The 278,899-nt window shown below is 36.4% G+C and overlaps 11 protein-coding genes and 1 long non-coding RNA gene across 28 annotated transcripts; 4 read left to right on the top strand and 8 right to left on the bottom strand.

Moving 5' to 3' along the window:
* The first annotated feature begins 42,343 nt into the window (after positions 1-42,343).
* LOC18428923 (Leucine-rich repeat protein kinase family protein) lies at positions 42,344-47,222 on the top strand. Its single transcript, XM_006838219.4, has 2 exons — positions 42,344-45,761; positions 46,515-47,222. Exons 1-2 carry the CDS (start codon positions 43,367-43,369, stop codon positions 46,838-46,840), a joined length of 2,721 nt encoding a protein of 906 aa, XP_006838282.1. The 5' UTR covers positions 42,344-43,366; the 3' UTR covers positions 46,841-47,222.
* Positions 47,223-47,772: 550 nt separating this feature from the next.
* On the bottom strand, positions 47,773-56,346 carry TOPII (topoisomerase II). 4 transcript variants are annotated; one of them, XM_020664094.2, is made up of 20 exons: positions 55,653-56,346; positions 54,532-54,824; positions 54,344-54,410; positions 53,571-53,841; positions 53,184-53,383; positions 52,859-53,068; positions 52,587-52,700; positions 52,383-52,493; positions 52,019-52,183; positions 51,738-51,923; positions 51,486-51,641; positions 51,164-51,297; positions 50,888-51,056; positions 50,506-50,694; positions 50,233-50,419; positions 49,783-49,832; positions 49,247-49,672; positions 48,899-49,123; positions 48,729-48,816; positions 47,773-48,645 (listed from the first exon to the last, which is right to left on the bottom strand). In XM_020664094.2, exons 1-20 carry the CDS (start codon positions 56,238-56,240, stop codon positions 47,957-47,959), a joined length of 4,518 nt encoding a protein of 1,505 aa, XP_020519753.1. In that variant the 5' UTR covers positions 56,241-56,346; the 3' UTR covers positions 47,773-47,956. The 4 variants fall into 4 exon arrangements, with proteins under 4 accessions (XP_020519753.1, XP_011621441.1, XP_088719331.1 ...); XM_011623139.3 differs by having other exon boundaries at positions 48,902-49,123; XM_088863205.1 differs by lacking the exons at positions 54,344-54,410; positions 54,532-54,824; positions 55,653-56,346 and adding an exon at positions 54,020-54,148.
* A 6,890-nt stretch (positions 56,347-63,236) lies between these two features.
* On the top strand, positions 63,237-65,772 carry LOC18428925 (putative GDP-L-fucose synthase 2). Its single transcript, XM_006838221.4, has 2 exons — positions 63,237-63,367; positions 64,559-65,772. Exons 1-2 carry the CDS (start codon positions 63,361-63,363, stop codon positions 65,512-65,514), a joined length of 963 nt encoding a protein of 320 aa, XP_006838284.1. The 5' UTR covers positions 63,237-63,360; the 3' UTR covers positions 65,515-65,772.
* A 29,240-nt stretch (positions 65,773-95,012) lies between these two features.
* LOC18428928 (protein OBERON 3) lies at positions 95,013-100,480 on the bottom strand. The gene is made up of 2 exons (XM_006838224.4): positions 96,531-100,480; positions 95,013-95,890 (listed from the first exon to the last, which is right to left on the bottom strand). Exons 1-2 carry the CDS (start codon positions 99,916-99,918, stop codon positions 95,307-95,309), a joined length of 3,972 nt encoding a protein of 1,323 aa, XP_006838287.1. The 5' UTR covers positions 99,919-100,480; the 3' UTR covers positions 95,013-95,306.
* A 1,554-nt stretch (positions 100,481-102,034) lies between these two features.
* Positions 102,035-111,151, bottom strand: LOC18428929 (Nse4, component of Smc5/6 DNA repair complex). 4 transcript variants are annotated; one of them, XM_020664026.2, is made up of 8 exons: positions 110,936-111,151; positions 110,663-110,820; positions 110,407-110,487; positions 105,301-105,547; positions 104,873-104,963; positions 104,529-104,748; positions 104,162-104,253; positions 102,035-102,476 (listed from the first exon to the last, which is right to left on the bottom strand). In XM_020664026.2, exons 2-8 carry the CDS (start codon positions 110,805-110,807, stop codon positions 102,195-102,197), a joined length of 1,158 nt encoding a protein of 385 aa, XP_020519685.1. In that variant the 5' UTR covers positions 110,808-110,820; positions 110,936-111,151; the 3' UTR covers positions 102,035-102,194. The 4 variants fall into 4 exon arrangements, with proteins under 4 accessions (XP_020519685.1, XP_006838288.1, XP_088719330.1 ...); XM_006838225.4 differs by having other exon boundaries at positions 110,948-111,151; XM_088863204.1 differs by having other exon boundaries at positions 105,301-106,815; positions 110,953-111,151.
* Positions 111,152-122,931: 11,780 nt separating this feature from the next.
* On the bottom strand, positions 122,932-152,572 carry TWD1 (FKBP-type peptidyl-prolyl cis-trans isomerase family protein). Of its 6 annotated transcripts, none has more exons than XR_016052928.1 (10): positions 152,435-152,572; positions 150,488-150,579; positions 150,288-150,323; positions 131,570-131,752; positions 129,544-129,633; positions 127,778-127,962; positions 126,968-127,080; positions 126,707-126,859; positions 126,089-126,466; positions 122,932-123,114 (listed from the first exon to the last, which is right to left on the bottom strand). XR_016052928.1 is itself a non-coding variant. In XM_088863202.1 (10 exons), exons 2-9 carry the CDS (start codon positions 150,522-150,524, stop codon positions 126,137-126,139), a joined length of 1,137 nt encoding a protein of 378 aa, XP_088719328.1. In that variant the 5' UTR covers positions 150,525-150,579; positions 152,435-152,572; the 3' UTR covers positions 122,932-123,114; positions 126,089-126,136. The 6 variants fall into 6 exon arrangements, 3 of the variants coding, with proteins under 3 accessions (XP_088719328.1, XP_006838290.1, XP_020519723.1); XR_016052926.1 differs by having other exon boundaries at positions 152,509-152,572; XR_016052927.1 differs by lacking the exon at positions 152,435-152,572 and adding an exon at positions 151,027-151,532.
* Positions 152,573-159,890: 7,318 nt separating this feature from the next.
* Positions 159,891-206,957, bottom strand: LOC18428932 (protein SEMI-ROLLED LEAF 2). 2 transcript variants are annotated; one of them, XM_020664073.2, is made up of 20 exons: positions 206,857-206,957; positions 205,163-205,459; positions 204,492-204,566; positions 201,357-201,472; positions 185,286-185,400; positions 185,014-185,142; positions 178,969-179,016; positions 175,842-176,041; positions 175,528-175,724; positions 175,076-175,368; positions 174,656-174,805; positions 174,067-174,534; positions 173,784-173,933; positions 170,091-170,166; positions 167,976-168,103; positions 162,403-162,591; positions 162,116-162,256; positions 161,905-162,033; positions 161,038-161,271; positions 159,891-160,632 (listed from the first exon to the last, which is right to left on the bottom strand). In XM_020664073.2, the coding sequence occupies exons 2-20, from the start codon at positions 205,295-205,297 to the stop codon at positions 160,522-160,524; spliced, it is 3,084 nt and encodes a 1,027-aa protein (XP_020519732.1). In that variant the 5' UTR covers positions 205,298-205,459; positions 206,857-206,957; the 3' UTR covers positions 159,891-160,521. The 2 variants fall into 2 exon arrangements, with proteins under 2 accessions (XP_020519732.1, XP_006838291.1); XM_006838228.4 differs by having other exon boundaries at positions 159,891-160,558.
* Positions 206,958-215,626: 8,669 nt separating this feature from the next.
* On the bottom strand, positions 215,627-222,212 carry LOC18428934 (uncharacterized). The gene is made up of 5 exons (XM_020664041.2): positions 221,143-222,212; positions 220,428-220,733; positions 218,586-218,666; positions 218,123-218,338; positions 215,627-216,184 (listed from the first exon to the last, which is right to left on the bottom strand). Exons 1-5 carry the CDS (start codon positions 221,584-221,586, stop codon positions 215,840-215,842), a joined length of 1,392 nt encoding a protein of 463 aa, XP_020519700.2. The 5' UTR covers positions 221,587-222,212; the 3' UTR covers positions 215,627-215,839.
* Positions 221,772-222,592, top strand: LOC148782714 (uncharacterized). Its single transcript, XR_016052925.1, has 2 exons — positions 221,772-221,861; positions 222,389-222,592. It is a non-coding gene; the product is annotated as an uncharacterized LOC148782714 (long non-coding RNA).
* An 8,963-nt stretch (positions 222,593-231,555) lies between these two features.
* Positions 231,556-237,972, top strand: LOC18428935 (uncharacterized). 3 transcript variants are annotated; one of them, XM_020664044.2, is made up of 6 exons: positions 231,556-232,233; positions 233,540-233,704; positions 234,641-234,730; positions 236,440-236,562; positions 236,693-236,765; positions 237,306-237,972. In XM_020664044.2, the coding sequence occupies exons 1-5, from the start codon at positions 232,060-232,062 to the stop codon at positions 236,732-236,734; spliced, it is 594 nt and encodes a 197-aa protein (XP_020519703.1). In that variant the 5' UTR covers positions 231,556-232,059; the 3' UTR covers positions 236,735-236,765; positions 237,306-237,972. The 3 variants fall into 3 exon arrangements, with proteins under 3 accessions (XP_020519703.1, XP_020519701.1, XP_020519702.1); XM_020664042.2 differs by having other exon boundaries at positions 231,570-232,233; positions 236,693-236,726; XM_020664043.2 differs by lacking the exon at positions 236,693-236,765 and having other exon boundaries at positions 231,570-232,233.
* Positions 237,973-252,503: 14,531 nt separating this feature from the next.
* Positions 252,504-255,314, bottom strand: LOC18428936 (Tetratricopeptide repeat (TPR)-like superfamily protein). Its single transcript, XM_011623142.3, has one exon. The coding sequence runs from the start codon at positions 254,743-254,745 to the stop codon at positions 252,649-252,651; it is 2,097 nt and encodes a 698-aa protein (XP_011621444.3). The 5' UTR covers positions 254,746-255,314; the 3' UTR covers positions 252,504-252,648.
* Positions 255,315-258,217: 2,903 nt separating this feature from the next.
* LOC18428937 (zinc finger AN1 and C2H2 domain-containing stress-associated protein 16) lies at positions 258,218-268,146 on the bottom strand. Of its 3 annotated transcripts, none has more exons than XM_020664090.2 (3): positions 267,513-268,146; positions 259,994-260,798; positions 258,218-258,651 (listed from the first exon to the last, which is right to left on the bottom strand). In XM_020664090.2, exons 1-2 carry the CDS (start codon positions 267,609-267,611, stop codon positions 259,998-260,000), a joined length of 900 nt encoding a protein of 299 aa, XP_020519749.1. In that variant the 5' UTR covers positions 267,612-268,146; the 3' UTR covers positions 258,218-258,651; positions 259,994-259,997. The 3 variants fall into 3 exon arrangements, with proteins under 3 accessions (XP_020519749.1, XP_020519750.1, XP_011621429.1); XM_020664091.2 differs by having other exon boundaries at positions 258,218-258,654; positions 267,513-268,143; XM_011623127.3 differs by lacking the exon at positions 258,218-258,651 and adding an exon at positions 259,486-259,886 and having other exon boundaries at positions 267,513-268,001.
* Positions 268,147-278,899: the final 10,753 nt, after the last annotated feature.

Genomic DNA, 278,899 nt, shown 5'->3' with positions numbered 1-278,899 from the left:
TTTGGAGGGAAAATTAAGTCCGTACCATTTTATTTTATCCCTGTATCAAAAGGCCCAAAAATATGAAGTATTTATGCAGAAGTACTAACCACTGGCATCTTTTTTTTTTTTTTCAACTTTACCCTGATTTGCTTATTAATTTTTATTTTTGTTATTTTATTTATTTATAAGGTCATATAATGTGAAAAAAATGGAATAAGACAATTTATAGTGCGATCCGATGTTTGAAACATCAAATTGCATTATAATTACCCTTAACACAAATACTGCAATGTTTCAAATATTAGATCGTGTATTATTGTTATAAACAAATGTGAACTGTTAAGATAGTTGAAACATTGGACCGCTACTGCAATGTTTCAAATATTAGATCGTTTATTATTGTTATAAACAAATGTGAACAAATACGGTTAAGATAGTTGAAACATTGGACCGCCATACTTAATGCCAGATTCTTTGACTAACTTAGGTGAAAAACTGAAACTTGCATTAATGCATGCATATGCTTGTAGCCACCTCCAACAAAGACGATTGTACACCGTGGAGGCCTTTGCAAATAGTAGATACGACGCATTATCATTGAATGAACAACGTAAAGGAAATGACGGTCCATTAATTTTATTCATTCATGTCACGACTAATGTTATATGCATGCATACATCACATAAACGCTGCCCCATGAAGGAAAGAGCGACTAAAAAACGACTTGAAGAGAGGAGAAAAAAAAAATAAATTGTCCCACCAGTTTGTTGACATTGGATGACCTTATAAATATATATATAAAAAAAAAAATCAAATTTAACAAGCGGACCTGGGGTCAATTTGGAAAAAATAAAAATACACATAAATACGGGATATTGTTTTTAGCCTTTTGTTATAATGGTAAAATAAAAATGGTACGGATGTAATTTTCTCTTATTTGGATATTCTTCTGTTAATTTTAATTTAGGGAAAGCTTTCTATGTTTTTCCTACAAAATAGAAGTTCTATCTTCCCCCTACCATTCAGCCGTCCATTTTTTATCAAGAGAGCCACTGTTTGATCTTAGATCCGACATCTCAAAGTATTTTATTTTTAATTTTTTTTAATATAATTTTTTTGAATATAAAATTTAGTACGTGTCATCTTCTCGTTGGGGCGCACCTATAAAAAATAGTAACAATAATTTTTCGATAAAAAATAATGACCAAAATGCCCCTTGAAACTTTCAGGGGTATTTTGGTCATTTTATTTTATTGAAATTTTTTTTTTATAGTTTTCGTTAGTGCGAGTTTAATAGAGGAATGGACGTACAAAATTTGGAGTCAAAACAGTTTATAGAAAAAAAATTAGAAATAAAACAGTGTATAGACGAGACATTGTGATTGGGGCAATCTTAGCCCTCCATTAAAAAATGGATGGTTGGATAAGGGGGAGGATATAACTTCTATATTGTATGAGGAACATAGAAAACTTTCCTTTTATTTTATAAAGAAATTTTTCTAGATTGTTTTTGTATCACTCTATAACCTCCAAAATCAGATCTAATTTATACGGGAATTTAGCTGGGACTTGAAATGTTGGATCTTTATGCAGAAACTGATTCTAGTTAAAGGGAGGTTTTACCGAATTTTCAGCATTAGGGTGTCAACAAATTTATTTATACCAGAAAATTATCTCAAGTGTCCTATACCCAATTGAAGTTTGTTATATCGATTGGAAGACTTTTTGCAATGAGAGAGATGTCATAGTACCCAGTCTACCAATTGGACATAGTACCCAGTCTACCAATTGGAAGGTAGTTTGTAGTGAGAGAAGTCCCCAATCGATGTTTAATGGTATCATACCGATTGGATGATGATTGTGAGAGAGAAGTTTGTTTGTTCCCAATCGATGTTTACTGGCATTATGTCAATCGGAAGATTATTTATAGTGTGAGAGAGAAGTTTATATCCCATTGATGTGTATAATGCATTGGAAAGTCGTATCGGTATTTTTGAATTTGTGTTTGTGGTTTCTACACTTGTTGGTCAGACATTTTTTAAAATGTGGTTTTCATGAGTGTGCAACTCAAGGATTCAGGAAAAGTATTTTGATCTAGTTGTATCCAAAGAATGTACTAATCAAAACCCATTTGCACCTTGAAATTTTACTAGGACATGGCATTTAACACTTTGAAGAAAACGAACTCCTCTCCTGCCTTCATATCCCCTGATTTTGGTCTCAATCATATGATAATTTATAACCATTATGGTGTATAGTCAACCAGGGTGAGAACCCAAAACAACCAAAAATTTCAAAGTGGTAAATGGATTAATTTTGGAGATATTTATTAATAACTCACTAAAGAATAAGAACCAGGCTTGTGTAGGCCAGATCAGCCTTTTATGATGCACAATTTTTAGGATGGCAGCAGAAGTTTTATTGTTTTGAAAAAATTGGAAGGTCAGATCAATGGTGTCTGCCTGCTAATCATGTATTTGTTGATTTTATGGTTGACTCAGTATGCACAAAATTTGCAGGATTCGAAAGAAGCAAATGCCTCTTGCTTATGTGATCGATGAACATATTTTGTCCTGATCCTTGATGTCAGTGTAGCAAGGGGTTTACTATTTGATGGGTGGACTCAGATGCCATTAGTCATGTCTTCAAAATTGGAATATGTTTAGGACTTATGGAAATGGTGGGGGTACCCCATCTCTGCCAAAGTGATTGGCAAAGGGACGACCTGATTAAATTCACATTCAATGAGGTCTTAGTTTTTTAAATTTGTATTATGCCCCTGAAATCCAGAGATATCTCGTTTAACTTAACTGTTACGCCTCAACATCATGTTTTGTATAATATTTATTATCTCTTGTCGTGGGTCAACTGAATAGATATACCAATAACCCATGTTAAGTGCATTGGGATGCGGTCCATAGGGTCATGTGATATTTTAAAGGAGCTATATACTATGACGTATATAACTTGAGTGATTCTGTTGTAGTCCAAGAGTACAGTGATGAATTCTTCATTACGAATTCTGATGAATCCATGATTACTAGCAGATGAATCTCTACCTATGGTGGGGGTGTATTTTTGAAATTCGAAGAAGTAGATTTTATCTCCAAAAGAGTGGAGTTCATAGAACTCCCCTATCATTAATATAACATTGGCCTTAAACATCTCCCAAAATCTTGAAAAGAAAACAAATGGAAACCCATCCAACCTAGGTACCTAATCACCTGCTGAACCAAACGCTTCTTTTATTTCAGTTTCTAAGACATCCACCTCCAACAAGTCGGCCTTGTCTCTTGAGAGAATCTTCAAAGTCACATAATAAAGATCAACATCCACACACTAACCCAAATAGAAGTTATCTTGAAATGATGTACAATTGCATTCTCCTGACTTGCCACATCCCCTTCTTATTCATTGCAAGCATGCACCCCATCAGTGTTATTCACTTTTCTCCTGCCATTTGTAATGGAATGGAAGAATTTCGTATTCAAATCACCCTCATTATGCCACTTCATATGCGATAATTATCTCCAATGGATCTCCTCAAGTCTCAAATACTCAATTTATTATTAAGGTCCATTCTTTCAATCTTTTGTTCATCAGCAAGCCCCAATTGTTCCTGCTCAACCACATCCAACTGCTGAAGTTTCATCCGTCAACCTTCTAATGTTATAGTGGCAGTTTTTTTTCTGTTGAATAAGCTTATGTTTCATGTTTTAATAATTTTTAAGAAATTATTATAATCATACCACCCTCAAGTTTGCTTTATTAGATGCAACACATCCTTCTCTTCTTGCGACCTTATTTCCATTAGAAAAGGTTTAGGACCCCTAGTGTCATTTTTCTGTTTGCAGTGATCAAAGGATAGTTTTGCCATTGCTTTAGTAGACATCAAAGAAAAAAATTCTTCCTATCCCCAAGACACCAGAAACTTGTCCAGTTTAGTTTCACTGATTGGAATATCTATAAATTCATCCATCAATATAAAATCATTAAAATTATACATGCATGGAGTAAATCTATTAGCGGTCGAGGATTCATCCGACCAATGAACAATGCCAAAAAACCCCTAATGATACAAGAAGCCTATATATCATTCAAAAAGTCTGGACAAACCATTAGAAAAGGATCTTCATCAGAAGACACATTAGATCCATAGGCATTAAATCAACCACAATTTTACTCCAGACACAGGTCCCTCAAAATCATTTGCAACGTCGGTCACCCCTTACAAAATCCAGATTTGTAACAAAAAGCAGGGTTCCAAAGAACCCCCTAGACAAACCAAGAGCATCTAAACCAAAAAATTGAACAGATGCAATCCCCCAGACTGATGTAGTTGGCTGAACCAAAGGGCTAAGCATCTTTATTTCCTGCAATAACAATATATCAGGCTTCTCTTTTCTCATGAGCATAAGAACCTTGTTCTTTTGTTTAATATCACCCAGCCCTCTCGCAATCGACCTTAAAATTTTCATGTACTTGAATAAGGATCACCATATCCGATGGCTTCCCCGGCCAGCAGACCCAGGGACAAAGAACCTCCAAAGCTATGTCTCTGTTTATATTTCGAGCATCACTTCCACAATTTTAATTTGAATATCTAATAATAACAATAATTGATCAATCTGTAAAACAAATCCATAGGCTTAAGCATCCTTTTCCTTTTAGAAATTTGAAGTCATAAAGGCTCTCTTCCAAGTAGATTTTGCAAGACCTTTAGCTACGCGACCTTAGGATTTATAGTTTATGTAGCATTCTTATAGGATTGCAAAAGGGCCTTTATTTATATAAGGAAAATTGTTTCATGCGTCGGGGACTGCATTTCTACATTTGCAGTCCCCGAGATATAAAGCATATAGATGGATACAAATAGGTAGTCCATCTAAAACCAATTAAAACTAACGGACCAAATATTTTCTTAATAGAATTATTATTTTTAATTTTCAAAATTTATTTACGTTTTCATATTCATGATCTCCATGTTAGGGATTACATGTCTAAAAATTAGTTTAAAAAATCCATCTCAAAAGTAAATTTTTAAGAGATGACTCATTTCTACATGGACTCATAGAAACCGTGTCCTTTATATAATTCATTTGGGGTTTAGTTCCAAGTTGCCCTATAAGATAAATGTTGAGTAGTAAAAGAACAAGGAAATTTTTTTGGGGATGTAATCTCCTCAACTTAGTCACCAGCGTCAAAAAAATAAATATATAAATAATATCAGATTGTATACAATGAGACTATTTACCTTTAGTACAGGGAGGTCACCATTACCATTACTTATAACCATCAAATGTGAACTATGGTAGTTTGGGTGTGTCATAAAGTTCAAAAAAAATTCATTCGATCTTTAAGCTTGATTAATGGAATAGATATAGCCACCTAATTTCATATCCATCAAGATTAATTGTAATCATCTTGTACCAAAGATACATGGTCTCATCATACACATTTTCAAATAACATATACCCTATTCATGTGTGTTTGAATAGATTGTCCAATTTTAAGTGATCAAATCTAAATGTTAAGGAACTCAAATTTAAACTTTTCCTGTAAAAATGTCCATCTAGTAATTCTCAAGTGAAATTTTAGATTAAAAAAAAATTCTCCTAAGTCGATATTTTTCTCGAGGGAGTAGATGTAGAATCTACTCTTGTGAAAGATACACACGATTGGACAAAATTAGTATTGTGCTTGGGTGTTATGTAGCATCGACTGGGCAAGTATTTGATAAAGTTGTAAATCTAAAATGAGGTATAAGGGACTGTTATGTCCCAATTTGGGATTTCAAGTATCAAGAAATAATGCTACTTTATGAATATTTTAAGCGATTGTATAAAAAAAGACCATTTATTTGAATTCTACAAAGAGATCATTTATCATTTGTACATGGAGGTCACAATCATACTCACTTTTTAGATATCCAATTGGATAGCTTGGGGTGAGTCACAAAGTTCGAGATTTTTTTTTTTAGAACTTTGTGTCTACAATTACCTATTTTAAAATTTAAGAGACAAGAATGTGACCGCCATATACAAAAAATAAATGGCCTCTTTATAGATAATCTCCTATTTTAAATGATAAACTTGTTATTGAGAATAAATTCGACATTTGAAACTCCTAACATAAAATTTCTACACTCCGGAGGATCTCCATGATTTAGGCAATTGTTGAAGTGAAATACATAAAATGATATATGTCATGATGTTAACATGGTCATAGGAGTCATCATAGTCCCATTTATGGTATGATGGTGATGGAGGGAGAGTGGGCCTACCAATTAGTCCCACTCTGCATGACTCGCCATTCAACTTAGCCACGGATGGTGATGACCTTTATGACCATGCTATTAGAATGAATTTATGGATTACTATATTCTAAAAAAAGGGAAATTTGTCAAAAGAAAAAGTTTATAGAAGTTTGAGACCTTAAATTGTAGGATTAAGGTGCAATTCATAATTTCATTGGAAAAGTTTATTTCGACATTGAAAACCCATCTAATTGATCATTTCAATGTCGAAATGTATAGATATGAAAAAAAAAAAAAAAAAAAAACTTCAAGTCGTAAAAATAGCATATCTTATAACACATTATCTGGGCCATCTATTTTCAAGATTTTCATATGTTTATAGATAATTTGAATCATCTTTGAAGTTTAAAATTTTATAAGTAAAAATTAAAAATAGATTCTCGGGCCATCTTAAAAAATTTTTACACTAATATTGTATGTTATGACAAAGCTTAGAGATGCACCTTACTTTGGTTATTTAATGTTGCATCCCCATACAAACCTCATCCTTTATCAAACTATACCTAAGAGATGAACTATTTAACATTTTACACAATTTTTTAATTTAATTTCAAAATGCCCATCAAAATATACATAATTATGACTTGGAATATTTGCCAAAGGACAAAATGTTAACTAGTTGATGTCTTTTGATAATTTCCTTCTAACAAATAAAGCCTTTGAAATGTGGGAGAAAAATAAGTATTTCATTTCCCTTTGACGAATGTGGAGTGCATTGAACATTGCACTGTAAGCATGGTTTTAAAACTCACACATCCAGATTGCAAATCATCGTTCCGGATCAGAATTGGTAGTGGATTTACATGTTTGTTTATGGAACTATGAACCGCTCGGATTTGGAGAGATTTGCACAGGTCTTCAGGAGAAACGCACAATTAAGTCTGAAGAACTAGATCTAAGAACTAGTTAATTCCCAGTTGAATTTGATTTTTAGGTTTTTTTATATTTTTGAATTTCTTTTTTTTTACCCTAGAAAATAGGCCGACCTAGATCGAAATCTTCGGTCTAGATCAGTTCGCCTAAAGGGCAATCAAGGACCCAATCCCAAGTTTTAAAACATTAACAGTAAGGATTGTATAATTTCATTTTAAAATATCGACAAGAAGTAATAATATGATAAGTTTTGTTAGTGCTGTTTTATGGGAGAAGTATGGTAACAAAATGATTATAAAGATAGTCACCATCTATTTGAGGATCAGATGTGAGGGTAGAGTGGCATGTACAATTAATTAAGAAAAAATTACCAAATGACACCAATGAGATGCAACTCTATATACTATTGAAGAAAGTTTATATAAGGTTGCAATCTTAAAATGTAGAATTAAAGATGCACCTCAAAAATCCATCATAAAAGGTTGTTTGGATGTTGGAAAACTCTCTAATTAATTATCTCGACTTCGAGATATATGTATATGAAAAGGAAAAAAAATTTCGAGTCCGCAAAATAGTGTATCTTGTAACACATTATCTGGACCGTCCATTTTCAAGATTTTCATGTATTTATAGATTTATTTGATTTGAACCATTTTTAGAGTTTAAAATTTTGTAATAAGAGATGAAAATAGAGTCTCAAGCCATCCTAAGAATTTTTTATATCAAAATTACATTGATGATAAAATTTAGAGGTGCGCCTTAATTGGATTGTTTAAGGTCGCAACCTTATCCAACCAACCCCCTTTAACATTGCACAATACATTGGTGTCCCACTTCTAAAAGCCTCTCAAGTTGCATACTAGAAGGGATCAATAATTATAGAAGCGATAATTTCCAAATTTTGTGCCCTCAATTAACACAATAGTAGTTTTTAGGTAAACCACTTATTTGCAATGTGCAATGTACGTGTGAGGGGCAATCTTGTTTAAGATAGTTGTCAATGCTAATCAAACTGGAGAATTAGAACTTAATCATTGGGATGCTTTTAAGCTGTGCTTCAAGTAATAGCTGATATTTTAAGTCCGGGTGTGGTTTGTACAAGGCTGAGGCCCTAAACAATCAAAGTAAGTGGACTTTTAAATAGTGTCGAAAGATGTTGTTTCAACATTGAAAATCTTGTTATGACCTTAAGATTTTTTTCATTTCTAATTATAAAATTTAATACTTAAAAAATAGTGTAGATTGAGCAGTTCTATGAATGCTTAAAAATTTAAAAAAATGACGGTCCAAAAAATGCATTACAAAATGCACTACTTCTAAGATTTGAAATCTATTTTCTTATATCCATACATTTTGAGGCCGAGATGATAGATTTGAGGATTTTTGGGCATTGAAACAACATCTTCTAGTGAATTTTTGAGGTGCGCCTTATTTTTTTAAGTGCGTCCTTATATAAACTTTTGCCTTTTAAGTCCTGACATTTCAATTGATACAAGTTTTATTAGACAGGTATGGGCTGATGATATGACATGAGTAACTCAAGGCCTATGGGCAATCTAAGTATCAGTTATTTGTAGGTCTTTAAAGTAAAAAAAATACATGTTTATACACAAAATCAGTAGGCAAAATAACTGTTTTACCTTAATTTGTAGTCAAGGGATATTTAAAGAACTCAGTAGATAAATTAGATTAAGATCACAAGAGTTTAGTCTTACAGCCTCCCTTTTATGATCTATTGGCAGTGCCAGCTTAGGACTTGCATGAAATCAAATAAAAGTGCTTGAAAATATTTTAACAAATCAAATAAAATTTTTAAAGACATTATAAATAGTGGGAAGCTATGAAAACAAAGAGAAGGAAGAAAGAATCAAGCTACTCGGTGTAAGCCGGCCCATAGACCTGGCACCCGGAATTGGGGCTTGGATCAGATTAGATGGTGAGATATCCTCCTCAACCCTTAGAACTTACATAGACCAGAGAATTTTTTGATTTTGCATTAGAAAGGATTTTAGGCCTAGGGAGACCTAGGGTTCTACTGGGCTTAAAGGTTTTCTTGAGCCTGAAGGCTTGGAAACTGTAGTTTAATGGTTTTGAATGGTTAGAAGATGCTTTGGTTGCAAGGAACAAAATTCAGGAAACTAAGGTTTCTAGGATTTCTAAGGCCTAGAGATGAGAAGGTTGAATGCGTTAGGGGACAAGAAACTAGGGCTTTTTTGGGTCTCAACCTCTCTATATTGGGTCTCGAAATGACCTATGTTTCAAGAAACAGGACGGGCAGCTCAATCTAGACAGTTGTGTGTGTATATCGTAATAGTTTCATAATAATATAAATAAGGGAAAAGTTTATATAAGGTTGCAACTTTAAAATGTAGAATTACAGATGCACCTCAAAAATCTATCGGAAATGTTGTTTTAATGTTGAAAAAGCCTTTTAATCAATCATCTCGGCATCGAGATCTATGAATATGAAAAAAAAAAAAAGTTTTTGAATCCCGGAAATAGTGCATCTTGCAACACATTATCTAGACCGTCCATTTTCAAGATTTTCATATATTTATAGATATTCTTGATTTTAACCATTTTTTTAATTTAAAATTTTCTAATTAGGTATGAAAATAGATTTTAAGACAATACTAAGAATTTTTTACAACAAAATTACATGTTATGATAAAATTTTAAGGTGCGCCTTAATTGGATTTTATAAGGTTGCAACTTTATAGAGAGCACCCATATAATAAAATTTACTTTATCGATAGGCTTTGTTTCTATAAGGTTGCAACCTTAAACAATCCAATTAAGGCGCACCTCCAAATTTTATTATAGTATGTAATTTTGATGTAAAAAATTCTTAGAAATATCTAAAAATCTAATTTTATCTCTAATAGTAAAATTTTAAACTCCAAAAATGGTTTAAATCAAGTAGATCACATATGAAAAACTTGAAAATGGAGGGCCCAGATAATGTGTTTCAAGGTGCACTATGTATGAGACTCAAAATCTTTTTTTTTTTTTTTTTTTCATATTCATACATCTCGATGTTGAGATGATCAATTAGAGGGATTTTCGACATTAAAACACTGTTTTCCGATAGATTTTTGAGGTGCATCTTTATTTCTACATTTTAAGGTTGCAACCTTATATAAACTTTTCCATATATATATATGTGGGATTGTATACAATGAGACCATTTGCCTTTGATACAAAGTCGTCACAATTACTTACAACTATCCGATATGAAATCTGATAGCTTGGATGTATCACAAAGTTCGAAATTTTTTTTTTTGAAGTTTGAGCTTGGTCAATGGAATAAATACAACTATCTAATTTTATATCCAATTATCAAGATTAATTATGATCACCTTGTACCAAAGACAAATGGTCTCATTGTATACTCTCTCTCTATATATATAGTTTCATATTATATAATAAAATTAAATCTTCAAAAGCCATATTAGAGGCAAATGTTTGACTGCAAAAACATATACGCCTTTAATCCTAATAAAAATTCCAAAAAAAATTTAAAAAATGCATCTTAAAAGGTGTTATCTTCTTTTGGCAGAAGGAGCGTAGACTGTTTATTTCATGGATGATTACATTTGGGGTTTAGGGTTCTTTTTCCTTTTCTCCCCCTGCCCCCATCAACCACCAAAAAAAAAAAAAAAATTTGTAAATGGCCTTATCATCATTAGATGAAAAAGTTTCAAATAATAAATTGAACTTAAGTTGCTTTATGATATCAAAGTCCACCAAATGGACAGTTTAGTTTCGGTTATTTAGTTTAATTAATTTTGACCTTTTCTATGTTTTGTATGTTTTTAGCAATTGATTATTGTAATGAAGAGAGGGCATGTGCAAAGTTTGGAATTGTATAAATGCCCTTAATATGGTGTTTTGAAGGAACAATGTTCATTATAAATGCCAATCTCAAATAGTTGCGATAAGGCCCAGATGATCATGACTATGAAATCATCCTAATAGATTAGGCATGAAATAATAATATGTTAAAATATCCTGCGAATTTTTTAGAGACTCATATGCCTTCCATTTGTTCTTTCTAGGCATCAAGATGAAGAGTTTCTTCATGGCAAACAAATGAGTTCATTTAACACGAACTCAGTTTTTTAAGTCATCTTATTGCTATCATCATTTTTATCTCTTGATTTTGTATAGGTATTCCACCCACTTGGTTCTAAGGACTTGCAGTAATTATTATCTTATTCTGTTCTATTTGATATGAGATCTTCTAAAAAACGGCCTAATATTTGATAAGGGAAAGCTTTCTATACTCTCCTTACTTTATATAAGCTATATATTTCTCCTCCTATCCAGCCGTCCAGTTTAGATCAGGTGAGCCATTAAATGTTTGATCTAGATCCAATACCTCATAGTAGTTTATTTTAATTTTGTTTCCACAAATCATACGAATATGAAATAGGGTACGTCCCATTATCTCAATTGAGTGCACCAAAACAAAATATGTTTTTAAAAAAATAAAATGACCAAAATATCCCTAAAACTTTCAGTGATATTTTGGTTATTTTATTTAATTGGGAACATTTGTTTTATATTTTTTGCGGTTGCCCTTAAGAGAAGTGTGGATGCCTAAAACTTGATATGAAAAGTTTTGTAAGAAAAAAGTTAAAAAATAAAACAGTATAGAGGGATGATATTGTGACTTGGGCCATCTGAGACATCCATTCAAATCAACAAGTGGGGGAAGAATATTTCCCATTTGATAATATTTACAATAGCTACTCTCTTTAGTTCTACTTTCTTCGTTTTTTCCTTTTAGGAGCTTGTCACAAGGGGGGTGAAATGCGGCGAAGTCATTACTATAAACGATAATAGCTCTAATGAAATTATATATCTTAAATACCCTTAATATGCATCTTTATTATTGGGTGGGATCCAGATCCAAAATTTGGATTCAGGTCCAATTCGTCGGATCCAAATATTGGATCCATTCCCCAATTTAGATAGGGTAAAAAATTCGGTTTCGAATCCAAACCGAGTAAATTCTCACCGCTTGTGTGGGGGTGCCCACCAGGCGTGGGCATCTGTAGTACAAGAACTGAAAATTTTATAGGATGTTCAAAAGTTGAGAGAACATAAAAGAAAAAGAGAAATTTTGCTACTTGTTAAGAAGGAAAGGTCATATGTTTTGATACTACAAGCTTCCCAGTCCCACCTTCTCTGTACAATTGTTTGGCAAAGATGCAATACGGTTTTGGTGGTTTGTGAAATCTTTGGAATTCAACTTTTGTAAAGGAATCTCTTTTTCACAGGGTGAACATTTTATTTGTGCTATTTTTTAAGGACCTTTTTTCTGGTGTTTGTTGGCTGCTAGTGAATGTATATGGTCCCAACTTTCCTTTCGATGGATAGGGTACTTTCCATGAATTATCAAATTTGTTGTATGAGGTTCAATTACCGTGGTGTCGGGGTGGGGAATCTTACATAGTTCGTTGGCTATTCCTCTATAGTTAATTCATGCATGAGGAATTTAAATGACTTCATTTTGCTAAATGAGTTGATGGATATTCCAATGAGTGCAGCACAATATTCTAGGTCTAATAACAGAAAAAAATAAAATAATATATATATATATATACAACGAGACCATTTATCTTTGATATAAGATGGTCACAATAAATGTTGACAATTGAATGTGAAATTGGGTGGTTGTATTTATTCTATTGATAAAGCTCAAAATTCAAAAGAAATTTTCTCGAATATTGTGACACTTAAGCAATTAGATTTCACATCGGATGATTATAAATAATTGTGACCTCCTTGTATCAAAAGTAGATTGTCTCATATATACAATCTCATAACATAATAGGGATTTAATGATATTGAATATAACGAGACCATTTATCTTAGATACAAGGATGTCACACTTAATTAAACGATCCAATGTGGAGTACGATAGTTTGGGTGTGTTACAACGTTTGAAATTTTTTTTTTTGAAGTTTGTGCATAGTGAAATGAAAAAAATGCAATCATCCAATTTCACATTCAATGGTCAAGATTAATTGTGATCACGTTGTACCAAAGGTAAATGATCTCATCGTATATTTTTTCAAATATAATAATGTATAAACTGGATAGATTTATAGTCTCTAAGCAATGGGAAGAAATTTTCAGCGCCTAGTCAATGGGAAGAATTACTTCCAATGGTTAATTCTAAGGCCCTTCCTAAATTATCATCAGATCACTACACTTGTATTATTGTGAACTGATGAAAAAAAATAAAGGTCCAAAACCACCCGTCAGGAAATGGGGTGGCTTGAAGAGAAAGAAGATATTATTAAACAAGTATGAATTTAAACATGACGTAGTAAGTAATTAAAGATGAATGCGATAAAAATTATTTATTAAGATTAAGCATATATTTAAAATTAAATTGTATCATTTGTGAAAAACCTAAGTCTATGGATATGGTTTTGAGAAAACCTCATAGTCTTGCAAAGTCCGCTAAGTATTTGAGAAAAATTGTTTTAAAACCACTGTGCTAATTTCTAATTATTGTTTGTGAAATTATGCCAAATCAAGAGTTTGAAGGAAAAGCATTGGGTATTGAAAGTATTTTATGTGCATGTGAAATGGTATCAATAAGCTACTCACTGTTTTCAAATACCCACATGCCTTGACTCTTGTTTTCATTGTACCGATCATGTGACCTGGTCTTGAGTTCTCTAAAATCCTTGATTACTTAAGACCATGAACCACAAGGTGTGTCATAGGATGACCATCTTGCTACGTCTCTTTGACGTGTGCTGTGTGGATTAGATAACTTGGTTGTATAGGTGTACTATCAAGAAGACAAGTATGGTTGAACCTTTGTGGTTCAGGAAAGTTTTGCATATTGTGAAACCAAACGGGCATTGAGTTACCATTTGGTATGAGACTTGCTATTCTACCTCATAACACAAGCATGCGAATGTTGTTATAACATTTTTATATGTTATATTTGAGTGGGAGCTATTAACAATCCCACAAATATTTTTAACTACATGGATATTCAGATATACAGATATCCTGTTATGAAAGATCCAGATAAACTCAATATTCCAGTGGGAGCATATGTTTGTCTTTGACAGGCCAATTGGGACAACATATTGTAGTTCACCCATAGAATCTAAATGTGTAGTGCTAATTGTATGGCTACAAAAGGGAGCAACTTGATTGAATAACTACGTTAAGCCCCTGAAGATACAACCCCATACAATGAAGGTACGTGATGATCTTCTGTGACAACATATCCATAATTCATAATGCGATATGAAATATGGAGTACAACCACGTTCAAGATGAGATCCGAACAAAAAAAAAAAAGAGGCGTTGCCTTCATAAATCCTTTGTAGAAGGATTGATTGATGGCAAATGCCATGATTAATGTAATAAGAGATAATAAGCAGAAAATGTTTGAGCGAAATATTGCATTTGGGGGATGAGAATGTGAGGAAGAGAGATTGTAAGGTCTCCAAAGGCCAAGTAGGAGATGTTGGGTTTATGTGGCCTTTAAAGACCTTATGAGAGCTTGTATAAACATGGTATATAGTGAAACATAAACTCAATGGAAGTGTGGTCCTCGTGTGGATCATATTAGTCAAATGTGATTTGCCGATACTTATACTAGGCTCGATGTGCTAAGCCAACCGAGTTGGAAAAATCCAAAGTATCTTGGCATAGACAAAACTCAGAAGGGTTTAGTGGGTTAACCCTTGATGAGGTCGGAGTATGCTCGGATAAGAGCAGATAGCCCTTAGGTGTGATGAATAGCCTTCAGAGATATGGCTAAAACGTCATCGTTATATCATCACACGGCATACACATAGATAGCTGTATTGAGATAGTGATCCACCATTGAGGGTGAAATATGTACATATGCAAGAGATTACCCCTATACATCATAGAAACGTGGTTGCATCATGCTCTAGGGGACTATGGTTTTGTCTCTAGGGAAGAACTTGAATTCCACAGACTTGGATTGTGTCCGCTAGTCTATTGACTGACTTTGGTGGTCCAATCATGAGCCCCTGTAGTGGATTGTGGGTCATGGAAACTGCTTAGGCAGTTTGAAAAAGCTAGGTGGATCGTGGCCCACAGTTGAAAGTGGAATGCTTCAATGCATTGATAAATTCATAGACTTAAGCGGATCTAATTCCCATAAAAAATTAATTAATTTTATGTTACATGATATTTAGAATGTTTATTTGAATTTTTGTGATTATCTTGATATTTTATTTTCATCATTTTCTTATAAAATAAGAGAAAATCAATTTTCAATATTTTAAATAATCAAAGAGAAATAAAAGCTTATTTTTAAAAATCATTTTAATTAATAAATATTTGAGAGGGTCCATGGCGCCCACCAAGTCCACCATTGTGATGTGTGTGGGACCCACATAGGGGCCCCATGGGTGGCACACCCCACCCACTTAGTGGGGGTACTTTCTAATTTTCTGATCTTGTGAATCAAGCCAATCAATTAAATTGAAAATTCATGGAAAGTGTTTTGTAAAGATTTTGATTGAAACAAGAATGCAATGTCTTATGTATCAAGATTGTTTGATTGAAATAACAAGGAATAAATATTTACTAAATGAGAAAGTATGAGTAATATTTTTCTTATTTAAATATTTAATGGGAATAGGTTTAGAAAATGGAGGATAAAGTTCTAACACCTTTTTTTAATCTTGATGGTAGATTTAAAAAATGAAAGACTCAAATCTTTCACTTGAAAGTCTCTTTAAATCAACTGTCAAGATTTAACCCTACGAATTGAGGCAAACCTTAAAGCATTAAAAATCTATAAAAATAGACTCTCCCCCCTTACCAATCTCTACACCAAATCTCTCTTCTCAAGAACCATCCCAAGCTAGGTTGTGCCCCTTAGAATCCACATGAGAAATAGAGAGAAGATAGCTTCACTGTGCCGTCTTGGGAATTCAAAGAGAGTAGCTAGGTTGTGTCGTGCCCCCCTCTTGAAACTTGGGAGGGAGAGATGAAGCCTTAGGTTAGGGCATGCCCCTTTAGAATTCTTGGAGAGAGAGAGATATATATAATTATCTCAATCTCTCATCTCTCTAAATATCAAGCAAATGGGCCTTTGAGTAAGACTAAGGCATTGAGACCTTAGGTTGTTGATTTTAGATCGAGATCCATATTCTTTTGGGGGGGTTTTGACATAAATAAGAGAATCAAGAGACCGATCATAGGTCCCGAGCACTATCAAAAAGAGGATACTCGACATGGTGTGTACTAAGCCTGATTGAGGTAATCTCCGGTAATTTTACTTCTTTAAATTTTATTTTTATGTGAAGCTCTTTTATTCTCATAAATCAATGAATTAAGATTTTGAATGAAAGAATTGTATTCAATAGTGGTAGCAAGTGAGAACCTTGTTTCTTTTCTTTTTTTTAGTTGTTTCATGAGATATTTATTTGTAATTGAACATTGTGAGTGGTTTTGCCAGTGTGAGAATAAGAAAAAATAATTTTTTGTTAATTTATATACACCGTGCTTGATCACATAGTCCTACTTTCAAATATCATGTTGCATAGCATAGTTGAGGGAGGTCTTCTAACTGATTTTAAGGTCATGTATCTCTCACTTATAATATGTAGATGATACTTTAATTTTTAGGATGCAAAGAGAGACACATACATTCTTGTGATTAGTCACCTAGCTTGTTTTATAGTGTCTTCAAATATAGAAGTCAAGCTCATCTACCCATACAAGCGAAGCTCAGTATGGTCAGGCTAGGCTCATGGTTCGATCACCCTTATTCATGGTGACAAAATAGGAAATAAGTGTTGCAAAATGGAAACAAAAATTTGATACATCATGCAGTTCTAAGTCCAAAAGGTATGTGATGAATTTTACACCAACATCCCCCAAATATTAGCTATTTATAAAGTCTTCCTCAATTTTTTTTATTGTTCTTATACCCTTCTTTATATATTTTTATTTTATTTTATCCCAAATTGCTTGTACTTCTAACCATCTAGTCTAAAGTTTAGCCTAGGTAATACAACTTAGAAAATGCTAAATAATACACATAACTTTAGACCTTCAAATTTTGAAGTTTGTTAGGTTAAAATTTGGATCTTGAAGGTTTGAAGTGTTTTTCAGAACAGCTTCAGACCTTCAAGATCCAAGTTATGTGCATTAGCAACAATTTTTCAAGTTGCAATACATAGACTAAACTTCAGATGTTGAAGGTACAAAGTAGAAAATTTTTGAAAAAATAAAAAAAATAAGAAATGAAAGGACATTGACAATAAAAATTAGATTTTTTTTTAAAACAACAAATATTTAAGGGATATCCAGGTAAATTTCTCTTAAAATATTAGCGATAACTTGTTAAAAACTCTATATTGGCTCGGACTTAACTGGTTGGCGTTTGACAATTTACAACGCAACGCCCTAAGCTCAATTCTTGCCAAAAGTAGGGCTCTCTCCCCACATAATCACTAAAAAAAAAAGGGCCCCAGACCATCAGTCATATATGCTCCAAACTTCTATACACTATTGAAATTACTTGAGTGAATGGCACATACGAGTCCCCCATAGTCCACTTTGTTATTTTGTATTGTTTTGCAATTAAACATATTTCAGAAAAAAACATATTGTCATAAGTAAGATGGTGAAAGATATTCTATTATAATCCGCTTGAATGCTTTTTATATCCCCAATTTATATCCCCAATTGTAAAATTCCATTCTCCTAAGCTTATTAGCTAGGTTTATGACATCCGCAATACATCTCATAGTTACATCCAATGATTTAAAAATCTCTGAGTCGAACCAGACTCGCCCGGTTCGACTCGGGAATCGACACAAGTTGTGTCGGTTCCAGCACAAAATTGGGAACCGCCCGGGTTCTAGAGCAGAACCGCCGGTTCCCTCCCGGTTCTCACGGTTCCCTCTCAGTTCTGGCCTTCACACGTGTGTACGCGTCACGTACCACACACACCACTCACACACGTGTGTACGTGTGACACGAGCCGTATATACTCCCACACGAGCCACACACACGATACGTGTGCTGCCACACACACCACTCACACACGTGTGTACGTGTGACACGAGCCATATACACTCCCACACTTGCCACACGCACGATACGTATGCTAGCCGTACACACTCTCACACGTGCCACATTCCCTCCCGATTCTCGCGGTTCCCTCCAGGTTCTTGCCTTCATACGTATGTACACGTCACGTACCACACACACCACTCACACACATGTGTACGTGTGACACGAGCCGTATACACTCCCACACGAGCCCCACGCACGATACGTGTGCTGCCACACACACCACTCACACACGTGTGTATGTGTGACACGAGCCGTATACACTCTCACACGAGCCACACGCACGATACGTGTGCTGCCACACACACCACTCACACACGTGTGTACGTGTGACACGAGCCATATACACTTCCACACGTGCCACACGCACGATACGTATGCTAGCCGTACACACTCTCACACGTGCCACATTCCCTCCCGATTCTCGCGATTCTCACGATACGTGTGCTGCCACACACACCACTCACACATGTGTGTATGTGTGACACGAGCCGTGTACACTCTCACACGAGCCACACGCACGATACGTGTGCTGCCACGCACACCACTCACACACGTGTGTACGTGTGACGCGAGCCATATACACTCCCACACATGCCACACGCAAGATACGTATGCTAGCCGTACACACTCTCACACGTGCCACATTCCCTCCCGATTCTCGCGGTTCCCTCCCGATTCTCGCGATTCTCACGATACGTGTGCTGCCACACACACCACTCATACACGTGTGTACGTGCGACACGAGTTGTATACACTCCCACACGAGCCACACGCACGATACGTGTGCTGCCACACGCACCACTCACACACGTGTGTACGTGTGACACGAGCCATATACACTCCCACACATGCCACACGCACGATACGTATGCTAGCCGTACACACTCTCACACGTGCCAACATTCCCTCCCGATTCTCGGGGTTCCTCCCGGTTCTTGCCTTCACACTTGTGTACGCGTCACGTACCACACACACCACTCACACTCGTGTGTACGTGTGACACGAGCCGTATACACTCCCACACGAGCGACACACACGATACGTGTGCTGCCACGCACACCACTCATACACGTGTGTACGTGTGACACGAGCCGTATACACTCTTACAGGAGCCATACGCACGATACGTGTGCTGCCACACACACCACTCACACACGTGTGTACGTGTGACACGAGCCATATACACTCCCACACGTGCCACGCGCACGATACGTATGCTAGCCGTACACACTCTCACACGTGCCACATTCCGTCCCGATTCTCACGGTTCCCTCTCGGTTCTGCCTTCACACGTGTGTACGCGTCACGTACCACACACACCACTGACACACGTGTGTACGTGTGACATGAGCCGTATACACTCCCACACGAGCCACACGCACGATACGTGTGCTGCCACATACACCACTGACACATGTGTGTACGTGTGACATGAGCTATATACACTCCCACACGTGCCACACGCACGATACATATGCTAGCCATACACACTCTCACACGTGCCATATTCCCTCCCGATTCTCGCGGTTCCCTCCCGATTCTTGCCTTTACACGTGTGTACGCATCATGTACCACACACACCACTCACACACGTGTGTACGTGTGTACATGTGGCACGAGTCGTATACACTCCCACACGAACCACACACATGATACGTGTGCTGCCACACACACCACTCACACACGTGTGTACATGTGACACGAGCGATATACACTCTCACACGTGCCACACGCACGATACGTGTGCTAGCAGTACACACTCTCACATGTGCCACCGCACAAACACGTGTGCACGTTTGCACCGACACATGCGCACATACATGTGCGCACATGCACGTGTGAGGTTGCCCCAATATTTTCATGTGTTTGCTTTAATCTATATTACATAAGTATTTATATACCAAAGTTGAAAACCCATCTTTTGATGTGGGACAATTTCCAAACATCATTAAATGAAAAGGAAATGTAAATATATTCTATTAATCAGCAAATTAAAACTACATATGGTAAGGTGGCGTGGTAGTTATGTCTCTTGTTTCTTAACTTTACCTCCCAAGGTCGAATCCCCCCTTGGGCATTGCATTTACATTTTTGTGTTGTATAGTAGTTTTTGTTGTGTATATTGTATAAATATTTTGTAAATAATATAAAAAGCACAAAAAAATGAAAAAAAAAGTTATTTTTTTGTATAGCAGTTAATTTTTGTTGTATATAGTGGTATAATTATTTTTGTAAATAATATGAAAGGCATAACAAAAATTATTTTTGTGTTGTATAGTAGTTTTTGTTGTGTATATTGTATAAATATTTTTGTAAATAACATAAAGGCATAAAAAAACGAAAAAAAAAGTTAATTTTTTGTATAGCAGTTAATTTTTGTTATATATAGTGGTATAATTATTTTTGTAAATAATATGAAAGGCATAGAAAAATAAAAAATAAAAAGTTTATTCTATTTGAAATATCCATCTTTCTACTAACAATCTCTTTCACTAAATTTATTATACAAACCTAAAAAAATATATTTTTGAAAAATTGAAATGTTATTTCTAAAATTTGTACGTATTTTATTAATTTTTACATTGATAACCAAATCTTTTATTTTAGTTATTAATTTTTACATTATAAATCATGTAATGTACTATTTTTCTTACAGTTGTCAATAATACATTTTAAATTAGATAATATTATAAAATATTTTAAATTTGTTATTATTTATCTAATAAAATAATTATAAAACGTAAACTAATAATTATAATTTAAGTATACAATATTATAATTAGTTAGGTTGTAATAATTTTGGATTATAGTTAGTTAGGTTGTAATAATTTGGGTTTTTTTAGCGGATTAGGGTTTTTCGCCAAAACGAGATTTTAATGGCCATTCTTTCATTGATTTAGTCTATTATTTATTATAGTCCATGTATTATTATATATTTTATCCATGATAATGCTATGATTTTTTTTTTATGTGATGCAAATTTAATACTTAAGTTTATACAGGGAAAGAACATCTCAATATTCACAAATTGATGACAAAACTTAAAGTTAATAATGTAGTACCCGCATTTCTTATTGGATTCCTAAAAAACAACATTTATAATGAATTTTAATAATTTTTTGGGATTTTTTTGAAGCTTTAATCCGACTGTTTCAGCCGATTCCTGATCTGGATCGTCGATTCGCCCATCCGAATTGGTTTTGAGGTGCCCAATCCGGGTCACCGATCCGCTTTTTAAACTCATTGGTTACATCAATAAGAGTTTTTCACAGCCATGAAGCTTTTCATATCTTTTTCTTTAAATAAAATATCATAATTGATTTTTTTGGAGGGTAAGTTAGCCTGAGATTAATCATGGAGACGGTTTTTATGCGGGCAAAAACCCATATAAAACAATTTGCCTTTATTGATTAAATACATGGTTTAAGACTTCTAAGGGAAATTTTTTTAAGACCTCCCAGGGAAATTTATGCTCATGTCCTAAAAAATCTACATTATTAAAATGTTTTAGTTTACATTTATATTTTTTGTGTTCTTTATTTCAATTCAGTATCTCTATCTTTGGAAACATGGTTGATGGTAGCACTACTTGAGCTTTAGCTATCGGTCTAGGTTTCCATTCCCATTGACATATTCGAAAACCGCTACTTATTTTTAAAAACGGATAGGGGCCTGTATTCCCCCACTGATCTACCAAAAAGAAGGAAAAAAAAAATCCAATATCTTTGTCTTTTTGTACAGCTTTCAACATTGCTATGTTTTATTTTTTCTATTTTTTTTAGTTATATTAGCCAAGATTATTCGCTCCCACAAGAGCATATACTAGATTTGCTTGCTCATGTAAAACCCTACATAGGAGTATCTATAGGACCAAAAACTTTTGGGGATGCAACTTCCTCAATCTAGCAACTAACTTCAAACAAATAAATAAAATTTCATGTGCCCTTAAAAAGATAACGTCCTACAACTGAATAGAGATCATCAGATTTTCAAATTATAAGATCTAAATATTTAAAAAATCAAAGTTTAATTTAATTTTTTTAATGTTCCTGATTCTAAAGTGGATTGAAAATTTTCAGATCAAAAAAATTCTCCTAAGCAGATGACTTGTCCAAGCGAGAGCGTGCCACATGCGCATTTCATATTGTATCTGTGGAATGGATGAATCAAACTAGTATATTGCATGACATACTCCTTGTGTGGCTCTTTTTTTTGTCACAAATCTAAGACGATCTACTAGCCACTTTCTATAGTTAGCGTTTTTGGGATTGCTATGCTTCATCCTTCTATACATAATAATAAGGATAAGTATACAAAGAAACCATTTACTTTTAGTATAGTGAGGTTACAATCGCTCTTGTCTATCAGAATTAAATTCGGGTGGTTGCAAATATGCCATTAACTCCTAAAATTAAAAAAGAAAATTCCCGAACATTATGGCACACCCAAACAATCCAATTTAACATATAATGGCTAGGATTATTGGTGACCTACTTATAATAATAGTAAATGTGCTCCCTCATTAAGATCCCCTCTAGAAACCTTGATTTGTATGAGGTGATTGACAAGGGTGACATGCAATTTATTATATCTTTTTAGGAAAATAGTTTGATAGGGCTGTAGCTCTATCAAAATAAAAAAAGCCTCACCTTATAACTCATCAAAACTTACTATCTAAGTGTTAAAAAATATTGAAATCGATCGTCTCAGCTTGAACATTATAGTTGAATTTCAAAATCTAAAAATAATGTATATTGTAATAAATCATCTAGACCATCCATTTCGTTCTAAAAATAAGTATTTATAGATCCGCATGATCTATACCATTTTTTGAGTTTTAAATTTTATTGTCGATGTAAGAAATTAGTTTTAGAGTCATCATGAAGATTTTTGATGCCAAAATTGTTTTCTAGATAAGGATAATAGGTGAGGCTTTATTTTGTCTTCCTAAAGCCTAGGCCCTGTAGAAACTTCATCCATCTTTTTAGGACATCCTCTTGGTGAATGGGAATGTGGACCGCATATAGGCTAAAGCTTTACATGGAAAATGAAAACTACAATAGAGATTAAGGAGGTCGGTGATGAACCTATGGACATTTTAGTAGTCTTAAGCTTAAAAAAAAAAAAAAAAGGGAAAAAAAAAAAAGAAAGAAGAAGATTAGTACCAATTGCTGAGTTGGAATGGAGGACTACAATCGTAAATAATGCATGAGGGTGGCAATAGGAATTCCTATTTTGATGTGGAATTTGCTACTAATGAGAGAGAGAGAGACCTACTGAGCACTCCATAAGCACTACTTTTGTCCCTAGCAATTAAACTACTACATTGATTTAAATCAAGGTTTATAAAATGGATAAGTGGATTAGTGATCCGGCCAATAAAAAATTTAAAAATAAAAAAATAAAAAATTAAAAGCGAGCTGGTTCTTTGACAGAACCACCATTCAGCTATGCTAGAACCGGCCGGTTCATAAAAGGAATCGGGTGGTTCCCGATATTTTAAAGGAACTAGATTGGCCCCTTTGATTCCCGATCCAAATCAGCTCGTTCCAATCTGAATAGCCATTTTTTTTAACCCTACTTTAAATGAGGGAAAGAAGATCACATTCAGCTTTAAAAGATGAAAAAGAGAAAAGAGAAAACCGCCCTTTTGCTCCATTTCTCCATCTTTAAGTTCTCTCATTCAGCGGGATTGAGTAAAAAAAACAAGAAATAAAGAAGAAACATGTCAGGAATAATAGTAGTCACTCAAGAATTCATTAGAAAGAGAGCATGTCCGAAAAGTTAGCAAATAGCCTAGAGCAAACCATGAGTACTTTTTACAAATAAGAAGTTCCGACAAGCCAAATAATACATATGAAATAGGGTCCTTGGGATCTCAACATATCATAAAATGATAAAACTAGTTTTTTTTTTTTTAACATTAAAATGACAAAACTAGTTGACATCAAATTAGACAATCTTCTAAGGAAAATGGTTTGATAGGGCTGCAGCTCTATAAAAAACAAATACAGCCTCACCTCGTAACTCATTGAAATTGCTATTCAAGTATTAGAAAACCTTTACATTAATCATCTTACCTTGAACATTATGGTTGTGAAAAAAAAAAAAAAGAATTTCAAGCTTTAAAAATAGTGTATATTATAAAAAATTATCTAGATCGTCTGTTTCACACTAAAAATAAGTATTCATAGATCCACAAGATCTATACCATTTTTTAAGTTTCAAATTTCATTGTCGATGTTGGAAATTAATTTTGGAGCCATCATTGAGATTTATGTTGCCGAAATTGCTTTCCGAACGAGGATTTGAGAAGAGGGTTTATTATTTTTTCATAAAGCCTGATGTTATAAATCATTTTTGACATACTTATATCCCCGAGACGCATAAGGAGAGAGTCGGTCGTAACCTGATCCCGCTAGTGCCAAAAACTCCACCAGACCACTGGAACACTGTAGAAATAAGCCTGACATTTGGTGACTTTAGAGGAAGTGTCAGACTGGGCTCAAATTGCATGATAGGGTAGTTTGGATGCTCTAAGGACACCTGTAGCGTTTCGTCGTGTTCTGACAAGTTTTGAGTTAATCAAGACGAAACTCGATTTTCAAATCCAATTCATATCATGTTGAAAATAGACCATATAACTACAACCTTATTTTCTGAGTCTCAAAATAATATCAAACTACCGTCATTGGATATAGAATGTCGAAAAACTCTCAGATACCAAATTTAGGCTAATTAGACCCTCCATGACCTTAAGCCCAACTTACCAAAGCAATGGTAGGTTCTACACTATTGCGGTACAACCTTGGTGAACCAATTTCCATTTATGAAAACTGTGTTTTTTCATTTCAGGATGAATTTCAAATGCTCATAACTCGCTTATTTTGAGTCAAATTATGCTCAAATTTGGACACGAGCTAGATCTCATCGATGCGCTCGTTTTGACATTGGTACACACATTATGGCGTGACCCAAAACAAGAAAATTTTTAGAGAGAAGATGGCCTTGAAACTTGAAATTTCATATTTTAAAAAGAGTAATATTTCATTCTTTGAGAGGCTATTTGCTCTAAATCCCAATATCGGATCGTCACAAATATGGGTCTGTTGCGACCGTGCTTCGAAAGGCTTTAGTTTGATATGATTTTTGTGTGAGATCGGAGGATGGATGACACCAAAATTTGAAGTTAAAGAAGATACATTTTTCGATCACCGGAATCCTATTTTCCGGCGACCTCCCCAATTTGGAATGCTCTCAAACGGATACCAAAACGGATGAATTTTGTCACAAAATGATCGTGATAGTATCCTCTCTAGTTTTTTATCAAAATGAAGTCTCGAAATATCATGGATTGTACGTAATCGGTTGTCGAAGGTTCAAAAGTTTATGGACTTGGCCGGATTTTGGGTTCTTCTTTAAAACTCTGTTTCAAGACAATCAATGGGTATCAAAACATGTGTAATAGAGCAAGAAACAATTGTATAACGTTTGATCGCTCGAATTTCTGATGGAAGTACCCGAAAAAGCTCCCGAGGCCTAACAATACCAAAAGGTCCTTCAAGGAAGGATGATTTTGTCATTTTATGAAAAGTGCTTAGGGGTATTTTGGTTATTAATTTAAAAACGGGATTATTGTTTTATTCTATTAAATGTGTATTTTCTAGCAATTCTAGTAGTTTTTTAGCATCCACCCATGTTTAGGAAATGCTCTATATAAGTAAAAGTAAGTCATTTGTAATGAGAGTTTTAAAAATTAATTGAAAAAGCTTGAGAATTCAAAGAGCTTAGACTTCTTCTTTTGCTTTGATCCCAATTCCAAACTCAATGAGAGTGGAGAGAGAAACTACCATTGGTACCCCGCACACCTCTAGAACTCACAACTTCCCATTCCTAGGATTCCCCACTCCCTACCCGTACTTCATACATATTAGCTTTCATACACCCCACCCTACTCCATACACCCTAACTTTCATACACCCTGGCCTACTCCATACACACCAGTTTTCATACACACTAGCCTACTCCATACGCCCTAGCCTTTACATACCTTAGCAATTATACACCATAGTCCTCTTCCATACACCTTAAGCTATCATACACCCTACACTACCCTAACCTACTTTAGGTCCATAAACCTAGACCCTAACCTTAGCCTCTACAAAGCTAAGGCCTCTCTCTTAGGTGCATTCAAAGGAACCCTCGAAGGCAGACCTAGGCTCGAGTCCACTTTAGGTCCACTCTCTTTTCTCTTTCTCTTTTCTCTTCTCTCTCTCTGTCTTTCTTCTTCCTCTATGTCTTCTCTCTATTTCTCTCTCTTCTACTCTTACCAAGGGCAGGTCCGAGCTCTCACTCCCTCTCCCTTTGCTATCCCTCGCTCTCTCTCTTTGCTCTCTCTTATCACGGATCCGCCCAAAGGCAGGCCCGTCACTCTCTCTACTTCTCTCTCACTTTCCGTCTCCCTCTCTTCGCCCTTAATCAGCTCCAAAGGCATGCCCGTCTCCTCTCTTTTTATCCCTCTCTCTCTCTCTATCACCCTCTCACTCCCCCCTTAGTCACGGACTCGCATCAGAGGCAGGTCCGCCCCTCTGTCTATCTCTCTCTCCCTCACTCATTATCACCCTCCTAGTCATGGACTTGTGCTAGAGGCGGGCCCGTCCTCTCTCTTCTTCTCTCTCACTCTCCCTCACCCTTTCTCCCCCTCCTAGTCGCAGACCCACGGCATAGGCGGACCCATCCTCTCACTCTATCCTTCTCTCCCTCTCTCATCCTCTATCTAACTCCTAGACACGGACCCGAGCTATATGTAGGTCCGCCTTCTCTCTCTATCTCTCTAATTCTCTCATCCACTCTTTCTCATCTCTCACTCATCCACTCTCATCTCATTACTTTTCTATTCTGTTTCTTCACTCATCTCTTCTCTCGCATTCGATCACTCGAGCGGTGATCCTCCTGGGACTGCTCCTTTAAAAGGGTTTTAGCTCTTGGACTGCTCTAACTATCAGTTCACATAGTGTTTTGGGTCGTAAGAGATTTATATTCTTTTGTGCTCGATCACTCGGGCTGGGGTTCATCTAAGACAGTTTCTTTAAAAAGAATGTTCACCCTTGGACTGCTCTAACCACCAGGTGTTCAGGCTTTGAGAGATTTTTTTCTTTCATTCTCTTTTATTCTCTTCTCTTTTCTCCCTAGGTCACTTTTGGGAGGCTTTTTGGGTTCGTGACATAGTCACGGGTTAAGTCCCGTGGCTTCACTTCCCGAACCCTCCAGGTACGAAGGCTTCGAGCCTAGTACTTTCCCTTGTCTTCAGTAACACCTCTTAGAAGAGGTTACACCGAGAGGCTGCCCAATTCTTGGGTCATCCCTTTCTTCTTATACTTCTTCTTCTTCTTCTCATTATCTCTAAACTAAATCCTCATCAATTCACTGTCATTTTGCTACTTGTTCTCCTTCTTCTCTATCATTCTAGCCCGTGGATCAAGCGTATGCACGGGTCCCCGAGGGAGCCCGAGCGATGATAAATCCAGCCCGACCACCTGGGCCTTATAGAAACATCATCCTTCTTCTAAAATAACCAAATAAAACTAGTTGGTTCTTTCTATAATTGGCCTTGAACCAAAAACACCCTTCTTAATAAATTATAGGTACCCAATATTTTACTGATAATAACTTTATTTAAGGTAAAAACTTTACTTATAAAAGTAATAGCATGATTTTTGAAGATTGTTTAATTAGAGGAGTATAAAATTGTCGTATAAAATCAATCCTCATAAATAAAATGAATTTTTTGAAACCATATTTCGCTTTTTAAAACATACATACTTTTCAATTTGATTAATAAAAAAAAAGAAGCAAAAGTTGAAAAACACTACCTAACTTTGAGAAATCCCTTTTAAGCCTTCGACAAACTCTTTTTTATCTCCAAATTTTCTACATGGCCTTATCACTAGTAGATGAAGATTTTTAAATATAAAAAATTGATCTTGAGTTCAGGCCTAAATTTCAACAAATGGATAGTTTGGATTCATTGTTGGAGAGACTCATTAAATTTTTTTTTTTTTTTTTTCAAGATTTATTGTTACGATAAAGTGAGTGCATTTACATAATTTAGGATCATAATGCCACAAATATGACTTTTTAAAGAGAAAATAATATTCATCTCCTTGTAAAATAGTTACATAATTTAGGATCACAATGCCATAAATATGATTTTTTAAAGAGATATTTTTGTTCATGTCCCTGTAAAACAGAGTTATTATAAAATTTCCCCCAATTTTCATATTCATACTCTATTTTTATTTTTCTTTTCTCCCAAAATGTCCTCACTCTTCAAAGTCCAAGTGATTTAAGTGATGCAATTCACTTTTTAATAATTTTGTTATGTGGGGTGGCGTAAGGATGTATCTAGACTTCTTTTTCATTTTTTAAATTGGTATCATTAGCACATGAAGCTGACTTCGTGAAAGAAGAAAGAGTTAGTTCTTCCCTTTCGATTGATATACATTTATAATTTTTAACTTTTATTGATTTGAGGATGTTGAGATGAAGATATTGAATGTAATTGAGACGAGGATGTTGAGATGAAGATATTGAATGTAATTGAGACGAGGATGTTGAGATAGATGAACGGCAAGACAAGAAAGGATAAAATTCGAAATAAATACATTCGAAAGAATTTAGTATGGCACCAATAGGCAATAACATAAGAGAATGTATACTTAGGTGGGTTGGTCATATATAGCACATACCTGAGAGAAAGTATACTTAGGAGGTGTGAGTTAGAAGACTCAAAAAGGACAAGGGCCAAAAGGACTTGATTAGCAGTGATAAGAAAAGAAATGGAGACTTATAGTCTCATTAAACATATGAACTTTGATAGAGCATAATGGTAGACCAAGATTCATGTAGTCAGTCAAATTAATTGAAAAAAAAAAAGCTTTAATGATGATAATTTTTTATCTTTTATTGCTTCCCTCTCCAATTAACGTGGTTACCCCCTGTCCATTTTTTTCCTAAAGAGAGCTTGTGGGTGGGTCGGTGCATCCTATACCTTCCAGGTAGCTTGATAGGTTGTCTCCAACCCAGATATTTGATGTAGTGCAAGTTTCATCTTAGGTCGAGCTCTGCAGGCCTAGAACATAATGCAGTATCTTTGGATCCTTGGCCTCTACTTACCCATTACGCATGGATATGCTGTAGTGCTACTTTTATACTCCCGGATAGATTTTGTACCTTGATCCACCACAATGACTTTTGATCAAAGGACCCAATAATTTTTTTGCTGCAACCATACTTTTGTGGTTCAAATTCAAGTTTTTCTCATTATGACTTCAAAACTTCACGAGCCAAAGTCAAGTTTGTTGAAATGATTTCAGATCTTCAAGGTTTAAAGTTATATAGACAAATCTTAACTTCGGACCTTGAAAATCATAAATCAAAGCTTACTCAGCTTTTAAGCCAAGTGACTTTGGATCTTAAAATCCAAAATTTCGATGACTACTTCATAGACGGAGGCAACATCTTCTAATATATTGTACTTAATTAAATTGGAAGTTGTATATGATCTTCAATCATGAATTTAATATGAGAAATCATATTAACATAATATTTTAATTATAGGATTGTATATTATAAAGCCATTTGTTTTTTGTACAACATCACAATCACTTTTTACTATTAGATATGAAATCCAATGGATGAAATTGTATCACAACATTCAAGAGATTTTGTTTTGGATTTGTACCAAAACGTTATCACACCTTCAACCACCCCATCTCAAATTTAACGGTCGATAATAATTGTGACCTTCTTGTATCAAAAAGTAAATGCTCATTGTAGACATTCTCTTTGATTATACATTAGTTCTTTTACTGTTTTGAGCTCACTTTCTCTCTAACGCCATACTTTCCTCATTCTAAGTCAAATTTCTTTTTTTTTTTTTAAAAGGACTCAAATCACGTGCACTAAAAGTAAAATGTTACTTAGATAAAAAGATTGACGTACGTTATGATCGATTCCCCATCTCGATCGGATTGCAATTGGGACATGAGGACAAGCATCCAATTTATACAAGAGTGATCTCTTGTTGATGGACGACATTAATGTGCATGTGATTCCAAACATAAACGATAGAATATCCACCAAAGTCGGATTTGGTCATATTTATGGATGCCATGTGAGCAATGGCAACATCACCATATGAAATTATTAGCCACGGTGAGAGGGAGTAAATAGAGGTGGCAACGGGTTGGGTGGATCCAACCTAAAAATTAAAATATCTATTTATTTAAATATATTTAATATATTGAGACCTGAAAAATATTATTGGACTTAGACTCAAATCCAACAAGCTCTATCGGACCCTTATCCAAATAATGTTTGGGTCCCAAATTTGGACCTGAACCCAACCTGCCAGGTCCAATTTTGGACCCATACGGGTCTACCCCTCAGGTCTGGATCCATTGCCACCCCTCCAAAAGTTTTAGTTCATAATGAGAAATTCACTCCATAGTAAGTGAGAGTTGAAATGCTTTAACATATCACTCAATTCCTGGGATAAGATTCAAAATAGCTCATCATTTTGTACCAGATTTTGAATACACCATAAAAAGGGCGTATCATCACAGGTCATAAATTGTTGGCTGGAGAAATTTTAAATAATTGACCTCTTCGATTCGATTTGATAAATGTCAAAATATTTTAAGTTATGCGGGAGCATTTTCTCTATTTACTTCTTGGTTACAACTTAATATAGGATTATTTTTAGGACCACAAATTTGTGGGTTGCAACGTCTTCAAAGAAACAATCAAAGAAAATGACCATTTATCTTTGGAAAAAAATTATATAGAGCCGAGGCTCTAAACAATCAAATTAGAGCCCACCTCGAAAAATTTACTAGAAGAGGTTGTTTTGATGCTCAAATATCCTGAAATTGATCATCTCGACATCAAGATGCATTAACAAGAGAGAAAAATAGATTTCAAGTTTTGAAAATAGTGCATCTTGTAATGCATTTTTTGACTGTCAATTTTCAAGACTTCATTGATCTACTCGGTCTACACTATTTTTTAAGCTTTAAATTTTATAAATGAAAACTACTTTAAGGCAATCACAAAGATTTCCAATATTGAAACCATATTTCTCTACAATATTTGAAGTTGCACTTTACTTTGATTGCTTAGATCCTCGGCTCTATACAAACTGCAACTTTTATTTTTTGTACATGAAGGCCACAATCATTGTTCGTAAAATCGCCCGATCTAACCGCTAACCGCCCGGTTAGATCGGAACCGGCCAGTGGCTAGTTAAGGTGATCAACCGGTATTTTTAAAACAAAATTAAAAAAAAAATGTATATAAACTCTCAAAAATAAAGAATTTGATTTGTAATAATTTTTTAAATAATATTTACATTATGGTAAAGATGAAAAGTTGTTTTGGTCATTAATACTCACTTTTATATTTTTTTAAGAAAATTTTAAAAATACCTCTTGAAAAATATAAAATGGGTTAAAATCCATTTTTCATTAATTTTTCAACTTCATTTGATTGTATTTTATTTTAATCAGTCTTTATATGCTTTTCATATTTTAGTAGATTTTTTTTGTATTTTTTAAATTGTTTTCAACACTTTTTTGACCGTCCGGGAGTTGCCCGGTTAGAGCGGTTGAATCGACCCGTTTACCAGTTAGGACAGTTAAACTGCTTCCATGCCCATGTCCGATTAACTGTTGTGGTTCGATTTTACGAACACTGGTCAGAAGAATATGTAAAAATGCTGATCCAAATCGAAACTAGGTGATCAGTTCTCAAGAGCCCTAGATTCACTCATTTTCCATCGCTTTTTTGTTTTATGTTGTCATCCTTTTTTAACTTTCTTTGTTAATAAATGTCCCGATCCGGATTAAAATTTCCCATCTCTAATATGGATTAGTCCAACCAGTAAACCAATCCATGTTTATGAACCGTATCTCTGATATGGATTAGTCCAACCAGTAAACCAATCCGTGTTTATGAACCCTATCCTGTACTCTTAGAATGTGTGTGCACAAGTCTAACATGTGCGCATGTGATTATTCAGGTGGCAACGGGTCGGTTCTGAATCTGACCGGATCCAGACCTGAAAAAAAGATATAGGATCCAGACCCGACTGGACCGGATCTGACCCAAAAATTAAAATATCTATTTATTTAACTCTTTTTAAATATATTTCATATATTATGACAAAAATATTACCGGACCTAGACCTGGACCCAACCCATCGAGTCAACTTTTTGAACCCATACCCAGATCGAGTCTATTGCCATCCCTCCATGCATTTGAAAGAGAGAGGAAATGCCAGAGACCATCAAAGCCCCAAATGGAGATGCACAGGATGGTGTATTCAAATGAGGGGGATGACAAAGTGAACCTATTAAAGCCAAAACACATTCTTCATAAAAATGAGAGAGAGAGAGAGAGAGAGAGAGAGAGAGAGAGAGAGAGAGAGAGAGAGAGAAGCCTTTTATACAAAATTTCAAATCACAACAATGGTAACATGGTGTCCATCCCTGTGTGAGATTATAAAAGAGAGAGAAAGAGGCAAATCACAAATTACAGCAATGGTGAGTGAGAGGGGCAGAGAGAGAGAGAGAGGGACAGGGAGAGATGAGGGACCCAGTGTCCCAAAGCTGGGGACAGTCCATGATAGTGGAGGGTGTGAGGCCTTGCAACCATGTCCGCTAAAGGGCCAGTCCTAATCAATTGATGGACACATATCTTTTTTTCCTATGCCAGCACTCCTTTGGACTATCATTAGTGTTGGTGAGACCCACACCATTTCCTCAGCACATGTACCCCTTCTTTATAACTAATATCGACATGAATAGACATATAGAGAGAAAGAGATGCCCGCCCACACACATATATACATATCAGCTTGCATTCACTATTACATAAAGGAAAAAAGTTTATATAGAGCCGAGTCTCTAAACAATCAAATTACAGCTTACCTCATTGTTTTAATGCCTAAATATCCTCAAATTGATCATCTCGACATCAAGATGCATGCACATGAGAAAAAAAATAGATTTTAAGTTTTGTAAATAGTGTATTTTGAAATACATTTTTGGACCGTCAATTTTCAAGATTTTCAAGTTTGCATAGATCTAGCGATCTACACTATTTTTTATGCCTTAAACTTCATAAATAAAGATGAAAATATATCTTAAGGCCATCACAAATATTTCTACTATTGACTCGATACTATTTGAAAATAGTGCTCTACTTTGATTGTTTAGAGCCTAGACTCAATACAAACTGCACCCTCACATAGATGAAAGAGATTTATATTTAGGACAAAGTTCAAGTAAGGCCGGAAGAATCGACATGGTTTATTTTATTTGACCAATGTAGATTTAATATTATTATTAAAAAATATTATTTTTTTACATTATTTTAAAAATCATATTAAATCTATATCATCCAAATAAAATGAAAAATACAAAATTTCGCAACCCTACTTTTACAAGTAAAGTTGCAAGTTGTACAAACTTTGTAACTTTACATCTAGAAGTAAAAGATGTAAAGGTGCACATGTTATTACCGGAAAAAGAGACATACATAATACAATTGAGGTGACATGTGTGTATAAAAATATAGCTAAAAGATTTCATGCTCCTGATGGAGCATACTATCTATTTACTCCCTTGGGTATTACCCTATATCTATATCTTTAAGACCCAAATTTTTGGGGATCTAACCTTCGAAACTTAATAAATAAATAAATAAATATATAAAAAAGGGTTGCAACCCTTACAATATCATTAAAGGAGTCAAAAGATTACCAAATGCACTTGAAGGTAGGCGTTTAAGTTTCTATATCAATTGAGTGCATCCTCAAAAGAAAATGTCGAAAATTTTACAAAATTGCCCCGATTCAATGTTGGGAAGCCACAATAATTAAGGCATAGTTTGATAATTTTACCCCCGCAGAGGTACTTTTGTCATTTGTTTAAGGCCTCTTTAGGGTAAAATTACTAAATTACCCCTAATTGTTTTGCCTTCCCAACACTGAACAGGTGGCCACACCCGATAGGTTCGTAAAGGGAACTGGCCAATTCCCGAAATTTTGTGGGATCTGGGATGGCCTGAGTAGTTCCTCGTTCCGATCAAAATCATCAATTTTTTTAAACCTTGGCTGCAAGCCTATCAAAATAAGTAAACCATCTCTTTGAAATTAACTAAAAATTGTAGTTTTGACTTCATAAGACCTTCAAAATGTTCATTTCAACCTTGATCATTATAATTATGAAAAAAAAAAAGGATTTGAGGCCCTTAAAAACGATTGTATATTATAACACATTATCTAGACCATCCATTTTCAAGTATTCATTGATTTGCAATATCTGCATCATTCTTTGAGTTACAAATTTTATAATCAATGGTAGAAATTGATTTTAGATCCATCATAAAGATTTCATGCGAGGTGAGGCTTTACTCTCTTTTTTTTATAAGACTTAGGCCTTATCGAAACTATATAGCATGTGTATTATGCGCCCTCGGGAGCATAGTTAACTTCTACTCCCTCGATCGGGAGACCTACTTGGGAGGAATTTTTAATCTAAAATTTTGGAAACTACTTACAATTTAATAGATGATTCTCTATAAAAAAAATTTTTTTGAAATTTGAGTTTTCGTACACTTAAATCTCATCATCTAAAACCTGGATGGCCTCTATTCAATTTGGAAAAATTATTTTTGTCAAGTGCGTAGAGGGTACAATTAGAAAGAAAATAAATTATTGAGTTAATCTATGGATTGAAGAGATCATATCTCCAGCATTTGGGGTTCTAAAATTAATTCTAAATAAGATTTTATGCAAGAGCCCGCTAACTCTTCAATGTCTATCTTAGAGATAAACATTTTGTACGGTGCATCGGAACAAATAATATATGGATGGTGCCAAAAACATCCCTAAGAAATAACACATTACAAATTTTAATTTTGATTTCATATTCATGATCTGCTTAGGTTAGATCATGAATCTCTAAAATTTTGGATAAAAAATCTATCTTTGAGATAAATTTTAGAAGGGCCCGGACATGTATATATGAGTAAACTCACTCATAGGAAACCATATATATATATATATATATATATATATATATATATATATATATATATATATATATATATATATATATATATATATATATATTACAAAAAAAAATTGACCAAAATACTCCTAAAAAGTTTCGGAGGTATTTTGGTCAATTCATTTTTCATGAATTATTATTGTTATATTTTTATTACATGCGCCTCACTAAGATGTATACACGCTCCAAATTTCAAGTGATTAGATTTGTAAAAAAAAAATGAAAAATGAACACTACCGGACAATCGTAACCGTATGATGAACTTTGGACAGTAATGAGGGTAAGCAAAATCAATGTTGATTTTCGCCTATAGACGTTGGGAAGACTTTTCCTCTATATATATATATATATATATATATATATATATATATATATATATATATATATATATATATATATATATATATATATATATATATATATTGAGTGCGGTTTGTATAAAACTTAGGTGCTAAGCAATCAAATTAGAGCCTACCTTCAAATAGTGTCGAGAAATGTGGTTTCAATATTGGAAATTTTTATAATAGCCTTAAAATATATTATTATCTTTATTTATAAAGTTTAATGCTTCAAAAATAGTGTAGATCGACAATTCTATGAAAACTTGAAAATATTGAAAATTGACGGTCCAAAAATGCATTACAAAATACACTATTTCCATAGCTTGAAATCCATTTTTTCTCATGTCGAGATGATCATTTTGAGGATATTTGAACATCAAAACAACCTCTTCTAATAAAAGTTTTTAAGTAGGCTCTAATTTGCTCTATATAAACCTTTTCATTTAAGGGAAATTATTTCATGCGGCTGAGACCCAATTTTTACATTTGCGGTCCCCGAGGTATAAAATATACATTTTAATGATGGATATAAATAGATGGTCCATTTAAAAATAATTGAAACTAACGGTTCAAAAGTTTCCTTAAAAGAATTATTGTTTTTAATTTTTAAAATAAATTCATTTTTTCATATTCATGATCTCCATGTTAGATATTACATGTCGTAAAAATTAGGTCCAAAAACTCATTTCGACATGGATTTATAGAAACCGTATATTTGTTTTAATTGACACATTCTAACTTTGTAATTCTCTTAATGAAATAAAGTAATATTCATGTTGAGAGAGACGTTCAAAAAAATTATTGATTTAAAAAGCGGATCAGTGACCTGGATCGGGCACCCCAAAAACCAGTATGGATCAATAAATTGACAGTCTGGATCACCTTTTACTGCGTAAAAAAAAATAGTGAAAGGAAAAAATATACGTAAAAAAAACAGTGAACTGACCTAAAAACTAATCCAGGTCGATAAATCGACGGTCTAGATCACCGTTTTATTGCAGAGAATCGTCGTTTCACTGTGCATAACTATTGGTTCCCTTCTAGACTCGACTATTTTGTTATATATACACAGAACCGAAACTGGGTGATCAATTCTTTGATCAAAACAGACGATTCCGAGCCGATCCTATATTTTTAAATCATTGCAAAAAATAAAATAAAAAAATATTATAAAAAAAAAAAGAGAGAGAGGGTTAAGAGATAGAGACATTGCCAAAAAAAAAAAAAAAAAAAGTAAAAGAGAGATGTGTACACATATACCGACTTAGAAGAGAGAGAAGAAGAGGGGCATGATGCACTAAACTTTTTCGGATTCCTGGGAAAGTAAAGTTACGTGAGAGAAGTCAAGAGTGGTCTCATTGGAGCTTTTGACTTATATCATTTAACTCAATATTATATTTAAAACCCACCTTTTGTATTTAAAACCAAGCTTTTGAGAATCACATCCCATTATGATCACTAAGGTCCCACAATGAACTGCTCCGATGTGGTGTAAAAGAGAATTTATGGTCCGTATTTTCAGTGCTTTCCAACAATTACAGTTAAAGATTTCAAACTCCTTCAATGCCTTCGGGTTTTTTTAGAAAGTGGGGGGTTATATAAAAGACTAAATTACTAGTAGCAATGTTATTCAGACTTCAATTATTTTCTCAATCAAACAGGAGTCGATTAAGATGGTCGGTTCAGGGCATATGTTATATTGATGCCAGTGTTCAAGAAGTCGGAATCGGATCCGGAATTGGCAAGGTTCCAATCTTGGATCCCCTTGTCTACGGGTGGCAATTGGTTCAAGTCGACACGCCTACTTCGTAGGTCGACCTGAACCGGGTATGGGTCTAGATCTATGTTTCGAACCCTGCAAGTGGGGTCTAGGTCCCAATGACTTGAACCCGACTCGGGTTGGGTTTAGGTCTGGCTTGGACGCTATCAGGTATAAAATGTATTATACAAGATAAATTTTCTTTTATTTTTTAAATTTTTAGACCTTGGTCTGATCTGGTCCGCATCCAAATAAGATCCGGGAGTTAGGTCCATATCCATGTCGAACCTAGTCGGGCGGGTTGGTCGGGCCCAGCTTGCCACCCAATCCCTTGTATTCCCATGTCGCACCTAATGCACTTTACATGAAAAATTTAAAAATAATCAAGTAATTTGAGGAATTTTTCACCCATAACCGACCACTTCCTGATCCGATTGGACTACGCCAAATCCAGGTAAGATCCGATGGTCCAGTTTTTAGAAAAGTGATGAAGTGCATATCCATAAGACAACACAATATCCGACACACTCGTAACAATCTTTCTTGGAATATCAATTCCGTCCTCAATTCTTTCTAAAACTGTCCCAAAGCCCTCTTGTCCCATTATGAACTTTATGCTTTTATTTTAACATTTCCAAACTCAAATAACTTTTATTGTTTGCAAGAGCATCAAAAAGGTTTTTTCTCCAATTATAACCATTGAAGCCTTCTTAATGCTAAAAACAACTTTAGATTTCTATTTTTACTGAATTCCTACTTATAAACCCGGAAACCTTGAAAGAATGTATATACATTTAGGGTTAAGGTGTGCACCTATTGTCGTGAGGTCGCCCGTCTGTCGTATTTGATTTTGGATATGGATTTTAGATCCAAAGCTCTATATATCGGTTATCTCGTCCACTACAATCATGAATATATAAAACTAAAAAAGAAAGAAATTTTCAGCTTTACAATCAGTTCATGTAGTACTTCTACTCTAAGAGCATTCATTTCAATTCTTCGAAGATCATTAGATCTACGTTGTTTTTTCCCGACCAAATTCATGGATATGAGGTTGAAATGGATTGTGCAAATGTTTTGAGATACAATCTAGGCCATAAAATCCTTGAAAACCAGGGCACACATCCGAGTCGGCCGCCTTACCAAAAAGGTTTCCTGAATGTTTGGCATTAGGTTACAAATATCATTTGAACCAATCATGCTAAACCAATTTGGCCAAAACTGAAGTTAGACAACTAAAAAAAATTGAAAAATTATAGGGAGATCTACCAGCTAGTAGTATCCCTTGTTTTGAAAATTTGATCAAAATATGCGAAATGCTTAATATCATTGATAATTTGATCAAAATTAGGGAAATGCTTAATATGATATCATAGACACTTCATTAGGAAAATATAAAAAAAAACAAATTGAATATTCAGCCCTTTTTTGATATTTTGGTAATTAATAAGGATCTTTTTATAGAATATTTGCGTTATAAATGAGAGAATTTAGGTCAGTCACGAGTATATATGGGTTTCCTTGGAGAATAATACAACAAAAAGAGACATAGATAGAAGGGAATTTTATTGCTTTTATCATGGTCCAGTGTACTACTTACTGTCATCAGACATGTATGACCCCACCATGTCTCCTTTTACATATTAAATATTTTCTTAAATCCCTTCCAAGGTTAAAATTAAAGGACACCTTGTGTTTAAACCTGAAATAAAACTAAAAGCATAGGTATGCTTCTAGGCTTTAAGGACGACCTAACTCAAAAAAGTGTCATATAGCCAGCCTGAGTCCTCTCTCCACCAAACTTTGTGGGGTCTCCCTCTAGAAAAATGTCACTAATTTTCCCTCCCAATGCACCGCTCTGAAAGATTCAAACAATGGGTTCTCCTCAATGACATAGACTCCGTATTGCTCCGGTCTTAGGGTTGAGAATTTATCCGGTTTGGATCCGAAACTTGAATTTCGGATTCTATTTGGATCTGGGTATAGATTCGACATATTATATAAATAGTAGTTTTTTTATATATTATTTATAGATATAAAATAATTTGTTTAGATCCGATCATCTGGATCCCATTATATTTTTCGGATTCATATCTATATCCAAATCTCACTGACTTTTCATATTTGAATCCTGATCTCGATGGATTTGGACCCGATCCGACCAATTCTCAACCTTATCCAGTCTGATAAGGATTGGGAGGTGGGCGATTATGATTTGAGAAATCTCAACTTTATTGCATTGTTGACTACCCCATATTGAATTCGAACTCGGCGGCCCAACTCAGGTGCACATAGTCAGTGCCTAGCAACTCCGGCCCACCACCTTTTGGTGTGCTCACATGATGTGCGGTCTACAAAGAAAACATGACTACTTGAGGGGTTGCTTTGATTCTTATCTAGAAATATGATCCAGTTAAGGAATTATCGATCTAGTTTGAGAATCTATCAGTTCCTTATCGAAACCAGATATCGGTCTGGCTTCTATGGAGTATGGACTCATATGCTCCTATCAGAGAACCAGCAAAGAGTGTTAAGGAAGCGGACGACGACCTAATTGCCTATTTCCCATATATTATAATTTTTTATTGCATTTCTTCCTTTTTTTTCAATTTATTTTATCCTTATGGACCAATTATCAAACTAGAGATCCGTTAGATTCACACTGATAGGCAATTCGCCGATTTGAACCAGGTTTCCATAAGGCCCATTCACCAGGCTGATTCGGGTTTGGACCTTTTCCGATTTGCAAAAACTGTTTGAGAAAGGGGCTTCTCCTACTTGAAAGCGAGACAACTGATTCTACCATGGACCCGGTTTCTATGCGGTCAAGCATGCATATCTAGGAATGCCGGCCGATTAATAAATGTATTTTTTAGATGGATTTAAGGACATGTAATCTTTAACACAGAGATCATGAATATAAATAAAATAAAGTAAAATTTAAAATCTAGAAATAATAATTCTAGTAAGAAAACATTTGGACTTGTTAGTTTCTATTATTTTTAGATGGAACCACCTACTTGTATCTATCTTTAAGATGGATGCTTTACACTTTTTTGACCGCATATGTAGTTATGTGGTCCAGACCGCATGATACAATTTTCATTCTATCAAACCACCTCTTTGAGCAAGAAGAAAAGAGGGAACGTCTCAACAAAGGGTGAAATGTAGCAACGTTTTTTCAATACATTAAAAGAAAATTATTTCATGCAGGCTGGACCGTATTTCTACATTATACAGTCCAAAGGTATAAAACATCCTTCTTAAAGATGGATGCAAACCGTTCAAATATATTTTTAATATAACTATTATTTTTAGTTTTTTTTTAAAAAAAATCATATTCATAACCTCCATATTAAAGATTATATATTCTCTAAAAATTAAAATCAAATTATATTTTAAAAATATATTTATTGGCAAGCCCGCATCTCTACAATATACGGGCCAGCTACGTGTCCTATACTAAAAAGCACAAACTCTCTCTCCCTCTCGTTCTGTGTCTCTCCATTCTCTTGTTTTTACTAATGGGTATTTGGGTTCCATCTCTATTTTATTCTCTCCCTGGTTTTGTTTCTCTTTTCTAAATTGTAGGGTAATAATGTGGTGGACCCATGACCCTAGTGCTGTGGCTCATAACCTAGCCAATAAACGAGGAGACTGGACCCAATATCTATTTCCATTTATTTTTTTCTTTTTTTATTTGTTTTTTATAACTTTGTGTTTACCAACCCAAAAACCTAGTCATAAATGATATATTTTTCGTTTAGTGATATCGCAACACATAACTTATTTTAAATTGACATCTAATGAGTAGAAATAATTGTAATCTTTTTATAACAATAATAAATAGTCACAAAATATACAATCTCATGGTATAAAAGTATACAAAGATATTATCTACTTTGAATACAAAGAGGTTATAATTATACTCAGCCATCATATTTTAAATCGGGTGGTGGTAAGTGTATCATTAACCTCACTCAAAGTTCATAAAAATGTATCTCAAACTTTATCACATTACCTTAAAAAAAATTCTCAAACTTTATTACATTGCTCCAAGCAGTTTAATTTGATATCTAATAGTTAAAAGTGATTACATCATCCTTGTAACAATGGTAAATAGTCTCATAATATACAACCATTATAAGAAATAATATATAGAAATAGAAAAAAAACAAATAACACAGAAATAAACAATAGTCTAAAAAATTAACAGCAAACACTGGGTTTCCCTTCTATTCCTTCATAATTTGGTCTTGGGTCAAATTAATTTTTTGATATTTTCCCTTACAATATATGGAAAATTGGAAACTTCATTCTTTCTCAGTAGTGGGTCTTCTTCATAAATGGCTGTTATGATTTTTTTAGACATCTGTGTCAATGGTGATTCTTTAAAGTCTCATCAAATAAAATGCATAGCTAAAGTAAAGTTTAGCTTTCTTTTTTATTTTGAACTTAATGATGCTTGATGTTGAGTATACTGCAACTTGAAATTTGATGACATATTTTCTGATTATGGGACTGACCAGTCCTGGCATTTTGAGTGAGTCGGGCTCCTTAGAGAGAGAAAAAGGAGAAAGAGAGAGAGGTAGAGAGAGAAAAGAAGAGAGAGATGCATGTTTATTTGAGAGAGAGTTGCATGTTTGTTAGAGAGAGCTCAGAGCTTAAAGAGAGAGAGAGAGAGAGGTTAAATTGACTGACACTGCCTGCTTTATTGACTGAGGACTGTGTGTAACCCGTGATGAAAATTCAGTCCTGGGTCTTCTATATGGAAAAATATACAAATAAATAGGAGAAAAGTGACACTGTTTGATTGATAAGAGAGAGAGAGGGCATTAACCTGAGAAAAATATTGCGTATCTATATTTTTTGTAGTAGCAGTGGAGAGAATATGGTTTTTGCTCTTGGGTTGTGAGATTGAAACTCTGTGATGAATATTTGGGCTGTGACTGTGATGTCCATCTCATAAAACCTCATCCGGTCCTGTTCCCAAACCCTAATATCGTAGAAAATGCCTTCATATGTACCTGACCTGTGTTGCTGGTTATTATGAGAGAAAAAAACATTGGGTCCGTATAATCTCTCTCTAACATTCGGGTCCGCAATTTATCTCTCATATGGGGTCAGTTTAAACCTCTCTCTCTCTCTCTCTCTCTCTGTCTAAAACACGCACAGGGCGTTCAGTATAAGCTCTCTTTAACATTCTGTTCAGCTGTTTGATACCTTTCCCTTTTTGGCTCAGCATAACTTGCATATGCTTTCTCTCTCTTTTAACCCACACATTGATGTCAGATAATCTTTCTCTCTCTTGTAAAATTGGGTTTTGCACCCTCTCTCTCTCTCAAACCCACACACTGATGTCAGATTCTCTCTTGCAAAATTGGATTTTGCACCAGATAGAAAAAGAGGTTCCTTCCTCCAAATATGTCATTGTGTTGATATAACTAAGAGAAAACTCAGAAAACAGTTTGGGTCCCTGCAAGGAAAACTTGTCTTTCAAGTTCTCAATGAAGAGTTGGGTGTATCAGTGGTCTCAGAGCCTGAAAAGACCCAAGGTTTGTTCTTTTATTGAAGAAATGCTTTATTCACATGGTCATGAAGTTTAGAGAGAGAAAGCATCTGCCAGAGTTGGAGAAATAAATGGCTTGTATCAGACTGGTTATGCTCTTGTAGGAGCACATGAACTCCATTCAAGGAATTTCAGAACCTGTGAAAAAAACCCATATCTTTTCCCCTTCCACTATTGGCATTTTCCTGGTCCTGATCAAGAGCACTTCTCTATCAAGCTCTGGATTTGACAGAAAAAAGAAATAAGAAGAAGAAGCAGTTTTTTCTCGGGTAAATCCCAGCCATGAATGGCTTTTGGGTCGTTCTTTCTCTGTTCCTTCTACTATCAGAAACACCCAATGCCATTACGGGAAGTGTTGATCAAGCAGCCATGGCAGCTCTGCAAATTGAGCTAGGAGTTACTTTTTGGACCCCAAATGTATCGGACTATTGTTCGTGGACTGGTGTCTCTTGTAACTCCGATCAATCAGTGGAAAAGCTGAAGCTCTCAGGCCAACAGCTCACTGGTAATATCTCCTCTATCTCTCTCCTCAAATCTCTGAAATTTTTAGACCTTTCTTCCAATTACCTTAATGGTCAGATCCCTTCGGCTCTTGGGTTTTTATCGGACCTTGAATTCCTTGATTTATCGGGGAACAAATTCACAAACTCCGTACCCCCTGAGCTCGGGAATCTCAGAAGCCTTCGATCCTTAAACCTCTCTAACAACTTATTAAATGGCGGTATCCCTTCTGAGCTTTCTTCACTGAACCAGTTAGAGTCTCTTAACCTGAACCAGAACCGGCTCACGGGTGAAATACCTGAAGACCTCAGAGGTTTAGAAAAGTTACAGGAGCTTCAGCTCTCTGGCAATGGTCTTGAAGGCCAAATACCTAGTTGGGTTGGAAACTTAACAAATTTGAAACTCTTTTTAGCTTATGAGAATAAATTAACAGGTAAAATACCAGAAAATTTCGGTTTATTTTCTGAGCTTCGTATTCTAAATCTCCATTCAAACCATTTAGAAGGGCCAATACCAGCGAGCATTTTATCTTCTGGTAAGTTAGAAGTCCTTATCTTGACCTTGAATCAGCTTAATGGCTCCCTACCTGAAGCAGTCGAGAACTGTAAAGGCCTATCAAACCTTCGAATTGGGAACAACAAGCTGGTGGGGAGCATTCCTTCTGGTATAGGAAATCTCACTAGCCTTACTTATTTTGAAGCTGATAGTAACTATTTCTCAGGAAGCATAAATCCAGAGTTTGCAAAGTGCTCGAATTTGACGCTATTGAACTTGGCCTCAAATGGGTTTACCGGTACATTGCCCCCTGAGCTTGGGAACCTATTGAACCTTCAAGAACTGATAGTTTCAGGAAACAGTTTGATTGGCGATATCCCAAAAGCCATTTTCAAGTGCAAGAACTTGAGCAAGCTTGATCTGAGCAGTAATCGATTCAATGGAACCATTCCCAAAGAGCTTTGTGATATGTCGAGGTTACAGTACCTTTTACTAGATCAGAATTCTCTTAGAGGGGAGATTCCTTCTGAGATTGGTAACTGTGTGAGGCTTCTTGAGCTTCAAATGGGTAGTAACTACTTCACTGGAGAGATCCCACCTGAGATTGGTAGAATCAAGAATTTGCAGATAGCTCTCAACCTGAGCTTTAACCACCTTCATGGACCAATACCTCCAGATTTGGGGAGGCTCGACAAATTGGTGATGCTTGATTTCTCTAACAATCAGCTATCAGGGAGCATCCCTTCCGAGCTTAAAGGAATGGTGAGCTTGATCTATGTGAATTTCTCAAACAACCAGCTTTCTGGTCAGATCCCGAGCTCTAAGCCATTTCAAAAAAGCCCAGTTTCAAGTTTTGCAGGGAATAAAGGTCTATGTGGAGAACCCATGACCTCCTGTTCTGGAACTTTAAGCCATGAATCCAACAACCATAGAGGCTATTACAAGAAGGTTTTAGTGGTCATTGGTTCTGCTTTAACTGTTTTTATCACAGTCACTGTAGTGGTTTTACTGTTTATGCTTAGAGAGAAGCAAGAAATGGTGGCTGCTGCTTCTTTAGCTTCAGAATCTGGAATTTCTACCTCTCCTTTGATCATAGCTGGTAATGTTTTCATCGAGAGCTTGAAACAAGCTGTTGATTTCGAGAGTGCAGTAAAGGCCACTCTCAAGGAATCAAACAAGCTTAGTAGTGGGACTTTTAGCACTGTTTATAAAGTTATTATGCCTTCTGGTCTTGTTCTCTCAGCAAGGAGGTTGAAATCGATGGACAAAACTGTGACCCATCAACAAAGCAAGATGATCAGAGAGCTTGAGAGAATGGCGAAGCTTTGCCATGATAATTTGATGAGGCCTGTCGGATTTGTGATATATGATGATGCTGCTCTTTTGCTTCATCATTACTGGCCCAATGGGACCTTGGCTCAGCTTCTCCACAACAATGTTGAGTCTGGGTTTGAACTAGACTGGCCAAGAAGGCTCTCTATTGCAATTGGAGCTGGAGAAGGACTTGCTTTTCTTCACCATGTTGCTATAATTCATCTTGATATATCATCAGGAAACATTCTTCTTGATGGAAATTTTAACCCACTTATTGGAGAGATTGAGATTTCAAAGCTTTTGGATCCGTCAAGAGGGACGGCAAGTATCAGTGCTGTTGCAGGCTCCTTTGGATATATTCCACCAGGTATGAAGCTCTTCTTTAAAGTGTTATTTCTACAAGTTCTCATTTTTATGGTAACCAACTAGCTGGTGATAACTACTTATCAAATAAAGGAAAAAAGAACAATGGCAGTTGCTGATACTTTTCTCATATGGAACTTTAGAAGACTAAAACAGAGGAAACTGAGAAAAAGACTCAAAGCAATCATTGCATGATAAAATAGATGTAACAGATTGTGAAACCAAAGAAACACGAAACTGAGCATGAAAATAAACTAGCAAACCCAAAGAGACAAGGGGAACATAAACAAATATAAAGAAACAATTATAAAGAGAACAATTAAGAATGGAAAGGGAAATGCAAGTGTAAACAAGAATGGTGAAGAATAGGGAAGAAGTATGTAGAAGATAAAGGAAAATGGAATACAAAGAAAATGTGTGTGTCAAAGAGAGAGAGGAGAAGATTTTATTCCAAACCAGTGATTGATTCTTTCAACTGCAGCCATATGTATTAACTTTTAACTGTATGTATTTATTAATGTATGTATGTATTGTATGTCAATATGCATGTGTGCATAGGTATAGATGCATGTATATTTTTTTGTCTGTGTCTGTATATGTTGATGTACTTATGTGTATATATGTGCATAGTTTGCAGAGTTCATGTCAGTCCCTGATTGATCATTGCTGAATTCATCAATTTTTTCTATCACTTGAAACTAGTTCTCCTTTTATAATTCATGCTTCTTATTTGATTTATTTTCTTTATTTTTTCAAGAGTATGCATACACAATGCAAGTGACAGCACCAGGGAACGTTTACAGCTTTGGGGTCGTGCTACTTGAGATCCTCACAAGCCGATTACCAGTAGACGAGGCCTTTGGAGAGGGAATGGACTTGGTGAAGTGGGTTCATAACGCGTCTTCAAGAGGGGAAACGCCAGAGCAAATACTGGACTCAAGATTGAGTACTGTCTCCTTTTCTTGGAGAAAGCAAATGCTCGGGGTTTTGAAGATAGCTTTGGTTTGCACTGATAGCACCCCGGCCAAGAGGCCCAAAATGAAGAAGGTGGTGGAGATGCTTCATGAAGTGAAACAAAACTGATCATTGATAGAATGGTCAATCTCTCTTTCAATTAAGAGAGAGAAACTATATTTAATTGAAGCAAAACTTATGATCATCAAAATGGTTCATCTGTCTTTCAGGGAAGGAAAGAGGCTAAGTGTACTGAAGCAAAACAGATGGGCTAAAAGGGTTAATGACTTTCAGGGAAGAGGGAACTGTGGATTCTGATCCATTGAGATGAAAGGCCTCCAGCCTTGTAAAGTTTTTTACTGTAAGATAAGGTCAGAAGACCATAAGAAGGTAGAAGTGAGATGCCCAAACGCTGGTTTAGGTGTTTGGTTCTCTGGATGGATTGAAATTTTAGGATATGAGGGCTGTTTATTTTGGTCTCAGAGAAATATGAAATCTTATCTTCTCTTAATAGTTCCTTTGAGCAACTGCCATTGAGTTCCTGCATTAAATATATTCCATCTGATTTGAATTAAATACCATCTAGAATTTGAGGGGTTCCTGCATTATTTTGTACATTTCAATGAGTATTGATTCTGCGATATATCTAGGTTGTTGGTAGGACATTATTAGTGTACTTGCCCATTACTTGATTTAAACTGTTTTACTCTTTGATCATTTTTGTCCTAAATTACCCCCATATTCTTCCTTGAGAGTGGCTGAAAAAAATAAAAAATAAAAAATAAAAAATTATCTACAAAGAGATCATTCCTATCTTTGGGATTGTCTACAAAGAGACCATTTATCTTTTGTACAAAGAATTCACAACCATTCCCACTCTAGAACTACCCTTTCGAACTTTGTGACTTACCCCAAACCATCCAATTTGACATCTAAGGAGTGGGATAGTTGTGACTTTCATGTACAAAAAATAAACTCTCTTCATAGAAAATCCTTAAATTGAATGTAAGGTCTCTTTATAGAAAATCCCTAAATTGAATGTAAGAGATTAAGCCAAAAGATACAAAGAAACCAGGGAATGATCTTCATTCTCGTGGTCATACAAGAGTTGTTACATGCCAAGTTACCCTCTCTCAAGCGGGGTAACGAGTAGAGATTCAAATACTACTGGTAAGAAACCAGCCATGAATATTACGTCATAAAGAGTTTTACAATCAAATTGAGAAAAAGTTAAAAAAGCACTCTTCACTCATCATCATTGAAATCAGAATCATTGGCTGCATCACTCTCTGAATCAGAAAGGATATACTTGGGAGCCGGCTTTGCTCTTTGAGGCCTGTTCCTTGCTGCCATAACAACCTTTTCTTCTCTCTCTAAAGAGAGAGGAGACCCATCTTTCGACTCCTCTGCCTTGCTTTCTCTCTCTATCCTTCCTAGCACTGACCCACTCTTCTTGTTGAAAGGTGAAGCTCTCATCTTTCTCACTTTCTTCTCAGGGGAAACCCCCACGGGCTTTAGCACTTCGGTTATCAGTTTCTGGTTTAGAATTGGCTGTTTTGAGCTCGCAGCACCACGTTTCTTTGCAGCACCAGTAGGAGCCTTGGGTTTATTGGACAAAGGTTTCTTCGCCCGTCCCTTTGGCTTTGGAGGAGCATCCTCAGTTTCAATATCAAACACTGAGAGATCCTCATCTGATATGACAAACTCTTCATCACTAGAACCATCCATCTTCTTTTTCTCCTTTGGTTTTGGAGCTTGCTTCTTCTTGCCTTTAGCTGGTTTTGGATCTTCATCTTCTTGTTCTTCCTCTTTTTCCTCCTCAATTTCTTCCAAGTGTTCGGATTCATCATCAGATATGTCCGCATAGACTTGTTGGGGCTTGCTCACCGCCCTTTTGCTAGGTTCTCTCCTCTCAGGCAAGTCGGTTTCCATATCTGCATCAACGACAAAGGACAGAGACTAAGAAATCCACAAAAAGTACTCTCTCTCTCTCTCTCTCTCCCTGAAAATGCAGAACCTGCATGCTCTGGAGAAGATTCAATGTTATATTTAGCCAGCCGAGCATTCAAATCAAGTAGCAAATCATCTTCCATATCCTCCACATCCTACCAAGAAACCAGGAGTAAGCACCTCAGCAAATACATAAATCTAAAACTTGAACTTTTGGAAATGTACAGAGCAACTAACCACCTTCTTCTTCGTGGGAGCTTTCTTGGGGGCTCTCTTTTTTGGTTTTGCTGCTACCTCAGTAGTAGTGGTGTCTGATGCATCAGTATCAACATGCTCAGCCGGAGCGGGTTTTTTGGTGTTCTTCCTAGGGTTCTTGCCCACTTGTCTGAAAATCTTAGCAGCATCACTGACCATGTTGTTTAATTCATACTCATCATCTTTCGCTTCTTGCACAGCTTCAGCCTGTTTTAGAAAAATTACCCAAATAAGTGTCTGTTTCATATATATATATATATATATATATATGTGGGGAGAAAGAGAGAGAGAGAGAAAACTTGATGAAGGGAAGAAAAACAAGGATCATACATCTAACTGAGCTAAGAATGCGTCAAGATCCTTGATCCATAAGGCCTTGGGAGTTAAACCTCTGAGCTCCTTGACATCATGTTCAAGCTTATCCTTTTCAGCACAAAGTTCCTGTACTTTCTCAATCGTCAAGGTTCCAATGGCCATCGAAAGAAGATAGTCATAATCCGAGGCATTTATTCCTCTATCATCAACCTCTGGGCTTTCTTCACCCTCTTCATCCACTGGGGTTGCTCCAGCCAGGGCTGCTTCAACATTCTTAGATTTCTTTGGAAATGGGGTGAAACCTTTGTCCCGTAACTCAAGGACTAGATCTGCTCGCTTTCTTTTGCTCACAACTATTTCTCCATTCACTACACCAAGAATGAATCTGGCTTTGTTATCCAATTTTAGCAGCTCCAGTTCAAGATTGTCCAGTAGAACTTTCTGCATAAAGATTGACAGTGAAAGCACACAAACATGAATGGCCCCATAATCCAAAACTAAATTGTGCTCTACAACACATTTCTTGTACATGCCAACTAAAGAAAACCCACCTTTCTTTTACCATAATAATCCAATCTTAGATGGAAGAACTCCTCCAGAACTGCAGGACATTGAAGAATTCACGCAATTAGAATAGTTGGGGCCCATAAAACAGAATATCGAGAGAGGAAAATGCCTTCTTAGAGCTGTTATATTTTTTTAATGAGAGAGATAGAGAGAGAGTTACTTTTTAATGCCACCTTTCGCATCCAACAGATGCATATTATTCCTCTTTCACTAAACTAAATAGCTAGTATCTGTATTACAATCTAATGATTGACATAAATTGATGAAATTTGGTCCCTAGACAATCTTGTTTTTTTTAACATGAAGAAATAAAAAAGCCATTGCAATTGCCAGAAAGAACAGGCCTATTAAAGGCACATAAACAGAATATCGAGAGAGGAAAATGCCTTCTTAGAGCTGTTATATTTTTTAATGAGAGAGATAGAGAGAGTTACTCTGCTCAGGAGTGTCATATTTTTTAATGACACCTTTCGCATTGAACAGGTGCATGTTGCTAGTGCTGATGGTGGTTGTAAGCTTGAACATCTTCATCAATCCTTCTTGCTGAGAAATTTTCATGTTTTCCTCAGGGAGAAGAACATCAAAATGTACCCTCGTATCAGTGTTGTGCTCCTTATAGTCCTGTATGAGAAGCCCAGTAAGAATCTCCAGTTTTAATTGCATCTTTATACTTCGAGAACATAATAACTTGGGCTCATAGAACTTACCACGATGAATGGTTCCTTGGTCTTTTCACTTCCTGTCCTCAAAGATTCCAAATATACTTTGTAATCTTCTGTCCATCTTCGAATGGGCAACTCAGTTATCCTCAATGTTGTTTCATTGATCTCCTCTACAATGCCACTCACTGTATAACCGACGCCACCTTCTTTTGTAGCTGATTTCTCAATTGTTCCCTGAAATGTATAGAGAGAATCATGCAGTACGGATAAGAGAATAACCAACTGGCTCAACAAATGCATCGCATGCTTTAGCAGACACAGAGAGGGGGAGGCACGGGGGGGGGGGGGGAGTTTGTAGAGAGAGAGAGAGAGAGAGAAGTAAATACACATATATAGAAACACAAAACTAATAGAGAGAGACAGAGACCTTAAATCCCTTATACCAAGGCTCCATGGGCAGCATCGACTCGCCATTCAGCAGACGCTTCACATTGGCTGCAACATCCCTTGGATTGTAGTTTGGCACATAGGAGCTCCAGCCAGTTCCAATGCCCTCACTTCCATTGATGAGAACCAGTGGTATAATAGGCATGTACCTGTATAAGGAAACCATGGCATACTTTCTGTTATATCTGTTCCTCTTATGGATAAGGACTATTAGATTTATGTGAATTTCTAATTAGTGCCTCAATAGAGAAATTACCAGTTGGGTTCGATACACTGTCCATCTTCATTTTGGTAGTCCAGGAGAACATCATCATCTTTTGGGAACAAGAAACGTGTAATGGGTGATAAACAAGTAAAGATGTACCTAGCACTTGCAGCGTCCTTGCCTCCCTGAGCCAAAAGAAAACAAAAGGAAAATGAGTGAGAGAGAGAGATAGAGAGCACAAAACCACAGAGATAAGGGGTGCATGGGGGTGCGGGGGAAACCACAGACAAAACCACAGAGACTAGAGAGAGAAAGGCACAATAGCACAGAGAAAAGGGGTGCGCAGGAAGGGGGGGAGAGAGAGAGTATGAACCCTGTTTCTGGTGCCAAATTGACCGAGTGGTTGCAAGAGATTTATATTGTTGGTGCCAACAAAATCCTGTGCCATTCCAACAATGGTAGCGGCCAGACTCTGTTCACCGTGGTGGTAGGCAGAGTGCTCTGAGACATAACCGGAGAACTGTACAACCTGGAACAAGCAATAAAATAGGGAATGGCTTAATCACCTTTCAGATAAGAAAACCAAAATCTAAAGCAGCATTTTTCCATGATTATGAAAAGGTACCTTCGCTTGGGAAACAAAGTTCCTCTTGAATGAACAGAAAAGGATTTTCCGTTGACCAGGTTTGAGACCATCCACCATAGAAGGGATTGATCTTTGCAAATCCGCCATTGAAAACAAAATGAGCTCCTTGTTCACAAAATCACTGTACTTGATGAGTTTCTCCTTCTGATCAAGGTAAGTACCAGGCTGCCACAGAGAGAAAGGTGCAATTCTCAAAAATCATAAAGATTCAAAAATTTTGAAAGATATTGATGTAGGGTTTCAATTTTTCCATGGTTTACCTCAAAGTGGCGGAGCCAGTTCTTCCTTGCTTCAATTTTCTTCTTGCTAAATGCCAATTCAATAGCATCTCCATCTTGATCATCCACCCATATAAAGTCCTTCTTGTGTTTGTTTATCTCCTTGAAATATTCTTTTCCCTCTTGGGATGTACTTGTACCCAACCCCTGTTGAGCAAAAGCAGATGAAATATATCAGCAGCATACAGAAAAGCTCTTCTTTATTCAAAATATAGAGGGGGAGAAGTGGAATTTGGAGGAGAAAGTACAGTGGTATCAAAACAAAGAGGTGTTTATCAGAATTTTATGACAACCCTTATAACCGCAGCCAAAAAATTAAGACCAGCGTTAAAAGAGAATTAGAAACCTTATAGTATTTGATGGTCCAACCACGAGCATTTCCTCCAAGGCTTTCCTTCCAGGATTCATACTCTGGCAATGTGTAGAAGGACAACACCTTCCCGTTCTTGTTTCTAGCCTGATTATCACAGAGACCCAAAATGCCACGAGGCATGATGAACTGAGAAATTGTACACAGAAACATATAGATAGACTGAGAATTTGCACTGACCTTAACAATAGGCGTGATGAACTCCACGAGGAATGAGGGGACCTTAAGTAGGGATGGCCAGAAAGAATGGATGAAATTGATGAGCAGGCCTTTGATGTGAGACCCGTCATGATCCTGAACAAAAGTTCCATGTTAATTGGACCTTAACTACAATTGCAACGGAAGATCAATTTGAAAAGACGAGATTGAAAAATGAAAACAACAATTCTCAGACACCATTCCAAAATGAACAAGAGAACCCTAAAAAAAAAAAGATAATTTAAAGCAAGAACCTGATCAGTCATGATCATCAGATGGCCATATCTCAGAGACTTGACACTGTCATACACCTTTCCATGCTGTAACCCAAGTATTTGCTTTATATTCTGAATCTCCTTATTATCCTTTATCTGTGTCTTTGTTGCTTCTCTCACATTCAATAGTTTACCTCTTAAAGGGAACACACCAAAGTGATCTCGACCCACAACAGAGATCCCTGCCATCTGTGAAAACCAACCAACATTAAAGACAACAAAAAATAGATCCTATCATTTTATTTTCCTAATCTCTCCGGAATTACCAGCCAGAGCTCAAGTAGTGGATAAAACTATTACTTACAGCTAGAGCTTTAGCTGAATCTCCTTCTGTTAGAATCAAGGTACATTTTTCCGAGTTCCTCCCTCCTGCTTGATTAGCATCCTCAAGTTTTGGAAGGCCAGTGATTCTCTGACACTTAGTTCCATCAGTTTTCTTCAAATCCTTGCTCTGTTTAAAATCAGCCCAGGAAAGTAGGCTTTCCACAATCCCAGAATTGGCAGCTGAAACCACACAGCATTGGGAAACAAAATAGAACTTCAGAGGAGGAGGGGAGAGAGAGAGAGAGAGAGAGAGGAGATTTGGCAACGATGCTTCATAGAATACTAGAGAATGTTTTTGTCCAGAAAAACTGAATTGCCATACACCAAATTCAGTAAACACTATATAGAGAGATAGAGACCAGCATACCTTTTTTAAGGAACTCTTCAGACAGTTCACATTTTGATCCAAAGCTGCCTTGACGAGTGGTCAAAGTCTCCTTGGTCTGAGAATCGAAAGCAGGATTGTCAATGAGTGCATTGACAAATACCCACAAGTGGTTCCTCACAGTGTGAGCTTTAATGCCTGCATTCTTGTTCTTCTTATTAGCAATGTTCATGATATGATTAGCAATCTGCCCTGTGACATACTCAACATGAGTTCCACCTTTGATGGTAGCAATTCCATTCACGAAACTAACCTGTAAAACACCCAAAATGATAGGAATTAAGGGATTTTCGCCAATCCAAGTGACTCAAGATTCAACTAATGGGACCTCTCCCTCTCCCTCTCCCTCTCCCCCTCTCTCTCTCTCTCTGAGTTCAGTATTTGATATTTGATTACAAATGGATTCATGAGTCATGACTGATTCAGAATACCTGCTGAAACTGCCCTTCACTCAGACTCACACATATCTCCCATCTATTATTAACTCTCTCTCTCTCTCTCTCTCTCTCTCTCTCTCTCTCTCTCTCTCTCTCTCTCAGAGTTCAGTAGTTGATATTTGACTACAAGTGGATTCATGAGTCATGACTGATTCAGAATACCTGCTGAAACTGCCCTTCACTCAGACTCACATATCTCCCATCTATTATTAACTCTCTCTCTCTCTCTCTCTCTCTCTCTCTCTCTCTCTCTCTCTCTCAGTTCAGTATTTGATATTTGACTACAAGGAATCATGAGTCATGACTGATTCAGAATACCTGCTGAAACTGCCCTTCACTCAGACTCACACATATCTCCCATCTATTATTAACTTTCTCCACAATCCTGAAACAAAAACGAGCAATCAAATGAACCCAACGAGAATTAATCAAACACGTGGGTGCGCACACACACACACACACAGAGGACCAAGAAAACAGAAGAAATGGGTGATTGGGAAACAAACCTTGGAAGGGGCTCTGGCCTCGCCTCAGAAGCAGACTTTACATAAAGATCAACATAGTCCACAAAGGATTTCACTGGGAGCCTCTTCCCGTTTAACTCAACCTTAACTGTTTTTCCAAGGCATCCTGCCAAATCCACCACTCTCTTCTTCATCAAAGCGACCACATCTTCTTCAAGATAGGTCATGTTAAATTTTGCAAGATCAGGCTTAAATGTAACTTTGGTCCAGTTCTCTCCTGCCTTGCACTTTGTAATTGCGGGCTCACTTTTACTTCCCATGTTGCTTGTGAAAACCTTTGTAACGAAACAGAATCAACGGCAAAAGAAAGGAGATCATCAAAACCTACAGTTTGAATTTGTGCCTGATACTCTAGTGCATGTACAAGACTAAGGAATGCGTTATAGAGATTAACGATTTTATCAATGTTCTCTTTCAAATTTAAGCAAATCAAAGTAACAAGAGCCGTTTGGGAAAATTCACAAGAGGGAGAGACAGAGAGAGTGTGAATGAGCAATATAGAGAGAGACAGAGTAAACCCAAGTATTCCTGTAATCAAAAAAAATTTGGAACGATCAGAAACAAGAACAAGTTTTCCTATCAATATTTACTGATCAACTTGAAAAGCGAAAACAATGGTAAGTCCAGTGGCATTAAACCTGAGGAAAGGGAAATCATCCTTGAACATAAAACCAGAAATATAGCAGAAAATGAATTAGAGGTGCTGGATTATTTCCAACTAGCATTTCACACAATCCTAGTAAAAATAATACAAAAATACCCCCAATGGATGCATTCATGAAACATTTCCAAAAAACATAAAAACCCCCAATAGAAGCCCTACAGTTAAACCAAACTCACCAATTGCACCATTACAAGAAACTGAAACAACCCAAAAGATTAAACCCCAGTCAAGAACAAGATTGTTACATATTATCCCACAAAAGTAGAGATAGACGTACTAAAATAGAGAGAGATAAAGGTAAAGAGAGAGAAACAATGCCTAAAACCAAAACCATCCATGAATCTTACATTTTATCACCAAAAATCAATACCACATTCATAAACAGGCATTCATGTGTACAACTAGAGAAATAAAAGTAAAGAGAGATTGGGAGACCGACCTGCTTATACTTTTTCTGCCGCTTCCCATCTGCAGTCTCGATCACAAATTGGGTCGAAAAAATGTTTGTTAACTTAGCTCCGTATCCATTTCTCCCGCCCGTGGTCTTCTTCACTTCATCATTGTAGTTACTACTTGTGAGCAAATGCCCAAATATCATCTCAGGAACGTAAACCCCTTCTTCTTGGTGAATCTCAACAGGAACCCCATCTCCATTATTATACACACTGACGGTGTTCTGCTCAACATCAATGTCAACTTTCAATGAATCCATTGATGGGTCTCTCTGCTTATTATCTGCAGCATTGACAAGAATTTCGTCAAAGATTTTGTACAAACCAGGAACATAGGAGATCGATCGATGAACCATTTTGTTTTCTTCATAGACCCAAAGGTTTTGGGTGTGCTTCTCGACCGACCCAATGTATGTATCAGGCCTGAGAAGAATGTGTTCGAGTTGGGTTTTTTTCTGGTAGGTTTCTTCGATGGTTTTTCCAGGTTTGGATCCATTAATGGTGGTTAAGTTTGCTGCGTTGGAGTTGAAGTTGCTACTGGTTTCAAGGGGTTTCTTCTTGTCAATGGCGGCCATGGCTCCAAGAGACACAGAGATTGTGTCTAGAGAGAGAAAGAGGGCTAGAGAAAGAGACTGAGGAAATGAGGAGCGAGAAAGAGGGGTTTGGGGTTTTAAATTGGTGGGGGGAGACGAGGTTTACCGTTCGGGAGTCGATTTGGATTTGGATTTGAATTTGAATTTTGAATGGACGGCTGAGATGAGCCATCGGATTTCTTCACAGAAGTTTGAAAACCTCTTGACCGAGAGGCCAAACGGTCATTATTTGGATTGTGGAATGTGTCCGGTCCGGAAAGCTCGACGGATTTATGTTAATGAAAGAGCGGGGTCATATGTGTAGGGCCGTCCAATACAAGAATGGACGGTGATGGAAGTGAGGTGATCCTTCATAATATAGAACGACCTCAGGAGTAGGTTGTTAAGTTGTCCATCACCACCCATCCAACGATTAGACAGTGAAGGTACCTCCATGTGTGGATAAAAAAATAAACAAATACTAAAGGGGTTAATTTTGGGCAAAAATTATGCCTCCATTCTTCTTTTTTTCCACAAAAATAAATAAAAGAGCACTCAAAGGATCGGGACCTCGGACCGTTTTTGAACTTTCAGGGCCCAAGGCTTACTTTCAAAGCAGTTCGAAGTCCCCATCCTCAAACTGCTATAGAACTAAGCCCCTATTAGCCAAAAAAACTAAAAAATCCTCGAACTAATGGGCAATGTTGAAAAAAATAAAAAAAAAATACGGGTTGACCGACTTTCAGTGTAATTTTCATCTAAAATTGGCCCATTTCATATTTTATTTTCTTTTTTTTTTTCTTTTTTTTGTCTATACGTAAATTACTCTTGTGATTTTGTAGATCAATGCGGCTTTTTTTTTTTTTTTTGGTATCAAATTTAAGATATAGTGTTTGCTAATGTTAATTGTCAATTCCTTATGTATGCGTTCCTCTATCGGGTAGGTCATTTAAACCCAAGCCTAATTCTTCATCATTGAAACTTTAACCATTATGGATTTCACTGTTTTGTGGTAAAACATTAAACAAGTTGGATGTGGACCTGGCAAGTGTTGTTTTTCATCATTGAAACTTTAACCATCAAGAATTTCACTGTTATGTGTGGTTAAACACTAGACCGGTCGGGTGTGGACCCGGCAAGTGTTGTTTGCGGAAGCTCTAAAATTCAATGGATTGATGTTTAGAAAATAAAGTCGGAAGAAATAGAACTAGCAACAAACAACCAACGAGCAAGAAAGAAATAACAGAAAGAGAACACCAGAATTTACGTGATCATAGATGTGATTACATCCATGAGCATGACAAACTGAAATTTTGGGATACAAAAAATATCATAATAGTCATTGATAAACTCAATCAAACAATTTAAACTCTCTGTTGTCAGCTCCACCATTTGTGCTTTGAGCACCTCAATAGCGCTCTTCACATTCTTGCCCAAGCCCTCGATGGTTTCTGCCCACTCTTGTTGAGCCTTCACAAAAGACAATGAGTGAGTTCCTCCACTACCTCGAAGGAGGTTTCTAACTCATCCACTCGCTCCTCTAGCTTAGCCACGAGGTCCTTGAGCTCTCCCGAATTACAGCATATGACATTCTTCCTTCTATTTACTCTTTACAACTATTGCCGACAACACTAAATTGATATATAATAGCAACAAAAAACCAAACTTCCTCTCTAAAAATGATATATCACCCAAAATCTTTATAAAATTGTTTCTCTACAAGAAACAAACCCTTCTTCTCATGCGAGGCACGGGCAAACTGTTCTTCTCATTAGAAACTCACCTCTCTCTCTAGAGGCTCCTACTTTTATATGCAGGAGGCTACAACCTCTCTCTAGAGGAAAGCCTAACTTTCACATAAAGTGAGCAAAATAGTGCGCAAATTTTAACTCTCTACCATAACTTATAATAAAAAAAAGTACAAGCCCATAAAGCGGTACGTGAGATGTTCATCCCGTCTTTTCTCAACTTCATCAGAAATTTTAACTTAATATTATTCTCTTTCATCCTCAAGTATAGTTTAAATTATATGGTACTTATACAAAATATAAACTTCCTACATAATTAGAACTATCCAATTAAATAGAAAACTCAATAACATTAATATCAATCCTAATAATATAGGATTTTCTTAGGGAGGTGATTTTAAATATCATCCAATCCAACAATCTCTCTATTGATAAGAAAAATTACTTGCTCACCATTTCAACATTCGTCGGCTAACTTTATGAAATCTTCCAGTTTTGCCAAATAAATTCATAAACAATTCTCATTAAAAAATTTTGCTTACCATTAAATTTCTCCACCTTGAACTTTGCATTCAAAACTTTTATTGTCATACCGACAACCCAAACGAAGCTATGATACAACTTGTTGCACGTAGAAGCTCTAAAAAGGTGGGTTGATTTTTGGCAAGTAAAGTGTGAGAAAAATAGAATCGGCAACAAGCAAACAATAAACAAGAAAAACAAATAGGAAAAGAAATATTGGAAAGAAAACAACATAATTTACGTGGTTTGTCATAGTTGTGACTATATTTATGGGTATGACAAACTGAAATCCAGTATACCGATTATATTATAGATTTTGGATACAAAAGGTATCATAATAACCATCGACAAAACTTAGTCAGACAACCCTTTAAACCACCCTCTCAACTAATATTACATATCGTTATTCTTTCTCTTTATTTCTGGCAACTGTTATATATAGTACTAAATAGAGATATAATAGCAACAAGAAACCGACTTTATCTCTATAAAATGGGTACCACCCAAAATCTTTATGAAAATTGCTAGGCGACGATCTTTCTCTAGAGGAAAATCCAACTTTCTTATAAGGTGACCCAAATAGGGCATATGAGAAGTTCATCGTGTTTTCTTCCCAACTTTATGGCAAATTGCACTTTATATTTTTTTGGTCCTCATGGTTATCCTAAACCATATGCAACTTACCTAAAGACATGTAAACTCATCAATAGTACGATTTCCTTAAGGAGGTCATTTGTTTACATCTATAGTAAGATTTCCTTAAGAAGGTAATTTAAGATAATAACAAATTCAACAATCACCAACTTGATATAAAAAATCACTTACTCGCCATTCCAAACATTTATCTGATAACTTTATAAAATCGTCTATTTTTGCCAAATAAATTCTTTTGCAATTCTTGCTGAAAATTTTTACTAACCATCAAAATTCTACACCTCGAACTTTGTATTTGAAGCTGTTACCGCCACACTACCAACCCTAAACCAGGCTAAACCTGATGGGTTGATTTTTGGCATTATACACACACACACAATCATTTATGCTTGGTATACAATCTTTGATACATGAAGCTCACAATTACTTACAACCATCCGATATGAAATCTGATAGCATGGATGTGTAACAAAGTTTGAGAAGATTTATTTTGAACTTTGAGCTTGGTCAATGAAATAAATACAGCCACTCAATATCACATCCAATTGTCAAGACTAAATTGTGACCACCTTATACCAAAGATAAATGGTCTCATTATATACTTTATTTGGCTTGGATAAAAAACCATCCCTTAGTTCCAAGTTTGGCTAAATCTTTTTTTAAGATGGTTTTTATGAGGGATGCGGTTTCTATATGGCCAGCCCACATATTATAGAAATGCAAGCTTAGCAATAAATATAGTTTTTATAATATAATATAACCCTAATTTCTATAAAATATATAATCTTTAACATGGAGATCATGAATATGAAAAAAGAAAATGAAAATTAAAAATATATTAAGAAAACATTTGGACCATTCGTTACAATTGCTTTTAAATGGACCACCTATCTGCATCTATCTTTAAGATGGATGCTTTATACCTTTGGACCGCACATTGTAGAAATGCGGTCCAGCTTGTATGAAACAATTTTCCTTTTATGAATCCCCCGACTCATACTATGTTCATGCGGATTCCCTTGAATACCCATTTTTTGTATCAATCTTGGATCCAAAATTGTAGTGATCTATGATCTACACTAAGATGATCATGAATATAAAAACTAAAATATAATAAAATAAAATTCTAAAACATTTTTATTGAAACAATTTTTGGAAAAGTATAGAATGATACTATTTACTTTTGGTACAAGGTGGTCACAATTAATCTTTGACCATTGGATATGAAATTGGGTGGCTGCATTTATTTCATTGACCAAGCTCAAACTTCAAAAGAAATTTTCTCGATCTTTATGACACACCTAAACTATCAAAATTAAGGCGCATCTCCAATTTTTTTTAAAAAAAACCCTAATTTTCAAAACCTCACCTACACCCTTTTTCACTTTTTTTTTTTTTTACCAAAATGACCTTCACAGTAGTCTTTTAACCGTAAAGGGCATTACGGTAATTTAAATACCGTAATTTGTAGAAACGCCCATACGGTAATTTATATACCGTAATTCTTAGGCATTTTATACGGTAATTTAATTACCGTAATGTATTAACATAAAATTACGATGCTCGAAGTACCGTAATGTCATTCACATATTACGGTACTCCCTCTCTCTCTCTGTGTCTCTGTCTCAAATATAAAAAAAAACCCACTTCTCTTGAGCCTATTTCCTTCGAATATTTTCTCTCTCTAGACTTCCATAATCAAACCTCCAGCCTTTTCTCCCTTCCGCATGTGTTTTCTACATTTATCTGTAAAAACCCACATCGTTCCTTCCTCTTTACACATTTTTTTTTTTGCCTTTATCTCCTCTACAAAGGAACCCATTAACACGCAAAAACCCAATTCTCTCTATCTAAACCTTCATAAAAAATCTCAATTATTGGTGCTTGATCAACATTAATAGACCTTGGTTCACGACAAAAAAATAGTGAACCGAGAAAAAAAAGAGAAAAGCCCCACTTTTATTATAGAAAATAAATGTGTTAAAAACTTGTATAAATCATGAAATAAGAAAAAAAAAAAAAAACCCAAATCAATAGCTACAACTAAAGACATCTATTGGAAGTTCCCAACCTTACTAATCCCTTTGCTCGAGTTCTCTCTCGAACTCAGCTTTCCTCTGGTTCATAGAACGTGGGAGGAGAGGGATAGCCTTGATAAGCTTTTTCTCTAGGGATACCCCTGATATTAGCTTTGGTTTAAAGCTTTCAACCAATAGGCATTTGGAATTGACCGTGAAGCTAGTACGGTAATAAGAATACCGTAAAAACTTGACCTTCACAATGGTTTTTTTACCTTAATACATTTTAAGCTTTACTGTAATTAAATTACCGTAACAATAATTCAAACTAATACCGTATTTAAATTATCGTAATACTCTTTGAATTTTTTAGGATGTTTTAATTATCGTAAAGCTTAAAATGTATTACGGTAAAAGGACTACCGTAAAGGTCATTTTAGTAAAAAAAAAAAGCTGAAATTTGTGAGAAATGGTGTAGGCGAGGTTTTAAAAAGTTATCGTTTTTTTTTTTTTTTTCCAATTTTACTAAAATAAAGGTATATTAGTGATAATTTCCCAATTTTAAACTCATAAAATTGTTAAAATCAAGTTGATCTATAAACAGATGAAAAACTTGAAAATAGATCGTCTAGATAATGTGTTGCAAAATGCACTATTTATGGGACTCAAAATCTTATTTTATCCATATTCGTATATCTCGTTGTCAAGATGATCAATTAAATGTAACATGAAAACAACATTTTCCTATGGATTTTTGACGTGCATCTTTAGCTCTACATTTCAAGGTTGCTACCTTATATAAATTTTTTCGTTTGAATAATTGCGAGCACCTCGTATCAAAGATAAATGGTCTCATTGTATACAATCTCACATTTTTTTAAGGGAAAATTATATAAAAAAAACCCAATATACACTATCTATGCAACCTACCCCCATCCAAACCTTTTCTCTCACTTTTTCCCTACAACAACCTTTATTCGCAAAAACCCCCAAGGTAAAAAGTTGTTACTTTTAGACAGAAATGCCCTTCCCATAAAAAAAAAAATCAATTGGCGTTGACTATCGATCCCAAGTAGCATATTGCCGGAGCGAATTGTCTATAACATACTCCTGGAGGGCATATGTATTGAGCGTCGGAGCGCTTTGTAAAGATTGTCGGATCGCCGTACGCATTGCCGGAGCGCTTTCATATACTATCGAAGCATTGAATACACTGCCAGAGTGTTGTGGCTCCAAAGCCTTTATTGCCGGAGTGCCTTTATAGACTGCTGGAGCGAAATGTCTCCAGAAGGTGTACCATCGTAGTGCATCATATATTGCCGGAGCGCTTTCATATACTATCGAAGCATTGAATACACTGCCAGAGTGCTGTGGCTCCAAAGCCTTTATTGCCGGAGTGCCTTTATAGACTGCTGGAGCGAAATGTCTCCAGAAGGTGTACCATCGGAGTGCATCATATATTGCCGGAGCCCCCTATTACACTGCCAGAGCGTCGTGGCTCTAGAGCATATATTGTCGGAGCGTTCTTTGGGACTGTCGGAGTGCGTCGTCTCCATAAACTGTACTACCAGAGTACGTCTTTGTACTGCTGGAGCACATTGGGTAAATTAAAAAATGAGAAATAGGAGATAGAAGGGCGTGTGAAAAACGGGTAGTTTAGTCTTTTTTTTTATTCCTTTTGAGTTGAGGTTTTTTTTACGAAAAAATGTCGTTATGGAGAAAAAGGTGAAAAAAAATTTGGATGGGGGTAAGTTGCATTGATAGTTTATATTGGTTTTTTTTTTTTAATTTTTCTTTTTTTAATCCATTGGTAGGAATCTTTAGTTGTGGATGCTCATTTAAAGATGGACGTTATGTAATTGTGCGGGCTAGTGAGTCCGCTGACTAACAAAACACTTATTTTATTTTTCCTCCCTCCTTTCTCAACTCCACCCTAAAACGAGCCAGTTCGCACCTCAGATCTCATATAGTGAAGCAGTGATTTAATGATCTCATAAGCAGTGATTTGAGGTGCGAATCTGGTTCTTTCCACTCTCTCTAGAGAGTGAGTATTTTGGATGTTAAAGAAAGCAGCTGGGGATAAGGAAGCAAGCCCTAAGCCCTGTTCTTATTGACGCCTGGTTCTTACCAAACTCTCCAGAGAGAAAAGTCATTTGGATTTCCAAGAAAGCAGCTAGGGATATGGAAGGTTGTTGTCTCATCATTTTCAATTGTTCTTTCCTGAATTGTGATTGGGGAATTTTTATTGTGTTTTACATGTTAAAATTTTAATGGGTTTATTCTCAGTTTTATGAGAATTCACTGATGAATGATTGAGGTTAAATTTTATGATAATGAAATTGAATTTATGGGAGAGCATGATGTTACAGTTGAGTACATGGCTAGCAATTATTTTGGCTTTCTTCAATTATAAAGTGTATTAGATTTTTTAATTTTGTATGATGGACACAAGGAGTAATACTCATGGAAAACTGTAATGTATAACCTCAAATGATCACTAGACTGAGGTATCTGACAATGGTGTAGAATCCACTAAGTTAGAGAAATATATATTCAAAAGTTGGTAACTTCATCTGATAATTTTCTCTTTGTAAGGCTGCCTATACCAAATCCTCTGTAACTTGCTCTTTCAACACTAATTGATGTGGTTTTAGAAGGATATGTTAATAATCTCTTTCTATTTCCTTTTTTTTAATATTTCCTTTTTTTTTTGTACTAACGGGGAAATATTGTGTTCCATTTCAATTAATTTGTGTGTCTGAATATAAACCTGATAAAACAAGCTAAAAGAATTTTCAAATGCTGATCAAGGATTTGAGGAATCCATAATTTTGCCCCAACATATAGTGATTGTCAATCTTTGTATCTGGGCATGTTTGAATTGTTCTTTTTCTCACTTACCTGCTTCATTTTCTTCTCCAAAAATTTATTGATATGTTGAATTTAATGGTTTCATTTATCTTATTTCCAGTAGCTTCTCCTTTTGGGTGCTTTGCTCATGATTTTCTTGACTGATACCCAATTTATTGGGTTCTCAAGTTTTTTTGTGTAGATTACATGTTTCTGAAAACGATATTGTTTGTATGCATTTTCCTTTCTTTTTTTGGAGATATTTTTTTTTGAAGAAGCATTTTCCATTCTTAGTTCCCAATCTCATTGAAAGCCCCAACTTTACATTTGATCCACTCCATGGTCCAATCACATGTCTTGCAGTCTTTTGTTTCACATCATGTTGATTGCAATAATTGCATAGTACATATTCAATCTATCTTCTTGCACAATTGTGTTTTCCTTTCCCCTTTTATTTGATTGGCTAATTATATTTTCTCACTGTCTATAGTGGCTGATATGTTCATTTTTTAATTTTGATCTGCCATAGAAACTTCAAATGCTTCTTTTATGGAGGACAAATCTGCCAAAATTTTCGTAGCTGGGCATCGTGGTTTAGTGGGCTCTGCAATTGTAAGGAAACTACAATATCTGGGCTTTAACAACCTTCTCCTTAGAACCCACAAAGAACTTGATCTAACATGCCAATCTGATGTGGAGAAGTTTTTCTCGGATGAGAAACCCAAGTATGTTATTCTATCAGCTGCGAAAGTGGGAGGAATCCATGCCAACAACACTTACCCAGCTGAATTTATAGCTGTTAATTTACAAATTCAAACCAATGTGATTGATTCAGCATACAAAAATGGAGTAAAGAAACTTCTCTTTCTTGGATCATCTTGCATTTATCCGAAGTTTGCACCCCAACCCATCACAGAGGATGCTCTTCTAACTGGACCTCTCGAACCCACAAATGAATGGTATGCTATAGCTAAGATTGCAGGTATAAAGATGTGTCAGGCTTATAGGTTACAGTATAATTGGGACGCTATTTCGGGGATGCCCACTAATTTGTATGGCCCAAATGATAACTTCCACCCCGAGAATTCGCATGTCTTGCCTGCTCTCATGAGAAGGTTCCATGAGGCTAAGGTTTCAGGGGCTAAGGAAGTTAGAGTTTGGGGCACTGGTTCGCCTCTTCGGGAGTTTCTCCATGTGGATGACCTTGCTGATGCGGTGGTATTTCTAATGGCAAATTATAGTGGGCTGGTCCATATGAATGTGGGGAGTGGAAAGGAAGTCACTATTAAAGAACTTGCAGAGCTTGTTAAAGAAGTTGTTGGGTTTTACGGAGAGCTTGTTTGGGACATTATGAAGCCTGATGGGACTCCTCGGAAGCTCATGGATAGCTCAAAATTGGCAAGCTTAGGATGGGTACCCAACATATCTCTCAGAGAAGGGCTCATTGATACTTACAAGTGGTACCTGCAAAATTTGCGGCAATAATTCCCTTTGGGACCTTGCCTTTAGTTTGATTTCCACTGCATTTGTTGTTTATCTCATTATTGGTAATTGATACTTGATTATTTGATTCATGCTTTTGTGTTGCCTAGGGTTGTGGCCAGATCTTATTTTTTGAAGTGAACTCTGTTGAGCTATGAGCATTATGCTTTCCATGATGTTCAAATGATAGTAATTCAGGATACAAAGTCCAAAAAACATGGTTCTTAGAAATGGAAATGGGCATGAAGTTCGTATATTTAATGGGATGGCCATGTCATGCTTGATACTGCTACTTTCAGCGTTCTAAATCTATGAATATTTAATGGGATTGCCATGTCATGCTTGATACTGCTACTTTCAACGTTCTAAATCTATGAATATTTAATGGGATTGCCATGTCATGCTTGATACTGCTCTTTCAGCGTTCTAAATCTATGAATATTTAATGGGATTGCCATAACATTTGACTGTTATGGTTCTATATAAGGCATTCACAGTGTAGTCCAATAGGCCTGGTATATGTGTAATCCTATAGTTAATTGCACTAGTTTATCAGAAACTAGGTGAAAATGTGTTAATCCTTTGTTTCAAATGCTTTTTGAAATGATTTGAAGAGATTTCTTCTTTAGTGATAAGGCTTGTCAAGAGATTGTCATTTGCGTAGTGGAAAATGTGTAGTTTAGATTTTGGCAGAGCAATATAAAATGTTAATAATGTTTTAGTGGCATATAGAGTATGGTTCACTCTTACACACACACACACACACAAACACACACACCAGAAAAAAAACATCCAGAAAAAAAAGCTTGTTGAACTTTACAATTACAATTGGACTTGAAAGATATGTAATGTTACTGATTCATTTTCAGTTTTATCTGTGCTATATTTTTCCCTTTATTTTAAGCTAATTTTGATATAACTGTCTATTACTAATCATTGATGAAAAGATTAACCCACAACAAATGGTTCTGCATGTATAGCACACCCTAATTGACTGTGGATCAAAAAATAAGGCAACTAGGGATCTATATATATATATATATATATTTTTTTTTTTTTAACTACGTACAATGTGGTTATTCATAAGTCAGACAAAAGAAGAAGAAAGAAAACTCTCCACATGGTGGTCTAGGGACCGTATATGGTGGTCTTGCTACTAGAGACCTACTGGCTCTTGAGTTCTTCCAAGTAGCGAAAATCAGATGCGGCCAGTATAGCTGGTATTCTGCCAATTTTGTTTTGGTTGTTCTATGGTTTAACTAAAACCACTTTCTTCCTAGATATAAGGCAGCATTTGTAAATTATATATATTTTTTTTCTTCATGAAAGTAAACTATAATTTTTTTCTTCCTTCATGAAAGTGAACTATAATATCTTAGTTGGCCTTTTTTTTTGCATTGAGGAGTCCTGCCCATGTTGATGGATCCATTGGATACTTCCTTTTTAATATATGAGACTTTATCACAAATTGCTTGCTAAGACTGCTTCCTTTGGAATGTTCAAGGGGACAGCTCAAGGGACGGGAGTAGGATCCATTGCATGTGTATACATTTCTCTCCAAGTTAATTATAGGATCTGCCAAACAGGCAGTTAACGTTTGTTCTAACATTCTGACCAATTTTTATTAAGACTTCAGCTGGGGTCCTTGTCTGTGGTTAACTCAAGGGGATATTGCCACGGTTTTATTTTGACATCGGGGATTTGACCATAGTTACACTGAAGTGATTTGCAATGTAAGATTTATTAATTCAAAGAATATCTGCCATTTAAGAAAGCATGTGGCTAATTTTGACCGTGGTCATGTGTAGATGCTTTGTATCTGAACTTTCAAGTGGTAATGAATGCATTGTCTAATCTGAAAATTCAAATAAATTGATCTGAGGAAAATAATAGTCACCTAATCCACCATATATGGAAGGAAAAGCTTAGTGTTTGTTGAAAAGATGTTCAGCTAAGAGCCGTGAGCTTATGGCCCAAATTTGTATGGATATTCCATTCCACTCCCCAGTAGACAGATCTATTAAAGAATGATATGCCCACCTGGAGGTGATAACTGTTATTCTCTTTATGAAAAAATTGGGGTTGAGAGTTTATTTTCTGATCAACATGATGCGCTACATTCCTTGTTTATCATTATGTAGCATCCTTTTAATCACTGGACGTTTAGGCCTCTATTATAGTGATATTTTTCAAAATGGAGTTAGCTGGTTTTTTCTGTCTTTTACATCCCCTTTGTTAAAAGGGTCCTCCTTGTATATCTTTATCTTTTTGAGAAATTGTATTTCAAGGCAATGGCCATGGCTGCATGTATGTGCTGTTGTTTGTGTAAATGCTAGGAGACATTGGTGTGCAAGGAGTTAACTGATTAGTTCTGGATTGGGATGCACATAGTCTAGCATGTTGTGGTACATTCCTATAGACATAGTGACAATGTGTATATAGTTCTTCCGAAGTAACTGTTATCATCATTTTTTTTTTTGGGTATCGGAGTTCTCATCCCTCTGACCAAATTTGTAGGAGCTATGCTCGTGTGATGCATTGGCCATGTATACTTGAGCCCTGCATTCAATGTCAGCATATACTCGAGCCATCTAAGGTTCTAAGGAAAGATCTTGTATTGCTGTGCGAAACTAGATTACATGGCAAGACAACTGGATGTCAGCCACCAAAAGTGTATTGTTTGGGGTACCAAGAGATCAAAAGCATTTTGACAGTGCCCTTGATCCAGGGGGAACACTGGGCACCAACTCCTTGGGAACATTTTTTTATTCTCTTTTCCTTGAGAGACAAACCTCGCTATTGAAGTTTATAGGTAATGTTTTTCAACCATCTTTTCTAATTGAAAAGAGAATATTCCAAGTCACTGAGAGGGGTCCTTTTTAAGAAATAATAATTGGCATGTAGGACAGAGCTCTTGCTGTTGGCACATGTGCCATTCGTCAGATAGTTTGGGTCTCCTAGGTTATAGATGCTTTTTCGTAAGAGAGAGAAGTATGGTGGTGTTATGCTTGGCTTGACAGGATCCCCCATTCACTAATATCAAATGTATATCATTTGTTAGAAGTGATTGGCATGTAGGCTGGAGCTCCTACTGCTGGCACATATAGATGTTTTGGGTCTCATAGGTTAGAGATGCTTTTTTCAAGATAAACAACTATAGTGCCAGTTCGTGTGGCTTGACAGGATCTGCCAAGTCACTTATGGGTCGTTTGGGACCTATCATATGGCAAACCTGGTTTTAGATATCCTGGTTTTGACACTTGTTGTGTTGTTTGGATCTATTTTGACCAGTCAAAACCAGCTTTTGCTAATCCTCAAAAGCACCCAAAAAGAGCATACACTCATTCTAGAAAAGACTTAGAATGAACATATCGGAGAATTGCAAAAACCTAGCATTGGCCTCGTGATTGAGACCGCCGGTTGATAGAACTCGCCCCTACCATCTTCTCTCTCCACCCCCAATTTCTTCCCCAAGCCATTGCACCCCCTTGCCTGCACCTTTCCGCCACTCTTGCTCACTGCCCAGCGACATGCTCAACCAACAACAGAAATCATTCCGCCATTAACAGATGTCCATTTCCCTCTCCATTGTTGCTGGGTTTTTTGAAGAAAAAAACCTCTATCAAGAAGACTCATTTGTGACTTCTGAAGAGCGACAAGTACAAATCCTTCTTTGATTTTTTTTTTTGTGGCTTGTTTTTGTAATTTTCCATCTACTTGTTGGTCAGGATTTGGACATTTTGTGTTTGATTTTTCTTTCGTGTAAATCTAGGGTTCTTTATTGTAAATCATAGTTTTTTTTTTTTCCCTATTCATGTTTTTCTTTGCAAGTATACCCTCAGTTTATTCAATGTTATTCTGGTTTTGATTACTATTTGCAAATATGGATAGAAGCAACTGAATAAGAAACCTGGGTTTTTCCCTCAGTTCTTCGACAGCTCCAATTTTGGAGCAAACTGTCTCTCATGCCTGCACTTCGTTCTCATATGCTGCTCTAAGTTTTCAATGCAAACTTATGTTAATACATGCATATGCATCTTTTTTTATTTTTGCATGTTAATTACTATTTACAAAGGAATCTATTTTGACTAGTATTTTGGCAGAGCAGTGCTCCTTGTCTTTAAAGATCAATACTTTCATTCAGTTGTTTGCTTAAAGAATCAAATTAAATTGTGAGGATAATAGAGCATGAGTTGAATTTAAATGAAATGTAATATCTTTTGTGCATTTCCTGATTGGTGCCCATTAATTAGTCTCTGTCTCGACCTCTAGATTTACTATTAAAATTGACTGTAATATTGGCAATATATTTAGCTGGCAATATATTTAGCTTAATTCTTCATGTGGAACAAATTTTTTCATGTGGAACAAATTTTTTCGTGTAGAACTACAAAACAAAACAAAACAAAATTAGTAGTTCTTCGACAACTCCAAGTTTTGAGCAAACTCTCTCATGCCTGCACTTTGTTCTCATATGCTGCTCCGAGTTTTCAATGGAGGCCTAGCATGACTAGCTACCGACAAAGGCTTGCGCCACTTTTGTGGAAATACCTTATATTATAGAATAGATGGGTGAACAGCCGGCGAATTGGTTATGTGGAAGTTACAGACCGCCTATCTTGGAACTATGACCGCCTATCTTGGAACTATGGAATTAGGGTTAGACCTTCTATTTGTAAGGAAGGCTAATGAAATGAGCTTCCTTACTATAACTATACTATTTGATTTTGATGAAGGGAAGTCTTTTATTTACTGAGCAGTAGGTGTTAAACTGTCGAAATTTGATCTTTGTCTTGCTGGGCGCCAGCTAAACTTTGCTCTAAGGAAGACCCTAGATGGACTAACGGTCTCGACTAATCGAGCCATTATGTAGGCTACTGACGATTGCAAGTTTGGTAATGGTAAGTAAGCTTTCAAGGCTCAACTACTTCACTAGTTGTGACTATGGAACTACTACCCTAACACGAACGGTCACGACTAATCGAACTATCTGAAACTACCTTAGAAATCCAAAGGCTTGCGATGCAAGGCTAAATCCAATGTCACTAAGGAACTACTGCTGCGGTCTAAAGGTTCACATCAACCTCTACTCTGATCTAGGGCTACTTGGAAAAAAAAGGGCGACCATCACTTGCCGCTGCGACTATAGAACTAAATTAGGTAAGGTAGGGGTGCCTTGCCACTGGATGCATAAGAATATAGCTGCTTTATCAGGTATTCAAGAGACCGTGATGTCCAGTTTCTAGGTGCTGGATTGGGTGAATCGGTTGGACCGAGGATTATTTACCAGTGAACAGGAGGTCCTCGGGATGGCCACTCTTTCTCCAAATCCAGATACCTGGTTCTGAAAGCGGCTATATTGTGTGTATTCGAACTTTGAAAACCCTCATTAGTGCATCTCTTTCTTCCCAATGGGTGGGAGGGTTCCCTTAAATGAAAAAGAGGGTAGTTGGGAGGAAATGCACGGATGAGGACTGTCGGCTGATGCTAACCCGTTGAAAAAAAGGGTGACCATCACTTGCCGTTGCGACTATAGAACTAAATTAGGTAGGCTAGGGGTGCCTTGCCACAGCCGGATGCATAAGAATATCAGGTATTCAAGAGACCACGATGTCTAGTTTCTGGGTGCTGGATTGGGTGAATCGGTTGGACCAAGGATTATTTACCAGTGAACAGGTGGTCCTCGAGAGGGGCACTCTTTCTCCAGATCCAAATACCTGGTTCTGAAAGCGGCTATATTGTGTGTATTCGACCTTTGAAAACCCTCATTAGTGTGCAACTCTTTCTTCCCAATGGGTGGGAGGGTTCCCTTAAATGAAAAAGAGGGTAGTTGGGAGGAAATGCACGGATGAGGACTGTCAGCTGATGCTAACCCGTTGAAATACACGGCGTGCAACTGTTGGAGGTTGGGGTGAGGCCTGTCCATTGAAGTATTGGACTATTAAATGCCACCCATAAAATATTTTGCATTGTCCTCCTGAAATTTCTTTTGCCATAGCATTGCCACTTTTCTAACCTTTACATAAAATTGCTAAGTTGGAATGGTTGCATTTGTATATTCTCTAGTTTCCTAGTCCATGCATCACTTGCTATGCTTCATCAATTTTGATTTTTGGATCACACATGCACTCTATCTTTCGTCAGGATTGTTGTTTTAGAACCATGGGGAATATGAACTTGGCAATATGGAATATGGATGTTTATGTGTCTTTGAACTCTTTTTCTTGGTAGTGGCAAACTATTTGCACTTTTCATGGGTAATAAGTATGTGCATTGAGAATGAATATGTGGGTGTCGTTGTACTAGAGCTTTCTTCTATCTAGGATCTATTCTTAAGGATGTCTACAGACAACATCATGAATAGCATGGAAGATGATCTTAAGAAGAGCAACAAACTCAAAGCAGCCTTACTAGGTGCCTATGCAGCTTGTGTTCTGACAGTGGAGAGTATCACTAGACCTATTCCTATTCGAGTATTGCCTACAAGCAAAGATGAAGACATTGTTAAGACGACATACATCAATTGTCGTAACCAAATACGAATGTCCCAAGGAACATATAGGAGATTGGAGCACATGATAAGAGAGTGATGTCCATTGCAGGACACTATGGGGGTAGTTGTCCAAGAACAGTTGGTCATATTTTTGCATACTATAAGTTACAACTTGACAAATAGGAAAATTGGACACGACTTTGGTATCTCGGGTGCGACTATAAGTCGGCATTTCAACCGATCTCTAAATGCGATATTGGCCTTTCATTGTGACTTTATTAGGCCAGCCACATTGGAGACTGTAGAAACGAAAAGTAATCCACAAAAACAAAAAAAAGAAACAAACACAAAAGAAAGAGACAACCAACCACAACACAAAGATATATGTTGTTCGACAACGTGCTTACGTCCACGGGAGATTAGAGCTTCTTTACTGACAATGGAGAGTAGGGTTACAATTCGCTCTCTTCCTCATGCCTCTATTTTTATCTAATGACAAAGAGATCTGTATTTTTTCCCTTAACCCGTAACCCCAGATGAAGCTCCAATTGCAACAATATATATCAAGTCTTAGATAGATGGTACAAATTACAGAAACTACCCGTGGACCCTCGATGCGCTCAGTCAAGTCGCACAGCTCGACGCCACGTGCCTAGGAGCACACCTCGCTACCCACCAGGCAAACTGCGTGGTTTTGCCTTGCTCGGGCAACCCGCAAGCCATCACGTCGCCGTGGTGCCTAGGCGCACACGACGAAGCTCTCAACCCATACTGCGTGGGGTTGCCTTGCTCGGGCTGACCCGTGGACCCTAGATGCGCTGTTCTAAGGCGCACACCTCGGTGCCCACCTGGCATTCCTCGCGGGTGTTCCCAGCTCAGGCAACCCGTTGGCCTTCATCCCACCGTGGGCCTAAGCATTACCTTCCATGAAATAGGTCCACCTGCTAGTGTGAAGACATACCCTGTAGTAGTCTTTCGCTTGTCCAAATTACCAACATAGTCGGAATCGACATATCCCACAAGTTCTGTAGGGCTTATCTTCCTGCTGAACATAATTTCGAGATCTGATATCCTGCTCAGATATCTGAAAATCCACTTAATAACATTCCAATGCTCCCTTCCAGGATTACTCATGTATCGACTGACAATATCGACAGCATGAGATAAATCCGGTCTGCTATAAACTATAGCATACATGAGGCTTTCGACTGCGCTAACATAGGGCACCAGAGATATCTGCTCTATCTCCTCATTCGTAGTGGGACACTGCCGTTCAGATAACTTGAAGTGACTCGCCAATGGAGTGCTATGACTTGGCCTTTTCCATGTTGAAACGCTCCAACACCTTTTCAACATACCTTTTTTGAGTTACTCAGAGTTTACGTGAACTTCTATCTCTATGAATCTCCATACCAGGGATCTTATTAGTAGCCCCTAGATCCTTCATTTCAATCTCAGAACTTAACATAGACTTGAGAGAAGTTATGTCACATGCATTCTTGGCAGTGATGAACATGTCATCAACATAAATCATCAAGAGAATAAGGGAATTATCATCAAGAACTTTAAAATAAACACAAGAATCATACTCACTTCTTGAATAACCAATCTGCACCATGAAAGAGTCGAAGAGCTTGTACTACTGCCTGGGAGATTGCTTAAGACCATAAAGCGATCTCTTGAGCAAGCAAACTTGATCTTCTTTTTCATGCACCTTGAAGCCTTCAAGTCGCTCCATAAAGATTTGTTCCTCCAAATCATCATGAAGAAACGTTGTCTTCACGGCAAGCTGTTCTAGCTCTAAATCAAACATGGCTACTAAAGCAAGTAATAGCCTTATTGAAGTGTGCTTGACAACTGGAGAGAATATTTCATTGTAGTCCACTCCCTCCTTCTGAGCGTAGCCCTTTACTACGAGCCTAGCCTTGAATCTCTCACATTCCTTTTCTGTTGCTGCCTCTTTCTTCCGAAAGATCCACTTGCACTCAATTACTTTCTTTCTCTTGGAGCTCTTGACAAGCTTCCAAGTCTTGTTCTTTTTCAGAGACTCCATCTTCTTCATCATGGCTGTCATCCATTTATCATTTTGTGCATCACTTAGAGTATCTTCGAAGGAGTCGATTTCCCCAGTACCAACAGTTAGAGCAAAGTCTGCCATGTCCTCAAAGCCGTATCTCACAGGGGTTTTGTGAACACGCTTCTTTCTGCCTTTTGCCAAACTGTAGGGTTCACCATGTGATTGCTAACCACGTATATCTTTGCATTGTGGTTGGTTGTCTCTTTCTTTTGTGTTTGTTTCTTCTTTCTTGTTTTCGTGGATTGCTTTTCGTTTCTATAAATTGGTATCAGAGCCTACAAGGTTATCCTGCGATCTGGGGTTTGCTATCACGATGATAGGAAAAGGCTCAAGCTTCAAGTATGACATTGAGAGGTTCAATGGAAAGTACAATTTCACCCTTTGGCGATGAATGATATTTTGATACAACAAGGTCTGATTAAGGCTTTGCTAGGGAAATCGAAGAAACCAGCAAAGATGGACGATGAAGTGTGGCAAGAGATGGAGGAAAAGGCAGTAAGTGTGATTCGTCTGAATCTCTCAGATGATGCCTTACGTTATGTGGTGGATATCTTGAAACTGCTCTGGAGGTTTGGACAAAACTCGAGAGTATCTACATGACAAAATCTCTGACGAACAAATTGTTCTTGAAGAAGCGGTTGTATTCTCTTCAGATGGAAGAAGGCACAGCTCTGCTTGAACATCTCTGCGAGTTCAACCAGATCATAAGCCAGTTAGCAAGTCTTGAGGTCGAAATCGAGGATGAATACAAGGCCCTACTTCTGTTGGCTTCGCTTCTAGGATCATACGATCACCTAGTTACGACTCTACTGTACGGGAAGGAGACTCTTGAGACGGACGAAGTCACTGCTACTCTTATGTCAAACGAGACAAGGAAGAAGACTAGCAATATTAAATCTTAACGAGAAGGTTTTTTTGGAAAACACAAAGAGAGTCATAAAAGGGGCAGATTAAATCAAAGGAGGTCTGGAAGCAGAAGTCGGTTAAAATCAAAGGGGAAGGGCAAGTTTATCTGCTATTACTGCAAAAAAGAAGGTCATATGAAGAGAGACTGCTCGAAAAGAGGATATAAAGATGATAGAAATAGGAAAAACATCTGATGAAGCTAGCATGACCAATAACTCTGACGGAGATGATGAAGATCTTCTCTCTATATCTTCAAGTAAGAATCAATTTACTGATTCTTGGATTTTAGATTCTGGTTGTTCTTTTCATATGTGTCCAATAGAAACTGGTTTGAAACCTACAAATCATATAGTGGTGGGTCTGTTCTAATGGGGAACGATGCGGTATGCAACACCATTAGAATAGGAACTATCAAAATCAATATGTTTGATGGGATAGTATGAACCTTATCAGATGTGAGGCATGTCCCACAATTAAAAAAAAACTTAATATTCCTAAGGGCTCTTGATTTGAATGGTTGCAAGTATACAACAACAGGTGGAGTCCTCAAAGTTAGTAAGGGGTCTATGGTTGTCATGAAAGGTCAGATGACTGGAAACCTATACAGGTTGATAGGGAATACAGTTACAGGTGAAGCTTCTGTAACCACAGATGTTGAGTCCAACACAGATGAGACAAATCTGTGGCATATGCGTTTAGGGCATATGAGTGAACGAGGTATGATGAAACTTCATAAAAGAAAATTGTTGAAGGGTATCAGAGCCTGTAAACTGGATTTCTGTAAGTACTGTGTTTTCGGTAAACAGTGCAAGATTAGATTCAAAACTGCAATTCATACAAGCAAGGATATACTAGACTATGTACACATTGATGTATGGGGGCCTTCACCAATCAAATCCAAGGGTGGGGCAGAATACTTTATTACCTTCATTGACGATTACTCAAGAAAGGTCTGGGTCTACTTCATGAAACACAAAAGTGAAGCATTCACGAAGTTTAAACAATGGAAAGCAGAGGTAGAAAGGAAGACAGGAAAGAAACTGAAATGCTTGAGATCTGATAATGGAGGGGAGTACAAGTCCAGAGAATTTCAAGAATTCTGTAAAGAAGAGGGGATTGTACGTCACTTTACCACACCGAAAACTCCTCAGCAAAATGGTGTGGCTGAGAGGATGAACATGACTCTTTGGAAAGAGCTCATAATATGAGATTAAATGCAGATTTGAAGAAAAGTTTCTGAGCAGAAGCAGTTAACATGGCCTATTTCATCGTTAATAGGTCACCATCTACAGCGATTGATTGCAAAATTCCAGAGGAGATGTGGACGGGAAAGCCGGTACATTACTCTATGCTGAGGATCTTCGGATGTCCAGCCTATGTCCATATGCAAAGTGGGAAACGTTCCAAATTAGACTCTAAGTCTAAGCAATACATCTTTCTTGGTTTTGAAAAGGGAGTGAAGGGATTCAAGCTTTGGGATCCTACTTCACAAAAGGTTGTACTTAGCAGGGATGTTGTGTTTGATGAATCTCACATGGTGAAGTCAATCAACATGCAACATAACAAAGTGCAAGTAGATGAAAGTGATGGAGAAAGATCGACAGTCCAGGTGGAGCTAAAAGAGTCTGAAACACTAGAGGAGGAAAAATCATCTAGCAGCATACTAGAACTAGAGCTTCTTTACTGACAATGGAGAATAGGGTTACAATTCGTTATCTTCCTCACGCCTCTCAGTTTTTATCTAATTACAAAGAGATATGTGTTTTTCCCTTAACCCTTAACCCCAGATGAACCTCCAATCGCAACAATATATATCGAGTCTTAGATATATATCAAGTCCCATACATATCGAATCTCATGTACGGATTCAAGCCCTACGGGCCCTCCGGAATCATCTTTTTAACTCCACGTTGGCAGATCTATTTCCTCATAATACAAGACATCAATCCTCAACAAAGACACCCCCTGAAATTGCAAATGATCCAAGATTTCAATGATATTTTAAGGTAATGCATGTGAAAACCCACATGTCATGTACTACATAAATCTAATGTGGGAATAACTTATCATGGGTCGTGTACATATAAAGAGAGAGAGTGAGGGTGAGAGAGGATATCATAATTTGACCTATAGAAATATCAAAAAATATGATTGAAACCGTCTAATTTTTTTGTTATATTATTAATAACTTATTCTCAAAAAATCTTTTTTATTGGCCATGTATTACAAGGGAATCATCAACTTATAGAATGAATGGCTAAACTGCATTAACAACAAATAACCAAAACCTGGTTTTCATCTTCATGGTGCCAAACAGAGTATTTTTCATATACTGGGGTTCTTCCAATAGCCAGCCAAACAACATCGTTTATCAAAAAAAATATCAGCTTTTACATATACTAGAATCTGTAAAACCAGATATTCATATACTAGAATTTGCAAAACCAGATATTGAGAGAAACCCATGATTTGCATATCCAAGGACCCAAACGACCCATTAAAGACCAATTGTATTTCATGGTGTCCCATATTGATCAGTAATTTATTGCAATTGTATACATTGTTCTTTCTTGTATGTGATTTGCATCAGTTGGACATGCTAGAATTTCCATGCTTTAAGGCTCAAGGCCTCTATCGAGACAAGTGGTTGGATGCCCATGACCACTAATCAAGCAAACTTGATGTCTGAAATTGATTATATCAAGCAAAGAAAATTTGGATCCATGATAATGATAAAAAGAACGAAAAAAAGAATCAATTCCAGGATATTTTAGTAAGTTGATGGCTCATGAGTAGTTTGTAAATCCCTAGAGTTATTTTGGTGGTTTCTCAAGGGTAATTTCCCAACTCTGCAAGAGACTGTTAGTGTATTTTTGATGATCCTAACTGTCCAAGGGAATTTTACTGGGGTATTGGGCAGATGCATCATAATGGGGTTTAGTTGCTGCAAGAGGGTCTTTAAATAAATGGATTGGAAAACCAATGCATAACTGGAAAATACTGGAGACTAGGGTGCTAGTGTTTCAACATGTCACCCCTTGGGTTTCTAGCACCACGTTTGTTTTCTAACATCATTTTGGAAAACATCTAATCTTATGATATTAGAGTATGCTTGGAGGCTGATGGTTAGTTCTTCATAGAACAACTGTGCTTAACAGCCAAGAGAATTCTACTTCAACTAAGGGGAAGTATTAAGGGGCTGTGGTTGCCTTTTGATATGCCTGTGGGATCCTAATTGAATAATTCCAGATGAACATTACGGAGTTTGGATTTGATTGAGGGTTTACATATAAGATGGGTTGGACGTCAAATAAATAGGGGAAAGTATACCGTATGCTATGTAATGACAGTAATACAACTGTTGTATGGCATACTTCCCATAAATCTGGGGTAAAAGGGTTAGAGTTTAGGGTTTCAACATCTTAAACCTTGGATTTTTTAGCGTAGGCTGTTGCTGCATGGATCTGGTCCATGGAGTCCTTGGGCATTCGAGAGATATATGATTGCATTAGGACATATTAGATTCGGTGTTCTTCCATATGGGTTTTTGTTTTGCTATGAGGAAGCTCTATTGCTCTGGAGTGTCTGCATGTTTCTTCATCAAGTGATTGGAGTCCATGTTATTTCCAACAACTTCCATCCCTTAATGTGTTGGTTGTGAGACTTACGCGTTGTATTGCGTGTGCTTGTTTTTTGGCCACTATATTTGTAGATAATAAGGATCTGTTTCCTAGAAAAGGACCATATATGTAACATAGGTTTTGTTGTAGTGGTTTGTGCCTCATTAGGAGCCGTTAGAATTTCGTTCTCCAAAAGTTCATGACTCTCCATGTTGCTATGCATGTGGTCTGCTGAGTGGCCATTTAAGCATTGTGTTTCTCTTCTATGCATGTGTGTACACGTGTTTCCATTTTGTGACTCAAAAAATGGTATGAGAGCATGTTTCCTGTCCCGATTGAACATTACTATCATCAATTACCAATTATGCATTACGCTCAACTTACAACAGGCAAAAACCAATTTTAGATACATTTCTACTGCTATGCTGCATGTGCTGCCTAAACGTATGGGCAGGTTTTGGTATATATTTTGATACCACAGGTGCTGATAAAGCATTTGGAATGTGAAGCCCAAATTGGTGGTTAAACTCCCATGAAATCAAATTTTCAGTGGCATTTGGGTTGTAGGAGTGCATGGCCTGACTTCCTGTAAACCATTGGATTAAGGCAAAGGAAAATCACAGCTTCTCCATTCTTGCAGTCACCTTCTACACAATGATGGGTGGGACTTGAACTTGGGGAGACACTCACTGATTAGTGGCCCAACAGGCAGACTACCGCACCATAAACAGCAGCCAACTCCTTGTAAAGAGTCTATGGAAGTTCCATACAATCTTCTTTAAGGGGTGTTTGGCAGCATGAACTCTTGGCTGTTGTTCACAGTAGCCAGTTCGTGTTTGTCAACTCTCATTTCTACAGTAAAATTTGAAGTTCCAGTATCCTAAAAAAATGGGTTACGGAAACTTCCATGGTGGGGGTGGAGGGTGAAACTCCCCCATTCCCCACTCCCTTGTTCGTGTTGGGGGTTTCGAACGATTTCCCTTCCCCTCGCCCCCTCCGATCTTCTAAAAACGTAGAGACAGAGTGGGTTTGAGCCTAAGTTGAAATTAAATCCAGTGAGTCGTCTAGAAAAGAGTGGGTTTGAGCCGAAAATCGAAATTAAATCAAGTGGACCTTCTACAAATGTAAAGAGAGAGAAAGTGGGCTGAGGTCTTTTTGGAGGAGAGACATGAGTTGGGGCACCTACATGGATCAGAGTTGTGAACTTGGAGAAAGGTTTTTGTTGGAAGTGTAGGCCTCTAGCCCTGTATTTTTTGGGGGTGTTGTGACGGTAGTGGTCAAAAAGGGAAAATGAAAAAATAAGTATTTATAGCTAAAATTTTAGAGAACATTAAAACCTGATTTGGCCAGTGGCTGGTTTTGAGTAACCCGGCCGGCCGGTTTTTGTTGGAAGTGTAGGCCTCTAGCCCTGTATTTTTTGGGGGTGTTGTGACGGTAGTGGTCAAAAAGGGGAAATGAAAAAATAAGTATTTATAGCTAAAATTTTAGAGAACATTAAAACCTGATTTGGCCAGTGGCTGGTTTTGAGTAACCCGGCCGGCCTGTTTTGCAAACAGTGGTTGGGATTTTATCAATTACTCAAATCCCCATAAGAGATATAGCCCAAGTGGATAAGGTAACAGTAGAATGTCCACCTCTAGCTTCTCTCTTTGTAAATAAATAAATAAATAAATAAATAAATAAATATGTATATATAATTTATTTTTTTTTAAAAAAATATTGTTTAATTATTTTTTAGGTCTTTCTAATTCCACATCATAAATCTCTATTTAAATTTTTATTTTATTTTATTTATTTTTAATGTTTTTTGGGATCATCGATTTAGGACTGATCCAGACCCGATTTAGATCGCCGAACCAACGATCCAATACAAATCTCTCTTCTCCCATTCGGGTTTTGAAATATTGCAAGTACCGAATGCTCAACCACATGTTTGATTCAAGTAACAAACCTGCCTGAAAAATCAATTCCCTAGCTAAGGTGCGTTTTTTTTTGAACCGTAATTCCCACCCAGACACACCCGGCAAAGAGATTAGGAGTAATTGGAATAGGGAGTTCTTCCTGTGATTTTCTTTCATATATCATGCAACGGAAATCTTATTGCATGCACGTCCGGTGCAAACTACTCTCAAGAGAGAAAAATAATATACCTCAAATATTTGCCATGCATCATGTATCTGATGATTGTCATGAAGAATTATACTGCGGACCTTTTAGTGAAATTAACATGGAAATTTGTTGAGGTAAATATGTGGATTAAATGTGAGAGAGAGGTGATGAGGTCTCGATATTGTAGGGTTATCGGGAACTCTATGCTCATGGAATTAGGAATCTCAAATACCGAGATTCCACTCTAGATTGTGGACACAATTGGTTAAATGCGAAACAGACGAATACAATTATAAATTATGTGTAAGAAATAAAACAAAAACCAAAATTACACCACAATAGCACACAATTTACGTGGTTTATCTCCACATCCTTGGCAAGTAGAAATCCATTATCACAATAAAGACTACTATTTTTTGTTACAAGAGATATACATCTATCCTAATATTGGTAAAAAAATCTTCACCGATCTTTTCTAAACCCGCTCTCCTGATGAAGTAATACCGTCGATCAACTTCATATTTCCTATCACTACACAGCTATCGAAAAGGAAATCTTGAAAGCAACCGAGAGACCCTCTCTAGAAGTAAAAGCCTTACCAACCCAAAAGCTCCATAGAAAAATAGCATATCTATTAGGCCACATCGCTCTCTTGGAGACCCATCTCCTTCTTGAAAATCCCTTCTCATTATCTTTAAAATGGGTGACCTCTAAATGATGAGTATTATGTCTTCCTTGACCTTTTTTTATAAAGTTCACCGAACTTCTTTCTTGTTCTTTAAAAAATCCTTTTTTTTTTTTACTATAATATCCTTAATCTTTTGAGAAAAATATAAGTGTGATGAATTTTTTACTATCACCAAATGTAACACATAGATATCATACTTTGCCAGTAACACATATATATCATACTTTGCCAGAATTTACAAAGGGCAAGCCTTTTTTTTTTTGACCAGGTATAAAAGGGTAGACGTTTTGAGAGAGGAAAAGAATTAGGTAAATAAGGGTTCGAAAACAGAATAATTGGTCCAAAATATTAGAAGGAAAAACTAAAATGTGAGTTAGATGAGAGGGGGGAATGAGGACCCGTCATAGATTACCTTGCGGAGCTTGAGAAAACAGAGGGAGGGAGGGGAGATTTGGTTCACATGAAATAAAATTAAATAAAATAAAGAAAAATAAAACCGTTCAAAAAAAGATTTGGTTCATATGAAAAAATTCTCTCATATGATCAAGTATGAGAATATTTTTTAATCAATTAGTTGCCAATTGATATAAAAAGATGCATTAAGATCAATTGGTATGAAAATATTCATGAGATAATTTTTTAAAATAAAAATATTTTCTAGAAAATATTTTCACGCAAACCAAACGTGTCATTAACTCAAATTTATTTGTCCTCTTTTACTGTGGCATATATTAGAGATCATATTTTTTAATACAATTAGTGAACTAATAGTTGATGAATGATGCATACCATATCTTATTCAGGTCAGGGGCGCAATGGTCAACTTTAACCATGTTATTTATTTTTATCTTTTTTGTCATCTAAACTGTACGTTTTGCTAGATCTGCCATAGACGAGTTTGATCTTAAAATCACGTTCATTCAAAAATATCACTCGATGAGAATTTCAATGACCAATTTGAATTGGCTAATTTTACGAAGTCCAATTTTACAAAATCACAAGTTAAATCAAACCCAAGTTCCAGAATCCCCAAAATTTTAGATAGTTTACCAAATAAGGCTTTTTTTGATGTACTTCGTTCTTATTGATAATTTAGTGCTTCTATAAAGTTAATCTTGGTAACGAATTATCTATTGTTTGACAATGTCCCTTACAAATTATATAAAATATATTTATAGATAGTTTTGCATATAAGTTTATGACCTTTTACTTTATTCAAATTTCAAATGGAAGTGCCGAAATTCACTGTTTTTAGCAGGAAATAACTAAAAATAGCTAAAAATGGTTAAAAAAATTAAATAATTAAATAATATATTATATAATACAAAGTATAAATCAAACAACTAACAAAATAGTATTATGTATATTATGTTAATTTCATATAAGCTAATCTACTCCTGATAAGATTAGCTGTCATCCAAACATGCCTACAACAATTTTCATTACCATGTACTCAAAAGTCCCAGCTTCCAAATTCCACTTCCTTCCTTCCATACTCCTAAAGTGCCATTTGCCAAGCACCCCATAAGAGAATGCAATGAGTGAGTGGGTAAAAAAAAAAGCTTGGACATGTATGTAACCTGCACATATGTGCAAGTTGTACAATACACAAGATGGGCCATCCACCTTCCATTCTTGAGATGGACTATGGACATGAATCATGATGGACATTCAGTGGTACAATGGTTCTTTTCAACTGGGTGTCTTGGGAAAAACAGTTTATAAACTGCCTATATATTGTGTAGCATACACACATGTGCATGCAGTATATCAAGCCATGATTCACAGCTTAAAGCTTGTGTGGTTCACGCTCCAAACAATGGACTGGGCATGGTTTGGATTGGAATTTTGGCTGATGACCATGGTTCAACCATGGTCAGGTTGTGTGCCTCACTGTGCTCTGTAATAACAGAAAAAAGAAGGGGAGTCTTACCAAGTCCTTAGTAAATAAGGCCTAAATATCTACTTGATACGATAAGGACATAGCAAAAAACTACACCCCCATTGACCTCCATAAGTTCCTTAGGGTTATTGCACGTGATTGCATAAACTACCTCTTCCCAAACATATCCCTAGTGAATTCCTTCAATCATGCTAGTGAAGGCACTCAGCATAAACTGAACCAATCCCTGAAGATAACCCAAAGCAAGGGCCCTAGAAGTGGGACCTCACCTTTTGGATAAAACCCATAATAAAGGAAGCCATAGAAACAGAGTGGACCCATGATTTGGAAAGCCTAGAAAAGCATCTGGATAAAGATTAGCCCCCACAAGGTGATTGGTGCTCAACCATGCATCCTCTTATCCGCTGAAGGCAAAGCCCAATTAAAAACCCCATCTCCATTACTTGAGCCAGCATTGTGTAGGAGAAGAATGAAGCTAGAGATAAAGGGAGCATCTGTAAAAGGAGGGGAGAGGCACAGAGTAATGGACCAAACAGAACTGAAAACAAGAGTGGGAGCAAAAGAAGATTGCTATCTGAATACTGAATTTAAAATGACCCAATTTGCATCATTGAGGAAGGAAAGTGGCTTTTCAGAGATGTGCATCACAAAAGCTCATCAGGCCTTTTTGATGTGGAGGTCAGAGAAGGGCAGCACGAGACCCAGAGATGAGCATGAAATGCTTGAATTTCATCTCCACAGATTCTAATTGCTTTCTCATTGGCTTCTAGCTAGCCCATGAGCTTCCTGTTCAGAACAGATAAGATAGATGTATGAGACTCGAGAGAATCCGGATCATCACTCCAAATCACCTACTGAATGATTTTGTGTAGATATATGGCCTATATGTAATTGAGGTGGATTGTTTATTTGTTTTAGAAACTGTCACTGAGTCGCCCTTCGTTTTCTTCTAAATGCCTAAGGCTTGAATCTATCAAACCTACCAAAGAAAAATAACATATTAAAGATCAGGAAACAAAAATTTACATCTCCTGCATCACTAGCTATTCTTTCAGTTTATATACATTGAATGAGAATGATGACTGGAATGAGTTTTGCATTTTAGGTAGCATAGTTGGATTTTGAACCTTGGCCATGGTATTTCAATTCTTAACTTCCGAGGGAAAGCAATGAAACTGATCTGTAATATCTTGTTGATTCAGGAAATGAAACAGCATGCATACCATTGACGCTTCATGCACCATGAGTGGAATTCCGACTTGCAATAGGGGGCATGAGTGCAGTCTAAGTTTCAATCTCAGCTAAGCTATCAAGGAAAAAAAAAACTCATCTGGATCATCTTCTTTGTGATCATACTAGTGTAGTTCTTTGGTGAAGTAATTCATGTTTAAAATTTTTATTAAAAGACTAAGGAAGACTCATCAAGTTAATTTTAAGTTTCTTGTAAAGAGTATGTAGTTTGTAGAGGAGGTTTTTTCTTTTCTTTTTTTGTTTGTTTGAGAAAGCACACGAATTTCATTAAGGTAGTGAACCAGTTACAAAGAGAACAACAAGAATAAAGAAAGGAAAAGAGAAAATAAAATCAGACAAAAAGGGAAGAAGGGAAAGAAGCACAACTACAGTAAAGTTGCAAGTTTGGCCATCAGCGTCCGAATTGAAACCCCGTCTAACATAGAAGTTTGTAGAAGAGTCATTTTTATGGGAAAGGTTTCTATACTTCCCCTACAGTATAGAAGAACTATGCTTCCCCTACCATCCAGCCATCCAATTTTGATCAAAAGAGCTACTCACCGTTTGATCTTAGATCCGACGTCTCAAAGTATTTTATTTTTAATTTTTTATATACAAATTGTATGAACATAAAATTTGGTACGTGTCATATTCTCATTGGGGCTCACCCATAAAAAATATTAAAAATAATTTCGATAAAATATAATGAACAAAATACTCCTAGAAACTTTCAAGGGTATTTTGATCATTTTATTTTGTTGGAAATATTGTTTTTTATTTTTTTTGCTAATGCGCATTTAATAGAGGATTGGACGTACAAAATTTGGTGTTAAAATAGTTTATAGGAAAAAGATTAAAAATAAAATAGTGTAGAGATGTGACATTGTGATTGGGGCAATCTTAGCGTTCCATTCAGAATGGACGGTTGGATAAGGGGAAGTATACAAGTTTTATGTTGTAGGTAGGGAAAGCATAGAAAGCTTGCACTATTTTTATTACTCGAGCACTATTTTTATTACTCAAAGTTTCATGGCTATAGTGTTAGGACTTGAGAGTGGTCACAAAATTTGGTTATACTTATTTGCACAACGCAAGGAAATTGTAATAGATAATCAAATTGAAAGGACATTGAAATTTGTAAAGATAATTCATTTTCTTGTAATCCAATCAGCTCAGCGAACCCGGGAAATAGACATAAGCCCCAATAGCTTAGTGAAATCCTTCAAATAGAATAGTTAGATAGTCGAGATAAACTGAACCAATCCTTGAAAATAAGCCCAAATATTGATCCCCAGGGTCCTCATATGAAGGATACACATGCGAAAAAGAGCCACTGAAAGAGAGTAGACAACTCAATCTGGAAAGCCTGAAAGGGCTATGGATAAAGTCAGCTCCAAAAAATTTCATTGGAGAGAGAGAGAGAGAGAGATGAACAATGTTTTTGACATATATTTGGCATAAAATAACTATAGCACCATATAAACTTCGGCATACAAACATCTATCAGTATTACTGACGTATAATTCATAAAAAAGAAAATATTTCATGCCATTGTTTTGGTACTTGTTTCAAACCACAATAACTTCACAATTTACACAATTTGTATCCTTGTCCTTTTGGGCCTCGAGTTTTTATCGAACCTGGTCAATGGAAAATATTGCCTTGCATGCAAGTTTGGGCTTGATTGTTTGTACATGTGCATTCATTAGCCTGAAATACTTAAATCTATAGCTGCCTCTGATGGGACTTACGAGATGATATGAAATTAGGTATTCTGACCTGTGACAATCGGACTACCTCTAACCACCAATGGTGTATCCTATATATAGCAAGGGCAGTGAAAGTGCTCTCAATGATATGGACTTTAGTGACCATGATGAACAAAGGACGGCTACATTAAGGGATCGACATTGTTTATTTTTAACTGGTAAGAAGGGACTATATGCAATTAAAAAAAGGACAGTATATTTAAGAGATTGACATTTTCATATTGACTGATAAGAGGGGACCGTCTACTAGAATTGCAAAAAGTATGTTGCGAGATACTCAGACCAGACATCAACTTTATCTACTCATCAATGGACAGTGGGGCAACTGTTGTTGTTTTGAAGACAGGCTAAGAAAGCTGCACATCTCCATCATCTGTTGAGTACCCCATTCAATACCACATACTACATGTAATATATAATTTATTTTTGGAAAGAAAACAACAAGGAGTGGTAACCCATAGAACAGATGCATGTTTTCATGAAGAACAGGGAATGCAGCATTCAAATTGGAACATCTAGGACTCAAGATCGAACAGTAAAATCAAATGGTTCTAATAGGCTTTAAAGTATAAAAAAGTAAATCATGAAAGTGAAGAAAAAGAATTGACAAATCCACTTGAAAAGAATTGAAATTTTCAGAAAAGAAAAATCGAATATGGTCTAGCATTTCCAATTGGTTTCTCAATACATATGTGCTACGCAATGTTTTCCAAAATATATCACACAAGACAAGATAGACATGCATATTTACATAGCTACTACTAATAAATATACCAACCCTTATATTCAACCTACAATTCACCTGGGGCTAAAAACGATCACTACAGGTTCTCTCTTTCCTGATACAATTGCTTAATTCTGTACTCTTGGTTCTGAAGGGAAGTTCTACATTCTTCAGAAACCCTTATACTCAACCTACAATGCACTTGGGGCTAATAAAGACCACTACAGATTCTCTTTCCTGATACAATAGCTTAATTCTGTACCCTTGGGTCTCAAGGGAAGTTCTACATTCTTCAGAAAGATGATATATAGAGTGACCAGCCAACATCAACAGATGCCACTCATGACTCCCCAAAGTTGTCTAACAAGGGCACCACTTCACATCTCTAAAAAGTGAGTGTGAACACATTCTCCCTCACTTGGGTAAGTAGATGGTAACAGATTTTCATTCGTTCTCACCCTGCTTGCACCAAAACTCCATCTGATCAGTGGGAAACGCCTCAGCTTTTCACTTCCACTCTGAATTAGCCAGCCCGTTCTTATCAGCAGTTTTACAATCGTTGCAACATAAAACACCACAAAATGGGTGTTTTTGTTTTTTTGGAGAGAGAGAGAGAGAGAGAGTATCGTGCATGAGAGTACATTCGCATGGTGAAACTAGAGAGTACCTCCGCATGGTGAAACTACTAAACCATGCCCATTCATCACATGAAGCCTCCTAAAGTAGTAACACTGAATCTGCCCCTGGATTTTGAAGATAGTGAAAAAGTAATACACGAGGTTTAATGTACATTAGACAATCAGAATGTCCTGAGTTCTCCAAACAAAATAAAGGGCTCTAACTTAAAGGATGACTCACAATCTTCCTCATCAATGGAAATTGCTCATTTTGGAGAATTTGTAGGGGGGAAAGCACCAAGAGTCAAAATAGTATGCACAAGTTAGATCCAATGTAAACATGATCGGTAGACCCTGATGAACCCAACCTGGTCCATTGTCGGATTAATTTAGGTAAACCCCAGATCAGGTTTCGTCATACCTATTTTAGAATGAATGGACAAGTGATTCAACAAATGAAAGAAAACAAAAAGTCCGAATCAGCAAAGTGGCCTACAAACCTTACAATACGTAATAAAGAAACTTTTAAGTTTCTAAAAAATTTCATGTAAAGGAGTATAAAACATATAATATCCTAAATTTCTGATTTTTTATTTGAAAACAAGCTTTCCCAAAATTTTCATGTAAAGGAGTATAAAACATAAAAGATCCTAAATTTCTGATTTTTTTATTTGAAAACAAGCTTTCCCAAAACAAAATTGTGTCTACAACATCAGATTTTGAATTAGATGAATCATGAATTGTGCAGAGCATTTACATGGGATAATTTAATTTATGAGCCTATCGATCTTGGGTTTTACATTTAGGTCGTATGAGAGTTTTTTTTTGTCCTTTTCAAATTGCATGTTTTATTTTATGGTAAACCTTTAATTTTTGGTGTATTTTTTTTTACAGCCAAAGATTCTTAAAGGTTCCAAAACAATGTGCATCACATGCGAGGTCAACCCATTGGGTAGTTGACTCAACCCCAGGCCAGTGATTGACAGACAAAGTTCATGTTAGAGTCCAGCTTAACAGTATTCACAACATTAATCAAAGGATTCACAATAAGACTCCTAATAATATGATAATCCCTTTACAAAATTAAATCCTTTTGCATGTAAGTCAGTTTTGGAGCATGAGATTCTCACCAACAACAATGAATTTAGAAGCTTCAAATACAAATAACCACCACAAAAACAATGCATTTGTTATTAGGATGAGCCTAGGTACTTCTTACTTCTCAAGCTCGCCGTAACTAATAATTTGCTAGAATCTGAGTAAATGGCAATGGCAGATACCCACAACCCATTGAAATAAAATGACTCTGCTTAATCCTATGCCAAAAATAACTAGCAGGGATAAGGGAAAAATTAAGAAGTAGAACCCAAGAGGAAATGACATTCAGAGGCTACTGGAAGGATAAAAAAACTGCTAAGAGAAAGATGCTCGCTTTCCAAACAGCATCGACTCCTTACAAAAACATAATTCATTTGATTGATCCCTTGATAAGACAAAAGTTAACTCATATTTTCACTTCAATAATGAATCACAAGAGGACAAACTTTACATAAGGGAGGAAGCAGTTGTGAGTGTACAAACTTTAGTTAGCAAAAGAAGAAAGAAAATATCACGAAAGAAAAGACATCCAAATCTGACTTATTAATGACAACCTGCCTCCCCCAACACTTGCTCCTGCTGGGACAATGTGACTTCTAGGTACACATAAAAACTGCATAAAAGAAGGAAAATTGAAGTTTAACTATTCCTTCATAACGAAATCTTCCCATTCTACTTTCTAAAGTGAACCTTTTGTTCACTCATGATGCTATTATCCACCTTTTACTTCACAATGCATCTAATTTTCTATGAAATCCAATTTTTTGTTTTTCTCATCATGGCCATCTTACTTTATGTTTTATCTCATATCTCACTTTTACTATTCATAGGTCCATCCCATAATATCATTTTGAAAATACAAGAAGTCTTGAGGAAATAGATATACAAGGAGACTTCGTGAAAGATGTCTTTTTATTTTAAAAAAAAATAAGCTGATCATGATATACGTATAATATGTTCACAAAAGTATCCCACAAGAGAGGGGATGAGGCAGCCCACAGATCGGGTGCTCTACAAGATTGCATATAATCCAGAAGGCGATGGAGAAACCAAAAGAATATCTCTGCAGATAAAAAAGTGGGGCCAGGAGACGTACAGTAAAGGAAAAACATAAACCTGTGAAAAGGTAAGATAATGGGTGAAAGAAAAAGAAGAGTAGGTAGACAAGGGGCACGAAAAAGAAGAATTAGAAAGGTCATCATCATCATCAGAGCCTTTTCCAAACTATTTGGGGTTTGCCATAAGAATTAAGAAGGAAAAAGATGGGAAGAGACAAAAGGTGAGAGAAGAAAAGAAGATGGAGACAGGGAGCAATCGAAGAATAAGGAGAGATACAGGAAAGATAAAAGAAGATGACAAATAGGATGAGAGGGAAGAGAGAATATTTGGGCAGTGCTATGTATCCCAAGATTTGTCCCTTGTTTTGTCTTCCCCCCAATTATGACGGAAGTCGACCCAAAGAGGCCTGCACAAGTGAAGGATATGGTAAAAAATGCGAGACAATCTCAAAGGACACAGATTTCCTTGAAGCCCATAGGATAACATTTTTGTAATCTCCTTCTACCAGAAGATGTTCTTCCCAAGAATCTTTTCATTATAGAATTTACTTCAGGTAAAGATGAATCCCCCAACACCAAGATAAACAGATAGTTGCCACTGTGTCCCCTCGTGAATTTTAAAAATACCCTTGTATCACAATGGTGGGCTTCCCTAGGGAGCACCCATCACTATTGAGTTTGATGGCACCTAGGCTTGGGGGTATCCAAGAGGTGGATCCAAACCTCCTCCAAGGTTTGAAGGTGAGAATGTTCGCCCAATTGGATGTGAAGTTTGCTATAGAGAAAAAGTTAAGGCCTTTGTAGCTTGTGGCCCAAGAGATAGTGAGATCTTTTGTAAAGTCCGCTCTTGCATTTGCTGATCTCTTAGGGCCTCAAAAAATTCTGGAGTTTAAGGAGATATAACCCCTAAAAAATGAGTAAACATAGGAAACAAACGGAAATAAGAAGTAGAAATTCGAGGGTAAGGTGAAACAAAAACCATCCGAGCGAAATACGGTGGAAGTTAGTTTGAATGTGCCCCAAGAATTCATCATTATCATTAAAGCCTTTTCCCAACTATTTAAGGTCGACTACACGAATCATAGTATGTCATCCTGCTCTATCAAGAGCCATACCCTAAGTGAAGTCATAAGTCCCTATATCTTTTCTCACTATTATCAACCATATCTTTTTGGGTCTACCCCTTGCCCTTTTTAGCCTTCCACTTGAAACAACTCATGTCCCCTAACAGGTGTTGTATTGGGTGTGTGCTGCATATAACCAACACACCTAAGTCTACTTTCTATCATCTTATCGCTTATTATAGCCACACCTAAGTTCTTCGGAATGTATTCATTTCGGACTCTATCTCTTCATGTCTTGCCACTCATCTATCACAACATCCTCATCTCAGCTACACTCATCTTATGGGTATGGTGTTTCTTGACTGCCCAACATTGTGCCCATAAAGCAAAGATACATACTTTCCTGTCAGCTTCATTGGTTGTGTGGTGATCACATAAAACTCCAGTTGCACATCTCCACTTCCCCCACCCAGCTTTAATTCTATGTGCGACAACTTCCTGAATCTTTCTATTTTCCTAAACTATCGACCCAAGATATCAAAAGAAATTGAGCACTTTTTGGTTTTTCTTGATTGTCAATCTTAACTACTTTCTTGTCTCTACTCCTATTATTACTAAACTTGCATTCCATATAGTCTATTTGTTCGGCTAATTTTAAAACCTTTAGATTCTACAGCATCCCTCCAAAGTTCTCACTTTGTGTTGACGCTGCTTCGAATGATGAGAAGAAATAAAGAGGAAGTACTTAGAAGAATCCAAAGAGTGGTGAAAGATATTAAGAAATAGAGCAGTCTGATCTCATTCAAATTTTGATTATGTGACATGCATTACTGGCAATATAGCCTGATATTTGGCGGAAATTGTACAATAATATGATAGACTATGGTTTTCCATTGTCCACTCACTCCACAGTCCAATCGAATGATAATGCGAGAATGAAGCCCACCTTGGGGTGGTGTCCCTTTAGGGGTTGCCACTCTATACATCGACATCCATCATTACAATCAGGCTGTAATGAATCCAAGTGACTGAGGTCCGTTAATCTCCTATTACTACAACAGCCTCCTAGGCACGTGAAATTATCAATCACATTCATTGTCTCCAACACTTCTCATAAAATACCCTTGGAAGGGTCTTATAGTTTCTTTTTCATTTTTTTTTCTAGAAGTCATATATTTTCTTAGACTTGCTAAATAATAGCTTCATGCAGATCCACCATAAGGCTATCTTTGTAGTACCAAATACAAGACCATTCCCACAAATCTTGAGGGGAAAAAATGAAAGGACACCCTATAATATGCTTGCCTAACTTGCAAGCCACACTCTCTAGTGTTGACAGACTCCAACGATGCAACTAACAACTTCAAATTATTAACAGATGGATGAACGCATCGGGGTGATCCATCCGCATCTAGATTGCATCGTCGCATCAAGACTGCAACACACATTTTAAAACGCTAGGTAGATGCACAAATCTCATGACAGAAGGCCACAAGAAAACTACCTGCACCTGCATCACCAATAAAAAAAAGAAAAGGAACGACATCAAGTCAACTAGATGTTGGAACTTTCTTTTTAAACCCTCGGGGATGAATTGGGTTACCTCTTGGGGAACCCCTTTTGACTGTACATTTTGATATCGTTATTATAATAGTTAACTCTCTTAAAAAAAAACTAGGCATTGGAACAAGGGAACGTCTCTGTGCAAACCAAGCTGAACCATCCAAACGAAGATGAATAGTTCTTTTTTCTAGGTAGGTTAGCTGCAAGACTCAAACCATTGTGTTGAGGACCTCAATAAGAAGCTGGGTTTTTTTTTATTTTTTTTCTCCCTTTTGAAATGGTCATGAGACTTGATTTTAATGTTCACTAGCTTTGGCACTCCCTCAGCCCATAAATGTCACTAGCGAAAGAATAGTTCGCTTTGTGCTCACCACGCGATTCCGTGCAATTTTTTCTATAAAGTTAAGTTTCATTTTCTTATGGTTATGTAATAATTGACTCATTTATTGACAATGGCTTGGAATTTGTGATGTCTAACAAATGAAATATGAAACAGAATGAGCAGTTTGTAGAAGCATGTGCTAGTAATTTCTTATTTGTTAAAGTAGATACTATTACTAAACTAGCAATGTGAAAAATGATGCCCCAAACTATTTTTAGCAATGTTTCTACGCTAATAAGTTTTGTTGTGTTTCAAGTTCTATAAAATTTTAATAATATCTTTTCATAAATAATTAACGGGAACTCTTCAAGACTCGATTCAATATTACACTTCGAGGCTAATCCCAAAACCTTGAGGTCTTAAATTTAGGCTGAAGGCAAGGGCTTCGATGCTTTATGAGGCATGTGATAACAAAGCCTTTAGGTCATCAAGGTTGGCATTATAGCACAAGAGAGAGAAGGGCCATAGGATTGTATTATTCAGTGATTAAACACACAAACCTGGCATGGGACTGCACAGGGCACAAGCCCGAGTCAGCCAGTCTGACTCAGCCAAATCTCAACAAAAATTGGCTGGGTCTATGAAGAAATAGAATGATTGACCTATGGAACCAATGAGACATTGCTGCTTCCAGAGCAACAAGACCTGGTGGTGTATACCCTTAAAGTCCTATACCCTTATCCTCTAGTGTAGTAATTTTTTGTCTAGGGGTATTTTAAGTAATTAGTCAATGGTAAAATAGAAACATTATTAACAATAGTGGACAATAACATCACCTTCAAGATGCATTAATTATTTTTCAACTACTAATAGAATGCCACTATTTTCTTATATAAATATCCATTCTACCCTTTTAAATGAGCCCCTACTTGAAAATTTTTGTATTACAATTCAAGGGTATTTGAGTACCCAAAAATGTTGAGGACTTTAAGGGTATACACCACCAAGTGTGTCTTGCTGTTCAGTACATCTTTTCCTAGTAAGAACCTTATGGTATGTGCTTACTCAATTGAGAAAAGAGATTATTCTCAATTTTTTTAATTTGTTCTTATCGCTCTTTCTAGTATCTACAGCAAGACATGAAAATTATGCTAACTAACAAGGGGTGCAACAAATGTTTTTCAAAAAAAAAAAAAATTATCTTACTTTTCAAGTATGCCCTATCTTCATCTTTTAATTTTTTATTCATAAGTTACATATTTTTCTCTTTAATTCTTCTCTACTTTCCAGGTTAAAATATTCTGAGTTCTTAGGTTTCAATGGATATCCCATAAACAATAAATGGGCTAAGTTTCACAAAAAAAACCCAATTAAATGGGCTTCAAAAGTTACATGATACACCTTGAGGCTGAGCCCAAGTTTCTTCACCTTGAGGAACTTAAAACTCTAGTGTGTACACACAATAGAACAACTTTTGTTATATTTTTTATTTCTATGACTTACAAAGCGACAATTTTGCACAACTTTTCAAGACTTATATTTTAATATGAAACAAGATAGAATATCGCAGCAGCTTAATTCCTTAGAGAGGCTTTTGGTCAACACATGTGACACAAGATGTATTGTGCTGTCTAGGTACAGAATTCCATCTTTCTTTCCATATTAGGAAGATTTTTAGTGCATATGCCCCATTTATCGCAATGTTCAACAGGTCAGTTCAGAACATCAAGCTTTTATTTTTATTTTGTTGGATGAAGTTCTGTATAGTATTACAATAATAGGTGTGTGTTACATCGCTGCTGACTGTGTATAGATAGCACCAAAGGGCAAACCTCGGGCCTCAAAACATAGCTGCTGGACAGTAAATGGGATGTACCAAAAAACCAACCAATCAAGCCTTCATGTTTGGATACCTGAAATATAGAGGTATTAGGTTTCCCAAGCAAATCTGACACAAGGGAGTAGAAAAAGGCCTTATTCCACCCACGTTTTATGCATGTGACGTACTACGGCAAATACACAGGCTATAAAAAGATAGGCTATCACAAACTAGCTTATTAACATTATCCAAACAATCCTGCTACTAGCCAGCAAAATGACATGTCCTACGAAAGAATGGTAAAGTGGTACCCCCACAGCATTGAAAGAATAAGGAGGTGACTGGCATCAGTTTAATGAATTCATAGTTACCCATCAAATAACAAATAAATAAATAAGGAGGCCACTATAAAAATGCCCATTTGCAGCAAGCTAAAACTCATTATAGAACTGCTGTTAACTGATTTCATTTTCAATTTTGATTCTACATGAGGAACCAGATACACTAGGTGCGGCAGTCTAACTGTACAGACTCTGGTTAGCCACCAAAAGAAAGAAAAATGTATGACACTCTAACTGGTTGTATACAATACAGACCCCAAAAAACAGAAAGACAACCTAAAGCCCACAATCTAAGTCTGTTTTTGACAATGAGTGCAATTCGCTCGAGGTACAGTATGAAACAGTACCTGAAAATGATGCAGGTCCTTAAATTTAAACAGGCAGGAAAGCCAACTCACACACTGAAGTTGTGCTTTGTAGCTTCCATCTTCAATAGCAGATCTTTGATATCGGCTTCCATCCTCATCTTCATGTTAAAGTAATCCCTGTGCACCTTTTCTAGGGCCTGAAGTTCTCCAAGCTTCTGTTTAAGTCTTTCCCCCGTTTCAACCAAGCGTAACTTTAGAACCTTGTTAGTATACTCTACTTCCAACTGTTCTTTCTTGGCATCAGAAATCCGTTTTAGGCCTTCAGCTTCTATTCTTGCATCTTCGGCACGAACTAGGTACATTTTAGCCTCTGCTTCTTTCATCATCACAATGCTCTCCAATTCATCCATCACAGGCTTCTTTTCCATGCCCAATGGCAGATCAGATCCACCATTTCGTCTCCCTCCCTGCTCCCAATCTAGGCCAGTAAGCATAATGGCACTTCCATTCTCCAAATGTTGAAGTTTCTCAGCAGAAGCAACATGAGGAAGTTTATAAACAGCGTCTTGACATGACCCTTCTAGACCATTACTTGTTTTTCCTTGATTAACATGAAAAACATCCTTCACAGCAGAGGAAGAAGGAGCACCACCAAAATTGCATTCACCTTCTGTAATTTACAAATATGAAACGCAAGGTAATGAACAGAAAGACAGCATTAATCATATGAAGCAACGAAGAATATTATATGTACAAAGATGCATAAAAGTGTGGCACATGTGCACAAACCGCAGAAGAATCCTTTTTTCTTTTCTTTTTTTTTGAAAATGTTAACTTGTGTATTGATAAGGAGAACCGCAGAAGAATCTTAACTTTGGATGTCTAATGGAGCATGAAAATATCGGAGTCCATTATACTCTATTGGGCACATCAAATATTGAAAAATATTATATATACAAAGATGCATAAAAGTGTGTGGCACATGTGCACACAACTGCAGAAGAATCTTGAATTTGGATGTCCAATGGAGCGTGAAAAAATTGAAGACCATTATACTCTATTGGGCATATCACTTTCCAATGAGATAATGGACAGTGATGGAATAAGAGGGTTCCATCCTTGAGGTGTCAGTCCTTCACTGGCAGGTCTCTCTCACTCTCCAACACCATCCATTATTTCCTTGGACAGGATAACCAAATTGACTATAGTTTTTGATATTCCATTTTATTATTATTCATATCACCAAAAAGAAAGAACATATATATATATAGATAGAGAGAGAGGGAGAGAGAAGCATTCACAGTGCTTACCAGACAGGAATATCATGATGCTTGCATAGACATCCAAATGGTTTGCCCTATTTTCCAATTTCGACAACATTTGATCTGCTATCTCATACAACCTCTTCCCCCTTAAATCCACGCTACCACGAAATATCCTTCTCACATATTCAATCTCCTTGGCAAGAGTTTCAGCACTCCAATCCTTTCCACATGTTCTGAACACTTCCTTAACAAAACCAAACATCTCAGAAGGATGGTCACATGCAACACAGTGGAATTGCATCTCCAAGGCCCCTCGAGATCCTGTGGCACTATGCCCATTTCTTATGTGAGAGTGGTGAAGCCCACAATCAGTATGACACCAATGTAGGCAAACATCACAACCCACCCAACTACAAGTATTGGATGCAAAGTCGAACTTTGAGCAAACAAGACACATGCATGCACTGCAAAACCCATTCTTCTGAGCACAAACTTTACACTCACATTCATCCACAGGCAATTGATTAAGACACAAAAGATTCCGGCACTTCAAATTCAACAAAATTTCCACTAAATCAGAATATGAGAAGTTGTTACTTAGGCGCAAGAACTCCTTGAGTCCAGTCCTTATAGCAACTAGAAGTTCCAACTGAGCCTTGTGAGCTTTTGATAGCATGTCCATTGTGAGTTCGCTCCTCTTTTGAAGCTTTTCCTGCAACCCCAATAAGTGCCCTTGCCTTTCCTTGTTCACCATCATCTCATACATGTGCTCCTTTAGAAACAATATCGATTGTTCCGGCATATCTTGAAGCCTCCTTGCCATTTCCAAAATGGGTTCTGAAACTATCTCATAGATCATCCTCTCAACAAGTTGTTCAGGGTATCTCTGCGAGCCCCTGGACGGCTTGATATGCTCAGGCCTGGTCTCGCGAGAACCAACACTTTGACTTGGAGAAGGCCCAACTTCTTTCCTCGATTGGGATGCCACATCTCTAGAAAAGCTCACCTGTCTCTCTGGCCCATTGCTCCTGCCCAAACTACCTTCTGAAACTCTACAACTCAAAACATGAGATCTGTTACTCTGTGAAGCCGAGCCACCCTGCAAATTTTGAGGCACCCCATTTCCATTTTGTAGTATACGGTGATATAACGGGACTTCTTTTCGCTGTTTAGGCCTTTCCTGGGGTAAAGAATTCGAAACATTAGTTCCATAATGGAGCTGCTCATTGGAAGACTGACCTTGCCCAGCACCACAAACAACTTGGTCGACACCTGAAAAGATGGGGCGGCTACCAACTGAATGCTCATGGTTTTCCACTGAGTTTTGGTTAAGAGAGCAACTAGGGTTATGAGTGAAAGCTTGAGAACCTGAAAAGGAGAGCGAGGTAGTGAACCCATCTGACATTGTGCGAGTTTGAAGAGTTGTGGGAAAGGATTGCACGCTTCTTGCTTGTTTAGGAGATGATGGAGTAGCGTTCGAGCTCGGGGTGGGAGAAGCCAGAGTTAGGGAGACGTCTGGCAAGCCTAGATAGAGATGAAGGGGCTCAGCTTTTACCTCCTTGGAGTTATTGGCAATCTTGTTCGCCCCAACATTAGAATGAGAGAACAACTCAAAGCCCCGATTGCTTGTCCCTTCCATTCCTCTATTTTCATTGCTTTCTCTCTCTTCACCTGTGCACCGATCTCCTGCTGCAAGAAAATCTCTCACCAACCAATTGGGCTGGGGCGCATCAGAGAAAGAAAGCACAGGCTGTTTACCTTTGCCTTTCATAGTCTCAACCCCTTCCTTGTCCGAATTCATAGGAACCAGTTCTAATTTCTCTGGCATGAATCTCAAAGTCAAATCGTGCCTGCCGGTCTCATCAATATTTGTCTTATTAGATTCACTGGACATTCCCAAATCCTCAGCCTCCATATCAAGGTCCATGTCTTTCATCCCACTTTGTTTTTCTACATCAAAAGGTTCATGGCAAATAGCATTCGCATTCATCTTACGGGCGCTTTCTTCTGCAACTACAGTCATCTTACGGGAGATTTCTTCTGCAACTACAGAGCGAACGACATTCTCTCTAATATACATTGACTTTTTTTCGTCAGTTTTAGATGGAATCCCCTTATCACTTAACTTTATAGTGCTTTCTTCCACAGCAGCATCACATGCCTTTGAGTCTAATTCACAAACCACTCTGTTAGCCTCTGGTAAAGGCTCACATTCTTCTCTGTGAATAATCTCCATTTCTGCATCTCCATCCGAACCTTTCACGACTTCATCCAAGTCATCCTCATTCCCGTGATTCAATGCATAATCCAAAACCTCTTTTGATTCTACTGAGAAACCCATCATATCTTTTTGATGCTTCTTATCAGGAACTCCTGCAATTTGAACCTCTTCCCCATTCTTTCTATCAAAACCTCCTCTTCTTTCTATCTTTTCCTCATGCTTCCCATCAGAACCTTCTTCTCTTTCTATCTCTTCCCCATGCTTCCTTTCACTGCCATCTTCTCTCTCTATCTCTACTTCATGATACCCCTCCATCTTATTAGATGCCACCACTGATCTATTCTCCTCTTTCAGTTTATGAATCAAATTAAATGAAGACTCAGGGCAAGCATTAAAGTTTTCTTTGGTTCTACTAGAAACTTCATCTTTAGGCTCAGATTCAGTCCTGGGTTTGGATTCAGGTTCATTTTTAGGTTCAGGTACCGGATCAGGTTCAAGCTCTCCTTCTTCCATTTCACTACTACTACTACTAACCTTGTTATACTTGGATTTCACTTGCTCCTCTGAATCTTTCGACTGCTGTGGAGATTTGCCCGCTTCTCTTGAACTCTGAGGAGACTTCATCATGCTATTTACCGAATTGCCCCTATCCTCAGACCCCATTCTCTTGCTCTTACCGGAAATCCCATACCTCTGTGAAGGGGCATCTTCATCTGTTTCCTTACTGTTCGTGTTCGACCTCCTACTGTGTGATCTCTCTGGTTCATTCCCATCATGAAACCGATGAACCCTATCAGATCGAAACCCTTTGCATGAAGCAGGTTCATATAATTCCCTTCGAGAAATTGAGGAACTGTTCGATCTATGGATCCTGTCGCTCTGGAACCCCTTCCGAAAACTCTCGGATCGTCCAATTTCGAAGCCCTTTCTCTCTCCTCGAGAATCACCATGGTCAAATCGCTTCTTGTGAACTCTATTAAGTTCTCTAGTTTCATCTAGGGTTTTCTCATATTTGAAGCCCTTCCTCCCGTTCTCGAAACTGGTGTATCCACCTCTCCTGTAGTGAGAATCTGCACTTTCTCCCTCTAAAACCTTCAAAGATCTCATCCTTGTGTGTTCTTGATCCCTTCTTCCCCTTTCTCTCTCTAGCCTAGCCACCCCCTTGTCACTAACATTATCAAGGTCCTCACCGTAAGATCTCTGCCGCTTCATTGATCCAGACTCGTATAACTCTACCAACACGAACAAATTCACATAAAACCCCTAGGCAAAACCCCGAAACATGCACAGAGCGAAGAGGCAGTCTGGCTTTTCATAGATGTCGAAAATCGACAAGGAGAGAGAAAGGAGGATAACAATAGGATTATCGAGCTTTTACAATCCAGTTTCAGATATTAGAAGAGTGAGAAATCGCAGGAAATCTCATACCTGGTAAAGAGGCCGAAACGATGGCCGGGAAAAGGGATTTTCCGTTAGGGTTTGCTCCCAGAACGAGAGGGAGCTCGCCATAGAGAGAGAGAGAGAGAGAGAGAGAGAGAGAGGAGAATTGCGCCAGGAAGGGATAGAGCTCTAGAGTGAGGGAGAAGGAGAGAATGCCAGGAAGAAGAGCGAGGGTTGATGAGAGAGAAGAAAATTGTGTAGAGAAGAAATGGGGAACTTTTATATTATGTCTTTGCTTCGCTATGAAATTGTGCAGCAGTCAACGCGGTAAATATGGATGGCAACTGATCACCCTTTTCCTCTCTGACAAACTGTCTCTCGCTCTCTCTCTCTCCTCGTTGGCTTCCGTTGACAAGGGGGTCACACATTTCAAATCAACCTGCTTCTTTAACCACGTCACGGGAGCCTCTCACTCTCTCTCTCTCTCTCTCGCTAAGCCCGCTGCCATCGACCTTGATTTGCTTTTTGACTGCCACCCAACCAATCTTTATTTTAACAAGTAATTGAATTTTCATATGGACCCGGTTATTATGCAGCCAAGCCCGCATATGTACAAATGCGGGCCTCTCGGTAAGTCTATATTTGAGATTGATTTTAAGACTTAATTTTCAAAGACATGTAATATCTAACGTAGAGGTCATGAATATAAATTAATTTTAAAAATTAAAAATAATAATTTTAATAAAAAAACATTTAAACCTTTAGTTCCTATTGTTTTTAAATGGAACACCTTCTTGCATCTATCTTAAAGATGGATGCATTATACTTTCTAGATTGTGTACGTAGAAATACGGCCCAACCTACTAAGTTTTATATGGGCTAGGATTGGGTTAGATCCAAGTGATTTGGACTTGGCCGGTCCAAGTAATTTGGACCCGACCTAATTCACACCTCATAACTCATCGAAAATTGCAATTCAAGCATTGGAAAAACTTTAAATCAATCATCTCGGCTTGAACATTATGCTTGTGAAAAAAATATTATGATTTCAAACTCTAAAAAAAGTCTATATTGTCACTAATTATCTCAACCGTCCATTTCACCCTAAAAATAAGTTTTCACAATTCTTCAAGATCTTTACTATTTTTTGAGTTTTAAATTTTATCGTCAATTTCCATTACTGAAAGTACTTTCCAAGCAAGAATCGAGGTGAAGCTTCATGTCGTTTTCATAAAGCCTATGCCTCATGGAAACCTTCAATGTATATAAATTTATATTCTTTATAAATTTTCTACCAAGTCTGGTCGACCCTAGCCCAGCCCCATGGAGTCTATGCCGGATCCATCACGAAGCCAAACCAACCCAAGTCAAGTCCAAATCATTTGGACCCAAGCCAGACCTATTGGGATCCAAAACATGGACATGGCCCCCCAAACCTGGACCCAATTCGAGTCGACCCACCGGGTCAGCATGTCAACCCGTTGCCACCCCCATCCCTCTCTCTCTCTTTTCAATTCGGGAATGAATGAATAAAGTAATGCTTTTAAATTTGGTTAATTTTCCAACTCTACTATCTTTTTCTTCATATAAGTCTCTCCTTTTCCCTTTCCCTTTGCCCATGTTGAAGTAAGGTATTCCTGGCCCACTTCGTGCAAGAATCGAACATAAAGTGATGTAAGGAGCGAGATGGTGAGGTGAATAGTAATGAAAACTGAAAAGCATTTCCGAGTACTTGCTCATGGCTAATCATTTCTTTATAGTCACGCATATGAAAGTCAATTGTCTCCCACTTTCCACCTCATGAAATAACGTGTATTTGCCACCCCAAAAAATTGTCACCACCACCACTCAAATTAATTGGTATTAATTCCACACCAAAATACAAAAATGAACTGTGGAGAATCTAGATCATGATTTGACACAATTTAACAAGCATTTCTAAACATAATTTGCAAAACCATCTACTCAAAAGATTTTAACTTTGTGAAAAATAACATTAGAAAGTTACAGATCTATAACAATATTTCCCAGCTCCAACTGCATAAAATATTTCAAGGCCGATACAGAGCTTCGGCACAGCTGCTAAATAAAATTATACAAATTACACTCTAAAGGTGACGCCTACTCTTCCTCTTATGATGTTTTCCGGCAAAATCATCACTTTCCGGTGTACTATCAATATTTGAATCATTGATAACCAATCCACGATTCCTTGAAAGCTTCCTTATTGGAGTTGTTGGAGCAGCTTGAGAGTCGATGGAAGCAACAGCAGGATTCCCCTGAGAGTTGCCAAAGTGAACAGTCGGATCGACCTGAGTATTTCCAGAATGAATGGCTGCATTTCGGTAAGGCATTGCCTCCTCCCCACTAGGAACAGTGTCAATCATCATCTGCCAAATGTCAAAGGAACAAAAATCAAAACCATATTCTCAACTATTTTAAAATATCTCTTTCTCAGCGATTAGATGTGGAATAATTTATTGGGAAAATTTTGAAATTTTGGTTTGTCATGGGAAATTTTGAATAACAAGGAAAAGGAAAAGTTACAAAGAAATGAAATCAACAAAAACAGTTAGAAAATATATAAGGATACAGTACATTTGCTACCCATATCATATTTTGTTTGACCTAAATTTGTAGCTAAAATATAGGATAAATTAATTTCCAAAACAACAACTAATAAAAACTGTTTGAGGAGGGGATTTCACAAGAAAACACATTTCCATATCTTTCTTATTAGAAATAAACACCTCCAGTATGAAGTGAAAATTTAATATAATTCCAAGTAGTGATTGGAAACCGGGACACAGACCTGGAACCAGGCAGGGCCAGGACCCAAGTAACCAGTCAAACGCAGCTAAATCTCAACAAGACTTGGCTTGTCTCTGCCAAAATGACACAATAGGGTCCATGCCTCCTAAAGTTTTTGGAACCAAAACCAGGAACCTTCCTGGTATGAGTGACTCAGGCAAGTCTGAACCCAAGTCACCGAGTTTCCAATTACAGCAATAAAGGGACGGTGATGCAGTGGGATTGGCACCTACCAATAGTGTAATGTCCTGTTTTGATAGGTATCCCTCCCACCATGAAGTATATTATAACCAATGTTCAAGAAGGCGGATGTGGCTGCCTAGGTGGCCAGGGGTTTGAGCTGCCTAGGCAGGCACCCAAATACTTAGGTGGCCCTAAGGAAAAGGGTTGGGGTGGGAGCCATATGTTGTTTTGTGTATGTGTGTGTGCGTGTTTTGTGAATGTGTGTGTATGTCTATTCGCACGTATGTTTGCACATGAGGTCTCAAATGAAATTCTTAAAGATCATCCTCTTTTTTCTTTTGGATTTGTATTTGTTAGAGAGAGGTCTTGAATACTTAGAGAATATGTCGAGAGAGAGAGACTTTGCATCAAATACTTGGAGGGCATCTTCTTCTTTCTTTTTCTTCTTACATGTAAAAAGGGGGCATATAGGACGATGTGTATCTTTGAGTGTGTGTGTGTGAGACAGACAGAGAGAGAGACGCCGTGCATCGAGCACTTGGAGTCCATCTTCTTCTTCTTCACAAATGTAGAGAGAGCACATGGATCCAAGAGAGATAGAGAGAGAGAGAGAGGGGCAATACCAAGCCTTGTTTTTGTTTGGGTAGATTTGAATTTCTTCTTTTCCGTTTTTTTTTTTTTTTGGTCAAAGGATGGCACTAGGTGGGTGCCTTAGGCATGCTTACCAAGAACCCACGGTCTAGGCGGCAAGGCGGCCAAATTTTTTCTCCTTGATTATAACTCAAAAAAATATGGGAAAAACCATGAAATATTACATCACCGGAAATCAATTCAGGGTTAATGGTGAAGAGAGATTGATACACATCATTAGGCTAATATCATGTTTTGATGGGCCTCACTCACTCCATTACCATCCATTGATTGGACAGTGTTGAATAAACAGACACCATTTTTTTCATTATGGAAGAGACTATATCACACTATCACTCCGATGAAAATCCCATAATCTAGCAGTTCTTTTAAAAAATTATAGATAGTTTGAATAGAAGTAGAACTACATCAATAGCAGGGTCATACATACCTTCCAGTCCTTGAAATCAAATCTGAATACAAAATGGTTATAAGAAACCTCTCCAGTAGCGACATCATTTGCAGCAGGAGCATTCCGTGGTGCTAAACAGAAAAAATAAAGGGAAAACATAAAAAAATCATTGGCATGCTGAACTCATCCATCCACATCACTACATGCATGTATATGAATCAAAACAAACATGAATACATCTATGAGATTATGAAACAAGGATGCATACATGCACATGAAGATAACAATTAACAAAATTAGCACATATGCATATACACAAAGGATAATGGTTAAATATGCACGTGCCATTGTGCCAGCATGAATACACCATCACATATATAGAGGAAGTGCAAAGAAGGATTCTCACCAACAAAATGGTATCCTTCATCACCTATAGAAATTGCAGCCCGTCCATCTTTAACTAGAAAGGAGAGAGCAAATATATTCTCCACTGTTTGAGCAAATGAAGCTCTATTAAGAATTAGGTTTTCAAGTCTAATACGCTTTCGCTTCCTCAGAATATCAAACATGGTCACCATGTTTCTATCTGTATCTGATTTCAGTTCCCCTTGAGGGTCTTCCTCTAACTGTAAGACAGGCACAAACTTTCCTTCAATAAAATTGAACATATTAAAATACTAATTAACAAACCAAAGATAAGGACGCTTTCAGATACTTCAGCTATTATTTTATCAATAAGGAACAGCTCACCTCCTCAGGTCGAGTTCTCTCAGTTGGTCTTACACGCTTCCTCTGAACCACTGTCCGCCGTGGCTTCAGTTCAATATCCATTGGCCCAAGCCTGACACCACGCAATACAGAAGGAATAAATCAAAATATGGGAAAAAAAAGAAAGTAACCAAGTGATCCAGTAGACTATAGGGAACCATAATTCAGCATCGTGATCATCCAACAATTTCATGAACAGTGACAGAAAGTGTGGATCTGGTTCATGCCACATTTGGGTGGGTCAAACTCTCCATCTAAGGCCATTTCAATGGATGGGGATGAGCCCAATGGACTGAGTCTATGATCCTCTACAGTCCATAGGGCTATAGGATGCTTCCCAAGAAGCATGATTTGCCAGATGACACTGAACAAGAAAAATCAAATATGTAGTAGTGTGAGGGAATATTTACATGGTGCATGCACTTGGTGCAGCTCTGAAAATATGAGAGACGGCATGTCCAAACTCCACCCATGACAGTGAGTCATAATCGCTGGCACCCTTCACTAAAGTTTTCTTTCCAAACTTTTTTATCACCTTGGTAATGAAATCTGATGGTGTTACACCCTCACTATTCTGTGATTTAACAGACAACAACAATGTGTTTGCGATGTCCAAAAGAGCCTCCGCGTCCGCAACTTGCTCTCTTGGCTTCTCAACTGTAAATTGAAAGCAAATTCAGTTCTATGCTTAATTTCAAAGAGAAACAAGATGAAATACTCCTATAGGAATATATCATACAAAAAAAGGAAAATAAATAAAACACAAATTGTTGGAAGCAAAGGAGCAGAACAATAAAATTGACATTAGTGACAAACCAAAGCCAAGAACAGGCCCATTTGTAAAAATGATCAAAATAACCATCATTTCAATAAAAGATGAGCCTGATTGAACAAAATGCAGCAAACGTACAGAAAACAACCCATGATTTTAAACCTAACATTTACAACACAGCCTTCAGATATCAATCTCATACGTTAAAGGTCAAAAACAAATTGCACCAAGACAATTCGGTCATTCTAAAAAGTCCCATTTGATAGCATGAAAGATAACATTGTCAATATCACTACGACTAGTGATAGCACACAAGTGCATGTGCATGCTTATGTGTATGTCACTGAGTAAATGATAATTAAGAAACAAAAATGGGAAAGTCAAAAAACAAGTATATTGACTCCAGTAATTTACCCAATAAGAAAATTCTAATCAATGAATATCATTTATCAACCACGAAGTTACTTCACATACTAGCAAATCACATACATAAGAGCAATCAGAAACCATGTAATTAAAACTAAACAAGTATCACAACTCACAAGCCATTGTGAAGCAACAAAATGAATTAATAAAGAACAGCCAAAACTGAGAAAAGTTCTGCAGGGGTACAAAATGTACAACAACGATCAAAAGCAATGGATTCACAATGTCATCCTACATTTGTCCTTCATTACATCACCACTGTTACTAAAGAAACAGTTGAAATTGGCCCTCAATGGCTTTCCCCTCACCTTCCCTATATATCTTGCTTCTGCAGATAAAAATTTATATTTATCTTTGACCAACTCAAATATGCCATAGGAACCAGGGTCAAGTCTCCAGTACCAAGGGTCACATGGTCTTCGATCAGTATTAAGGCATAACAAATCCGGGATGATAGGTTTCAATTGTCACTTGACACAAATTTTATCATAATCAAAGCCTTTTCCCAACTAATTGGGATCGGCTACACGAATCCTAGTCACCATTCTGCTCTATTAAGGGTCATACCCTTAGTGAAGCTATAAGCCCCCATATCATTTTTCATTACTTCCAACCAATGGTTTAAAAAATGGATCGGTGCCCCCTGGATTGGGCACCTCAAAAGCGCATCCGGATCGGTGAATCGGTGATCTGGATGGGGAATCGGTCGAATTGGTCGGATTAAGCCCTAAAAAAAATCCGAAAAAATTATTAAAATTCATTATAAATGTTGTCTTTTAGGAATCCAATAAGAAATAGGGGTACTCCATTAAGAATTTTCATTTTTTTGCATGAATATGCGAATATTGATATATTCTTTTCCTGCATGAACTACTGTTTACCATTTAATTTACATCACACAAAAGGATAAGCATGGAATTATCATGGATTAAGTACATCATCATACATGAAATACAATAAAGCACACAATTTGACAAAAAATTTACAATAATATAATTATCCATAATGCCACTACATGTACATTTGGCACAAAAAATATTTACAATGATATAGTCATTCACAATGCCACAAATAATATTTACAATGATCACAAATAATCGTACATCTCAATTACAAAAATGCAAGATAATATAATAAAAAATGCAAGCTCCAAACATGCCTACAACTCAATTATCAAGAATATATATACAATTTATGTATCAACATACATTTTTTTGCATTAAAATCTAATAATAAAATTGAAAAATGCAAGATAATATAATTATCATACATGCCATGATTTTTTTACAATGATATTCATACAGTTAATAACAAGAATATACATACATGCCACAAATAATATTTACAATGATAATATAATGATAAAATATTTATCAATCATATACATACATTTTATGCATTAAACTTAAAAAATAAAGTTTTTGCATTAAAATTTTAACATGTATTTTTTTGCATCAATAATCGATCAACATGCAATTTTTTGCACTAAAAATTTAACAACAAAAATTAAAAATACTACTTAATTCCTCACGATAATCAAAACATGGTCACGATTTTCACAATTTTTCGGAAAATCACGATTTTTCAAAAAAATCAATCATCAAAAAAAAAATTTCAAAAAACGGAGCCACAACTCCTCTTCATCCGAAATCGTTCAATAAAAATTGCTTCACACAACAAATTACGCCCAAAATTAATTGAATATCAATATTACCTTCAAAAACCTTCAAAGATAATTCATAATAGTACTTTAAATCGTCTCATATTTGTAGTTTGGCAGGAGAAAAAAAAAAAACCTGACTGTTCTTCACAAAACCGTGACTCAAAATCATAAATCCACTAAAAATCCACCAAAATCAACACAAAAGGTATACAATTTCTGATGAATAACACAATCACGACTAATTTCCCTCTTATTTCTTACAAAATAGTGATCTATTTCATCTGTAATTCAAAGAATGGCGGAAAAAAAAGGCAGAAAAAACGCAAACCCAACCTGACATCAGTCATTTGAACTCGAAAATCCACCTCAAATCAAACAAATTAGATCTAATTGAATGCATTTTATGATAAATAACACTATAAGGAATCAAAACCCTATAATATTAACAAATTATTTGCAAAAACTTAAAAACAATCGATTGAAGCGGAAAACCGAACTTCTTACCTATTTTTCTACAATCGTGGTTTCAAATCCAAATCTGGGTTGTAATGGACCAACATATTCGCAAGGCATGATTAATTTCTTCTAAATAACACTTTCAAGATCAATGACCCTCAGATTTTACAAAAAATGATGCCCTATTATGCTTGAAATCAGAGAAATGGCAGAAAACTAAAAGAAACGCGTTGTTCTTCACAGATCCGCCAATTTGTGACTGAAATTGAAGATTTGAACTCCAATTTATCAAATGATAAGGCTGAAAAGCTAAATCAAAAAGCTGAAATATTCAATTCACATGCTGAAAAAGCACAAAAATTATCAAAAAAAATGCCAAAATTTGATGATTCCCATCACAAAACACTGTTCACCCGTGTTTGAACAGTGACTCAGGCGATTACTATTGGGAATCGCCTGGTTCTCTCTAGACACAGGCGATTCCCCGTGTTTCGCTGGAACCGGTACGGGTGTGCCGATTCTCGAGTCGAATCGGGCGAGTCCGGTTCGACTTGCCGACTTTTTAAACATTGCTTCCAACCATATTTTTTCCTTGCCTTTTTTTAGCCTTCCACTTGAACTACCATGTACCTCCTAACTGGTGTTGTACTGGGTCTACGACACATATGGCCAGTCTACCTAAGTCTACTTTCTCTCATCTTATTTCCTATTAATAGAAGAAAAGAAAAATGCTTCCAACAATATCAGAGCGAAAAATTGAAAAACAAGGCAAAGGAACAGCCGCATATTTTGATTAGTAGAACAATGAACATAGATCCAAAACCAGTCCCCCACTGAGACTAAAGGCATAGTGCAATGAAACAAGATGGAAGAAAGTTCTTGGCCCCATGTCAAGTTCCAGAATCTCTCAATCACTTGTAGCTGGAAAGTGAGGACCTCGTGACCATATATTTCTTGTAGTAACTAGTAGTAGGGCATAATTTCCCTATCAACTCTCTCTCCATCACCATCTAACCATTTATTTGACAGCAATGACCCTCATAACCATAGAGTGTCATGGTCATGAAGATTTTTACGATGGCCATCATGTTGACATGTGGTTCATGGGCATTAAAGTCTTGGGTTCAGAGCCTACCTTCATGCACTGGACACCTGAGCTCTCTCCCCCCCATGATCATGAATATTTTTTGTGAGTATGCATGTAAAATGATGAAAAAAGAAAAGATCTTAACAAGGTGGAAGCAAAACTCAAGCAAGTCAACCCCCAACTCATTCATTTTTTGAAAACACATAAGGTTCCAAAAAAATTAAACAACAAAAACATGTTATCTACATTTGCTCAGTTTTACTTTATTTAACTATTAAACACACAATTAATAAATTCTATATATTTTGTATGTTCCATGTTTTTTAGAAACATAACAAATATCATTAATAAAATTACACTATACATCATAAATGGAATTACATGTTAAAAATTAATAAATACAAACTACTTTACATTATTTTTATAACATTAAATTGCGGAAGCATATTAGAAATAAACTCATAGTTCATAACTGGACATAGATAATCTGCTTATGACATCATCCAAAACAAATAAAGCAGATGAACTTAGTTTCAAGGGGAAATAATAATTTTTAAAGAGGGATTTTGCTCAAGGAATTGAGGCAAAACAGAATCGGCAACCCCTTTGACCCCTCCAATGTGGATTATAAGGTCCCATAACTTTGGTGTAACAAATTATACTTTTTACCAAATAATCTATAAATGTCAAAAATCATCCCAATGTTTTTCCAAAATCCACCCAAGTCACAATTGGCACTCAGTGTTTCAAATGCACGAAAACTTCTTCAAATTGGATACATAAATTCTCGGAAGGAATATTGCATTTTCCCTAAAGGCACCATTGCATCATAACAACAATCGTAATAAGTATGAATGGGACCTGTAAATTGCATAAATTGCCGAACTAGGCCTCTCAGAAGTTTGCCCTAAAGTTTTGGGGAACTGGGTTCCCTGAATAGAAGGTAAAATTGTTTTCTTAATAACTTAAAAAAGAAAAAATCAAAAGAACAAAACAGATAACATTTAATTAAAAAATTGAATTCTACCATATCATAACTTGGCTATCCATACAAATAAATATAAGTCATGAAAAATGAATATGATGGCAATGATGGAGATGATTATGATTACCATGTCGATGCAAGGATTCAACTTCACTGATGATTGTTTTGAATTTATCTGAATCCAAACAAGTTATTTCATCCCTTTCATCTGCAACCATAAAGAAATAAATAAGTTAGCGAATTAAATGGGTTTAAATATAAGAAGGAAAACACAAAGGCCCAAACGCAAATTACACTAAATTAAAATCAAAGAACATAATAATCAACAAAACAAACCAAGAAGGATTATAAATAAATAAAAAATGAGAGATAAATGAACTTACCATTAATCAGATTCTTAACGGCCAGATAACGAGACCTTAAAACACGTCTCTCTGTAGTGCTTTGATTTCCTTGAGTATCAGTATGAGTAGCTTTGGATGACGGCTCCTTACTGGTGCTTGCTTGATGCTTCTCTTTCTTCACCATTTTCAGTAAAATCCTGCAAAAAATATTTTCGAAATCAGCGGTGATTCTTGCTTGTGCACCCACGACGTCAAAAAACCCTAAGCCCTAGTTCTTCACAATAAATCATAAATTTAGGAGAAGGAATTTACACCAATCCAAACCTAACCGATAGATAAACCCTCAATTGTGCAAAAAGGGGAAAAAGAATAGGGAAAAATGACTCCTTAGAGAAGAATGAATATGCCCTAGAATCCCGAGTGAAGCTCTGGTTTATTTCGGTTAAAAAGGGGGGAAATTTGGGATTTCTCCAGCTCTCTTATGCGTTTTAGGGTTGTGCGTTTGAAATTTCAAAATCTACAGAATTCGAAAACCGGGAAAAGCCAGAGCCAGTTTCCTTATTATTATATCGAATTATCAGCAAAAGTAGATCAGTGTATCATGTAAATGGTTTTTGTCAAATGATTTTCTAACCGTTAATTTGAGAATGGACGGCAAATGATGTCCTGCAGAAAAAGTTGTATAATAATAATTTTTTATTGGATATAGTTTGCCACCGTACTTTTTAGTAATCCACCGGAAAAAATTTTCATTATGGCTTATACTAAAAAGATGTCATGTTTCTGTTCCGATGGAGTAAACTGGCAATATACTCCCTCAAGCAAAACCCAATTCAGCGGCACTTAAAAGGGACCCCAAATTTTGGGGTTGAAGAGATTTCAACCTACATGCTATACTAAATAAAAAAAAATTTCTAAATTGCATTTTCTATATGCTTTAAAAAAAAAAAAAAAAAAAAAACATCATGATTGAATAGAAACTAACAAATTTTTAAAAGGAACCGGTTTCTATGTAGCCAAGCCCGTATATGTAGAAATGCGGGTCTATTTATAAATCTACTTTTGAGATGGATTTTAATAATTAATTGTTAAGGACATGTAATCTATAATATGGAGATAACGAATATGAATAAATAAATAAATTTAAAAAATTATAACTAATAATTCTAGTAAGAAAAATTTTGGACCGTTTTTTTTTGTGTCGCACTAAGCTCTCCAGCTAAGGCTGAGTATGATGGGCGGTTTTCAAGTTCAATACTATGTTCAGTTTGTAAATCTTTCCTGCGAGAGTGCAATAAGCAATCTTACATTAGCAGAGTACTTGGTCAAAGTAAATACATTTCCATTGTTTTTAGATGGAATACCTATTTTTAAGATGGATGTTTTACACTTTCTAGACCGCACATATATAAATGAATTCCAGATGGATGTTTTACACTTTATGAACCGCAAATGTATAAATGAAGTCCAGCGTGCATTGAACAATTTTCCATTTTAAACGTGTTAAAAAACTCAAAATCAAAATTCAAGACCTAATTTGGATGGCAAATAAAAAACTCCATCATATTGCAAAAAATCAAAAGTTTCTTTGACCTCGATTGAAAAATATTGTCATCTTGCTGGTAGATTATTGGATGTTAGCAAAAATATCAAAAACATATTTTATTCGCCATATATGTTTATTTCGATGCTTCATTATAAAATTTGACTTCATATTTTTTCTATAAAATTTTAGCAACTTTTATAACTTTTTTTACAGGCGCTTGATAAAAACAAATAATCTCATGTGAATGGGAAAACTCTATGTAATGGAGTGAGAGAGACTGTAAACCATTATCACCCAAAACGGGAGTCACACAACATCGTTACCAGATAGATGAAAATAAAATTAAGAACATAAACACATTAAAACTGCTTTATTTTCTCAAAAACATTTCCCAAAATTTTAGTATTTGGAGTTGACGGACATTGAAGAAAGGCTGACGTCTGCAGAATTACCCACGTACACAGCAAGATGAAGTTTCTATAAGGCCGAGGTTCTATAAAAACAAAATAAAGCCTCACCTTAAGTCTTTGTCTAAAAAGTACTTTTGGCAACAAAAATATCTATAATGATTCTAAAATCAATTTTGAACACTGATAATAAATTTTGAAACTCAATAAATAGTATAGATTTGGTTAACGCTTATTTTTTAGGACGAAATGGATAGTCTAGATAATTTATTACAATATATACTATTTTTAGAATTTGAAATCTTAATTTTTTTTTTTTAACAACCATAATGTTCAAGCCGAGATGATCAATGTAAATATTTTATAGTACTTAAATTGCAATTTTTGATGAATTATAAGATGAGGTTTTACTTATTTTGATAGGGTTGCAACCCTATCAAATAATTTTTCTTGTTTTTAATAGGGATGAGGTTTGTATTAGGTGCACCATCTCTAATTTTGCCACGAGATATAGTTCCGGAAACCCTATGATGGTTTGAAATTCCATGTCTACCCTAATATAAAATTTAAAAATTTAAAAAATAGTGCAATAGATCTAAACACACTTGAAAATCTTAAAAAGAGACGATTAATGTGACTTAATATAAAATCATATATTGATCATCTATTTTAGTATTTAAAATTCGTTTTCTTTTTATATCTATACATCCAGAGGTCGAGATGATCAATTGGAAGGTTTCTATTGGATTTTTTACTTGCACCTTATTTCTATAGTACAAGGTGCAACCTTGTATAAACTTTTTTTTTTTTAAAAAAAAAGGGGGCTATTAAAGAAAAAAAAAAGATATTGATATAGTCTTTAAAGATGTTAGACCCCTTGGGTTTTAGGTGGTGAGCTTGGCCCTCCCACCTCTACATGAGCATTTTAAAAGTTGCAATAAATCCATTTGTCCTTTTTATGAGCCATTTTGTGTTTAAAAGAGAGTTTTTTTGTATTTAAAAGAGAGTTTATATATATATATATATATAAAAGATGAAAGGAAGAAAATAAAAAAAAGCCCCCGATGGTAATCTCCCTGCATCAAAATTTATATGCACTCGCACCACTTACCTTATTATTATTTTTGCATTGGGTGAGTATTTAGTTCATTATGAATTGTCCCTTTCACTCAAACACGTTAAATATTAAGGCAATACAAGTATAGATGACTAAGGTAGTGGGTGCCTTAATATGATGTCTTGAGTTTCATTTCTATTACAGTTAGAGAACTATTTTCATATTTAATTACTAAAACAATACAAAATCTATGGCATTCTATTTATAAAATATTCCTAATAGGATTTTGTGATTTTCCCAAAATTAAAAAGGTTATTTTTTTCCCCTCTATTTTTGTTCTCTCATCTCTCTTTCTCTCAACCTAAGTACTTTAAGCTGGTCTTTTATAAAATCTCAAAAGTGTTTCCCTCCTCACCGTCCTCTCTGGAAGCTTAAGTCTTTCCTTGCCTCATTTCACATTTTCTCAGGGTAAATAAAACCAATGAAGAAGAGATAGAAACCAAAGAATAAGAAATGTAGACCTACATTAGAGGAAGGGTATTTTTTAACCATGCCATCGAAGTCTTCTGCTTTTCACAAACATAAAGTAAAATAAAATAATTGTGAGCTCTTTTTTATTTATTTTTTATGTGTATCTTGTGTCTTTCTTAATGAAAATCGACTATAATCATGGTTGGGCTCAGGTGTGAGAAATTGGTTAGTTTTGTCATCAAAGTTGGCTTTACTTAAGATATCAAGCTACAAAAAGGGTAGATTCATGAGGAGTTATATATTGATCTCTCAAATTGGTTATCTCAAATTTAAGTCGACTAATGGTGTGAGAAGTTAAACCAAATAAATTAGTGAGGAGTGTTAAATTTACAGCTTAATTTAAGCTCTTGTGGTTGCGTGGGTGATTTCAGGTTATTTAGTTTTTTTTGTCATGTCATCAATGGGATGGAGGGTGGGATGTTATATTGAGGCATCAGCCCCCCAACAATTGATATCCCAACCCCATTCCCGATTTCGAGTTATTTCATTTGAAAGAGATTTATCTATCCCTTGGTGCTTCTACTTTTACGTTTATTCGTTTCTACTTTTAGCAGAGCGTCAAAACACGACATCTTAAATTCTATTCCTACTACGGTACAAGACCCTTTCCCCATCGAACTACCACAAAAAAAAACTTGTCAGGGGCAACCTATGCTTTAGGAATTGGAGCATCACTCCAAGTGCCGATAGCCTGAAAACATAAAGCTTTGTTGTCAATGAGGTCGTAATAATAGTTAGAAATGAGATGGTGGTGACAATTCTCATGAATTGGTTCATAAAAGATGGCAAAGGGAATGCTTTAGACTGTTTCAGGTAAACAAAGGTAAGCAAATTATCATGGAAGATTTGTTTCAGGTAAACAAAGGTAAGCAAATCATCATGGAAGATTGGATTGCTGGTGTATATTGCCTACATGAAAGAGGTTGCCACAGTTGACAGTGCTGTGCAAGTTGTATAAGTAGGGCAAGGTGTAGCTCCCATGAGCTCTTATGCATAACGCAATCCATTTAATTTGGTTGATGCACATAAATTTGCATAACCATCATAAGGAAAAAGTTTTGTATAAGATTGTAGACTTATACTATAGAAGGTGCACATCAGAGTTGGAAACCTTCCAATTGATTATCTCGACCTCGAGATGAATAACATAAAAATAAATAAATAAATAAATAAAAGAAAGAGAAGAGTTTAAAGTCCTTAAAATAGTGCGCCTTGTAACATGTTATTTGGACAATCTTTTTCAAGTGTTTATGGATTTGCTCGATTTGCATCGCTTTTGAAATTTTGAATTTCACAATTAGGGTTGAACATGGATTTTCAAACCTCGTATGATTTCTGATACCGGACTACATCTTCCAGTAAAATTTAGAGGTGCCTAACTTGTATAGTGTAAGGTGGACATCTTATACACACCTCACCCTAAATAAAATGAGAGATTAAAATAATAGAAGTTTAGAAGAGAAAGGTAACAAATGAGATTTCCCTTTCTATAATAATGGTCAAAGGAGGTAGCAAAATGATACACCGTTAGGACACGGATGCCTCAATCAATGTTGTTGTGTTTTGCTTTGGAAAATACCAAGTATTATTTAAATAATATCTTTTATACTGTATTTTGTCTTATTTGTAAGAAAAAATAGTGGGTTATTTATCTTATATTGAAATATAGAGTAAGAGAAGGCATACTTAAATATATGGATATCCTCTTCAATTTTGCTCTAAAACCCAGGGGAAGAGAAGGCAAAACATGCATATGCATGTGCTTGTAAGATCGCATAAGGGCCCTTGATGGTGCATTTTGCACTTTGCATATTGCACTTGTGCGGGTGGGGCTCATTCTGGCAATTTAGCTCTAGTTGGACTTTGCACTTCCCACACTCGCATCATGCAACAGGAGCCTTTTCTAGTCGAGCAAGAAACACCATTTTCTCATTTTGGTAGTTTGGCTCCAACTACACTTCATACTTGCATCAGTGAAAGAGGTGCCCTTGGCCCGCACAGGTGTACAGGTCGGGCTCGTTTTGGTAATTTAGCTTTGGTGTCTTGGTGTGATCCGGTAACTAGTGTCTACTGGTGAAGACACCTTTCTGTGCAAATGTTATGAATCACCCTTGCCACCCAATGGCTGTGTTCTTGTAACCTGAAGAGACTCCATAAAACCGTGTCACTGTTGGTCATCAAAACATATGAGTCTGATAATGCATCAAACGGGACATATGAATCTCTGGGTAAAACACCTAATAACTAAGAAGAAACTAATCAGACAAGGTATCCCACCTAATAACTCAGAAAAAACTAATCAGACAAGGTATCCCACCTAATAACTAAGCAAATCAAGCATGACGCTTCATCCTCAAGCACATGAATGAATGCACTTCAATATTGGATGCCAGTAGAAAATAAAACCTATTATGTCTTGGGCATTTCAAATTTTAAAAAATGTTTTGTACAGTTATACTTGGTCCTTTCTTATAGTAAAAGGGGTCGAAATCATTGTGATCAAGACCAAATCGAATTAGCGATCCAATTGGTTGGACAGCCTGCCAGTGCTTTGATTGGTTTGATCTAAAGTAAAAATCAAGTTTAATCAAATTTTAGTTAAAACCAGTATTTGATCAGTTTTGACCAATCCAACCAGTCAATTTAAACTTATTCACTGGTAAAACAAAATAGTCAAACTTTTTTTTTTTCTAATATATTAAATATTTTAAATTATTATTAATATATTTTCAATACGTTTAAAATCTGATCAAATCGATTTGACCTGACTTGACCAGTTTTGACTGAACCCCTTACCAATTTAGTGGTCAGTCCAATCATAATAACACTAGTCGAAACAATAACATGTTTACTTTTTTCTCGACAACATGGTATCCCCCTTTTCGACAATAATGAAACATCACTATTACATTAATGCATATTTATACCATGTGCATGTGGAGTACCAATTTGTCCAACTATTGCTTTAAACCACACAAATTCACATGCAACTTATTGTTGCTATAACATCTTAATATTCATACATTTGAACCACACAAATTCACAAGAACTTATTGTTGCTATAACATCTTAATATTCATATATTTGAACGTATGTGCCATCATGTTTTTCCATGAAACAAATTGTTATCAACAAACTTGGAATAATTTATAGTAATTTACACTATTTTATTTGGATGATGTAGATTAGACACTATCTCAAAAGATGGTTCACAAATTAACATTGTTTTAGAAATTGTGTCAAATCTACATCATCTAAATAAAAATAGATACATTAGAGCAATCTTATTTCTACCACTAAGGTTGCAACATTATATAATATATTCAATCTGATTCTAGGGGCTAAGGCGAGCTCAAATATATTAAATATGAGTTCTTAATGGGCTAAATCAAGTGACCCATGTCAGCAATGCTCGTTGAGTAAAATACCATTTTTCAAAATTCTTTTTAAAATTTTATAATGAGAAAAAACCATTTCTCAAAATGCTTTTCAGATTTTACGACGAAACAAACTCATGGGTTCCATTAGGGATAACATGATGTAAATGCCAAAACCTTATGCTGAAATAAATTCCTTCCATTTTTCAAGCTTTTTTTTTAAATTTTTTTTTTTTGGACCAACATGTTGTAAGAGAATTCAGGGTGAAATAAATCCCTTGAGAAGCGTAGCAACGCACCTAACCAATCTTCGCATGCCCTGCCCTTGTGCCCATAGGGCCTGCTTAGGCATGGCCCTTGCCCTATTAGGGCCAGGTCGGGACCGGCTAGGCTAAAAATAAATGAAAGAAAGAAGATGAAAGAGGGCTGGGGCCGGTCGAACAAGGTCGGCATTTACCCTAAGCCCACCCTCAAGCCACAATCTATGGCCAAAGCCTACTTTTTTAGAGCTAGGCTACGGGGCGAGGTGGTCCTATCCCTCAAGAACTAATATTTGAAACTGCCCTGGTTGGGATGCCATTCAAATTGCAAAGGGTAGCAACGGGCAAGACCAACCTCGGTCTTGGCCTGGGCCTTGTGCCCATAAGGCCTGCCTAAAGGGGCCCCCGGCTGGGATAGGCCCGGCTAAAAATAAATAAAAGAAAAAACAAGAGGCAGGCCGAACAGGGTCTGCGCTGGCCCTAAACTCGCCCTCAGGGCACCAATTGTGGCCCAGGCCCTACTTTTTAAACCTGGGCAACAGGGCAGGGCGGGGCGGCCGTAGACCTTGAGCACCAGTATCTAAAACTGCCCTGGTTGGGATGCCATTCAAATAGCCAAGGGTCGTTCCCGTAAATCCCAGGACATTGGTATGGTATTTCCGTCATTTTCTTCAAAATATCTCCCCTATCTGTGGGCGCCCTACGCTAACCCCTCCTCTATTATCCACTGAGCAGCGCCATCTTCTCTCTTCCAACACAAATACCAAGCAAAATTACGAATCTACCCTCTCCATGGCGCTCTACAAATCAGTGAGGCCCTCAATCCACAAAGCCCCCAACTTCTCTCTAAAACAACTTTCTCTCTCTAAACCCACCTCCAGACCTCCCACATCTCTCTACTGCAACTGCAAGTGCAACGGCAACAACAAAGAAAACCCATCTTCCCAGGAAGGTGAGAGAAAGAAGAGAGAGAGAGAGAGAGAGGGGGGTTGGAGGCCTGTGGTGGCAATGAAGAAGGTGGTGGCTGAGATGCAAAGATGGGTCAGGCCCAGGCGCAAGGGGGACCTGAGAGATGTTTTGCTGATGAGCCTCTCCTTTGCTCTCTATGTCTACATCTCTCAGAGGATTGTGGGTGCTTATTGTGCTTGGATGGCCATTCTCAACAACTTTTAACAGCAACCCGCCCGGAATTTATTATTCTCAATCAAAAAATATACTCGTGTGACTACTTGCTGTGTGTTCGGATCTCCATCACAACCTACTCATTTCCTGTATACATCAGTAATGCATATGTGTATTTATGCCGTTAACATATTTGAAAGTGTATGAAAGTAGTTGATGGGAAAGAATCGGGCAAATTCACTTTTAGCTCTCAAAATAGAAAAATCAGTACTACTTAATGTAGCAATGTCATGGGCTTCAACCACAATAAAATCCCAGTTTATTTTCAATCGATTAAATGGAATCCCAACAGGTTTCGCTTGTCACTTCCCTATCATTATGTACATCAATCCTTCTCTTTTTATACACCAAAATATTTTTTTAACATATGCCCAATCTTCCGCCTCACTATTCTTTAATTTAGTTGCCATACTCCATTTTTTCTAACAGGTGTTGTAGAGAAAAATTTAAGTGTGACACCAATAGACAATAAGAAAGTAGACTCGAGGTGTATTTGCATGTGCAGTCCCGGTAGAAGGTAAAGCCAATTTAAGTTAAAAGGCTAAAAAAGAGTAAAGATAGACTCAAAATAACATAATTGAAGTAGTGAAAAAACATATAGAGACTTATAACCTAATTGAAGATATGTCCCTTAATATAGCACAATAGTGGATAATGATTTGTGCAGCCGACTCTAATTAATTGGAAAAAAACTTTTATAATAAAAATTCATTTATTTAACACATATACATTAAAAAGCTTTGCATTTATTTATTTCCACAATTCTTTTGCAGCATACCTAAGTATTTTCCACAAAACTTGTTCTCAATCTGAAAACAACTGCCATTTCTTTCTTTCCACACTTATTTTATAGCATACCTATGTATTTTCCACGAAACTCGTTCTCAATCTGAAAATAACGCATGTTTTCTCGAGTATATGTTTAGCATGTCCAAAGAGAGGCATTTGGTCATCCATTTCTTTACCCAATCCCACATCTCTCCAACATACAAATATCTAAAAACAAAAACAAAGATCTCCTCTCTCCTCATTCTTTCTGCATTGCGCGGTATAACTTTTTCCCTTAGCATCTCAAAAATTAAAAATTCAATGAGACACACAATCCACATGAGAGCCTCCATGGAAAGAATAGGGAGATTCCATACCTTTGCTAAACTTGAATCCTTCCATCTGGCCTTATCAATAGATAACAATATAGATAGATAATATAAACATACATTTTAGTTGACGACTCTCATTAAACCCCACCTTCCTTACATGGGCTATAATAATGTTGTTGGACTTATAAATTCATGTACTGGGCTATCACCAAATCTGGATGTTTGTTGTGCCTGACCTAATAGACCAACTAATATAATCCTCAAGAGTGAAGACAAATCCATTATTTTCAGATTATTATCGATCATTTTTTGAAAAGGGTGAGATTTATATAAGGCGCCTTCATTACACTGCAGAAGTAAGGCATACTGCTCAATTTTTCCTTGAGATGTACTTTTGATTTTGAGAACTATATGATGGCTTGAAATTTATTTTTATCCCTAGTTGCAAAATATAAATTTTCAAAAATAGTACAGATTGGACAGATTTATGATCACTCAAAAATCTTCAATATAAAATATCCAGACAACTCATGCACTCTTGTTAAGACTTGAAATTCTTTGTTTTCCTTCATATTCATATATCTGAAGGTTGAAATGATCAATTAGAGGGTTTTCTAATATAGAATACTTTTTCTAGAGAATTGTTTAGGTGCACCTTTAAGTAGTATAAAGTTGGCACCTTGTATGAACTCTTTCCTTCTTAAAAAGGTCTAGATATTATAATTTTTAACGGTCTATCTCCAATCCATGGCCAAAACAATGTTATCATTACATTTTCCAACCATCATTCGAATTACCTAAGGAAATACTCTTTGTACGCAGCAATACCTTTACATATCATAGATACACCCCTTTTAGCAACCACTGTCCATTCACCAAAACACCTTTCTATGGTTTGTTATTAGCTTTTATACTACTCCACCACCACTTCATTTATTAATTCTTTATCTCCTGTTGCCCACACCACGATCCTTCATTGGTGCGCATACCATTTCCCATGACACTAGATGAGAAAATGGTATGGCTGCTCTCTATATCTAGGAAGTCAGTTCTCTGTGTCTCTAAAATGGTTCCAATTCTGATAATTTTGTGGGTTTCAAACTTTTAACTTCTGTGTTTTGAGGCATTGGAAATTGCAGGAGATGCATCGTTGTAAAATTTCCATATGGAAAAATGCAATGAGCTTCTAGAAGGCACGTATAAATAGCTGTAAATGGCAAAAGAAGAAGAAAGAAGGCCCCAATTACCAGATTTTAGGAACTAAATAATGTTGTGAGAAGATATGAAAGTAATTTCCGAGCATTCTCGAAGTATTCCTGACTTGTTGGTTTGTAACACATTTTTGAAGCCAATGTTTGGCTGGTCTTACGTGGGCTGGCCATGTGTAGACAAAATGAGAAAAAATAGACTTAAGTGTGCAAGACAATAAAGGACAGAATTTTAAATGAATCATTAGGGCGAATTTAGGTGTAGCTCCAATAGATAATAAGATGAGAGAAAGTAAACTTAAGTGGACTGGCCATATGCATTGTAGACCCAATAAAACACTGATTAGGAAGTGTAAATTAGTTCAAGTGGATAACTCCAAAAGGATAAGGAGTAAGCTCAAAAGCACATGATTGGAAGTAGTAAGAAAAGATATGAGAATATGGCTGATGATAGAACAAAATCGTGAATCAAGATTCGTATAACCGACCTCAAATGGTTAGAAAAATGCTCTAATTATGATCATGGTGATGTTTGGGTGGCCTTTAATGCCCACTTTGGGATGTTATCTTCATAGAGAAATAGCTTGTTATTTTAACAAGAAGAAAATAGACTTATTTGGTCTGGCCATTATCACCAAAAAATCACTCTAGCAGCATTTTCTACACACCAAAACCCACCCACCCAAATGACCAATAGTACCAAACCTGCACAACAGGATAAAGGAGAAAGTATTAAACCCATTTAGTACTCGGTTCAAACAGCCCTTAGATATAGACAGGAACATCCACATAGGGAGCAGAATCAACGGATCGTCTAGCAACATGCTAATGCAAGTTGGATCTGGTCAGACATTTAAAACAGCCATTCCGACTGTCTAATCAAAAGGTACCATAAGCCAACACTATTTTTTTTCACAAATTGAAGAAGAAACAAGAGAAGATAGAAAACTTCCAAGTTAATGAACAGTTTTTTCGTTTCTTTGAAATGGTTAACTGCAGCAGTTTTCTCATAACCATCTACAGTTTCTAAACAGGGCAATGTTCTTTAAAGTACCGGGTCCAATGTATCTCGGTTCTCTTCTTTTTTCTAATTCAATTTCTTTATAGATGTAATCAGCATTTTGAAAATGGAAAAGTATACAATAAGACCATTTACTTTTAACACAAGAAGGCTATAATCACTATTGACCATTAGATGTGAAATCAAGTGAATGGAGGTGTGATTGATTAGACACAAAAATCAAAATAAATTTCTTGATCTGTGTCACCCCCTAACTATTTGATTTCACATCCAATAGGTACGGGTAATTGCGACTTCGTTGTACTAAAAAAAAAAGTTTTATAGTATACAATCCCTCTAAAAATTGCTGGGTCAAGACAAAAAATCGACCCGAAACCAAGGGGGCAACAAGGGGGTTCCCAATTCTCAATATCTTTCCTAATGAGGGCCTAAAGCAGCCTCAATCAAGAATCACTGATTCAAATTGGGTAAATTGGAAAGCGATTGCCCTAGTGATTCAGGGCTGAATACAATTTCTAGAAACACTAGATATCACAAGTATGAAAGGGTTAGCCAATCTCTCTCTCTCTCTCTCTCTCTCTCTCTCACTCTCACACACACACACACAAAGGTACAGTAGTAACACTCAAAAATAGGAAGATAGAACATATCTAAACGATCCAACTTACTACATTCGCTGATCAGCAGGATTTCATGTTTGAAGTCTAGTTCACTACATCTTCAGGAGCAACATTGTTGTTTTTGAAATCCTTAAGATAAATAGTAGAAAATAGAACAAATTCCTTGCGTTTACCTGCGCCATCTGAAATCAAGCAGGGAGATGTTTTACAAAATTGTGATCCAATATAGAACATAGCCATGCAACTGTTTTATAGCAATGTAATTAAAAATATCTTCAAAAACCATGTTAAGAGCGCACTTATTTAACCGTAATTTTTGAATATATACCAATTCATTATGATAAACAATCTCAAAAAAACAAAATTTGAAAATACACCATAGAAATATCTTTTTTTAACTCAATTAACATAAGCTGTCCATTTGATGGGATAATTAGATCTAGACCTTAGAGGATGTTTTTCATCCCAATTCTTATAGATAGTATATATTCCACCAAATGGACAGTTTGGATTCATTATAGGAGAGTGAATTATTTTGACCTTTTCTAGGGTGTAAGTTCAATTTTTTTCCTTTTGGTATTAATTGTTGGGATGAAGAGAGCATCAGTACAAAATTCAGGATGACAGAAATACCACAAACATGGTCTTTTAAAAGTGGTTACCTTAATCAAATCAAGGTGCACTTCCAAACCCTGCCAAAAACCCAGTTCCGATGTAGGAAACTCTTGGATGGTCTAAAAATTTGTTTGTGCCCGTAATTGTGAAATTCAAAGCTCCAATATTGGAGATCAAGTAAATCTATAAAAACTTAAAAATATTGAAAATGGACGATCCAGATAATATACTACATACAAAATGCATTATTTTGGAGACTTGAAATCCTTTTTCTTGAAGTGCACCTCACCTATATACTATAAGGTTAACACCTTACATAAACACACACACACACTCTCTCTAAACACACACACACACACACACACACACACACACACACACATATATATATATATATATATATATATATATATATATATATATATATATATATCGAAAAGGATTTCATACAACGGTTGTATAGTAGTATAATGCAAACACACCTCTAGAAAACCATGTTTTTGGTATTTGTATAACCCCAAATTTTGCACACATTTTCTCTTCATCGTCATAATCAATCCTACGAAAAAAAAATTCAATTTGTACCCTAGATATGGTTAAAATTAGTAGCCTCCGACAATGAATTTCGACTGCCCATTTGGTGAATTTCTAGATTTAGGCCTTAACAAATTCAAAATCATGTTTTTCTTTTTTAGCATTGTTAATCTAATGACGATAACACTATATAAAAATTTTGGAAAGAAAAAAAATCCTTCTGAGGCCTATATCTAACTATCTCACTAAAATGGATGGCTTATATTAATTGGCTTAGAAAAATACTTTCTAGGGCATTTTTTCAAAAAAAAAAAATTGTGATCAACCGTAGAATGAAAAGAGTGTACATTTAAAAATTTGTGTCAAACAAATGTCTCTAACATGGTTTTTGAAGACTCGCATTATACTATTATACAACCGTTGTATGAAATCATTACCCTATATATATATATATATATATATATATATATATATATATGGAAGCCACTACGCAATGCCTATGGGCGAACAGTGCTTTCGCCCATAGCTCGACGCCATCCGATTTTTTTGGACGGTGTGAATTAAAAGACCGTAACGGACCTCCTATGTCCATTGTGGTATCGCAACGGATAAAGCATGTTCGTGGCGGTATTTTTTTAAGCAAAAAAACACGGGAAACCGCCATGGCTCCCGTAGATCCGTAGCGATTTTTAAGACAACTGCAACGGACATAACATGTCCATGGGGGGGCGAAACACTTTTCAATTTTGCCTATCGACGTTTTTAAGAGTTTTCCTCTATATATATATATATATATATATATATATATATATATATATATATATAGGGTTTTTCTAGAGTTAACAACCCCTCAAAATACAATGGTTCAAGTTAGAAGGGGTTGTGATGGGTGTATTTGTCAAAATAATCATTACTTTTTTTATTAAAACATTATTTAAATAGGTAATTTTACCATCAAGCAAAGGCAAATTTGAAATTTTCACAAAAGTACAATGACATTTTGAAAGTTAGTGTCCTAGAACTTTATTTGTAGAGTGCCCTTGTCCTTTAGTTAAAATTTCAACTTTACCCTTATAGGGCGAACAAAAGTATCCTTTATCTTGTAGTAATATTTACAAAATTGCCCCACAAAAGTAACTTTTTTTAAAAAATAGACTATAAAATTAATAAATCCATCCTTCACAACTCTCTCTATCTTGAACCTTGTAATTTGAAGGGTTGTTAAATTTAGATTATCCCATATGTATATATATATATATATATATATATATATATACATATAGGAAAACTCTTCCCAACGTCTATAAGCGAAAATGAACAGTGATTTCGCCTACTCTCATCACCATCCAAACTTCATCGCACGATCATAGTTGTCCGATAGTGTTTCAATTTTCATTTTTTTTTTACAAATCCAAATTACTTGAAATTTGGAGCGTGTGTACATCTTAGTGAGGTGCACCTATAAAAATATCAAAAAAATAATTCGCAAAATATATTGGTCAATTTATATTTTACGAATTATTTTTTCATATTTTTATTAGGTGTGTCTCACTAAGATGTATACACACTCCAAATTTCAAATCATTCCAATTAGTGAAAGAAAAATGAAACACCACCAGACAACTGTGATCGTGCGATGAAGTTTGGATGGTGATGAAGGTAGGCGAAATCACTGTTCATTTTTGCCTATAGGCGTTTTGTAGTATCTTCCATAAATATATATATATATATATGAGTAATGATCCTATAGGACCCTCCCCCACTCATGTGCGTAGGATCCCAAAGGATCACCATAAAAGTTGACACGGATCTATAGAAAAATTATCAAATGGGTGTGAGACTTGATTTTTCTAGAGATTTGTTCCAACCTTAATGGTGATCTTTTGGGGTTCCTACACACATGGGTGAGAGAGGGTCCTATAGGATCATTTCTCATATATATATATATATATATATATATATATATATATATATATATAAAATGTAAATAACTCTTTAAGTTCTGACCTTGAACATGTGCAACATGAGGAACCAAGTTGCTTTTTGAATGTGGGTTCAATCGGCTTTGGGCCTTCGAAACTTGAAGATTCTATAAACTAGAGAAACCAGCCAGTTCCAAATGACCACGATCCAATGGATCCTGCTCTTTGGTTTGGGTTCAGGTCTGGGCCCAAAGATTCCCTTGTAAATCTCCTTCTGCTTCTCATACACCTGCCTGTCTTGTTCAGCTAGCAAGCGCAACTCCTTTGCCACTGCCTTGTCCTCTGGTGCAAGTTTCTTTGCTTTCTGAAAGTCTTCTCTTGCATCGTCTGTTCGTCCTAGAGCGGCTCTCGCTTTCCCTCTTCTGAATAATGCTTTAACATTATTCTCATCCTCGGTTAAGACCTGGCCAAATGTTTGAACAATGGTGACTAACATAACAAATTTTTTGAAAAATCTTAACAATTTATTTTATTTTTTGCAAAAAGAAAATGATTTCAATAGACATTTTAACTTTACCAAGAAAACCAAACAACAATAAGTACATGGACTCCACCGTTGACAATTTCAAAAAAAAAAAAGTACATGGAGTCCACAAAAAAGATAGATGAAAGGAAATCGGGTTGCTGGCTAAGATGCACGTACAATGCTGCATTGCCCAATTGCCTCTTCATAGTGCTCCAGCTTTAGCAAGCATGCTGCCATGTTCAGATGGCATGGGTTCTTCACAGCCAAGGCCATGTCTCTGTATTTCCCAAATAACTGGAACATAAAGTCATCTCCCATGTAAGCTATGGCCTGAAACAAAAAAACAGGTATTTGAGAAGATCTATACAGAGAAACTATCATACCAATAGGCAATTATCAAAACAAAATCAGAAATCAGAATTAGTAACCATTTCATACTGTTGCATAGCCTCCTCCAGTCTTTCCTCCTTGAAATGGCCATTCCCCTCGATCCTTCGCCTATCTGCAGCTTCAATTCGTTCCTCCACTGTCATATCACTACGAGCCTTCCCCTAGTAGACATCAAAGGGATTTAGTCAAGCCAAAAGATATACCGTCGATTTACTCCCTCAAGTAAAACCCAATCTAGGATTAATTTTAGGATCATTTTGGGGATATAACTTCTTCAACCCATAGACTAATCTCAGTAAAGAAAATTTCCCAAACTCCTCTCCATGCAATTGAAAAAGACTAATGCCTCAAGATTGAACAGAGACCATCCATTTTTGGATGGTTAAATCTAAGTGTTGGAGAACTCAAAATTCGAAGTTTTTCTTTTGAAAATAATCATCTAGTGATTCTTAGGTGGTTCTCAAAATTTCAGATTGAAACAATCCTTCGAAGTAGATCTTCTCGAGGGAGTATGTGGATTGCTCACACGGGACCATAGTATACGTGCTCTTTCATCTAATTGTGGTGAGTCAACACAAGGGCAAGGGATATATTTAAGGAAGGGTAGACCATAATCCAATGGATTGGTTTATGGTAATCCAAAGAAGCACACAATGCCCATTCTTGATGATAGATGATGAAGATTAGCCATACCTAGGTGATGTCCCAGTAGGCCCCACTACGGTGAATCTCCATCGTCTGTCATCAGGAAAGGGCAATGAATGTCCCTTTGGAGTATAGTTCAAAATGGATTAGGGTATACTTCTCTACATTTAAGCGAAAATCATGTCATATCCAAGAACCATTTGGTAAACTGACCTCCTTGAATTGATCAAAACCAATTAGCTCGACTTCGTACAACAGGTCAGCCATAGGGGGGACATTGGGGAATGAGAAGTTTCCCTCTTTACCATACCCCAATTCCCAACCCACATGTAACAATGCCCGTTCACCAGCTCTCATGCTGGATACACCAATACCCAATCCTGTCATCTCGGTTTTCTCTGTGTATAGGTAGAAGAAAGTAAGTTATTGCACATGAAATCATACTTCACAAAACCAAAAGTCTGCAATTGTTCGTTTAACCACAAAAACTAAGGGTTAAATTGTTGAATGACAGTAGGTTTACTGAATTCTATTTCATACATGCTAAGTAAGCAACTAAACACCTTTTGCATTTGAAACTGCAAAGGTTCTCAATCATACATAATTGGGAGCTAAATTTCATGCAACACCAAATATGCAAGAACATCCATCTAAAGATACGGATGAAATGTGAAAACAAACAAGAAGGTACCCGGGGATGAACTCAAAGGGTGACAGAGAAATCAATCAATTAGTCGAACATATATACCCATAAATTGGCTCTAGCTTCGTATCAGTTCAAGAATATTAGCATTTCATAGTACCAGGCTCCAATTCGTTGTCTTGGGTAGGTTAACTATTTGTTTCAAACCTTAAATGTTGTGATGTGACCCTTAACACCATAACCACCTAGCCTACATCACTGACTTGGATTCAGAAGCAATCAAAGTTCAGTACCACCTGGTAAAGGACCAGTTGGTTCTATGCGGCAATTTCCCTCTTGTTGAGAAACCGTTGCATGGCCCGTAAAAGGAAGCGCCTAAAGGAGTGCAACACCAATAGAAAACCAAATGACCAAAATACAATTAACCTATGACTAATAAGAAGCTACACCACTGCAGCCGGATAGGAACTTGCTAGAGGAATCCTAGTAATTGGATAGTAAGAAACAATCGCCTATCTGTAGTTTTCCTTGTGATCAGAAAACTACTAAATCTAATCAAGCTACCGCAGGGAGAAATAGGATTAGGAACTGTGCTTCTTACAAGTGTGTACCGAACTACCAACTGAGCTGGTAACGATGCTTTATTATCTCTAATTTTAAACATTTAATATTAACATATAATATTGTTAAATCTATTTTATGAAAGTAACTTAAACCAAGGCAAACGACAAAGTGCCCTGCCTAAGCCAGACAGGAACCACTGCCAGCTTGGGTATCTTTTCTTCGATTGGTAGCTTGGCGTCTGGTTTAATTTTAGTTGAATTGCTCAACAGCAATAATATAACACATAGCAGAAGATTAAAGAGATGAAATTCTGATTACAATTTCTGATGTTGCTACCAGTCTATAAAGATCGACAACAAAATATTTTGTGGTGCTGCTCTAGAAATCTAGGCAGAAATTTAGCAGCTAAAACATGTAAAACGCTGCACGACCAAGCAAATTTCCTGCCAAACAAGAAAAACAATGTCACAGAGGCTGTCAAAAGCTAATCTATCTTTAAAGACTATGATACAGTGATGAAAGGAAACAAAATATAATAGCTTCTGAAATAGATTTGAATTTCAAATGTGTTCTTATAACAAAACAATCTACAACGTTATTTATCTACAAAGAACTAAGGCAATCAATTCCATAAAAGCACCATGCAACAAAAGTCGCATTAATCAAAGTATATTATTGGAAAGATTGTATATTGAGAACCAATTCTAGGCAAGTTATAAAAAATTATCATTCACTTGTAGTGATGGGCTTGAGAGAAAAAATTTTGATGCACCTTTTCCCAAAATCAGTTCAAGAGGCTGTTGTTCTTGCCATGTGTCTTCAAACTTGTGCAGCATATTTTCTGTCCATGCTCTGTAATGCACTGCCAGCAAAACCATCAATTGCTTTAATTGACAAATAAATCCTAGTGACTGCAAAAAAGGACTAAGAATTTTCATAAAACTCTCCAGAAATATATCTATCTTAGAGCATTCGAAGAAAAACACAAGTTGTTTCCTTCCAAAGAAAATCCAACATAAGCATTTTCATTTGGCAACAAGAGTCTCTATTCATTATAAGTATAGAGCATATTTAAGTCCATCCGTTTTCAAGGCACAAATATTGGATAATTAAAAACTTCTATAAAGCAAAAGTACACAAGCCTAAATTGACCATGCGAATATAAGATCACTGCTTGATCTTAATTATAATCAATACGGTAGCACGGAAAAGTGATAGGGAGGGTGGAAATGACTGAGATGAATGATGAGAAAAAGAGAACCTCTTAAGATTTTGGAAAAGGTTGCTTCAATAACTCTGGGACTAAAAAGAAAATCATAGACCATGTAGCTTCACAACTTTGATGCAATTTGAGAAGAAAAAAATAATGAGGGTAGAACTTTAGAAACAAATACCCCTGTAGAGATAGAGATAGTCGAGGAGATATAGATAGTTGAGAATAATTTTTAATTTTAAGTTATCTAGTATTTCATGTAGATATCTCTCTTGATAAGCCTAGATTGGTTCATTATTATCAATAACTGATTAGCACTTTCTTAATAAGACTAGATTAGTTCATTATTATCAATAACTGATTAGCCCTATATGTATAGGGGACTCTGTATATTTTGCATGATTAATCAATACACAATGATTTTTCGGGAAGATTCAGAAGTTTAACATGGTATCAGAGTATGATATGTTTTCCTATAGTCAAGGGAGAAAAACATTCAAGAATACTATACTGGTTTCATGAACTTGTGGACAAAATATAAATATGTAAACTTGAAGGCTATCACTAGTGCTTGTTGCATTCGGAGCTTAATGGAGATAAATGGTGACAGGAAGGTGACGCAGTTTTTGATAAAGTTGCGCCCAGACTATAAGATTGTTCCAGCCAATATTTTGAATTGCGAAAATATAGCAAATATGGATGCTATTCTCGGCTAATTACTTCATGAGGAAACAAGAATCACGATGCAAGCTACCATTGAAGGAAAGAAGGATATAGAGTTTGTACTTGTAGCTCAACGGGATAGAGGAACACCATCACAAAAGGATCCCTATTTGCTGCAATGTTATGAGTGTAAAGAATATGGTCATATAGCATCCCAGTGTAAGAAGAAAATTTGTTGTATTTATTGTAAACGAGCTGGGCATATTATCACAAAATGTCGAAATCCTTTTCGGCAAGGCAACCGGGCATTCGATACACGAAGACTTTTGTACAGGGCATGCCAAGCTGCTAATGATGCTTCCAAGGGACTAAAAGTAGAGACCCCTCCATCCAGCACTATTCATGACGCAAATATGACAATGTCCCGGACATCAGATGATATTCGACAGTTGATACAAAACTTTGTATCCTCGACTATCTCTATCTCTACAACCCCTAAGATGAATTCTTAAAAAAAAGAAGAAGCTGCCTTATAGTTATGAAGAGATGAAACATGATACAATATTGATTCAAGGTTTTTTAATTATTAATAACAACTTATCTAATGAAAGAGCATTTACCATTAATATAGGAAGTGATGTAACCAGAATTATTGATAAACTTACAATGTACTTGCAAACTTACAAAAATTACTGCAAACATGTGTAAGCCAATGAATTTGCAAGATTTAAGCTCAAAGAAGGTGAGAACTACAAAACAAAAGAATGTAATTATGAACTAATGAGATGAGGTGATGTAAGTTATCAGATCAAGATTTAAGCTCAAAGAAGGTGAAACTACAATCAGGCACCATATGCAACAAATGAATGTAATTATGAACTAATGAGACGTGGTGAGACGTGGTGATCAAAGTTATCCTTACAGAAACATGTCGATAATCTTGCCGGCTTCTGGCCATGACCTTCCTTGATGATTTGCTTGGTAACTTTCTCATGAAGAACTTCCACCGCAGAGTCAACTTTGGGGGGAAGCTTATTATCTTGAGGAAGTTCACCATGCTTGAATGCAGGTTCAACAGTGATCTCATCATCATCATCATTCCGACCTATCAAAAGAAAACAACAACATCATTATTATAATTATTTTCTTTTGTTTGAAAGATAGAAAGAGCAGCATTGTACATAAATAAAAGATTGTATCTAAACACATACAAAAACATCGAGTGAAATAATTTCGTTCCCAACTGGAACTCATAGTTGCATAAAATCTCAATCTAATGACCAGAATAAGATGAATGGGCCATTTTCTCTACACAATTCCCAGAAAGATTCATGATCAATGGTAAAATCATGCAATAAACTAAAAAAAATGATTCCACTTCTTAGCATCGTCATCATCACTATCATTATAGCCTTTCCCAATTAATTGGGGTCGGCTACACGAATCCTAGTCTGCCAGTTTGCTCTATTATCTTTTCGGACTACTTCCAACCACGTTCTTTTGGGCCTCACTTCTTAGCATCGTATAAGAAGGAAATCAAAGACAGTATTTGAATATAGACTATTTGGATAGATATTTTTTTTTTGGTGAGTCAGTGGGGAGAGGGCCCCTACCTTGGTAGGAATTGAGGGCATAATCAATTGCCATTCTATACAAACATCTGTTCTCACAGTATTTATGAGGGCACAATAAATTGCCATTTATTTGCCACTTCAAGAACCACCAAATATTGGATGTATAGAATGGAAGGTCATCTTCTGAATCTATTTAAATACAGACCTATCCAAAAGAAAATAAACAAGGAATAGAACATCATCGGTATTTAATGTGAGAGTTAAAAATGAAATTGGAACAAATCATAACACCCATGAAATTCTCAGGGTATGATCTGTTAGACTATGTACCATGTATAACAGGCATTACTGCCATTTTTCGTTATGTTATTTCACAATGTAAAACATGTGGATCTTAAGGGCATTTGCATGTGTACAAACCCAATGCTACAAAATTGGAAAGACATCATCCTCTTTAAACCCCCCTGGCCTGCTCATGCAAACAACTGGGTGTTCTATTGGTAACCCTGGACCAGCAGGGGTGGGTGGGTTGTTTAGAGATCATCAAGACAACATCTTGACCTCTTTTTCCTAGATTTGGTTTTTTGAGAAAGACCTCTTTTTCCAAGACACGCTGACTCCCAATTTGCCGAATCCATGGCCCTCCTTTCGAGTCTCAAGTTGTTTGACCCTGCGTGGTGACAACCTCTGTTGGTTGAAGGAGATGCCAAAAACATAATTACCTGGGCGTCTGGAAAATCTCCTCCCCCCGGTATCTTGCTTCGATTTATGACGAGATTATGCACATTTGCAGGGATACGGCTGTCTTATGAACGCATAGGAGGGAATCAAACGACCTAACAGACCGTCTAGCTAAGGAAGGGGCTGGTGCGAGCGCAATGGATCCTTAACAATTCAGGGCTTTATGGAACTTACTTGTGTTTATGTTTTACCCCTCCAGACCTTCTGGTTTTTGAATATCCTCTGATATGGGAAATGTTATAAGCCCCACCCACTTTTTGTATAAGGCCCTTTTGGGTTAACCCATTTTTTGCTGAGAGGCCCGGTCTGTGGGTCCTCTCATTGATCATTGCATCTCCTATTTATCTATACCATAGCTCCACTGACCCCGCGTTTTCGGTTCTGAAACCCGATTCCGCGTTTTCGTTAAGGAATCTCCATGGAAACCATTTTTTGGAACCAAGGAAACTCGATTCCTTGATTTTGGAATCTTGTTTCGACAAATCTTTAGAAACTATTTTTTGGAACCAAGGAAACTTAATTCCTTGATTTTGGAATCTCGATTCAACACATCTTTAGAAACCATTTATCGGAATCAAGGAAACTCGATTCCTTAATTTCGGAATCTCAATCCAACACATCTTTGAAAACTTGAACCCATTAATTGTGGGTAGACGTTCCCAAAATATATCGAATCTGGATTCTAGCGTGGATTAAATCTTGATTCCATGTCAATTGGAGTAGAAATCTTCTTTCGAATGCTTCTAGTGGTTGCAGGGTTTCATTATTTTACTTGTGCCACCATGGATGGCCTTTACTTTAAATTTAAAATATAATTCATAAATACAACACATACAATTAAAAGTAAAACCATGGCATAAACATAATCGTATTTTGTCTTTATAATAATGACGTCCAAATCACAATTTAGGAATACTTGTCTTTTGTATATAATGACCATAAGTTCAATAGTCAACACAATCACTTTAAAATTCGAGAAACCTTCTAATAAGAGACATCCAATATAGGTTCTAAAGTTGATAAGGCTCAAGATGTGCTTGTGGCTTCCTTCTCATAAAAATGAAATCTCGATTCCTGGTAGGGGTCATTAAACGCATTCCACATTCCATATTATTGTAAATCTCGATCTCAAACTGACATGGATCTTTGATCCATATACTTCAAAAACTTGATTCCAAATATGTTAGAATCATGATTCGAAACAACAACATATCTCTGTCCCATAGATGTCGAAAACTTGATTGCATATTAATGAATCTTGACTCCTGAAGTGTCGATTTCAGGCGGATGGGAATCCCGATTCTAATGAGGAAGAAATCTCGATTCCATATGTAGATGAAACTTGGATCTATTTCGATCGAAACACAATTCTCAAAAACTAGGAATCTCGTTCCTAGTGATTCCTATTGTACGGACAACGATTCCAAGACAAGAATCTTCTAGCTGGCTGCGATTCCGTGATTCCAGTTCTTAAAACAATTCGGTTTCCCAAGCGTTTCCAACAACTATGATCTATACAACAGTTAACAACTTAAAAAAAAAAACATATTTGTACAAACCCAAACATCCAACCATGTAATATTTACTTATATAATGAAGATGTTGCTGCATACGGACTGATTTGGGAATTTAAGCCACTCTCTCTAGCTTTTGATGTCTTTACAATATCTCTTTCCTATTGTGGAATATCAAACTCACATTTTATCAGAGCAGGTTGCTGGATATTCTACACAAACCCATAACAAGGTAAAATCCTATCTTACCTTCCGTAATCTCACTATATCTTATTCCTCTATCTCAATTCTCATATAAACCCCAATCTCATTCTTGGCTATCCACTCTTTTTCTCATAGAAACCATACCTTATTTCTCTTTCTTGATTCTCATAGTGACCTGAATCTCATTCTTGATTGTCACTCTTTCTTTCTTCTGATATTCTTTTCCATTTCTTCCTTTTCTCTTCACTCCGTACAAAAAAAAGAAAATATTGCCCTATCCCACTCCGTGCTCTCTCTCTCCTCTCTACCCATTGAAATTTTGGAGTCCCAACCTAAGCTTCTTTTTCATCAATTTCTCAAATGACTTAATTTCTCTCTCCGTTTTCACCAAAAAAAAAACTAATTTCAACCCTAATCTCCAACTATGGATCTCGCGCTCATCAAAACCCTAATTTCTCAAAAGCCTTAATTACTCTCATCCTTCCCCTAAAAAACATAACCTGATTTCAGAAACTTAACAATAACCCTAATTTCAGAAACTTGATGATTTCCCTTAGCTCTTTATCTTTTCATTCATTGCTACTTTGTCAATTTCACATTCTTCTCTTCTTTTCTCTACCCAACGTCATTCTCCATTTCACAATAATGTCTTCCTCACATCAATTTTCTTCCCAAATGTGCTCCCCTAAATGGTCTCCACCAAGTTGACCTCATCCAATGTCGCAATCTAGAAGGGACTCATAATCCATGACATAGATGGATATTCTTAACCTCCTTCCAAACTCATCAGAAAGGAAGAGATTGATGATGATGGAAAATGAGCATTGTTTCCACAAACCCCTGTTATGAAAACGGGTTGCTAATGACCAGCAACTCATTGGATGAATCAACACACCTCTTTCCGAAGAAACTCCAGCACAGGTTATGGGAATGCGAACTGCTGCAAATTTATGGAAGGCTTTTCATGTCTCCTTTTTGAGTCATGTGTGATGCATTTGAGGCTTGCAGTCCAACAATGCAAGCAAGAAAAATGACAGTCATGGAATATTTCAACCAAAAAGGGGCTTTATGATCAACTGAACATGATTCAAGAACCACCAAGTAAAAAAGACAATGCATATAGGATGTTTGTTAATTACGATATCCCCAAGCCCCCCATTTCCAATTTTTTCACAAATGTGCCCCTTGCTACCTGAACACGACCCTCTTCCAAAATAAACCTACACCTAAAGATGCTCAAAACCATGATCCATTGTGTTAGTCACGATCAGTAACCCTCCATTTTATAATGGAGAAAGAGGTGGTCGTGGACATATCATGGCATTAGAGGTCGTGGAAGAGTTGGAGCTCATTCATTCCACTAACTAATAACACGGTCTTTTCCCTACACCTAATCATTTATAACAAAATAGTATGGTTGGACATAAGGATGTGACATGCCAGATTTGTAGTCACCGAAACCGCATCATAGTGGACTGCTACTATTACTATAATCAACAGGGATAAAGCTCGAACAATAGCCACAAAGTCGCTGCCCTTAATACTCCAATGAAGATTGTCTTTTTTTCTAAAATAACTGATGAGAATATATTACACTGTGTAATATGTTATAAAAGTAACCCACGCAAGATGGGATGATGCAACAATGGAGACTATGTCATTGACTTCACCAAATGATCAAGCATGGATTGTTAATGGCAGAGTAGCCAACCATGTTTCAGGTGATCCTGATAAATTCTTATCTCTTATCCTTATTCTGGCAGTGGTCCCCTATTAGTCGGGGATGGTTTCTCACTTCCCATCACTCACATATGAAATGATTCTGTAAATTCCTCCATTGGTCCTGTCTTTCTAAATAATATCTTTCTGGTTCCCTGGATCAAGCATAGTGCTATATCTATCTCTCAATTGACTCAAGAAAATAAGAAAAATTTCCTATTCCAAACAGTCTTCTGCTTTTGAAGGATACTTGTTAGGGGCCACATTAACTAGAACAGATCGGCAAGGACATCTACATGTCTTGGATGACAAATCAAGGAAGCTTATATTATTAGCGCCTTCATTCAAAGTAAATGATGATGTCAATGTTTTTCTAGGGCATTGTAACCATGAGTCAATTAATAAATGAGATGAAAGAGTTATCTTGTTTGGGGTGTGCTCCTAACAACACTCATCAACTTAGCAACATTGACGAGAGTGTGCCTCAATACATTGCCAAAGATCCCAAACACCTTGAAGATGATGACACTCCATCTAATGAGCAGCCCAATGTTGCATCCAAAGAGGTGATCGTATATCATAAATGAAAGCCAAATGAGCAGCCTAACATTGCAACCATGAAGGTGATTGTATATCATAGAAATAAATGACAGTGGCACATAGAAGGGCAGCAAGCTGAAAATACACATATGCTAGGGTAGCAAGATGATAATGTTCATAACACGAGTCTGGAGCTAAGAGGACGCCATGTTGAACGTGGAGAAGTTGCCAGAATTAGCGCAGAAAATCATGCTATTCGCCAATCTATCAGTTTGCTATAAATTAATGGATAAGCCATGAAAACCTCACACATGATTATCAGGTATTTATAATGTAAAGCTCTCAAACGAAAGGAGCCTACCAGCTATCATGTGGCGACAAACAACCCGAAGTGGGTCGAAGCTATGTCCAAAGAAATATCAGCTTGGGAAATTGTGAAGAGGCATGTTGGAGAGAATGTTTCGGGTAGCGATGGGGTATATAAGATGTTTTAATCAACAACATCGATTAGATTATGATGAAACTTACAGCCTTCTTGTCAAAATTGTCACCATTTGAGTAGCCTCTTTTCCAACTCTACGAGAGGAATGCCTTTCTTCATGGAGAGGTAAAAGAAGCGTTGTATATGGAGTTTTGGCTAGAAGGATCCTTCAGAGTATGTCAGTTGAAGAAATCTATGCATGGATTGAAGCAGGGTTCTTGTACTTGGTTTCAAAGCTTTTATCGTGCAATAAAGTGTTAGGGATTCATAAGCACAGTAATGAATCATTCTATTTTCATCCACAAGAGCACCAGATTATGATTATCCTCCTATCTGTAGATGACAACATTATTACAGGAGGTCCTTCAATTCTTATCGCTGAGATCAAAAGATTTCTTCAGGACAGATTTCAGATGACAGATTCATGACAACTATCCTCACTGGGGATAGAAGTGGATCGCATTAAGGATGCACCCCGTTTATCTTAGCATAAATATGCACTTGATTTACTTGATCACACCAAAATGTTGCATTGCAAGCCATCGGCCACTCTAACAGCCCTCAACCAAAGATTAAGAGCGGATGAAGGAAACTACGTGAAGAACCAGAAAAGCACCAAAGCATGGTAGGAGGACTTCAGTACCTTACCTAAGAATGAAAGAATTACTTGCATGGGTCTTTCATATATCAGAATACAGATTCCATAAGCATAGATGCTGATCATCGAAGGAGTATGCTTAAAACCATATGGAGACTTCAGCCAAAAATATGCAGACAGTTTTCAGAGGATAACAAAATAAGGACAATACTTAAAAAGAACATTAATGCAAGAACTCCAACAGGATTTGTTATTTGAAGCACATGAATAGATTACAGGAAGCATTGCTAGGAGAGGAAGTAAGACTTGTGATGAGAGTATTTCCGAATTAGATCACCCAGGAAATGCCAAGGGAGCAGTATTTTCCAGCGCGGTCATGCTATCATTAAGGGGTTTCTTGAAACTAATGTGACCACCCTGAAAGGCTCTGCATAAACCAACCATCAATCACACTTTTTGCTTTTATCATGAGAAAATTCCAAAGTTCTTCAAAGTTATGGCTACATGACACTATTACACTTAACTTAATCTTACTGTGAAGTCTGGGACCTTTGGTGTAGCAACTCCAACCAAAAAAATTCGATCTTGGACTCCCAAACACCTTTTGCTACCAATCAGCTGTCCTTAATATCCCTTTGACCACCTCCTTGAAGACCAAGGGCCATTCTCCACATGCACAAACACTAATACCAACCCAGATATCTTGTTCATTGATTTTTCCAGGTTAAATAAACTATTTCAACCATTTCTACTTTTTAATACAAAATATCTCACTCACTTGAAAATCTTAACAGAACACTCCCTTCCCCCAAAATATGTATCCCCAATGGCTGACCAAGGTGTAACCAGCGACACATGCAGATGAACTTTATAATAAATAAGCTTCAGTTTGTGATTGCTCAAACAACACAACTACCTAGATAATAAATATGGAACAAAGGTAAAGACCAAGGCCCCCAAATTGGCAGAGCAGCTATGTAACTTGGACAAGTGTGTCCATGATTTTTTGCACATCTCAACAAGCAAAGACATGACAAGCACGTTGAATTAGAAACTTGGAAGCTTCTATTTAATATTTACCTTTTCTTTAGTTGATATAATTACTAAAGTACTCAAGCGCACTCTTCCCACCCAGCCCCTCTCAATGCAATAAGACGTGCTGTGCCTGAAAGGCCAATTTCAGGGCTGACGTTTCTGATGCAAGTGCCCATGTTGGTCACTGACATAGGTGTCCATGTCTTTGCAGCTGCACACCCGTTGATCCATGTATTCTTGCAGCCAAAGGCCACCACGATCCCTCTAAAGATGCACCATGCTTCAACTAGTCTCTCGCACTCCTCAAAAGAGTCCTAAAACTATGTTATCAAATGGTTCCATTCACGTGGCACCACATCTTCTATAATCCTTAGTCATTCAATGTCCCTACAATATCCAGCCATGCATGCTACACATGTATGCAGCCTATTAGTGAAACATCTTTAGAGAAACTGAACAATGGAAAAGAAAATTGAAAGAACAGAGCTGATGTTTTTTCACGATGTTATAAAATCTGACACGTTGACTCAGGACTCACCTAAGTCGACTAGCCTGGGGCACTACATGAGTTACGGCCTTCCGAGTCATAAGAAACTCATCTGAAACTTAATATTTAAAAATCTTTTCCTTCCTTTGTGAGACTTTTTGAGTCTGTTGAGACTTTCCCAAATCCTTTAAGACTAGGCTCGAACCAGGTCGAGTCCCAAAAGGACTTCATGTTTTAACTATATATATATATATATATATAGGAAAACACTACACAACGTCTATAGGCGAAAATGAACAGTGATTTCGCCTACCCCCATCACCGTCCAAAGTTCATCACGCGGTCACGATTGTCCGATAGTGTTTCATTTTTCATTTTTTTCTACAAATCGGAATGACCTAAAATTTAGAGAGTGTATTAATCAAAAATAGGGGAATCTTCGAAAATTATAAAAAAATATTTTACATTAAAAATTGACCAAAATACCCCCAAAAAGTTTTGGGGCATTTTGGTCAATTTATTTTTTGCAGATAATATTTTTTATATTTTTATTAGATGCGCCTCAGTAAGATGTACATACCCTCCAAATTTCAGGTCATTCCGATTTGTAGAAAAAACATGAAAATAAAACACTACCGGACAATCGTGACCGTGCGATGAAATTTGGACGGTGATGAGGGTAAGCAAAATCACTATTCATTTTTGCCTATCGGCATTGGAAAAACTTTTCCATATATATATATATATATATATATATATATATATATATATATATATATATATGCTATATGAAGAAATCGAGTTCTGAAGGGGCATTTTTTAACCCAAAAGGCATTACATTCCATTCAAAATGCTCGAAAGGAACATTAAATGCCGTTTTATATTTATCTTTTTCCAAAATTTGAATTTGCCAATATCCTGATTTTAAATCAAACTTTGAAAAAATACAGGCATTGACTAATCTATCAAGGAGATCCCTTTTATTTGGAATAGGGTAGCGAATCCATCTCAAAACCTTATTCAATGGTTTATAATTTATAACAAGGCGTGGGGCTCCCCTTTCAATCTCCAAAGCTTTTTCTACATAAAACGCTGCACAGCTCCAGGGTGAAGAACTTTTCCCTACAATTTATTTTTTATACCATTTGAAATGTGAGAGAGTTGGACAACGAAGATTTGAAAGTAGATCCTCAGATCTAGCAGATAAAAGTGTTGTACTCCCCACAAAGCGAAGTGTAATGGTATATATTAGAGTATTTATTGCATCTCCATCAGTGACCTGTCCAGGTCCTACCTCACATTTAACAACCCATTATTTAGTAGCATTTAAGATTTGATTTTTGGCTTCTTCGTCCATATGAAAATTCCACCATCATCTAAGCTATCCAGTAAAACCACATATAATGGCTTTAGCAATTTTGTGGTCTTGGTTTCCACTTGCTTTACATGCGGTGGCATACATAGTCATATGTTTCATGAGATCGAGAATTTGATTCTCAGACATTCCATCTATATTCCAATTTACTATAGATCGTCCTGAAAAGGAGACTGAAGTAGTAATGAGGTCATCTTCTATTTGTAGTTCTACAGGAGGATGGATAGCTTCAATGCTTTCTCCTTTAACTGTATGAAAGTTTTGAAAGGTGTTTTGGATAATATTAATATTCTGAATAGTATTATCCTGAAATTCTGGGTATTTTATTCCTCTCTTTTTAAGGATATACCTAAGCCATTTAAAAGAATTTATATTTGTTTTATGCTGTATCATGAATTTATTAAATTTACAATTAAAGAGGTCTTTCAGTCTTTCATTAAATTCTTCGAGGAACCATTCCCTTATTTGTTTATTTTCTTCAGACAGAAAATCCCTTTTTACCCATGCTTTATCTATGGCAAACTTATCTTAGGTTTGAATTGTCAAAACTTTGAAATCAAATTTAGACATGGTTGGCTCATCAGGCTCAGTCTGAGAAGAGCTGGGAGTATTTACAGTATGAACTGGATGTTGTACATGTTTTTCATTTTTTCTTAATCCTTCTTAAATGATTTTGTCATCATGCGCTTTTTCATAATTAGATTGAGGTACTGAAGAAGTCGAACTTCTAGAAGAAGTATAAGTTGAAGGTACAGTATTCTTAGCAGGCATCCTAGGAGCTAAAACAATATTTGGAATACTCAATCTGGTTCTTCTAAGGGATGGAAATTGGATTTCAATTTCTCCATTTGGATATTCAATTATTTGTTCTGGCTCTTTATTTTCGAAAATAGGTAAACGAGTCTCAGTTTGTATACACCAATTTTCAGGTAAGTTTAGCTGCTTCCAGCATATAGCTTTACGCATGACAAGATTGGATTTTCCATATTAGTTTGAAAAAATATTGTTTGTCCTTTTTTATCCATCAATCTTGCATTAGGACAAAGAGTGTTCATGACCTTATAACAAATTCTATAAACAAAAGCCAAGTTCTGGGATCCAGGGTCCATGTCAAAACCTTGAGTTTTAAAATTAAGAGTTAACACTTTTAATAAATTTGGATCGATTAGGGACACAAAAAAATTTGGAAAGCAATTGAAATATATAGGTCCATTGCAGACACTCGACTCAACGATCCCTAAAAGAGAGTCACTGAATCTTCTATGTCTACTATCTCTTAGACATAGTAAAACCGAATTATTTAGTCCTTCTCTAGTTATTCTCTAGTTAATGGTTTTACTGCTATTTGTACAAGACCTATATGAAGATAGTTACAACCCCTTTTAATATGAACTGCAATCATTCTAGTCGAAAAGAGTTGAAAGCTATCTTGATTTTCCATAACTGAGAGAGTTTCTTCAATCGTTTTTATTGAAAAACTACTTTTAAACTCATATTTTTCTTTCTGTATAATGATGTAGAAACCGAAGATTTGGATCCTCCAAACGAAGATGATTGTATGGGAATATTTTCCCAAATAAATTAGACAAAATATCAGGGATGGTACTACTCCATCACCATTCAGGACACGTGTCCCAAATATGACAATAAAAAGAGACTGTCAACAGGCCAATCACTATTGTTACAGTAAAAGAAGCATTATTACTGACAAAAAACACTGTTGCTGCAGTGAAAAGCCGACAAGAATCTTTCCCTTACCTTTGCTTTTACCCTACCTTTTATTTTGATGTGAAAGAAAAGGCATCTTACCTTGTCGGTGCGGACTTTAGAACGTTTGGAGTCCGCCCTCCCCTCTTCTATAAAAGGAGGACCAGGCCTCAGAAGTACGCACCTTGGGATTTCCTTCTGAATATCACAGCTAGGGTTTTAATACTTTGTAAGTAAGTGCTTTCAGAGTCATTGTTGTAAGTTTGAGTGGTTACTGTGAGTACTTCAAGTCTGTTTTTTGCCTCTCACCTCTGCTTCAAACTTTCATGTAGGTGCCTATCATTGTTCTGCTTCTGTAAATCTTGTACTTCTGTTTCTATTTTTATAAATCAATGTTATTATGTATGAATGTTACTCTTTCTTATTTATGCATTTTATTTGGTTCCTCTTCTGCTATTTATAGTATCAAAGTCGAGTTTATTCAGTAAAAAACTGAACCAATTTGTACATTTTATCTTGTTAACATATCTAAAGTCGCTGTGACCCAAAGACCATCGTGAGCCAGGAAAGCCGCAAGGTGCAGGGACTGTTTTCCAGTTGACTCAGAGAAAAAAAACTAAGATAAAATGGCAAATTTGTTTAGAACACTATCGAATAGAACCGCTTCAGGTAGTTCTAATAATAATACTCTACGAGTATATATATATATATATATATGTTGTATCAAGAAATGGAGTTCTATCAGGGTTTAAACTATTAAAGCTCAAAAGGGACTGTTGAGGAGATCTTTGAATCTCTTGAGCTTGCTTTCTTATTAAAGCATTTGGATTTGATGAGGACGTCAATGATTTTCCTGGGCCAGAACTATTTGTAGCCAGGTGTTTTCCTGGGCTATTATATAAAGTCAGGCCTTGTCCTGAGCTAGGGACTATATCCATCGGCTGTATTCTCGGATGTTGGCTTCTCCTTCCCTCCCTGCAAAAATTCTCTAGTCAAAAAATCAAGAAGATGATTATTTTTCCCTTGAATATGTTCAATATCAAAATCAAAAGCAGAAAGAATACCTTGCCATCGAGCGAAAATTTGCTTGACGACAAGATTTTTGACATCTTTTTCTAATATGCCTTTGGCTGATTTGCAATCAGTCCGTATGAGGAATTTTTTTTAAGCAGGTTACTTTGAAATTTCGTGACACAATGTATTATTGCTAAGACCTCCTTTTTAACAGCAGAATATTTCTGTTGTGCCAGATTCCAGGCTTTAGATTCCAGGCTTTAGAGGTAAAACGTATAAGTTGTTCCTCATCTAGGATTTTTTGTTTAAGGATACCTCCTAATCCTATTTCAGAAGCATTGGTTTCTATAATTTTAAAAGCTGTAGGAATGGATAGAGCTAAACAAAGTAATTCTTTGGCCTTCTGTTTTAATTTTCTAACTGTCATGGTATGCTCATTAATCCAATCTGGAGGATTCTTTTTTAGTCTCTGGAATAATGGTTTAGCATCTGAAGCTAAATCTTTATAAAAAATTTGAAATATAATTTAAACATCCTAAAAATCTCTGTAATTTTTTTTTATCTTTTATGATGTCAAGGAATCTGGAAGCAAATTCAATTGCTCAATCGATAGGAATTATCCTTCCTTGAAAGATATTATTCTTAAGGAACCTAATTTTTGTTTTAAAAAGGTTTATTTTCCCAGCAGAAACAACCAGTTCGACATTTTTTATAGCTTTAAAAAAAATATTTAAATGTTTCCAATGTTGGTCAATATTATCAGAATATACGAGGACATCATCAATATAGACAATAATAAACTTAGTATATGGATTAAAAATATCATTCATAATATTCTGAAATTCTGGAGAGGCATTTTTTAACCCAAAATGCCCTAAAGGAACATTAAATATTGTTTTATATTTATCTTTTTCCAAAATTTGAATTTGCCAATATCTTGATTTTACATCAAACTTTGAGAAAATACAGGTATAGAGTAATCTATCAAGGAGATCCCTTTCATTTGGAATCGGGTAGCGAATCCATCTCAAAACCTCATTCAAGGGTTTATAATTTATAACAAGGAGTGGGGCTCCCCTTTCCATCTCCGAAGTTTTTTCTACATAAAAAGCTGCACAGCTCCAAGGTGAAGAATTTTTCCTAATTAGTTTTTTGTTAAGAAGTTCTTGTATTTCAGTTTTACAAATTTCTAGAAGTCTGCTATTCATTTGTATTGGTCTGGCTTCAATTAGAATTTTTTGTTCGTTAAAGCCTGGTTCATAAGGAAGTTCCACAATGTGTTGTTTTCTATTCCAAAAAGCGTCAGGGATTTCTGCACAAACTTCTTTTTCAAGTATCGTTTTGAAGTTATTAATTTTATTTTGTATTTGTGGTGATGTAAATTTTTCATCAATAGTCTTATACTTAACCTCTTCTTTTAAATGAAAGAGAAATCTTTCTTTCGTAGAAATCTTATTTTTTATGCTATTTATTTTATGAATTCTTGGTTTATCAATGAAGTCAAATTTTACTTCATATCCTTCAATATCAGCTTTTATCCCAGTATTATCAATTCTAATGGGGTAAAGCATGTTAAGAAGGGAGTTCCAAGTATCACAGGCTGGCTTAATCCTTTAACCATTATAAAAGGAAATTTAAAGCATGCACCATTATTGCAAATTGCTCCATCAGATGGTTTATATTTTATTATCATTTTACTACCATCAGCAGTGTTCAAAACTTGTGTTGTTTTGCTAAAATATTTGGTTGGAACCAGTCCTTCATTTATACAGTTTAGATCGGCTTCTGAATCGATAAGAACAGTAGTTTGAAAAGTGAACTCTTTTTGTACCACTATTTTTATGATGATAAACCATCTTTATATTATTACTTTATTCAAGAGGTTGGCATATTTATAATCTTGTATTTTTCTCAACATATTACAGTTATTGGAAGTTTGTGGATCGTCTCTCACTTTTGGGTGTGTATCTTCCATTTCGGGTGGTAACAGATTTTGATTATAATCATGCATCAAATTATTAAATTCTTCTTCCGGACTTTCTTCCTCATTTCCACTTTCATTTTTAGTAGCTGCTATTTCAAGAATTTGTATTTTAGTTTTTACAGTTATCAATTCATTTCAAACCTCATTTATTTCATTTTTTAGATCATGAATTGTGGGTTCTTTTTGGTTTTGAATTCTATTTTGAACTCTTTTCAAAATATCACTAAAGCTGTAATCTTCATTAGTAGGAATAAGAGTCGGTTTAGGAGCAAGAGAACTTGAAGGTTCTTTGGCCATGTTGATATAATGAATTAAGGCTTCTCTTTTAGCCTCAGGGTCACTTATTTTATCAATTAGGTCAATTATGAGATTTTCTTCCTTGGTCAGAGTATTTAAGTTTAGGCCTTTCAAGAAATTACACTGATAATTAATATCTTCAGAATCGGTTTCAGAATCTGAACTGGAGAAAATCAATTCTCTATCATTTATCTCTCCGATAAGCATTTCTTCATCAGAGTCAGAAGATTCTTCAAAATCATCTCTTTTTATTAAGAGGATATCAAATAATTGTTTTTTTATTTCAAGGTCTATTACTAAAGCATTTATTTTCTTTTTCATATGACATTTATTTTTATAGTGTCCTACTTTTCCACAGTTATAACAAACTGGTATTTTTCTTTTTCCCTTTTGTTTAAAGGAGTGATCTTATAAAAAAATTTTAGGAAAGGTATTTTTCTTTCCTTTTGAATATCGAGACTTTGTCTTTCTAGAATCTATATATATATATATATATATATATAGGAAAATGATCCTGTAAGCCAGTAGGCTCACAAGAAAAAATGAGCCCAATGGCCCAGATTGAATCTGGGGCGATCTGACGATCACAGATGTTCGATAGTGTTTGAATTTTAATTTTTTTCCTACAAATCCAAATCACTTGAAATTTTAAGCGTGTGTTCTTCTCATCAAGCCGCACCTAATAAAAATATCAAAAAAATCCGCAAAAAATAAATTGACCAAAATATTACGGGGGTATTTGGTCACTATTTTCATGTAAAATATTTTTTTGATATTTTTCAAAGATTCACCTATTTTTTATGAACACACGCCTAAAATTTCAAGTGATTTGGATTTGTAAAAAAAAATTAAAATTCAAACACTATCGGGCATTCGTGATCGTCAAATCGGCCCAGATTCAATCTGGGCCGTTGGGCTCATTTTTACTTGTGAGTTCACTAGCTCACAGGATCATTTTCCATATATATATATATATATATTGAATGGCCAACTTGATTTGTTATAAAACCAGGCACATTGGTTGCATAACCAAAAGAAAAAAGAATCGCTTGTGTACATGAAGAAATATTAGTGTATGATTAGCATCAATGTGCCTGAAGGTTGAGGACTTCAAAAAAAAGAAACAATTAATACAACATGACGATTAACTTGTAAAGTGTGGGCTCTCTCCCGTACCACCAAAATCCCAAGCTTTCAATTGGTGGTACACTACAAAACTGTCCTTAAATCCAAGCTCCCCCACCCCCCCAGATTCAATCTAAGCCGTTGGGCTCATTTTTACTTGTGAGCTCACTAGTTCACAGGATCATTTTCATATATATATATATATATATATATATTGGATGGCCAACTTGATTTGTTATAAAATCAGGCACATTGGTTGCATAACCAAAAGAAAAAAGAATCACTTGTGTACATGAAGAAATATTAGTGTATGATTAGCATGAAATGTGCCTGAAGGTTGAGGACTTCAAAAAAAAAGAAACAATTAATACAACCTGACAATTAACTTGTAAAGTGTGGGCTCTCCCCTACCACCAAAATCCCAAGCTTTCAATTGGGTGGTACACTACAAAACTGTCCTTAAATCCAAGCTCCCCCACCCCCCCTCCCTCGCCCAAAAAATAAAATAAAATAAAATCCTACAATGGTTGACTTTCTGGGGTGTGCAACGGTCTCGGCTATGATTTGAGGAATATGGATAGAACAAACAGTCGTACTTCGGAGCCCAGATCTCGGAAGTAGGAATCAAATTGAAGCCCGAGATATCTTTTGGACAAGAAGCCAAAAGGAAATCAAGGTTTTCTCTCAAGAAGATCTCATGACGAATTGGAGGGGTTATTCTGCTTTCAAAATCTATGAGAAGCAAGCAACAGAGCCATTGGTCCCCTTTGGTGCCAAATCTCATCAAATTAAACTTTTACGCTTGCTCCTTTGGCAACTCTAGACCAGCAGCGATAGGTGGACTGCTCAGTGACTGCCAGTTACAGGTAGTCCTCACCTTCTCAGGCCCTATTGGGGTCACAAGTTCTGCCATCGCCGAGGCTAGGGCCCTGTTGGAAGGCATCAAACTCTTCGACATCAGCTGGGGGTCAACTATTTCTAGCAGAAGGAAGCTCCCAAAATGTAATTTCTTGGACCGCAACAGCGACCATGATGCCATGGAGAATACAACACTATTCGTCCAAATCAGTGTGCTAACAAGTGCTGTTTGTTTCAGTTCTTTATGTGGCTGGCCCTATCCCAGAGGGTGCTCACAGTTGACCAGCTCCAAAGAAGAGGCTTTCCTCTTCCGAACCGGTGCGTTTCATGTTTGGCAGATGAGGAAACCAATGCCCATATGTTCCTGCACTATCCCTACACCTTCTATCTGAGGGAGGAACTTCTTAGCCTTTTCAATATACAGTGGGTACTTCCCGCCGATGTACCTTCCATTTTCTCTGCTCTGCAACCTTTCCTTGGCCTAAGGCTGGGATTTTACTCTGGAAATCTTCGGTGGCAGCCTTGCTTTGGGCTATTTGGATTGGATGCAACAATAGAATCTTTCGGGGGGAGTACTCTATGTGGTACAAGTCCTCGCCAAGATCAAATCCACAGTTGTATTATGAGGGTCTAATCACCACAGATTCAAAGGGTTATCTACTTCGGCCTTTTTCCAAGACTGGACTGTTGTTCTTCAATACAGCCGCAAGCGCTTACCTTGGGCATCCTTTTGGAGACCTCCTCCACTCAAAAATCCCAAGCTTAACTTTGCGGTTGCTCCCTCGGAAATCCTGGGCCGTCGAGTGTAGGTGCTATCGTCAGGTACCACCTTTGTACAACGGTGGCTTCTATCTCTAAATCTATAGGTCACGCTGACTCTATGGAGGCTGAGACAGTTGCACTGTTGGAAGGGCTCAAGCTGGTTCAACCCCTAACCTTCCCCTCTATTACTATTGGGGGAGATTCCAAGAATGTCATTACTTGGGCTCAGACGCCTTCTTCTTCCCCACCACCCTGGTTCCTGGCTCAGTATTTTGATGAGATTGACTACCTCTGCAGTATGCACACCTCTTGGAGGTATATTTGGAGGAAAGGAAACCAGGAAGCCGACACCCTAGCTAAAGCAGTGCCATCAATGGCTGAAAACTGGCATGTCTTTTTGGATCGGCATCTTTTTTTGGGTTGCATTTTTTACTGTAACCTTCAAAAAGAAGGCTTTTTTATTTTGCCTTTTATCTTTTTCTTTCTTCTTAGTGCAACCGCCCGTGGTTTGCCTAGGTCTCTGCACATCTATTCCTATCATTTAAGTGTTAACTTTCTCAAAAGAACAAGTGCTGTTTGTTTCAAACAGGTTTGGAGGAAGGGCAACTCCAAAGTGGACTCAGGCTAGGCAGGGAGCCACATGTCACATATTGATGTAAAAAGCTCTCATGGGGATGCTTAAAATTGAGTTTCCCTCCCTACATATCCCCCACCCCCTTCTCCCTCTTCTGTCAACACTCTCTCTCTCTCTCTCCTACTCCCATTTTTTGGGGCTTGTTAGCAGGTATGCTGACTAGCACGGCTACTTCACAATTTGTTTATAGAGATCTCCTTGATCTGCATCTCTCTCTCTCTCTCTCTCTCTCACACACACACACACACACGCACACACACACACACACACACACACACACACACACACACACTCACACACACACACACACCTTCCCTTTGTTCATTTTTGTGACTAAAAATACTTTCCGCACTCTGCCTCTCTATATTGATGTATGGGTAGGAGACATGGCTTACAAAAGTTTATGGACATTTTTTTTTTTTTTTTGAAGCTGTTAACTTAGTTTGTATGAACATTACAATATTATAAATGTGTAATCATCTTATTTCCTAATACAATATATACAATCAGTCTCAAAATAAATAATGACATATCATTATTGAATGTCCTCTTTAAGCACGACCACAAACCGCTTTGTATGTCATTCAGACGAGTGTCCTATGACCACCAAACTCGCCTTAGCACAAGAGCACATGAACAATATGCCAATATCTTTTCTTCCAATCAGTTAACAATAATCAAAAGAATAATTAAGCTACAATATATGAGGGGCGTTCCCCCAGTCCTTACTATAGAAAGACTGAACCAGCAAGAACAAGCATTGCGTTATTATTGACTACTCCAACTAAAGACATTGCTGTCAGAAAACAGCATACTCATATGCTAGCATAAATGCATGATGCCGACAAGGATAACAATAAAAAAATGGTGCCATAATGTGTATATCTACAGATGAAATAAAATTTTACTACAGAGACATTTCTAAAACGCAGGGGATGAATGAAACAAACGTTAACACAAAAAGTTTTCAAGACATGAATAAAGAAAGTACCTTTTTCTGACAGCTGAGTAGCTTCTGCATCCCCTTCTACACAATGCAAAAACCAACGAGGACAGAAAAAAGTTCAGCATGAAACAAAAACTATAGAAAGAAATAAAAATTAATCGATAGATTCAAAATAGATTCATTTAAAGACAAAAAATCTGCCCCCTAGATGGGTCATGCATGATAAATCAATAAAGATAAATCACCTTTTGATTGATTAGATTGTTCTTGAACTTCTTGCATCTTCAAATTTACGAGGAATCAACAAGCTTAATAACTTGGGGTGATTACTCCTGGACTGAACAAAAGCATCAAAAAAAAGCATCAAAAGAATGGGACCTTTAAGTGTATGTTACTGCTACACATAGCATATGCTTCTTAAATCAACATAGTTTCCAACTGAAATCCAAGAAGAGATCAGTGAATGGTGAGAACATTTGTTCCATGCAGCTGTTACAAGCTAGACACAAAGAAATAAACATGCACGATAATAAATATGCACATGAAACTAGAAACGTAAGCAACGATGTGACTACATAGTGACACAACAATGTCTTGGCACGCTACTTGTACATACTTTGCATAAAGTATCAATATGGCATAAAATCAATACTAGTATCAGGTACTCTTAAGCTAATTATAAAAAAAATGATATGATTTAAAAGATATACTATGAATTAATATAAAATTTTGTGTGTTAATTTAATAGATCTACAATCATGACAAGGGATCACACTATTCTCACAATGTAGATGGATCTGCTTCCCCAATCTCCCTGAATTTCTTTTCCAGCATGATGCCACTGTAAGACCAAGTCTTGGTTGAATTGAATCTTAACCACAATATTGGATCTCCACTGACCAGCTTCTTTTCAGGTGGATATTCTGGGCACTCTTGGCTTGAAAGCTTTGAAGACCTCTAGAACCATTCAAGTTTGTAGAAAGCATGAAAAAATGCAACCATGCCACCATTACTTTAATCCAGCACACCACCACTAGGCATTACCATGACTTCTCTTTCATCACTTCGAAACTCATGAATTCTCTGGGATCTTGACATCTGGGGCTATTAATCTTCTGTAGCTAAATTTCATAAAAGTAGGCTTCTAAAGTTCAATACAAGTGATCAAATCTCTTATCCTATTACACATGTGGCTACTGCTTTTATTCCCTTCTATTTTAGATAATGTACAGAGCACCAGATGTGTGGGATGCCATTTTTTGGAGATATAATTCTGTAACTATAGCTTACTTAATACTATAATTAACTTCTCCCAAAAGAATATTTTTTTAGGCACAATGTCTCTTTCTCTCTCTCTAAGATATATATATATATATATATATATATATATATATATATCTGAAGTTTCACAAAATCATGGATATGCATTTTTATCTTTACACCAAAAAAGGCATTCAGGAAGAAGTTGTTGATCTGTGGAGCAGAAGAATGACTAGTTGTATAATCTAGGTCGTGACAAGGGGTTCTATATTGCTTATAACACAGTGCTTTTGAGACTATGGCATCATGGACTGGAATCTCTTGGGTTTGGTTTTCCTTTTTCCAATTGTACAATAATAAAATCTAGATTAGAAAGATTAGAAAATTGGGTCTCACCCAATTTTCTTAAAATTCATCTATCTTCAGTTGCAGCCATAAAAACGGTAAAGATATTGAGCACACATGGCTCTGCTGTGAGCCTGTGACACTAAATCTACAGTGTCTATTCAAATCAAAGAAATTATGTATAAGAGCACATGGCGCTGCTGTAAGCCTGTGACACTAAGCTACAGTTTGTATTCAAATCAAAGAAATTATGTATAAGTATAATCAAACTTCCTACAAATTATCCTCAAAGTTCAACTTGTCAGCAAAAATTGATTCTTGTCAAAGCAAAAATTGAATCTTGAAATATGTAGAGAGCACACTTCTAAAGATTGAAGCCATAGGTTACAATTGCTTCAAGTACTATGTTCATGTCAGATGAAATTTTTCGAGTATATTAGAATCGTGACTTCCGATTTCAAGCGAAACGGACTCCGAGCACAGAGAGAGAGAGGAGGGGCATTAATGAAGGGTAGAGGGAAAAACTGTTACAACATAGCTAAGAGAGAACATGTATAGAGAGAGAAAACTAATACATCAAAACTCACAGAATGAAGAGAGAGAGAGAGAGAGAGAGAGAGAGAGAGAGAGAGAAATCGCGATAATCAAGGCAGAGGGCAACCAGACAAACTCCCCGATGCTAGGTTCCGAAATTATGCTGCAGAGAGAAGGTCGCTCCACGCAACGAGAGACAGAGATCGATGGGGCATGTTTCTATTGATGCACAAGCTCGTGACGGTCAAGGATCTTCGAGAGATAATGACCTAAACAATCCTAATCTTTTCTGTAAATGACCAACGCATCGTATAGGTCAAGCCATTCATCATCCCTGGATGGATCATGGCATTCACTACAAGGGAAATTATAAAGGACCCGGTTTCTATGCGGCCATGCCCGCATATGTAGAAATGCGGGCTCCTAATAAATCTATTTTTGAGATGGATTTTAAGAGTTAAATTTTAAGGACGTGTAACCTGTATCATGAATATGAAAAAATTAATAATTTTTAAAAATTAAAAATAATAATTCTAGTAAGAAAACATTTGGACCGTTATTCATTGTTTTTAGATATAACATCTACTTGCGTTTATCTTTAAGATAGATGTTTTACACTTTCTAGACAACATATATAGAAATGTGGTCCAGCCCATATGAAACAAATTTTAAATTATAAATGGAATTGTTTACACAAGTTACTTATAAGGAAATCATCGTTAATATACTTATAGTTTACTATAATCAGAAAAAAAACACCCAAATTTTTCGAAACCTCACCTTCACCATTTCTCACAAATTTTGGCTTTTTTTGGACTAAAATAATCTTCACGATAGGTTTTTACCGTAAATAATATTACAGTAATTAAAATACCGTAATACCTTAATTAGTATTATGGTAATTTTATTACCGTTATAAGTTGAAGGAGTATTACAGTAATTAAAATACCATAATACTATAAGTAATACTAAGCTAATTTAATTACCGTAATATTTCTCACGCCTCATTAAAAGAACACAAAAGATTTTCTACTCTCTCGGGAGTCTACTATCTATTTACTCGCTCGGCAAAAATTCATGCTAGCTCTATTTTTCAAATCTCAAATTTTAGGATATAATCTCTACTACTGATAGAATAATTTCAGCAAAATAAATTTTTCAAGTAAATTCTTTTGTATACTAGAAAAACCTAACACTTCAAGATTGAATAGAAACTATCCAATTTTCAAATAGCTAGATTTAAGTGTCGCAAAACTCACAATTCAATTCTTTCTAAAATATTTTAGTAATTTTTATATGGTTCTCAAAATTTTATAGCAAAAACATTCTTAAATAGGCATTTTTTGAGCGAGAGAGTAGATACACATCATGCTCCGATGGAAACATAGATTCTTTGAAAAATACTGCTCCGAATAAGACTACCGTGAAGGGAGGATAGGGGTAGCCCTGATATTAGAAGCTTTTCAACCAATGGGGGTTTGGAATTGACTGGGAAAGTATTACGGTAATAAGAATACCATAAAGACTTCCCCACACATTACGGTAATTAAATTACCGTAATAATAATTTAAACTATTACCGTAATAAATTACCGTAACAATCTGTGAATTTTTTTACGGTGTTTTAATTACCGTAAAGCTTAAAATGTAAGGAAATTATCGTTAATATACCTTAATTTTAAGAAAATCACAAAAAAAAACCCCAACTTCCCAAAACCTTGTCCACACCATTTTTCTCTCGCTCAAAAACACCGATTTAAGCATGTTTTAGTTCTAAAATTTTGATAACCATATAAAAATTAAGCAGAGATTATATCCTAAAAATTTGAGATTTGAAAAATTACAGTTAGCGTGGATTTTTGTCGAGGGAATAAATAAATAGTATGCTCGAGAGAGTAAAAAATCTTTCGTGTTGAGTTGGGCAATATAACATACTTAAATTACCGTAATACTAAAGTATTATAATATTTTAGTTACCGTAATACTCTATGTTATTACGGTAATTAAAGTACCGTAATAGATGTTTATGTTATTACGGTACTAGAAGTACCGTAATGCTATCTTTATTTACAACGGTATTTTAATTACCGTAATGGTCACAATTCGTTACGGTAGAAAGATTACCATAAAAGGTATTTTCGTCCATAAAATATCGTAAATTGGGAAAAAGGGTGTGGACGAGGTTTTGAGAAGTTTAGGGTTTTTTTAAAATTTTTTAAAAATTAAGGTATATTAGCGATAATTTCCCTAAAATCTATTACGGTAAAAAGACTACCGCGAAGGTCATTTTGGTAAAAACAAAAACAAAATTTGTGAGAAAAGATGTATGCGAGGTTTTAAAAAGTTAGGGTTTTTTTTTTTTTTTTTTTTTTTTTTTTTTTCAATTTTGCTAAAATAAAGGTATATTAACAATAAATTCCCTTACTTATAACCATCCGATGTTAAAATTTGATAGCTTGAGAGTGTTACAAAGTTTGAGAAAATTTATTATGAACTTTGAGCTTGGTCAATAAAATAAATGCAGCCACTCACTTTCACATCCAATGGTCAAGATTAATTATGACCACCTTGTACTAAAAGTAAATAGTCTTATCATATACTTTCCCATTATGAATACCCCCTTACCTTAGTGTACTAGATATTTCTCTCCTCCCAATGTTTGGTATCACTATGCCGGCTTGGAGATCTACATCATCCATTGAAGAACGTGTACATGTACACCATAACTAATAGTCTTCTAAAAAAAAAGTAAAATCAACGGTTCAAATATTGTCTCTAAAAATATAATTTCTGGTTTTTAAATTTTTACATATTAATAATCTACATGTTAAATATTATAGATTAAATTCTATTTCAAAAACAAATTATCAAGGGGCTGCATTTCTGCATGCGAGTCAGTGGACTAATAGAAACCATGTCCACTACTTAAAGGGTGTAATTTGTATAGGGCTGACGCTCCAAACAATTAAAGTAAAGCATACCTTTAAATAGTGTCGGAAATTTTTTTTGGTATTAGAAATCTTTGTGATGGCTTGAAACTTTATTTCATATCTAATTACAAAATTGAAAGCTTAAAAAATAGTGTCGTTCAAGTAGATCTATGAACACTTGAAAAATCTAAAAAAATTGACGGTACAAAAATACATTACACGATCGACTATTTTCAATACTTGAAATCTATTTTTTCCCATGTTCATAAATCTTGAGATCGAGATAATCAATTTGGGGATTTTTGGTCTTCGAAATAATATTTCTAGTGGATTTTTAAGGTGCCCCCTAATTTGATTGTTTAGAGCTTGACCCTTATATAAACTTTTTTCTTAAATAAAACATGGAAAAGTAAGCAAAGAGCCTATTTACTTGTACAAAGAGCTTAAACTCACTATTGTTTAGCGGATTTTAAATCGAGTGGATGTAAGAGTATATTGATTAGATTCAAAGTTCACAAAAGAAAAAATTTAAATAAATAAATAATAAAAATACACTTAAACTTTATGAAGTATCCAAAGCCGATTGTGTCCTCATAACGAAGATAGATAGTCTTCTGGTATATAATCCCATTCAATGGACATCTAATGTCCAAGAATAATTATGAGCTCTTTGTAGCAAATATAAATGGTCTTATATATAATCTCATAAATCACACTTTTAATCCCAAAACTTTTATTTTTATAACCAACCTCAAGTAAAAAAGTAAGGTCTTTTATGAATAAAATACCTTTATTTTAATCCACATTTTCCGTTTTCTTAGATGCTCCCACTTTCTCTCTAAGCCAGTCTAACGGCGGTACAAATTGAGTTTGGAAAGCGGAACCAACACAATTTCAACATAAACCTGCAATTTTAATATAAAAAGTGAACGTGCTGAACCAATATGTTTTGTTAGAAGCCATTCCAACACATATTATGCCTTATTAATGTATTTTGAAAATCAATAGCCGGTCCGACGTATTATTTTAGGCTGCACAGGCACACGTGAGGTATCACATTTCGCGAGAGAAACGTGAATTAAAATGACGGAAAAAAGTCAACTTTTTTTTTTGCTTTGAGACGGATAAAATTTGGGATGAACAATGTGATCATAAATGCATCATGTATCACACCCAAAATTCTCTCTCTGCAATTTATTGGGGTGGTTGACCGACGTTACTGCTGCATCTCGGTCTACGCCTTCTTAAGCCAAGAACACAGGTGAGCCAAAAAAGTGGGAACAAATGAGTGGAGAAGAGGAGGGGAAAGGTCCTCTCATTTAACGGTCGTTAGATGGGTGGCTTATCTCTCCTTATTTATCACTAGTTTAGGGTTACTTTGGACGGATCACTCACTTTTGATACCTGGGGTGAGTAAATCCATTTTTTAAAGAAAGAAAATTTTTGAACTTGTTTCAATTGCATTCACTGTACAACATTTGTAAAACAAATGGTACAACCTTCAAAACATGTGCACTACAAGAACATGAGGTTGTACCCTATTTTGCAAGAGGGTCTACCATCTCTTAGTTAGACAGAGGAGTTAGAAAAGGGAATGGTTTCTATGCTCCCCCTACAGTATAGGAGCTCTATCCTCCTCCTATCATCCAGCCGTTCAATTTTAATCAAGAGAGTCACTTATCATTGGATCTTAGATCTGATGTCTTAAAGTATTTTTTTTTTATACAAATTGTATGAATATGAAATTTGGTACGTTTCATATTCTTATTGGGGCGCACATATACAAAATATTAAAAATAAATTTTTGATAAAATATAATGATCAAAATACCCCTTGAAACTTTCAAAGGTATTTTAGTCATTTTATTTTATTGAAAATATATATTTTTTTTAATATTTTTCGCTAGTGCGAGTTTAATAGAGAAATAGACGTTCAAAATTTGGTGTCAGAATAGTTTATATAAAGAAATTAAAAATAAAATAGTGTAGAGACATAACATTGTGATTGGAGCATCTTAACATTTCATTCAAAATGGACGGTTGGATAAAGGAACGATAGAACTTCCCTATTATAGGGAAAGCATATAAAGCTTGCCCGTTGGAAAAAGACAAATAGTTAGAAAGGAAATAGAGTTAGGAAAGATATGAGAGCATAGTTAAAAAGAGAGAATAGTTAGAGAGAGGATACGGGTAGCAAACTTTCTAAAATAATAGGGGCTGGGGATGGAAGCTAACGTTCTCGCGTTTTAATAACCAAGAACTTCCAACAACTATTTTCCTGTAGCACTTTTTGTTAACAAACAATGAAGTGATACTAAACCACAACATTCATCTTTTGGAACTCTAGTTATCAAATATTTCCTTAGAGTTCCAAATATATCCAATGGGCTTTTCCATGGTCGCTCTATAACATAGGTAAAATTTTCAGTATGCTAGTTTGCCAATCCTTACAAAGGTGCCAATTTGGAAGCACGTACTTCTAACCATCCTATGTTAGATTTGATAGTTTGGGCTTGTCACAAAATTTGAAAAAAATTTATTTGAACTTTGAGCTTGGTTAAGATTTTACATCTAATGGTCAAGATTAATTGTTAGACTTATTATAGAGCAAGGATATAAAAAATATCATTCATTTATCACCATCCCATCAATAAAACTTCATTGACCAGTTAAAACTGACAAATTTATTAATATCCTAATTTACAAAATCCTAGGTTATATAACAAACAAAAATTTTGTGATCCCTAAAATTTCTGACAGTTTTAACCTTAATTTTTCCGTTGCCTAGTGTTTAAAGTTTGAGCTTCTAAAGTTTGAGAACTTGAGACACACAATCCTAATTCTAGCTTATTCCTAAACCTCCCCCACTCGCTCTCTCTCCCTCTCTCGCACTAGGTAAAATAATTTTTCGTTTTTAATTTAGCAATACAATCTAAGGCTACAAGTGTAACATCCAACAGCTGCATATCATGGTGGCATTCTTTGGACTGACAGTAAATAATGTGAGTACAAATGGTCTTGTAATATGCAATCCCGTACCCTCTGTAAGCCGTAAAGGGTGCGGTTCGTATAAGCAGTAAAGGGTGCGGTTTGTATAGAGCCTAGGCCCTAAACAATCAAATTAGAGCCTACCTTCGAATAGTATCTAGTGGTTTCAATACTGAAATCTTTGTGATAACTTTAAAATATATTTTAATTTTAATTTATAAAGTTTGAAAGCTTAAGAAATAGTGTAGATTGACAAATCTATGAAAACTTGAAAATCTTGAAAATTGACGGCTCAAAAAACGTTACAAAATACACTATTTTTAAAACCTGAATTCCATTTTTCTCTTATGTCCATGCATCTTGATGTCGAGATGATCAATTTGAGTGCATTTGAATATCAAAATAAGCTCATCAAGTGAAATTTTTGAAGTAGGCTCTAATTTGATTGTTTGGAGCCTCGATCTATATGTAATATGAAAACTTTGTATAGAGCTGAAGCTCTAAACAATCAAAGTCAATCACACATTCAAATAGTGTTGAGAAATGTGGTTTCATTACTGGAAATCTTTGCGATAGCCTTAAAATATATTTTCACCACTAATTATAACTTTTAAAGGTTAAAAAATAATGTAGATCGAACAGATCTATGGGAACTTGAAAATCTATTGTCCAAAAATACATTACAAGATGCACTATTTTTAAATTTTGAAATCCATTTTATTCTCCTGTCCATCCATATTGGGGTCTAGACCATCAATTTGAAGATATTTGAACATCAAAACAACCTTTTCCAACGAATTTTTGAAGTGCGCCCTAATTTGATTATTTAGAGCCTCAACTTTTATAAATTTTTTCCATTATAAAGTGCTTAAAACATCTCCTGTAGTAAATGCCAATTTAATCATTTGGTAGCTCCTCAGAAAAAAAAAGAAAAAGAAAAAACAAATTAATCATTTGGAAGGCCTCAGAGATAGAAAATCATTTGACATGCGAGAGAGAGCGCGAATAGAAAGAGAGTGGTGCGGCCCTCTTTCAATGAATCTCGGCCCTCTTTTAATGAGCGAGAACCTCCATACAACCTTAAACAATCCAATTGAGACACCTCCAAAATTTATCATAATATATAATTTTGGTGTAAAAAACTACTAGAATAATCTGAAAATCTATTTTTTATATCTATTTATAACATTTTAATCTCCAAAAATGGTTAAAATCAAGTAGATCTATAAACATATGAAAATCTTGAAAATGAGCGGTCTAGATAATGTGTTGCAAAATGCACTAGTTTTAAGACTCAAAATCTTTTTTTTTTTTTCATATTCATATATCTCGACTTGCAGATGGTCAATTAGAGGGCTTTCCAACTTTAAAACAACATTTTTCGATGGATTTGTGAAGTGCATCTTTAATTTTACATTTTAAGGTTGCAATCTTATATAAACTTTTTTCCTTTTACGAAACCGTAAGTTGAAGAATGAAAATCGCATCATGGGGTGAATTATTATTCTTTGGTATCTCAAAAACAAATCTCTAGAAATTCATTAATTACCCGATCTTACACGCTAACCAATTGCTGTGTCTCACACTGAACAATTTTGCAACACCATTGTTCCTCTCACCAAAACCCAATCTGTGACTGGTTTCAATGTACATTCTCTGGTACAAAACTGAGTAACTAAATGGGTCTATTCTCCCAAATATTACAATATATCAGAAGCTAAAAAATATCCATTACAATGGTGGGAATGATTAAGTAATGATATAAAGCTTTAACCAATGATTAGATTCAACAGAACAATATAATGGCACACTAGTTGAAAGAGAAGCCAGAGGCAATACCTTTCAAACTCGGATATTTTCCCTCGTAAACAAATGCAATGCCTAGAATTAAATGATTGTGTATATGATACATACCTCCACAACATAGAATACATACAATTCCAAGATGTGTCTTTTGAACCCATTTGACGGTGGAAGACTATATGTTTGCACCAAAAAGAATGCTGATAAATGCTTTGATTTGGGATGTATACATTGCTTAGCAAAAGTAAGACTGATCATTTGTGATAGGGCATGGATAATTTTATTTTTCATTTATGTCAACAACCAGCTGCTTTAAGGAAATTGTCATATGGGCTTGAGGCTGGGAGCTTAAAAAATTGAGTTGGGTGGTGGTACTCCATAGAACATTGCGATGCGGGATTACAAGCTGAGCCATATGGATTTAGGGGGAAATCATGGTCAATAAATGGATTCCGATTCTGCAATGTGTTTTATGGTAGATGGTCAGTCCAAGTAAGGAAATCTTGTCAACCCATTCTCGTCCCAACCCATCCTTGCAAGTGTCCAATGAAATATCATAAGATGTTAAATAGCACTGAGGCTTTTCCATTACCATTTTCTAAATTTTCATGCATTCAAACTTATTTTTAAAGGTAACATCAGTGGACATATCTAAGCTATAAATTTAGAAAAATTATGACTTCAAAAAACCAAGAAGGTAAATTTAGATATAGGTTTTAGGGAAGGAAACTATAAATTCATATTAAAATCTGGCTAATACATTATCTAATTTGCCTTCTTTTAGATTCCCATTTTATATGTTTTCTTTCTTTTCTGTTGAGATTTTCCCCTTATTTTCAGGAAACCGACATTTTCAAAATCTTTTAGGAAGTACTAAGAAACTCTTAAAAGCAAAAGTTCATCAGTATACTCAGGAAAACAACTAAAATACACTTACCTCTTGGAAGCTTTGGTCAAGCTGCCATGCTGACTGCAGCTTTACTTCGCAATCTCCTGGTGAGCTCATTGGCAAAAGTAAAATTTCTTCTTTCTGATAGGAGTTCATGAAAGCAGACATCTTCTCTTGTTTTCCCATCAGAAGGGCCTCACACCGACTTGTTAGTTCTTGGAATGGCACTTCAGGTGAGATAGAAATTCGGAAACTTCCAACTTGGTGTGCTGTTTCCAAAACCTGCACAAATAGTATTTTCCCAATGTCTCATATATGATTTGTTCTTAGAGAGGACACCAACTTTTGATGGAACTCAATAATTTATCTTTTACAGAGAGTAATCATGCATTTTTTTGATTGGGGAGTAGCCGCAATTCCAATTGGTGCAAATGTTTAATAATTCTCTTCATGAAATTGAAATTGAAACACTAAGCTCCTTCTTGAATACGATCACCAGAAAATATGTGGGGGAATGTGTATTGTACCGCACTTTATGGTACACAATGCTCGCTGGGGAATCCAGCCTCCATTCTCAGGCAGATAGTGGAGATGAACCAAAGTTCTGATAAAGGACATTCATCCCACAACTATAGTTTCTCTCCACTGTTCGTCTCAACAATGTATCGTCGACAACCCCTTCTCTGTATCATATGTCATACATAGGATTTATGCAGACATTTTCCCCAAATATTTTGGCAAAATTTGTTGCTATGCTTAAAGATTAACCCTTTTTGCGCATACAGTAGCTACTACCTAGTGGTGTTTGTGTTGATGGTATCCTCCCCCCGTCTCTCTCACATTCTTAGTTACGAACATGAATACAAGCAAATGCAGAACACATGTTAACTAAAGAGATATAGGTTATGAGCATACCGATTCTAAAAGTTGATTAACACTTAAAAGATGGGGTTCCTTTGATGGTAAATTGTCTTCAAGTTCTGCCTGATCTCCAAATATTTCAAGGAAAGGCTCTTCATCTGTCAATGTGACCGAGGGAGTGACCTAAACAAAAGAAAAACTATCAAGATATCATGATTGCCACAAATTATATCTACAAAGCCAATGCAAACTCCAAAGGAATTACCTCAGCAAGGAATGTAGATTCTTTTGAACCAAAAAGGGAAGAATGCTGTGGGGTATCCATGAACAACTGAGCACCCAGTGGGCAGACATCATCAGGTGCAAATCCACATAACAGTTCTCGCTTTATAGTGGAAGACTCCGACTACAAAGACAACGATACAAGTTTATATACTGGTTTCACTCTGTAACAATGCTTATGTGCAACGATTTCACATAATTCATTCATGTTTTATATTAACTTGACTAGGTGTACATGTGTGTGCTAAGTCCTTAAGTGGAGGGATGTACCTCCGATAATAGTCCTAAGCTCTTGATGATCATTGATACCAAGGATTCTGTTGCCTGACTGTTCGTCAGTGCTAATGCTGAAAGAAACTTCAAGGCATCATTATCATCATCCTTTGATCCATACACAACTTTCTTAAAATCAGACACCTGTAGTCTGCTGTCTCCAACCAAATGCAGAAAAGGATCAACCTGAGATGATTCAACGCATGAAACAAAAAGAGAAGTTATTGTCATGAGAAATAATATAATTATGCATTTGTTTGACTTCTATATAGGTAATAAAGAGAAATAAACACTAGGATTCGGGCTCACAGCCTACTGGTTGGGGTGTTAACTGATGCAGAACAATGATGCAAGCTCTAATCTCACTGCTAACCAAACAACCTCCCTCCCCACTTAACCCATAATAAAAGAAAAGGAGCACTACCAAAAACTCATTTATGCTATATATGATAGTTATGTACCTTTTGCAAGTGTACTGGATCGTTTCTTACATGTTCACAAACCTGAACCCGGACTTGAACTCAGTTAGCAATAGAGCAGGGGACCCAGCAGGCCAACCAAGTCAAGTCTCAGGTCAAGTTTTCTCAGAATTTTATAGAATTCTATATTATAAAAACTATTATTTTAGAAAAAGAACATGACCAAATTTAGTCCAGTTTTATCCTAAATGGATCCCGCAACCAAATGGGTGGAGATCCCCCAAGGCAAGTCCCAGGTCAGCTTGCCTGGTCTCAAAATTATGATTCCTTATTCCATATCATAAGCCTAAGACCTTGGTGCGCATGAACCACATGCCACCATGACAGCAACTTACACCCTTTCAAATATCTCCATCTTCCGAATGTCTCTCTCCCACATGCCGGCAGCCGTGCAGCTCGCTTGGAACAGCTTATGCGCAACTTTCTGTGGTCAGTAGAGGATGATTCTAGGAAATACCACCATATCTCTTGGGCCACGGTGTGCCTACCCAAGGCCCAAGGTGGCTTAGGCATTCCCTCCCTCAAGAAGAATAACTTGAACTTGCTGGGCAAGGGCAAATGGTGGTGGTGCCTGGCTACTCAGGAGGACACCTATGGCAAACTATCCTCTGCCATAATTATTGCCCCCATCCTCCCTGGTTACCACTTAACACATGTTACAATTCTTGCTCTGGTGTATAGAGATCGATCCTACATTGCCTTCACCAATTCAAAGCTAATATTCGCCCTCCATCCTCCCTGGTTACCACTCAACACATCTTACAGTTCTTGCTCTGGCATATAGAGATCGATCATACATTACCTTCACCAATTCAAAGCTAATATTCACTTTCACCTGGGGGGGGTGGGGGTATTAATTTCTGGTCTGATCTTTGGATTGGCCATACCCCCCCTGAGAGATCGATTCCCAAATCTTTACTGACTGGCCAGAGATTGTGACGCCTCTGTTGAAGATTCTTTCCAATTGTTAGGCCCTTCTTGGTCTTGGAACCCAAATTTTAGGAGACACCTCCGTTATGGATAGGTCGAAGCATTCCTTCAACTCTCAGGCCTCCTCTACTCAGTTTATCTCTCTCCCCATGGGGAGGACCAAGTTATTTGGTCCCTAACTGCAGATGGCTCCTTCACAGTTTCTTCCTTCTACCACAAACTCCATTCCATCCCATTGTCGCCAAAGCTTGGACCTCCTTCCCCTCCAAAATTGAATTCTTCAATTGGATTGCCCGTTCCAAGAGCGTGTTGACTGTCAATCAACTACAAAGGAGGGACGTCATAACTCCCAATTGTTGCGTCATGTGTTTGGTGGATGAGGAGATAAACTCATACCTTTTCATCCACTGCAGCCTAGCAAGCACTCTTTGGAAGGACCTACTCCAACTCTTCCATTGGACTTGGATCATCCCCAGATCTGTTCCACACCTGTTCCAATACTCAAAATTTTTCCCATGGGCCAAATTGGGCATTTTACTTTTGAAGGCTTCCATGGCGGCCACTCTCTAGGCCATCTGGATCAAACAAAACAACCGCATTTTCAGAGGCCGCAGTTCCCCTCTCCACGCCCTTAAGGACAACATCAAGGCCATGGTCATCTTCTGGGGATTGAACCAATGTAGCTTCAGGCATTTTTCAGCCAATGTTAAAAAATGCGGATTCGGGCACCTAGGCGTTTTGGGTGACTGGCCGCCTTGGTGCCCGCCTAGAGACAGGGGTGCCCTCACCACAATTGAACCCTCGCGCGCCGCAAACCAAAAAAACAGGGGAGTTCTTAGGGCATGTTTTTAAGTCTTTGGGAGGTTTTAGGGCAATTTCAGAGCCCCAAACTCCTCGTTAAATAGATGAATATGTAATAGTACAATCACATAACAGATTTACGGATACAAGTCTCAAAGAGATTGCAACTTGTAAGACATTAAAATGCTTGAAATCCCAAATATATTGTAGGAAACTAGAAGTCTAGACTAGAAACAATACACAAAGTCAACAAGGCAAAATCAAAAAACAAATACATCAAGTCATCAATCAAACACGTAAATATATCGTAAAAGAAGAAACACATGATCCGCAACATAATATGTTGTAGCAAAATAAAATCAAAACCCTCTTTCAAATATGATAATACTTAAAAAATATCAAAATCAAATCAATGTTGGTGCAAATTTCGTCTATTGGGTCACCAAAAGGCCTCAAAATCAACAATTAGAAGTTCTAGATCCACCCACGAACTATTGCCTTTGTTTTGGGAAGAAATCACAAAAATCAAAACTTTATTGATCTTTCGATAAATCACAAAAAGGTAGTTTTTTAGGGAGTTTTTCTCACACTAAAAGCCACTGTTTTTGTTTTGTGGGTTTAGAATACCCCTCAAAACCCTTTTCCCCCCCTTTTTTTTTTGGGGGGGGAAGAGGGGGGGACATGACATATTTTAACCCCTGCCGAGGGTTTTTTCACCCTTCTGAAAACTGTCACTAGGCGGTGCCTAGGTAGGCACCCAGACTGTAGCGCCTAGGCGGGCGCCCAAAGACAAGTCGCATAATTCCACCGCCCAGATAGTGCCTAGGCGTTTTTTGAAATTTTTCGCCTAGGCAATCGAGCGGCTGAATTTTCAAACACTGTTCTTAGCTTTAGACTTCCACCTTAATTAGCACTTACTTCTCGTGCTAAGGCCTAACGCCATCCCTTGTTCGCCCCTTTGGCAGACTTCGGAAGTTGACAATACCATACTCAACTTCTACAGTTGCTCTCTTGGCAACTTGGGACTGGCGAGTATTGGGGAATCTTCAGAAACTACCTTCGCAAACCCTTCCTCTCTTTTGTCAAAACCCATTGGTTGAGCAGACTCTGCCTCAAAGAAAGCTCTTGCCCCATTGGAGGGCTTCAATCTTTTCAATCCCCTTTGGAGCACCAATCTGGTTGTGGAAAGAGATTCAAAAAAGGTGATCCTTTGGGCCTCGAGGGAGGGGGAGGGGGGGCACCCCCTTTTGGAGATTTGGAACTCGCTCACGTGTTTGACAAGATCTTTGACCTTTGCAAACATATTCCCGTTTCATGGACTCATACCTGGAGGGAGGCAAATCACACGGCAGACGCTCTTGCTAGAGGAGCAGCAACCATGGCAGAAGCTTAGGGCTGTGTTTTTTTTGTGTATTTTGGGCTTTTCTTCCATTTCTTTTTCATTGTACAGCATTTTTTGACACACATCACCTTCTCGGTGGTTTTTGTATAGAGCTCCCGGTATGTGGATAGCCTATTTTTTGACAACTTGTACAACTTTACTTAATACTATCGGAAACAAGCTTGTGTCGAGACAGTAGAAGCTAGGTTTTCAGAGTCTAATGTCTCAAGTTCCATTCCTATGTGTACCCTTGTCCAAAAAAAAAAACTTTACTTAATACTATACAATAGGTAAAGTTTCAAAATATATTAGCTGATAATTGATATATACACGTTCAAGTTACTAAATGGGCTCTCTCTCACAGCAATTTCAAAATTCATATTCCCCTCAAGTTCTACATAGTATTGACAAGCATATTCTGCACTTCCCAATTTTATGCTAATTTTCTCTATCGTTATATTTGGAGAATTGGGAAGTCTTTTGAAGGTGGCTCTTTGTTCAAATTTCAAGTTGGCTAAACTTCAATTTTGAATGTTTTCTTTTTGAAAAAATGTCCTTTCCACAAATTTTTGGGTACAATATTTCGAATGTGTGGGGCAACTCTTTTCTAGTTTGTCGGGCAAGATAGTCCACCGAACATGCTTGGAACCTCAAGCAAAGATTTGCATCCACTAGATTCAATGATGAAAAGTTAATAACTCTGTAGGGTTGCAAGATCTAGAATTATGGATTTGTGCCCGAGTGAGAGCACCTTTGATGGATATTTAAAAATACGTTTTTCGGGAGTGGGATGGGTTTTTTTTTTTTAGTGAAATTCACTACAATTGCATTACTAAGTAATAAAAGTACAAGAATTACAAGATGTATCGTAACCTACAAGGGTCACTCTATACAAGCCCAAAAGGTTCGAAAGAATGCACAAAAAGGATATGCAATTCGGAGAGATTGAGGAGAGAAGGTGGCCACAAGAACTAGTTCCCCAAGGGGGAATTTGAACAGGCCCCCTCCTTTGCCAAAAGATCAACGTCTGAATTGGCTTCTCTATAACCATGGCACCAAACAATACTGCAACCCCTAGTTAAATACCATATCTCTTCGAAAATGTCATTGAGATGCCAAGGCCATGATGAGCGATTAGATACCCAAGAGATGATATTTTTGGGGTCTCGTTCCACTACCAGGTCGTGACTTCATGAGGGATCAAACTTGCTAAGGCCCTCGAAGAGGGCAAGAGCCTAAGCAAGAGTGGAGCCTGCTACTCCAACAGGATGGGAAAAGGTCAACAAAATACAGCCATCACTTGCACGAAAAAGACCCCCCCCACCTGAGGGTCCTGGGTTGCCATGGGAGCAACCATCAAAGGTGGGATGGATGTGGTTAGCCTCAAATATGAAGCAGTTCTTCCTTCTTGGCCCCTTACATGATCAAATGGACTTTCCCAGACTTACGTATTGCTAAATGGTACCCTTGAGGTATTTCTATTCCCGGTTAAGTAGAATAGTAAAAATATGCACTTTGCTACTTTTACATAAACTTGTTCATAAATGGAAGAGAGTTCTGGTGCATAGTTATAGTTCATGTCCTAAGCCTACCATAGTAGTTCAAGTTTTCTCCTGCTAGCATTCAAATAGTTAAGAAGTTAAGGGATCTTAAATCAAATAATTACAACAAATTTAAAATACTTGTGTTGCAATGAATATTACTACCAGATGACATAGGTTCAGTTTGACATTTAATCAAGTGTACTTGTATAAATGAGTATGATAGCCTAATGGATCTCTAAAATTAAAAGTTTGGATTTCTTTATTTAACCATAAGATTCATCCATGACATTTGAAAGCATGCATAAAATTACAGCCATAATTAGAATGAGATATCACAATTTATTTTCTGCAACATAACTAGATAATGAAAACAACAACAAGATCCTATCAAATTCAAATAATTTCAAATGCAAATAGTTTTGCTACAATACCTACCATTTTCTCAGTAAGGGCTGCCTTGAGACAAGGAACAATAGATTGAATGTTGTAGGCTTTCGATGCAAATATAATCATTGATGTTGCCAAAGTGAAGAGGGAGCGACAACGAGATGGTGGTAAAGAACCTGATAGATTTCATGAAAAATTGCTTTTCCGAATAAGTCAACCCTTGTTAAAGGGAAACGATCTAAGACCAACCAAAATATTGTGGAACACATTGAATTCCAATTGTAGTCCAGAGATGCATTTGTCAAATAAATAAATAAGTAAATAAGATGTATATCCATTGACCACAACATATGGCATAAAGTCAACATGCACGCAATCATGAACCACATTTTTGCAATGATTAGAGAAAAACCACTTGATGCAAATGGACATGGCACAGCTTGATGCAAACTCTCCTACACAAAAAGTTCTGAATAAGTAAAGGCTCATCCCAATTGGAACCAATAGATATCTGAATAAGGTTACTTTTCTCCACAAGTCGGCCTCTAAGAGAAGAAAATGAACAAGCAACATTTTGTGATTGTCTCCTACACATTTTAGAACTCATAAATTATGAGTTTATATCATTCCAAAAACATTGAATCAAAGTTTATATTTACAGAAAAACACAGGATACAACAGTGAACCTGGGAAGTTTCTTAAGAAACAGAGTCACATGTACTTTACAGCTCATTGTTGGATTAACTATTCCATGCATATAGTGTGTAGGTTTTTATATGCATATGCATGCAATTATATGTACACGTGCACACATATCATCTATGTATTGCACAAGAGAGGCTTGGACTATGAATGGTTCTATTTTGCTTTGTTAGGTCCAGATGCAGGTCTGGAGAGTGACTGCCACTTCTATTTTTATGGAAATAAAGATAAAAATACATGAGAAAGAGGGCAATACTGCATTTGAAATGCTTCCAAAATGGATTATGCTGCATAACCCATGAGATGGCATTGGGCTTCAAGGATCAGTGCTTTGGGAGACACAATACCAGGCACGACAAAATACAAAATGCCACAAACGAGCAATGTTTTGTATTATATCCATAAAGGTAGAGACCCTTTCTTTTCAACAGTACAGAGCGCTTGAAAGGCAAAAAAATGTCGTGCGTAAGCCATTACATGTACCAGGTATTACCTTTTACAAACGAAGCATAAAAGAAATGGGAGGCCCGTTGGAGGGGATCTTTAAAATGCCAGAATAGCTTAAGCTTAAACCAGCAGGGGGACCAGCCTACAGTGAGCAGTGGTTTTCCATCAGCCCTTACTGTAATGGTTGCTCCTGTGACTACTTCCACCCCTTTAAACTTAATAGCCCAAAATCCATGCTGAGTCCTTTTAAGAACACTTTTTTTTTGTTTTTTTGTTTTTTGTTTTGTGTGTGTGTGTGTTTGGGGTTGGGGTTGGGGGGGGGGGGAGGGTGCAAACAACATTCCTAATATTGAAATTTAAAAACCTATCTAGAAATATTTTACAAGACCGTTGTTTTGGATTTATTTAAAAGACAAACTTCTGATTGTTCTGAAAATACAATGGGTAAATTTAAAACTCTTACCAAGAAGTTTATAATTCTTCAATGCAAGAAAGTTGTTTCTAATTTCCGAATTATGACTTTCAGTATTTTCCACAGTCCCTTGGCTGCTACAGATTTGTGCGACCATGTAACTTGTTATGTTTACTCCTACATATTCTCAACTTTGTCATGAGCATGAGTAGCTAGACTATGGACCCACTTGTGAATCCTATGACTCTCTTTACCCATTTGACTAATAACTGCACAAAACAATGACAGAAGGCATCATTCAAATCTTATATGCTGAACAGAGAAAACCTTTGATGAATAAAGGCAGCTGCAGTCCGATTTCTAATAGATAGAGTGTAACGCTCTGGACTCATTAATCCTAGTAATATGAACTTATCAGTACATACGATACTCCAAGCATTTGCTACCGATCAACTTCTGTAACAACTTTCTGGGTAGTAGCTGGGAGAAAACAATCACGCATCTCAACAAATAGAACAAGTTCAGCATTTTGTGCATTTAAAGGCAAAAATTGATCTTGACATATAAAGTACTTTATCTGAATATGCAATTGAGAAGCTTACCTCCTTGGGCAAGAGAAATGGCTCTCAATGAAAATGCAAGCTGAAAACTCCGAATGAGAGCTTCATTGCTTGAGGCCTACAAACCACAAGAGTATAAGATGGACCCTCCACATAAACATGATTATTTTTGTTGAACCCAATAAATAGAAGTATGACTAATGAATGTAAGAGTTTGTCTTCACCTCTAGTAATTGTGAGCCAAGCATATCATATTTCAAAAGAGATTCATGTGAAAGCAAACATATGATCAACATTAGATATATAAGAAATGGTATTTTTTAAGCCTTCAATAAAAGGGCAAAGCATGGTAGGCACACATTACAGGGATAAAAATGCATAATTCTAGAGGGATAGTTTGAGGATATTTTCATAAAATATAATGGAAAGGTCAGAAGGTAGCTTCAGACCTTTTCCTAGGAGCAACTTCATAAACCTCAAGATGAAGGAACATTTCTAAAATTTGATAAAGCTCGTCATATTGGACTTGGATGTAAAGGCACACTTCAAAAAAATATTTGATGAATTATTATATATAGAAAGACATATAAACAGAAAATAGAAGAAACTCCAAGAAAGGTTTTGTAAAGACAAAAGACCTCAGGCTTTGTAAAGAGCACCTTCTTTTTTAACAATATTCAAGTGAGACAAAAATATATGTCAATTTCCAACGACGCTTTCAAAAAGAAACCCAAGTTTCATAAGATCTATTTCCTCAAAGGGAAAATAGGTAGTGTGTGTGAATATGTCAAACAACATAGTTTGAGAGTTGCATGATACCTAGGAAAAGACAACTTGTAACAAGGTATGTCAAGATCATTATGTCACCAATTTTCACGACTTCTATTTCAATTTTTGTGACTTTTATTTCATTTAAGACATTTGTGAGGACACTAACCTTTGCTTTCATTTATCTATCTCAAATGTGGGTTTCACGTCAAGAGGAAGATATTCTTCTATACATACATTTTGTACTTCTAGTAAAATCTTAAATTCATCATCATCATCATTCAAGCCTTATCACAATTATTTGGGGTTGGCTACATGAATCCCATTCCTCTATTATTCTCGATCAAGGGCCATACCCTCAGTAAGACCAAAAGTTATGATATTTTTCTCACTACGTCTATCCAAGACCTTTTGGGCATTCCCCTTGCCCTCATAGAGCCTTCTACTTGAACTAAATCGAATTCCTAACAGCTATTGTTTAAATCTATGCTTCCCATGGCCAGCCCACCTAGGTCTACTTTCTCGTCTTGCCACTTATCCATCACAATATCCTCATCACAACTACATTCATCCTGTGGATATGTTGTTGCTTGAAAGCTCAACATTACACCTCATAAAGTATGGCTGGTCTTATAGCAGTCTTGTATAACTTCCCCTTCAATCTCAATGGTATGCTGCAATTGCATAAAACTCCGGATGCACATCTTCACTTCCCCCATTCCAACTCTAATTTTGTGTGTGATATCTTCCTCAATCTCTCTATTCTCCTGGATTATCACCCTAGATATCAAAAACAATCGCTTTTAGGTATTTCTTGACTATCAATCTTAACTACTTCCTTGTTTCTACTCTTATTAAAACTGAACTTCCATTTCATGTATTCTGTCTTAGTCCGGCTAATTTTAAACCTTTAGTTTCTAGAGCATCCCGCCAACATTCTAACTTTGCATCGATGCCGCCTCTAGTCTCATCGATCAAAACTATATCATCTACGAATAACATATACTACGACACCTCATCTTGTAGGTGTTGGTTAAGTCGTCCATAACCAAAACAAAGCAATATGGGCTCAATGCTAACCCCTGATGTAGGACCATCGCCACTGAGTACTCACTTGTCTCTCTAATCTCCACTAGTTGTCTGCACACTATTTAGAGCTAACTCATACACATCTCTCACTATGTCAATATAACCTATGTTGACTCATTTCTTTTCTAACCCCCACCAAATTAAATATCTAGGTACCTTATCATATGCTTTCTCTAAATTAATAAAGACCATGTGGAGGTCTTTTCCCTTTACCCTGCACTTCTCAATCAGTTGTCGAAGTAGGAAAATGTTTTCGATAGACGACCTCCCTCGCATAAAATCGAACTGATTTTTTGATACACTCGTTTCAAGCCTTAGTCATTTGCTCAACCACTATCTCCCACAACTTAATAGTGTGGCTCATAAGTTATACCCTTGATAGTTCGTACAATTTTGTATGTCTTCTTTGTTCTTGTAAATAGGTACCACAATACTTTTCCTCCATTTGTCTGGCATTTTCTCAACGCCTTGTAGAACAACTTGGTAAGCCAGCATATGCCAATATCCCCCATGCACTTCCAAACCTCTATCAGGATACCATATGATTCTAATCTTAAAATTTTAAATTTCAAAATAAAAAATCTTGAATCTGTGTGATACAAGGATTTCTGCAATGAACATGTTCAGCTGCATATCATGCTAATGGCCGCCAGTACACAAGATTGCTAACTATTTTTGCACATTCATATAATCCATCATTTGTTTTCTTGGCTTTCTTGGAGCTCACAAGTTTCTCTGATTTGACAAGGTTGCTATCTTGACTCTTGGCAATTCCTGATTGGAATTGCTTTGAAGATGTTCTATGTACTTTGAGAATTGAAGTGCGATGGTAAAATCGACTCAAACATGGCAAGATGGAAAAACGAACATTTGGAAGCTGATCATTATCTTAGACAATTAAAGAAGTAACATCCAAAATCCAAATGCTCAAAAGGACGTCCACTCATGTATTTGAGAGAACCTCTTCAGGCTACATTCTAGGTGGGAGTATTGGATTTTGAATAAGCTGTATTTGAATCAATTAGAAGCATTTGAAATATGATCAAACCCATCAATGAATCAGTAAAATTCTTAATCCAATCCCAACCTCAGGCAGACTAGCATTTCAATAGGTGAGAAAATTAAATTTATTTTGGAAAATGCACTATATTGTTTTTCACATTTTATTTCACAAAGTTGAAGTACACATAGTTGTGTCAGGTGTAGGCAATGAAAGACTGTATAAGGGAGAAAAAGAAGGGAGGGGGCGGGAAGAAGGCGACAGGTCCCCTTTCAGAAAACTCAAAAGTGTTTATAATTTTTTAAGAAAAAGAAAAGAATAGTTGGGTGTCAAATGGGAAAAGGGAGTTCAAGTGCTTTCCATGGTCTATAACAGGATGAATGGGGAAACTATGGCAGGATGTATGTCATAAGATGCCTCAGGATGCATGGTAGAAAGTAGACTTGCATTATGTTTAGTTTTGGATATAGTGTGCTTCATGTTGTAAATGAGTATAAGGGCTGTTTATGCACACAGTTTGGAGATTATTTACTACGTCCAATGTCGTTCTGTCATCTGCATACTTGTATTGGCATTTAAGTCGATCATGCCTTATCAATTGCAATGGTATTAAGGTAAATCCTAAAAAATTTCAAACCAAACTCAATACCATAAAGAAGGAAATTTATGAATACCATAGAGAAAAAGGTGGATACAACATAGCAATCCATTATTTAGGAGAGAAAAAAAACTCCCAATATCATTATGCAAAATGTGAAAGGTTGCAGTCAAAAGCCATCCAAAAATCTTATCGAACATCACACCAGGGAGATAACGCTGACAAAATCTACAAGTCTTAATTCCAAACTCAGTTGCATCTAGAGTACAAGAAATCATACCTTTGTTTGGGAAAACAACAAAACAAGACTGTAAGTATGAGATATTGCTTCATAATTTTCCGGGGTATTTTCAGGGCATAGTGCCTGGGCCCATATGGATGAAAGCAGAAGTGTAATTTGGTGGATACTCAATCTAAGCGAGACCAACTCCTGAATCTCAGCAGATGGATAAACAGTTAATACATGATTTCACTGGCAAGGAATAAGTAAGTACTAGATAGTAAAAAAAAATTAGAACAAGAAGATTGTGAAGGAACAAACTGAGGAGTTTAAAAACCGGTACCATTTCCATATTCGCAAGACCCATAGAGTTTCCCTCTGTAACAGAAACTGGAAATGATTGTGAGACCTTCATACTCTGAACTCGACTGCAGGATGACTTCAGTGAATTTAGTTTCACATCAGCATCACTTTTACGATTTGCATCCATAGCATCCAGATGCCTGGGTTTCTCCCAGATTCCATCATCCTTTAATTCAAATTCCTCAAAGGCTCCATCTCGTAGATAAGACTTCTCTTTTTTTAGCTTCTCAAAAAGAGCAGCGGAAGATGAAAAGACAGATACTGTTCTTGAGAGGGTCCTTTGAATGTCACATGCCTTGGATGAGTTCACAGCAATGAGATGTGGACGAGGGCAAACAGAAGATGGCACCAGCACAACAGAGAAGATGCGGTGTGCACCAACCCGGGTTTCATTGTCTGGGTACACCATTGCTATTACTAACTGATGAAATAGAGCTTCAGGAAATTCCTGTAGAGAAGTTGATGTTGGATTAAATGTTCACAGAGGTAGCCTACCAGAATTGAAAATACTTAAAAAGTCCTGAAATAAAAATTTAAAAGATATAAAGGTGCATGTTCACTAAACTTGCCTTGTTATGATATGACAAATTAGGTACAGAGGCAATTATTTGTGCAGTTCGATAAACAGCAGATATTGTTGTCCTAGCTACAATTTTAGTGGCTGAGATGTTCTCCAGCATCACAGCCATCATATCAAGAACAGGTCCGGCATCCCCAACCTGCCAACCAAATGAAACCAGCAATCACATTCTCCTTTTAGTTTCAACTAACAGCGTAACAATGCCTATAAAAAGGTTTTGGATCTATCAATGTATATCAAAAATCTATACCATGTCTCCAGAAAATTATCAACTATCAAATAACTTATGGAGCATGTTTAAGGAAAAGCTAGATGGCAAGCACAGTTTAATATGTAAACATATGACAGAACAATGAGGCTTCTAGCTGTCAAGTTCCAAAAATTCCTTAGGTAGAAATAGATTCGTAACCTTATTTGCCAGTTGCACCAGGCATTTTTCTATTGCACTACCAAGTACTTTGTTCCATGCATTTATATCATCTCCCAGGTTTGCAGCTTCAATGGAACAATGAATGCTTTTGCGCAAATGCCTCATTAGATCACTTATGGCACCAATTATGGCAACAGAAGTTTGAACCTTCGAATGTTCAGCAAGGATGGTGGTAACTTCAACAATTTTCAACTGCATACCAGGTTGCTTTATCACACTTTTATGATCAAGATGCTTAATCAAGATAGACAAAAGCAAATGTATATTTTGCCCTGTACATCAACCAAAATAATCAGAAATGAAAGACCGAAAAGGAAGATTCATGACATGCTTAGTTAGCAAAACAATTTAGCTAGTCATATAAACTTGGAAAACATGTAAAAAGGCAATATTATTATGACAGAAATTAAACATGAAAGACACTAATATACCAGATGCCTCCATCAAAGACTGCATATCCAATAGAACAGAAACTGCAAGCCCATGCTCAGGCGACCAATGATTCCCATTGTCAAAATAACGAAACAAAGATTCCAAAACACGGCGTACAGTTGTTGCCTCTTTTGCAAGCTTTGCCATATTGTGCAAACAAACTCTAGACCAAAACATAGGACTTTTAGCTTCCTCCCTGGAGAGTATCATGAAATAGAAACCTTGAGAACTTAATTACAACCTTGAGAACTTAATTACAAGGTAAAAATGAAGGAAATATAAACATGAAAGTGTGGATTGACTAATAACTTACGTGGTGACATTGACTTCGCCCTTATCATTGACAATCTTTTTCCAGGATGCAACTCTTGTTGCAACTGGCATGGGTGAAACAAGGCCCTCGACCTTGCGTACTTCTTGGACCCAGTGGTTCTTGGAACCTTGCTTCTCCAGATGAATATTATCTGACTTATCTTTGGAGTTTCCATAATTTTCCAATGTCACCGAGACAACCTATTTCACAAAATGCTTCACAATTACCTGAGAGAGAAAACAGAAATGCTGCTTTGCAAAATAGCCTTGAGAAAGGAGATGCTCAGACATAAATAACCTAGGTGGAGAATAGTGCAAAGTAAATGATAAAAAAAATACAGAAGAAATCACAAATAGATGCACCTAACCTGCTTGGCCATACAAATATTGAGCCAACAAATTCCTTAAAATCAGAAACCACAAAGCAGTTTCATTAATGGGATCATTTTTATGGATGAGAACTTCAGGTGAGATGAGAGACAAAATTCAGGTGAGTATTCCAGGAATGCAATGCACTGACTTCAAAAGAGATGAATTATGTTTAAAAGTTGGAGCAAAGAGACAAACTTCTATAGTTGTACGGTCAAAGAAATGCCGAGCTAGGGTTTCAAAATTCTATACAAAGATATACATGCATACACACGTACACATGCACAATTGAATATACACAGATTGGTGAGGAGAGAACTCATATCAAAACACATACATATGAACTACATAACTACTATAACTAATGTTTAAGAAAGCTTCGGAAGTGGAAACACAAATCAATATGGAATGTAAATTGCACTGACAACTCAAGTTATAGTGACATCCAGGAAAAAAGGCAAAGATGTTACTCCTATCTTATTGATGTAGCCAGCGTTTTAAAAATCGCCGAGTCGAACCGGACTCGCCCGGTTCGACTCGGAATTCACGAAAAAGGTACCGGATCGGTTCAAAAACCGGGAATCGTCCGGTTCTAGAGAGAACCGGACGATTCCGCACAGTGACTCGCCGATTCACTGTGCGGAATCGGCGAGTCCGTGAAGAACACGGGTTGCACCGTGTTCTTCACGGATTTTTTCAAATTTGTCATTTTTTGATCATTTTTTTTGTTTTTTTCGGCATATGATCTGTTTTGCAGGCTGTAAACAACTTTATTCAGCTTTTTCAAGGATTAAATGGTGAAAAAATTGGTTGTTTTTGGATAAAAAAAAATTCGGGGTTTAGGGTTCCGCCATTTCTGAAATTTCATGCTAAATAGGGCATGAATCTTTCAAAATTCGTAGGCATATTGATCTTAAAGCTGTGAATCAAAAGCTTTTGTTACTAATTTGTGATAATCGTTGAGAAAAACAGAGTTTTTTGGAGATTGAAGGCTTCGGTTCACAAAAACAGGTAAGAACTTTGGGTTTTTTTTTTTTTCCGCCATTTGATTTATTTCACGGCATATTTTGAACAAAATGAGTTCAATAATTAGGGTTTTTAATCTTTATTGTGTCTAGTATGATTTAAAATTTTCAATTTTACGTAATCTGGTCAATTACAGCAAGAAATTTGATATGAACAGTGAGATGTCTGCGGAACCAAATTTCGCTGTTTTTTTTTTTTTTTTTCCGCCTTTTGATTTTGTTTTCATGATATATTAGAAATAATGTGTTAAAAATTTAGGTTTTTGATTCCTTATATTGTTGTTTATCAGAAAATATAGTCAATTGGATGTAATTTATTCACTTGGAGGTGAATTTTTTAGTTAAAATCGCTTATGTAAAACGCGAACAAATTTTTTTTTTTTTTTTTTTTTTTTTGGTGTAGCCCATGATAGAATTTTTTGTAATCTATGATCGAATTTTTTGTAATCCATGATCAAAATGTTTGTTTTTTTTTCTTGTAATCCATGATCGAATTTTATTTTTTATTTTTTATTTTTGTAACCCATGATAGAATTTTTTGTAATCCATGATCGAATGTTTTGTAATCCATGATCGAAATATTTGTTTTTTTTTGTAATCCATGATCGAATTTTTTGTTTTTTGTTTTTTATGTAACCCATGATAGAGTTTTTTGTAATCTATGATTGAATTTTTTGTTATCCATGATGTAATTGTTTTTTTCTTTTTTTGTATAAGCCACGATCGAATTTTTTGTTTTTTTTTGTAATGCATGATCGAATTTTATGTAATCCATGAACGAATTTTTTGTAATCCATGATAGAATTTTCTGTAATCCATGATCGACTTTTTTGTAATCCATGATCGAATTTTATGTAATCCATGATCGAATTTTTTGTAGTCCATGATCGAAAATGAGAGAGATGATGATTCTGAGGCCACCCTATCCCAGCCATATTATTCACATATCGAGTCCCAACAGCAACAGTGTAGGGATGAGCACGACAGTGCAGGTGAGCATGAAGGATGGACAAGCTTCGGGGATTTTGGATTGGGAACACAACAAAACATTAACACTCAGGGATTTGAAAATAGTCAGACGCCCGCTAATATCGATGATTCGTTTTTAGATCGAATCAATGAATTGTCAAACGAATTCAATCAATGGCACCAGCGTGACCAAGAAGAACAACAACGTCGTCTATCATTTTATTTTTAGATCGTATGTTACTAATTTTATGCTTTATTGTAGTCCATGTATGTTGATATACTTATTCCATGATAATTCTATGTTTATCCTTTTGTGTGATGTAAATTAAATGTTGAATGGCGGTTCATGCAGGGGAAGAACATATCAATATTCGCATATTCATTCAAAAACATGAAAATTCTTAATGGAGTACCCTCATTTTTTATTGAATTCCTAAAAAACAATATTTATAATGAATTTTAATAATTTTTTCGGATTTTTTTGAAGCTTTATTCTGACCGATTCACCCGATTCCGATCCGGATCGCCGATTCGCCGATCCGGATCGGTTTTTGGAAAGCCCGATCCGGGTCACCGATCCGGTTTTTAAACCATTGGATGTAGCTATTGGACATGTCAAGAAGCTGGTCTCAGGAATCATGTGACAATTCTTTGTGTAGAAAAAAGGGGAAGATTGCATGTAAACAGGTAGTCAGTATAGCCAATAGATTATCCAGGATGAAACTGCACACATTTGAAAAGATCCAAGAATCATAATTTGCTAACCTCATCAAATTCTGCAGAAATATGTGAGTATTCTCCCATAAACCAAACCTGTAAAGGAACACAAACCACAAGATACCATTAACAATCATCATTATAATCATCATAGCCTTTTCCCAATTATTTGGGGTCACATGAATCCTGGTCCATCAGTCTGCTCTATTAAATAAGATTAACAATGAAGGTAAGAAAATAAAACATTTACATGCAAAGGAAAAGGATGAGAAATAAAAAAGAGGGGTAAAAAAAGCCAATTGTCCAGCGTCTTTAGCACATTGAAAAGAGATGTCTTCCAATGGGTAATACAGTAACATAAAGCTTTAAAGTATTCAATGAGGTTTTATAATGTCAACATGGCCAAGTCATATGGAGGTTAACAAAAAAAAGAAGCCAATTGTCCAGTGTCTTTAGATGTCTTCCAATGGATAATACAGTAACACAAACCTTTAAAGTATTCAATGAGGTTTTATAATGTCAACATGGTCAAGTCATAAGGAGCTTAACATTAAACAACTGTTAATTTTAAAATTACCAAAAATGCCCTTATGTTTTCCAAAGAGCATACAGTTGCGTGAGCTTCTTGGTCAGTTTCTGTTCCTACATTTGATGATTAACCCAATTTTATGGTGTTTTAAGACAATTAATCTATGTAACTAGGATTTCTTGAAATAAAAAACTTGAGCATCATAGAAGCTAAAAAATTCAAGGCTCTAAGGCAGAATCAACACACACACAAAATGATAAATGTACTCCACAGCATTGTGTGCTGATTCATCCAACTTATCTTGGAATCAGCTAAATGGACCCGAATCACAATGGCTTAATAAATATGAAAACTCAGATGCAATGATTAATTGGTTGATTCATATGAAGACTTCCCAAGATCTTATTACAACTTCGTGACTTGTGCTAGTCAGCAAACAGGGGCTCCCAGCAAAATAGTTAAAGACATGGCATTAATACTCCTCTTGCTTTCCAGCCTCCTTTGCAAAACTTAAATTCCAACTGAACTCTTCACAAAGAAAGGAAACAGCAAAAATTCCATGATCAGTCTCTCCTTTCAGAAAGCTCTCTCTAGCTTCCCCTCCCTCCCTCCCTCCCTCCCTCCCTCTCTCCCTCCTCCCCCTCCCCACTCCCCCTCCCCAACCCCCCTTCCTCCCTCCTTCCCTCCTCTATGTCGCACAATCTAATCACATGTTGTGCTTCTTTTGCTACTGTCATAGATCTCACCCACTACTAACTTTTCCATGAGAGTTGATGAAGAGATCCATAATTTGAGTTCATATAAGATGCTAATTCCATAAATTTTATGGTAAAATGTCTATAGATATTGATAGTCTCCTTCTGGAGGGCATAAAATTTCACCCAGATATTTTTCAGCACATTGCAAGACTCATTTTAAAGATTAGGGAGCCTCAACCCAAGGAGCCACGAGCCCTAGTGACCTTGTCTAATTAACTATCCACAAAAACCCTTAACATTGTATGTTTCTACCTAATTCAATCCATATACAAGAATACAACAAAGTTTAGGATGGAAGTTATTTTTTCCTTGACCCAATTCCAAGAGGATAAGGAAACTTGGCAGTTGTGTCCTTTAAACCAGACTCTGGGTGCTACGTATTTAGAGCTCTCTCATACAATACTAAACTCATAAATATTTTCTAAAAAAGAGCAATCCATGTGCAAATGGAGCAGCAGAAGGGGATCAGAAGATCTCATCAGGTGCTCCTATAGGCCACAAAAATAATGATATATATTTCCATGAATACGGGAGAGTTTCCTAAGCTTCATAGTCAAGAGCTCCTTACTAGTTGTTATAAGAATTTAAATGACAAGATTGGGTGCAGAGTGAGTGAAATTGAAGTGCAATAAGGATGCTGCAAGAACTTGGGTGATGCACCAGAGAGTTTAGGAGGAAACTTTAATAGCAGTTGTACCAATTACAGAGTTGGAACTAAAAGATTGTCAGCTTTAATTAAACTCCGCCAAAGGGGACAGTGTCTCTCTCGGATGTCCATCAAACTTCAATGATATTCTGGTCAAGATCAGCCGTATCACTTCTCATGTGATCGGGTGTGCCAATTTTAGGTGGATCCAACTCTTCGGCTTCAACTAGGTTACCCCTCCCTGTGTCCCGGCCCTTTACCATCTCCCCCTCGAAACCCCATGGCCCAAAGTAGGCAGGACACTGTGGAAGGCATCCATAGAAGCACTTATTTGGGTCATTTGGACAGAGAGAAACTCTAGAATTTTGGGGCCAAAACTGAGGTGCCGGCCCTCTTCCATAAGATAACTGCCGCAGTCATCTTCTGGGCAACAAACCACAAATGTTTTAAAGAAAAACCCACCTCGACGTTCCTGCTCCAATGGAAGCATCTTATCTACAACCACACCCCTAACCAGTCTCAATCTGGTGTTTGGTCCCCTCCCCCCGAAGGCCAGACCAAACTCAATTTTGACAGATGCTAACTCGAAAAACCCGGCCCGATAGGTGTGGGTGGAGCCTTTTGTGACCACCTCGAGAATATTCTCTTGTCCTTCTCCAAGAACATTGACCATGCAGACTCACAACTTGCTGAGTCTACGACTCTTCTGTCTGTACTCTGACTTTTTTATCCTTCATGGGGTCAACCCCTGATCATCGAAGGAGATGCACTGAGCATCATCACATGGGCCTCCACCTACTCACCTTGCCCTTGGTACCTCGCCATGATTTTTTATGAGATTACTCACATTTGAAGGGATATCACTATCTCATGGAGGCATACCTTGAGGGAGTCCAACGCCATGGCGGATCAGCCGGCTAACGATGGAGCACTATATTCTGACTAGTGACCATGAGTGGCGGGGATTTTTGTACATGCCTTTCTTTCTATTATGTTGGGGTTTTTGTACTTATATTAGCCCATTTTTTGTATAGGACTACCTTCTTGGTAAGTCTATTTTTGGCAAGAGGCTCATCTGTGGGTTTCCTCTACGCTTGATGAATATCTCATTGATATCTAACCCCAAGGTTTCCAATGCTCACATAACTTTTTTTTTTTTTTGTGATAATTGTTAACTGTATTGAAGTAGAGGAGGAGTACATCAAGCATAGAGGAAACCCACAGATGAGCCTCTTGCCGAAAATAGACTTACCAAGAAGGTAGTCCTATACAAAATAAAGATTTAAATGTTTAAAAAGTATAATCACTTAGCAAATTTTTTAAGGAACTCTTAACAATTTAAGAAGAGTAAGAAACAAATTAAAAGAATAATGCATTAATTTTTATAAACTAAACATAAATAAGAAACAAGTTAAAAAATAATAAATATAAATATTACAAACCATCTTTCCCTCAAACTAAGCAAATCATTTTAGTTCAAATTAGATAAACGAGATATCCCTTTAGTCAGTGACAAAATTCTCTATTCAATTTCTTGTTCCAATTTTGAAATTATTTTCTAAAATATAAAATCCTCTCCAAATTTCTGAAAATCAAATATTTAACCTGCTAGATTGACGTGAAAATTCCAGTGATCAACTGAGTGACTATAATCTGTCCACTTTCAGTTATGCATTTGCAAGATCTTCCCTTGGGCTTTCGATGCACATAGAATATTTGCCCACACAATCAAATGGAAGTAATGCTTCTAAATCCTAGCAAAAATGTCATCATCATTTCAACAAACATCTCACCTTTCAGTGGAGTATAAGTAAATGACACTTTCAGCTCTAGCTTTGCTATTGATACAACTAATGTAATATATTTTTTATTTTTTTATTTTACTATTTTTTATACTAAATTTAGGTTTAGATCATATGTTCTTTTATTTATTTAGGTTAGGCTATTTATGACATTTTTTTAATTGTAGAGACTTGAAGGGTAGAGTTGGAGGTTCAATTTTTAAAACGATGTTAAGGGCTTGCCTCGACCAAGGTACTCAGACCTTGGCCGAGGCAAGTGACTCGGGCGAGTCCGATTTACTTGCCGGAGTCTAGCATAGGGCCAAATTAAAAATATATATATGGAAAATAAAATAAAGGTAGTAAAAGTAAAGCAAAACCAAAAGCAGATTTAAAAACTCCAAATAAGGTAAAAAATGTATAGAAAATGGATTTAAAAATTGATTTACAATTCGGGACATTCAAAAATAGAAAAAAAGGAAAATATAAAAATAGGAATTATGGCAAAAAACACTCACCAGCAACCAATCATCCAAATTATATACAAAAACTTTATACAATATTCCCATATCTTTTACCCATATATGGATTTTTTAAATTTTTTTATGTACCACGAGTTGTACAAAATTTGGGGCGAGGCCGAGTTACGTGCCCGAGTCCAAGTGGACTCAGGCAAGTTCCATAGAACAGTTTTAATTGATTAGGTTTTGTTAAGGAGGAAGTTAGGTTATCTAGTGTTTTTATACAAATAATTTACTACTGGACAAGAAACATGGATAGAGAAGAACTTATTTCATATCTTGCGATAAAACTTTTGAGTGAACTCCCTTGTACACCCTAAGAGAGGATATATTCTCACCCTCTTTATTTTTATTTTAAATTTTTTAAATTATTTTCTTTCTCCCTCTTTCTTTTACATCATTGATGTTAGAGTTTCAGAAGATCCATTCATCACGATGCCATCAAAGCCCACCCCTTCGATCAAGAAAATATTACCACAAATAATAGAAATCGATTCTCAACAAATTAAAAAAGAGGGTACTAACAGTCCCATAGATCAAATCTCCCCCAGGAATAAATCGAGCTCCACATCGACTCTAGGTACCAATCCCATATGTAATGAGAAAATTTTGAGGCAAGAACCACAACTTGAGGAATGACGTGGTTCTTCGGAGTAAGCTAACAAATTTTTAAGCAAGAACTACACACAAATAGCATTATTCTTTTCTTATTTATGTTGTCATTATATCTCAATATGTTATTCTTTTAATTTGTTTCTTATCTATTTTAAGCCGTTAAGAGTAAGCTAACAAAATCTGTTAAGTTATTATGTTAATCAAACAGATAAATTTTTTTTTAAAAAAAGGCCAAACAACTCACCCAGCCTAGTAAGGTTAGTTGGGCCACAGCGCAGGTCAAGGAGCACTGGTACAGTCCCTAATTTGACCCCATTTAACACCTAACATAGGAGACTTGAGATTTGTGTTTAGTGTCTTTTGAAACAAATGGAAGCCAATGAACCCCCACAGGGAGGAGTTGCAATGTTTTGCTTTCCTGTATGAGCTCTTGTGGTTTCGTGTGGATGTACTTTGATTTTGCTCCTATGTCGATATATTCCGAGTCACATCGGTGACCCTCTAGGTCCTGATTTTACTTCGCTCAGCCACATGCCGAGTCCAATCCAAATCCAAAGCAGTTCTAGAGATGCATGAATCTATGCGCAATGGCTTGAGTCAGTGTTTAGAAAAATTGATTGATGACCCAAATTTCCCATTTGAAAATGGGTCCAGATCGGCAGATTGGCAGTCCGGAAAGACGATCCGGCTGTGTGAATCGACTAATAAATAAAAAAAGGAAACAAAACAAAAATTGAAAAAAATAGAAAATATAAGGTGGGGCCGGATTGGCCAATTCCTTGACAGAATCGGCTGGTTCCCAATATATAGTGGGAAACGGACTAGTCCCACTCCTGATTGGCATTTTTTAAAGCCCCGGTTTAAGTGAAGGGACTTTACGTGCACATATACACAAACATATAAGCACATATCCCAAAACCACACATACATAAATGCATGTCAGAGCATAAACAGAGCGACAAAAGTGTGCAAATACATGCATATATATTAAATAAATATACATAAACATGTGTCAACATATGTTGAGAAGTTTCATGTTCTTACATGTTACATTGCTGCATTAAGTTATCAAATAACTTAAAAAAGAGAGTCATCTAATTGGAGCACTAGTTGTTATTGCAATGAACAAACAAACCATTCACTCTTTGTGATATTATTCATGGTTTTGGGAAATCAGAGCATGTGAAAAATATTATTAAAAACTACTTCAATGAAGCATTGCTGAAATTTAGAGAATACATACCATCGAAGAAAGGGCTTGCAGACCAAACGATCGAAGAATGCAGCCTCTGTCATCCTCCCCCATTTCTTGAGCTAGCTGGCAGAGCTTTGGTACAAAACTTTCCAAGTTGAACATATAAGTTCCATCCATCTGATAACATCGCAAAGCATCGAAGTGAACTTCAAAGGCCTTATAAGGCCAAAATATAGTAGCCTCGAACGGCAATGTTCCATCTCCATGAAAAGTTCGAAATCTTATCACATAACCCATACAGCATGAGTGAAAAGAAAGACCTGATTATTGACGAAGTCAACAAGAGTTTGGCATCCTAGAACACGCATGTCATCCTGTCTTGTTTGGTCCAAAAGAGTACGTATTACGCTCAGCAAGCTACTTGCTAACAGCGGCCTGTAATCATTCAAGTTACAAGAGAAAGTCCAGATGTATCAAAGATTTAATGCAGATTCATATGATGGCCTATGCAAGAAATAATAATATAATTGCTACAACATAACCAAGAATGTATATAGGAACAAAGAACTGATGAAATAACAAAAGGCAAACCCCACATCCATTAAGCTAAAACCAATAATCCAATAAAATCACCAATTATCACTTTTGAACTATTACAGGTTAACACACAAAGAAAACACCTCTTAACATACAAGCAACCATCCTGCTACTAAAGAATTGGACTTCTGCATAGAATTCCCAAAGTGACAGATTCTAAGTTGATCTGATTTTTATCAATTCAGAGATCACCAACGATAAGGACATTGAGACCTTCACTAGGACTAGTGCAATAATTATTTTATTTATTTGGGGCCAAAAGGAGATTTATTTGATGAGGATTTAATTGTTTCTACTTTGTATTTTGTTTAATGAGTGAAATAGGGGTTATCTTGTCTTTTCAATTGTATTAAATATCATGCAGTATATATGACTTGTAGAGAATTAAGGGGTTTTAGTCCTGTTACTATTTTCTTTTAAGTAGGGTATTTGGGTCATTGTATCAAGTCAACTACGTATAGAGGAGGAGGGAGAGAGGGATGTCCAGCCCTAGGTGATTGATTTTTGAGAAAGTTTTGTTTTTTTTTGGGAGGAGGGAGGGAGGGAGGGAAAGGAACTAGAAAAAGCTAAAAAAAAAGGGGTAAGTCAGTGGGGATTTGGGCTCCTATCCTTTGGTGAGAATGGAATCAAAGACTTCATCATAGGGCTTGTTGGTACTACCGCCAAGCCCCAGCTTATTCTCAGAAAAAATATTATTTATCACCATTTTTCATACCATTTGTAATCATATTTTTGGGTGAGTCAGTGGGGAGAGGGCCCCTACCCTTAGTAGGAATTGAGCCTAGGACGTACCCTTGCAATTCGTCAAGCGCTAACCAATTAAGCCCAGGCTCTCTTATTTGTCCTTCCCCTTTCTTCTTTTTACTTCTTCCCTTTACTCCAAGTCCATATTTCTCTTCCTCCTTTCCTCTAGTTACTTCTTCTTTCTACCCTTTTTTTCTTGTTCTATTTTTTTCTCTTTCCTTCAATGGTTTCCCAATTGTCTTCTTTCTTTGGATTTTTGTGTTCCCATAACCTTCCAAATAGCAAATATGTCCCATAAAAAAATCCACCAAACCTTAATAGGTCATCCTTAGAATTAGGGTTTGGGTTTCAAACCCCAAACCTTAATAGGTCCTCCTTAGAATTAGGGTTTGGGTTTCCAACCCTAATTCTGCCTCAAAAGTCAAAACCTTAATTTTTAAGCACCATAAACATCAAAACCCTAAAACACATTGTCGGAGTGCCATTGAGATTAATTTAAAGCTATTCTATGTCATCTTCTTTTCTCTGGGTTGTAGGCTAGCCTTGAATTTGGTTGGTATCAATTTTATTTTAGTTGATTTAGTTTAAAGACATATTTCTTCAAATTAGCAAAAATTTGATAATCGATACAATAAACTGGAAACAAGAGAAGGTGAAAAAGATGTCTTCAAATTAACAAAATAAGAGAGAAAAAGTGTTTAGAGATCCAAACTATATTAAATGCATTAAGAATGAAGATCAAAGGATCTTGGTGAAGGATGACGAGATCAAAGAAAGGTAGAGAGTTTCTTTTAAAAATTATTAAAGGACGAACACAATTGAAACATAGTGATAGAAGGAACCGTTGATATAAATAAGGGGGAGGTCATAGATACATTCGTAGGATTAGGATATCAGAAGTGAAAGAAGCTTTGAAAAGGATGAAGATAGGAAAGGCTTTAGGACCAGATGGTATCTTGATAGAGGTTTGGAAGTGCATGGCAGAGATTGGCATTGATAGGCTGACGAAGTTGTCCAACAAGGTGCTAAGAACAAAGAAAATTCCAGACAAATAGAGGAAAAGTATTGCGGTACCTATTTACAAGAACAAACGAAATATATAGAATTGTGCAGGCTATCGATGAATCAAGCTTATGAGCTATACTATAAAGCTTTGAGAGAGAGTGATTGAGCAACGACTAAGGCATGAAACGAGTGTATTTGAAAACCAATTTGGTTTTATGCTAAGAAGGTCAACAACCGAAGCTATTTTCCTACTTAGGCAACTAACTGAGAAGTTTAGGGCAACGGGAGAAGACCTCCACATTGTCTTTATTGACCTAGAGAAACCTTATGATAGAATACCTCGAGATTTGATTTGCAGGGTGTTGGAAAAAAAAGGAGTCTCCAAACACTACATCGACTTGGTGAGAGATATGTATGATGGAACGCTAAAACAACTAATGGAGAGATGATTAAGTTTTCAGTGACAATAAGTCTATATCAAGGATCAGCATTGGGCGAGGTGAAGATGTGCAACTGGAATTTTATATGATCATCACATACCAATGAAGCTGAAGGGTAAGCAGCTGTGAGACCAGCTTTGCTTTATGGGACAAAATGTTACGCAGACAAAAAACAATATATCCATAAAATGAGCATAGGGAAGATGAGGATGTTAAGATGGATGAGTGGCAAGACAAGAAGGAATAAAATCTGAAATGAATCCATTCGTGAAAGTTTAGGTGTGGCACCAATAGACGATAAGATGAGAGAGAGTAGATTTAGGTGGGCTGGCTACGTGCGGCATCGACTCAGTACAACACCTGTTAAGAGGTGCGAGTTAGTTCAACGGGAAGGATTGAAAAAGACAAGGGGTAGGCGCAAAAGGATGTGGTTGAAAGTAGACCGAAAAGATATGGGGACTTCTGGCCTCATTGAGGGTATGGCTTTAAATAGAACATAATGGCGGACCATGATTCGTGTGGCCAACCCCAATTAATTGGGAAAAAGCTATGATGATGATGATGATGAGTTTAAGGACATATTTCAATCAGTTTTAGATTTGAAATCTCGACTCCTAAGCATTGAAGCAAATTCTTAGCTTGCATGCTGAATTACTCAAGTTCGCTTAGTTTTGTGGATGATAACTTGCTAAAGTTGTAGATAAATAGCCCTATTTGAACTTAGATCTTTCTCCACATGTATTTATAATCGAAGATGAGTAAGCAGCTGTTCAGCTTATATTAGGCTACATTAACCAATTATACCTACAATACATTTTCCGAGAGAAATCAGGGTGAAGGTAAAAGACCTCCACATGGTTCTTATTGATCTAGAGAAAGCTTATGATACACTACCTTGAGATTTAATGTGGTGCATGTTAAAATAGAAAGAAGTCTTCAGATACTATATCGACTTGGTGAGAGATATGTACGAGGGAGAGCTAACTAGAGTATAACCAACTAGTGGAGATACGAGTAAGTTTTCAATGACAATAGGTTTTACATCAAAGGTCAGTGTTGAGCCCATACCTCTTCGTCTTAATTATGGACAACTTAACAAAGCACTTACAAGATGAGGTATCATGGTGCATATTGTTCGTAGACAATATAATTTTGATCGATGAGACCCAAAGCGGCATCAACATAAAGTTAAAACTTTGAAGGGATGCTCTAGAATTTAAAGGCCTGTTTGGATATGAGGAAATTAGGAATTTTGTATGTTTGAAATAAAAAAAACTATGGATTTCTAATATCAAGGATTATTTTCTGGGATTCCTCAAATCTTTAAAATTTTAATGTACTTTCTCTCTCTGAAACTCAAAATTTAAGAGACTCTCCATAAAAATTTTAGAAAATTTTGAGATAGTTTATCTCTCTAAAAATTTTCAGGTAGTTTATCTCTCAAAAGCTCAATATAGTTTCTCTCAATGTTGTCAGATTCACTTCGGAGTCTTCTTCTGTTTGGTGAGAAAAATGAAGTAATTCGGTGCTTCGGCCAATTCGAGGGAAGACTTTGGACTTTTTTTTAATTAAATATAAATACATTAGATATTTATATATAAACCATATAAAAATAATGGAAAATTTTTAAAATAAAAAGTTTTAAAAATATTTTTATATATGTATTTCTTTTCTACCGATGCAGCCCGGAGCTTCGGCAGAAGCAGACCCGAAGTAGACCGAAGCAGCCCGAATCTGACCGAAGCGACAATACCACACTCTCGCTTCGGTTTATGCTTAAAATCCGAAGGCTTCGGCCTCTTCGGTCAAAGCGAAGCAAATTTGATTATATTGGTTTCTCTTTTTAAAATTTTAATATACTCTCTCTAAAACTTAAAATTTTATATAGTTTCACTCTCTAAAATTTTAATATACTTTCTCTTTCTAAATATCAAAACTTGAGTTAGTCTTTCTCTAAAAAATTCAGGTAGTTTCTTTCTTAAAATTTGATATAGTTTCTCTCTCTATAATTTTAATATAATTTCTCCCTAAAAATTTTGAGATTGTTACTCTCTAAAATCTCAACTACTTTCTCTCTCTAAAATTTCATGTAGTTTCTCTCTAAAATTTTAAGATCTCTCTAAAACTTAATGTATTTTCTCTTTAAAATTGGATATAGCGTCTCTCTAAAACTTAAAATTTGAAATAGTTTCTGTCTCAAAATTTTAAAATCATTTCGCTCTATAAAAACATTTAGCTACTTGTCTCTCGAAAATTTGATATGGTTTTCCTCTCTAAAATTTTAAGATACTTTTTCTCGCTAAAACTTAAATTTTGAGATAGTTTCTCTCTAGATTTTTTTGCTACGTTCTCTCTCTAAAATTTGGTATAGTTTCTCTCTAAAATTTGAAGTACCTACTCTCTAAAAATTAAATTTTGAGATAGTTTCTCTCTCTGAAAATTACGAGAGAGTTTGTTTCTATAAAAAAATTCAGCTACTCTCTCTCTAATTTGATATAGTTTCTCCCTTTAAAACTTTTCAAATACTTCCTCTCTCTAAAATTTAAATATACTTTCACTCTCTAAACTTTAAAATTTAAGACAGTCTTTTTCTAAAACATTTCAGGTGCCTTCTCTCTCTAAAATTTGATATAGTTTCTCTCTCTAAAATTTAAAATTTGAGATAGCTTCTCTCTTTATAATTTTGAGATGGTTCCTCTCTTTAAAAATTTTCAGGTACTTTATCTCTAAAATGTGATATAATTTCTCTCTTTAAAATTTTAATATTCTTTCTCTCTAAATTTAAAATTTGAATCAATTTCTCTATAAAAATTTTGAACTAGTTTTTCCATACTTTTTCAGGTACTTTCTCCCTCTAATTGATATGGTTTTCGTATTTTTCGTGTACCAAACATGCATAATACCAAAAAGAGCGCTCTTTTGATATCTTTGGTCGGTAATCAAGAAAAAATGGTGAGATTGAGGAAGATGTCGCGCGTAGAATTCAGTTAACATGTCTCCCAATTGATCATGGATATTGTCCCACTCTACATTTTCTCTCTATCCCACCTCTCTCTCTAACCCAACTCATTCTCTCTATGCCACTCCCTGTATTGTTTTTATAAATCTAGCCAAACACCCTTTTCTCTTCCTCTCTCATTTTCTATCTCTAACCCACTCTTCCTATGCATATTACATAGAAACGAACACATGTATCCTTCGGTGAGGGATGCGAGTAATAGAAACATGAACTCTGAAAAATATCATCTACACACAAGACCTCTGTACAATATATATAGTGATTGTATACTATGACACCATTTATCTTTGTTATAAGGAGATCACAATTACTTTTAGTCATTAAAGGTCAAATTGGATGGCCCGGGGTGTGTCACGAAGTCTGAATTTTTTTAGTTTTTTTTGAACTTTTAAGTCTAGTCAATGACACTCCTACAACCACCCGATTTGAAATCTGATGAACCAGAGTGATTGTGATTTTCTTGTACCAAAAGTAAATGGTCTCTTTGTATACTTTTCCATATATATAGATATATAAATATATAAATAAATATATATATATATATATATATATATATATATATATATTTATTTACTGAACTTTTACATAATTTTCAATTCATATTGTAAAACAAAATGAAAGATGTGGCTATGTGGAATTCAAAAGCTATAAAATCAAAAATTTTCTTTGCTTCTAAAAACCTAATACAATCTAGCACCTTTTCTTTTATTGCCAAAATAAGTAGTTACAATCTAGGAATAAAAAACCAAGCTTCTACTATCAATTTGAGTAAAAATAATGTTCCTAAAAGCGCAAGTAAAAATATGGAAATATGATTGAAAAATAAAAATAAACAGTTGGATAGACTTATTCGATTATGTCTAGGGTCACCGCTATAGGACTTAGTACACCCCACACCTGATTTCCTAACTGATAGCGCACTCCAACCTTATAAGTCTTGCTGAATTTTCAAAGCCGAGAAGCTTCCTTAGGTAATACCTATTAACTAGGATTTTGACTTTAGAACAAACTTGGGCATACCATGAAGGCAAAAAAACTCCCTAGGTTGGGCATGCCCCTCTCTACCACATAACCCTAATTAGGTTGGCGTGCCACCCTTTAATAGTTTATTTTATGGGAGATGTTGTGATTCAAAAAGCAGACCGCCCAACGCCTACGCGGTCCGAAAGGCCTGGGCGCATCGCCCAGGCCTAGGCGGCTAATCTGGGAGGTCAATCCCTGGGCGGCCTCCTAGGCGGTACGGAACCCGTGTAGGCGGGCGCCCAGGGCCTACGCCCCGCCCAGGGGAGGAAATAACTTTTGGTAGGGACTATTTCGATCATTTTTTTTTTTTTTTAAGGGTAAAAATTAGGGTTTTAGGTTCATTTGAAACCTAAAACTTGTTGGAGGCAATTTTAGAAAGAGAAAGCCCCCAAAAAACTAGTTTTTGATGAATTTTTTAGGATCGAAGGGTTTTTCAAAGTTAACAAAAATTAATCAAAACATCACCCATTGATATTAGATTTACTTTTTGATGTTTTGCAAAGTTATTAGGAGGTTTTTTAGAAGATTTTGAGTATTTAGAAGCATCTTTGAGGTGGAAATTTGAAGATTGAGCAATCAAACTCAAAGTAAGTGATTTTTTTTTATTGCTTTAGTAATTTGCATTATTTTTAAGATGTCTTCTTTGGGATCTAATAGGAGTGGTGATCCCGATTGGAAAATATGGCTATAACCCAGATCCTAATGATAAAAATTGCATAAGATGCAAGTTTTGTGAAAAGAATACAAAAAGGGGTATGAACCGGTTCAAGAAACATCTTGTCGGTATCAGGGAGGATATTGCCTCATGTAAAAAGACTCTTGATGCTGTTAAAGAGGAAATAAACAATTTTTTGAACATGGTGAAAATGAAAAAAGATGAGATAACTGCCTCTATGGCAGAGATTAAGTCTGGGGTTCGGGTCAATTTTGATGATAATGATAGTGATAAGGAAAGGATTGGGGAGAGATGTCAATAGGTTGAGCAATCCATTATTAGGAGAAAGGGAAGGCAGTTGTAATTGCTTATCGTTCTGGGACTAAGAAGCCTCGGGTTAGAGGCCCTATGGATAGTTTTTTACCTCGGCCTAACCCTAGGGTTGCAGGAGAGAAACAAAAAAGCAAACCACCATTGAAAATATAATCAATAAGGAAAAGAGAGATAGAGCTACGTATTATCTTGCTACATGGTTTTATGAGGCAAGCATTCCTTTTAATACCGCTCACTTAAGCAGCTTCTATGCTGCGGTAGAGACAATTGGCCAATTTGGCCCTGAGATGAATTCCCCAACCCCATATGAGCTTTCAGAGCCTTTTTTAAAAAAAGAAGTTGTAGAACTTAAGAAGGATGCATAGGCTCAGTATGAGGTTACCATTATGACTGATGCTTGGAGTGATAGGAAGAGAAGAAGTCCGATGAATTTGCTTGTGAATTATCCTGCAGGGACTATGTTTTTGAGGTCTATTGATGCCTCTGATCATATCCATGATGCCCATTACATATTTCAAGTGATAGAAAAGGGAATCAAGGAGGTTGGGGAGCATCTTGTTGTACAGGTTGTCACAGACAATGCTGCTTCTAATGTTGCTGCATCTAATTTGTTGTGCATAGCTTATCCTAGAATCATTTGGACACCATGTGCAGCACATTGTATAGACTTCATGCTTGAGGCTGTTAACAGTTTAACCGAGATATCAGGCGCAGTGAAGAAGGCCAAGTTAGTTACAAATTTCATTTATAGCCACCATCGCACCCTCAGCATGATGCGTACCTTTACAAAGAAGAAGGAGATTGTGAGGCCTGGGGTCACGAGATTTGCGACCTGGTACTTATGTCTAGATAGCATACATTCGAGGAGAGTGCAGTTGAGGCAAATGTTTACCTCAGATGAGTAGAGAGCGTGCAAGTGGTCTAAGGATCAGGTTGGGAAGAAGGTAAGAGATATTATCCTTTCTAAGGCTTTTTGGCGAGGGGTGAAGGGCACTCTTAAGGTATTTTTTCCTCTTATCAAAATCCTTTACATGGTTGATAGTAACAAGCCTTCTATGGGCTACATATATGATGCTATGGAGAAATGCAAAAGAGAGATAGCCCAAAATTTCAATAATGAAGAAACCCGCTACAAGCCTGTTTGGGAGATTATTGATGAGAAGTGGGATAGGCAGCTACATCGGCCCTTGCATGCAGTTGGTTATTATTTGAACCCAGCTTTTTTTTATATTGACAAGGATAAACAAACAAATGAAACAATTATGAATGGATTTAATGAGTGTGTAGAGGTGCTAGTCACTGATCCTGATATGCAGGATATTATATACGCTGATGAGCTGATAAATTACAAGTGCTCATTAAAATCTTTGGGAGATGTCCAGTTATTAATAATATTCTTAAGTTCATCTTCATCAAATTCAAGTAATCAAGTAATTCTATTATTTATTTATGCATTTTTTCTATATCTTTGCAGCCCATTGGTGAAGCCAACATGGGTGTAATTCTCCAAATTTACAAAAGTTGGCCATTCAGATCTTAAACTTAACCACTTCTTCATCCAGTTGTGAGCGCAATTGGAGTACTTTTGAAGGGGTAAGGCTGTAAAGGTAATTTGTATAATTTTATAAGTAATACATGAACTATAGATATTAGATTTTAATAAGTTTCATTTGATTTTGTTAGATTCATACAAAGCAAAGGAACAGGCTTGTATCAAAGAGGTTCAATGACCTAGTCTATGTCAAGTACAATCGATTCTTGAAGGACATGTTTGCTAAGAGAGATAATAGAGACCCCATCAGATCAAAAAATATAGACCATGCTATGGAGTGGTTAGTCGATGATGAGGTCGAGGGGCATGAAGGATTGATATGGGACATGATCATGGATGCTTCAGGGACATCAGTTGACCCTCCTAGGGCCATTATATCTTCTGCACAGAGAACAAGGATGGAGGAAGAGGAGGAAGAAGGGGTTGATTCAGAACAGATGGAGGAGGACGGGGATGACCAATATGTCGAGGAGGGTGACGATTCTGATGAATATGATGCCAATGCAGCTGACCCTAGATTTTCGGATGATGAATGTTGATTGTTGAATAATTATTAAACTTTGAAGTTTGAACTTTGATTGAAGTATTGTGTATTGAACTATTGAAGATTCAGTCTTCAAGTACTACTTTCATAGTTTTATAATTCAATTTTGTTTTCTTCCTCATGGTGGTGTACTGCAGTACTAATGTGATACTATTTGATAACTTGGTTTGATAATTTAGTTGGTTGGAAAATTTTAAGTTTTAATTGGATATGGAGTATGAACTGACTTATGGATTATGGTTATGCTTATGGAGTGCGTGCTAAATGCTAATATGTAGTATAACTTGAATTATGAACTGCAATACATATAACTGATATTGACATAATTGCAGAATCCTTATTTGGATTCAACTGGGCCGCCCAGGTTCTGGGCGTCCGCCTAGGCATTGGGCAGCCTGGACCCCTCAGGCCCCCTAGGACCCGTCTAGCGCTTTTTGAAACACTAGGAGATGTACCGCTTATAAAGACAGAGGAAAGAAGAGAACAAAAAATTGGAGAGATAGAGAGTCAATTGTAAGAGTTGGAGGAGAGAGAGAGAGGCTCCCAAAAAATTGTGTATAATGAAAAGGGGTTCACCTTCTTATATAGATCTCAATACCCCTCCCAAGCAATGCCTATCTAGCGACTCAGTTTGACCAATAGGAAATTAGAAAATTTATGAGGTGAGAGAATAAATCAGAGCCACCCCTCCCACAAATCAGCCATCATTTTGGAAGATATATCAAGAACTTTATCCCATTAATATTCATATGTGGGGCTGGATCCAAGGGCCCACATGTGCCCTTCCTTATTCATATAGGTTTGAAAACGCCCTTTTTAAAGGAAATTATATTAGAAATAATTGAAAATACCCTTTTTAAAGGAAATTATAGTAGAAATAATTTTAAAGATTCTAAAAATTTTCTAAAATTCAAATGAATACTTCTAATATGTAGGAGGGAACTGGTAATAATGGGTCAAACCACGTGACTATAAGGGCATTGCACCCGACCTAGTAAGCATAATCCACAACTATCTTCTCAAACCCTGCCAACAAAACCCATGATCCATAGTCACATGTAGGGGCTCATGATGGGCTCGTCAAAGCTAGCTAATAACCAATGGAACCACAATTTTGGAATACGGGTTATAGTTCCCAATTTTAAAAGTAAGCTAAGCATGTGTTACTATTATGCAAAGGGAGACTCCCTATGCACATATACATGTATCACTTTTCTGGGTTGCTTCCCAATAATATGGCTATCATATATACATGTCGTATGGAAGTTTATTAAGGATTTAGCCATTGATCTCACAGACTAACACCTGCAAACAAAAAAATTGACAGCTCTCTAGCCTACAAACATTTTTTGGGCATCTCTCAAACCTCAACAAGGGATGACCCGCTGTAAATCCTTCTCGTTAAAGGGAGTGACTATGTAGAACTCAAGGTATTAAATTCAAAAAAAAAAAATTTATTTTATTCAATATACCTGAATTCTACTTACGTGGCCCCACTATACACTGCTCTAAACCAAAATTAAAACCCTAAACACAACCTAGAATATTTTCTTTTACTGCCAAAATAATAGATGCCATCCAGGAGCAATAATCAATCTTCCACTATGATTTTAGGTACAAAATAAGTTCTTAAAAATTCACAAAAAAATATAAAATATTGCTGAAAATTATTAAATCTACTGGAAAGACTTACTAGAAGATACCTGAAGTTACCCTCACAAATCTTGATACACCCCACTTCTTGACTGATGGCGCACTTTTGTCCTTTTTTATCTTGCTGGAATTTCAGAGATAGGAAACTTTCACAGGCAATACCTCTTTCTCTAGGGTTTTAGAGAGCATGGAAACCTAATTAGGATTTGTAGAAACCCTTATGAACAAATAAGACTAGACTTGAAGGCATAAAATCTTCCTATGGTTGGACATACCCCTTTTTTTTCTCCAAACAGCAAACCCTAATTATGGTTTCAATGTGGCACCCTTGTCTTATCAAATTTTGGGTAGCATGACCCTTTTTAGAAGGGAGGACAAAGGAGAATCTTGTTTAAAAGAAACAAATTTATGTCCCACTTTGAATAGGATTTTTACTAGGTATGCCTTATCTTTATTTTTCAGCTAGACCGTTAGGGTATTTAAGAAATCTGTGGGGTGAGAGAGATTCAATCTGACCACAAATCAGCCATAATGATTTTGGTTGGAAACTAGGAAGCAAACCCCCTTATAATTTGACCTAAGTCCAACTCCTATTTAAATTTGAATTATAACCACTTTTAGTATTATCTAGATTTTTCATAATCTTTAAGAAGTTCAAAGATAATATTTATTATTCAAACTCCCACTTGAATAGGAAATCAAATATATTTTAAAATTTAAAGATTTCTTATTCAACTAAACGATGGCATAATTTAAAAGTAGACTGATACCAATGGGTCAAAATTAGCAACATTAAGGGTTCTCCACTTGATCCAAAACTCATGATCCACTACCTTTTACTTATCCAACCCAACAAGGACCCATAACCCATAGTCTCAATTTAGGGGTTCATGGCTGGCTTGTCAAAGTTGGACAACAAACAGTGGAACCATGATCATAGAATGGGGATTTCAATCCCCTTCCTTTACGAACAAATCTAGCACTTGTCACTACAAAGCAAAAGGGGCTCTCTCTATACACATGTACAGGTGTCCCTCTATAGGGCTGCTCCTCAGTAATGCGGTTGTCATGTGTACAAGTCATGCAGAAGTTTGTTGAGACTTTGGCCCTTATCATAGGCCAACAACCGCACAAAGAAGACCACACAGTTCTCCTGGCCTATATATATCATCCCTGGTATCTCTCTGACCTCAACAAGGGATGACCCACTGTAAACCCTTTTCGGTAGTGCCACATGCCCAGGGTAAGGGTTTTGGACATAATCAGGGCCATAAACTGCCCAACTCATGGTTAGTTAACACACATACCCCCACTGAAGTGTATATTCCACAATAAATTATTATTTTTACAAGTGTTTTAGGGCTTTAAAGGCAGCAAAACCCAACATTTTGATAGTACGACATTCCTAGGGGAAAGGGTTTTGGACATGACCAGGGTCATAGACCGCTTAATTCTTGGTTAGTCAAACAATACACACTCCCACTGAAGTGGATTACTTTGGACATGACCAAAGTCATAGACCAACTAATTCTTGGTTAGTCAAATAATATACACTCCCACTGAAGTGTATAATCCATTAGAAATGTTTTTTACATGCCCTCACAGCCTTTAAAGGCCACAAAGCCCCAACACGAAATTGACTCTTTTAGTTGATCAAACTTTTTATCAAACAAAGATAATGTGCACCACAGACAATCATAACAAAATCGTGTGTCTCTAGGTGTGGGCTTGATCGTGCTTGTGGTGTGTGTGTTAGTGTTTTTTATCGACTCCGAAGGAAGGCAACTACAAAGATTATTTTTTTTGGGTAATTCAGTGGGGAAGACAGCCCTTACCCGTTTTTGTCAATAGATCAAGAAGTTACATTTTGAAGGTGTTAATTGGGGGTGTCAACAGTAGGAATGGATACCACAATGTGGTAACTGGGTGTGGGGATGCTACCACCACAACCCCAGCCCCATTCCTAAAAAGTTAACTCAAATGCAACTACAAAGATTTGCACACCAAAGAGCAAAAATCCATTCAATTAATAAAGGGGGTGCAAAGAACAATTACAATAGTGGGTCCGAGAATTCCTTAGGTCGGTGTAGTCTCAGACCACCCATCTTATATGATTGTTGGGGGAGGCTTACCCATAACAATCTATTGGCAGATCCGATCAAGTATTCAACACTTTTTCGTCATGGGGAATTTAGCCATGCCTTTGCTTGCATTAAGCGAGAAAGAACGAGCGACTCGATGCTAGAACCTAGGCGATCTGAAAAGGGCGGAGCCAATCCAATCCGAGTCGAACTCCAGCTTCGATCAAATCTCCTATCTTGGTTCTCCCTTTGGGTCTTTATGACTTTTTGGGTTTTCTAAGGGTATTTAGCTAAAATCACAGGGGGGATCATATCTCCCCAAGAATGAGCAAAGATGATGGGGACTCGTGCAAACCCCTAACATTTTGGCTCGATTTGATCTCAATATGAGTGGAGAACCCTATGAATCCATGTATGTATGAAAATCCCATGTAGCAATGAACAACATTCTGAATTTTGAGCTCATTTGGTTATGGGAATTGAGAGATATGGCCCCCCCAAATTTTGGCCAAAAATTTCATGGCCTGCTGCAAGATGATCGATCATTTCTACAGTACGGTCCCTCCTTAATGTTTTCGTGGTCCACCCCACAGATAGCCCTGAAAATTGGCCTTCTGGATGTTGGATTAAGCTAAAATTTAGACCATTAACTTTTCCACTCATGTTCTCTATTTCATAAAATTTTCAAGTCAATCAGATGTTGCTTCCCTGTGGTTTCTTTGTAATTTTGACCCACCCACTGACCAGCAAGTAGCAGGTTCTGACAACAGTATCTCACTAATCTGGTGTCAAAATGAACCCAAATTTTTAATTTAAGACTTTCGACATGGAGTCTTTCATCCATAGGAATTTGATGATGTTCTCATGCAGGAATCCATAAGTTCCTTTGTTAATTTGGCTATCCTAAGGCTCATCTCAGTGCTGCAAAATGGACGGTCGAGCTTCACCAGGCATTGTCTTGGTCATCCAATATTGGATCGACCTAAAATTTAGAAGGTGGCTTCATGGCATTGTAAATCAAAGTTTGGAACCCTCTGCTATTACAAACAAGTTTAACCGGCATGTGACCATGCCTCATTCTAAACTGTCCAATCACTTACTTGGGCTCAGATCTTTCTCGTTTTTGGCAGGGAGCTTCCTTTTGACCATATTAAGGAGAATTTTTATCTTTGGATTTATTATTAGATGACTTTTTACCCACTATAGCCATTTTCGGTGGTTCTTTCAGTACTCCGACAGTTATCATCGCCACTCCTTGAGTCCAGTGTCATTTTATTTGAGAAAAAATACCCCCAAAGAGAAATCCATCAACAAATCAAGACAATAGACTCAAGTACAACAAACCATCAAGAAAAATGAGTTTATTTTTAATGACCAAATTCTTTAACTCAAGCAACGCAAGTACTACAAATCGTCAAAAAAAATTATCTTCAAAAACTAAACAAAAACTATAATACTCAAATAAAAAGAGTATAATAACCACATATTAAATACCACTAGAGAAATGTACAATAAATTGAATTGTCATGGACCTAGGCCAATTATTGGCAAATAATTGGCCAGCCCATCACAGAGTTTCTATTATTAGATATCCGATCATGTGCAAACAAAGTCCTATGCCTTTGTTGAGTATAATGATCAAACAATAAAAAACAAGGATAATAATAGGACTTTGTACAATCATACAATTAAAAACTAAAAAAGTACTAATCATAAGACTCATTATAAACATCATAGGTGTGCAGGATCACATGGGAGTGAAGCTTAATGCAAAGATTGAGTATTAAATCTTCCGAAACAATGAGATCTTCGTACACTACGAAGAAAAACAATGACTTAAAACATACGAATGTACCTTACATGGCAAGATGGGATGAAGGGAAGAAGGGAAGCGTTGAAGAAGCAAGATGGAGATTCACAACCTGAAGAGAAAGAGAAACCCTAGCAGTTCTACTAGATTTGAAAGAAAGAATACTTTTATTGGAAGAATGGCTCAACTAAACCCTAGGGAAAAATATGAAAAATGGTGTTTTAAACAAGAACCACCTTCTCTCTAACACCCTTCCTGACCTTCCCCAAGATCGCCTCCTCTCGGCTCCCAACTCCCTCATTCTCTATCTTCTCTCAAACTCCATCTACCTTCTCTCTAGACTAAATCAATTTTCTCTCTCCTATTCCCCCGCTCTTCCCCCAACTCTCACTAATCTCATATGGTTCTCTATACCTCTACATGAATCACAAGCTGAAGATATCTAGAGAGAGCTTTTACAAAAATGGAGGAGGTGGATTTGCAGGACTTTCCCTCCATTTTTTACCAGCATTTGATCATGGTTTCGAAAGGGTTTAAAAAATATTTTGAGAATTGGGTTTCTTGTCAACAAAGAGAGGGCATGGTGCTATGATCAACAAGTTCAAGGTACTGTTTTGCTTCATGAGAATTTCTTGATTAAGCAAGACCCATCAATCAGGTATGTGTTGCCATAAAAGGTCTATGGTCCTTCATATTTCAGTAAGAAATAAATATGGACTTATTCCTTGAATAAGCATATCCTAATAATATTTGTTTAAAAAAATAGATTAGAAATCCATCAACTAACAATATACTAGAAAAAGAGGGGGGGAGGGGATATCCTCATAAGCAATGCAAGCGTATCACATAATATTATTCAACAAGTCATTTGCAAACATATGAGAATAAAAGCAGGATTTTTTTTTTGAAATAAATAAATGAAAGCCAAGACTTACATTTGCTCCTTACACGAGAATAACAATTTCCTGTAAATGCACATGACTACTTTTGCAAAACCAAAATGCTCAATGCGCAATTCTTTGTAACACCTTTGCTCGAGATAATCTGCAATCTGCCAATGAAGAAGATACATATTATTACAATATAGTGATGAAAGAATAAGTCCCACAAATCATATTAAAAAAATGAAAGTACTACTATCAGCATGAAAATTATGAAGGGGCTCAGGCATTTCCCTCCCTATGTAAATCATTAGGGTGTTAGGAGCATAGATCCAAAATATGGCTCACCTACAGGCTGGGCAGACTATGGGGGCCTCGGCAATGGCGGCCCTCCTGGGCACAGGGTCAACACCTAGCCCTAGGAGGGTTGCCCAGGAGATAGGCTGCCTAGGGAGTGGAAATGCCCCTCAAGTAGGGAAATTTTTCAACCTTTTCCCCCCCAAATAAGGGGAAAAAAGGGGTGGGAATGTTTTTATAAACCAGCAAAAGTTGTTTTGAGCCTATCTTGACCCAAAATAACTCAAAAAACAAATCCAATCTCCAATTTCATTGGATTGAACTTTCAAAATTTATAGTTTCAGGAAATTGATCCAAGCATCATCCTTTTGCTTTGGATTCAATTTTATTTTGTATTTTAGAAGCTTACTAGTGTGCTTTTGAGATGGACAAACATCGCCGATTTTGAAGATTGAAGATCATGCAAAAAGGCTAGTTAAAAATCTTCATATTTGAGATTTTATTATTTCAATGTCTTCTTCAAGTTCTTCTAGAAGCGGTGACCCGAGTTTAAAGTATTGGTTATAACCTAAATCCAAATGACAAAAATTGTATACGATTTTTTATTGCAAAAAAGATATTAATAGTGGTATAAACTGGTTTGAAAAGCACCTTGCCAGAGTTAGAAGGGATTTTTCCCCTTGTAAAAAGGTTCCCGAAGCTATCAGGGAGGGGATTAATCAATATCTGAGTTTGATAAAACACAAGGAACAATAGAAGCCTTATAATTTGGATAAGTCTTCTTCTGATTTTTCTAAATGTTGTGATCCGGGTTGGAAGTATAGTTATAACCCGAATCCAAATGATAAAAATTGTATAAGGTGTAATTTTTGTGAAAAAAAATACCAATAGGAGTACAAACCGGTTCAAGAACCACCTTGCTAGTATTTAAGGGAATGTTGCTGCTTGTAAAAAAGTTCAAGAAGATATTTGAGATGAGAATAGATAACATTTGAATTGGTCAAAACCAAAAATGGAAGAAAAGGAGCCTTGTTATATAGAAATGTCTCCTCAATGTTCTTGTAAAAGTGGTGATTTGACCTAAATTCGAACGACAAATTTTTTATAAGGTGTAATTATTGTGAAAATGATACTAATTGGGGTATTTACCGGTTCAATAACATCTTGCCGGTCTTGGGGGGATGTTGCCCTTGTAAGAAGGTTCTTGAACATATCAGGAAGGAGATTATGTAATATTTTGAGTTTGGTAACGCAAAAAAGCAAGAAAAGGGCGAAGAGGCATCAAGTAAAGCAGCCAACACTCCTAGTGCCTCTAGATCATCTTCACAAAGCAATAAGGGGAAAGAAGAATAGTAAGAAGAGCAAAAGTCATAGAGGGGAATGAACGTTATGTTCAAGAGGGAGATGACTACTATGATGATGGGCTCGACTCTGATGCATATGATGAAGCTTACCCCACTTTTCTGATGATGACTGAAAACTCTTGAGTCTTTAGAGTATATAAATTTTTTTCTTATTTTCTACTCTTATGCATATGCATGTATCCTTGTATGGAACTATGAACTATGGAATGGTATGGATTTGGAGCATGTAGTATGGCCTATGGAGTATGGATTATGGATTGTGCCTATAAATTACTACATTTTAGTTTTGATTGTACTAGTACTCTGCTACATTGGTTTGGAACTTTGGATTATGGGATTTTAATATTTTATATTGTGTGAATGTGTTATCGCAATAGTCCTTCTTAGTAAACTACAGCCTCATTAACTCGCCTCGTTGTTAATTATTAACTCGCCTCCACACCACATGCTCGAGAACTACTGTGGGAATGCTAGCTAGTATAGAAGCCCTCCAATCTCAAAATAGGTTGTTGCGTTAGGAAAGAGTATAGAATCTCAAAGTCTCGTGCCTTCCTCCCAGCTAAGGTATAATATGCGGTCATATACTCATATTCCCCTACCCCTCTTCTTCAACCTAGTCCACCCAAAAATCTGGGCGGCCGCATAGCACTGGGCGGCCAAGACCCCCCTAACAACCTAGATGGCCCCCGAAATTTTTTGGAACATTGGTTAGCGGCCACGGCACCAAGGTTCGAATCCCAACTGACCTATCTAGGGATGGATTCCAGAAATGTAGGACCAAGGTTCAAATCCCACCTGACCTATGCAAGGATGGATTCCATAGATGTAGGTCCACCATACATTGCAATTAGAACAAATGTACTCTGGAATTGTGTCATACTAGGCATACTCGCCTTGGAATCTCAGCATCTTTTCAAAAAGTTTAACATGTAATGTTGTCCCCAAACTATTTTCTAATATTAGATGGTGTACCTGAAGATCATTTAAAATATTAATATTTCCACATATATGTTAATACGGTGCAGATGCATAGTGTAAATCTCCCATGAAAAAATGGCCCTCTAATGATTAATCAGAAAACTAACAATTAAAATAAATTATTGACACTTAAATTTCTTATGATGATAGATCTTCTCTGCACAAAACAGTACAGAAGTTGAAGAAAATAAATTTCAAGGGTAACTGTGCCCTTTTTTCTTTCTGAAAGAGGCAATATTGTTGAAAGATATCCTGTTCTTCTTGGCAAAATGAACGCCTATGTGCTCTTTGATAGAGCTAATGTCTTACTTAATAAGGCATCTAAGGGCCAAATGATGCAGAAGATCGTAGTTTTGCCATTCTACAAATTCATATACCAAATGAAGCAGTGACCATTAGTTCAGAAGAAAAGAGGACTCACCTCATCAAATAATGAATTTAAATCTGGTACTTAAACAATGCAGAAAGTACACTTACGACTATACAAAGACAGATGACCATTTGACTAACGAAAAGCAATACTACACAGGGAAAAAGAAGTAGCAGATACCTTGGGCACACGCAAGGGATTCTTTGAAGCATATTCACACAGCTTGCCAATTTTCCGATCATTTGGTTCTTCATCCTGATAAAACAAAATATAAATCCCAGACATTAAACCTCGATAAAGGACAAGATTGGAGTGCAGAACGATTAGGGAATACCCTTCGCAAAGATTGTAGAACAACTGTCAATGTTCAGTGATGATAACAATTAACTTCTTTAAGATATCAAAGTTGATATAATCAATCTTTACAAGATAATTGTTCAATATATAAATTATAAAATAGCAAGCAATAAGAAACTGTTCACTACTTATCGCATACCTTTTTTCAAAGTAAAAATCAAGAGCCAGTTTAAGCAAGTCATATCCAATAAATATGGAATCAACCTATCATAACATTACCAAAATCCAGAATCATATCACAATAAAATAGAGCAAAATAATCAGTTAAATCCCACCATTAAACACACGGAAAGAAAACTGATAATCAGTTTTTATATTTCATTATTCTGATTCATGTGTAAACTAATCTGACGATTCAAACACAAAAATAAATATTGAGAATTAAATACAAAAGCTTTAGTTTAGGCTGCCAATAAATACTAAAAAGAGATCATACTTCATTAAAATAATACACCCTGATAGTCCAAACCGAAAAATGAACACTGAAGATTTACCTGAGATTTAGGGAAAATATCAGCCAATAGCTTCTTGTACCGCTTTACTGGCTGTCGAGACCTCGCCCGCAATGAAGGACAGAAGAAACACAAACGCCCACAAGCCGGAAGCACTTTCCTTGACATGATCCCCATCTTCGAACAATTGTGCAGGAGAACAAAAACGAAAAATAAAAGGAGATACAGAAACACAGTACCACCTAAAGATATCCCCTTCCTCCCAGTGAAACAAGAATCAAAGAGAAGAAGGAGAAGCACTGCAGCTCGAATCGAGAGCGTTGCGGATCAAGGACCAGCCTACATTTACAAAACTCCAGATGTAAGAATGAATCCAGACCCAATTTCATTGTCTTATTTTACTGCACTTCCCAAATTCAATAACCCAATTTCATTGTCTTATTTTACTGCACTTCCCAAATTCAATACTGTCCTGAGTTTTTATTTCCTTAACATATATGTATTTTAAACGAAAAGAACATATTTCCTTGAATTATGACAAAAAATACAGAACAGGAAGCATCTGGAAAATTGAAAGAACGTAAGAATGAAGCTGGTTAGAATGAAAAAGTGCAGATACATGGAGAATTGAGATAAATCCCTTGAGCCGTCGACTTCATTAGAGAGAGAAAAAGCAAACTTTACCAATGATGCCAAGGATATTTCAGCTGAATTTTAGGTTAAGCACACGACTCATGGAAAAGAAGAGAAAGCCCTCAATTATGGGCTGTTATAGAGGGAAAAATAATGCAAAGAACTCAAAACTTAAAAACGCATATGCAAAGTTGGAAGGTGAATCAGATAGAGAGACAAAAAGAAAAGTTTACCAATGATGCCAAGGATATTTCAGCTGAATTTTAGGTTAAGCACACGACTCATGGACAAGAAGAGAAAACCCTCGATTATGGGCTGTTATAGAGGGAAAAATAATGCAAAGAACTCAAAAACTTAAAAACGCATATGCAAAGTTGGAAGGTGAATCAGATAGATACAGAGAAAGCATAGTTTACAAAGATACTTCAGAAATGCCTCAAATTGTTATCCGTATACAATAGACATGGAAAAATTCAATAAAAAATAAACGAACTGATCAGAGAGAGAGAGCACAGATGTTTCCATTTTTATGATAAACACCTTTACTTGCACTAAAAAAAGACTTGATCGCTGGATGAATTAGAAATGAAGCAAAAAATTTACCAGAAGTTTCAGAAAAATGTCTCTAATTACTGTGATAATTTCAAGAAAGAGAAAGTTGATCATCTGCTGCATTAGCGTTAGAAAGCATAGAATTTTCCTAGATTTCAAGAGAAACACCACTGGTCATCACATTTTCCATCAGTTAAGGGAGAAAGAGAGTTGATTGTTGGCTGCACTAGAGAGAAAAAGAACAAAATTTTCCCAGGTTTCGAGAGAAACTCTTCTTCTTTCTTTTTTTTAAAATTTTTTTGGGGGAGACTTGATCATTAACTGCAATAGAGAGAGAACGCACAGAATTTGCCCAGATTTCAAGATAAACACCTCTGATTCTCCACTAATTCAAAGAGACATGATCTCTGGCTGAAATAAAGAAAGAAAGCGCAAATTCGAAGAGAAATGCCTAGATTTTGCCTTAAATTCTAGAGAGGAAGTGAGATAATCGATCGTCATTTGAAATAGAAAGAGAAAGCACATGATTTTCAGAGATCAAAGACAAGTACCTCCGATATAACGCTAATTCTAGATAGAGAGAGGCTGGATCCTCTCTCTCAAAAGTTATGAACAGATCCCCTTCATCCCTTCTCTTCCTTTGAAAATGGTTGAGCAGAGCCCAAAAAACGGACGCCCCTTTTTATACTGTCCGGGCCATTCCTAATTTCCTCCAATTAAACAATGAACGTCATTAGACAATTATTTTTCAAACTGAAGAAATAACACTTGGTAAATGAAGGAATTTCGGAAATGCCATCCCCTGCGCTTTCACGATACACGAAATTTTGAGGATAATGTTCGTAACATATGAAATTATACCATTTTTTTAGAAAATTTTCAAGGTTATTCTTGTTCATATATTTTAACCAGCAATTCACCGGTTAACGGTGCAGATTAATTTTAGGTCATGCGGACAGTCTCTGCTCTCTAGAAGCTCCGGACTGTCCGTCCTCTAAATATGAGAGTACTGTTTATCTTTGTTACAAGAAGGTGATAATTATTTTTAATCCTTAGATGTCAATTGAAAGGTTTGGAGAATGTCATGAAGTTCGGGGTTTTTTAAAAAATAAATTTAAGTGTAATCAATAACGCATTCATAACTACTAGATTTGAAATATATAACTCTTTATATATTTTTTCATATCTTTTATAAAAAAAAATTATGTTAGTGTTCCTCACAAATTTTGACTTTATATATATCCTAAATTTTTTGAGTTTTTATTGTTTCCAAATTACTTCTAATTTTGTTGTTTGAAGGTCCAAAGTTCTTTGTTTTTTTAGTAAACTTAATTTAGACATTAAAAATTCGAAGTTATTTTAACCGTCAACTTTGTGCGATGAAGTGAAGTTGGTGTTTTTCGTCGCATAAGTCAACTTCAAACCTATAATTGTTGTACTTGATTTGAGACCTTGGAATTCAAATATTTGAAACCAAAAGATATTTTACTCCGGTGGGAATAGAATGTCCATTTACTCCTTCAAGTAAAACCCCACTTACAAAAAAATTTAGGACCCCAAATTTTGAGATGTAACCTATTCAACCCATGGATTGACCTCAATAAAAAAAAATTTCTTAATTGTACCTTTTATGCACTTCAAAAAAAAAAGTCTCAAGATTAAATAAAGATCGTCAAAATTTTAGATAGTAAGATTTATGTTAGAAAACTCAAATTTTATTTTTTCAAATTATAATCTATTAATTCTTAAATGGTTCCCGTAATTTAAGAATAAAAAATTCTTCCCAAGCAGGTCTTCTGACTGAGGGAGGACAAATAAACTATGCTCCGGAGTCATGAGATAGCATAGCATATGTGCTCAAATTTGACACCTTGTAAAATGTTTGGGAAATTCAAATGAAGGCATATACTGATTTTACATAGAACAAGAAGGCACTACTCACCATCGCCATGCTAGAACTTATACAAAGGTTTCAAGTTACTATGAGATCTTGAAATTTAAATATTTGAGAACTTGAAGGAAAAGTTTGGAAAATTCAGAAGGCGTCGTCTTGTGCGAACCTAAAATTTTACATAAAATTGGAAGACCCTCTTAGGAAATGAGTGGAATTGATAGTGTGCATCACAAATTGTTTTAGGGGTGGTAGTTTCCCGACCCGGACCTGACCTGACTAAGTTTAACTTGGACCCAAAACTGGGTTAGGACTGACCCACCGCTTCAGGTCGGGTGCTGGTCTATAAATAATAATATATAATTAATATTTAAAGAAATTAAATTAGAGTAATGATCCTATAAGACCCTCTCCCACCCACGTGTGTAGGACTTCAAATGATCACTATTAAAGTTGGCACAGATCTCTATAAAAATTATCACATGGGTGTGAGATTTGACTTTTCTAGATATTTGTACCAACTTTAATGGTGATCTTTTGGGGGTCCTACACACATGGGTGGGAGATAATCCTATAGGATCATTTATCCTTAAATTATATAGCTATATATTTTATATTTATATATACCGTATTAGGTCGGGTTAAACCAAAATTTTACATTTATATAATTTTCTACATAAAAAGTTTATCAACCTTATATTATTAAAGTAACACGCACCTCTAATAATAGAAAACCTTAAACTTCATTATCTCAACCTCAAGATGTATGGATATGACAAAAACATTAACAAAAAAATTAATAGCATGAAAATATTGCATCTTGTAATATATTATTTGGATCATTCATTTTTAAAATTTTAAGTACTAGATTTGCATCATTTTTAGAACTTTAAATTTTATAATTGAAGTTAAAAAAATATTTTCATGTCAACATAAATCTTTCCAACAATGAAAGTGCATCTTTCAAGATTGACACCTTATAGAAACTCTGCCCATTTTTTACAATCCCAACCACGTATCCCAATCCTTAATGGGTGTAACTCACTCTCTTCCAGCTATCCAATCTGAATAGATGGTTGGAATAGCTTTAACCAAAATGTCGCAAGTGGGCCTCCAACTGTTTCTTCTAGATGTGACGTATCATTTCTACAAATCATATGAATATGAAATTTTTGATGCGTTTATCAATGGTTAAACCTAAAAATGATATAAACAATATTTCTAAAAATAAAATGTCCAAACTATCCTATAATCTTTTAGGAATATTTGGCCATTTCATTTTATTAGGAATATTTTTTTTCATATTTTTCGTAGGTGCGACTATGTGAGTGGACATGACACCTCAAATTTTAGTGTCAATATGATTTATAGAAAAAAAAAATTTAAAAAAATTAGTACTTAAAAATCACATTTTAATTAAAACCATCTCAGCCATCTATTCAAATCAAATGGTTAGTAGAGACGTGGCTTTATATAAATTCCTTGGATCTAGCAGCATGTAAAAAGCTTTCCCTTCCCAATGCGGATGACCCCTTTTTAGGTCCATCGCGAGTCATTATAAGCCATCGATTATACGACAAGGCTTTCGAGTCGTAAAAGGGAGGACCAGTATTGTAATTATTTGTTCCAAGAAGCCCTTTTATGTTTTGAGTTGCGCCCACAAATTTCCAAGACAAAGGTCTCTTTAGCGTAATTTTCGACCAGATTAGGGGTAGTTCCGGAACAGGCAACGGCATTTATCAGCCGTAGATTCAGAAGATCCGCGACCGGCCTGCACGTTTGAAAAGATTGCCTGTTGACGGCTCCACGTCATTGCGAATGCCACGTTGGCATGTGCCAAGTCATACCACAAAAGACCTTCCACTTTATCCTTTACGTGGTGGTGTCACAAATTAATTCTTCATTCCAGACGGAAAGGAACGTTCAGAGTAACGGACATAATACACTGGTCCATTTCTATGCTATTACGCTGTTATTTCAAAAGAATACGAAAAAGAAACTCCCGTTTTTTTTTTTTTTGGGAAAAGTTTATATATAGAGCTAAGGTTCTAACCCATCAAATTCGAGCCTACCTCAAAACTTTCATCATCGCGACATCAAGATTCATATACATGAGAAAAAAATAGATTTCAAATTTTGAAAATAGTGTATTTTGTAACGTACTTTTGGACCGTTAATTTTCAAGATTTTCAAGTTTTTAGAGATCTCTATATTATTTTTGAAGCTTTAAATTTAGAAATAAATATGAAATTATATTTTAAAGCTATCAAAAAGATTTTCAATTTTGAAACCATATTTCTCGACACTATTTGAATGTAGGCTCTAATTTGATTGTTTAGAGCATAAGCTCTATGCAAACTGGCACCCCTTTTTTTTTAAGGGCGAAGTTTATATAGAGCCGAGTCTCTAAATAATCAAATTAGAGCCTACCTCAAAATTTTCATTAGAAGAGATTGTTTTGATGCCCAAATACCCTCAAATTGATCATCTCGACATCAAGATGCATCGACATTAGAAAAAAAAAAAATGGATTTCAAGTTTTGGAAATAATGTATTTTGTAACGTATTTTTGGACGGTCAGTTTTCAATATTTTCAAGTTTTCATTTATTGGTCAATCTATACTATTTTTAAAGCTTTAAATTTTATAAATAAAGATAAAAGTATATTTTAAGGCTGTTACACAGATTTTCATAATTGAAATCATATTCCTCGACACTATCGACACTATTTGAAGGTAGGCTCTAACTTAGAGCCTAAGATATATACAAACCGCACCTTTATAGAAAAAACATTGACCATTTATTGTATCATCAATAGAACAGTTACAAAGATCCGTGGAGGGCATATACAACAAACCACGAAGTAAAAGAATCTAAAAACTAACTAAAACTGACCCATTAGGAAAAGAGCTTGGGCTCAATTGGTCAACGACGATTTGCAACGAGGCTCGATTCCTACTCAGGCAAGGGACTATGTCCCTTAACCCATTGACTCACCCAAAAATGATAATAATAATATTACAAAAATAATAGGAAAAACAACTAAGTCTAACAATTTATATAACAGTAAAGCCTTCTAAGGCTAGGGGCCCAGTTCTCTTACTCCATTGACTCAACCAAAAAATAAAAAATAATAATAAAAAAACAACTAAGTCTAGCAATTTATACAACAGTAAAGCCTTCATTAGCAATTCCAACTTTTGCCAAACGATCTGCCTCCATATTACACAACGAAAACAATAAATCCTTCAGTAGCAACTCCAGCTTTTGCCAAACGATCGACCTCCATATTGCACTCTCTATACACATGTACCAAAGATACTACTATTTTTAAACATACCCATATTGCATCCTCTTCCATATTGGATTCCCTATACATGTACCAAAGATACTACTATTTACAAACATACCCATATTGCTTTCTCTATACACATGTACCAAAGATACTACTATTTTCAAATAGACCGTATATGCCTCCCGAATCAATTTATGTAGAGATCAATATTCGTAAAATCGCCCGATCTAACTGCTAACTGTCCAATTAGATCGGAATCGGCCAGTGGTTGATTAGGGTAATCAACAGGTATTTTTATTTTTATTTTAAAAAATATATATAAATCTAAAAAATAAGGAATTTGATTTTAATGCATTTTTAAATAGTATTTATATTATAGTAAAGATTAAAAATCATTTTGGTTGTCAATACTTTTATATTTTCTCATTTTTTTTATAAAATTTTAAAAATAGCCTTGGAAAAATATAAAATGGGTTAAAATCCATTTTTTCATTAATTTTCAACTTCATTTGAATGTGTTTTATTTTAATCATTCTTTATATGCTTTTCATATTTTAGTATGTTTTTTTTGAATTTTTTTTATTTTTTTCAACACTTTTTTGACCGACTCGAGACTTGCCCCATTAGAGCGGTTGAATCGACCGGTTTACCGGTTAGGCCGATTAAACCACTTCCAGGCCCATGTCCGATTAACCGTTCCGGTTCGATTTTATGAACACTGATAGAGACAAAGGATACTTTGCATCCTTCTTCATTCATTTAATGACATTCATCGAATCTCCTTCCACCGCAACAGGCATATTGAACTTTTCTGCCAGCTCAACAAAATTGGTAATTAGATAGCGTATTTCAAAACATGGGTTGGTAGGGCTGATCGTTTAACCATGGATTCATGTTATATTGTAGAATTAGTGAACAGGAAAAGTGATATAGAAAAATATTAAAAATAAATAAAATAATATAAAAAATTAAAATAAGTGCTTATATGAATGTGGATATTCTAGGGGTAGCAATCAAGTCGATTAGGCCTGACAACTGAGGGTGACCTGATATGGGCTCAAGTCGGGGTCCATGTTTTGGATTGGTGGGTCAAGTTTGGGTCCAAAAACCGTGGACCTAAGTCAGAAGTGGGTCGAGTCCGTGTCCAAGTTAAACCAACCTGAACCCGTACTTGACTTGAACATATGTACACATGGATAATATACATGTAAAATATATTTTGAAAATATTATGTTTGGAAAAAATTTCCTATATATATAATATTTTTGTTAAGTTTTAGTTCAGGTCTAAGTTTTGGACCCCATGGGTTGAGTCCAAGTCGGGTATGGGTCCAAGTCAACCCGACCCATTGTGACCCTAAAATATTGAGGGAATTGAAAAAAACATTAAATAAGCTTAAAAAAAAATGTGTATTATATATGGAGGTGCGGTGGGGGGTTCTAGAGGGAAGCGGGCCACCCTTGAACCGGTTGGTCTTGACTGATTCCCATGTGGATTAAGGATTTGATAGAAAATAGCCAGGTTTTATAATGATGCTAGAGAGTAACATATAGAAAAAAGGAAAAATTGCATAAAACCCTCTAAATTGATCTTTCTAATCAATTTAACCCTAATCTAACTTTTCTTAAATTGCATAAAACCCCCTAAGATGGACTTTCTAATCAATTTGCCCCCAATCTAACTTTTCCTAGCAACTCCCCCCCTAGGAAAACCTAGCAAATACCCAATCCAAATTGTTCATATTTTTTTTTGATGAAAATATTGTTCCCATACATAACAAATCATTTTCGTTGGAGAGGGCGGTCTGACGTTTGGAAGAGGCGGTCGGGCGACTATTTTGCTGGAATGAGCGGTCCGACATTTCATTGTGGCGGTCCGGGGATTATGCTATTGGAGAAATGGAAAGTTCGGCGTTTTGAAAAAGCGGTCCGGCATTTTAAAGGGGCAGTCCGAAGTTTTGAAATGCCGGTACAGCACTTTGGAAAAAAAAAAAAAATTTGAACTTTTTGTACTGGGGGCATTTGTTAGGAATGATGGTTGTTAGGGGCAAGTTGCTCAAAAAAAGCTAGGTAAGGGTAAATTAATTAGAAAGCCCATTTTGGGAGGTTTTATGTAATTTTCCCTATAAAAAAGTGCTTTCAGGGAAATAGATAAACGGAAATTAACATGAATATCTCATTATTTTTGTAGTATTAATAAATTTCTAATTTTACTATCATGTCATTTATTTTACTATTTTCTCCAAAAATATCTTTAGTTCGGAACTTAAAGTTGTGAATTGGTTTATTTCTTTTTTTGGCTTGAAACTCCAATAATTTTCTTTTTTTTTTTGGTGAAAAGTGAGGTTTGGAGTTCAATCAGCATTTTTGTTTTATAATTGCTTTCAGTTATTTAGTTTTGTCAATGATTGAATCTAGACTTCAAGTTCCAAGGCAATGAGTCAGGTCCGTTCGGGTCAGCCAGGTTCACCCGAACTAAGGTAGGGTCCAAGTGACTAGGACTGGATCAGAACTGAGTCTAGAAATTAAAGAAATTATTATATATTATTTAATACATATTTAATATATTTTATACTGATACCGGATCCGAGCCCGACCTGAACCAAACCAACCAAATAGGGACTAATACTCGATTTGCGTTGGGTCGAAGTTATTTGGACCCGGACCAGACCGCCGGGTCCAAAACATAGACCCGGACTAGATCGCTGGGTCCAAAACATAGATCCGAACCCGGTTTAGGTTGACTTGCCTAGTCCGGGAGTCAACCCAACCCGATTGCCATCCCTATTGTAAATTGGGAGTTCGGAACTCCAAGTTCCAAACTGCCGATCGATAAAAATTCAAACGAAAAATTGGTTTGTTCTCAATCCTAAGTTCCAAACCGCATTTTTAACTAAGAAAAAGTTTGTCCTAAGCTTGGAGTTCTAAATCACCGAAAAGAACTGAAACCTAGGGTATTTTGTGGAAAAATAAAAAGGTAAAATAATTCAAGTTTTCCCCCTACCAAACGCCCAATTTCTAGCCCAACTATACTAAGGTCCATACTACCATCATGCACCCTAGTTTGCTCTACTCCAATGATCCATACACCACACTCAATTAGGGACCAATTAGTGAACCCCTAAGGCACTTCATTTAGGCTTTAACTCTTATAGCTAAAACGCTGAACTTGCCTAATTAGCCTAGTCCATTAGCTACACTTGCTTAATTAGGCTAGACTCTCCTTTCGAGCCTGCCTAATTAGGGCAAACCACACCTAAGCCTATCGTACAACTTTCCAAAACTGCCGAGATCTTAGTTAGGAGTTCCTAACCTTGGTCAGGCCCTAATCGTCCTATTGACCACCCAAACGCACAAATTACAAAAAGGAAAAGTTTTCATAGAGAAGAGCCTCTAAACGATCGAATTAGAACCCACCTCAAAAATTTCACCAAAAAAGGTTGTTTTGATGCCCAAATATCCTCAAATTTGATCATATCGACATCAAAATGCATAGACATGAGAAAAAATGAATTTCAAGTTTTGAAAACAGCACATCTTGTAACACATTCTTTGACCATCAATTTTTAAAATTTTCAAGTTTTTATAGATATGCTCGATCTACACTATTTTTGAAGCATTAAATTTTATAATTAAAGATAAAAATATATTTTAAGGCTATCTCAAAGATTTCCAATGTTGAAACCATAGTTCTTGACACCATTTGAAGGTGGGCTTTTCTTTGATTATTTAGAGCCTCGGCTCTATACAAAAATAAAAATTAAATACATTTTCCAACACTCAGTGAACCTTTCTGTGAATTTTCAAACATCCCCAACTTTCGATCTATAATCCAATCGTGGCTCCTAGGGACTGTGTTTCAGGGTTCAATAAATTAGGTGAAGCATGAGTCGACACTGCCTCAAGGCGCTCATGCAAGTGTGTAGTGCTCCTTAAATGCCCTTGTGCCCTTGCAAACATTTGCGTGGGTTGCACATTTTGAGTGTTCCACAGATTTTCTCTCTCGAGAAGGTCTTCACGAATTCTAAACATTTTTTTATTTTTGAAATTTTGTTTCTAGACGCTCTTACAATCATTTATTTTGAAATTTAAGAGACATACAATGATTACGATATCCATATACAAAAAATAAATAATTTCCTTGCAAATAATGCCATATATTTACTAATATAAAGGTCCATATCAAAAGTATTGCACCCGAAAGTAAGAAACTATCTGTCCTTAGATAGATTCATCTTTCAGTCTCACACAAAAAGAACTCTGATTCTGCTCAACCCCAATAAATTTTTTTGGACTACTATTTCGAAAAATACAAAACTATTATTATTCTCCGTCGGATTATACCTTCTTCAAAAGTTAATAGGGAAAACTGCTCCTCTAGGCTTGAACAGAGGCGACGAATTCCCAATCTCTTTTAGAGGCGAGCGGTTTGTCCCCTTACCTTTCTTCTCCTTTCTCAGTCTGCAAACTAAGACCCTCTTGTCAGTGATCGAAGATTCGTTTTCCTTTTCAAGTTCGAGCGGATCATCGTTGGGCCTAATGATTTTCGTTCGCTCGGTCTTGACAGTCAAGGTTTGATTCAATGAGCCAATGCTGTTCTTTTCATCCATTTCTTGTTGGAGTCTTGAGAATTGTTTACGCAACTCCCATAGTTTCTTCTCTGAGGATCTGGCTCTGTGCCTCCACTCATGCATCTATGAGCGGAGAGAAAGAAGGACAAAACTAAAATTTCAGTTCTTGAAGTTGCATTAAAAGATAAAAACTAAAGAAATTAAGAAAGGGAAATAACAATATATTTTTCCATTTTCTTTTCATTTTTCAGTTTGATAGTTAACTTTATTTTGCAAGGAAAATTGATAATTTATCCCTGCGTGTGATGGAAAATACATTTTTCACAAAGAAGAAATCCTAACCTTTTCTCATGTCCATGCATCTTGATGTTGAGATGATCAATTTGTGGATATTTATACATCAAAACAACCTCTTCTAATGAAATTTTTGAGATGGGCTATAATTTAATTGTTTAAAACCTTGGCTCTATGATCTTTTCAAATAAATTAACAGATAAAGATAACTAAGAAGAACTTTTTTTAAAGAAAAATAACTGAAAAAAGAACAAGTATAATAACCAAAAAAGAAATCAACACACCTTTTATCACTGTATGGAAGCCCTAACTTATCTGGAATGACAAAGTAGTTCACAAACTTTTGAAATTGAAATGACACGAGAGCCAAAAATGAAAAGATTCGAAACTAACCGTTGTCATCTCTTATCCCTAAAAACGATGGGGTAAAGTTTGTGTCCCCACCCTTATGCATATCTGGCTAGGACAAATGAAAGGACCATTATACCCACTACGCAAAACACAACGGGAAAAGTTTATATAAGCAAAACCTTATAATGTAGAACTACAGATGCATCTCAAAAATCCATCGAAAAAAAGTAGTTTTAATGTTGAAAAACCCTTTGATTGATCGAGATATATGACCATGAAAAATAAAAAAATTTTAAGTCTCAAAAATAGTACATTTTACAACATATTATCTACATTGTCCATTTTCAAGATTTTTATATGTTTATAGATCTACTTGATTTTAACTATTTTTTAAATTTAAAATTTTATAATTAGATATAAAAATAGATTGTGAGATAATTCTAAGAACATTTTACATCAAAATTATATACCATGATAAAATTTGAAGGTGCACCTTACCTCTCCCGGTATGCTAAAATATCATGTAATTTCTGTAAGGCTTAGACCTCCTAAAAAAAGCAAACCCTCACCTTAAAACCTCAACTGAAAAACACCTTAGGCATGGAAAAATCTTACGAACCTATGGACATTTGAAAATGGATGGTCTAGATAATATGTTATAATATATACTATTTTCAGGGTTTGAAATCTTTTTTTCTTTTTTTCTTTTCAAAAATGGTTTAATAGGGCTTCAGCCCTATCAAAATGAGTAAATGCTTTCCATATAACTCATCGAAAATTGCAATTCAAGCATCAAAAAAACTTTTACATCAATCATCTCGACTTGAGCATTACGGTTGTGCAAAAAAAATAAAAAAAAAGATTTCGAGCTCTAAATATAGTGCATATTATCTAGACCGTCAATTTTACTTTAAAAATAAGTGTCTACAGATCCGCAAAATGTATATCATTTTTTGAGTTTCAAATTTTATTGTCGGTATTGGAAATTAATTTTAGAGACATAATAGAGATTTCTACCGAAATTACTTTCTTGACAAGGATTTGAGGTGAAACTTTATTTTGTTTTTATAAACCCTAGGCCTTATAAAAACCTCATTTTTTTGCCTTGTTTTCACAACAAGGTAGAGGAGGTTGAAGATGATTGATTTGAAGATTTTCCAAAGCCAAAATTACGATTTTCTGCTTTACATGTTTTGATGGTGCTGCAAGCCTATCAAAACATTTTCCTTACTGAAATATCGCTCAAAGTAGACAATGATCAAATTACCACAAGATCTAGACCATCCCCACTTTTTGTGAATGCCCCTAGGCTCCCTGAATTATTTCAAAACAACTATTACTCCCCATTATCAAAATGCATCTCAAGCACATCCCAATCCATGAAGGTAAAGTAAAGAAAGGGATTCCTGGGCTTACCGCAATCTGCAGGGTCTCGACCTTCTCATTCGCCTCGAGGGCTCGGTCCTCCCAGAAGTCCCTCGACCTCTGCAACTCCTCCGTCTCTAAACGTACGTGGTCCAGCACCTCCTGCACCTCGCACCACTGCTCCGCCTCTGCCTGAACGTGCTCCAAAACCTTCCGCACCATACTCTTACACCTATTTGAGCATTCTTTCTTCTCCATACGTACCCCCTGAAGCAATCCAAGAATCAAGTATTTTTTTGTAAATTCAAGGAGCGTGATAGTCGAGTGACAGCAAAAGTTGGAGTTCTTTCACGAGAGATCAGGTATGGGGTCAAGGCCGTTTATTTCAGTTTGAGAATTAAATAAACTTTCTTAATTTTGGGGCTCGAGAGGAGAGAGAAAAACAAAGAAAAAATGGGTGGTAAAAGGAGTGTGAGATGCGAGATAGGGACATTTTGGTAATTGGAACACTTGCCTTATTATTTGACTGAATTGCCCTCCTGCTCTCTGTCATCCCTGTCCATAACGTTTCCAATTTCTCCCGCAGCACCATAATCTGCAACAAATTAAATAAATACATAAGGTTAACACTTTATAATGTAGAATTAAAGTATCATTAAAAAAAAAAAAAAAAAAAGGGCCTGTTAGGCTATTGTGGTATATACTTTAAAGTCCTCAACTTTTTTCGAAACTTAGATACCCTTATCCTTTAATGTAATAATTTTTTTGTCTAGAGGTATTTTAAGTAAGAGAAGAGTTTATATAAAGTTGCAACCTTAACATGGGGAATCACATATGCACTTCAAAAATATATAAGAAAGACCGCTTTAATGCTAAAAAAGCGGTCTAATTGATCATCTCGACATCGAGATGTTTGAATACTAAAAAAAACGTTTTTGAATCCGTAGATCTTGCAACACATTATCTAGACCATCAATTTTCAAGATTTTCATATGTTTATAGATCTACTTGATTTTAACCATTTTTGGAGTTAAAAATTTTCTAATTAGACATTGAAAATATTTTTTACGATAATCTTAAAAAAAATTTACAACAAAATTACATGGTATGATAAAATTTGGAGGTGCGCCTTAATTGGATCGTTTAAAGTTACAACTTTATAAAAACCGCACTTAGTAAGTAATTAATCAATAGTAAAGCAAAAATTCCTAATAAAAAAAAAGTATTTATTAACAATAGTGGACAATATTGACATGTGATGCATTAATTGTTTTTTAACTATTAATAAAATATTATTATTTTTTATTTAAATATCCATTATATCTTTTTAAATGATAAAAAATGCCCTTACTTGAAAATTTCATGTTATAATTTAAGGTATTCAAGTGTCCAAAAACGGTTAAGGACTTTAGTGTATACCCAACAAAACCCTTGGGTTTGCTTGATTTGTATCATTTTTAGAGTAAAAAGTTTTATAGTTTGATATAAGAATAAATTATAAAGCCATCATCAAAAGAGTTTTGGACACCAAAATTGCATCTTACAAAAAAAAAAGTTTTGAAATGAGATTTATGTTAATTATTTAATATCGCAACCTTGCACAAACCACGCCCTTTTTTAAATACCACTTACTTTGGGGATAATAGTGTGAATTTCTCTTAAACAAATAAATAAGCAGGGTGGAAAATATTTTCCACACAAAAATAAACACTGAAATGGGAAAATAGAACGTAGAGGAGAACAACATAGTGTCAATCTAAAGAAGAAAGAAAAATGCCAAAAAGTTTAATTTTGAAGAATTTAGGGTTTTCTTGCAAAACGAGTGGGCAAATCAGGAAATTTGGACCAAGATTTTATAAACTGGTCTTTTGTAATATAAAATCAGGATCACTGTCAGCTTTGTAAGAGTAATAACTAATAAGGTATTTTAGTATTTTTCTTCAACCAAAATGATTAATTAATATATATTAGAAAGACACAGAAAAGTCATCAGTCTTCACAAATTCAAAATGCTTCCGGGAATGGAAAGGAAATATCAGGATTTCAAATTCAAAAACCAGAGAGTCAGAGGAATGAGAAGCTGAACCACGAGAAGAAAATTAGGGTTTTCAATGGAAGGAGAAATGGTCCCAAACTTTACTCAAAGACTAGAAGGGAAATTAAGAGAAAGATGCAGAGAATTAAAAGCAACAACATTCCCTTTGAAAATGCAAATCGTAAAAAAAAAAACCATTAAATAAAATACAAAGACAAGCAGAGGGGATTTTCCATTGTTTGCCAAAAAAGGAAGGTCAACTAGAACCAAATGCACAAGAGCCAGAAGCTAAGACATTTCACGAAATGGTAAAAAACCTACATCTGAGATGCGATTGCATGGATCTGAAACAGAGTTGTCAGCGCTGGTGCAGCAATGGGTAATGCTCAAGCTTTGTTCCGCAATTTCCCTAATTTCCCTGAAACCTTCATCTTCTCCGGCGTTGCTTGGCCGGAATCCTGCGATTTTTCGCCTGAGAAATGAAGTCCGGCGATCAAAATTGCCATGGCCCTCCGCTTCCTTCTCCTCTGAATCTCTCTGCATCTCCTCGATTTGGTCCTGCAAAACCCTAACTTGTTGATGCAAAACAATCTGCAAATTAGGGTTTTTGCAGAGCTTCTTCCTCTCCTGCCATTTTAAAGGCACAAAGTTTCAGGCCCCAACGTAAAATGACCAAAAGACCTTCCCAGGGTTTTCAGATATGACTGTACTACCCCTCATGAAAGGCCACTTTTGAGATAGGGCCATAGTGCCCTTTATTGTGAGGGCCGTTTTCTTCGTGGTAACGTGGTGCAAACGGCAATTTTGCGTGAATTTTCGTGAAAATGACGAAGACGATGGGGGTATTTCCGTCATTTCGTAAAAAATCAATGCAGGAATTTGAAGGTGGTGATAGTAAAAATTGCAGAGAACGAGAAAAAGAGAACGACAGTAAAAATTACAGAGAGAGAAGAGAGAGAGTTCAAAAAGAGAGAAGAGAGTGAAGACACTGATATAAAGAGAGAGGAGAGACCCAAATGAAGAGAGAGGGGGATACCAAATTTAGGGTATGGACAACAGAGCGCATAGCCTCGACCATGTCGGAGCGGCGCCTCAACCACTTCTCCTCTGCAACTCTCCTCTCCATCCTCAGCAGGTTACACTCCGCCCTCAACAACTCAGCCTGAAAAATCCACGAATCCTCCTCTCTCTCTCTACACCCATCCACTCTCTCTCTACACTGCTGTTCGGGTTGCAGGAGCACGACGGGTACAGTTCTTGAGAAGGCTCGCTCCTGATCAAAGAGGGTCTCTAGTTTTCCTTTGCATTTCGGCCCGATATTATGATGATGGGGTTTGCTGGTTTTAATAGAGGAGGGGGGAGAGGGCCTTGGTTTTCTGGTTCGTCTAGGGAGGTGGAGAATTCTTGGGGTTGGGGGCGCAGGTGGGTGCCATTTTAGTTTTGCAGTTGTTCCCCTCCTCAAAGAAGAAGCAGAAGACATATCCGTTTAACTTTCTCTCTACTAACAAAAGACGCGACGCTTGTGGATTTGCTTGGTTATGCTTACCATGCCAGCTCTCTCTCTCTCTCTCTCTCAATCTCTACGTACCTCTCGCTCTCTGCAACAAACATATGGAGTAACGGACAACTCTCTCTCTCTCTTCTCTCTTTCTCTCTCTAGGCGGAGTGGGTAACAAGGAGATGTCTTTCCATCTATCAAAGACGAGTAGTTTTTCAACAGAGCTCGACATGGAGCAGGAACACATCACATCACTGGTAACCGGAAACGAACCCTCTCTCTCTACCTATTGCTTCTCAAAGCAGCGTCTCTCTCTCTCTAAAATCCATGTATCGAAAACATTTTCCTCCTCTCTCTCTCTCTTTCTCTCTCTCTAGTTTTTGCGCTCATATTCTATGGGGAACAGAAGTCATAAGTACAAGTCACGATAAAAAACAGGGAATTCTCCTCTTTCTCGCTCTTGGAAATCGCGTCCCATCTCTCTCTAGCGCTTTCTTTCTAGAGAGAGAAAGAGAGAGCATGCTTCTTCGTTAGACGTGCCGGGTTCAAACGAAGCCCTGCTTTTGAAAATCTTCAGATTCCCTACTACCCAACCCCTTCACACTTCTGTATCAAAAAAATCACCCCTTCTGATTTTCAAATATCACGTTTACCCAATCGGGAATATTTCGTCCCGAAAAATGCGAATTTCGGAATCGGCCCCACGCCGAAATCCAAAAGTATTTTTTTCCATAAGTGAAAAGATCAGCATTTTTAATTCCGGAGTTTTTCATTGACATTTCAGGCATGGGTATTCTTGGAATCAATTTATGCTTCGACTGATGACGTGGCTAATATGGGCGTTCCCACGTGGACAGAAGGCCATGTGGGGGTGAAGAGCAACGTGTTGGTTGTGCATGCATTAAAAGGACGATAAGTTATTAAATGTGGTGCGTGCCGTCGAAGCATTTCGTTCGTTAAATATTTAATAAATGGTGTTTCTTGTCAATTTAATATTTTTAAAAATAGTATTTTTATTTGAATTGAAGATTACATTGAAGCCACATGTGATACCCATTAGAGCTATAGCCGTTGCCCTGGAGCTCTCTCTAAAACGCACACACCCCTCTCTAAACGCCACGCGTAATACCTACTAAGTGTACTGGCCGGGCCTTGTGGACATATGGGCCCGCCCAGGAACGGCCCTGTGGGGTGGGCCGGGTGGGAAATAGATGATGGAAAAAAAAAGGATTGGACCAGGCCGAACCGAGCTGGCACTAGCCTTAGCCTGGCCCTCAGGACATAGATTGTGGCCCAACTCCTACGTTTTTTTAGAGCGAGGCTTGGTGGCAGCCGACCTGCGTTTCACTACTCGGCCTGAGCAGCGAGTAATCTAGCAAAGTACTGGGGCTCGATACCATGGTGAGCACGCGTTAGCCTGAGTTGGGTGTGCTATTCGGAGATATTAAACAAAATTCATAACAAATCATTACAAATTATAAAAAAAAAATAATGTATTGGAGATTTATTTTTTTATGTTTTTTCGTCAAGATTGGAATGTATTTTGGCTATAAATTCTTACGTTAAAAATATTTCCATCTTTTATGAATTATTTTGAAAATATCTCCATCACAAGTTTATTTTTTAAAATTTATTTTTAACTACTTTTTTAATGTCATTTTGATGTGATTTGCTTTATCTTACTTTAAACAAACATTTTAGTTTTTTTAGATTTTTTTTTTAAATTTATTTAACTAGATTTTTGCTCATGTAGTCCACATAACTCCGTGCTACTCAGACTCAGTCTGAGTACACAAATTGGGCATGGGCCGAGTGCTTGGCGCAAGTAGTGGTCTCCTACACTAATTTAGATGCCCCTTTCGAGCATGTTTGATAACTGGAAGTGTGTTCTTGGATTGGAAAACTTATTAATACGAGTAATGATTTCATATAGCGGTTGTATCATAGGACAATGCAACTACATCTAAAAAACCATGTTTTTGGCATTTGTAGGACTCCAAAGTTTGCACACACATTATTTTTATCCTCATAATCAATTTTATGGGAAAAAAATTCAATTTGCATCCTAGATATGGTAAAAATTAGTACCTTCTAACAACGAATCTCGACCATCCATTCGGTGAATTTGATGATCTAGGCCTTGACAAATTCAAAATCACTTTGTTCTTTTTGGCATTGTTAATCTAATGATGATAACACTATATAAAAATTTTGGGAATAAAAAAATCCTTTTGAGGCCTACATCTAACTTTCTCACTAAAATGAACGGCTTATATTAATTGAGCTAGAAATATATTTTTAGGCCATTTTTTTTCTAAATTTTATTTTTTATGATTATTCTTTAGAATAAAAAGAATATACATCTAAAAAATTGCGTCAAACATGATTTTCTAATGGGGTTGCATTATATATTATAATACAATGCACGAAATCGTTCCTCTATTAATACTATTCATGTTTTGTGTTTAATAAAAAAATGGAAGTTCAAATGAGAACTTCACGGTTCATATTCCTACCTCGGGGGTAAAAAAAGTTCCGACCAAAAGGTCGGAACCAATGGTTTAAAAAGCGGATTGGTGATCGGGATCGGGCACTTAAAAAATCGATCCAGATTAGCGCATCAGCGATCCGGATAGGGCACTGAATCGGTCGGATTAAAGCTTCAAAAAAATCCGAAAAAATTATTAAAATTCATTATAAATGTTTTTTTTTATGAATCCAATAAGAAACGAGGGTACTATATTATTAACTTTCATTTTTTTCATCAATTTGTGAATATTGAGATGTTCTTTCCCTGTATAAACTTAAGTATTAAATTTGCATCACATAAAAGAAAAATCATAGAATTATCATGAATAAAATATATAATTATACATTGACTATAATAAAAAGAGTAGACTAAATCAATGAAAGAATGGCCATTAAAATCTCGTTTTGGCGAAAACCCAAATTATTGCAGCCTAACTAACTATAATCCAAAATTATTACATTCTAACTAATTATAATATTATATATTGAAATTATAATTATTAGTTTATATTTTATAATTATTTTATTAGATAGATAATAACAAATTAAAAATATTTTATAATATTATCTAATTTAAAATGTATTATTGACAAATGTAAGAAAAATAGTACATTACATGATTTATAATGTAAAAATTAATAAATAAAATAAAATATTTGGTTATCAATGTAAAAAATAATAAAATGCGTACAAATTTTGGAAATAACACTTTAATTTATTATATGCCCAATGGGGAACAAAAATTAGCTCAATTAGGGATAAACTATTATATGGCCCAAGGGGGAGATTCAAACTTGAAAAGTCAAAGTAAATAACATTAGTGATAGCCATCATGCCTCCTTAGCATATGCTTTTAAAATTGCCTATTAATACCATATATTTACATTTTGTTTTCATTTAATGATGTTTGAAAATTATCCCAAATCAAATGATGAGTATTCAAATATGCTATATAAATAACTATGTAATTGGAAGATAAACACAAGTGTGAAAACACTAGGGCATTTGTACACATGCACGCATGTATGTGCGTATCGCACGTGTGGCACATGTGGGAGTGGTGTGTTAGAACCGGTGCACACGTGTGCGTGTTGCACATATGGCACTTTATGGGAGTGTGTGTGGTATGTGTGGGAGTGTGTGGTATGTGTGGGAGTGTGTACCGCTCGTGTCAGACGTACACACATGTGAGTGGTGCGTGTCGCGTGACGCATAGAACCGGGCGTTTCCCGGTTTTGTGCTGAAACTGACATGAGCTGTGCCGATTCCTGAATTGAATCGGGCGAGTCTGGTTTGACTCGCCGATTTTTAAATCATTGGTATGGTCGGAACTTACAATTGGAACTCGTTTCAGAACTTCACCCCCGAACCCTAGTTCTTCCTCTTCTCTTCGCTCCCATCTTGCGTTTGTTTTTGTGATTTTTGTTTTTGGGTTTGTTGAGTTTTACTTAGCTCCAATTATGAATGTTGTAGGTACCTTACTCATTTTGTTACCTTTCTTTTTTAAGAATAATGCTTATGGGTTCATGAAATCTGATATATTTTTTCTAAGATATACAACTATGATGTGAGTTTGTTTATATCTTTTTATGCAAACAAGAAATGCATGAATTACCAACATTTCCATTTTCTTATTACAGCTATGATATGGGCATTTTCAATTGTGTCTATTTAAATTATTACAAGTTATTGTTGAATGAGCTGGTTTTATATATGGTTATATATGGATGCATGAATTGTGAATGTTGCTTGAGATGCATCATAAATGTCTTAACAGATAATATACTAATGTTATGTGCTGTGTGTATAGCTTGTGAATGACGTATATTTTAGAATTGTGGATAATATATATTTTTTAGGTTGGGATATAGATGCATATGTGGTGAAGGTAAGTAGTGCCCAAATTATTATAGGTTATTGTTGAATGGGCTGATTTCTTTTAAAAAACGGCGAGTCGAACCGGACTCGCCCGGTTTCAACCGAAAACCGGGAACCGCCCGGGTTCTAGAGTGGAACGGCGCGTTCCCATCCGGTTCAGCCCGGTTCTAGAGTGGAACCACCGGTTCCCATCCGATTCAGCCCGGTTCTAGAGTGGAACCGCCGGTTCCCATCCGGTTCAGCCCGGTTCACGCACGTAACACATGACACACATGTGTGAGCGTGCCCCACGCACACTCACACATGCACACGTGTGTCTGAGCGCACATACGAGCGTGCCCCACGCACACTCACACATGCACACGTGTGTCCGAGCACACATACGAGCGTGCCCCATGCACACGTGTATCCGTCGAGCGCACATGCGAGTGTACCCCACACACACTCACACGGGCACACGTGTTTGGAGCACACTCACACGTGCACACGTGTGTCAGAGCGCACATACGAGTGTGGCCCACACACACTCACATGCGCACACGTGTTTGGAGCACACTCACACGTGCACATGTGTGTCCGAGAACCGCCCGGGTTCTAGAGTGGAACGGCGGGTTCCCATCCGGTTCAGCCCGGTTCTAGAGTGGAACCACCGGTTCCCATCTGATTCAGCCCGGTTCTAGAGTGGAACCGCCGGTTCCCATCCGGTTCAGCCCGGTTCACGCACGTAACACATGACACACATGTGTGAGCGTGCCCCACGCACACTCACACATGCACACGTGTGTCTGAGCGCACATACGAGCGTGCCCCACGCACACTCACACATGCACACGTGTGTCCGAGCACACATGCGAGCTTGCCCCATGCACACGTGTATCCGTCGAGCGCACATGCGAGTGTACCCCACACACACTCACACGGGCACACGTGTTTGGAGCACACTCACACGTGCACACGTGTGTCAGAGCGCACATACGAGTGTGCCCCACACACACTCACATGCGCACACGTGTTTGGAGCACACTCACACGTGCACATGTGTGTCCGAGCGTACATACGAGTGTGCCCCACGCACACACGTGTATTCGAGCACACATGCGAGCGTACCCCACGCACATTCATTCAGCCCGGTTCTAGAGTGGAACCGCCGGTTCCCATCCGGTTCAGCCCGGTTCACACACGCAACACATGACACACACGTGCGAGCGTGCCCCACGCACACTCACACATGCACACGTGTGTCCGAGCGCACATGCAAGGGTGCCCCATGCACACGTGTATCTGCCGAGCGTACATGCGAGTGTACCCCACACACACTCACACGTGCACACGTGTTTGGAGCACACTCACACGTGCATACGTGTGTCAGAGCACACATACAAGCGTGCCCCACACACACTCACACGCGCACACTCACATGCGCACACGTGTTTGGAGCACACTCACACGTGCACATGTGTGTCCGAGCGTACATACGAGTGTGCCCCACGCACACACGTGTATTCGAGCACACATGCAAGCGTACCCCACGTACATTCATTCAGCCCGATTCTAGAGTGGAACCGCCGGTTCCCATCCGGTTCAGCCCGGTTCACACACGCAACACATGACACACACGTGCGAGCGTGCCCCACGCACACTCACACATGCACACGTGTGTCCGAGAGCACATGCAAGGGTGCCCCATGCACACGTGTATCTGCCGAGCGTACATGCGAGTGTACCCCACACACACTCACACGCGCACACGTGTTTGGAGCACACTCACACGTGCATACGAGCGTACATACGAGTGTGCCCCACGCACACACGTGTATTCGAGCACACATGCGAGCGTACCCCACGCACATTCATTCAGCCCGGTTCTAGAGTGGAACCGCCGGTTCCCATCCGGTTCAGCCCGGTTCACACACGCAACACATGACACACACCTGCGAGCGTGCCCCACGCACACTCACACATGCACACGTGTGTCCGAGCGCACATGCAAGGGTGCCCCATGCACACGTGTATCTGCCGAGCGTACATGCGAGTGTACCCCACACACACTCACACGCGCACACGTGTTTGGAGCACACTCACACGTGCATACGTGTGTCAGAGCACACATACAAGCGTGCCCCACACACACTCACACGCGCACACTCACATGCGCACACGTGTTTGGAGCACACTCACACGTGCACATGTGTGTCCGAGCGTACATACGAGTGTGCCCCACGCACACACGTGTATTCGAGCACACATGCGAGCGTACCCCACGTACATTCATTCAGCCCGGTTCTAGAGTGGAACCGCCGGTTCCCATCCGGTTCAGCCCGGTTCACACACGCAACACATGACACACACGTGCGAGCGTGCCCCACGCACACTCACACATGCACACGTGTGTCCGAGCGCACATGCAAGGGTGCCCCATGCACACGTGTATCTGCCGAGCGTACATGCGAGTGTACCCCACACACACTCACACGCGCACACGTGTTTGGAGCACACTCACACGTGCATACGAGCGTACATACGAGTGTGCCCCACGCACACACGTGTATTCGAGCACACATGCGAGCGTACCCCACGCACATTCATTCAGCCCGGTTCTAGAGTGGAACCGTCGGTTCCCATCCGGTTCAGCCCGGTTCACACACGCAACACATGACACACACGTGCGAGCGTGCCCCACGCACACTCACACATGCACACGTGTGTCCGAGCGCACATGCAAGGGTGCCCCATGCACACGTGTATCTGCCGAGCGTACATGCGAGTGTACCCCACACACACTTACACGCGCACACGTGTTTGGAGCACACTCACACGTGCATACGAGCGTACATACGAGTGTGCCCCACGCACACACGTGTATTCGAGCACACATGCGAGCGTACCCCACGCACATTCATTCAGCCCGGTTCTAGAGTGGAACCGCCGGTTCCCATCCGGTTCAGCCCGGTTCACACACGCAACACATGACACACACGTGCGAGCGTGCCCCACGCACACTCACACATGCACACGTGTGTCCGAGCGCACATGCAAGGGTGCCCCATGCACACGTGTATCTGCCGAGCGTACATGCGAGTGTACCCCACACACACTCACACGCGCACACGTGTTTGGAGCACACTCACACGTGCATACGTGTGTCAGAGCACACATACAAGCGTGCCCCACACACACTCACACGCGCACACTCACATGCGCACACGTGTTTGGAGCACACTCACACGTGCACATGTGTGTCCGAGCGTACATACGAGTGTGCCCCACGCACACACGTGTATTCGAGCACACATGCGAGCGTACCCCACGTACATTCATTCAGCCCGGTTCTAGAGTGGAACCGTCGGTTCCCATCCGGTTCAGCCCGGTTCACACACGCAACACATGACACACACGTGCGAGCGTGCCCCACGCACACTCACACATGCACACGTGTGTCCGAGCGCACATGCAAGGGTGCCCCATGCACACGTGTATCTGCCGAGCGTACATGCGAGTGTACCCCACACACGTGTTTGGAGCACACTCACACGTGCATACGTGTGTCAGAGCACACATACAAGCGTGCCCCACACACACTCACACGCGCACACTCACATGCGCACACGTGTTTGGAGCACACTCACACGTGCACATGTGTGTCCGAGCGTACATACGAGTGTGCCCCACGCACACACGTGTATTCGAGCACACATGCGAGCGTACCCCACGTACATTCATTCAGCCCGGTTCTAGAGTGGAACCGTCGGTTCCCATCCGGTTCAGCCCGGTTCACACACGCAACACATGACACACACGTGCGAGCGTGCCCCACGCACACTCACACATGCACACGTGTGTCCGAGCGCACATGCAAGGGTGCCCCATGCACACGTGTATCTGCCGAGCGTACATGCGAGTGTACCCCACACACACTCACACGCGCACACGTGTTTGGAGCACACTCACACGTGCATACGTGTGTCAGAGCACACATACAAGCGTGCCCCACACACACTCACACGCGCACACGTGTTTGGAGCACACTCACACGTGCACACGTGCGTCCGAGCGCACATACGAGCGTGCCCCACGCACACACGTGTATTCGAGCACACATGCGAGCGTACCCCACGCACACTCATACACGCACACGTGTATCCAAACGCACATGCGAGGTTGCCCTAATATTTTTATATACATTTTATAATTCATATTGCATAGGTATTTATATGACAAATTTGAATAGCCATCTTTCGATGTGGGATAATTCCCAAGCATCATTAAATGAAAACAAAATGTAAATATAGTCTATTAATCAGCAATTTATAATCACATGTAATTAGATGGCTTGATGGTTATGACTTTGAATTTTTTACTTGAGGTCTCAAGGTCGAATTCCCTTGGATCCCCTTGGGCACCTTGCATTTGAATCCTTTTGGGCATGTGTTGCATTTTTGTTGTGTATATAGTGGTTGGTATAAATATTTTTGTTGTTTTCGAATCCCCTTGGGCATGTGTTGCATTTTTGTTATATATATAGTGGTTGGTATAAATATAAATATTTTTGTTGTGTATATAGTGGTTGGTATAAATATAAATATTTTTGTAAATAATATAAAAAACATAAAAAAATAAAAAAAATTATTTTTTTATATAACCGTTAATTTTTGTTGTATATAGTGGTATAATTATTTTTGTAAATAATATGAAAGGTATATAAAAAATAAGAATGAAAAGTTTATTCTATTTGAAATCTCCATCTTTCTACTAACAATCTCTTTTACTAAATTTATTATAGAAACCTAAAAAAATAAATTTTTGAAAAATTGAAGTGTTATTTCCAAAATTTGTACGCATTTTATTAATTTTTACATTGATAACCAAATCTTTTATTTTATTTATGAATTTTTACATTATAAATCATGTAATGTACTATTTTTCTTACAGTTGTCAATAATACATTTTAAATTAGATAATATTATTAAATATTTTTAATTTGTTATTATTTGTCTAATAAAATAATTATAAAATATAAACTAATAATTATAATTTCAGTATATAATATTATAATTAGTGAGGTTGTAATAATTTTGGATTATAGTTATTTAGGCTGTAATAGTTTGGGTTTTTTTAGCGGGTTAGGGTTTTTCGCCAAAACGAGATTTTAATTGCCATTCTTTCATTGATTAGTCTACTCTTTATAATAGTCCATATATAATTGTATATTTTATCTATGATAATTCTATTATTTTTCTTTTATGTGATGTAAATTTAATAGTTAAAATAAATTTATACAGGGAAAGAGCATCTCAATATTCACAAATTGATGAAAAAAATGAAAGTTAATAAGGTAGTACTTTCATTTTTTATTGGATTCCTAAAAAATAATATTTATAATGAAATTTAATAATTTTTTCGAATTTTTTTAAAGCTTTAATCCGACCGATTCAACCGATTCTCGATCCGGATCGTCGATTCGTAGATCCGGATCGATTTTTGAAGTACCCGATCCGGGTCATCGATCCGTTTTTTAAACCATTCGTTTAAACTATTACAGTTTTTTGAATGCTCTCTCTCTCTCTCTCTCTCTCTCTCTCTCTCTCTCTCCGTATTTTAGGTATTCTAGTTCTTTGGTTCCAAATATATATTTTTCTGTTTATTGGCCTTTGGCCTGCTCATTTTTGTCATCAAGTTTTTTTCAACAGGAAATGTGTGATGTTGAATGCCCATTCTCAATTTTTTCTTTGAAAGATACCACCCATCCTCATTTTCAAAAATCAAAATAAAATTTAGATGGCAAAACCTACAGAAGACTGAAGATCACATCACTGGAATTTAATTGCCTTTTATGGATCCATTTTTGTGAATTCAACTTCCTTTTTTAAAGGAAATGTCTGATTTTGAAGAACGCCTTGTGCAAAAAATCAAAATAAAATCTTGAATGCAAACCCCTACTACGCACCCCCCACTTAAGATTTGAACGCCATTTTTTTTTCAGTCTGCAGAAGTAAGCAAAGAGAAATGACAGCCTATTATAGCATGTGAAGAGATAGAGATAGATAGAGAATGGATCATTCACTATGGGGACACCTGCCTTTGCTGGTGAGATCCAACTCCAAAGAATCAGTGGAGTATATACTCCAGACACTCTGGCGAACTCGCAAGACTGGCCTTGACCCAACTGACAGGGCCTTCATCCGTGATGTGCTCCAACTCCCCAGCGACTCTGACCTCAACCCCGTAAATATCTTTCTCTCTCTCTCTCTCATCTTAATTTTGTCATGACTGTTATTTCTGTCTGTGTTTGAGCCTTTCTTCTTTCATTGACTTTCAAAATTTTATTGCAATAGTTTTTCTTTTCCTAGATTTCTTTGCTTACCCTTTATATTCCATTAAAGTTGTGGTGCGATGGTGAAAGTTCAAACTCAAATCATGCATTCTCCTCTTCTTCAAATGTTGGATATCATCTAGGTGAAGAGGTATGGTGCCTTGGAGAATGCATATGAACTGGTGCTACAGTGTCCAGGGTCTTCCCTATTTAATAATAACTAATAACTGTCATTTCTTTTATCTTCCTTTACTTCAATCGAACCGGAACGGTTAACCGAACATGGGCTTGGAAGCGGTTTAACCGGCCTAACCAGTAAACCGGCCAATTCGACCGCTCTAACCGGGCAAGTCCCGGGCGGTCAAAAAAGTTTTGAAAAAAATAAAAGAAATACAAAACAATCTACCAAAATATGAAAAGTGTATAAAGAATGATTAAAAACAAAACACATTCAAATGAAGTTGAAAATTAATGAAAAAAATGGATTTTAACCCATTTTATATTTTCCAATGGCAATCTTTAAAATTTTATAAAAAAGATGAGAAAATATAAAAGTCAGTATTAATGACCAAAAGAAATTTTAATCTTTACCATAATGTATAGAATATTTAAAAATCATAACAAATCAAATTCCTTATTTTTGAGAATTTATATACATTTTTTTATTTTGTTTTTTTTTAAATACCGGTTGATCACCCTAACCGCCCAAAGCCGGAACTGGCCGGTTCCGATCTAACAGGGCGGTTAGCGGTTAGATCAGGCGATTTTGCGAACAATGGTTGGCACTGAGTCTTCTTTCACTTTTGGTTTTGTTGGCATTGAGTCGCTTAACTAAAAGTTGAGACGTGGACAATGCATTGGCTTTGCTTTCATGTTGGAGAACTTTATAGTGTATATCAAATTTGAAATGGCTTTGTAGATGGATTGTAGCTTGAGCTTCATGGAGAATTCTGAATTCTGGTGAAGCTTTATTCTTGCTACTTTCTGTATTGATATGATAGGGGGTGGCCATGATGAGACACTTTCATTTTTCTACTGATGAAATAATTGCACTATGGGGCTATTTTTTTGATGGACATGGGATCAGTTTTGAAATAAATCGTTATGCTATCATCCTATGAGTTATCAAGATGAGCTTTCCCTCCCTTTTTCAGATTGTACTTCTTGGATATTGAACATATGAATATCTGAAATACTTTATTTCTTTGTGCTATGCAGCTATTGGTATGCCTTCGTATATTGATACGTAGGTATGAAGATTTCGGCAAAGATGAAATCCATAAGCTTTTTCCTCCTGAGGTTTCGCCTGAACTGCAAAGATTGCTCACTCTTCTGCTTCAGAAGTTCCAAAGGGAGTGGAGAGATGATGCACGCAGAGACCAGGTCAGATAAATTGTATTACTTTGTCTTTCGCCTGAACTGTAAAGATTGCTCACTCTTCTGAGGTTAATTTGAACCCGTTTGGTGCTTTCCACCAGTGCTTCTATATAAGTAGAATGTTGATTTTATGGCATTATAGCTGATCCAGATTGCTATGTCAATTGTATGAGAAAACAGACTGGCTGATCTTTGAAATTGCTAAACCAATTATTTGGCCCTCAAGTGTCAAATTAAATTTTAGCTTTCACTGAATGTATAGTGTGGTCAGCCATTTGGTACTACTACTTGTAGCACCTGACACACACATTAGACAGTACAAAGTGTTAAAATAAATATGAACTTAAAAAATTGAGTTCTAGAATAAGACACACAATGGTTACTCTGAAGTAGAATGATTATACTAGATAACTTGTTCATTGTTTTGGTTAGCTTGAAGATTTTTTTTTGTTTTTTTTGACCGCCTGTAAGAATGAATGTGGTAAAGATTAGGGTCTTGTGAAGAATGCAGGTGATTTCATTTGGAAATTGTACGAATTGATTTTGGGGCTTTTTGGTCCTCAGGGGTACAAGAAGTTCAAGATGTGGATTGGATAAAAATGCTACTTGAATTTGCTGTTATGGGCATTTTATTAAAACTTATCAGTTAGGCTGGAAATTTACAAAGCCATCACTTAACTGTTACTCTTGTGGTTAGATGTATAGACTTGTTTTTGCGACCTTAGCCTTCCTCTATTTATTTTTCATATGGTTATACTTTTTATTATATGTCAAGAAGCACATTACTGTAGTTTGTTTGAAAACTCTTTGCAAGCATTTTCTTCTACTGACTAGATATTGGTTAACCACTATGTGTGCTGCCAATTAGAAAGGCTTGTGTCAAGAAATTTATTCTGACTTTGATAGCTATATATGTCTATGGAACACTGTATCAATGTCTAGGTTTCCTTGCCTCGCTTGAAAGCAATGACTTGGAATATGGCAACTCCAAATGCAGCAACTACAGATCACGTCGCTGTTATTAGTCTGAAGGTATGCTTCATCTGATCAACACCGTGACTATTTTAAGGTTTCTTCCGTTCTTATGTCCCAGGTAGGGTTGTTCCTTTTGGTGTTTGATGGATGTTAATGGTAACTGCTACTGTTACCATTCAAAAATAATAAATACTTGTTAGAAAAATGGTAACCGCTGATGTTCATAAATATTTTGATGTTTTATTTTGGGGATTGCTATTTACACCCATGTACATGATGTGTGTGTGGGGCCTCTGTGTGTGTGCACGTTCGTGTGTGTCTCTGTGTGTGTGTGCCTGTATGTGCATGTGTTTACACGCTAAACCCTAAAACTTGTAAAATTTTAAAGGAAAGAAGGATGACATACACTTCTTGTTGTGCTGGATATGTTTATTCCCAAACTGAGTCAACAAGAAGTTATGCCTTCATTCAGCATCAGTGCAACTAAACAGTATAGTTGATTACCTATTGAAGACAGGCATGCCCATCACGCATATCTGTTTAATGTGCAATAACTCTGAAACTGTAAGTCACTCCCACACTGCTTCGATGCGCAAGTTAGGCGTCATTATGTGAAGTCTAAGCATTTTGGCAGTCCTGTGGCTCCTGTGGGTGAAAAGCAACAAAAAGTATTTAATGAACAAAAGTAAAATGATTGAACAAATGAAGGAGAAGGTGAGGAAATTGCTTGGACAAGACAAATCAACAAATAGAAAATCAATGAAGTGGAGTCCTTCGCTTTGACGGTATAATGAAGCTGAACTTTGATGAGACCTCCAGGGCAAATCCAGGTTTTGGGAGGGTGGGTGGACTCCCAAGGGACCATCAGGGAAGATTTGATTCACTTATTCTGAGCCTCCTCATATATATCGGTCGAATGAGGCAAAGGTCTATGGTTTTGGAGTTTTGGACAAAAAATCGAATCAAATAGTCAAGCCGAATCTAGTAAATGTGATTGCGTGGGCTAGCGAGATGGAGTCCTGCATTGGCAATTGCATTATGTTTTTGAAGAACATGGGACTGTCACTGGATCAGGAGCAATGAGGTGTAATTCAGACATGTATGGAACGGGACTAATGAAGAAGTTATTGCCTGGCCAGAAATGGGGTACGAAATGCATTGTTGGCAGTGACCTCGTATTATCACTTACTCTAATCTTATGCTAATGGACTCATTTATATAAACAAGAAAAATCGTACTCATTCTTAAATCAATTCTGATTATTGAAACGCAGTTAGCAAACAAAAAAAGTTCACATATGTTCACAATAAAGAAGTGAATTTAGTGCCAATGTGCCATGTGATTCTGGTGCTAATTCAGTTTTTGGAAATGATGCAGTCTTCTGGGGAAAGTCATACCTAAGTGACTTGTTGTGTCTTTGACATATGATTCCCTATTGTTATGGGGATATATAATTACAGTAATTGGATATATAAACTTTACTATAATGATTATAGTGTAATCCAATTGAGGATGGAGAAACAGTTGTCTTTGGATCATGATTATCAAAATAAAATGACTGATGAAGAGAGACTGGGAACCACCATTGGCATCATTTCTTGTTCTGATTTGTCTTATTCTATCACTGCCCCTCTTTTTACTGAATAGTGATGACACAATGGACTATGGTTTGTATAAACGGCATTGAATTTATAGTATGTGATCCTGGTTTTAGAAGTTCCTTTATCTGTTATGTGATTCAGTTTGTGCAACCTAACATTGTGCAGCTTCAAGATGATACACGACAGTACCCGTCAAGTGAAAGAGAGGTCAAGTTCCAATTAGCAAAAGATACCCTTGATACCATGTTGAAGTCCATGTACCATATAAGGGAGCAATTATCAAGTATAGTAAGTTGATCTTCATTATCCACATTTTATTGTGCATATGCCTTTTTTTTTTTTTTTTAATTGAACAAGCTATTTACATATTCTTTTGATCAGTTTAGCAGCAGTTTACTTTTGCATTCGATTTTGACAGGGTGAACCTTTAAATGGTCATTTGCAAGCTAACGGTCAGTAATAGAATTAGTCGAACACATTGAATTTGGAAGGTATGACCAGGCTTGTAACATGAACATGTAGAAAATAGTGGCTTGAAATATGATACAATGTCTTTGTTTCATTTAATGCTGTGGTATCGTTTTGAGCCCTAATCACTGACTTATTCTATTAATTTGCAAACCTATTTGATATTAATATTTAAAAGGACAACTGAGTATATCTTAGGGCTTTCAAAACATGGAATCTGAACCATTCACCAAACCCAATATTGCTGGCTTCTCGCTCCTTATTGGTCCCACTTTTAGTTGTAAAAAGTGGTTATATATATATATATATATATATATATATATATATATATATATATATATATATATATATATATATATATATATATAGGAAAAAGATGCGAGTAGCCCACTTGCTCAACCCATTCAAATGCACCTAACGGCAGTAATTAGATGGGATAGATTGGAACCCTTGTTCCTGAGGGTAACTCCGTTCCTTCTTATATTTTGTTACTTCGGTTTGTACAATATTTCGTAGTGTAATATTTGGCCTTACAATATACTCATTGCACAAATATGGTACAGGAAAATATTACCTTGTACGTTGGGTATTCTACTATGCGTGGTTTCATAAGACCATATCGAAGAGTCCGTTACCATCTAAACGAATTACTTCAGGCCTAGGAGCTCTTCAGGAAACACTAGGAGTTATTCAACAAGCGTCATTCCACGCTTAGAAATGTGGTGGAGAGGACATTTGGACTTTGGAAGGCCAAATTTTCTGTACTCAGGAATCAAATGCAGTATCCTTTACGAACACAGGTTTATGTAGTTATTGAATGTGCAATATTGCACAACTACGTCATAATGCCATGGGGAACCGATAGCAAAAAGAGCTGCGTTTTTGACGGAGGGTTGAGAGTCAACTTGTAATTGACAGAGATGATGGGTTTTTACAATTGACTCAGGGGCACGATCATGATGTTGGTGTCAGTCTGCGAGATGCCATGGCGACGCAGTTGTGGGAGGCCTACCTAAGTCGCTAGCACTTGTAATTAAAATCATGTTCTACATTTCATATAGACTTTATTTTGTGGCCACAAATTTTCGAGTCCTCGTCGAATGTTGAGTCCCATATCATTGTTGAATGGGCTGGTTTTGTACATGGTTTTCTTTATGGATGTATGAATTGCGAATGTTCCTTTACACGCATCACGAATGTCTTAACAGGTAACATATAAATATTGTGTGCCATTATAATCTTAGCAAGAGAGTGAGAGAGCACACAAATGTTGTGTGCATGACTTGTGCATGACATATATTTTTGAATTGTGAGTGACGTATATTTTTTAGGCTGGGATACGGATACATCAATGGTGAATGTAAGTAGTGTTCAAGTTATTACGGTTTATTGTTGAATGAGCTGATTTTTTACTGCTTGCATTGTGCATGTGTGTTTGAATCAAACTGATGTTTTAGTTCTTGCATTTTTAATTATGTATGTTTAAACTATTACAGGTTATTGTTCAAAGTTAATTAAATTGAGGTTGTGCTTGACATTGTCTATAGACTGCTCTAATTTTGAGGTGTAATGTAGTTTATTGTGAAACATTTGCATCAATTGGTGTACAAATGTATCTCTCTCTAGGACACTTCTCTCACTCATCAATTAAACTCTCTGATAACTCTTTTTTTCTCAATCCAATGTATTTTACTTTCAATTGATATTGTATTCTAAAAAATAATAGTATACAAATTAATAAAAAATAAATAAATAGCTAGGTCTTAATTTTAACATTTACATTTTGTTTATTATTTAGATATAATCTAATACATATGTCCTGCTTTTCTTTAACTTCTTAGGAGGTTATCAAATCAAACACAGAAAGGAGGTTATCAAACTTCTTCTCATGAGGTTATCAAACACATAAATCAGGAACTTTTCAACAAACACAGAGTCGAGGTTATCAAACACAGAAATTGGAAACTTCTTAAGTTCCCATGAGGTTATCAAACGCAGAAATTAGGAATTTTTCAACTTCCCAGAGATGTTATCAAACACAGAAACCTTGAATTTTTTCAGGAATTAGTATAGTTCTTTAGAAACTTTCAATTTACAAATCATGAACTTAGTTATCAAACAGGCCATTCTAATAAGAAAAAAAAGGGCAAGAGTTGGTTATCAAACAGGCCATTCTATTACGAAAAAAAAGGGGAACATTGGGCCCAAATATAGTAATTTTGGGAAAGTCGAAAGATATTATATTTCTGTATGAATATACTATCTATTTACTTCTTTAGGTAAAATCTAGTCTAAGATCAATTTCAGGACCTCAAAATTTAGGATGTAGCATATTCACCCTCTATGTCCTTGAAAAAAATAATGCTTCAAAATATGTTAGAGACCATCCAATTTTAAGAAGGTAAAGAAGGTGAGATATAAGTGTTAAAAAATTTAAAATTACAAAATTTTCTATTGAAAGTAATCATGGATTGTTGAGTGGGTCCCAAAGTTACATATTGAGAACATCCTCCCAAGTGGGTCATTCGGCTAAGATGTTTCTATGCTCCTGTGGGAACAGGAGCATAGTATATGGACTCCAACAGAATAAATATTTTTGCAGAGGGTGAGGTTTGTACAACGGGCCGCATCTAAAATTTACTTGGAGATGTAGTTTTAGTGTTGAAAACGGTTTGAAAGTCTATTTTTATTTTAATTATAAGTTTAAAATTTAAAAATAGTACAAATCAAGCATATCTATAAATATTTGTAAATCTAAAAAATAAAAGATCTAAATAACTTATTATAAAATATATTATTTTTAAAATTTTAAAAATAATCTTTTTATTCATAAAGATTTAAATGATAAATTGGAAGGTTCTTCAAAATTGGAATACTCTTATAAAGGATCTTTGAGGTGCATGTTTTTAAATGGAACGGCAAAAGTGACACGCAGGGTCGGATATAGGGCATCATGGTCTTACTTAAAAAAAGTAGCGAGGATATTTAAGTCATTTTCATATTTAAGGCAAGTGTCAATCGGTTCGTCTCGATTTAGCCTTTTTTTTTTATTTTTTTGAGATACGGTTTCTATGACTATGAGTCTATGTAGAAATGAGTCACTCTTAAAATTTTATTTTTGAGATGGATTTTCAGACCTAAGTTTTAGAGACATGTAATCTCTAACATGGAGATTATGGATATAAAATAAATAAATAAATTTGAAAAAATAAAAATAATGATTTTATGAAGAAATCATTTGGATTGTACTTTGGTTTCCATTGTGTTTAGATGGACCACCTATTTATAGCTATCTTTAAACTGGATGCTTTATACCTTGAGAATGCATATTGTAAAATGCAGTCCAACCCACATGAAACAATTTTTTTTTTCCCTTTCTTCTTATGTCTTTCTTTCATTTTGTTTTTAGCCCACCATCCCACCCTAGCCATAACAAGGCCAGGCTTGGATCAGCTTTATGGGCAAGGCCAAAGCCAGGGCCACCGCTGGCTAGCCAATAGGGTAGCAATGGACCCGGACCAACCCAAGACCCGAGAGATAGACTTGAGGTGGGTCCAGGTATGGGTTAAAAAATTGGACCCAATGGATTAGCCCGAGTCCAAATCTTGGACCCAAATATTATTCAGGTTTGGATCTGGGGTCTTGGTCCAGATCCAATAATATTTTTTGTGTCCCAAAATATTAAATATAGATAAATATATAAAAATTTTAATTTTAAAAAAAGTTTATATAAGGTTGCAACCTTAGAATGTAGAATTACATATGCACCTTCAATCTTTCAGAAAATGTTGTTTTAATGTTGAAAAATCCTCTAATTGATCATCTCGACATTGACATCTATGAATATTAAAAAAAAAAGATTTTGAATTCCAAAAATAGTGCATCATGCAACATATTATCTAGACCCTCCATTTTCAAGATTTCCATATGTTTATAGCTCTACTCAATTTTAACTATTTTTAGAATTTAAAATTTTATAATTAGATACAAAAATAAATTTTCAAATAATCTTAAGAATTTTTAACACCGATAAATTTTGAAGGCACCTTAATTGGATTTTGTTGAAAGTTACAACGTATAAAAACCACACCTTTAACGTTTCTATGCTACCACCAAGTTTATCTATATATCCCTTCATTTCGAAAAAACCAAGATACTTTTATAGGTATTGTATTTTTTATTCTTTTTGCAATTTCCAGATCGAATACTCTTCACATAGAGTCTTTTATCTTGCTAACTCTGCATTGCATCTCTCGAAGGTATATACTATAATAAACCATATTCATGGCGCACTATAAAACCTTTTAGAATGAGTCTTAAAGGTCTCCATAATTGGGATTTCAATGATGCCTTAACGTACCACATCTTTTAATTTACTGCAGCATAGAACATGAGCATCCCATAATAAAAATATGATATCTGCTAACTCATAAAAACTTTTATCTCCGAATCCTATTGAGTATTGAAATAGAATTCCAGTCCGGGTCCCTATTCTTTTGTGGTCTAGGTCTGGCCGGACCGGACGCAACACGTGTCCAGCGTGCTGTAACGACCAAAGTGAAGTGGGATGGTGGGGAGCGGCGTTGTTCGAGTGGTGGAGAGTACGAAGCCCGCGTGAATGACGATGCACGTGTGCCAATTTTGTACGCTTCTCTTCTAGTGGTTCGTCCTTAAGAAAAATTTGTCATATTCGAATGATATAAAACACAATGAATAAATAAAATAAGGATAAAGGGGGCTGACCAAGATTTACGAGGACAAGGGAATAAGTTCCTGTTCCCCAGAGAACCAAATAGCAGTATAGTACAAACTCTACCATATAACTCACACGTGCTAGTCAGCATTTGTAATTTAAATAGGGAAAAGTTTATATAGAGCCGAGGCTCTAAACAATCAAATTTGAACCTACCTTAAAAATTTTACTAGAAGAGATTGTTTTGATGCTCAAATATCTTCAAATTGATCATCTCGACATCAAGATGTATGGACATGAGAAAAAAATAGATTTCAAGTTTTGGAAATAGTGTATTTTGTAATGCATTTTTGGACCGTCAATTTTTGAGATTTTCAAGTTTTCATAGATCGGTTGATTTACACTATTTTTTAAGCTTTAAAATTTATAAATAAATATGAAAATGCATCTTAAGTCTATCATAGATTTTCAGTGTTGAAACCACATTTCTCGATACTATTTGAAGGTAGACTCTAATTTGATTGTTTAAAGCCTAAGTTCCATACAAACTACACCCTTTAGATATAAGTGCCTGTAAGGCCGCGGCTACGAGCGAATGTGCAGTTCGGGCCCTACCAACAAGTGGTCTTGTACTTATCCAAAAAAAGAAAAAAGAAAAAAGATAAAAAACAAAAAGGGTGCGGTTTGTATACAGTCGAGGCTCTCAACAATCAAATTAGAGCACACCTTCAAATAGTACTGAGAAATATGGTTCTAATACTATAAAGTTTTGTGATAGCCTTAAATTATATTTTCATATTTAGTTATAAAATTTAAAGCTTCAAAAATAATGTAGATCGAGCAGATCTATGAAAACTTGAAAATCTTAAAAATTGCCAGTCTAAAAATTAGGTACAAGATGCACTATTTCCAAAACTTAAAATCCTTTTTTCTTCTCAAGTCCGTGTATCTTGATGTCGAGATGATCAATTTGTTCATATTTGGGCATCAAGGCAACCTCTTCTAGTGAAAGTTTTGAGGTAGGCTCTAATTTGATTATTTAGAGCCTAGGTTCTATATAAACTTTTTCCAAAAAAAAAAGGGTTTATATGATTGCGAGGCTCTAAATAATCTAATTACGGCGCACCTCAAACTTTCACTAGAAGATGTTGTTTTGATGCCCAAATCTCCTCAAATAGATCATCTCGACCTCATGAGAAAAAATGGATTTCAAGTTTTGGAAATAGTGCATCTTGTAATACATTTTTGGACAGTCAATTTTCAAGATTTTCATAGATTTTCTCAATTTACACTATTTTTGAAGCTTTAAATTTTATAATTAGATATGAAAATATATTTTAAGGATATCATAAAGATTTCTAGCACTGAAACCACATTTCTCGACACTATTTGAAGGTACACTTTCCTTTAATTGTTTAGAGCCTCGGCCTTATGCAAACAACACCAAAAAAAAAAAAGGACGAGGTTTCTATAAGACCTAGGCTTTATGAAAACAAAATAAAGGTTCAGCTAATATCCTTGTCCAAAAATTACTATTAGTGACGGAAATCTCTATGATGGCTCTAAAATCAATTTCCAACACTAATAATAAATTTTGAAACTAAAAAATTTAAAGCAAAATAGACGGTCTAGATAATTTGATATAATATACACTATTTTTAGAGCTTGAAATCCCAATTTTTTTCACAACCATAATGTTCAAGTCGAGATGATCGATATAAAGGTTTTTCAATGTTTGACTTGCAATTTTCAATGAGTTATGAAGTGAGGATTTAGTTATTTTGCTAGGACTGCAGCCCTATCAAACCATTTTCCAAAAAAATAAATAAAAAAGTGGCATTGAAAATGTATTTTTTGCTCCGATTTAGAGGGATGCGTAACGGGTCAATTAACCTACCAACCCGATGGGTCAACCTGACTTGGGTCTAGGTCTAGGTCTAGGTCCTATTTTGGCCATGATGGGTCGGTGCAATTCAAAAGTAGGGACCCGACACCAAGACCGGTCGAATCCAAGTTTTGATTGACCCGATCAGAATATTTTAGATATACTATTTATTTATTGTAATAATATTATATATAATTTATTGATTATTTCTATTACACTGCCAAGTTTTTTCTTTTCTTTTTCATGCTATAAAACTTGACAGTGCAATAGAAATGATCAAACTTAGAAGAATATAAAAATGATAAATAAATAGTAAGTAAAACTAAACTTAATGCATATAATAATCTATACAATAAACTAGAACAAATAAATGTGGAAAATACGTCTTCAAATTAGCAAAAATGACAGAGAAAAAAATGTAGGGATCTAAGTCATATAAAATGCATTACGAGTGATGATCAAATGGTCTTGGTGAAGGATAAAGAGGTCAACGAAAAGTGGAGAATTTATTTTAAAAAATTATTAAATAACGAACAAAATAGAACATAGCAATAGAATGAACCATTGGGATAAACGAGGGCAAATGTCATAGATACATTCATAGAATTAAGATATCGGAAGTAAAAGAAGCTTTGAAAATGATAAAGATAGGAAAGACTTCAGGACCATATGGTATCCTGATAGAGGTTTGGAAGTGCATGGGGGAGATTGGCATTGACTAACTGACGCAGTTGTTCAACATGGTATTGAGAAAAAGAAAATCCGAGACAAATGAAGGAAAAATAATATAGTACCTATTTACAAGAACAAAAGAGACGTACAGAATTATGTAAACTATCAAGGAATTAAGCTTATGAGCCCTACTATAACATAGTACCTATTTATAAGAACAAATGAGACATACAAAATTGTGTAAACTATCGAGGAATTAAGCTTATGAGCGCTACTATGAAGTTGTGCGATAGAGTAATTGAGTAACGACTAAAGCATGACATGAGTGTATTTGAAAATCAATTTGGTTCTGGGGAGGTCACTAACCGAGGCGATTTTTCTAATAAGACAGTTAATTGAGAAGTTTAGGGCGAAGGGAAAAGATCTCCATATGGTCTTTATTGATATAGAGAAAGCTTATGATAGAGTACCTCGATATTTGATTTGGTGGGTGTAGAAAACAAATGAGTCTCCAAACACTAAATTGACTTGGTGCGAGATATGTACGATAGAGCGCTAACTAGTGTACAAAAAACTAGTTGAGAGATGTGTAAGTTTTCAATGACAATAGGCTTACATTAGGGGTCAGCATTGAGCTCATACCTCTTTGTCTTAGTTATGGATGACTTAACTAAGAACATACAAGATGAGGTACTATGGTGTATGTTGTTCGTAGATTACATAATTTCAATCAATGAGACCCGAAATGGCGTCAACACAAAGTTAAAATTTTGGAGGGATGCTCTAGAATTTTAAATTTAGCTGGACTAAAACGTAGTATACGAAATACACGTTTAGTAATAATAGGAGTAGAGACAAAGAAGTAGTTAAGATTAACGGTCAGGGAATACCAAAAAGACTGCATTTTTTTATATATTGGGTCGATAATCTAGAAAAACTGAGACATTGAGGAAGATGTCGCACACAAAATTAGAGCTGGGTGGGCGAAATGGAGATGTATAACTGTATGTGATCACCGCACACCAATGAAGCTGAAAGGCAAGTTCTATAAGTAATGCAGATAAAAATTAAGGAAAATTTCAAAATTGTAATTTTAGTATTTTTTTTGAGTTTTTTAGGACGTGCGCTTAGATAAGATAGGGCGTGAGTTTCAATAGGATTTTGTGTATGACTTGTTTTGAGGATACGATTGATTTTAATATTGGGCAAAAGGATTTAAGTCTCCTATTTTGATGGATTTGGGAGATTTAATCTAGATAAAGATTGAGGGTTTTAGGTAGGATAAAGCCGATCTTTAAATAGAGATAAATAAAGGGAGTTAAAAAGTTGTTAGGAGATTAGAGAGACACTCGAGGAAAGAAAGAAAATAGGGAGATGAAGAGAGAGAAAATAGGGAAGGAAAAGAAAACGTGGAAGAGAGAGAGAGAGTTATTGTGGTTTTTTTTGTTTTGTTTTGTTTTGTTTTTCCCTAAAATCTATTTAAAGGGAAGAAATCCTTATTGTAAAGATGAGAGAATGAGAGTGGTGTAAATTGATCTTGTGAAAAAATTATTTTTTGGGGTGGATTTCCTGCCGATCTTGAGATAGTATGTATGTCGTCTTGTTGGGGATAGATTTCCTTGCAGACCTTGAGAGATGGTATAATATTCTCAACCTTTTTGTTTTTGTTTATTTTTATTATTCTAGTTTATTTTCTCCTTGCATCGATAAGATATATGTGAGACCTGCTTTGCTTTATGACGCAAAATATTGGGCATATAAAATATAATGTACCTATAGAATGAGTGTGGCGAAGATGAGGATGTTAAGATGGGTGAATTGCAAGACAAGAAGTGATAGAATTCAAAATGAATACATTCAGAAAATTTAGGTGTGACACCAATAGACAATAAAATGAAAGAGAATAAACTTAGTGAGTTGGCGATGTGTGACGCAAACCCAATACAGTACCTGTTAGGAGGTGCAAGTTAGTTCAAGTGGAAAGCTAAAAAAGGCAAGGGATAGACTCAAAAGGATATGATTGGAAGTAGTGAGAAAAGATATTGGTACTTATGACCTCATTGAAGATATGACTTTTAATAGTGTAAAATGGCAGATTAAGATTAGTGTAGCTGACCTAAATTAATTGAAAAAAGGCTATGGTGATAATTATTATTTTTTAAACACTATATAATATAAGTTTCTCTCTCTTCTCTTCAACTTTTTTTTACGAGAGTTAGAGGCCTAAGTAAGAGAGAGATAAAAAATGAGTAGTGCTTGACCGGTCTTGGTTGGTATGGATCTGCTTGACCTTGACCCGATCGGTTTCAGGTCTTGCTGCAGCATGAATCTTATAAGGGTAGGTCGAGGCTAACCAAACATGAATATATTAGTATAAGTACATATAATACTACTGATTATGTAGTATAAAATAATTTTTTATCTTTTTATTTATAGACATGGACCCGGACCCGACCCGACCTAGCGGATCAAGTCTAGGTCCAATTGACTTGGACTCGACCCGGACTCGAGCTGGTCCGAGGCAGACCGGGGTTTAACTTAGACCTAATCAGGTCGAGTCTAGGTGGGGGTCGACTCAGAACCGACCCAACCCATTTTCCCACCTACCCCGATTATCAATTTAAAGCTCAACAAATAGTGCAGTTATGGTAATGCATGTAAACACTTGGAAATAGGTGTTCCAAATAATGCGCCATAAATTTAAAAAATTATAAAAAAAACAAAGATAATAAAAATATAATGTATGGGAACCAAGTGATCCGGTCTATCTGAATTGATCGATTCTCTGATAGAATTAGGCAAGTTCAAGAGAACGACACCAATTTTTTATTCCAACAGAGATCGTCAGGCAAGACCGATGTTTGACATGAATTGCCCATTTTTAAAAAAATATTGGTTAACACATTTTCTTTTTCACATCCGTAATTATCAAATTAGGGCTGAAAATAGTTAAAATCCTTTTTTCTTTCACATCTATAGTTATCCTAACAAGGTGATAACTTTGGGGGTTTTCTAGCACCAAAACAACCTTTCAGGTGGCTAGGTTCGAGTTAAACTAACTTTTCCCTTCAACTATCGCGTGTATGTTTTCGCTCTCCCCACCACAAAGAAAAGAGAGCCATTTTTGCAAGATTTGGTAAATAAAAAGATATGCTTAACAATGGGTGTGGTTTCCACAAGGTTGCAACCTTTAACATTCCAATTAAGGTGCGCCATCAAATTTTATTATAACATATAATTTCGATGTAAAATATTTTTAGGATTATCACAAATCTATTTTCATATCTAATTATAAAATTTGAAACTTTAAAAATGGTTAAAATCAAGTAGGTCAGTAAATATATAAAAATCTTGAAAATGGACGGTCTAGATAATATGTTGTAAGACGCATTATTTTTTAGACTCAATCTTTTTTTTTTTCACAGTCGTACATCTCGATGCCCGAGATAATCAATTGGAGGGTTTTTAAACATTAAAACAACATATTCCAATGAATTTTTGAGCTGCATCCGTAATTCTACATTTTAAGATTGCAACCTTATATAAATTTTTTCCCGAAACAATTTATAATAGCATTGAGAATTATCAAGTTTCTTTAGAGACAGTGCACATTTCGACTTTCCTTTTACATAGAACTTGTGGCTAAAGATGAATTGGAAATTATTTATTGGGAGTGTAAGCGTGAGTACATTGTATAATACCATTAGTGTCTCTCAATTCTTTTTTGGAAGCAAACTATAGCCGTTCAAAAGGACGAGCAGACGGATTATGAACGGCAAGGAAAAGAGTTATGAAGCTTCTACGACGGCGATATACATTCGAATCCTGCTCTTGAAACCTCGCTAGATGCCTATCTAGGACCATTTCTTTTTATTCAAAATTTTTATTCACCAGTGAATAGTATTCATAAACACAATTTTATATTAAAAAACTATTTTAGATCGTCAAATTGATTGCATTGAAAATATATATAAAGAAATCATTTACTTTAAATACAAGGAAGTCACCGTCACTATGTCTGCCATATTTTAAATTAGGTGTTTGTAAGTGTAATATTAACTAAACTTAAAAGTTCCAAAATAAAATAAAATAAATCAAACTACGGCACACCCCAAGTCATCAAATTTAACATCTAATATCTAATGGCTAAAAGTGGTTGTGACATCCCTGTAATAATAGTAAACAGTCCCATAGCATATAATCCCTAAATGAAACAGTCCCATAGCATATAATCCCAAAATGAACCACTGATAGAGCTAATATTAAAGGGGAAAGTTTATATAGAGTTGAGGCTCTAAACAATCAAATTAGAGCCTACCTAAAAAATTTCACTATAAGATGTTGTTTTGATGCCCAAATATCCCCAAAATTGATCATATCGACATCAAGATGCATGGGCATGAGAAAAAAATGGATTTCAAGTTTTCGAAATAGTGTATTTTGTAACACATTTTTGGATCGTCAATTTTCAAGATTTTCAAATTTTCATATAACTATCGATCTATACTAGTTTTGAAGCTTTACACTTTATAAATAAAAATAAAAATATATTTTAAGGCTCTCACAAAGATTTCCAGTATTGAAACCACGTTTCTCGACACTATTTGAAGGTAGGCTCTAATTTGATTGTTTAGAGCCTAGGCTCTATACAAACCGCATCCAATATTAAATGGACCTCTTTCTTGTGCAATTTAAAGAGTGATTGTTGAGATGATAAGACAAGCAAATTTCTCTTCTAAGTTAGTGTTTTTCCATGCATTCCACACCCTTTAAATTTTGATCCGTCTATTTGATTAAAGTGTTTGGACATTAATCTCCAATACATGCATAATCTAAAGCCCATTTTGGCAGTCAAACAATTGTGACGATTGTGTTATTCATAAACGGGGAAAATGATAGTTTCTTTTTCCTTTTTTAGGACGTTTTAATGGCCTTTTTTACTTATTTTTTATGACAAACAAGGTATAAAAGTTCCACCAACCATGAATATAGGAGCAGATCATATAGAACCTCTTTTCACTCCTTAAAGGGTTTGATAAAGAAAATGGTCCTCTTACAAAATTGATCTATCCAAAAGGAGCCTTAGCATTTATGATGTTTGTCCTAAGTCATCACGGGTGATAATGATTATTCCAAGAGATCATCATCATTATCATCCAAGCCTTTAAGCTGAATATTCTAATTAGTTGGGGTGGACAACATGAATCTTGTTCTTCCATTCTTCTCTACATAACATAAATTTATAAGTCATGATAAAATGTGATAAAGTTTTATACTGGATGCCACCTAACGCAACTCACCTCCTTTTCCGGGGTTATATTAGACTACGAGATAAGAGATGAAAATGGAAATGGCTGATACCTCGTAAGAGTTGAGCATTCTTGTGGGTGGTGAGCCTTGGACAGGTGTTAAGGTCGATCAATTAAAGCAGAGAGGGAGAGTAATGGTGAAATTCGCATGTCATGCAAGAATGACGCAGAAAATGGAGAACATATTTTCCTAACATATCCACTCACTCAACAAATTTGGAGCTAGGTCTAGGTTTGTCCATAAATATTCTAAGAAGAACCTCATACATGAGGAAAATTGATTCATGCGGGCTAGACCGCATTTTTACAATATGCAGTCTGGAGGCATAAAGCATCCATCTTACAGATGGATGCAAGAGGTATAAAGCATCCATCTTTAAGATGGATGCAAATAGGTGGTCCATCTAAAAACAATTATAACTATCGGTCCAAATGTTTTCTTAATATAATTATTATTTTTAGCTTTCATTTTTTTGTTTTTTCATATTCATGATCTCCATGCTAAAGATTATATATTCTCTAAAAATTAGGATCAAATTATATTTAAAAATATATTTATTGCCAAGCCCGCATTTCTACAATATGCGGGCTGGCCTCATAGAAACTGTGTTCCATACATAATGAATTATCCTAATTTCCCAAATCTATCAAAAATTGAGAAAATTATTAGGAAGATAGGGCTACTATTTTTTGGGAGATTCAGAAAGAGAGAAAGACGCTTCAATAGGCGATAAGATAAGGGAAAATCGACATACAATGACTGGCCATGTGAACGTAGACCTTATACAACACTAGTTAAGAGGTGAGACTTGGTTCAAGTTGAAGGCTTTAAAATGACAAGAGGAAGCCTTAAAAGGACATGGATAGACGTAGATATAGAGACTTATGGTCTTACTGAAGGTATGACCCTTGATAAAGTAAAACGGCGTAATAGGATTCCCGTAGACAACCCCAAATACTTGAAATAAAGCTCTAATGATGATGATGATGAGTAGAAGGGTCTTTGAAGATATTTTGTTAAGTGTGGAGAACATTAAAAACAAAATTTAGATAGTTCATTTACTTTAATGGGAGCTAGTAAGGAATGTTCAGGTACATATAAGATGGACCTTCTTGTTAACATGGAAAATGTGGTGCAGATAGGCGCAGTGAAGACGAGTGTTTAGTAGATAGGTTCCTCTAATGTTGGGTACACGCGAATGATTGTGACTTCCTTGTAGGAAGTCCATTACTCGAACTATATTTTGATAGGATGTCACAATCATTCTCCGGGATATGGAAATCTCTACTGCATTCTTACCCTCACTTTCTGTCCAAGATTAGGTACAGGCCTAGGCAGGGCGACAAAACTCTCTTCTGCATCAATACTTGGCTAGAGAACACCCTTAAAGACCTGTACCCTAGACTTTTATTGCTAGCTTGTGACTTAAATGCAACTGTGAAATCCCAATTCCAGCTAATGGGCAATAGAAGGGTGTGGTGCGCCACCCTCAAAAGACCACTCTCGGACCGAGAATTTCAGGGTTTCACAGCCCTCTCCAATACTCTAAATTTTGTCTTCTTGTCCCTCCGGGGCCAAGACAACCTCATTTGGACCAATAACCACTCGAGTTCCTTCTCAATGACCTGCTTCTACTCTTCTCTAGCTCATCCCAGAAGCCCCCCTGACTGCCTCACTTCTATCATAAACAAAGTTCGGATCCCTTTGGTACCCTCCAAGATTCAATTTTTCAATTGGATAGCTAGGTCCGAGAGAGCCCTTACAATGGATCAATTACAGAGAAGGGGTTTATAAATCCCAAACAGATGCATCATGTGCACTGAAGATGAGGAGACCAATGCCCACCTCTTCATCCATTGCAAGTTCGCCGCAGCTATTTGGGCTAACATCCTTCAGCTATTCCAATGGCAGTGGGTCACGCCACTTGATGTGCCGCATCTCATCAGCTCTACTTTCTCATCCCCATGGCCTAAGGCCGGTACAATGCTGTGGTAGGCTTCGGTGGCTGCTACTCTTTGGACTATCTGGAATGAGAGAAATGCAAGAATTTTTCGAAGCTAGTCATCTTCTTCAAATGCACTAGTACAAAAGGTAAGAGAAGCTATCATCTTCTGGGCCACCGACCACAAACCCTTGAGAAATCTTTGCCATTCTGATTTCCTACACATCTGGACTCCCATCCTCACCTTCAAACCTCAAAGGCCCCATGCTCTTCCCTGTGGAGACCACCTGAAGTAGGCCACATCAAACTCAACTTTGACCGGTGCTCTCTCGGAAATCTAGGCCTTGCATGCATAGGTGGCTTGTTCCACGACCACAACAGCAATACCCTTTGCTCTTTTTCTATTCCCATTTGTGTCTCTGATTCAACTATTAGGCCTCTGCCCTCTGGGAAAGCCTCAGGATGTTAGATACTAGCTGGGGGCAGTATGTTACCATTGAAGGTGACTCTTACAGTGTTATAGCTTGGGCCTCAAGCACTGCCCCTTGGCCATGGAGGTTGGACAGTATATTCGAAGAAATCTGTCATCTCACAAGGAATCTACACATCTCGTGGAATCACATTTGGAGAGAAGCAAATGATGTGGAATCACATTTGGAGAGAAGCATACGGTGAGGCTAATTCTCTGGCAAAGGCAGCCGCTACCTTGTCTAATGCCAACCTAAGACACCTCTAGGGAACCTTAGCTCAATCTACGATCACAAATTGGAATCGATATATTGGCTCGATTCATGTAAAGCTTTTTTGACATACCCATGGTTTTGTATAGGCCATCCGTTTGTGGGTTGCTTATTTTTTGGGTGGAACCCATCTGTGGGTATCCTGCCCCCCTCTTTCATACTTTCTGTACTCCTTTTAAAGTTTAATACAGTTAACAAATTCAAAAAAAAAGAAGTATATATATATATATATATATATATATATATATATATATATATATATATATATATATATGGAAGAAAAATGAAAACTAGAAATAATAATTATATTAAGAAAACATTTGGGCCTATAGTTACAATTGTTTATAGATGGACCACCTATTTGCATCCATCCTTAAGATGGATGCCTTATACCTCTAGACCGCATATTGTAGAAATACAGTCCGGCCTGCATTAAACAATTGTTCATAAATTTTAGGGCATTAAAATGCCTACTTCCAATTGTGCTCAGAGTTTAGCTCGGAAAGGTTATAGAAGAAGTGGATAACATACCAATTTGATTAATAAAATGGGCTTTCGGATATGTTCTTCCCACTTGGTATCTGGCAATAAATAATTGAGAATTTGGACTCTCTGCTAATAAGTATCACACCACCAGACCATAAATTAGATCGCTGTTTCTTTTCTACCAGTAATCTCCACAAGAACAAGACCCATCTTTAAAATGGTGAAACCTCTTCACATCTCTGGCTATTATTTCTCTATCAACAATCCTAGAAATGAATTTAATCCCATTGTGACAGTCCCCACACACCCTCAAGTTCTTACACACCCTTATGGGCATCCCGTTGGGGATGCACATCAACCCAAAAGCAATGGCCAGCTTCTCACTATGATAGTAGAGAGACTTCTCTTTCTCTGTCTCATCCTCCATCTCTTGCAAAACAAAACTTGTATCAGGAACATAACCGAATTCCTTCATCTTATTCACCAACTCTTGTAATTGTCTGTAAATTTCACTAGCTCTAGGGTGTGACTTATCGCCAGCCCCGAATGCATGGACCTCACCATTAGCCTCAACCCAACTTAAGCCAGGGTCCTTTCTCAACCCCATGATTTTCATAGATGCCCTGACCCGATTAGCTTCGCCCCAATTGCGAGCACGAGCATAAGTGTTTGCTAGCAAAATGTATGCACCCTCATCATCAGGGTGCAACTCAAGCACACGCATGGCCACTCGCCTTGCCATCTCAAGCTCACCATGGATTCTGCAAGCACTTAACAAGGCCTTTAACGGCACAATATCTTGCTTTAGGCTTGGGCCTGACTCCTCGATTAGCCTTTCAGCCTCTGCGAGCCTGCCTGCTCGACCCAATAGGTCAACCATGCATGCATAGTGATCACTTGTTAGCTCAACTCCATAATTGGATCTCATCATGTTAAAAATCGAGAACCCCTCATCAAGCAAACCAGCATTGCTACATGAAGATAGAAGGCCAACAAAGGTGGTAGAGTTAGGCCTAAGCCCAAATGCCCCCATCTCTTTGAACAATTGAAGGGCCTCACGAGCCTGCCCATTGTGCCCATAGCCTGTGATCATAGCATTCATCAAAACCACATCTCGGAAGGCTAGCCCATCAAAGAGGACTCGTGCCTCAACCACACAACCACACTTGGCATACATGTCCACTAGTGCAACCCCTGTGTAGGACTTGGATTCGAATCCAAGCCTCACACTGAGAGAGTGGACTTGGCATCCAGCCCTAAGTAGTGCTGTGCACGCACATGCCCGAAGAATGGTCGAGAGCGTGAATTCATTAGGTCGGAGAGTGGTCAATAACATGTCTTGAAAAACCCATAACGCTAGGTCATGGTGCTCGTTTTGTACGAGCCCGGCAATCATGGCCGTCCATGAGACCACGTTGGCCTCCAAGAATCCCTCGAAGGCTCGATGAGATTCTTGTATTAGCCCCAATTTAGCATACATGGCAACCAATGATGTTCGGGTTGTGACCCCTTGGTCGAGCCCGGCCTTGACTGCAAAGGCATGGGCTTGGGTGCCCATAAACAATGCATAGGCATTGCCACAAGCTATGAGCACACTGGCAAGAGTGAACCCATTTGGGGCCTGGGCGCACGAACCCACCATTTCTGAGAAGAGCACCAAGGCCTCAGAGTCAAGCCCACTTTGGGTGCACCCAACTATCATGGCAGTCCATGCTATCACATCTCTTTGCACCATCGAATCGAAAATTTTTCGCGAGTTGGCTATGCTACCACACTTTGCGTACATGTCCACTAGTGAACTCTCGACATAGATATTGGGCTTCGAGCCCAAGACCAGAAGGTGGGCGTGAGCAGTTCGAGCCATTGTCAAGCATGTGAGCCCCGCAATGGCCCGGAATAGGCTCGCAAAAGTATAGGTGTCAGGTGGGGTTTGGTGGGAGAGCATGGACATGTAGAGAGAGAGAGCTTCTCGAGGCATGTTTTGGTGGGTGTAGGCTGAGATCATGGCATTCCATGAGAGAGTGGCTCTTTGGGGCATTTTGTCGAACATTATGCGGGCTAGAAACAGATTGCCCCCTTTGATATGCGCGTCTAGGAGAGCGTGGGGATTGGATTTGGATTGGGTTGAGCATGATGATGGTCGCGGTAGTGGTGGTGGTGGTGGTGGTGGTGGTGGTGGTGGTGGTGGTGGGGAAGTGGTGATGCACAGAGATTGGTTGAGACTTAGAGAGAGAATGGGCCTTCTTGTTATGAAGGGGTGAATGTTTCTTTTCATGCCTCAAACCATGGCATCAACTTTGGATATTAGTTGCCCATGTTCTGATACTTGACAGTGTGCTCCAGGGTGAGAGAGCTTAAATGGTAAATACAATATGATCTACATGGAATGGAAAATACAATATAATCTAGATGGGCATGATTATGTGACCACCAGGATCACCATCAAAGGAATGCACACGGTACCTCATTGAGCACATTATACACTTACTCCCTCAGTAAAAGACTACATCAGGATAACTTTTTCTTGAGCTAAAATGTTGGTTTTAAAATGACAAGATGAGCATTCAAAAAAAGACAACAAAAACGTTCAGAGTTTCCAAAAACTTAAACCTGACTGCCTAAAATTTAGGTAATATGTACCTTTAAAGATTTTAGGATATCCCCTTTCCAGGCAGTGCACATGGACCTTGATATCCTCTTTTAGAGCAAATGCATATGGATCTTTGTTTTCTTTTTTAAGCATTTCCTTTTGAACTCAGATAGGGTTTTTCATCTGAGGTAGCATATACCTAGAAGAGCCATGACGTAAGTATAGTTGAGATGTACGTTGAGACGGAGAATGACAAACTTGGATTTACTTAACCGGCCCCAAATAATCGAAAAAAAACTATAATAATGATGATGATCATGTATTAATCAAATGAAAGGCATATAATATACAATCTAACCGCCAATCAAACGGTAATAAGAGAATCTAACCGTCAATCAAACGCTAATAAGAGAGATGGGCACACACACCACATGGCTAATTCATGTAGTTAGTTCGAGAACTTCCACTCCCTCTCATCAATCCAAGTCTATTGAAACTTGGGACCATAGTTATTACACGGATTATAAATAGCATCACTTCATAGTTTTTCTACTCACATGTCCCACTCTCTCTCATAAGAACCTGCCATATGATAAAAGGAAAATATCTCTACATCTCATATTTTTAGGTTTCATTTCACAATAGAACAAAAGTTTTAAAAGATATCTTGAGACATAAAAATTGTAGATTTTATTCCTTCTAATGCACTAATTATTCCTTCTAATGCACTAAGTTAATTGAAATATTGTTTTTTAAGCCAAACAAATCTATAAAAACATGCATTTTTCTAAAAACCTCTTGCCAAATCTCTCTCCCTAGACCTCTTTCTCTCTCCATCTTTCCTATCTCTCTCTCCTCATTCTCTCTCTCTTCATGTTTCTAGAGAGAGTGAGAGACATAAGAAGAGAGTGAGAAGTTTGGGATACATAAGTGAAGAGAAAGAAAAGATTAGGTTGGATTTCACGGAGGTGAGATAAGTGTTTAGAGAAACCTAGGAGGAGAGAGAATGAGAGACCCAAGAAGAAAGAAAAAGAAAGAAGTTTTGGATATATAATCGAAGAGAGAGAAATGATTAGGTTTAAAAAGAACATATTCACATTTGTTTTGGTTAAAAAATAGATTTAAAGTGATCAGAGGATATCTTTTGAAACTTTGAGTCTTTCAATAAATAAAATATAAAAATATGAGATATAGAGATATTGTCCCTATAATAAATATACTTATTTTGCGTCTTCTCTCTCATGAGTTGTAAGGTTAGAGAACTTGGTTTTGGGTTCAAATTCAAGAATTATAACTCATCTCTCTCTCTCACACACAATTTTCAAGATTTGATCGTTGTAAGGAAAGAGATGTTAACTAGGTTTTGGGTTGTGGTATCTCTCTCTCTCTCTCTCTCTCTGAATTTTCAAGATTTGATCCCGTGGTGCTCTTGAGCTGACCCATTGCCTCCCTCGTGCAAACGGACCAAATCCTAAAGGCATATAAAATGAAGAAAACAAAAAGCTCATTCAAAATTGATTATCTCATCGCAGTTCAAACTTTTTTTAGACTTAACTTTCTTTAGACTTTAGAGTAAAATTCTAGTACATCATTTTTTTTGCTATAGTAATGATTTGTGCAAATCTGAAGAAATTCATATTACGTCATTTCTAAAATCTATTAATTATTGATGTTTTCTTATTTCGAAAGAGTTCCCACTCAAGACTATGAATCAATCAACAGATCTGATCCTTCAAAAACATCATCAAAAGCAGTGATTGAATCAATGACGGCTTCAGCTCCCATGATTTTATAGATGTGAAAGAATAGGCTTTGTTTACATTTGCAGTCCAATAATTTCCCAACCAAGATGAGTCAGGCACAAAAATGAGAATAAATATACCCACGAAATTATGGGTTCCTCCATGGAGGAATAAACACTTCTGCATATTTTCCAAATGCAAGTGAAGGTCTGAAAATTCACACAGACATGCGCAATGACAGGACTGAAATAGGTGCCAGTCCCAAAGAACATCTATTACCCGTAACACAAATTAAGGGAGGTTTATTGACCATTGATCACAAGTATCGAATCTCTCTCTCTCTCACTCCCTTCAGCAAGAATAGAGGAAGAATGGTGAATCTTACATGTATCCATATGCATATGATTTGTCTCTACATGCATATCATTTATGGAGAATGATTGCATGTAACGGTTATGCATATGATTTGTCTTCACATGCATATCATTTATGGAGAATGATTTCATATAACGGTTGTATAGTAATATAATGCAATCACACTTTTAGAAAACCATATATTTTGGCATTTGTATGACCTCAAATTTTGCACACATTCTCTTCATCCCTATAATCAATCCTACAGAAAAGAAAATTCAATTTGCACCCTAAATATGGTCAAAATTAGTACCCATCCAACAATGAATCTCGACCATTCATTTGGTGAATTTCAATATCTAAGCCTTAACAAATTCAAAATTTCTTTTTTCTTTTTATTATTAATCTAATGATGATAACACTATATAAAAATTTTGGGAATAAAAAAGTCCTTCTGAAGCCTATATCTAACCATCTCAATGAAATGGACGGTTTAGATTAATTGGGCTAGAATGAAAATTTTTTAGAGCATTTTTTAAAAATTTTCTTTTTTGTGATTGTTCTATAGAATGAAAAAAGTGTACACGTAAATATTCGTGTCAAACAAATGTCTCTAACATGATTTTTGAAAATAATTGCATTATATTATCATACAACTGTTGCATAAATCATTCCCCTATCATTTATACATGTCTAAAAATACAATCATTGACCTTGACTCCTCATCCAGAAAGCACTTTGGGCATTGGCATTATATATATCATGGTGATGCCTCTAAATCCACTTTTCAATACTAACTCTGAAATTTGAAGCTCAAAACATAGTATAGACCTTGTGGATCCATAAACACTTATTTTTAAACACTACTTGTATGGCTTGAAATCCTAATTTTTTTTTGACAAGCATAATGGTCAACGTCGAGATGATTGATTTGAAGGTTTTTCGATGTTAGAACTCCAATTTTCGACGAGTTTTGAGGTGAAGCTTTACTTATTTTGATAAGACAGCAGCCCTGTCAAATATTTTCCTCAATTATAATCTAAGAAATACAATCGGCATTAGCCTTAACATGATTATCATTCATTCCCAACTATCCGGTAAAGATCTAATGGTTGTTGGCCTCCAAACACATAAATTATCTACAAATAATGAATTCCCGTAGATATTCGCTAAAAAAGTACACTTTCTTTGCTATATCAAATGAGGCCAAAATATATCCATAAAAAGATAAATGAAAGGAAAATAACCAAAGTCTCTCTCTGTCTCTCGGAATTTTCTCAGAATCTAGGGTATTTATTGATGAGTGTGATCTTGACAAAAAATTAGGGGCATCCTAGGTATTCATGCTAGATCGAATGATGATTTATGAATTGGGTTTTTTCCTGTGGCGCTAGAACTTGCCACTAAAAGTTGCTGAGGCCCAAGAAGAAACAGACGATGAATCTTGGACGTGAAATGGGGCTTTTCCAATGGCTGAAAAGAGTTGCCGGAAAAGCTGCTGCGAAGAAACAGATGCTGATTACTAACCTTATTATAAATTAAGGTTTTTGGCCAAAGAAGCTCCCAGAAAAAGTCTGAGTAGATACGGATATTGAATATTAACCTTATTATGAGTTGGGGTTTTCAGTTTTCCAATGTCCAGAAATGCTTTTCCTTTTTTTTCTTTTTTGGTCGTTCAGTAGTAGGAATCGAGTAGCAATGCTAAACGTCAGCTGGTAACCAATCAAGCTCAAGCCCAAGTCCTTATATGATGTTGCCGGAAAAAAATTCCGGCAAAAGAGAGGAATTTGAGCCGAAAAAATTCACATAAAAATGTGACCCAGGAGCAAGGGTACATGATGAATATTGGTTCACAAAGTAGCCTGAAAACTCATTGGAAAAGTTTCAAAGGCAAAGTATATGCAAGTAGGCTCACCAGAAAGTTTTCTTCTTTTTACTTTTTTGTTGGAAAAGTTAGGCTCATCAGAAAATTTAACCAGGAATTTGAATACATTGTTCGAAAAGAATGTGGAAAGGATATGGAATGGGGTCTTATCATTATATGCCATTTTAGGAAAAGTAAAACAGAGAGAGAGAGAGAGAGAGAACTGTGTTTGAGACGGACAAAACAGTCAAAATTTTAGGTGATCCCCCTCAATGTGTAGGAAGGTTGGTCTTTGGGGTTGAAATGAAAAAGGAACGCGGGGGGAAGCCTTTTAGCTCCAAAGCACGGGGTTGGATATGGCCTCAAGCTTTTTCACAGGGGTCTTGGTCATTTTCCCAATAAAGAATTGCCAAACAGGTAGATTTAAATATCTCCAAAAGCATGAAAATAAGCCTCATGACAAAATTTGTGCAAATCTTCGTACTTCATTGTAAAACGGCACTTATACTGACATATCACTGTTTGCATATCACTGACATTTAAAATAAAAATCATCAAAATATAAAAGTTTCAAGGGGAGACTGGAAACAAAAAATACACTATCCAGGTCAGTTTGCCTCTAATGAAAAATTAGAGAACTTTCTCTAGACCAAGGCCACTCAAGGATAGCATTATAAGAAAAATCACAAAGATTTTCTGTTTGTTCAATAAAAATAACAAAGGAGAAGTCTAGTCATAGGCCAATGGAGTACAAGGTATCCCAAAGCCATAATAATCACCATCTGTCCCCAATGCTGAATGGTTGGAGAGAATTTGCACCGTAGTCAATATCTCAATGGGCATCAATCCATTGAATCTCCAACCATCTGTTGAGGCAAACAGATTGTGCAAGTAGTGCTGAAGCACCCATGCTGTACTACAGGATACAAGAAGCAAAAATAACAAAGAATTAAATAATTTGACTCAAAGGTACCTGATCAACTCCTCGAGCTTCCTCTATGATCCTTCTCCACATGTTCCACAAGTAAAACTGGGTCCCTAAACCCTCTTTGACACTTTGGGCACACATCAATGGCCTCACCATTGTTCATGGGTCCCTCATGAACCCTCTCAACATGGTTTATCAAATCTGCTACATCACCAAACTGAGCCCCACATTGCCTACACTTCTCAGCCAAGGCCCCACTTCCTTGACCTTTTGCTTCCCATGAAGCCATAGCCCCCTCCTTTGCCTTTTGCAAAGCTTCGCTTGTAGCAATACTCAGCTTAGCAAAGCTCGACTCAGCTGAGGCCCTCATGCTTGATGCTGCACTAAGAAGGCTTGGACCCCAAGGCACCTGTGGCTGAGCCCTTCTGGACCCAGTGGTCTCAGTCTTCCAAGCCCACTTGGGCCCGGAGGGCTCATTCTTCTGACCTCTTAGGAACCCTGAAAAAGAGAAGCTGGGTTCGGGTTTCTTGGGGCCTGGGCACTTGTGGTCGAGACCAAAACGGTGCTTTAAACAATGGTCTCGGTTGCAGTCTTTGCATCTAATGGTGTTTGAAAAAACTAGGGTTTCTTTGCAGCCGGGAACAGGGCATCGTGGCTTTTTTGTGGCTTTTTGGTAATTTGATGGATCACAATCAGTTCGAACATGGGATTCCCAGGTTATGTTTGGGTCTTCTTCAGGGTCAAGGCGGACCCCCTTAGCGCACAAGGGGCAGACCAAGACTGTGACATCATCTTTATTGGGGCCCGAGCAATGGTGCTTGCTGTAGCTTCTGTGCTCTAAGCAAAGGACCTGTTTGATGTTTAGGAATTCGTCCAATTAAGAGAAAGACAGTTACTTAATTGAGGTGTGTCCATAAATAACATAAGGAATTCACATATAGAAGCACGGAATGATCAACATCTCCAATAAAATAGGCATTTAGAGAAAAGAAAGAAAAGGATATGTCAGCTAGTTTTCAATTTTACTGGACAAACTTAAAGGGTGCAACCCTTTATGTACCCACTGAAATCCATATGTTTACCACCAAGAAAAATCCTAAGGGACAGAGAGTCCAAAATCTCATCGAATCAACATGTTACTCAAAGAACTCACATCCCAAAACCATCAAATTGTTTTCTTATTCTTTGTTGTTCCTTGAGAGGGTATAATAAAGTTCAAATGCCAAAGAAAAGCCTTTGACTTTGCAAATTACAGACTTTTGGCGACAGTTGAGAGCAAACCTCAAGCAGCTGGTCAACTAGAATGCTTTGGATCTCCAATATGTGGCACTTCCTACCACACATGATGTTCTCTTATTGATCACTAACCTAAATTTTGAGGACCACTTGATTCTAATTAGTCGTAAAAGTTACATTTTTTAGTTTCGGTTGACCACAATAGCACAATTAAAAAATAATAATAATAATAATAAGATACATGGGAAATCCACATAGCAACTTCAGGAGTCCCCCTCATGGTCCCAAAAAAAAAGAGTCCCAAAAACCAGCCATCTGGGGACCTAAGTAATAGATCCCAAAAGGTCATACATAATAACCAAGTCCCAACCAATATAGGGCCCATGTAGCAGAAACCAGGCACTAGCCTCTTTAGCCTCCAAATCAACATAATGAATGCAGTCCCCCAAAACTAGGTCTAATTATTCACATCAAGGACATAAGAGAAGTTCCCAGGATCAGAAAAGTCCACACCAGCCACCAAAACCAAGCAAGATAACAGACAATAATAACAGAGCACAAGAGGCGAGTGGCAGAGTGTGGGGAGGGGAGGGGAGGGGAGGGCAGGGCAGGGGGGGGGGTTGGAATAGAGCCTCACACACCAACATATAAGTGAGTATTGGGACCACATTAAATACCATGAAATCTCTCTGCTCTTCCAATCAAACCCCCATCACTTACAAAATATTAGTACTTCTACGTCAGAAAGGCTTCACGTAACCAGGATGCAAAACATCCTCAGCAATTGTCTAAGGCCTTAACGCCCCTATCAATTCTGGTCAATTTTTTCCAATTTTTTGTCCTAAATGAGATTCATCAACAAATAAAGCAAGACCAACAACATTACTGAGGTCTGAAAACAATTCCTCTCCAACAGCTTCACAGGATATGTTTCCATTCTTCCACACCCTATATAGAGGTAGCTAGCAATTCATATTTTCTCAGTTAGATAGTGCCGCAAGTCTATCTAGTTAAATACACATGTTCTTCAAATGAACACTTTACTCATTTCCATGCCATGTGTAGACGTTCGATCCCAACCTCTGGAAGAGGATGCTCATATTGTCGCATGACAGGTCTTGTAGTAGGGCAAACACTAATTAACAAGGGGACTTCAACGAAGGCAACCTTGTTCTGCCAAAGTGAGCTTGCAATATCCAAAGGGTTGCAAGAGTTCGCAAACTCCAATGCCACTACCGATGACCAAATTATCATCCTCTAAGCCTTATGCTAACTATTTAGCAGACTACATGAATCATGTTCTGCCATTATACTCATAGATCCACTATTCATGGCAAAGTTTTACGCTGGCTGCCTTACCAATGACCCAATGAGTCTGTTAAATACCACATAACTCGACAGTGCCAAATGAGTGGCGATTGCATGTTAAATATTGTTGCATGATAGTTCTTCATACTGTTATTGAAAACACTAATTAACAAAGGGACTGAACTGGTGGTAACCTTGCCAAAGTGCACTTAAACATCCAAAGGGTTGCGAGAGTTAATAAACTCCATTGCCTGACCAAATGAGTATGTTACATACTACACAACTAGACCGTGCTGAATGAGTGACAGTTTCAGAAAAAATAGTTTGAACTTTGAAAAGAATGGGCTGGTTAAATAGTGCACCATTAAGATGCAAGTTAAATATATCACTGGCATAGGAAAGCTCTACAACCAAATAGAGACTTATATCACTGGCATAGGGAAGCTCTACAACCAAATAGAGACTTACAGGGATGGCACAAGAGGAAATCACATCCCTATACTGCATTTAATTCCACCATGGCTTTATAAAGTAGTGGGTCTTAGGGAGTCACCAAGTTGTAGGATTCACAACTCAGTCTACAACTTAAATACTTGATTGTAATTAAGTTGAAAATCTAAGGGGTCGCACATCACAAATTTGCAACCATCTAATTGAGACTAGCAGCCAAGGAATTTGTAAAAATACATCGATGGGTAATTTAGAAACTCATCCGAGGAACTAGCTGAAAAAGAGCAAGGTATCTTTGAAAACTCAAAACGCTTGTTGTGATCATAGAAACAATACAAGCCCCAAAATATACTCATTCTCAATCTTACACTCTCTTAAAAGGAACCCCCTTTTATTATGCATTGTTTAACGAGGCACCCATACAAAGGCTCGTAGCTCAATCTTCCCCGTGAGTTACATATTCCTGAAAAGGAAGAGTAATTGAGAGTTGACATGGAGCTAAGTCGACTTTTTAGGATTTCATGTTTGGTCCTCTGAGTTGTGTTTTCCTATCAGTGGCTCGTAAAAAAATCATCCTTTTCCCTGAACTATGAACAGATGTTTTTATATCCTAAAGAGATTTTTAAAAGAATACATGTCACATTTCTGGTTTGTTTGAACATCTGGAATTTTGTATTTTTCAAGTAAACTTCTCCACATGGAGGATCAGAAAAGATCTAGGCACGGCAAAAGTAAATGTCGTTGAGAACTCAACTCATTTTTCAACTAGAGTCTTATACTTTGCTACCCTCGCTTAGAATAGACTTCCAATATGGAGAGCTGCATATGGGTAAATTAAAGGGTTTCTTCATCCCTAAAGTGCTTTAAACTTCAGGTCAAATTTTGATGCAGTTTGGCAGGGGTAGAAAAGAGACTCAGCGGTTCAACTACTTCCAAGTGAAGACTTTTTGCTACTCTTATTAATAATAGAAAACAAATACAAGAACTAATAAATTTTAAAAAAGAAAACTATTTAGAGAAAAAACATATCAATATACTTGAGTAGAAATAAGAAGGAAAAATATCATTAGAGGGTATAAATTTTCTTACAAAATCGCTAAAGGACTCAAAAGATCTCCTTTATCCTCGCAGGGTTTACTTTTTAAATTTCATTTCACAAAGGTTCCTCCTTAAAAAAAATTCTTTAAAAATTCTGTAATTACAGCTTTTAGGGGTTGGAAATCCTAAGAAACTAAGGATATTTTGGTAATTTGGACCACTTAAGTGGATGTCACCAAATGACAAAAGGACCCCTGGCTGTTCACTTCAGAATAGGGAAAATGGAACAGCCAAGTGTCCAAAGTACCCCAGTTGTCGAAGGTTAGCAATACATACCCAGCGTACTTTTTGTCACATTCCCAATCCAAAACAATTAGGGCTATTTTTGTAATTTGAATTGTGCGACTTAAGTGGACCAAATTATCAAAAAACCCTAGTTTTGAGTTCCCAACCCAAAACAGGGGCAATTTGAGAATTTTGAACCAATGTTTTAAGAACATACCTAGTGAAATGAAATTTAAATGGCAAACCCTGCAGTAGAAGATGCCCTTTATTGATTTTGTAAGATTATTTGAACCCTTTAATGATATCTTCCCAATTAATTTAGGATATTTAATGATTCAAAGTGATCATTGTTGATTGATGATGGTAAAAAACACTAGGGCAAAACAAAGTTCAATTCTAAACTCTCCATTAAAGAAAATATTGACCGAAGGTCCACGCAAGGTAATTCTTTTAAACTTGAAATTACTAAGGTTAGAAGTATGTAGATGAACTTAAGGTTTCAAACATGAAAGTTAAAAATGGGAAATTTAACATCGTTTTGAATACATTAGAAATTTTTTGCTCTTACAAAACCCCCATTGGACCAGTGTTTGAAAAGTCAGACTCGGAATGAGATTGGGCCATGGACCAAGCTGAGCTGACTCACCGAGTCTGGAGTCAGCTTGGCAAGCCTAACTAAGGTGGGTCGGTAAGGCATTAAAAAATTTAGAAAAATAATTAGAATTTAGGAAAAATCAGAGAGATCATATGTCTCCAAAACAAACTGTCAAAAATCAAAGCATAAAGGATTTCTTGGACTTCAAATAGAAAAGATCAGTGGCTTGACAAGTAGGTTCTCAGCAAAACAAAATTCCAAATTTGAATTCTATTGATTTCGAAAAAGTAAGTTGATGAATATCAAAATTCATTTTCGTATCGAAAAACAGACCTTGGTCAACATGTGTGTCACAAAACCCAAATACTCCGACCTTGGTCAACATGTGTGTCACAAAACCCAAATACTCCATTCTCCTCACACCCCTTTTGGCTATTTTAGGAGCAAAATGGGCTTTGACAAGGTGACCCCCTATCTAACCTTATTACCCTTTCTTATAGACATGAAATGTTTTAGCAAGCTTATTAAAAAGAAATAGACATCAACCTCAAAAAACACTTAACGAAACAAACGTATATCTTTTCAATTCAAACACCTTTAAAAAGCCCAAATAAGTCGATGTTTAAAATTCCACATCTCCAATCAACCCTCTACACATCTAGCTTTGCCACTATACCAAAGTGGACTTACTCTCAAACTTTGCCAACCAATCATTGACAAAAGTATATCCAAACTGAAAGGATGGAAACTTGGTTTTCCATCATATACCTTTCTCACCATATGCCTTACTCCAATCCCAAACCATTGGTTTTCCATCTTAAAACTACCATCTACCACAATTGAGAGCAACCATTGAAACCCCACTTGAAATCTTTTTTGTTTACATTCGCATTGTATTGTAGCGTTCATGGAACAAGTGCTAAAAGTCTAAACATCATAAGCACACTCGTGGAGAGAGGTTGATAGATCTTAACATTAGAAGAGAGGACAAAATTACATTTTATAACAAACATACTTCTGTGGAATCTGGATTCCACAAAAACTGAATCAAGATTCAAAAAATGTGGAATCGAGATTCAACAACCATGAAGATTAATTGATGGAATAGCGGAATCAAGATTTTGAAGTGGAATTGCCACCTGGGGTGAGAGATTCTAGTAACTATGGGCTAAATAACAATGACAGCAATTCCCAATCTTGGATCATCTAGTATGGGTGGGTCTCTTTAGAAATAGAGAGGGTTTGATGCTTGAATGGTGGACTCTGTAACTCTTAACCGGGCAAAGGCAAAAGCATAGTTAGGCTTCCAACATTCTCTCTATGTATTCCTAGACCATTGATCACAAAGGCGGACTCCTTGAGTTTGAATATATGGGTAAGAGGTGAGTCACTAAACCTTTGGATTATTGTGAATATCAAGTAAAAGATGCTTAAGACTAGCATGCCATTAAGACATGTCCTTGCACAGCATCGTTAGGGCGGGCAATGAGATCGAAGTCCAAGGTGAAAAAACCCAGATGATTTTTTAGAATTTCACCATTATTGCCATTATTCCTCATCTCTTTCCTTTTATGGATAGTACTGTATTAAATTCTCTCCTTTAGATGCAAAAAAATGATTTATTGCAGGACACCTAAAATAATTGATGGTTCTTATAAAACACCCATGTAATAGCAGACAAGTCCTTCAGGAATCCATCACAAAAGGAGGCACTTCTAAAAGGTGGTGGGTGGCAAAGTATCCTTTATATGCATTGATTTCAAGCATTGCCTCAAAAATCATCACTAAAATTCCTCCAATTGCCAACAGATTTGATAAATTCAGCTTTTCCATGGGATTTCCCTTATGTAGAATAACATGGAGAGTCCTTCACAAGTGTGTATATATGTGCGTCAAGATGAATGATACTATCGGACTAAAAAATCACCAGAACTCAATGCCTCTTCCTGATGGCACAATGAACCACGATATACATGTTCGCAGTGGCATGTTTGGATGCCACTTTATAACCATGTTTAGGCATGCATCCACCCGTAAAACACTGCTGCTTTGTAAGTTGGATTGAAACTGAAACTACTAGTTTGCATCTATCTCACAAATTGAAGGCTTTAGGTTGGGAGCGAACTGCATGATGACCAAATCCCATGCAGGCATCCAAACTCAGGTAAGTGTATGAAGTTATCAATGACGTTCTTAAGCATATTCTTCAAAAAAGTGGAAGAGAGGCCCCTGCCCAAGATCAGCACTCATTTTTACTTTGAATACAAGACAAGAAACTCAACTCCGATCCAAATTCCATAAGCATCAGATACAGTTAGATCCATATCCACAACATTCCATGGAACACTCAACTTAAATACAAATATACGCACTTGACCTGAAAATTTATAAATAAAAAACCCCACAAATGAAGAGAAATTCCTGAAACTTGGTGCACGGAATGTAAATTTTTCAGCAGCATCATTGAAAAAGAAATGAACAGAAAAGAAGGTTGAAATAGATGTTATTATTCTTCTTCTTTTTCTGATGGAAGGTAAAACCAGGTACATGTAAAATGAAACAATTAAATCAACCAAACTGAATACTCTACATAAAATAACAATAGCGAACCAGAAGATGCAATCAGTATCAAGGCAAACAAAGCCAACAAACCTGGTCACATCGATCACATGTAAAGGGCAAGAAATCAATCAGACGACAATCATCCACACTACAGTGTCTTCCAAGATTGGGAAATTCTGGCGTTCCCATGGCCTAAAAATAAAAAATACAAATTATCCTTATTCTTCTACTACTACTTCTTCTCCAATAAATTATCTTTTATCTTCAAAAATAGCCTCCCTCCCTCTCCCTCTTTTCAATAAATCAGCTCAGAATCGAGTATTAAGGGCAAAACCAAAACCAGAAAAAGAGAAGAACTAGGGCAAAGACAAGTTGAGAACAAGGATCTCCAAAATTTAGGGCAAAATCCAGTACATGAAATAAGAACTACAAAAAATTAGGGCAATAAACAGTTGAGAATCATGAATTTGGCTCTCCAATTGCTTCCGCACCAAGTCGTCGAGAAAGTTTGTGAGGGTCAACATTTGGACCCAGTTTCAGCGGCCATTTATAGATTTGCCTATAAAAAGGAAAGGATACAAGTGAAAATTTCTTATTTTAGCTCTATTTTACGGCGCTTCTTATTATTTAGGGTGCGGTTTGTACCGGCGGAGGCTCTAACTAAACTCCACTTGTACTGCACCTCTCTTTTGAACGGTGTAACTTGTCACTGCGGGTTCGTCACTTTAGGTTAGAAAGCCTACCCGTCTCTTTTCTAGTGCTTCTTGTGTGGTCGGATTCGAAACTAGTGCTTCTGGTGTGGTTGGATTTGAAACGACTTCTCGCTTGTGTATGCGACCTTTGTCTCCTACCCTCAGTTGAGCCATGCCAAACAATCAAAATAAAACGTACTTTTAAATAATGTCGATAAATATGGTTTTAATAATGAAAATATTTGAGATAGCTTTAAATTTTATTTTCATCTCCAATTAAATAATTTAAATTTTAAAAAATAGTGTAGATCAAGCAGATCTATGAAAACTTGAAAATTGATAGCCTAAAAATACATTACAAGTTACACTATTTCCAAACTTTGAAATCTATTTTTTTTCTCATGTGCATACATCTTGAAGTCGAAATGATCAATTTTAGTATTTTTTAGCTTCAAAACAACCTCTTTTATTGAAATTTTTGAAACGCACTTTAATTTGAATGTTTAGAACCTCTGAGAGAACCCATTTTCTCTACCAAGGCTGTTATTTATGTCATTTTATTCAAATCGTGGCATAGTAGGCATAGTAGACCTTTTAGTCATTTCGCCTTTGATTTTTGCGTGTTAACACTTTGGGGCAGCTACGATCCTCTATACCATCTAATTAAAATGGAGAACACAAATAATCACCTTTTTGTTATCTGGTCGCATTTGATGGCATTTTTCTTGAAAGTCAAAATCAATATTTTAGAAAAATTGCTACCCCAAACAGCAACTTGAATATTTTGCTTACTATAATGAGAAAATATCTCCATACCCCTTATTTTTAAATTTATTGCACAATAGACTCAAGGTTTTAAAAGATATTTTGGGGCATAAAAATTGTAAATTTTATTTCTTCCAATCCCCTTAGCTAATTTAAATCTTTTATTTAGTCAAACAAATCTAAAAAGACATCCATTTTTTAAAAGTCATTCTACTAAACTTCTAGAGATAGAGAAATATTTCATGGAGGTGAGAGGTTATCGGGAAGAGAGAGAGGTGTTTGGAGAAACACGGGAGGAGAGAAAAATGAGAGATACAAAAGGAGAGAGAGAAAGAGAGAAGTTTATGATATATAAGTGAAGAGAGATGAAGGATTGGGTTTAGAAAGAGCATGTATTTCTCACATTTGTTTAGGTTTAAAGAGGCCAGGGGTTAGAAAATATATTTTGAAATCTTAAGTTTATCAATAAATAAAACTTAAAAATAGAAGATATAGAGATATTTTCTCTACTATAATTTGTAATGCCCTTAAAAAAAAAATGCACATGCATCTAGAAGACTTGATAAGCTATGGATATGCATCGTTTTAGTATGCAAAGGTAGATTATTTGGTTTTTGTTCGTATAACAGGAGTTTTTAGTTTTATTATTTAATTTAATTTGTCAAATATAATATCATATATTATTCTAATGATCCTAATTATTACTTCTACTACTTTCTTATAATATATATATCTCTTTTATATTAAGCGAGATGAACACTCTCTTTTCATAATTTAGGGTTCCTAAAATCCAATCTCTCTCCCTCTCCCTCTTCCCAACGCCAATCTAATATTTCTAAATCCAGTATCTTTGCCCTCTCTCTCTCCTTTTTTTTACAATCTAAGGTTCCTAAAAATCAAATCCCTCTCCCTCTTTCTTCCCAACGTCGATTTAAGGTTCCTAAATCCATTATCTTTCTCTCTTCCTCTTTCCAACACCAATCAAAGGTTTCGTTCTTAAAATTGATGTTTCTCTCTCTCCCTCTTCCCAACACCAAGAAAAATATAAAGAGATAAATACGGTTCCTAAAATTGGTACTTGGAGATCATAAGAGAATGATAGAGAGATAAATAAAAAGAGATAGATAAGATTATCAAAATTGGTGAGAGAATGATATAGATAGAGAGATAAATAAAAAGAGATCGATAAGGTTGTAAGGGAAACTCCTAAAATTCTAAAATTCATATTGAAGTTACAGTAAAATTATAAATATTTAAAAATCAAATAAAGAAAGAAAGCTAGCTTTCTACTATTTTATCTAATGTTTAAAAAAATGCATCGGTGACTCGAATCAGTCACACCCATACCTGTGTCAGATCGGGGAATCAGTGGATTGTATTGAAAGAATCGACGGAATCATAAATTTTTGTCTCAAAATTTTTTAAAAAATAATTCATGAAAAAAATGTTCATCCTCTTCTTTTTTTTGCTTGACTAGTTGAAGAATCGATCGGAATCGGTCAAGAATTGGTCGGACTTTGTGAAGAATCGTTGGAATTGGCGGTTCCATGAAAAAATCAGCAAGTCTGCTATTTTGAATAGACCGAATCTAAATTTTTACCAGATCCGAGACGCTCATGGCCATTCGAGATCCACATCGTCCGATTCCAAATCGCCCGATTCCAAATCGCCCGATTCCTAATCGGGTCACCAATGTTTTAATCACTGATTTTATCAATCCTTTGAGTCTATTATTTGTAGCATCAATGTTATTTCATTATACATGATTATTGTATATATTAAATAATATCTATAAAAAAACAAGAATAATGATCCTATGAGACCCTCCCGCACCCATGTGTGTATGACCCCAAAGGATCACCATTAAATTTGGCATAGATCTCTAAAAAAGTTATCACATGGGTGAGGAACTTGACTTTTCTAGAGATCTGTGCCAAATTTAATAGTGATCCTTTGGGGTCCTACACATATAGGTGTGGGAGGGTCTCACAAGGTCATTTCCCATAAAACAAATATGTTATATTGCATGTTATTAAATAATATCTATAAGTAAAATAAATGTATTATATTACATGTTATTAAATAATATCTATAAACAAAATAAATAACTTATTTATTCAATAAGATAATGCTAATGATAATAATAGTGATTCATATTAACAATTATTTTTTAAAAAATTATATCACATGCAACATATGTGCCAAATACTTGTTAGGATTAGTATTATTCTATTATGATAATAATATTTATAATATATAACCGTATATTAATATTATACATATATTATGATATTTATTATGAATAAATGCTATTACTATTTTATGTGTGTGTGTATATATATAGAGAGAGAGAGAGAGAGTAATGATCCTATGAGACCCTCCCACACCCATATAAGTAGGACCTCAAATGATCACCATCAAATTTGAAAGGCATGGATGAGATTTTATTCCTCAACCTCCTCTATTTAAATATGTTTATTTCAAAACCACTTTTAGGGCTTTCAAATGCATGAATGGAACGCTATCTAGGGTTGATAACAACAAAATAAATTTCAAAAGCCATTTTTTTAGTCTCGGTGCATATTTTTATTTGTGCCCTTTATGAGCTCTAAATTCATTTATTTATTTTAAAAAAGTGGATTTTGGAGTGTTAATTTTTTGAAGTCCATCAAATTTTGCAACTAGAGGAACAAGTTCTTCAAAAAGGATCACCTAATCTTTTTCTTTTAAGACCAAGATTTGTTTATAAAATATATTGTAGAACCCATGGGAGCAAATGAACAATTTTGGTCACATGAGATCACCTAATCCTTTTTTTGGACAAAAAATTATTCCTTTAAGAAAGTTATAAATGATTTGTTGGAAGTTTTTAATTATAAGACATTAGTCCCCCCCAAAGGTGGACTGCTACATTGGCCCATTTTGGGGGCCAGGGGCCATTTGTTTTGCACCAAATTTCACACACACAATCTTTTGGGCCTGTCAAATAAAAATATGAAAAAATATATAAAAAATATATATACAATGAGAACATTTACCTTTGGTACAAGGAGGTCACAATTAATCTTGACCACTGAATGTGAAATAAGGTGGTTACATTTATTCCATTGACCAAGCTTAAACTTTAAAGGATTTTTTCTCACACTTTGTAACACACCCAACCTATTAGATGTGACCTCCTTATATCAAAGGTAAATGGTCTCATTGTATATGAAGAGAACTGCAATTATCCTTAATTAATTGAGTGGTACAACAAGGATATATATAACACGATACAAGGATATGTATAACAGGCAATATTTACAACAAACCAAGATAAGTCAAATATATGTTAACCACTCCAAAATCTCTTTCAAAATCAAATATACTTTCTTTCAACACCCTCCCCCAAGATGAGCGTGCGACTAGGTGAACGATCAGCTTGTCTCTTAGAAGATGAAAGCGAGTAGGAGATAAGCCTTTGGTGAAGATATCATGAAATTGTGCAAAGCTGGGAACAAATTGAATATATAATGATCCTCGGGCAACACGTTATTGAATGAAGTGATAATCAATATCAATATGCTTAGTACGGGCATGCAGTACTGTATTATATGCTAAACATATGGCATTGATATTGTCACAATGAATCACAGGGGGAGAAGGTAAAAAGATATGTACGTCGCGAAAAAGAAAGATGATCTATTGAATATTAGCAGTTGTAGTAGCAAGGGCACGATACTCCGCTTCAGCACAAGACCGAGATGCGGTAGGTTACTTCTTGGTGTGCTAAGTCAATAGATTCGGTCAAAAAAAAAACACACATGCCAGAAGTAGACCAACGACTATCTGGACAGCCAGCCCAATCTGCATCAGAGTAAAGCCGAAGTGTCACATCAGAAGAACGTTTTATGCCAAAATGAGAAGTCCCTTTGATCTAACGAATAATGTGTTTAACCACAATGAGGTGTTTGGTGCAAGGTTGGTGCATGAATTGGCACATCTGATTTAATGCATAAGTGATATCAGGTCGAGTCATTTGTGAGGTATTGCAATGCACCAATGCTGCAATAAGTTGAGACATCATTGAGAGGATCACCATCATAGAGAAAAATCTTAGAACCATAAGTGACTGGAGAGGAGAAAGGTTTCACTCCAAGCATTGTTGACCGTTTAAAGAGATTAAGGGCATACTTGCTTTGGCTTGGTTGAATGCCAGACGAAGAGCGATGGAAATCTATATCAAGAAAGAAATGTAGGTCACCCAAATCTTTAACCTCAAACCTATTGTGAAGCTTAACAGTAATAGTAGATAGAAAGCAAGAATCAACCTCAGTGAGTATTATGTCAACATCATATAAGAGGAATATAGTGAGTCAATGGGAGCTGTGATGAATGAACATGGATGTGTCAGATGAACTGCACAAGAAACCGAGCTATAGGAGATAAGAGCTAAAACTAGTGAACTAGGAGGGAGGGGTTTGTTTGAGACCATAAATAGCTTTATGCAGGTGACAAACAGGGTTCGAGTAGCTCTTGTCAACAAATCTGGGTTGATGCATATAGACAACTTCATTAAGTGTACCATGTAGAAGCACATGTTTAACATAAAGTTGTTTGATGGACCACCCCCGATGAAATTACAAATGGATAAGACTAGTCGTATTGTAGGAGGTTTAACCACATGCCTAAATATTTCATCATAATCCAATCCATATCGTTGATGAAACCATTTAGCGACTAAGCGAGCTTTATATTGCTCAATTGATCCATCAGCCCGCTCTTTTAGCTTATACACCCATTTGTATCAAACTATATTAGAGGCTGATGAAGCAGGAACCAATGATTATGTGCGATTCTTTAAAACTGCATTAAACTCATCAACCATAGCGGCCCTCCAATTAGGATCTTTAGCAGCAATGAAATAATAGGTGAGTTGAATAGGTTGGGATGAAACAAGAGAGGTTTGAAAGCAAGTGGGAAGAGGATACCGTGAGGCAAGATAGTTAAAGTTAACTTTTGGTCGGCGGATCCCATCTCTAGTGTGAGTAATCATATGCTGAATAGAAGTGGAAGAAGGCAAATGACTAGAGGAGGCTGATGGTATGGAGAGCCCAACTGATGAAAGGCGAGATTGGGCTTGATTCAAGAGAGGGAGACATGGTTGGTGAAGAGGGAATCTGAAGAACATTTTGTAATGACGTGGACAGAGAGAGGTACAATAGTGCTAAAGGGGGGAACAATGAAAGCATCATGTGGTAAAGAGATAGAAGAAGGTGAATTGAGCCAATAGTCGAGAGAGTTGCTATTAGCGGACTGGTCTTCGAGTGATAAGCCTGCAAAAGGATAGAGAGAGAATGAAAAGGGAGAGAGAGATAAAGAGGCTACCACCAAAATAAGGAAGCTCTCAAGAGAAAGCAGCATCAATGTCGAAGGCCAGGGTCGATCGCTCTGATACCATGAAGAAACTTGTAATAATCCTTAATTAATTGGGTGGTACAACAAGGATATATATATATCATGATATAACAACAACTTAATAATGATCATTGACTGAGTAAATCCAGGATACGTGTAACAACCAATATTTACAACAAATCAAGATAATTCAAATATATATTAACCACTCAAGAATCTCTTTTAAATTTAAATACACTTTATCTCAACAGTATACAATCCCATATATAAAAGGCCCCATTGAAAATAATTATTTATGAAATAAATAAAATATAGTGAATATGGGATGTCCATTTTGGAAAAGAAAATATGGTATTAGATCAATGCCCTTGGGGGCTCTTTTAACTTAGTTTTGTAGATTGTTTCATCATCAATAATTGAACAATTTTTTTCGTAAAAATTTGAGTTTTATTTCTAAAGAGCTAAATTCATGACACAAATGACCTTTTTTTTTTGTTTTCTTGTTGTTTTTTGATGAGTAAGTGAGAAGAGGTCCCCTACACTTGGCAAGAATTGAGCCTAAGATGTAGCATTTCAAATCGTCGAGCGTTAACCAATTAAGCCCGAGTTTCCTAACATGGATGGCCTTTGCTCATCGAGTTTTAAGAATTTTTCCATGGGCTTCTTCATCGAGGCCAATAGAATGAGCGTGCTAAATTTGGGATAAAGCATATGCTCCTGAGGTCCCCAAAGTGGAGGAGGGTGGACCATTGTAACAGTTCACCCTTGGCCGAACCAAATGTTTTCCAATCTAGTAATACACATCTAATGGGGTCTAGCAATTTTGTTAGATTAACTTCAGAGTCCTTATCGGTTTGGTGAGAAAAATGAAGCAATTCAGTGCTTCGGCTGATTCGGGAGAAGATTTCGAAGTTTTTTTAAAAAAATTATATAAAAAAATTAGATATTTATACAAAATATACAAAAATAATGAAAAAAATTCAAAAAAAAAAAAACTTCTATATGGATATTATTTGCTTCGGCTAAAGCTTTGGTCGAATCGGCCTAAAGCGTACCCGAATCTGATCGAAGCAGCCTGAATCTAACTAAAGTAGCAGCATCAGGCTTCTCTTTGCTTCGGTCTAGGCCTAGAATCTAAATGTTTCGGCCTCTTCGGCTGAAGTGAAGCGAATTTGACAACACTGGGTTCTGGGCATTTAACTTTCCATAACCATCATCTCCCTCAATTCTATAATGTTATAACCAGTTAAGGGGATTTTATAGTTTGGATAGTTGTCTAAAAGCTCATATTGCAAATTATAGATTGATCTCCATTTTCTAAGCATCCCATCTACTTGTATTCTATGGTAAAAAGAAATTCCACAATTTTTTAATATAATTCTTTGTATCTCTGCTAGTTTATATTGTCTTATTAAATATGGGTCGCAAGGGGCAATGCCATATGTTGTCTCTGAAATGCTTAATTTTTTGACAGTTTTTTGTCATTAAATTAAATAAAGTAATGTGATTTAAAGTTTTACCATCCCAAATGTTAATGGCTCATATGCAAAATTTGGATTTGATTCATGTCACCGGTATGATGTTCTTGGAATATACAAATCTTAGATATTGAGATAATGCCATTTAGATAGCTTCTGGATGGAATGCAGTATATATATAAATCCATGTTGGCTTATCTGTTTATAAAACCTCAATTTGCTAGATTCATTTTAATTTCATGTTGGAAAATGTTAGTTGTTTGTTGCACATTTTATTAAAGGGATTGTCTGCAATGAGATCATTTATCTTTTGTACATGGAGGTCACAATCTTTTTTGACCATTAAATTTCAAAATGGGTGGTTGTACGAGTGTCATTGAATAAACACAAAGTTAAAAAAAAATACAAATATCGGACTTCATGGCTCACCCCAAGCCATCCAATTTGACATCTAATGAATGTAAATGATTGTGATCTCCATGTACAAAAGATAAATGGGCTATTTGTAAATAACCATTTTTTTTTTAAACATTATCTTTTGTAGACAATCCTTTTAGTAAATATATTTATTGATACATTAATTATTGGGATTATATACAATGAGACCATTCACCTTTAGTACAAGGAGGTCACAATTACTTATAACCGTCAAATATGAAATATGATAGCTTGGGTGTATCGTAAAGTTCGAGAAAATTTCTTTTGAAATTTGTGCTTGGTCAATCAAATAAATGCAGCCACCCAATTTCACATCCAGTAGTCAAGATTAATTGTGACCATCTTTTACCAAAGGTAAATGATCACATTATATACTTTTCCTTAATTATTTTAAAGATTCATGCAACCGACCCCAATTAGCCTCGTCATCAAAACCAGCTTCCAATTGCTCTTTGTAAAAAGGCTTTTGACGATGATAATAGATATCAATATAATATCTAGTGAAGTTGATTTCTTAAAAATAATCCATCTATTAATAGGCTCAAGAAAACTAACAACTATTGCTTCCTTTTCCTCTCTCTCTTCCTTCGATATAAGTTGTTAATTAGATATGGAAAATTATTTCAAGCGGATTGGACTACATTTCTACATATGCGGTCCAGAAGTATAAAAGATCCATTTTAAAGATGGATGCCAGTATGTGGTCCATCTAAAAATAATTGAAACTAATGGTCCAAATATTTTAGTAATAGAATTATTATTTTTAATTTTAATAATTTATTTATTTTTCATATTCATGATCTGAGATTACATATCCTTAAAAATTAAGTCTAAAAAGCTCTCTCAAAAAATAGATTTATTATGGGGCCTGCATTTCTGCATGTGCGCGCTTGGTAAGCATGCTAACCACATCCATTAGATATTAAGGCATCATTTGTTTACCTGAGTGAATCCTTGCCTAGAAGCTAGAGGAGCGGAAAAGGGTTTGGAGGGTTAGATTGTATATTTATAATCGATAAATACAAAATAAGATATTTTCCCCTTAGTACAAAAAGTCGCGATTACCTTGAGCCATAAGATATGAAATCATGCAGTTGAAAATATTCCATTCAAAGTTTTAAAAACTTGTCCTCGGCCCATGTGTTGAGAAATAACAGTGTCCAATTGTTTGATTCTACAATTGAAAGTTACAGATAAGGGTGTGGTTTGTAAAGAGCCTAGGCTCTAATCAATCAAATTAGAGCCTACCTTCAAATAGTGTCGATAAATATGGTTTCAACATTGAAAATCTTTGTGATAGCCTTAAAATATATTTTCATAATTTATTTATAAAGTTTAAAGCTTAAAAAATAGTGTATATAGATATATTTATGAAAACTTGAAAATCTTGAAAATTGATGGTAAAAAAATGCATTACAAAATACAATATTTCCAAAATTTGAAATCTACTTTGTTCTCATGTCCTTGCATCTTGATGTCGAGATGATCAATTTGAGGATATTTTGAGGTAGGATCTAATTTGATTGTTTATAGCCTCGGCTCTACATAAATTTTTTCCTATAGATATTATGACCTTTGTGGGTGAAAGGTAAGGTCTCACTTTATACATTCCCTTTTAATACAGTGTCAAGTATTTAGAAACCACAATATGAAGAAGATGTAATATTTAATGCAAGGTTCCATTGCCTGACTTTGGTCCCATGTGGTTCCCTGTAGTAGTTGTGGGATGCGGAAAGGGGCTAGGGTCGAGGTGGTAGCACCCCCATACACTAGTCACGACGTTGTGGTTTTCATTCATACTAACACTACCCTAATAACACCTTAAAAAAACTAACTCCTTCAAAGAAAGAAAGAAAAAAATTACTCAAAAAAAAAGAAAGAAAAAAAAAATGGTAGATTATGTAATGAGAAAGTCTCCCGTCCACATCATGTGGACTGTGAATAGTGGAAGGATACACAAGCACCAACCCTTCCTACGATTCAGATTGAACCATATCATATCTAATGGTTTAAGTTTGATTTCATATTTTATTTATTTAAAATTTATTTTACCTTAAATTTAAGACGTGGGTTCTTTTTTATAAGTCACAACACATAAAAGTAATAAAAAAATTATTTTCAATCAAATAATTTACCAAAATACCTCCAAAATTTAGTTAATTTATTTCATGCAAAATATTTTTTATTATGTTTATTTCGTATGCAATTTAAAACTAAATAAATGTCCCAAAATTTAGGTAAAAATTATTGTCAAATTAAAAGTAAAAAATAAAAACAAAATTAATTTTTGATCGTTGTGCACCCTTCAAGCATGCACATCATGTGGACACTATGTTACCCTTATATAATTACTGCCTACTATTGTTTTGCAAAAAACAGTTGTTGTTGGAAGACCGGGAATATTTCTTCAGCAATTTAAGTATTTGTTAGCACTTAGCAGCCTCCACATTATTCTCAAAATTAAAGGTATTGAAATTTGTATGGCAAACAATAATTCATGTAATCAACCCTAAATAGTTGGAAAAATGTTATGATGATGATGATGAGAGGCATTGAAATCGAGTAGTTAGATATATGCCACTCAAATATTGAGAAAAAATTCCTTAGGCTTTGGGTGGAAAAATTACATGGTCCAACCTGTCGATTCTATAATTGAAAGTTATAGATATTTTTTGACCTCTGTGTATGAAGGTCAAGAATCACATTA

This window comes from Amborella trichopoda, chromosome 3 (genome assembly GCF_054954075.1).
Source record: "Amborella trichopoda isolate Santa Cruz 75 chromosome 3, AtrichopodaSantaCruz75HAP2 v2.0, whole genome shotgun sequence".
In the NCBI taxonomy this organism is placed as follows: domain Eukaryota; kingdom Viridiplantae; phylum Streptophyta; class Magnoliopsida; order Amborellales; family Amborellaceae; genus Amborella; species Amborella trichopoda.
The sequence above is the reverse complement of the archived record's forward strand: the minus strand, read 5'-3'. Positions and strand labels throughout refer to the sequence as shown.

Bases quoted from the DNA above. Each gene is read 5' to 3' on its own strand.
- LOC18428936 (XM_011623142.3), bottom strand. From the start codon at position 254,745: ATGAAAAGAAACATTCACCCCTTCATAACAAGAAGGCCCATTCTCTCT.
- LOC18428934 (XM_020664041.2), bottom strand. From the start codon at position 221,586: ATGTCTTCTGCTTCTTCTTTGAGGAGGGGAACAACTGCAAAACTAAAA. The intron at 220,734-221,142 runs GTATCCCCCTCT...TTAAAATGGCAG, and splicing joins TTGTCCATACCCTAAATTTG to GAGAGGAAGAAGCTCTGCAA. The intron at 216,185-218,122 runs GTAAGCCCAGGA...CTCCGCTCATAG, and splicing joins TCGAGACCCTGCAGATTGCG to ATGCATGAGTGGAGGCACAG.
- LOC18428932 (XM_006838228.4), bottom strand. From the start codon at position 205,297: ATGGGGATCATGTCAAGGAAAGTGCTTCCGGCTTGTGGGCGTTTGTGT. The intron at 185,143-185,285 runs GTCTTTCTTTTC...CGATGTTATCAG, and splicing joins TTGACTTCGTCAATAATCAG to ATGGATGGAACTTATATGTT. The intron at 162,592-167,975 runs GTAGGTATTGTA...GAATCATCTCAG, and splicing joins CAGCCCTTACTGAGAAAATG to GTTGATCCTTTTCTGCATTT.
- LOC18428928 (XM_006838224.4), bottom strand. From the start codon at position 99,918: ATGAAGCGGCAGAGATCTTACGGTGAGGACCTTGATAATGTTAGTGAC. The intron at 95,891-96,530 runs GTAAGCACTGTG...TGTAAATTACAG, and splicing joins CATCATGATATTCCTGTCTG to AAGGTGAATGCAATTTTGGT.
- LOC18428923 (XM_006838219.4), top strand. From the start codon at position 43,367: ATGAATGGCTTTTGGGTCGTTCTTTCTCTGTTCCTTCTACTATCAGAA. The intron at 45,762-46,514 runs GTATGAAGCTCT...TATTTTTTCAAG, and splicing joins CTTTGGATATATTCCACCAG to AGTATGCATACACAATGCAA.
- TWD1 (XM_088863202.1), bottom strand. From the start codon at position 150,524: ATGCAAGAAGTTCAAGAACAATCTAATCAATCAAAAG. The intron at 131,753-150,287 runs GTACTTTCTTTA...TTCTTTTGATAG, and splicing joins TACTCAGCTGTCAGAAAAAG to GTCGGAATGATGATGATGAT. The intron at 126,467-126,706 runs GTACGTGCATCT...ACATTTGGCCAG, and splicing joins CAATTGGGCAATGCAGCATT to GTCTTAACCGAGGATGAGAA.
- LOC18428937 (XM_020664090.2), bottom strand. From the start codon at position 267,611: ATGGGAACGCCAGAATTTCCCAATCTTGGAAGACACTGTAGTGTGGAT. The intron at 260,799-267,512 runs GTTTGTTGGCTT...AACATCAAACAG, and splicing joins CATGTGATCGATGTGACCAG to GTCCTTTGCTTAGAGCACAG.
- LOC18428929 (XM_020664026.2), bottom strand. From the start codon at position 110,807: ATGGTGAAGAAAGAGAAGCATCAAGCAAGCACCAGTAAGGAGCCGTCA. The intron at 105,548-110,406 runs GTAATCATAATC...TTCAATTTACAG, and splicing joins TGAATCCTTGCATCGACATG to TTGAGAAGCCAAGAGAGCAA. The intron at 102,477-104,161 runs GTATGTATGACC...GACATTTGGCAG, and splicing joins TTGATTTCAAGGACTGGAAG to ATGATGATTGACACTGTTCC.
- TOPII (XM_020664094.2), bottom strand. From the start codon at position 56,240: ATGGCCGCCATTGACAAGAAGAAACCCCTTGAAACCAGTAGCAACTTC. The intron at 53,384-53,570 runs GTATGCTGGTCT...GTGTGGTTTCAG, and splicing joins TGAAGAGTTCCTTAAAAAAG to CTGCCAATTCTGGGATTGTG. The intron at 52,184-52,382 runs GTTTCTAATTCT...TTTGCTCAACAG, and splicing joins GGACCATCAAATACTATAAG to GGGTTGGGTACAAGTACATC.
- LOC18428935 (XM_020664042.2), top strand. From the start codon at position 232,060: ATGGATCATTCACTATGGGGACACCTGCCTTTGCTGGTGAGATCCAAC. The intron at 233,705-234,640 runs GTCAGATAAATT...ATCAATGTCTAG, and splicing joins ATGATGCACGCAGAGACCAG to GTTTCCTTGCCTCGCTTGAA. The intron at 234,731-236,439 runs GTATGCTTCATC...AACATTGTGCAG, and splicing joins TCGCTGTTATTAGTCTGAAG to CTTCAAGATGATACACGACA.